This window comes from Microcebus murinus, chromosome 15, assembly GCF_040939455.1.
Source record: "Microcebus murinus isolate Inina chromosome 15, M.murinus_Inina_mat1.0, whole genome shotgun sequence".
Classification (NCBI taxonomy): domain Eukaryota; kingdom Metazoa; phylum Chordata; class Mammalia; order Primates; family Cheirogaleidae; genus Microcebus; species Microcebus murinus.
This window is the reverse complement of record NC_134118.1, coordinates 41417226-41705583: the sequence shown is the minus strand read 5'-3', so window position 1 is coordinate 41705583 and position 288358 is coordinate 41417226. Positions and strand designations below refer to the sequence as shown.

The 288358-nt window shown below is 36.8% G+C and overlaps 2 protein-coding genes across 3 annotated transcripts; one reads left to right on the top strand and one right to left on the bottom strand.

The window, feature by feature from the left end:
* Positions 1 to 22300: 22300 nt before the first annotated feature.
* POU4F2 (POU class 4 homeobox 2) lies at positions 22301 to 25912 on the top strand. 2 transcript variants are annotated; one of them, XM_012783585.2, is made up of 3 exons: positions 22551 to 22637; positions 22785 to 22822; positions 23258 to 24209. In XM_012783585.2, the coding sequence occupies exons 1-3, from the start codon at positions 22551 to 22553 to the stop codon at positions 24207 to 24209; spliced, it is 1077 nt and encodes a 358-aa protein (XP_012639039.1). The 2 variants fall into 2 exon arrangements, with proteins under 2 accessions (XP_012639038.1, XP_012639039.1); XM_012783584.2 differs by having other exon boundaries at positions 22301 to 22826; positions 23268 to 25912.
* A 40381-nt stretch (positions 25913 to 66293) lies between these two features.
* TTC29 (tetratricopeptide repeat domain 29) lies at positions 66294 to 265076 on the bottom strand. Its single transcript, XM_012783760.2, has 13 exons — positions 264925 to 265076; positions 264229 to 264275; positions 259027 to 259124; positions 257180 to 257263; positions 231731 to 231954; positions 226324 to 226509; positions 194102 to 194314; positions 189197 to 189282; positions 157661 to 157752; positions 149512 to 149635; positions 140504 to 140732; positions 70761 to 70827; positions 66294 to 70459 (listed from the first exon to the last, which is right to left on the bottom strand). Exons 3-13 carry the CDS (start codon positions 259116 to 259118, stop codon positions 70435 to 70437), a joined length of 1422 nt encoding a protein of 473 aa, XP_012639214.2. The 5' UTR covers positions 259119 to 259124; positions 264229 to 264275; positions 264925 to 265076; the 3' UTR covers positions 66294 to 70434.
* Between the last annotated feature and the right edge of the window lie 23282 nt (positions 265077 to 288358).

Here is a 288358-nt window from a genome sequence, read left to right as displayed (position 1 = left end):
TACAATACAATGTAGTGAAATTTCAAACAAATTTTGAGAATACTACCTATTTATAAATTGAGGACTATCCATAATCACTACCTCATTAAAAATTTTTTTATATTGTTAAACAATATTTATTGACCAAAAATCTGTTTAATGTGGGACAGTAAAGAGTTCTCAAATCTTTCAGCCTTTTAAACAAAGGGTAGTTTTCAATGACTATTAATTTAGAAGTAATCTTGAAATGCAAAATAAATACTATATATAATTATGTAACAGTGAAGAATATTGCCAGAGAAATTGAATATTTGTTTCTCTGACCTAAGACAGCAAAACAAAAACAAAACAATCTCTATTTTCACAATTACTCCAACTCTGTCACATATTTTATAGTTTCCAGTATAGGAGAATAAGGTATAAAATAACCTTACTTTGAAATATAACACAAGCAAACACAGCAAAGTGATTTTAAATTGCTGGTTCTCAAGGGGATGATTTTCTTCCTATGCTGACTCAGCCCCTTAACTCCCCTGTCCAAGTAGTGGCCTGGTTTCTTCCTTCCTCATGCATTAGGTGGGGCACACAGCCTGCAACCTTGGATTTCTCTCTGGGTGTGTTAGTTCATTTTTTATTATTATAAAGGAAATACTTGAGGCTGGGTAATTTATAAAGAAAAGAGGTTTATTTGGTTCACAGTCCTGCAGGGAATACAAGCATGGCACCAGCATCTGCTTCTGGTGAGAGCTTCAGGGAGCTTCCAATCAAGGCAGAAGGCAAAGGGGGAGCAAGCCATGTTACAAGAGAAGGAGCAAGAGAGAGGAGGTGGTGCCAAGCTCCCTTAAACAACCAGCTCTCTTGTGAGCTAATAAAGTGAGAACTCACTCATTATCAACCCATTCATGAGGGATCTTCCCCCACAACCCAAACACCTCCCACCAGGCCCCGCCTCCAATACTGGGGATCAAATTTCAACATGAGATTTAGAGGGCCAAACATCCAAACCATATCACTGGGCGAAGCCAAAAATCTGTTTTACAGGACTTTTGTGAGGATTAAAGGAGCAATACATTTTAAGTGCTACTGCAGTGCTTGGCCCATAGACACCCTCAAGATACGTTAGATATTGTTTATTGTAACACACACTGGAACTAGCTACATTGTATGAGATAGTACTTTGATTCCACCCTATGCTGGGAAGCAATTGTACCTAATTGTCTTACTGCATCCACTCCATCAATCTAAGCCACCATCACTGCTTGCCTGGACCAGTGCCAATGTCTCCTGCTGGCTTCCTCATCCTTGCCCTTCCTGCCTGTCATTCTCTACACAGAAACCAAAGTTATCCTGTTCAAAATAATATAATTTTGCAAGGGGGCAATTGGAATAAAATTGCTCTAAGATGCTTCTACTCTTTGGAAGAAGGGTAAGTATATTGATTAACTTTAAACTTTTCTAAGTTGTTGAGCATCCATGGTAAAATTTCAAGGATTACCACTAGAAAGAATAGAAACAAAGTAGGTAATGAAAACAAAGAAACAGAAACAAAAATTAAAATTAATTTTTTAAAAGTCAAAATAACCAAAAGTAAGCTGATGTCCCTATATTAATACCAGGGAAAAATAGACTTTATTCTAAAAATTATTATTAAGAATAATGAATATCATTATATGATGGAAAAGGGTTGCTTCATAATAAATAAAAGGAAGATCTAACAATTTTTAAATCACATGCCTCTAATAATAGATTTGCCTCAACATATATAAAGAAAAATGTATGATGCTACAGGAGACACTAATCAGTGCATAGTTAAAATGGGAGATTTCAATATCTCTCTCTAAAGGACTGATAGGTAAAATGATAAGTAGTTAGTAAACATAAATAAGATTTGAAGAACACAATTAAAAAGCTTTATTTAATAAACACATACTGAAATCTGAATCCCAAAGTTGATCCAAACTTCTCCTACACAAGATGATAAAGGTATCATTGGCTGTTCATGAAATTAGAAATTACCAGAAGAGATAGCTACAATGCCAACATCAAATGGCTACAGCAGCTAAACACTTCAGGACTCATAAGGACTATACTAACTCTACAATCAGTGCACCAAGATGAGCTACAAATGCCAGGAGACCTTTTCCATTCTAATCCTCTGAGAATTACCTTAGGTGATTTATGGACTCTCCCAACACCCTTTGAAGGTGCTTCTGGCATTGTGTGTGAGGCAGTACCTCTGGATTGATAGGTTTTCTCTTTTTTCTAGGCATTGCCAGAAATGGTTATGGATAACCCTTAAAAACAATTTTTGTATAGCCCACTTTTTTATTGTTATGCTGACATGGTTCATGGTACTTTTGGTGAAAAGATACATTTTTAAGATAATTCTGTTGCTCACAATGTTATGCATATAGGTTTTGTAATTTTAAAGAAAACATGTAAAGAGATTATTTTGAAAAGCTGACAGTTTATTTTCCCTTTGGAGAAAAATGTAACAGATTATTTTAGAATTTGAAGACATTTGTTACTTTACAATGTATAGTCTTTTTCTTTTTTGCTCTTTCTTTTAGAGCCAAGAAGTTGCAAGTCATAGTCTTTTCTCTTCAGAAACTTTTATATGGAAGGAATACATGATCAAATGATGTTAGGTATTCTAGACTTTTTGTTTCATACATGTGAAATATATGTCTACATTATTAAGATGATTATTAAATATGAGGCATTTAAAAAGGAAGAAGACCAGAGCAATGGAAGAGAAGAAGGAATAGTTAACATGAGTGGTGAAGAGCATTTTGTTTGTAAGCATCAATTACCTAAACTGGACCAATTTTAAGTCCTAGTTAATCAAAAATTTATTCTTAATACTGTTGATGCTACTTTTAGATGTCAACTTTTAACAAAACTTATGGACATTTATAATTATGTTAAAATTTTTGTATGGTGGCCATCACTCAAACTGTCATTAATTATAAAAACAGATTCAGAAGGGATTGTATGATCTAATTAGAATTCCCCAGTTTACTGGGTTGAAGAGGGATTGTACTATATTTAGCTCAGAAGGTACTCAAACATTTCTGGTCCTCTCCACCAGGAAGCACAACCATAACTGAGTAGAATGCAATATAGAGACAGTCTTCAACACTAGAAAAAAAGAGGCATGTAGAGTTACTCTTGCCTTCATTACAATCACCAGAAGTTGGGTGTTTTCTAAAGGCATCTTTAACAGTAAAAATCAAAAGAAATCTTGGCCAGAAAAAACAATTAATTACTACATTCCATGATAGAATCTTCTAATTAATTAAGATTTTTGTCCCACCTGATCACAGATTCAAAAGGATTATATGCATTCATGTAATTCAAATCTCTGGTGCCAAGAAAGGTTGCTCTGAAGTTATCTCAGAGACCATAATTGCTTGTTGAATTCACAATGATTTTCAAATTGTCCTTCTGAATTCTGGGTACATATAAAATCACCTGAAATCTTTTTAAAATACCAAAATCCTAGGTGTTAATTATACAGATATTATTTATGTTTCATGTTCTTTTTTGTGTGAATGTTTTATTTCATAATAAAAGGTCTTTGTAATGAAAAAATAAGATATTGCATACACAGATTCATTTCAAATTATTTTTCTCACTTAACCTGTTTACAACTGAACCTTTGATTTACTCCCCTAAGCTGCTTTCTCTCTCGGGTGTTTTCCCTTTCAATAAATGGAATGTTCTTATAGCCCATTGCTTGGGTCAAAATCATGGAGTCATCATTTAGACCTTTCTTCTATTAGCAAATCCTAGAGCTTCTAATTTCTAAATATGTGTTGAAAGTGACGATTTCTCACTACCTGCATTGATAATAACCTACTCCAAGCTGTCTTCATCTCTTGTCTTGAATATAGCTGTGACTTTCAAATAGTTTCCTTTCTCTATTTCTAGCTCTATCTTCTATAGGCCATTCTCAACACAATGACCTTTCAGAATGAAAGATCAGTCTAAAATTCCCTGCTCTCAGTTCTCTAATGGCTTCTTGTCACATTGGGATCAAATCCACTCATTGCCATGGTATGCAAGATTCTACATATTCTATCCCTTGGCAACCTCTCTGAGTTCATGCCCAACAAGTGTCTCTTACGCCTTCTAGCCTTCCAGTATGCTCTAGTCCAGGGGTGGGGGACCTTTTCATGTTGGAAGGGAGCATTAATTTAGCTGTAATCAAATAAGGCCACATTCAAGATACTTCAGTTAGATATACTTAAAAAATGTACATTATTTTGTAAAAATCTAATGTGATGTACTTAATAATTTCAAAAATGAAAACCATTTATTAATTTTAAACTTAACTTTTAATGACTTTCTTGTGGCTGCTTTTTGTTTGGAAACATTTGTATATTTGATTGCAACATGGAGATCTGCAATTTCGGTTGACCTTTAGATGGGTATCAGTCATTTGTGACCTTAAGTGCATCTTGATTTGGGTTAGGAAGGAGAATGTAGATTTGCAGCAAAAGACAGCAATTTTTTTGGCATATTGCTGAAGACATGGCTATTGTATGGCATTTTTCCATATTTCAGTGATCTTTTTTAGCGTCAAACAATGACTTTAAAATGTCATCTACTGAGAGCTCAATCAATTCCATCTGTAGTTCTTTAGGTGCCTTGGTGATATCTACTAGGTGAGGCTGAAATGCTAATTTGAGTGTGATGTCATGATTCTCAAAGTCTGTGAACTTTTCATTGTGAACCTCTCCAATTAATGCCTATAACAGCTATGTATTCTTCAAATGATTCACATAAATCATTGTGCTCATCAGTGATCTTTGCTTACTGGAGAAAATGTTAATCTGAAATTTCCTTTTGAAAAAGAATTGAAAAAAGCACCCAAGCATAAAAATGCTTGTATTTTTTGGCCACTTACCATATATAGACTTGGTTTTACCTTGCAAACAAATGCTCAAATTGTTTTGATTTGACATGCTATCACACAGTAATACTGCATTCCTATAGAAATCTTCTTTCAATAACTCACATTGCTGATTCTGTTCTTCATAAAATTTAACTATCTGTTCTCAAAGAGATAAAATTTTGACTAACACCTGTCCTTGTGATAGCCAACACTCTTTAGAATGATATGCAAATCCACACTGACTTCCTCATTATTCGACTTTAGCAGGTTATGAAATCAATGATGCCAAATTGCATTTGCATGAATATTGTTAACAATACTTATAACTTACTGCAAAGTGTCACTTAAAATTGTAGCTTTAGCACAGAGATTTTTCAAGTTACAATGAAAAAAATGAGAACTTCTGGATCTGTTAATAGTTTTTTAATCCATGTAACAAATCCTTCATGTTTTCCCGTCATGGAAGGTACACTGTATGTACATACACTCACTAAACTTACCAAATTCAGTCTAACTTTATCTTGGAAGTTGTGGAAGGTATCTATTCACTGTGTTCTGTTTGCAAAAGTGCCCAAAGTGAATAACTCTTCATAGCAAAGAAAATCTTCTGTTATGACCTGAATGAAGTATAAAACCTGCACTGAGTCAATAGTATCAGTTGATTCATCCAAAGCAATGGAATGATATGTATTTTCCTTTTGAAGTATTGCATGAAGTTGTTCTGTTAAGTTGAAGGCTAATTCATGCTGCCAATCAGTTATGGTTTTCTTTGAAATAGGGCAGTTTGTACTTTGAAATGTTATCAGGGTCTGAGTATCCTACAGCTTCAACAATGCATTCTTTCACAATTTCTATATCAATGAATGGCTTCCCTTCCCCCTCCAACCCCTGAGTATATAAGCTACTGTATAAGTTGCTTCAGTAGCATTATTTTCTTATTGCTGCTCAAAACAATTGTCTTTGCTTTTCATCTCTTCATTTCTGCAATACAGCCTTTCGCACCTCTCCGTCTAATTTAAAATATTTGTGGTTCTTAAGAGTGTTATGCTGATGAGCACTGAATTTCTTTAATATTGATATTGCAGGATCACAAAGCAAGCAAATCATCTTATCTTTAGCAGAAACAAGATAATATTGCAATTCCCAATTGCATTAAAAAAATCTGTTTTCTTCCTTCAGCATTCTCTTGGTTTTCCTTGACATTATGGGCTATTAAGCAGACAGAATTAAAAAATACTGCTGAGCTGTGCAACTATTCACAAATTCCACTTCAAGCAGAAGCATAACACACCACTTGTCAAAAGCTGATAACAGACTGATGTACTCAACCCCCATAAACTCTCGCCAACCAGCCCCCTGGGGTAGTGGCACCAGTCAGGCGAGGAAGTTAGAACTAAATCATAAGCACATAGCAGCCATCAGTTTATCCCTGACAGCTTACTAATGTTTCAATTGTGCTGGTCAGTCTGGGAGAATTATTTTGTTGAAACTTAGTTTATTCTTTGGTATTTTAAATATATTAATTTAAAAAATAAAATAAAAATATAAAAGACAAACAAAAATGTATTAATAAAATTAAGATAATTTGTTCCACAAAATTTGGATTCAGTCAAAGGGCTGCACTTAAGGACCTAGAAGGCTACATGTGGCCTTAAGGTGGCAGGTTCCCCACCCCTGCCCCCTGCTCTAGTCAGACTAGCTCCCTGCTGTTTTGTAAGAATCACATCCTCTCTTGCATCAGCACTTTTCCATCCCCCTGGAATGTAGATTTCCTCCATCAACCTGTAGGGCTGACTTCCTCCCTTCCTGCAGGGTTCAAATATCACCTTCTTTGATAGGCCTTCCCAAATCACTTATCTAAAATAGTACACCCTGATATTCTCTATCTCTTAACCTTCTTTTATTTTTCTTCACTGTGTTTTAAAACTGATTTTGGCTATTTGTTAGTTATCTCACTGGCCCACTAAAATATAAGTTCTGGAGTTTATCTTTTTCACTGTTGATTCCATAGCAACTGAAACTCAGAAACATGGTGGGTATTCAATAAATTTTTGTCAAGTGAGTGAATGACTGAAAGATTTTGTCTTACAAAGCATGTATGTTGACTGGTGTGAAGAATATATAATACTTGAAACCTCCATTTTTCAATTTTCCTTCAGTGTAGGCCAAACTGGAAATGTTTTAAAAAATGTTTTAAAAAATAAATCTGTTCTCAACATTTCTAAACACACCTATACCTCCAAAACCTCTATATCATACACCTAAAGTTGAACTTTCTAATTATGAATTCTACCTCTGAAATAAAAGATTCCAAAGATTTCTTTGGTAAAAGACATGGATCATATTACTAATTATTATTCCTATACAGATACCCACCAAATTTTCTCCACTATGGAAAATACTCCTCAGAAGCAGGGAACTTTGGAATAAATAGAAAGAAACTAAAATTTTGAATATGAGAAGTCTTCCACACAGCTCTAGGTTTAAAGATTTCTTTTTCTTCCTGTCTGCTTCCATAGGAGACTATAAAATACCTCTCAATGTTTGAGGAAGTATACTAGGAGGGTGAAAATTCACGTAGAAGGGGTGTCACCCAGGAGAATCTTTGTCTTGCATGTCTTGCATTGTGCACATTCAAGCAATGGAAGTTAGTGATAAGACTAGAAACAGAGAAAGCAATAATTAATGAACCCAGTCATGAAACAGAAAGCCTATAAATCTAAGGAACTAACTGAGAACAGTTGTAGACAAAGTAACTGAAGTTCCCTGTAATTACTGAATAAATACTAGTACATGAAAGTGGCCAGACAAGTGTGGGTCAGACTGAAATGAAGAATAAGTGGTGGGTCAGAGATATAGAGCTAGAACAGTGGGCCAAGATGTCTCCCAGAACTGGTTCAGAAATTACCATACCCTAAGGATGGGGCCTTGGAGGTAAATGACAAATCAACACTGCTCATCATCACTTAGTTCTTGTTCAGATTACCTGAAAATAAACTGCTCATCCATAGGGCTACATTAACATTATTCCTTTGTTGTCTCCATAAAGATCTGACTAAACACAATTCTTTTAGATATTAATTGAGGTGAACTGGGAGGTTTGGTCTGACATTGAGTCTTTAACAGAAAGAAAGAGACTTCCAATGAAAAAATGGCTCTCTGATCCTTGATTTCTGTTTAGGTGACTCATTCCTTAAATTGATATAGTAAATCGTGGACCTGAGGTATTCAGACTAACTCTCCCGTGAAAGGAAACAGATGTGAGCCTTCATGCCCAGCCTATATTTAGTTTTTGATTATACAATTAGTTGTCATTTTAGGAAAGAGGAACCTGGGCCAGGCACAGTGGCTCATATCTGTAATTCCAGCACTTTGGGAGGCTGAGACAGGAGGACTGCTTGAGGCCAGGAATTTGATACTAACCTGGGCAACATAGTGAGACTCCATCTCTATAAAAAGTTTTAAAAAATTATCTAGGCTTGTTGGTGCACACCTGTAGTCTTAACCACTTGGGAGGCTGAGGCTTTTGCTTCATTGATTACTTGAGCTCAGGAATTTAAGGTTGCAGTGAGCTGTGATCATGCCAGCCACCTGCACTCCAGAGTGGGCTCAGAGCAAGACCCTGTCTCTTAGAAAAAAAAAAAGAAGGAACCAGACAAAAAATGTCTTTGAATCTTTAAAATGTTAGGTCTGCTGTCCATAGCTGCCACCTGCAATTTTTCATTTCTCACTGACAACTGGAATCTGCATTTAACCAAGGCATTCAGAATTCTGTATTAACAAAGGGTAAGGCTAGGACAACGGCCCCTTGGCTAGCTTGCACTCCTCCTCACAGTTAAATTTTATGAAATACCCTGCAGATACAGAGAATGAAAGAGAAAAAGGGAGAAACTCCATGTGGTATAAGCTAATAATTATTTATATTTCTAATCAAAGGCCCAGTGTTTTACATGCAGGGTTCACTCCTCTGGCCCACCCAAGCCCTGAAGCTATTTTTCTTTCTTTAAATTAGGAATTTGCTGATCAAATCAAATGCTGATTTCATATCCAAAATGATATGTTTTCTCTTTGTGCAAATGATTAGGTCCCGCTAAGAAACTAATTGCTGCCATTTCAAATTGCAGAAATATAAAAAGAGCTTTCTTTAAGGAAGAATTTCTGGCTAGATCCTTCATATTTTTCAGCATTTTAAAGCTATGTTTTTCTTCAGCTATGTTGTTCGGGCCATAAAAATGGCAAAGAGTAATTCAATGAGGTAATAAGGCCAACATGAGTAAAATTTCAAATAATTTCAGCTTGTTAGCCATTGTGGCTTCTACTAAGATTATAAGAAACTAGCCTGAATTAAATATATATTTCCTTTTGCAAATGTGTTATCTCCCATACAATCTTATATGCATGTGGGTGCTTATATGCATGTTGCAGTATTGAAGACAATCCTCTTCAGTTTTGAATCCTGCCTATTCATATAGTTAAAGTTCAGTTGACAATAGGTCAACCCTCCCCTTGTTTTACCAAGTGAACCTAAGTAGTTTAGCCTTTGTCTTGTGCGCCCATCACCAGTAGTAGAATAAACAGCAATTTGCATTGCAGGATTTCAGGGCCACTTCTCCATCATCATTGTCTTCTCTACTAATACTGGACATTCTACAACTAGAGATTCACTTAGAGGAAGTTTATTAAAATGCAAACTTCCTCAGGAAAGGCGTATTATCCAGGATTCTCTGGGGAAATAGAATATATATAAAATATGAACCAGCTCATACGATTAGGAAGGCTGAGAAGTCCCACAATTTGCTGTCTGCAAGCTGGAGAACCAGGAAAGCCACTGGTGTACTTCAGTCCTAGTGCCAAGGATAGAGAACCAGACGCCCCATTGTCCAAGGGCAGGAGAAGATGGGTGCCCAGCTCAAACAGAGAAGGAATTCATCCTTCCTCCACATTTTCACCCTAGCTGAACCCTCAGAAGATTGGATGATACCCACTCACTTTGGTGAGGATGATCTTTTTTACCCAGTTCATCCGTTCAAATGCCAATTTCATCCTCCCAGACACATCCAGAAGTAATGTTTTACCAGCTGTCTGGGCATCCCTTAGCCCATTCAAGTTGACACCTAAAATTAACCATCACAAAAGGTGACCCTTGATACCCGCCTGATACATCAGCAAGGCATTTATACCTTAATATGGATGAATATGTCAGAGCCTTTCCTGAGAGCTAGTTTTGAAGAGATTGGAGCAGGAGGGCCCTAAAAGAAAGAAGGTATAGAGCAATTGGTATGAGAATGAGAAAAGGCAGAGGATGCAGGCAGTTCTTTTCTTAAAGAGGCATTCAGGATGTCTTCCTACTGAAAATATCTTCATAGGGAAATCTTCAGTGAACAAAATATGCTGCTTCTGAAACCTCCCAGAAAACTCTTGTTAGAGGAGAATAATCAAAAGCTGCCAACTGTTGCAACCCACTTGTTTGGTCTCAGAAAGAACATCTCCAATGATTTCTTTTTTCTTTTTGGATTGCCAGAAAAATCCAGCCAAATGATAGAGACAGTTATTAGCAAGAGACTGAAGTTGCCAGAAGAATGAAGAACGAAAATGAGCAAAATTAAAATAAATTTGCCACCAGGGATTTTATAACATTTCACTTATAAAGGGAAGGAAACTATAAACTTGCTCTTAAACATCTATCACCAGCTAGAATCAAACTCTTTTTTCTGCATGGTAAAACTTCATTTACTTAATTGGTGCACATCTAAGGGATCCTTCCTTCCTTCCTTCCTCCCTCCCTCCCTCCCTCCCTCCCTCCCTCCCTCCCTCCCTCCCTCCCTCCCTCCCTCCCTCCCTCCCTCCCTTCCTTCCTTCCTTCCTTCCTTCCTTCCTTCCTTCCTTCCTTCCTTCCTTCCTTCCTTCCTTACTTCCTTGTTTCCTTTCTTTCTTCCTTTCTTTTTTCCTCTCTTCCTTTCTTTCAACAGGGTCTTGCTCTGTCATCCAGGCTGGAGTGCAGTGGTGCAATCATAGCTCCATATAACCTCAAACTCCAAGACTTGAAGGATCCTCCTACCTCAGCCTCCCAAGTAGCTAGGATTACAGATGTGTGCCACCATGCCCAGATAGTTTTTTCATTTTTTTTGTAGAGATAGGAATCTTACTATTTGCCCAGGCACGTATCGAATTCCTGGCCTCAAGTAATCCTCTGGTCTTGGCCTTCCAAAGTGTTGGGATAACAGGAGTTAGCCATGGCACCCAGCCTACTTAGAAGTTTTACTGTTACACAAAATGAATTGATATTTAAGGGGAAAAGAATTTCTGCATATTATTATTCTGATGGTTTAGTATTTTTTTCAGAATTATTTCTATTCAAAATAAAATTTTAAAATATAGTACTAAAGCCTATTTAAGAGCTAAAATAACTTTCATGGAGAAATAAATAAGAACATAAAACTATTGTTGAATATATTTTAATTGAAAATTAACCCTGTAAATGTCCCTATCCCAGGCTTTGTATGGTGATAATTTTACTAGGACACATTTTTAATGCCTAAATTATAAACCTAAGACAATATATTTCCATGTCCAAATGATAGTACATAAAATGCTTAATTCCAACATTTGAACCTCAAATAAAAATTCACTGCATTATGCTATCACTATTGAATAGTTTACAATTTTTCTTTCATCTGCTTTCTTTTCTGAAAAAAGTAAAATAGTAATGCTAATATTCATACCTATAGTTATTTGTAAACTATACATCTCAATTGTATCCACTTTTCTCTTATAAAATCTTTGAGAAGTATAAAATATTAAAAGCTTTTGAAGATGACTATTTTTGTACAGATCTCTGATAAACATCTCAGCAACACGCACTATTTAATAAGGGTATTAACCCTATAATTTGAGCAAGAAATGACAACATATGCCATCTAATCTACTCAATAGCCTGGGGGAACAATATGCTATTGTCATCTGCATTTATCAGAGGGGCAAAATGGAAACTGAGTCAATAACTGATAAAGCCAGCAGAAATTTCCAAGGTTGAGACACATGCTTTTGGAAAAAATACCACAGAATTTGTAAACTAAAAGGTCATTTGTTCCCTAAGAGGGAGCATCATCAGTAGAGAGCTAAGTATTGAAATAATCTGTCCAGAAGCTAAGAAATAATTGAGTGGTAAGAACAGAAACAGAAGTAAACAGTGGTAAAACAGAAGCAGTAAATGAAGCTGCCATTTCCAAATTTGATGGTGAAGGAAGAGAGACATTGGAGGAAAGAAATTTAAAGAAAGATTTTTTTAAAAAATTTAAATGTTGTAGCCAACATATTTTGAATATATATTTGTAGGATAAGAAGAGACAGACTGGAAAGGAGAGATTGAAGTTGCAAGAAAAAGAATAAATTGATAGAACACGGTTCTGAGGGAGTGAGAGTATAATAACTCCTAAGCATGTAGAAGGATTTACCTGGGAGAGTAGGTTAATACTTAGGAGAGAATCAAGAAAGAAGATGTTGGGTGAAAACCCAGAAAAAATGGTCAGGTGGCAGTAGAACATTTAGGTAGTAGAACATATTACAGTAAACTATTTTCTTAGTAAACTATAAGGTGAGATTATACTCAAAGTCATAATGGCAGAAATGGAAAATGTTTGCAATAGATTCTGTAAAAAAAGAGACAGAGAGGCAATCAAGGATGAGCAAGCAGGATACCGAGCAGTAGAGAAAATAATGTTAAGGCTGGAGTATCGGCCAGCGTTTAGCTGAAAGTAACAGAAACCATTTTAAGGAGAGAGAGACTTAATATAGGTAGATGCTTATAAATAGTTGGAAAAGCTGAAGTGGCAGACTCTAGGCTGAACTTCTGGGAATGACTCCCAGAACCACAGTGCAACCGAGCTTGCCAGGAAAGCTGTGCCCTCTACCACAATCAGGAAGGAGGGGAATAAGGAAGGCACTGGTGAAACTATGGAATATACCATTGTAGTAGCATACAACTGTTGGCTGGAAAAAAGTACCACTTCTCTTAGATTCATACCAACTAGGAATAAATGACCCACACCTCTGTCTCTTGGTCACAGTCAGTACCTGAGCTATATGAGTCTGGGAAAGGTAGTTTTTAGATTCACAGACTCTGCACGACAGGAAGGCACAGCGGAAAGAGGTTGGAGGAGATGTCAAATGCCAAGTTACCATATTATTACAGATGGATAGCATGAACAGATAGTACATCACAATTTAAAGGAAAACTAGGCTATTCTCCTTACCCTCTTCATTGAAAGAAATCAGCAGTCTGTGGACAAAAATAGAGTGAATGAGTAGTTTGATATGGAAAAGTTAAGAGAGCAGAGGTCATTGCGACTCGCAGGGTCACTATAGAGATGACTGATCACGTGGTCCAGACTATGTAAGTAGTCAATAGAGGCCAAGAGAAATCAATGAAATAAGAGGATAGAATTTTGCCAGATGAATATGCTGACAATGCCTACTTTGTTCTTGAAAGCCAAAGAAGGGGCACGTGACATCACAAAATACATAGTATTTGTGTTTTGAGGGGATTTCTTAGTGCTTTCAAATACAGCTTGCTTGCCATGATATTAGGGCAAATTGATGTTGCATATGTATATCAGGAAAAACTAGTCAAGACACAAAGCTAGAGCACTTACCACAGTGCATGTCAGTTGAACTATAGCTTGTTGATCTATATACACATATAAAGGAGAGAAAGGAAGGGAGAAACATATTTGGGTACAAATATTGTAATTCTATGTTGAATCACATACTTCTGTATATATGAGGTTTACAGGCAAATTATAGGCCATATATAAAATTTCAAGAAAGGATTAATGTTTAAAGGTAAGTTCAGTCTGTTGTCATTGTTGTAATGTCCTTCTGCTGCAGTAAGAAAAAAAATTGAGAGTGGATGCCTACAAGGAATTTAACATGTTTTATGCACTCAATTCATATTTATATAGCTAAGAAGTATTTATAATCTTCGGAGTCAACCTATTAGCATTTCTCCTTGGGTTTTTCTGTTTCCTACAAAAGGCATACTGTTTTGTTTCTAATTCATCTGGGGATGGGGAAGGAAGGAAGGAGGCTTCAGATCCTTCAGAGGCATAAGATTTGACATGGGCTGTAGGTCTCCACTTCCTGGTGGCTTCCCAGCAGATGCCTCAGCCATGACTTCATTGAATTCCAGTTGTATGTCTGCAAATCTCTCCTTTTGTAAGATTTCCCTTTATCTCTGAAAAGAGGCAGTGAAGTTTGCTTTCCGCCAGGCTGCTTTGATTTCCTCCCAGTGCCTCAAACAAACGTCAACAGAGCACTCTAGGGGCAGTCCCATGTGTCTCTCAAACAAAATAAAGGAGAATATGCAGTGAAAATCAGAATAGAGTCCCTGTACCTTCTTGCTAACACCTTTTTAAAGGTCTAGTACATGATTAAAGGTTTACTGCATGATTATACATAGAATACTGCTCTAAAGTCTTTGGGCACTGAAAAGTACACACTGAAAATAAGAAAATCTATGTAAGTAACAGAAAAATACATTCACAGATTCCTTTTTAAATAGAGGGGCATAACTCTTTTGGTGAGGAGTACAAGAAAAAGATTGAAAATGCATTCTTCAAGGATGATTTTAAAAAAACGTAATCACAAACAGGGACAGGGAACAAACTGCTGTCTTCAGAGGGTCATTGTTTTGTGAAATCCTGTGGGATGGAATTGTCCAGCCAAAATCCGTTACAAAGCAATGTATCTCTTAGGCTCCTATAAATATTTGTCAATGAGAATGGTTAATAGACAAGCCATCTGGTGCCCTGATCCTCAGAACTTGATAAGATCTATTGTCATTGCTGGAGAGATTTCTGCAGAACCAACTTGAATACCCAGTGCATGTTTTGTTGGAAAACCAAGGTCCAAGCTAACTTTGAGAGAATACAAATATGCAGGTAGGGGAAACAAGGAATCCCATCTCCTTTGACAAATGCACGGTCCTTGGTTAACTTCTTATTAGCAGTCTGCTCACATCTCATTCCCATTAAGAGTATTCCGTTTTCTTTGTCTAAAGTGTTGAGTGGTTATGAATAGTAAGGATAGACTATCTGTAATTATTTTTTAATTATTAATGGTTTTGTTAGATCCTTTCACTTTTATATTACATTTCTGTTAATGTAAGTTAAATCAAAATGTACTTCAGTTTCCGAGCTGTTCCCCGATGTATTTTTCATTCTTTCATAACATTACTTCAGATTTCTATGAGGTGTCTGAAAAAGCTTGCCTTGCTGGAGTCACTCTCACCATGCTAATATATCCAAGTGCTGTTCTGTTATACTTACCACTGGCTATAGCATTAGTCATCACCAATTTCTAAATTCCCAGTGGTACCCAGTGCCAGAGCCTTGATATGTGCAAAAGTCATTTGATCTTAAGTCATTTCATCTTTAAGCTGAATACAGGAGCATCTATTTTATTTAGTACTACCAAATGAGAAGTCTTTTAGCAATTTATAGATATGAAGATTTTCAGCTGATTAGAAACTAAAGGAGAGGAGAAATGAGTGGATTTTAAAAGAACAGATATCGGAGGAAGAAAATAGTGTCTAAGGTTTGTGGTCCAGCTAAGTACCTTGAAGAGTAGTTCAGTCAGAAAAAAATACTTAGTACTTAGATATCAGGGAGATGATGACACTCAAGGTAAAAAAATAAAAAAAGAACTTCCATGGAGAGAAGAAAAAGTCCATCTTTTAATCAATTTTTCCATCACCAGCAGAATGGCTCTTTTTGATGGTGCACTATTCCCTCAGAGAAATAGTTCTGGCTTGTATTTAGTAAGAGGCCTGGTATGCAATCCAGTATTAAGCAATGCCCTACAAAGTCAAATAACAGTCCTAGTGAGCAAAAAGACAAAGAAAGAATGGGTGTGATTTAAAAATTTTAAACTACACACACACAACACTCAGCCCCGGGGGATTTGTACGATTACTGTTGGTGACATTTGAAAAGAAATGTTACTAGATCAGCTCTGAGGAATGGCAGGAGGTGGAAGTCTAGTTCAGGACAAAATTCCCTGGTTGAGGTGGGGGCGGGGAGCGAACCTCAAGGAACAGACTTAAGGGAGCCAGATTTTAGCCAAAAGTATACAGTTAACATACACTGCACCAAACACAAAAAGCTACTAAAAATGACTGGATAAATTATGCAGAGGGATTTCTGGATTTCTTTCAAGTAATTAAGTTTCGATTTCTTGCATTTATTTTAGTTCCAGGAAGCGCAAGGCGCCATGGATTGCAAAAGTCTTCATTGATTGTTCCAATGCTTTAAGTTAGATTTCGTGACTGGACTTAACTTTGAGAAGAAGTAAATACGCGGACCAAGGAAGTTCACTGTGACGAAAGATAACAGTTTCATCGGGGCAAGTAAACTCAGGGGGGCCTGCTTGCGAACAGAACGCGGGGGTCTGCCCCCCATTCCCAAGTGGCACGTGGGGAGGGGAGGGGAGGCGCCTGCACGCGCGTCTGAGTGAGTGTGCTCGTGTCAGCACGTGGGTGTCTGCGTGTGTGAGTGTGCGTGTGTGTGAGTGCGTGTGCGCGCGCGCGCGGGTCTGTGTGCGGGGTGGGGGGGAGTAGGAGGAGTGCGCGCGCGCCCAAGTGCCTAAATGTGTGAATTCGCGCCCCTGCATTCTAGAGAATGCAGAGTTGGACACCTAGGACTTGAGTCCCTCCCTGAGGCACATTTTGGTTTCTTAGAGCCTGTGTGTTTGCTTCAAAGGTTAGTCAACGCTAGTGGGTTCAATCAGCTGTCCCTCACGTGGGCTCCTAGCCACACTCAGCCTCAGCAAACCCGCCAGGCGGTATCTAGAGGGCGTCTAGGAGCCTTAAAGTCATCCAGCCGGCCTGGGACTTCCTGCATCCCTTGTTCCTGTCTCCCTCCTCCTGACTCAGTCAGCTTTCCTTGAAACTGAGCTCTGCTCTCTTCCCTCCTCCTGGAACAGAGGGAACTGTAGCGTCCCTTTCTGCCATGCCTACCTTCATTCTCTTGTCAGCTAGCCGCCGCTTTCCTGTGTCCAGAATCACCTAGAGAGCCCCACGTGGCTCGTTCAGCGACTACAGGCCCCGTGGTCCAGCTGCAAGTCTCTTCCAGCAGCCAGAGCCGGCCCTCTGGAGCGCTCTTGCTTTTTGTTCCCCTATCCCCTTTAGCCATGCTTGGCCTTGATGGGAGGAAGGGAGGTTGTAAGCCCGAATTTTCATCTAGAAGGTCCTGGAAACAGCTGGATGCAAAGATTTCTGTAGACACTCGCTGATTGCTTGCATTGGAAGGTTGGGAGTGAGGGTTAGCTAAAAGGCACGGACAGGAAGGAGGCTGTTGCCCTGGGGCACAGGGGGTGCCTAGCATCTTTGAGCGAAAGAGGGGCTCCTTCTAATCTCTAGGCATGGGGACTTGGAGCTTATGGGGTGTCAGTGGAGAGAGAAGGTTAGAGACAAACACAAGGGTAACGGTGAACAGACTCCGAAGGGGAAAGATGTTTGAACAAAATGCACCCAACTGCTCACGCATAGCCCCCTAACTCAACGCTTAAGCCCAGAAGCGCTCGCCTTCACCCGAACTTTGCTCTGCAGCCCAGATCCCTGGGAGCTTCCAGGAGTCTCGGTTTCAGGGATAATTCCCTTCTTACTCTTCCTTTTTCTTCCCGGAACAGCAGAGGTCATGGAGGAGCTTAATCCTCCCCTACTCTTCCACCTCAAGCCACAGAGTCCAGGGCAAGCTCAGGGCGGTCATCTTCTATGCAGAATCCCATCCCGGAGCTGATTAGCTGATCTCGAAATCCCAATAATGCCAAAAATAGGATGGGGAAATCCGTCCTTTTCCTCTTTCCTCCACCAACCCCTATCTCCCCAAAATGGAAATGGTGAACGAATAGGGCCAGATCTGTCTTTAAAGAAATCTTTGTGGTAGTCTAATTCAATTGTTTGAAATACAAAGAAATCACATTGCCCTTAATAGATTAAAATTTAATAAAACACATTAGGTCCGGTAAAATATGAATGCACTACTTAAAATTTTAATAGTAAATTAGGACCCAGATACAAGGAGGAGACAGTGATTTCTCCCCCTCGGGATCGCTCCGGGGCGCGGGCCGATGTCCGGGTGGAGGGAGCCGGCTGCTTGCTGGCCCTCGCTGTCTGGAAGTCCCGGTGGAGCCCTAGCTACTCCGCCCGGTCCAAGGGAGGCTGTTCACCTCTGTCCGCATCTGCCAGTGGACAGGACAGAAACTCCTGTCAAACAAAGAGGCTTGGCGAGGAGAAAGGAGCGCCTCCTGCAGTCGCACAGTTGATCCATTTTCCATCTCACCTCTTCTGAAAAATCACGTCTCTGTTTTCCGTTTACTAGGTAGGGTCGGTAGGTGTGTGGAGGCACAAATACGGATAGGGGCTTGGGCATGGAAGGGCACTTTGACGTCCCAGGAAGCAGGTTTCAGATTTGGGACCATTTGCTTCCCTTTGGGTTTATTGCTAACTTTCCAATTGGCAATAAACCCAGAGGGGTGGATGGCCCTTGCTAACTGGCGGGCTGGAGTCTTTCTTCCACACAGAGCAGTTTCCACACTCTCTGGAGCACTTTGCAGCAATGCCTGTGGGCAAAACCGAAATGGGTTTTTATCGATATCACCGCAACGACGTTGGTATTCTGGACACTCCTGAAAGGAGAGACTGCAAGATTGCAAGTCTTGGTGATGAAGGAACGATTGCTTTTTTCCTCTAATGCAACACAATCACTGTTGTTCATTTTTCACTTTGAGTGGGAAAAGGAAAAGTCTAACTCTGTGACTTGACTTTTAAAAAAATGTATGTTTTCTAGGAGAAAAGAAATACAGGTAAATAAACACTTGAATGGCTCTACAACCACATGATAATTAGAAAACAAAGGGCTTTCTTTTTTTCTCCCTGTATGGAATTCAGATATCACTGAGAAATATCAGAGAAATAAAAAATGTATTTTAAATTAATTTAACAATATATGGATTTTAGTTATCAGGAAAAATTCTCATGGGAGTTTTCTTGCTTAAAATAGTTTTAGTTAATACATTTTATATCAAACAAAGTTTGTCCAGTCATGTCAACAGTGCGTTCTCTATTTCATGAATTTATTATACTACCTTATTTACCATATGAAGTGGTGACAAGTGTTTAGCATTTTGGAGATCAGTTGTCAGTTGCTATTAAAATCAAGATTAATTCATATTAACGATATGCATTTCTCAATACTCCCAGGTGACAACATACATTAAAACAACTATTGCAAGTAATTAAGCTCAATGAAGGGGGAGGGGACAGAGAGAGGTTCAAAACACCCCAAATATTTGATTTTGCAATTCAAGTTCAGCAGACTGTTGCCACAATAATGCTTGGGAAACTCCTCAGGGTTGCTTTTTACTTTACATCTAATTAGGCACCTAATGAAAGAGAAGAATTTTTTCCCCATGTGGTTTTTCTCCTTGATATTCTTGTGCCTTTATTTAAACACATAAACACACTATTTAGGAGTTGCAATACCCAAAAGTTTCTGTTGTGATTCACTTACTGTAATAATCTGAGGGAGCGAAGTATAGATGAGGATGTTTGTCTTCCAGTTATTTTCCTTCTCCATTCTACTTTGGCACATTGGCCCTTACACAGTATACACCCAAAATATTTTTATAGATTTTTATTAGGCTTTAAAGATGCTTAACAGTTAATACTAATTAGACCATCTAAAGCCTTTTGAAGATTAAGCAAATTGGACAACCCTTGTTAATTAGAACATAATTTGAAGTTTGAAATTATATCACTGATGAAGTAGTCTAATTAGTATGACGATATGTTAATGGACCAGTGAGACACAGCGCAGTGGAGTTTGGCATGAACCTCTCCACGGCTTGCATGAAAATCCTCCCTCTTATACCGACATTAATAAAAGATTTCTATAGACTTCAGCCTTTCCAGGATGACATACAATTTATAGTACACACAATGCATTAGTCCATAGTGCTGCTCAATTTTTTCACTATTATGAAAACTAATAAATTCGTCAAGCTGAATTAAGCATACAAATCAGATGAGGCATAGCAGATTACACAGTGAAGCGCGTTGTCTCCCGAGCCTAAATGAAATTTCAAACTAATAATTCCTTCCTGGCCCAGTCATAATTTGTTTAGAGATGTTGTTCTACTTCTTTCAAAGCGCTATTCGCACTATAATTAAATGATACTCAAGCTTTTAACTTTGATTTATTTCATTTCTCGAAGCTTGAGACAGTGAGAGCTGTGCAATGTCATTTTTTTTGTTTCCTTGAAAATTACCCTGGCTGTTGTCGAGGTAGAAATTAAACACCTAAGCACTTACTCGAACCGTCCGGCACAAGCCACATTCATTTATGTCAACATCTCCCTCTCCCTGTCCCATGCCCAGGCTTCCCCGAGCTCACACTCGGAAATACTGCTCCTTGGAATCCCCTTCGGCTACTATTTATTATTTTCCTCCACTCAGCGGAAGAGAAAGGCAAGCCCGAGAGTACCGAAAGAAAGCCGAAGGGGGTTAAGGACCATGGACAGAGCCCGTCGCGAGTAAATTGCTGCCGCCTTCCAGGTACTCTGGCTACTCCTGAGGACAGTACTCCCAAGTTGAACCCGCCATCCCTTCCAGCTGTAGACAGGGGTGAACATGCGGTCCCCTACTTGCTGTGGCCGCCGCCTCAGGGCTTCCGGGCCCTAACCACCCGAGGGTCCCCTTTTCCACGCTCCTTTCCATTCTGTTTTTGTCCCAGCGCGCGCCAGCGCCTCTCAGGCCTGCCGCCTGCTCTCGCACCTGCTCGCCTTCCCCAGGCGCCCAGTGCCTGCACCTGCTCCCGTCACCCCCGTCCGGTAGGGCCACCCGTGGGTTCCTATGTCCGAGTCGCCAGGCCTTCTCAGCCCCGCCTGCACCCCGCTCCTTCCGAGCTCTGGGGAGGTGACAGTAGCCCCCAACATCGCGGGAAGTAGAGAAAAGATGGGAGCGAGGAGGAGAGGAAGGTGTTTGTGCGTGCGTGTGTGTGTGTGTGTGTGTGTGTGTGTGTGTGTGTGTGTGTATGCAGGAGAGGTTGCCTCCTTTTGCAACTGGAACTAAAAGTGTGTGTCCACTACTAGGAAAAGTGGTCCGCGCTGGGACAAAAGTGCAGGCAAAGTGTCAGCTAAAAATAGGCTCTCTGCGCATGGAGCGGCTGTGGAAATGAAGATAAGTGGGGCTTGTGCCAGCCCCCGAGGGGGTGCGTGTGCGTGCGTGTGTGTGTGTGTGTGTGTGTGTGTGTGTGTGTGTGGTGGGGGGCTGGTATTCAGCAGCACATGCGCTCTGTAATTTCTGGCCTTCCCTATCCTTCTGTCAGTTGCCCCTTCTTCCTTTGATTGTGGCTAATGAAGAATAATAAATCCAGTGACAGGGTTTGCCAGTGGATCCTCCCAAGATTCAACTCACACTGTACTGGATACAGGGAGGAGGAGGAGGAAGACTCGGGGAAGAGAAAAGGGGGACGAGAGGAGTGTGTGTGCGTGCGTGCGTGTGTTTGTGGGGAGAGACACTGGGGAGGGGGGAGTCGCATGCGCACAGGCGACCCGAGCTGGCTCCGCGGCTGTCCAATCCGCTGAGAGCTGCGAGAAATCGAGTGAGAGAAAGCCCTGCAGCCCCGCCGACCCCATGTCTCTTCGGCACCAGGCACCCGCCGGGCCGAGGGGGCTCAGAGCTGAGCGCCGACCTCCGCGCGCGTCAGAGCGGGAGCTCAAAGCAGCGCGGAGGACCGGGTGGGCTGCAGCGTCTGTGTCCTCAGTGGTGGCCGAGAGAGCCTGGGATCGGGGTCACCTGAGCTGAAGGAGGGGAGGGCCGAGTGGGGGCGCAAGCCTGGAACTTAGTGGTAAGCAGGGGGCGGGGGAGGAGACAGCCAGGTAAGAGGCGTTCCGAGTGGTCCAAGGAAAAACCCACCCAAGGCTGGCTTGGGCCGCAACTTTATTTAGGAGTTTCTTTTCCTGGCGAGGCAGAGACCCGGCAGAAAAAACGGGAGGGGCTGGAGGCCTGCCCTGGGGTAGGCGCTGCCTGGCGACGGGAGCCCAGACCTGGACAGCTGGGTGGGGTTGAGCCGGGGCGCTACAGTGAGTAGAAGCCTCGTGGCGCTGCGAAGGGGCGGTGGCAACCGAGCTCGCGCGGGGGCAAAAAGGGGAGGCGGAGGGCGCGGTGGGGGGCGGGAGGCGAGTGCCGGGAGAGCAGAAAGGATCTGCCAGGGGGAGCAAAGAGGAGAAGGGGCAACGCAAGAAAGCCTACAGGAGCCGGCGCTTCCTGGCAGGGGCGGGCGGAGGCGCGCGGGAGAGAGGGAGGGCGGGGTGGGGGGAGCGGGGAGAGGGGAGTATAACTCGGCGGCCGCGAGGATCAGGGGCAGTTTCGGGCGCCGAGGTCTGCAGCCAGCGCCAAGCAGAGCCCGGCATCCGCTCAGACTGACAGCGGAGGCGGCCGAGGACCGCGTAGCCAGGACCAGGCGTGCAGAGCCGGGAGGCTGCGGCGGGTGAGCGCAACTTCGTACGGCCCTTCCCAGCTCCGGCTCCCGGCCGGCACTTCCCCGGAGGGTCCGGGCAGCCCAGGCTAGTGAGTGCTCTGCCGAGGAGCGCCCCGGCGGGCGGGAAGATGATGATGATGTCCCTGAACAGCAAGCAGGCATTCAGCATGCCTCACGGCGGCAGCCTGCACGTGGAGCCCAAGTACTCCGCCCTGCACAGCGCCTCGCCCGGCTCCTCGGCGCCCACGGCCCCCACGGCCAGCTCCCCCAGCAGCTCGAGCAACGCCGGCGGCGGCGGCGGCGGCGGAGGCGGCGGCGGCCGGAGCAGCAGCTCTAGTAGCAGTGGCAGCAGCGGCAGCGGTGGCGGGGGCTCCGAGGCGATGCGGAGAGCCTGTCTTCCAACCCCACCGGTGAGTATTTCTGCATAATCACCGCTTAAAGGCACATTTTGACAGCCCCCTTTATCTGCTTGATGTTTTTTTCATGTCTGCACAGCAAATCACCCCACACCTCCAACCAATTTTCCCCCCTCTCTCTCTTAAGTATTCAGCGGGTCTTGCCTTCCATATTAATTTTTATGACCTGGGATGTTGCCTGTGCGCGTGTTGTGTTGTGTTGTGTCTGCAGGCTCACTTTCCTCCTCCTCCTCCTGCACTCTCGGCTTCTCTCGGTGGCTTCCCCCTTCCTTCTTCTCACCTCCTATTTTCAGGATTATTATTATTATTATTATTTTAACGTTCTGGGGATGTTGTAGACGCGGCGGCGGCGTTGAGCCCTGGGCCGGGGCTTCCGGAGAGAGCACGCACAATTCCCCACTGAGCGTAATGTGTGCCTTCTACTTGCAATTGCAGAGCAATATATTCGGCGGGCTGGATGAGAGTTTGCTGGCCCGCGCCGAGGCTCTGGCGGCCGTGGACATCGTCTCCCAGAGCAAGAGCCACCACCACCATCCGCCCCACCACAGCCCCTTCAAGCCGGACGCCACCTACCACACCATGAACACCATCCCGTGCACGTCGGCCGCCTCCTCTTCGTCCGTGCCCATCTCGCACCCGTCCGCGCTGGCGGGCACGCACCACCACCATCACCATCACCACCACCACCACCACCAGCCGCACCAGGCGCTCGAGGGCGAGCTGCTGGAGCACCTGAGTCCCGGGCTGGCCCTGGGCGCCATGGCGGGCCCCGACGGCGCCGTGGTGTCCACGCCGGCTCACGCGCCGCACATGGCCACCATGAACCCAATGCACCAAGCTGCGCTCAGCATGGCCCACGCGCACGGGCTGCCCTCGCACATGGGCTGCATGAGCGACGTGGACGCCGACCCGCGGGACCTGGAGGCGTTCGCCGAGCGCTTCAAGCAGCGACGCATCAAGCTGGGGGTGACCCAGGCAGACGTGGGCTCCGCGCTGGCTAACCTCAAGATCCCCGGCGTGGGCTCGCTTAGCCAGAGCACCATCTGCAGATTTGAGTCCCTTACACTGTCGCACAACAACATGATAGCGCTCAAACCCATCCTGCAGGCGTGGCTCGAGGAGGCCGAGAAGTCCCACCGCGAGAAGCTCACCAAGCCCGAGCTCTTCAACGGCGCAGAGAAGAAGCGCAAGCGCACGTCCATCGCCGCGCCAGAGAAGCGCTCGCTGGAAGCGTACTTTGCCATCCAGCCCCGGCCCTCCTCGGAGAAGATCGCCGCCATAGCGGAGAAGCTGGACCTTAAGAAAAACGTGGTGCGCGTCTGGTTCTGCAACCAGAGGCAGAAACAGAAAAGAATGAAATATTCCGCCGGCATTTAGGAGACCTCTGGCCTCTCCAGGGACGGTCCTCTCCTCGTCCCCTCTTTTCCCTCCTGCTCTCTCCTGCCTCTTTCCACTTTTGGCCACCAGAAACAATTCCGGTAAATGTGAATCCAATCAAATTGAGGATTGAAGAGGGAGCGAGCAGGCGAGCAACTGAGCCCAGGCCGGTAAGAATGTGAAACAGTTCCTCCAAGGAAAGAAAAAGAAAAGATGAGATTTGTCAGTTGTAGCAAAGTTGTCCCTTTTATCCCCACCTCCGGTTCTTCAGAGGAAGTGTGGCTGTTTGCAGGAAGGCAGGCGAGACAGCCTTTTAAAAGTCCACATGAATGATCAAGTAAGATTTGTTTTTATTCTTACAGACATCACCATTATTCAAGTTTAAAAGTACACTTTGCAGCTATTTTTCAGAAATAGAAATTGATTTAGGACTCAAACTTTAAACTAGAGTTGATGCTTAATGTGATAGAGACATCTCTAAAGTATTTTGAATTTTAAAAAAGATGGCAGATTTTCTGCATTTACACTGTATATTATATATATATTTTTATTGTGGTTCTTACCCCCCTTCTCCCTTCTCTGAAGTGTTAATGCTTAAGAAAGGAGTTACGCCTGCTGTGTTCACTGATCTTGAAAGCTATTATTAGATTATTGCAGAACAACCCTCTGTAAATTATTAATTTATCTCTCTAGCAACTTAATTTTGTGCACATTCTAATTAATTAAACTTCTTTAGCCTAAAAAAGGGGGGTGGGGAAACGTATAGCTAGTGATGTTCAAAGAATTTTGTTTGATGAGTTTACTGAATTTTTACAGCTTTCCTCTTATACTGTGTTCCTTTGGGCTCATTTGTATATTCTCACTTTGAATGAAGATTGTTTTTTCTTTGTTTTTTACTGGTAGTGTTCTGATTTGTGAGTCGACACTCAGTAATGGATGTCTTAATCGTGTAGACCTGATTCACTGTCCAAAGTATTGTTTACTTTGTTACATATTTAATGGGGATTCCCTCACTGTCCCCTCGTGAGCTCTTTCACTCACCCTTACACACAGACACAGACACACACACACACACACACACACACACACCTCTCTAACAGAAGAGAAGAAGCGGTTGGAAGCATGAATGATGCATCATTTGCTAGCTGTAGGTGCATTTGCCACTTGGTGTTTGCTCTTCCAGATTTTAAGATTTCACCAAGGTATTTCAATCTTCCAGTTTTCAATTGCTTTGTTGGCTACATTTTAACATTTATATTAATAGGAATCCTTCTGTTTTTCCTTTTGGAGGTTTGTTTGTAGAAAAACTAATTTGAACTATAAGAAAGACAGTGCACTGCTTGTAAATTCACATTGTTTGGAAAAATTCTTTTGGAACAACAACAACAAAAAATTAGGTACTTGATGGCTGGTACCTTATCTATTGTAAATATTTCATTCAAAATGATGCACATATAGATATATTCTTACAAATTTTTGCTGTATTGCTGTTCCATTTGAGGTTCTCCAAAGTCTTGAGTTCTGTATATGACCTGGTTTCATGTTTTTGTTAATAGATGGTTTATTTACTATGGTAATGTATTACGTTATTTTTGGTGTTGTTTGATTGTCTTACATTGAAGAGATAATTTTAATGTTTTACTGGCAAAGTATGCTGCTTTTTTTCATTGAAACATGCTATTAAAATTAAATGGCTTTTAAAATGTGATGTTGTTTTAATCATTTATGTGGGAATTATTTTGGTGGGTGGTTTTTTAAAGGCAGAAGTACATTTTGATGGTTTATTAGGGAGTGGTTGTTGTCAAAGTATGTCTTAGACTTAGTAGGGAGTGTTTCTCTGGTAAAGTATAAAATAACAAGGTTTTCAAAACAATCTTTTAAAAGGGAGAGCTCATCTCATCTTACCTGGTGCTTTGCTTTTCTGCCCAAAAGAAATTGTGATATTTGCCTCCAAGTACATCTCTTGGAGTCCTTTCTCCAGACATGAAATGATTCTGCAAAGAGAATCTTTGTAAGCAGAGATATCAGATAGAAGCAATTTCACACATTCCTCCTCATCTCCCATGGGTAAAAGTAAGAAAGGAATTCAGCTCACTTTTCAGCAGTGCTAGGAGACTGGGTGTGGCAAGACACAGGGGCCTGGTTAGGGGGGTAGGTCACCTTGGTTGAAGCCCAGAACCTGGTCCACCATAGTTCTCAGTTTAGTCACCACTCCTGGACAGCAGTGACTGACAGAGCAGAAATCACCTGGGTTTCTGGCTTAGGAAGTAAAGTTCTGTCTCTGTATCTCTCTCTCTCTCTCTATATATATATATAGATAGATAGATAGATAGATAGATAGATAGATAGATGCCTCAACCTCTATCTCTTTATTTTCCATGACCTCTACAAAAACTCACATTGTTGCAATAGGTGGAATAGGACTGGAAGAAATCCTGTGTGGTTGGAAGGAGTAAAGTTTTGTCCCTTTTTGTGACTTGTCCTGACACCAGAGTTGGTGAAAGTCTCCCTAACACTGGGCTGGCACTGGTACAAGGAAAGTCTGCCCATTTGATATAAACATTTCTTTTTCTGGTCCTAGTTAAAGACATCTTCCCACTACTACCAGGTTTTCAAAGTTTTTTCCCCAATAAATCTCTGGCTTAACTGTTTATGTTATCAATACCTCATACTATTAATTAATATGAGGACATCATACTAATCCATAGTTCAAACAAGAGAAAGGAACCAGGTCATCTTCTGGGGATAATCCTGCTAACTTGAGCTGTGACCCTTCTGGTAGGGAACTGTCTTGAGATGTTTCTTATTTTAGAGACAAAGTTAAGAAATACTCTGAGTCAATGAAAATTCTTATAGTGACTCAAGAAGGGATTAAATGTTGCTAGAAAACTGATCATAATTTCTATATGTAACTTATTGCAAAAGTTAGATGGATAATGGATGGAGGGACTTCCTTTTCTATTACTGAAGTAAGGGATACACTTGAAGAAACAAAATCCAAGTGTTCATTTAGAAATAATGAGACACATTGCATAGGTGCCTAAGAAAACATTGAAACTTTTAGTGACTTAAAAGAAAGAATTGTGAATTCAGGTATGATAATGTTGATGATTTAATTTTATTTCTATGTTTTAGAAGCTGAAATATTCTCCTTCTATTTCCCTCCCTATTCCTAGATTCAGTTTTCCTGAAAGTCTTTTCAAATAGCCAGCCTCCAATCTCACTATGTTTAGTACTGATTTCAGCACCATGGACAGTAACTACAGGACTCAACCCTATTCCCACGCAGCCTTAACCAAACAGTTTCTAGCTAGCTAGAGAATTTTCACTTTCGGCCTCCTTACCTTTTCCAGAATGGAGAAAATGAATAAAATGGCTTGAATGTATAACAGATGAGGCTTACTGATCTGGGGTAAAAATTATCTTCAATAAATAACACTTTTCCCTTCTCATAAATGGATTTTCATTGAAGGGACTAGGGTATATATGTTAAGAGAAAGGGGAGTTAGTTGGAGGGAAGTGAGATAAGTGTGTTTTTGTCTTATTTATACAAACATGGAATCTTTAAGAGAGAAATATTGTAAAAGTAGTAGAAATTGAGAAATATGTTGAAGAAAAATAAAATAAAAGTTTAATTATTTTAATACATTTTGTAGTACATGATAGTTTGCATATATGCCTAAGATTTCTGTGAGGAGAGTGACCCAACAAAAACTGTATTTATTTCCACAGTTGAGAGTAAAAGCCTATGTTTTCTCCTAATTCACTAAGATTCTTTGTCTCTTGTGTTCCTGGACTTTTATCACATTTGAAGTTCATCTTCTCTGTGTTATTATCAGGATAAAAAAAATTTCTTACCTATATGATGGAAATGTTTCCATTCTTACAGCCAGCTTAAATGTGTGTTTTATGGGAAAAGCAGAATTTTAAAAATAAATATATTCTGAAAGTTTTTATTAATGAGAGGTGCAGAGACAACACAAAACCAAAGAGATTTGGAGAGAAGAGGACTGGTCTTAAAGAAGATATTAAAGGTAAGAATAGAATGAGCCACTTATAAATTGTTGAGAAATATCCATTTGGTTTTGACTTTTAAAATACTCAAATGGATAAATACCAAAATGTGTCTTAAAATCCTTGCCATATCAATCAAATCCATTGGCATTCAAGACTCATTGCCTATTTTTTCTCAATGTCCACAATTGCCATTTTATTGGAAGGAGATATACTATAAATTGGCTTAATAACATACCTAGTCAACCTAAATTTTATGTTTCAGGACCATGTAATTAATTTTTAAAGAAACTTCTCAAAAAGCAAATAATCCAAGCTTTTTGTTCAATATAATCTTCTAACTCCAAACTGAAATGGAACAAGTGACTAACAGAAAAGATCAGGTAAGCCCTGGCTGATATCTAAGTACTCTCTACACCAAAACATTATAATATTATCTAGAATGAATGCGGTTTCTTTTGGATATTTTACGTTAGATCAGGTGGTCAATTCTTTGTCAGATGAAGTTTCATTATCACGTAGCTTGAGGAAAATAATGAAAATGTGAAAAAGCAAATGAAATATTTAGGATTTACATACAATGTAATACTCTCCTATTTTTATAAAATTCATTTAAAAAATAAATAATGATACATAACTAAATCCTTTAACTATCAAGGACAGATCCTGTAACCTTTTTTTCGACAAGAAAATTGAAAAATTTCCAAGAGAATTGGAATTTGAGGGGTAAAAATGCTGTATTTCTAACTTCAAATAAATCAATTTATTTTGATCTATCTGGGAAGCTCTTGAAGAGATAGTGGGAAAGGCATTGAAAAATTCACTTGATTTTAAAAAGAATATTTTTCAGAAGATGAAGCTCAAATTTTTCAAGCACACCATGACAGTAAGTTTAGAAAGTTGTCTTTGCAAATGTTTGGTGAAAACAATTTCTATCTCTAGGTAAATGATCCATATGAGAACTCAAAACTTCACTTTACCTTTCAGTTAGCCTGGGAGGGAGGGGCTGAAACAGAAGGGGGAAAAAAAAAGTTGGATTGGTATCCTCATAGTACAAAAAGGAAGACAAAGGTTTCCTGATGGTTATAATGTTCCTGAAGTCCACATTTGTCAGGAGACCGATTTATGGCAATGAGAAAAAAATCACTAAATTTCCCCTGCTTTGCCCCTTTAAAGGAGCCATTCCCAGTACTGAAAGTCTATTATGAGTGAATTAATAAATTACACAGCAAATTATTAAATCCAGATAATTACAAGGAATAAGTAAGTAATCATTAGTTATCTCAGCTAATTACTGTGGGTCAGAGCCAGCCGGAATGTGAAATCCTCCGCGGGAATTGAAATTAACTTTGCACAGTGAGTCTCTCTGCTTGACATCCCCAGTCTGTAGGCACATGGCAGCTCCCCTGTGAGCCAGTCTTTCTATTTAACTTGGAGAGAATAGAAATAAAATTAAGTGGCGATGTGATAATAGGAAGCTGCTCAGAAAGCAAACTGTGGGTTTTATTCTGTACTTTCAGTGCCTGGAGATGAAAAGCTTTATTTACACCAGTTTCAAAAAAAATTTAAAGCACCCTTGTTGAGATGGGCTCCCCGAACACATACGCACACATACCTACAGTCGACTGGTGTGACAGATTAGCAGCACATGAAGAAGGCTCAAGAAGAACAAACGTTTTGAGCCCTCTCTCTCTCTTTCTCTGTCTCTCTCTGATGGGGGCGGGGAGCAGTCAGAATGGAAAAAATAAAATGAAAATATTGCTTTTTGCTTTCATCCCACGCAGTGGAAAGGTTGTGGAAAAGTGCAGCCCGGTCTAATAATCTGTTTGTTTTGTTTGGGTAACAATATGCTTTCATCTTGCCACAGGAAGAACCAGCTTAGTGCAAATGTTGTCTCTGGTTGATCTTTCACCAGATGCTTCAAGAACTGATGTCACTTTTTTCTTTTCATATAGCATCACTTTCTGAAGCCAGCCTCCCCTACCCTGTCTCCCTCCACTCCTACCAACCCTGGAGGCCTTCTCAAAGGGCAGAGAAGACAGTGAAGCCTGGTGCCTTTTGGAAAGCGGAAAATGTATCTGTGTGATAATGTGATTGTGTGCATCACAGGGCTGGGGAAGCCTGGACATATAAAAAAACTGCTGTTAATGTATTAAAATGAGGAGGGGGGAATCTAAGAGCTCCCTCTTTTTTTTTTTTTATCAATTGCAATTAGATGGACAGTCTTTCTGCTCATTCCCTGCTCTAGTCTGGGATGATAATAAAAATTTAATGAAGCCTGGGACGAGCAGAGAGCTCTGTCTAGGGACGGTGGAATAGAATATTTTAACTGTACATTTATACCAACTGTCTGGCTTCAAAGACGTGACTGCTTTTAATCTCGAATTAGAAAACCACAGACTTGAAATTAAATATTAGATACCCTCGGATCCCCTCCTTTCTGAAATATTGTCACGACTCTGTTTTCCTCCATTGCCCCGTAACACACATATCTTAGGTCTCCAATTACATTTCCGTGAATAATAGATGGCTTTGATAGGGTGCAGTATTCTGGTGCTTTTGTGTGTTTTTTTTTTTTAAATAGAGTTAATGCAATATTAATTGGCTGTAGATGTTATAAGAATGCACAGCTCCATTTTCAGGAACAAATCGATGAGATAGGGATGTGAGAGAGAGCGAAGGGGAAGGCTTTTCCCAGTCTAGGTCACTTCTTTGCGGAGAGGACCTTCTCAGAGCTTTGGGTAAGTGAAGAGGCGCCTTAAGTTCCGCGATCCTGGGTGCTCGGGCTCGGCTCGGCAGCCTGGAGAGAGGTCGACCGGTGAGGATGGCGGTAGAGAAAGGGAACAGTGAGAATGAGAAGCAGGACGTGGGGACAGCGATCACGGAGAGGTTTTCCTTTCCCTTTGGCGGCTAATGCTTTGCGCTGGCCCTCTGGGCTCAGGCGGCACGGAGGAGCCGAGATCCTGGCCCCCACCCCTCGGCTCACCGCCTAATGCTTTGCGCTCGCTGGCCTTGGGTTCCCTGCCAACCCCAACTCCCCTCTGGTTCCGGGCGCGCTGGGGAGAGGCGGGCTTGGGTGAAGGGTAGAGTCCTACGGGTTGGGGTTGGAAAGCAGCACTGCCCTCCCCCGCTGGAGGAGCGTGCCCCAGCCCCCTGCCGCCCCCAGAGCCTGGGGGAGCAGGCGCCTCGCCAGGCGCGCAGCCAGGAACCCGCAAGAAAGAGAGGCCCGGGCGCCTCGCCCCCTCGCATTTTACTAATCACGTCTATTTAAATTCTAGCGCGGTCCGCCGCGCTCTCACGGGGAAAGCTCTGGAGAACTGGACCCATCAATTATTCTGAAAAAATCCCTGACTACGTGAGGCTTCCAGCCTGCGGGAGGGAGGCGGCGGGAGGAGGTGGAGAACCTAGTCCCTGCCCTCTCCCCTCCTCTCCGCCCCTCCCAGCGCCGATCTCCCCGAGCACACTTAACTTCAGGGTTCTGGGGCCCCAGGGGGCTTGTGCGCTGCTCTGGGGCCGAGCTGTGTGGACAGGGAGGAAAGGTGGTGGGACTAGGCTGGGACCTGGCCTTGCTTTCCCTTTAACCTGCGTGGAAAGGTTTCAGTCCTGTGCAGACAGACCGCTTCCTGAGCTGCCACCTTGTGCACCGCCCCTTGCTCACTTTTTGCCGGGTCCCTAATGCTGGCCTGGTGGTTGGGGGCTGCGGAGCAAGGATCGGTCTCTACTCTGCCTTCCTTTGCTCGCAGGATGGGGCCTTGGGGGACATTCTAGTTCAGAAGCCTTTTAAGAACATCGGTTTAAAGTCCTCTAGCGCGCACTCCACCCCCATTCAGGCTCCGGGATGCCCCGAGGCCGAGCAGCAAGCAGGGCGCGCAGCTGGACACGCAGAAAGAACCCGTTCGCTCTAAAGTAGGGAGGCGGGTGAGCCTTGGCTAGTAATTACTGCTCCCCCCACCCCGCCCCTGCCAGCCTCACCCGCCCCCACCCCCGCACAGGGTCTACAGCCATTACTCCAGCTGTCACTCGGCGGAAAGCAAGCGCCCTCCCCCCACCCCCAGACTTTGCTGTAGCGAACAGCAGCCAGTGCCCCCCTCGCCCTCCCATAGGGTCTAGGTAGTGGTTCTTAAAAACTTGTTATAATTTTTAATCAATACAGTACTTCCTCTGTCCCCTAACTTTTCCATTTTCTGGACCCTGGGAGCATATTCAAAATCTTATTTGTGTGTAGTGCCACGTGTTTTGTTGTGTCCTTTGGTGACTGCGGTGTGCTCTTGTAGCTCAGAGGTCTCGCTGGATACTTTGAGGCGGCAAGAAAATGAGAACCACGTATCCTATAGTTTTGAAAGAGGCCAACTAGCTTCTGAAGTTGTTGTAAGATGCTAAAGTCATCCTGTTAAACTAATGGGATTCGATTTAAAAACAAAACAAAACAAGTTATGGATGGGTGTGGAAGTGATTAAAAGGATTAAATCAACGCCCTCTGCACAATTGGCTCAGGGCGGTGTTTGTGTTCTGTGTGACTTTTGGGTTGGAAGGCACACCCAGAGATAAAGGTTTAATGCACACAGGGCTGGACAGTCCTGCTGTCCCAGTAGCCTACCATGGCTTTGCTAAATGGCATTCTGGATCTCTTTGCATTTTGGTTAAACTGGGTGGATGGAGGCTCGCTGATTTCCAGAGACAGAGTAGGTCTTGGTTTGCGGAGTTATTGGCCTACTGTATGAGGTGACAGAGGTGAGGAAATCCCTTTGCAAAAATTCAGCAGAAGTCTGGGGCGGAAATGTAAGGGTAAGATTTCCCAGGAAGACTTCTGACCTTTTTCTGCTCCCTAATTATAAACTGGGGAGGAGCTCCTATTCCTATTCATTGTGCTGTGGGTGAGGATGGAGTGTCTCTCCATAGGTGGGGGCTGGGCCCCAGTATAGCAAAGCAGGGTCTGGATTGTAAAGGTGCTCTAAGAAATGGCCTGAACCCCAATAATTTTACAGCATGGAGGAGGGCCAGAGTACACTCCATCCTTTGTGAGCTTGGCCCTAAGCCACAGATCCAAAGATGTAGATCCTAAGATCCTATACTTCAGCCCTGGCATCTTCCTCAAAACTTCTCACCTGGGTCACACACACACACACAACACACACACACACACACACAGATGTTTGCAAAGTAACAAGCCGGCACATTCAGAGCCATGCTCCTCTTCCCCTTCTCCCTTGCCAGCATGCTTGGTGAAACTTTTCAAACTCACTCAAAAATCTCACTTTCCTGGTCTAATGAAGACACTTGCTTTACCTAGGAAGGTGCTGGAGACTCTCCTCCATGTGTATTTTTTTTCAGTGCATCTGACAGGCTTATCTTTGGTTGTCCTGCCTGTACATCCTGCCTTTACACAGATCCTACCACGGTGTCTTATGGCAGCAGCACTCTGGTTCCAAAGGTGAAAGCCATCTGTGCTCCCCAGGGAAAGCACGGGACCTGGTCTGCAGGTGGGCTCAGCAGATGAGCAGGGACGAGGGTCCTCTTCTGAATCCAGGCTCAGTGCTTCAGGCTCTGGGCTCTCTAGGGGTTCATGTTGGTTTCCAGAAAGGGCAACCTGGCTAATTAGTTTCACATTTTGGTACCAACTGACAGGTTCCAACTAATGGTGGACGAGCTGCCTACCTTTTCACCTCAGTTCCTGGAGGTGGCCACTTCTTCATCTTTCTCCTCCATCTCCAGAGTCTTAGGTCTTTTGGGGGAAGAGAATCCAGCCCCTGGCTGCCAAGCTAGGATATCTGATTCCTTCTGAGAGGAGTTTTTGAAGACCCTAGGGTCCACACCCTTAAATTAAGTCTAACTTCTGTAGAATGGTCCTAATGGGTTAGGTAAGAATCAGTTGGCGACTTGTACTTTCTCTCATCAACTTTTCACTTTGCAGCCCTGAGAGCTTTTAATTACAGTATTGTCAGAGGGGCCCATTCTTCCATTTCCTAAATCATTTCATTGATTTTTTTCCTCATGCTGCTTTCCTTTTCTGTAAGACTTTTTCCACCCCCCCTGGGATTCACTCAAAGTTTGAGAGGTGAATAAGAAAAAGAGGGAGTGGGTGATGGGTGGTTAATAGGAAGGGATCTTTACCTTTCCCCAGGAAGAGGGAAAAATGCAAAAAATAACCACCTATGCCATCTCCCTATTTCAGATATTGCAGTGTAGACACACAAAAGAGAAACAGGAGCTAAAATCAGATAGAAGGGCACCAATGCAGAGAGCCAGACCAGTCCCATCTCACCAAGTATTCTAAATTTCTTCCCAGGAGAGGAGCAGAAATACCTGGGCAACTGGTAATTAGTCTTGATAATATGCATTCATTCACTGTAAAGGAAACCACAAAACGTGTCACGAACTACATACTCTAGGTGGGGGAAAAATGGAAGAATAAGCAAACCAAGTTTTCTGAGCTGAATGTGGCAAACACAGCTTCTCATTCTGAAAAGCTCAGCTTTTCCTTTCAAAACCAGAGGAGACCAGAGTTCTATAGTTTTGTTGTTAATTTTGTTATTAATATAACTCTAAGTTTTATTTTTCAAAAAATAGTTTGTAATATCCCAATTGTGGCATCAGCGCAGAGTATAAGATACCCTGTGGAAAACAGAAATAAGCAAGATTTTGCTGTCAGACAAAGGAAAAGCTGAGGCTGCTCTTTCTGTTTGCTGCCATGGCTATAGAATCCTAAACTAGAGGGTAGAAGAAATGTCCAGATGTTTCCTACATGTCCCCCTTTTAGTGTTCTGAGTGTGTGGGATTGGGGAGGAAGGTTGGAAGGGAGAGGAGCCAGATTAATGGAAGCTAAGAACAATTGTATTTATTGCACCCCAATTTGAAACTACTTCATAACTCAGTAATGATGGGAAAAAGCATCCTTACTCTATACCATTTAACTGGTGGCCATTAGGTATCAGTTACTGCAAGATAAAATGATTTAATCAGCCTAGAAGAAATCTCTTTAATGCTCCAATCCTCCCCCTTCCCTCCTCCCTCTACTCTCATCTCTCAAATAGCTTAGATGAGGAAATGTTAGAAGCTGGTGTCACTGTTAGAAACAGCTCACTTCTTGAGACAGGATTTCTGCTTCAACTTTAGCTCTGCCCACGAGTTGCTTATAAAAATGATCTCCCCAAATCATATTTATCTTGCATGTGGAAGGCAGAGAAAACTATCCTGAGATGCAATAATGGTTGGCTTTCCTGCAGCAGCAAGGCTGAGATTTTGTTTGTAATTCATAATAAACAAGCCATTGACAAGCTAGAGTTGGCTGTTTTTTGTTTTTTTTTTTTTCTTTCAGGTTTTGCACACTCACTCATATAAACTCTTTCCCCTTGTTCTGGAAAAGACGCTATCTCTGAAACTGCAGCCAGATGCAGTTCCAAGTAATCCCAGTGTTACACACGACATTTTCCTCAGCTGATGGCAAGTAGGTGAAATAAAGCAGAAACTGGACACAAGTGACATCATCTTAGGACAATGCCTCTTCCCAGCTTCCTACTAAGTGCCAGAGCAGGAATAGAGTGGAAAGGAAATAAATTTTAGGGGAGTTCCCTGAACCCTTTTGTACACTCCGATGATTTGAGACTTAACCCTAAAAATGAGGGAATGTGAGAGGGCACAGCAGGCCAATAAATAAATCAATAAAAACCAGACATTAAAAAATTAAGCAGCCACGATGTCCTCTGCACTTTGAATAGGGTAGGTATTAGAGTTCCTCTACCCTTTCCTATTTGAACTCCTCTCAAATTCTCTTCCATCCTCCTTCTTCCCACCTCACTGCTCCCATCATCATCTTTCTCCTCCTCCTTCTCTTTTCCTTGCTTCTTTCACTCCCCGTCCCTAGCACACTCTTGCAGAATGTGAATTGTGCGCAAAGCTAGGAATGAGATCTCTAGCGAATTCACAGTGGGAGGGTTCTAAAAAGTGGATAAACAGGGCTTAGACCCCAGTGAAGTTACCTGTGTCTTGAGGGTAATGTGTGGGTGTGTGGTCAGGGAACCTGTGCAGCAGATTTGGGTCCTGGTGAAGGATAGAGTGGTGACTGTTCTGGGTGTCTTAGTGGATGGGAGCTGCAGGTCAGGGAGGAGTCTGGATGCTCTTTTATTTTCTTTCTTTCTTTTTTTGTGAACCTCATTGACCAGTGCAGGAGGTGCCAAGGACATTTTTACTCTTTTGCTTGAAGAAGAAGGATACATCGACTTTAGAAGATATCATATTTACTAGCTAAACACACTGACTTTTAGATGGAAATGCCATCAGTTGTCTCTGCCCGGTTCTGTTGCAGATCTATTAATCATATCCACAAGGATTGCCAAAATGGCAGGGCTCTCTTCGCTTTTCAGTTTATACAGAACAGAATCATTTACATAAAGTCCTTAAGGCAAATAACTGTTGGGGCTCTAATTTATATCTGATCGAAAATTAGCCGTCATTATGCGCTCCATTAGCAGCGTCTTTAATGTGCTTCTAAGCACCATTTGTCAAGCGGCTTGTTAATATCCTTCAAGTCTTTAAAGTTGAGAGCTCATTAAAGAGTACGCTCTGTTATTGATGTAATTTAGATGAGTTTGGAAGAGCAAGTACACCATGCCTTGAATGGGCAACCTCTAGAAGCCAGGGCAAGGGGGCATTTGGTGATCAAGTTCACTATCTATGATTTCCCAGAAGCCTTCACGGTTCCTTGACAGCAGGTCTCTGAGTCCTGCAATGGTGTTTTTGGAGGCTCACTCCCTGAGCTGGGTGTAAGTTATGCATTTCTCTGAAAAGACCTATATTTGTCTGCAATCTGTCCTTCTTTTCTTCTCAATTCATATTTGCTGTGACTTACTGGATCTTATGAGAAGTGGGGGTGGGGGTTGGTGGGAAATGGGTGGGCCCTAACTGAATGTCTTTTATGAGCAAACTCATCAGTTTTCTTTCTTTCTTTTTTTTTTGCAACTCCATCCCTATTTTGTACCTAGCTATTTGCTTCCTGAGGTCTGCCCCTTTATTCCACAGGATGGAGGAAGTAAATATCCATTGAGAAAACGATGGGCCTAAAGACAGAGATACTGCCCTTGAACCTGTTTTGACTGAGGTACAGTAAACCCGCTTAATTATGTGCATATTATTACATTATCTATCAACCACCCCATCAGAAGAGCATAAAGGCCAATAAATTACCTCAGTTATTTATCTAAAAATCCATATATTTTGTCATTTTCTTTCTGGAGGAGATTATGTTAGTGTAACACAATAAAGAAAACCATTAGCACAGCCAGAAAATTGCAACTGAGTGCAACAATAATTCCACTAGCAGGAATAAATAACAGTTAGAAAGCCGCATTCCTGTCCTGGATTTTCTGGTAGTTTGTATCAGCCTCCTTTTGAATCCAGGCTTGGGTGTTATCAGCGAATCCTGCTATTAGGGATTTAGTCAGATTTTGCACCCCCTGCTTCTAAATCTCACATTAAAAGAAAAACATTCAAACCACCATGATTTTTGAACCCCACTTCTATTCCTACTCTAAATTCACTTCCCCTCTTGAGACCTTCTGGGGACTCAGAGATTAATGCAAGATAATGAAAGACATTAGGCATTTTATTCTCTCTACTAAATTTCCAAGATTCTTTCAGCCTTAGAAGCTCGGGTGTGAAGATGGCTCTACTTTATCAGCTAGAAGTAAAAATGAAACCAAGGGTATAGGAACTGGGCCAGTCTGGGCTTGATCCAAACATCTCCAAGCCTTCTCTAGCCTGAACCCCCCTCCTGTTCCCCTCAAAGAATAATCTCATCTTCATTATTTGTTGAACAGCTTATTCTTACGCTCCACACCTTAAAAGAGTTCATTACATACACGCGGAGAAAGAGAAGGGAGAAAGAAAGATATAATAAGATCAATTTAAGGACATATTGAGGTCATATAACAGCACAAATATTCTCAAGTGCTCTGTATAATGTGCAGTGGGGATTTTGGGCAGTTTTATTGTGTGGTAGGATCCTCATCTCCGTTGTTTTTTACAGGATTCCTCCAGGCTAAAGTAATAAAGCGAGTAATTAGAATGCTAAAGACAGATGTAAATAACAGGAATGAGACAGCGGTGACAGATGAGCGGCTGGGTCAGGAAAAAGCCCAGTTGGTGGAAATGACACCCGCTTCCTCGCTCCCTGTCCCCTCCCCCACCCCGTGCCCCTTTTCCCTTTCGGCCTCTCCCCTGTCCTAGTCCTGGCCTTAGGCGGCCGACCGGGGACACACCCGTCAAAATTGCATTCGGGAGGCGCGGCGGCGCTGGGGTCTCGGGCCTCCGCGCAGGGGCGCCCCGGGCTCCGGGAGCCTCAGGCCGGCCGGGCGCCCCGCACGGGCCCCTCCCGCGCCTGCCGCGCGCGCCCGGCCGCGGCCTGCAGGGGACGGCGGGCGCAGGGGTCCAGCGTTGCAGCCGCTTCGCCATCCTAGCGAGCCTGCTGCCCTCTGGCTTTTCTCACCTTTTCCCCCAAACCCGAGCGCAGGCGCCACCGCGATCCCTTCGCCGCCCACCTTGGCCGAGGAAGCCCCAGCCCAAAGCCCGGGAAGCGGCCCAAGCCCGCGCGCTGCGCGCCGGGGCCCCAGAACGCCCTTTTCCTCCGGCGATTCTCACCCCGGGTTTCATTTGACTTCCCCCCAAGGCCACCCCACGGAATCCAGACGTCCCCGCAAGTTACGTGATGCAACTGGAGACCTGAGAAAAACAACTGTCCACTCCTTTTGACAAAAAGGTGTACCAGCAGCAATTTCTCTTTCTGTACCTGACCTGGCTGGCGGTCACCAGGCACACAGGGAGGCTAATAGAGTAATTCCTAAGTGCATGGGCTTCCTTTCCTTCACTACCTTTTAAGTGGGTTGAGCTGGTCCCAGTTTCCTACATGGAAGTTGAAATTGCTCAATGTGACTTTACCATTATCGTTGACATTAGAAGAATCATCAGAGCTGACTCAAGTCTTGTAAGAACTGGTCTTTTAGTCACTAAATCCCCATAAATAACTTGCAGAATCTGGTAGCCAGAGAGACCCTCTTACTGTGGCTTGAAAGAGCTTCAGTCCTAAAATTGTGGCCCATGCAGGTTTGCAGGTTCATTCAAGGAGAATTGCTAATTCTAGGGATATTGCTGCCCTTGGAGTGGATGTATGTGGTTTACACAGACGTGACCATGACCACCTTTCCATTTTAGCTTTAGAGTATAAGTGCCATCAGTATTCTTCAAATTAACACGCACACACCCCAAACAAACAAAAAGCCCTGGAGTGACCAAAGTAGCCCAGGGAACATCTCCAATCTCTGCTGGTAACGTTGGTCGTGGGGGAGGTGTGAAGCTGCTTATGGAACAGTGAAGTGACATGTACACAGTGTCACTGAGGGAATCCTCTATCACTTCTGAGATTATTAACATTAGTTGTGCCCGCCAGTGGAGGAAGAGAACCATTTATTTCTGGTGTTTTAAAGGCAGATTGCCAATGGGAAGGACAAAATAAGAGAATGTATCTTGGGACAAGAAGATAGGTGTTAATCGATTTTGGTTTTGATTTTAATACATCATCAATAAATGTATTTTCATCATATGCATCAATAAATGCAATAAATGCATTTCTTAACCTGTTCCCCACCTAGTTCAGACTGTGCATGATCTTGTTTTCAATTAATATTTTTGTTCTTAAACAATTGTCTCTTCCTTAAAGAAACAAAGTGGGGCGTATCTGTGGAGCATGAAGCTGATGGTGACAGGACTCTTCCCCTCAGGCTCCTAGGTCAAGTCTGTAGGTCAGACACCTTCTAGATAGGTGCGATTAAAGAATGAGCTCTCCCTCCTAGATGAAAAGTTTATCACCATTGGCAGGTACTGATTAGGGTTCACCATAGTATTCATGGGAAATTTGGAGCTGACTTTGCATGACGCATATTTTTTTATCTTTATAAAACTGGAAGTCTGATCAATTATAAAAGCACTGACTTTGAAACTGAACTGGGCCTAAAACTAATGCTTATGAAGATACAGATACAGATAAATCCTCTCTGTTTTTGAGCTATTACATCTGATTTGGGGGAAAAAACATGGACAAATTTAAAAACTCAATGTGTAGCCTCAGGACCCGAAATGTAGGTCTGATCTGGAACTCTGAGTCACATCTGTGATAGCAATCTTCGTGCATACTCCCCTGAGGAAGCCTGAAACATGTCATCTAAGAATCACACTGGTGGTGGTGGAGGGCAGTCGTGGGTGATGCCTGGGAGAGGGTTATGATGTAATAGTGGTGGGGTCACACGCCAGTGTGGCTTCCCTATTGCTAAGTTGCTGGGTGACCAGAAACGAGAGAGTTAGGAGGAGGGTGGGGAGGGGTATTCTTTCTAACTTAATTTCAACTCTTTCAAAGATGTGTCTGTAGGTTTCTTTGTATACTTTATGGTTGAGGTGGTTTTGCACACATGATATGTATTGGATAAATGTAGGTGACTAATTATGTGCTTAGCAAAAACAAATCTGTTTGAGGGATGTGTTTTTTAACCTGTCTCCTCTCTAGGCTCACCCCTGTCCCCTGTGACTGGCTCTCATAGCACATTGTAATGCCTTCATAACACTTTCTGTAGTTTGAACATAAATATTTATGTGCTAAGTGATTTGTTTCTTCCACCAAAGGATGGACTTCATTAATGCAGACCAGGTCTGCCATGCTCATCTGTGCTTAGCATAGTACTTGGCACATAGTGGGTACTCAATAAATGCTTGTTGACTGACTGGTTGACTGAATGACTTACAGAATGACCAATAGTTGGTCTGGAGAAGGCAGCAGGCCCTTTCTTCCTTGCTGTCAGGAAGGTGTTTTGCTCATGAACTCAGGATGAGACCAAAAGACTCAGAGCTAATACTTTGAGGAAATTAAAACTGTGTGTGTGGCATTGTCTTGTTCTTTTTCTTTTATTATTCTAGCAGTATGTTATTTTGATACATCTGTACCCGGCTATAGAAATGGGCCCCTGTAAGAAACAGCTATGTGTGTAATATCTTATCAATTTTTGAAAAAACTGTTATGGACAAAAGGGATTCTACTTGTATGAGGCTCAGTTTGTAACCTACAGCAGAAATCATTTGTAGAACTTGTGAGTTGTTCCTCCTTGATAAACTAAGAGTCTTCTTTTTATTAGATAAACGAGAGGTGTGACCCTCGTGAATTTCCATCTTTTCTTGGCTGACAGGTAGGGCAGGCCTGAGATTTGGGTTAAAATGCAATAGGTCTTTTCAACATAGATCTTTTGGAATATTTATCTTTAATTCTCAAGCCTTTTATAACTTGACTTTTTACTGTTTGCCTTTTAATGTTTTTTTGATTATGTGCTTTCTGGTCTTATTACACCTATGTCAGCATACTATAGAGGAAATAACTTGTATTGGCTTTGGAGTTGGATAGATCTGGGTTTAAATTCTGAACAAATTTGGGTTTTAATACTTCTTAGCTGTGTCATCTTGGAAAAGAAGCCTCTTGGTATCTTATTAGTCTCTACGAAATGAGATACTACTACTTTCCACATTGTTTAATTATTATCTGAGACAACACAGTGTTTAGTACATTTCAGGTACTCAATTAGTTCTGTTTCTTTATGGTATGAAATTTCAAATCCCTTTTGGAAGGAGGTAGGTAGGATCCATTGACAACAAAAGAGTTTGGTGTTTTAATCCTAAGTTTTCTATTTGTTTGAGAATTTGGGAAAATAATTTTTTTCTCTCAGTTATTTTATCTTCAAAATTTAGAAAATAATGATCATTGTTATTATTCAAAAATATTGATTATAATTTATTATAATAATCAATCAGAAAATTATTTGTTAATAATATTGATGTATAAATTATTTAATGATGTTTATGTATTATCTTAAGGATCATCTTGAAAAGGAACATGAATAATCCCTTTGAAAAGAGCTAACTCCATATGCTAAGAACATCATTTCTAGTTGGATGATCAGGTTTTTGCATTAGTAACTTAAAAATATAGGATTGTATTAGTACTTTAGTTATCAGTTCATCGTATATTTATTGAGAAAATTGAAAATAAAATAATTCACATTCTGCTCCCTCTTAAGTGGTTACAGTGTTTATAGGGAAGTGTGGAATAGATCATTGCTTCAGCTTTAGGGGCACAGTGTTAAGACATAAATAGGGGCTACAGGAGTAACGATGCTAAGATTTCAATAGCAGCCAAACTGAACTGATTAGGTAGGCACACAGACTTCTGGTAGAATCAGGTATCTGAAAGAAGCCGAAGATCTGGGATCTAGGAGATCAATAATCTGGGAAGGAGAAACCAGTTCTTGATGTTCCTTCCAGGTAGGTAGGAGTTCAGGATGCAGAGAATGAAGGTAGTTCAAAGTATGACACCAGCCACAGTGGCATAGACATGAAATAAACAGAGTATTTTTCTCTAGTTACCTTCATACTTTGAAGGACTCCATATATGAACCTGAGTTTGAAGGTGTGTTCTGGAAGTCATTGCAATTTAGGGAATTCTGCTGCTGTATTCATGGTTTGAGTGAGATTCGAGACCTTGTTTTCCATGTTATACGACACTTTATTTTTTCACCACAATTTCTGAAATTATATTAATTAGTAAGTTGAACATTTCAATCATTAATTTAACAAAGTTTTATTGATCTTTGGGTATTTTTAAAGATGCTGGGAATGTAGGACATGCCTTACCCTTGAAAAGTTCACAGGACATCTGAAGAAACTGATGAGCAAATGAGCTTGTGGGGCCAAGTCCAGAGTGCCATGGCCATGGAGTAGGCGGCACAACAGTTTATGTTTTATCAAACAGTGATAAACTCACTCTTCTCTTCAACCCTGCAACACATACACTGAATTGACATAGGCAGAATGAATAATTTTATTTTCTACAAAGCCTATTTTGGCATTATGTAACACTAAAATTATTTGTTAAAGCCATGAGATAACCATAGTGGTGGTTCAGGAAAGATCGTTTTGCCTTTGAACTTTGAATTTTTATTCCATTTCAATTATTGTACTTTTCTTTGCTCAAGAATTTTAGGTTTGTGCACCTTTATTGCAAACATTCTTAGCTAAATGGGAAAAAAATACTCCATTCATTATTCCTTCAATGCAAATAGATAATTTCTTTTGGCTTTTAGAAAGCAGAACATTAGAACTAGAGGAGAAAATTTTTCCTTTCCTTGTTTTACAAAGAAAGTATATGATTTTATCTTTAGAATTAACACATTTTTGAGGAATTTAGAAGGTTGCAAACTGGGAAAAAGTTTCTCCTTTACTCTCGCTGTGGAGCTATATGATTGTACTTTCTGTGCCACCACTTCAAAGATGTTTCACTTTTGTTATTTGTAAAATGTGTCAGTTCAATATTTTGGGAAAATGTTATATTTGGGAGAGAAATAGCTACTGCATGCTTTAACAATTGTATTAATAAATGTGAACAGTGATCATTTTGCATGATGAGGACCTCAGGGTGCTAGCAAAGTGAAGAAAATGATAGCATGTCAATAAGCTCCAGTTATCTTTTAAAAAATCTACCTATTTCTGATGTGCTTTTACTATATAATAACCTGGCCACTAATGTTTTCCTATATTTCCCAGCACCTGGGGACTTGGCTTTGGCAATCAGCTACCCTGCAGGACTTGGCTAGGAGCCAGGCCACAAGAAAAGGCGGTGTGGAAGTTGGGTGAGGAGAGTTAGTTAAGCTTTTAATTAATTCACCCTTTCCTGTGGAAGGGATGTGTAGAGGGTTATGTCTTCAGTTATACTTCAAATACTCCAACTCAGCCACGTATTGGCAGTAAATAACAGGCATTAAAATAGCAACTAAGCTGTAAGGATGATAGTACAGATGTATAGTAAGGCTTATAGAGATACTCAGCAGCAGCCCTAGGAGCCTGGAAAAATTTGTATGGAGATGGAGAGATCTGAGGCACCTCAAGGCACTGCACCGTCTACTCCAATCGGTGTAGCCACTAGCTGGGTGTGGAGGGCACAGGCGGTGTTTATCCAAGTACTAACACATTTGAAGACATTCAGGTTAAACATTTCTACCTGGATGCATCAAGACACATTCTATTATTTACACCTGTGGATTATTGCCTCTGTGGGGTCCTTAGTTTCGATTTGTTCTCCATATCAAACCCAGTTAAATTTCCTAATTCTTACAGATTACACTTTTGAGTGGTCATATACTAAAGTGCCTACAATTTCTGAAGTCCACTTTTTTAAAAAAATAAGAACGCTTTTTGTTATCACATAACAAAGGAGGACATCTGCAGTTGGCTAACCAATGTGAAAGCAACATTTTATCCACTGAAGGAAGGGAGTAGCTTATTGCCTAGTGTAACAGGAAGCAGGATCTGTAGAGCAGTATTGGTCATTTCAGTAAGCACAGGCCAGCACACGGTGCAGGCAGTGGAGGTGGAGGAGTCCAGGACTTGGCTGCTGGCTAAGCCAGCTGCTGGTGACCTCTGTATTCTGTGGAGAGGCTGGGGAGAGAGCTGCAGAGAATGAGTGTAGGTAAGAAAGATAATTTGATCTTTATTTGTTGTCTGGGGGATTTAGTAGATATTAAGTATGATATAAAAAGTGGTAAAAGTTGACTTTCCACGTTGCATTTCCCAAATACAAATGACAGAGTTTTAACTGAGCTTTAGTGATTTAGTTAAGAAAAAGTCTGTCCCTGCATTGTCAAAAAGTAAACACCTTCCTTCTCTTCTTCCTTCATTCCTTCCTCCTTTCCTCTCCCTTCCATCCATACCACTGCTCTATATCCTATTCCACACATTCAATGTCCCCTCCCAAAACTCTCTTCCTTCTCCTTAGCATAGACTTTATCTGAAACCTCTTGTATATAAGAATTGCTCAAATCAGTGGCATGTATCAACCAGCCCACTTTGAGTGCTTCTCAAGAAACCTGGAATGAACTTAATGTACTTTCAAATATGGTCCCAGATATAATCCAAACATTACCAAAAAGCACTTAGAAACATATGGGATGCTCTATAAGGAAATAAATATATGATGTTCTTTTTCATGAACAGATAAAGAACCCAATGAGCAACAACAACAAAACAAAATCTTTTCCTGGAATTTTTCTACTAAGAATAGAGAGCAATGAAGAGATAGAGAAATGTTACAAATCTATGGTATGAAATTTAAAGGTGAGGAACAAATGTCCTGTAAACTTTTAATAATCAACAGTTCATATAGCAATTTAAAATGTATTTATTTCTGGTTAAATGTGTCACTAATCTTGATTCAAGCAACCTATAACCAATTTAATATTTTTAATTTATGCATGGATATCCATTGCAATTAATACTGATGCCAATTATGATTAACACTTGATATCGGTGCAAGGTAATGGGGAAGGTGCAAGGAGTGGCGAATTTATACCATAGATTTTTAATCTAATCTGAAAGTATAGAAAAAAGCAGGAATGCAAATTAGGACTCTTTCAGAGACAAGCCACAGAAATCCTACTCAAATTAATTTAATCACATAAAAGGATGTATTGGCTCGTGTAACTGGAAAGAACATGGATGTCATTGGCGTCAGAAATAACTTAATAGAGGAACTCAACTCCCTCTTCTCTCTTTTGTTCTTATACTTCTTTCCCCGAATCCCTTCTCCCCTCCCCTTGCTCCTCTTAATCCTTCCCCCTCTTTTCCTTTTCCTTTGTACCTCCCACCCCAACCCACAGTGTCACATCTCAACTTCTCTTTGTGTTGCCCTCCTAACTGCAGAGTTTCTTCCTTAAGTCTAGAATCCTGGTAGTAGACAGCTCCAAGTGAGATCACCAGAATGCAGAAGCCTCAGAGGACAGAATATCTCAAGTTTCAGTATATAAGAACTCAAGGAAAGAAGTCTCATTGGCCTAGTTTGGGTCACGTGTCCCCATTATACCCATTGCTAAGATCTAGGAAGAGTTGGCAGCAACCTACTGCCCCCACAATCACATCACTGGGGGAAGTAAATCGAAACAGAACAGGTGCTCTTACCCGAAGAGAGAGGAAAGGGAGGCTTGACTTACAGACTTCAGATGTCCTATGCAGAATGTAAACTGTCATATTTTTGGAAAGTCATTTGACAGTATGTATGAAGACCCTATAAATCCACAACTGCAATCTATGCTAAAAAAAGAATCCAAATTCAAAAGTCATATGTGTCAAGAAGTATACTATAACATCATTTATAATAACAAAACTTGTAGTCAACCTAAGGGCCCAATAAGAGAAAAATAGCTGGGTGCTTGTAGTCCCAGCTACTCAGGAGTCTGAGGTAGGAGGATTATTTGAACCCAGGAGTTCAAGGCTAGTCTGGGCAACAGAGCAAGGTCCCCTTTGTTTAAAAAGAAACGAAAAAGAAAAAGAAACAAAAACAAAAACAAAGCAACGACAACAAAATAATAAGATTATGGTATAACTTCACGGTTATGTTGCCATGATAATGAAAACTGCTTGCTGCCTGGAGCCTGTCTGCCACCAGGATTCCTAAGGAAAAAAGCAAACTAAGGATCTAAGGAAAAAAACAAACTACAAAAATATGTATACAAATCTGGAATTGTTGAGCAATTCCTAAAAGTCTTCCACCACAGAGTATTTTTTTTCCTCTGGGAAAAAGCTTGGGGTGGGGGTTCTTGGTTAAAATGCTAGGATTGTCAAAGCATTTAAAATGTTAATTTGCATTATCAGTCCTCTAAAGGAAACTGTATGTTTTTAAACCATGGAACATTTTTTTTTCACTTAACATTTCATCAGCTGTGTGTTTATTCCTGGAAACAGAACAGCGAATAAGATAAAGTTTCTGTGCTCTCACAGAATTTGTAGAACTTATAGTTGGTCAGTCATTGGCCATTCTGGAATGTGAGTACAAATGAGCATCCACAGATCCTATTAAGTATAATCATAAATATCACATATCATCATAAATCTTCAAAAGCTATGCATTAAACTAACAAATGTTTAAAATGTGTTCCATGCTCTTACCATGCTCTTACCTTGACTGATATATCTGCAAAATGGTCTGGAAGTCCAGGCTTTCATTTAGAAGCTGAATTCCCTGGAGTTTTGTGATGGATGAAAAAGAGAGAGCTTGTTCTTGGCTCCCTGCTTGTGAATTCCCTTCTCACTTCTCTTCCTACCCCAGGAGAGGCTTTGCATGGATATTTGTGGATACCACAGCCTTTCATCCAAAGTCTACCCTCCTGTACACCCCTCCTCTCACATTGTTTGGGTTTGGGTCTAGGACCTGTGGTGGGGGTGACAGGGGTTCCTCTGATCTTCTGGTGAGGGGTGAGCCTTGAGGAAGCCAGAGCACTGAGGGTGGTGGGGCGAACCCAGGGCAGGGGCCCCACCTGTTGGGTCCCAGGGGTAGTACTGCTTACTGCGTTACCTATGGATGTCCTTGTGTTCTGAGGAATGCACTTTGGGAAACCGGCTGAGTTTGTCATTTATGAAAGCAATGACAACTTTAAGAGGATTATGAAGTAGACTTTGGTTTAATATAGTTAGTGTTGCCATTTGTGATCAGATGCAGATTAGAATGTTGAAGCAGTTACCATAAAAGATTAAAATTGTATTAAATCCAGAAGTCGGATTTGAACTAAATTGTATTGTGTCTTAAACCCGGAAGTAATTGGTCCAGGTTTCTGAGCACCAAAGACCTGCCCCATAGCACTAGCATTTGGTTCTGTTTGAGAGATCTAGAACTCAGTGTTTGAAAAATAGGCTGAAATTATCATTAGTTAATTGAAATGATAGCAAATAGCAGACAAAAGAGAGAAAATGCAAAAATCTGAGAGAAAGATTGTAAAAACTTAGTCATCAGTGGCCATAGGACAAAATAGCCCAATCCTTGCTCCGCAGGACTTTATAACAGCTCCATGAGTCTCCATAGATTTAGACAGTGAAATTATTTTTGTACTACTCCTTATTTTTTTAAAATGGAGATGTGATACAGTAGTTTTTTTTACATGTTTAAAATGAAAAAAGAAATTGCTTTGAGATAATGGCATCTATTCTAACATTCACTTATGGAAAATAGCTAATAGGGAAATGTATGTATTTGTTTTATAGTTGCTGAAAACCTCCAGATTAATGACACTCACTAGCAAAAGAATTACCATTTTACACTTAAAATCCTGTACAGTGTGACTTGTCTTTACTATCCTGAATTTAAAAAAAAAAAATAAAAAAAAAATAAAGGAGGCTGTGCTTTTTCAGAATCCTTCTACTACCACTGTGTGGAGTCCCAGGAAGTCTTTTGGAGATAAGAGCCTATGTCTTTATCAGTGGATATGCTAGAGAGAACTCAAATCACCCCCGATAAGGATTCCTTTGAACACTTTATGGGAGGAAACTTTCTGCCCACTGGCTGACAGGTCTTTTGGGGCGAGAGCAGTTTTGTGAAGGATATTGATGGCTGGATCAGTGCTTATTGGACCTGATTAAAACCCCTCTTTTCTTCTTCAGAATATGTTGCAGACATTTTCCGAAAGAGTTTTGTTATCTTATTCTGGTGAATTGTTTATTTGCCTGTAAACTTAGTGGATGAGGGGGGAGAATAATGAGTGTGCAGGTATTATGTATGTGCCACGCATTTAAATTGTTGACAGACATCAACTATGACAATACTGTGCCACAGGTTTCTTTCTTCTTTGCAGCCGAGATTCAGAGACATGAATTACACTTGATTGCACAATATCTCTTTGCAGAAATTATAAGAGAATGGCATGCCCTGACAGTGCTTATTTACACAGAACACCCTAGTATGCTGTTTCCCCTCTGGCTTTTCTTAAACAAGCAATTTATTCTCAACAGTTTTAAATTTAAAATCAATATTTCTAATAAAATAGTTTTACACTTTTCATCTTTATGTATGGACATGTATTGGAAGAGAATCCAAATGAGTTTAAGCAGTAGAGACGAGATTGTCAATAAAAGCCATTCTAGGGAAGAGTCTATGAAAACTAGATATTTCTGTCTATCTCTCAACACTAAAGTATATATGATAGAATATAGTGTAACTTTTCATTCAGTAACTAGATCTTAAGTGGTGAAATTGGTTTCAGGGAAAGAAAGTAAATTATTGTAGTCAAATTTAAAAATGCATTTGGTAGTTTGAAAATAATTTAAGCAGTTTGCTCTTTTAAAATAAGCACAGAGTACTTGTCACTCATGGTATGCTTCAGTAGTACACATGGAGAGAAAATTTACTCTGGAGTCCAGAAATTTATAAGCTTTCTTGGACTTGCTTAAAATGCTTTTTCTAAGATATTACCTAAATTACTCTCCATTAATTTGGAATAGGATAATAGGATGATAAAAACACCTGAAATTGTACAGGTAATACATATTTATTATAGAGAACTCAGAAAATACAAATAAGTAAACAATGAGGAATAAAAATCCCAAATAAGTAAATGAACAAAAATCACAAAGAGATGAGTATCACTAATCTTTTCCTCTATATTCTTCTAGGTTTTATCTGTGTAGTTATGAAAAATTATTATGCTCTACATTTTTTATTTTAATTATTTTGTATGAGTCAGTAATTTTTTGACATTTTGACACAAAACCAAAAAAATCTACTAAAGTATACATTGTAAAGATTAGTTTTCACTCATGTCCCTGCCTTCCTTATTACCATGGCCCCCTTTTTATAATGACTTTATTAGTTTCTTGTTTATTAGTTTCTTCTATTTTTTATTTATACAAATATGAGAAGAAATACAAATGGCAAACAGGCATATAAAAATGTTCACATGACTAATCATCAGAGAAATGCAAATTAAAACCACAATGAGATGTCATCTTACACCTGTCAGAATGGCTATTATCAAAAAGTCAAAAACTAACAGGTGTTGGGCAGGGATGGTGGCTTGCACCTGTGATCCTAGCACTTTGTGAGGCTAAGGTGGGAAAATCACTTGAGGTCAGGAGGTCAAGAGTAGTGTGAGCAAGCAAGAGCAAGACCCCATATCGACAAAACAATAGAAAAATAAGTTGGTTATGGTGATGTATGCCTGTAGTTCCAGCTACTCAGGAGACTGAAGCAAAAGAATTGCTTGAGCCCAGGAGTTTGAGGTTACAGTGAGCTATGATGTCCCCAATGCACTCTAGCTGAGGTTACAGAGCAAGAGCTTGTCTCAAAAAAAAAAAAACACAAAAAAACAAAAAAACAACAAACAAACAAACAAACAAGAAGGAAAAAGAAAAAAAAACAGATGTTGATGAAGATGCAGAGAAAATACACTTATACACTACTGGTGGGAATGTAAATTAGTACAACCTCTATGGAAAAAAGTATGGAAATTTCTCAAAGAACTAAAAATAGGACTACCATTCCATCCAGCAATCCCCCACTGCTGAGTATCTATACTCCCCAAATAATCATTATATCAAAAACATACTTGCACTTATATATATATATTACAGCACTATTCATAATTAGACAGATATGAAATCAACCTAGGTGTCCATCAATGGATGATTAGATGAAGAAAATGTGGCATACATATGTGATAGAATACCACACAGCCGTAAATAAGACGAAATCCTGTCTTTTGCACCAATATGGTTGGAACCAGAGGCCATTATCATAAGTAAAACAAGTCAGACAAGAAAGACAAATGCCTGCCTATTCTCACTTATGAGTGGGAGCTAAAGAGTGTGTACATGTGGACATAGAATGTGGAGTGCTGGACAGTGGAAACTTGGGAGGGTGGAGGGGTGGGAGGCGGGTGGATGATGAGAGATTACTTAATGGGTACGATGTACATTATTTGGATGTTGGATATCCTAAAAGCCCTTACTTTACCACTGTGAAATCTATGCATGTAGCAAAATTGCACTTGTACTCCATAAATTTATACAAATAAGAAAAAGAATATAAAAAAAAACACTAGTCCAGAGATTCTCAAAATATAGCCTATAAATCCCTGGGGACCTCCAAGATCCCTTCAGGCAATTGGAGAGGTCAAAATTATTTTCATAATGGCACTAATACATCATTTGCTTTTTTCACTGTTGACATTTGCACCAATGGTGCAACAGTAATGGTGGGTAAGACTATTGCCAGACTTGTACACATCAAGACAGTGGCAACAAACTGTACTTACAGCCATGGGCTTCTTCACTGCCATGCATTCACATTAAAACAAAGTAGATCTCAGTTAAGAATATCTACAATGGAACAGCAAAATACATTAACTTCATCAAATATCAACCCCAAGTCTACTTTACAAATAAGGTGAAACAAAATGGGAAGTATGCGTAACATTTCTTCTACAAATCAAAGTACAATGGTTGACTTGAGGAAAAATCATTTGTGAGACTGAGCCGTGGGCTGAACTAGCCAATTTTTTCCCACAGAATATAATTTTTACTTGAAAGTATGAGTAATATCTGGCAGATATTTTTTCCAATGTGAACAAAGTGAGACTGTCAGTTCAAGAAAACCAATTGACAGCACTTACTGAGAGAGATAAAATTTAAGTTTTCAAGTAAAAATTAGAATTTTGGAAAACTTCTATCTGCCATCATGAGTTTGATAGCTTCCAAATACTTTCTGATGAGCTTGGTAGTAATATTAATGAATGTAATCTTTTAAAAGTATTGTGTAATGAAATATGTCAGAATTTGGAAGATCTGCTTAACTCTGTGAGCCAATATTTTCAAAATGATCTATGCATAATATTACAAAAGTCATGCATGGGTTTAAGTGAAAGATAAACCAATGGTTTTAATGCAACAAAACAGGAAAAGTTCATTCATGTGGTTTTAGATTTTATATTCAACCAACATTTAAGAAATTGTTATTTGTCAAATTTTGGTGTAGTATCAAAATAGAATATTCACAATGATCTGAAAAGCCTGTTAGATTTTCCTTTCTTTTCCAACTGCATATCTATGTGAGGTTAGATTTTCTTCAAAACAATATATTGCAACAGATTGAATGCAGAAGCAGATGTTATAATACAGCTGTCTTATGTTAAATCTGATATCAAAGAGATTTGCAAAAATGTAAAATGCTTTTCACTTTTTTTTTTAATTTTGGAAAATATAGTTACTTTCCATAAAATTATGCCATTTAACATGTAATGGGTTTGTTATGTTACTTTAAAATAAATATTTAACATTTTTTGTTTTAATAGCTAATATGATAAGTATCAACATATATAACCCACATAATCCAAAGCTCTTCCAGATCATCAGCAATTTTTTTAGAGTCTGAAGGCCAAAAAGGGATCAAAAAGTTTGAGAACCACTATTCCTGCTCCTCTGTGAGAGTTGGACAACTTGAAAATAGGTAAGGTCTGAAGGTTCCAGTCAAATTATTCATTGTTTTATGTGCATGATCTATTCTCTGAATCAATGAATACATCTTCCTTACTACAAGTAGAAATTGCATTGGTGTAGTGTACACATTGAGCTAAACTATTCTGAACATTTTTTGTCTTTTTCTATTTTTATTTTTACCATTTTGATTCCAGCCACACGATTCATATAAGTCACTCATTTATATCAATGCCTTTTATGCCTCCAATAAACTAGTTTTTATTGTTTTATTCAGAATTCACCATGAAGCCCACTTTGAGTCCATTCTGAGGAAGTGCCATTACAGTGAGGGGATACATTGGGAATGGGATTTAGATATGAGTGATGGTTGCCTGAAGGGCTTCCATGAAGTGTTATAAGTGGCAGTGGGTTTTGGGTGAGAATAAATCATCATCATCAACATGAACAAGAGCATCCATACTATGATTCATTGAGGGCCTTTATCTCATCTCTGTTTTATTGTATGCATGCAAATGAAAAGTTTGAAGATAAAGAATTTGAATATGAATTTTTGTGAATATGGTGTGAGATTTTGGTTCTATACTTGTTTTTAGGGATACACCATAGTTTGGTGTTAGCCTGAATATTTGGCCGAAATCTTTTGCCTTTGGCTTAGGCCACAGTTTTCGGAAGGCTCACTAGCCAAATGCCTACTTGAACTGTCATCCCCAAGTGTTTGCAGGATGAGCGATGTGAGTATACGGGTTACTATACATCCATTAAATCAGCACAGCACTGCCAACAGCATGAACAAGACATAGTATTCCATTTATTGTTACTAGCTGAATATTCACTTTTAAATATAGACATGTATTCTGTATGCACTTTTGAATGAAAAATATGTCTATAAGCCTTAAATGTTGGCAGTCTATAGGTTTGTTGAAGTATAAATGTAAACATTATTTCAAAACTAAATTGCAGCAATAATTTGTGATGATTGTGAAAACCGCTAACTTAATATAAAAAAAATTATTAGATGATTTCAAATAATAAATGTATATGGAAATAGATTTAAAGTTAAGGCTACTGTTAAGAGAGAATATGTTAGCTAGATGTCTTTAAGAAGAATGTTAGATTCTATTACAGCCAGTAATTATTTATAAAATTTTAAGTACTACAAGAAAGAATAATAGAAATCTTATCATAACGATCAGAATTAATCTTTGGAATGGTTTATTGTATTAACACTCAAATGTCAAAGAAAATAACTTTAAAAATTTTACTTATAGTAATTTTTAGTTATTTAATTCTATTTAGGCCATGGTTCTCTCAGGAAAAATTTCTCTTTGGGAATGCTTCACATCTTGAAGGATGAATAAGAAGCAAAATTAAGTTTGCCTTGTTAAAATTTCACAAGGCAGGAAAACAACCCGAATCGTGTACAACAACATCTGTGATAAATCATCTTTGATCTAGACACAACAAAGAATACAAAGAATAAAGGAAGAGGGTGTTAAAGAAAAATGAGGAATTCCTAAAATATCATGTTTCTCTACCAGCCTCAGTTGAAAGAGTGCATCTATTTAGTTACACAGATGAGATGCAGAGTGAACACCGGAGCGGTCTAGCAGCTGACAGCACTAAGAAATGGTTCTTCCTATATCGTGTCAAATTTTTCAAAATTTTACTACTGGTTTTAGTGATAAAACTGTAGTGAAAATTACTTTTTGGGTAAAATCCCAAGATTCTTACATCTAAGAATTCCAATCTGTGATGGTGAACTTAGGCATAGGTCTTGCTTTTGGCCGAATATTGATTTTAACATTAATTTCTTTTGTATTACCCCATGATTTGTCTTTGGTGCACCTCTACTTCTTTAAAACATTACTCCTCCAATGTTTAATGAATAAAAAGTATGAATAAGAGCTTACAATACCACTAATGAGCTTACAATACTACTAAATATTCTTATTTTTTCCCCTTGGTATTTTTCTGTTTTGTTTTGTTATTTTTTTTTCTTGTTTTATGAAATGTTTATTTTTGTTTTGGATCATTTCTATTTTTTCTTATAATTTTGTAAGAGTTCTTCATAAATTCTGTCTATCCTTGTTTTCTTTTTCATCTTATGGCTTTTTTTCCCCCACTTCTTTTTTGGTGTCTTTTGATGAACAGAAGTTCTTAATTTTTAACTCCCCATATTCACTGATATCTTTTGTTTAGTACTTTTTGTTTGAAAAGTTCTTTGCTAACCTGAGGTCATAAAAATATTCTCCTATAATTCTCTGTAAGCGTTTTCAAGTTTTGTCCTTCATATGTAAGTCTTTGATCCATTTGAAATTGATTTTCATGTATGTATTAAGATAAGGGTCCAATTTTATTTCCATTTAAATAACCAATTCTTCCAGTACAATTCATTGAATAGTCTGTTTCAATGATTTTCAATGCACTCTCTGGCATAAATCAAGGTTTTACATATGTATGACTCTGTTCTAGGTCTCTCTGTTCTATTCCATGGGTCAATTTATTTATCCCTTCATCAATACTACATTTTAAAATTACAACAGGCTTATAATAAATCTTGTTTTTAGTGCAAAATGTTTCCCCACATTGTCCGCTTCCTCATCCTTCCTCAACAAAATCTTAACTATTCATAAGCTTTGCTTTTCCTTATAAATTTTAAAATTGGATTGCTAAATTATTTGGAGATTCTGCCATGATTTTTGTTTATTAAAGTAAACTTTACGTGCAGCACAACACGAATTTTAAATGTACAATTCAATGAGTTTTGAAAAATGTATAACCTTGCATAACCGATACACAATCAAAATATGGAAATATTTCTATCACCCCAGAAAATTACCTTATGACCCTTTTTAGTCAATCCCTACCTGCAGAGGCAACAACTCTTCTGGCTTCTATCTTGATAGATTAATTTGTGTGTTCTTGAATTTTAAGTAAATGAATTCACTTGATATGTACTCTTTCGTGTCTGGCTTTTTTGCTCAACATAATGTTTTGAAATTCACTCTTGTTTTGTATATTGAATATATAAAATTCATTGATGGATTCATTGATACAGTAAAATTCATTCATGTTTTGTAGTTCATTTTTTATTGTCAAGTAATATTCCACTATATGAATATACTACAAGTTGTTAGTTACTTCATTTTCTTGCTGATGGTCACATGGGATGTTTGCATTTTTTTTTCTATAATGGATAAAACTGCTATAAATATTCACATACAAGTCCTTATATGGACATGCATTTTTATTTCTCTTGATAAGTACCTAAGAGCGGAGTCGAAGGGTCATAGGGTAGGTATATGTTTAAATTTATAATAAAACTGCTGAATAGTTTTTCCAAAGTAGTGGTGCCCTTTTTTCATTCCCACAAGCAATGCAGTTACTCCATATCCTTGCCAAATGTGTGGAGGTGCCAATCTTTTAAATTTTAGCCATCTTAGTGGGTGTAAACTAACATATCATTGTGTTTTTAATTTACATTACCTTGATGACTAGTAAAGTTGAGCACCTTTCTACATGCTTATTGTTCATTCATACATATTTTTGAGATGTCTGTTCAAGTTTTGCCTATTTATTAAATTGGAACATGTACCTTGTTATTACTGAGTTGTGTGAGTTCTTTTTATATCTTGGATATAATACCATCATTATGTATTTGTATTGTGAATAATTTCTGCCTGTCTGTGGTTTGACATTTTTTTTTTTTTAGGTAGTATATTATTATTATTATCATTATTATTTTGTTTCGGCATATTATGGGAGTACAGATTTTAAGGTTTCAATAAATGCCCATTTTCCCCCTCCCCCCACAAGTCTGAGTCTCCATCATGACCATCCCCCAGATGGTGCACATCTCACTCATTATGTATGTATATACCCACCCACCCCCACCTGCCCAATGCCCTATTACTGTAGTACCTATGTGTCCACTTAGGTGCTGTTCAGTTAATACCAATTTGCTGGTGAGTATATGTGGTGCTTGTTTTTCCATCCTTGGGAAACTTCACTTAATAGTATGGGTTCCAGCTCTAACCAGGAAAATATAAGATATGCTATGTCACCATTGTTTCTTAGAGCTGAATAGTACTCCATGGTATACATATACCACATTTTATTAATCCATTCTTGGATTGATGGACACTTGGGCTGTTTCCACAGCCTTGCAATTATGAATTGTGCTGCTATAAACATTCGAGTGCAGGTGTCTTTTTTGTAGAGTGTCATTGGATCATTTGGGTAGATGCCCAGCAATGGGATTGCTGGATCAAATGGTAGATTCACTTGTATCACTTTAAGGTATCTCCATATTGCTTTCCACAGAGGTTGAACTAGTTTGCAGTCCCACCAGCAGTGTAGGAGTGTTCCTCTCTCTCCACAACCACGCCAGCATTTATTGTTTGGAGATTTTTTGATAAAGGCCATTCTCACTGGGGTTAAGTGATATCTCATTGTGGCTTTGATTTGCATTTCCCTGATGATTAGAGATGGTGTGCATTTTTTCATATGTTTGTTGGCCATTATTCTGTCTTCTTTAGAAAAGTTTCTGTTCAAGTCCTTTGCCCACTTTTTAATGGGGTTATTTGATTTTTTCTTCCTGATTTTTGTGAGTTCTAAGTATATTCTAGTTATCAGTCCCTTATCGGATGCGTAGGATGCAAAAATTTTCTCCCATTCTGTAGGTTGTCTGTTTACTTTCATGACTATTTCTTTGGCTGTGCAGAAGCTTTGTAGTTTGATCATGTCCCATTTATTTATTTTTGTTGCTGCTGTGATTGCCTTTGGGGACTTCTTCATAAACTCTTTGCCCAGGCCGATGTCTAGGAGAGTGTTTCCAACTTTTTCCTCTAGAGTTCTAATAGTTTCATACCTTAGGTTTAAGTCTGTTATCCAGCGTGAGTTGGTTTTTGTGAGAGGTGAAAGGTGTGGGTCCTGTTTTAGCCTTCTACAGGTGGCTATCCAGTTTTCCCAGCACCATTTATTGAAAAGGGGTTCTTTTCCCCAGCGTATATTTTTGTCTGCTTTGTCAAAGATTAGATGGCTATATGAGGATGGTTTTATATCAGGATTCTCACATCTGTTCCACTGGTCAATATTCCTATTTTTGTGCCAATACCATATTGATTTAATTACTACAGCTTTGTAGTATAGTTTGATATCTGGCATATTAATGCCTCCCATTTTGTTTTTGTTGCCTAGAATTGCTCTTGATATTCGGGGTCTTCTTTGGTTCCATACAAAGCATAAAATTATTTGTGGTTTGACTTTTTATTTTTGAAATAGTGCTCATTAGCTGTTAAAGGCTATTGGTTTTAAATTGCATTTTTGTTCATCTGCAGATGTCTTTAATGTACTCATTTGGGGTATATTCACCCAACATAGAGTTCTATTTTGAAAGTTTTTCTTTTAGCAGTATAAAAATACCATTTTAGTGTTTTCTGGCTTCCATTATTTCTGATCAAAAGTCTGCCATTATTTGTATTGTTATATGTTATGTCTTTTTTCTCTTTTAGATTTACTCTTTAGCTTTGGTTGTCAACTGTTTGACAGTGATGTACTCAGATGTTGTCCCCTTTGTATTTATTTTGTTTGGGGTTCACTGAGATTGTTGGATCTGTAAGTTGGTTATAGATGGAAAACAATTGCCACATTTGGTACATTTTATTTTTTCAAATACATCTATATTTTGCCTTATTGTCTCTCTTCCCTCCACCTGGGACTTTAGATACTGTGTGTGTGTGTGTGTGTGTTAGACAATTTTTACTGTTCTACAGGTTATTAAATCTCTGTTAATTTTTTAAAGTAATTTTTTGTCTCTGTTCTATTAGATAATTCCTTTTGCACTGTCTTAAAGTTCATTATAACTTTCTTCTGCATTTGTCAATATGCTATTTAAAGAATTAAACCTTATATATTTTCAGTTCTAGGACTTCCATTCAATTCTTTTTAAAAAATAGTTTCTATTTCTCTGCTGAGATTCCTCATGTGTTTATTCATTATGACCATTTTTTCCTTTAAGCCCATGAACAAATCTGTGATATCTGCTTTAAAGCCTTTATTTGCTAATAGCAACATCTGGATCATTTCAGTGTCTATTGCCTGCTTTTTTTCCTGGTTTTGAGTAGTGCTTTCCTGATTTTTTTTTGGTGTGTCTAGTAATTTACTATGGTATGTCATGATACATTTTTGGGAGACCGAATTTTTTTTCTTTTAAAGGCTTGGGAATTTTACCTTAAAGTACAATAAATGACTGCCATATCCTTTTGTTTTGACACGTCTGTTGTGAATTTTTTAAAATCTATATTGCAATTACTTGGGAAATGTACAAAATTTCTAATGTGTATTTACATACCCCTATTTGCATGACGTTGAAACATATTGTACTACTTGAAGATATTTTACTGATCATAATATTATTCTCTTGTATTATTATATTAATTTCTTTGAAAGTGTGTTCTATTTTCTTAATTACACTGAAAGCCTCAGGGACAGACCTCTATTTTATTTCTCTTTGTAATCGTGGCATTTGACACACAGCTGACACTCAATAAAAGTTATTATTTTTAATGACTCTAAAGAATGTCTTATTGTGGTCTTTTGGGCTTTGCTCCAGTATTTCTTCTACAGCTGTTCTTACTGCACTTTTAGGAGTATCATGCATGGAGCTCATTCATTCATTCACTCATACACTTCCATCCATAAATTCACTTACTCAACAAATACTTACTGAGAACCTACTATGTGCCAGGTCTGGTGGTGGTATTATGTAGCCAACAGTAAATAAGATGGATAGTGTCCATACTCTCATAGAACTTACAATTTAATGAGGGAGACAAATAACAAAGAAATAAACTAATAACCATGTTAGATAAAATTAGATGGTAGTTCATGAAACAAAAAGCAGGGGAAAGGGATAAAGAATAAAGGAGGTAGTTATCATGGTGATGATAATGCATGTGTGTCTCAAAAACAGGGTTGTGAGGAAAGACCTCTCCAAGTAGGTGATATTTGAGCAGAGACCTCAAGTTGGAGCAGTTAAATGAATGGGCATAAATATCACAAGGGGCCAACTGCTAGATGTAATTCCAGAAGCATCAGAAAGGCTGTTTTGTTTTTTTCCACTAAGCTCCTGAAATCCAGCTATCTAAATTTTGCAACTTTATCTTAAGGCTTGTCGCCTCAAAATGCAAGTCCCTACAGGGTAGTTATTACTTAAGGTTTACTTGTCAAATGTTTTTGCATGAATGAGTTTCAGAATTTTTTCTGAAGAGGTGAAGATAATAGGGCAAGAACGTAGAAGTTAGTGTAGTATTGTAGTTAAGAGTATGAATTGCTGGGGTTTCAAATTCTGACTCTGCCACTTACCAGCTATGCAACCTTGATCTGGTTACTTCCTCTCCTTGTGCCTCAATTTCCTCAACTGCAATGGTAATGAATAATAGTACCAACCTAGTGCAGTTGACATTATGATAATACGTTGTATTTTCAAAAATTTTATGGCCCTTCTCTACGGGAGGATTAGCCATCCCTATTCCACTGTCATGTTTGGCCAAGTCACTTTGTTAGCCTTTGAAATTTGGATCTAAGTGTCATATGTAACTTATGAGCAGAAACTTCTAGAGCCATCATGTTTCCATCATTCTCTCTTTACTGTCTGCCATGGGAGTGGCGATGTCTCAGGTAGGGTTTTCCTCAGCCTGGGTCCTGGGATGAAGAGGACATGAGGCAGAGCCACAGCCCAAGCCAACATCTAATGGAAATGAGAAACACAGCTTTGTTGTTGTGAGTCACTGAAATTAAGGGTCACTTCTTAGTATAGCTGCCGGGCTTATCCCAATCTTACTGATATAGATTGTTATTTCTAATGTGCTTATACCAGGACCTGGCACATAATCCATATTATATAAATAAATAAACACCTATGTTCTTGAGGGAGGTGAGCCACTGAAGACAGAATGTTGTAGAGTTGCAAGGGTGGGGCACCAGAACTTGACTTCTTGCTTACTTTCTGATTCTGCCATAATTTTGTACCATAGGTATAAAATATGGTGATGTGCCATTGTTTTGAGATCTGAACCAGATATTAGAAATAAGATGCTGGAGTTGAATGATTTGCTTATGTGTTCCGCTGTGATTGTTTCCAAAATACTTCTTACAGAGTCTTTGCTTTCCAGCTCTTGTTTATACTTAAGACTAAGCATTATATGGTCTATTGAAAAATACGGGCATGAAGCCTATTACAGCGCTCTCACAAAACAGTTCCTTCTTAATATTTTTTAATAACTGGATAACCATAAGAAAAAATTAAACTGTTAACCTTGATGGTTTGAAAAAAGGAGAGTTTCTATTTATACTGTATATTAGGAGTGTGACATGGTTTTCCTAATCACATTCTATTTGCCTGGTTAGCTACATGTACTAAATTCTGATGCTTGTATTTCTCCTTTGATTTTTTAAAATTGGAAATTGTTATCTCTAAGCTATTTTCACATTAATTGCCTCTAATGGATTAACTGAGTAAAAGAAGGATGATGAATACTCTTTTTTTGTTTGTGTCTACTAGAGGGTAGTTTTTTTTTTTTTTTTGCTTATACCTCTTTATTTCACAAATATTTTTTTTTCCAATGCATTCTCTATCTTTGGCAAGCAATCCATCCTTCTACTCCGTGACCCACACAAGAAACTTTAGTCATATTTTCTTCACATTTCCACAACTAATTATTTGCTAATCCTAGTGACACAACTTGACAAGATGTTTTACTCCCATCCTTCCCTTTGCAATACTGGTGCCTTAATTTGGAGCTCATCTTTTCTTTTTTTTTAGGTCACAGGTTTTTGAATGTAATCATGTGCTACATAATGATGTTCAGTCAACCACAGATTGCATATATGATGATGGTCCCATAAGATTTTAATGCCGTATATTTATTGTACCTTTTCTATGTTTAGATATGTTTAGGTACATAAATGCCATTGTCTTACAATTGCCTGCAGTATTCAGTACAGTAACGTGCTGTAAAGAATTATAGCCTAGGAGCAACAGGCTAAACCTTATAGCCTAGGTGTGTGGCAAGCACCTATACCGTCTAGGTTTGTGGAAGTACACGCTATGCTGTTTGCATGATGATGAAATCCTTAACAACATGTTTCTCAGAATGTATCCTCATCATTAAACAACTGTATATTAGAAGTCAATCATAGCAATAATACTTTCTTAAAAGAACAGATTAGTCTAAATTGAATAAACTATGATTAAAGAATGGTGTTAGCCTTGTACACTGTTGGTGGGAATGTAAATTAGCACAGCCATTGTGGAAGACAGTATGGAGATTTCTCAAGGGTGCAAAAATATAGTTAGACAGGTAGATAGACCGAATAATATTTAATAACACAACAAAGTGACTATAATCAACAATAAATTAGGATATACTTTAAAATAACTAAAAGAGTGGTACTGGAACCTAACACAGAGAAAAGTTAAATGCCTGAGGTGATGGATACTCAATCACCCTGATTTGATTAATTTACATTGTATGCCTGTATCAAAACATCACATGTACTCTATAAATAATACAACCATTAATGTACCCATAGTAATTAAAAATAAAAAACTTGTAGAAAATATTAAAAATAGAACTACCATATGATCCAGCAATTCTACTTCTGAGTATATATCAAAAGGATATGAAACCAGTATATGGAACAGATATCTGTACTCTTGTGTTTATTACAGCATTATTCACAATAGCCAAGAGATGCAATCAATTTAAGTATCCATCAACAGGTGAATGGATAAAGAAAATGTAGTGTGTGTATATATACAATAGAATACAATTCATCCTTAAAAAAGAAAGAAATTTGGAACAACATGGATGAATGTGGAAGACATTATGTTAAGTGAAATAAGCTAGGCACAGAAAGATAAATACTGCATGTTCTCACTTATATGTGGAATTTAAAAACGTTGAACTCACAGAAATAGTAAAATGGTGGTTACCAGAGACTGGGGATAGGGTAATGAGGAAATGTTGGCCAAAGGACTCACAATTTCAGTTAGACAGGAGAAATAATTATAAGACATCTATTGTACATCATGATGACTATAGTTAATAACGACATGTTGTGTACTTGAAAATTACTCAGAGAATAGATTTTTTAAAGAGTTTTCTCCAGAAAAAAATAAGTATGTGAAGTAATGCATAGGTTAAATAGCCTGATTTGGACATTCCATAAAGCATACATATATCAGAGCATCATGTTGTACACTATAAATATATGCAATTCTTATTTGTCAATTAAGATAAAATTTGCCTGAATAATTTCCCCCTTGAAACACTGAGTGACATTGAAAATGTCTAAGCTGTTAAAAAATACTCTGCACAGATAGTCTGGAGGTGGGACAGCAACGGGAGGAACTTTCTCGCAGACTTGTAATAATTTATTTTGTACATTATTCCTTATAAAATATTTAAAATTATCTTTAATTAAATAGTCATTTAATTAAATCCAAAGGTACTTTGTTGTTGGCGCTAATAGGGAGGAAATTTAATCAAAACCAAATAAAATATCAAGAAAAAATTAGACAAAGTAAAGCCTTTGTTTGAAAATACTTGTTTTTTGATTTGGGACTGGGAGGCTTAAACATTTTTTCTTTTACTTCTTGAAAATATTCATTATTACTACATAGATAAATTTGGAAAATATAATTTATATATGTACACCCACTACTTACCTTTATTAAATCTTTATATTATTCTGTATTTACTTCAGATATTTTTTTAAAAGAAATACAACATTAGAGATATAATTGCTGCCTCATGTGTATGCCTCCATGATCTCCTTTTCCTCCTTTCCTCTATGGAAGTGACCACTATCCTGAATTTGTTGTTAATTGTTCTCATTTTATATATATCTACAGAGAGACGGACACACACATACACTCATATATGTACATAGTATTGCTTTACATGTTTTAAAAGTTTGTTAAACTGATATAATGTACCCGTCTTTCTGAAATATTTCTTCTTGACAAAATTATATTTTTGGAGATTTGTTCATGCTGATACCTTTAGTTCCTTTAGTTCATCCATTAACTGCTATCTATGGTTTCCATTATCTGAATGCCACAATATATCCATTTTCATATTAATGTATATTTTCTAGTTTTTACTTACCGTGAGCAAGGATGCAATAAATATTCTTAGTCTGTCTCTTTATGCATATGTGAGAAAGCTTCTTTAGGGTATATGCTTAGAAATGGAATTGCTGGTTCATAGGGTGTAAAAATCTTTATTTTTGCTAGATATTATCAAATCGCTCTCTAATGTGTTTGTCCTATTTCTCCACATCCTCACCAACACTTGGGGTTATTAGAATTTTTTACTTTTTGCCAAATTGGATGGGTATAAAAATGTATCTTGTTTTTTTTACCATGCATTTTCCTGATTAGTAAGTGTAAGTTTGTTTCTATTTCAGTATTTTTATTGGTTATTTGGAGTTCTTTGCCTATGAATTGTCTATTTTTAAACTTTGCCCATTTTTCTATTGTTGTGTTTTTCTTATTGATTTGAATGATTTGTTGCATTCTAGATACAAATGCTTTTTTAGTTCTTTGTATTACAAGTTATTTCATATTAGTATTTGCACTATGAATGCCATGTGTTGGGAGTAGATGGGCATGTGTATCAAAACACGAACTTTTACCTTGCTGGAAAATCCTCTTTATTGACACTTACATAGCACTTACAATGGGTCAAATGTTTTTCTTTAGGCACTTAATGAATATTTATTTCAGCCTTGATAACAACCCATGAGATAGATGTGAAACAGGTTCACCGTGCACTGCTTACCAACTTGTTTGAGTCCACTAAGGCAGAATATCCACACGTGTTACATGAAACAGATTTATTACTTACAAATAGGCAGCAAAGGACAACAGAAACCTAGGATTCACAGTGAGCTGGTTCCCTGAGGCTCAGGAAATCCTCCTGGAGCAGATGGAGTCTCAATTGTGTGTGCCCCACTTGCACCAGAGTGGAGGGACTCCTAGGATTACAGGTGTGAGCCATCACACCCAGCCTTAGTTTCCCATTTTTACGTTTGGTTATTTGTCCTTTTTGTTGTTGAGTTGTAAGAGTTCTTTATATGTTCATTTTCTTTATTTTAAAGAAAAGGACCCTGAGGCGCAGGGAGGTTAAGTGACTTGCTTAAAGTCACGTAGCTATTAATCATAAGCAGTACGGCCAGGATGTGAACACAGGTAGTCTGGTTCCAGAGCCCATGTTATCAGCATTTATGCCATCCTGCCTCAAAACATTCTTGTGATATTTCACTTAGTAGCATGGGCTCCAGCTCTATCCAGGACAATACAAGTGGTGCTAGATCACCACTTTTTTGTGGCTGAGTAGAACTCCATGGTATACATATACCACATTTTATTAATCCACTCTTGTATTGATGGGCACTTGAGTTGTTTCCAGATCGTTGCAATTGTGAATTATGCTGCTATAAACATTCTAGTGCAGATGTCTTTTTTTCCTTTGGGTAGATGCTCAGTAATGGGATTGCTGGATCGAATGGTAGTTCTACTTGTAGCTCTTTGAGGCATCTCCATATTACTTTCCACAGAGGTTGTACTAGTTTGCAGTCATTTCTTTTTTAAAAGACTCACTATATTTTATTTTTAAAGGTGGATCTTGAAAGTTAACCAAATATATGTCCATATTTTGATATATGCCATTATCCATTAGTATCCTGTGAGAGAAAAGGAAAGGCCCCTAGGAGGGATGAACTGGGTGAGGGAAGAAAGATACAGGGATCTTTAAAAATTAGATCCAAAGATATTTACCAGTATCTTTGCACTGTTACATAAGATGTAGGAGCACAAACATAATTGTTTACTGTAACCTTAGATGCTTTCCTACACCCCCTTTTAGGGAATCTTATTAGAGATAATATGAAAACCAGAAAACGCATGTTATCTTAGCAATTATTTAAAGGAGAAGCTGAAAGTTAAAGTAATTATAGTATATTATAGAATGTTGTATTTTAGGCACTGTCATTTTGATAAAAATGGAATTAGGGACCATTGTAAATGCTTATATGTTCCCAGTGAGTGGTCCTGGCTGCATTATTTATGGAAGGATCTTTTATAGATAAGAACTAGCGCTTGATGCAATTGTGATTTGCATCTGCCATCCATAAAACCTTGATTTTGTTTTCAGATTTGTTTTCAGTTTCACAAATAAAAATGACTCAAATTGCAATTTAAGCAGAAAACTCCAAAGAAACCTTTTGATTAAATCTATCAGAAGGGATAGCACTGTGGCCATTTAGCATTTGATTGTAAATTCTAGTTTCTATTGACCTTCCTGACAGGATTATGTTTGATAGATCTAATTTCCTGAAGTGTTTTCAAAGATGTGGGCATTTTGATTAAAAATACTCTCACAAAACTTTCCAGGCATCTTTTTAAGGGATCTTAAAATTAACTTAAGAAGACACTATAGCAAAAAGTGATTATAGAAAAGGCTTCTGAGGAAAAAAATAAGTATTTGTTATTTGGATTTAGGACTTCAAAGCTAGAATTGTTCTTATAAAAAGAAAAATAAGCTACTTTTTAAATAGAGTGAAATGAGATGGACTATTTGTAATATAAATGGTTAAAGAAACACTTTACCCCAAAGTAGGAGAATTTTTTGCCTTTAATACATTTTCTTGTTAAAAAATACACACATACATATTCATGTATATGGAAAAGATTTAAACAATACAGATGTATATAAAATAAAGAGTAAAATTGCCTCCACTCCCATTCCCTAGAGACAATCATAGTTCATATTTGGGTTCAGATCATTTAAGATCTTTTTTCTACACACATATAAATATAATTACAAATTGCACAACTACATTAAACAACAATATGATTGAGCTGAATCTATTCTATAGCCACTTGATCCTTTTTGTTTTATTTTTTTTAAGTCAAGTTTATTGAGTTATAATTTGTATAGTAAACTTTGCCCTCTTTATGTATACAGTTCAATTAGCTTTGACAAATATGTGAAAATGTGCAACCACCACCACAATGAAGATATAGAACATTTCCTTAACTCCCAAAAGTTTCCTCATGTCCTTCTACAGTGAATCCCCTCCCTTCATACCCAGCTCTTGGAATCTACTGATCTGATTTCTGTTCTGTAGTTTTGCCTTTTCCAGAGTGTTGTACAAATTGAATTTTTGTGATTATCTTCTTTTCTTGGCATAATGCCTTTTGGGTTCATCCTGTTGTTACATTTATCTGCAGTTGCTTTCATGTTATTGCTGAATTGTATTTTATTCTATGAATGATTATACCACAATTTGTTTATCCATTCAACCATTCATGGAAATTTAGGTTATTTCCAGTTTTTGACTACTATAAATAAGACTACTATAAATATTCATGTATGGGTCTTTGTATGGCCATATGTTTTTTATTTCTTTTGGGTAAATACCTAGGAGTGGGGTTGCTGGGTCATACGGCATCTGTTTAAGTTTAGAAGGAACTGCTGAATTGTTTTCCAAAGCAGCCATATATTGATAATTTTGCATTTCCATCAGTGATTTTGAGAGTTCCAGCTGCTCCAAGTCCTTGTCAGCTCTTGGTATTGTCAGACTTTTAAATTTTAGACATTCTAGTAGGTGTGTAGTAATAGTTCACTATGGTTTCAATTTGTGTTTCTCTAATGAATAATACTCTTGAGGATTTTTTGCTATATGTATATATATACATATTCTTTGATATATGTATATCTTCTTTGGTGAAATGCCTGTTCAAATCTTTTGCCTCTTTCTTAAATTACATTCTTCATCTTATCTTTGAGATGTAAAAGTTCTTTACATATTGTCAATAGAAATCCTGTATCAGATAGGTATTTTGCAAATATTATCTACCAGCCTGTGACTTGTCTTTTAATTTTAGCATTGTCTTTAGAAGAGCAGATATTTTGAATTTTGATACTATATTAATTTTTCTATTTTGGTTTGTGAATTTTATCTCCTAAGTAATCTTTGACTAACTTAAGATCACAGCAATTTTTTTTTTTTACATTTTCTTCTAGCAGTTTCATAGTTTTAGCTCTTACATTTAGGTCTAGACTATAACTTGATTTTACTTCAATGATATACCATGGACATTATTCCACATCAGTACATTAAACTTTACCTCACTCTTTTTAATGACTACATATTATATGTAGTATGAATGTACCATAATTTAATTAGCCATTCCCAAGTTAATGAATATTTAAGATGGTTCCAATTTCCCAATATTACAGATGATCTGTGATGAGAATCCTTACATGTAAATATTTATGCACTTATCTGAAAAGTTTTGAAGAAAATTTTTCTAGAAATAGAAATGTTAACATTTTTAACATTTTGATAAGTACTGCCAAATTGACCTCACAAAAATCTTTGCCAGTTTTTACTCCTATTAATAACATATGAGATTGTGTCTTAGTCCATTTTATGCTGCCATAACAGAATACCACACACTGGATAATTTATAAGGAACAAAATTTTATTGGCTCACAGTTCTGGAGGCTGATAAGTACAAAATTGAGGAGCTGGCAACTGGCAGTACACTTCTTGCTGTGTCATTCTATAGCAGGGCAAAGAGTGGGCAAGAGAGAGAAAGAGAAGGAATTTGCAGCCTCAGGCCCTTTTATTGGCATTAATTGGCATTAATCCATTCTTGAGGGTGGAGACCTTGTGGATGAAGGTAGAACTCCACCTTCCAACACTGTTGCCTTGGGGATTACGTTTCCAACACAGGTACTTGGGGGATATACATTGTAGCAGAGTATCCTTCATCCTAAACACTAGTCACACTAGATATTTTCAATCTTTTAAATTTTTATTAATTTGATTAGTGGAAAATGATCTCTTATTGCTTAGTTTGGAGTTGCTGTATCGTATGTCTTATATTTAACTTTTTGAGGAACTGACACACTGTTTTCCATAGCATTTGTGCCATTTCAGATGCCCACCAGCAATGCATAGGTGTTCCAGCTTGGCCATCTTTTACTATATCACTTGTATTTTTTCTTCTCTAAATTGACTATTTGTATCTTTTGTCCTTTTTCCTACTAGGTTATCTTTCTTTTTCTTCTTCTTTTCCTCCTTTTTTTCTTTTTTCCAGAAATTATCTATATTTTATGTGCATTAGCTTTTTTTGTTGCAAATTCTTCTCTTGCTCTATTCATTTGTCTTTTAACTTTGTTTAATGAGTTTTTCAGTTTATCGATCTTTTCAACGTACTCCAATGGGTTGTAGTGGTTTATTATGCATCGGAATTTGATTTCTTATTTAGGAAGGTGTTTTCCAAACCAATATTAGAGAAACATTCCCTGCTGTTTAATTCTGGTATATTTATAGTTTAATTTGATTTGATGATGTGAGATAGGAAACACATTGGGAATATTGTACTTGTAGAGATAACCAACGTTCTCTGAACATTCATTATGCAGTCCAACTTTTTCCCATTGTTTTGAAATACCTCCTCTATTATTACCAAATTTTTATATATAATTTAGACTATTTCTGAATGATCTTTTCTGTTTCATTGAACTATTTGTTCCTGACCAGTATCACCCCTTGAAATGAATTTTGCTAGCAAACCCATGAAAGTTCTGGGAAAAAAAGACCTGGTGGTCACCACAGAAAGTGTATTCTCAGAGACTTTCCTTAACCACCTTATTTCTCCATCTCAATATTTTGTAAGCCTGAAGACAGACATCTGGGGTTGCTTTAAAGACAGAAACATAGTTCAATTCTAATTTTAGGACAAAATCTGTGGAAATCTATGGGTACTACAAAAGATCATTAAGGAATCAGAGATGCTGTGAAAATTGGTTCTATTGATTGAATAAACAACACAGGAAAACACTTTCTCTTCCATATACCTTTTCTATTGTTTTTTGGTATTTGCATTAGATCACGCTCATTGCATTGATGCATTGAGTCATCTCCTTGGGCAGAGTGCTGATGTTTCACTATTATGTGGAAAGTAGAATGACTCCATACACTGTAGTATTCTAGGGTGAATCTCCACCATGCAATCATGGAGCATTCGAAGGAACCATATTTAAAGTGTATACTGACCAAGGTTAAATGGGAATAAAAGTCTTTATTGTTGGTAATGTACTTCATTCATGGATTCCCCTAGACCTGCAGATTACCAGAAATTATACATACATGTAACCACATCTGCTGTAGCAACTGTATTTTTTTAATTTGCAAGACATTAAAAAGGCTTGTAAGACTGAAGGATTTTCTTAAACTTCTTAAACTGACATGGGTACATAAGTTTGATTATGTATGATCAGCTAAAATTATCATAAAATATACTTTTATACAGGTAAAGCAAACTGTTTTGAGCAGTACTTATCACTGTGATAGTCTTTATTGCTCATAGTCTTTCTACCTATATTGAAGTGTCCCTTAAATTTTAGTATATATTATCCTGAATTGATTCAGCGTGAGAGATTTCCTTAAGCTTGTAATTATTTCCTCATTAGAAACAAATTACATTTTGATTCTATGATATCACTGTTTCCTGTGGAGTAGTGGATAAAAGAGTAAAAATTTTAGTTTATTTTGTAGATAACTGCTGATATTTCTAGGCACTTATGGTATATTTAATTTTCACAGATTTAGATGATTTGGATTAAATTTGTAGTAGTATACTGCAATATAAAGTATGATAAAACATAATCATAGTTTTATTATAACTCTACTTATATTATTTGTAACATGCTCCTATTTATTATAAATATTGAAGTCTAAGGTGACATGATATATTTCTTCTTGCTTCAGTGTTGAGTCAAAGCTGCTTTAAGTTTCATTTTTTTTGGTTATCTGGAAATCTGAAATAGAATAAATTATAAAATTAATTTTTACATTGGGCTAGAAAGTAAAAAAACACTTGCTCTGAAAGATATTTTCCTTTCTATAATTTTCAGACATAGCTTAAAGATTAAAAACACTTAACCTTATATGATATTTGAAAGTAAATCTGTGATTTTTTTAAAAAAAATCAGTGTTTCAGTATTAGCTTTTCAAGGGCTGGATGAAACTACTCTTCTTGTGTTTAGAGAATAAGATTATAATTAGTTTCTTACACAAAGTGAGTACTTAATAGAAACTTTTTATTTGATTTAATCATACCCGCCGAGTTCTTCCACATGTTCCGAATTTTGAGATACATCTTCTACTGTTGAGCTTGTAAACTCTCCTAAAGAAAAGAGATGTATAATTTTAATAGTTTTTCATGAACACAGTTTATAATTCATTTGAACTGGAACCTGAGAATCCCTTTTCCAGGATATCTATCTATCCTTATCACCAGGGCAGATTCTATTGCCCAAAGATTGCCACAGCAGTATCTCCCACTCCACTTATTCCTCTATTTTATGACCCTGTCAATCCCCCATGAAGAAGCAAAATCTAATTTCCTTCTTCAAATTAGGCTAGCCTTAAGAATCTTTTGTAATCAACAGAATGTGGAAGAAGTGACCGTATGACTTCTGAGACTAGGTCAGAAAAGGCTATGCAGCCTCCACCTCATTCTCTTAGGATGCTTTGGAGGAAGCAAGTCACTATGTAAGTCCTAACACCTTGAGACTGTCACTCTGGAGAGGTCATGTATAGATGCTCTGGGAAGACAGTCCCAGCCAAGCCCAGCCTTCCAGCCATCCCAGGCAAGCCTCCAGCCTGTGAGCAAAGCTGTCTTTGACCCTCAAAATCAGTCCATCTGTTAGCTGAGTGCTACTTAGTGACCTCAATTACTGTCCAGCCAAGCCCTGGACACAAATTCCTAACCCACAGAATTCTTATGATATAATAAAATGGCTACTGGAAAGGCCAACTTTTGGGGATAAGATGACATGTTAAAACAATACTCAAAAGGAAAATTAATTTGGAGAGCAACATAAAGCATGTAAACAATAAAGTCAAATATGTGAAGTTTATATATAATATATAAATAGCCATGTTAATTTGTTACTTAACTTTCTTATCTGTCCTTTTACTCTTGGCTTGAATCTACTGGAAGTAATCTAATAAGATGGTCTTTATTCCTGCTTATGACAGGCCGCAGTCAGGTACCTCCTCTTATTTCCTGTATTTTATTTTTATAAGACTCTCTGCATTTCCTATTCTGTTCCCATCTTCTATCCACTGCAACTCCTGAAACATTTCCACTGTGCCCTTTGGAATATTTTGTCCATTGTTTCACAAAATAACACATATCCTCACCCTATTTTCTGAAATTCCTTTTACTTTTTTGCTCTAACAGAAACCTGGCTCTTTGAAGATACAACCAGCTCAGAAACTTATTTTTGCTTGTTTTTCTATTTTCTTACTACTGACTCTGGAGATAGGTAGGTGTCCTCCTTCCTTCCTACTGTTCTTTCAGACATTTGCCCTCCCTCTTTCCCTTCCTAAAACTCATATTATCAGATTATACAATCAAACATTTGTCACTATTGTGATCTATCTATGGCTGGAATCATTCTGTGTCGATTTTATCATTGTTTCTTCTCTCTTTACAGCTACTTTCTCAATTTAGCAATTTCAATGTACACGTATAGATTATTCTACTCTTAAGTTTTAATTCCCTGAGCTCTTTTCTTAGATCTCATCCTATCCCCTACTTTAGCCATTAATTTTTCTGGTCATACTTAGACTTTGCCATTGCCAGTAACTGCAAACCCCCTCATGCTCAGTTCCTACAATCAACTACCCAACTGCAACCTTTCTCTTTCCATATCCCTCCCCCTAGTACCTCACCCCCAGCAATCCTTCCTCTCCACTGGGACTTCCAATCCTACCATCTTTTTACTGTTTCTCCTCATTTTAATGTCTTCTCCTTTTATCACACAATTTAAATTCTGTAGTTACCCACTCCCTTGCATACAGCCACAAATTCTTTTTTTCCCACTTTGTCTCTCACTTGGCAAAACTATAACCCTAGTTAAATCCAACTGTCTGCCCAGTCCTCTCCTGCACTATGTAGCTCAATACAGCTAGAGAAAATATGCAATCAGCCTGAAAGGCCTTGCTTTAACTTCATGGCCACAAACAGTAGGCGGACCCTTAATGCTTTCAGGCCATTTTATGAAACATTCCTAGTCCATTCATTCTTTCACTTCCCTAGATGACTATTTAACTCTTCTATTTCCTCAAACCTTCAACCCTCCACTTGCATCTTCGATCTCAGCTGATGATTTATTTTCCAGTTTCATAGAAGAAATAAAAGACAGTAGGGAAAAACTTCCACAAGCTCTGCAGCAAGAGTTTCTCACCTGCCTGCTTCTGTATTCTACATACACTGTCTTCCCTCCTGCTACCATCAGTGAACTAAGGCCAACCCCTCTACTTCTTCACTAGATATCTCAACCCCTCTTGCCTACACAAGACATGGCCTCAGTAAATCCTTCTGCCTCCCATTCATCAGTGTTTACACTGTCTACTAAATCTTCCCCATCAGCAAAGAACTATTAGTTGAAGTCATGGCACTAAGTTCTCAGCAACAAATGTGGACAAAGTGATACACAGTCTTATGCTGCTTACTGCTAGTATAAGTTTTGAGAAATGCATCATGATGTGAATTTTTCATTGTGTGAACATCATAGAGTGTAGTTACACAAAACTAGAAGGTTTAGTCTACTACACAGCGGCTTATATGGTATCGCCTATTGCTCCTAAGCTACAAACCTGTACAGCATGTGATTATACTGAATACTGCAGGTAACTGTAATACAATGGTAAGTATCTATGTATCTAAACATAGAAAAGGTAATGCACTGCACTACAATGTTACTATGGCTTCAATGTCACTAGGCCATAGGGATTTTACAGCTCTATTACAGTCTCATGAGACCACCCTCATACATGCGATCCGTCATTGACAGAAATGTCCTTATGCAGCACATGATTATGTACTGCTTCTGGATCTCCTGGAACTTTCCCTCTTCTTTAATCTTGAATGTTGAACATTTACATTCTACCATGCAGACAATGGCAGCATCCTAAGGCTGCGGTTCTCAACTGGGTGTGGTTTTGCCTGCAGTGAAATGTCTGGAGACATTTTTGGTTGTTATAAGTGGTATGAGGAAGAGCTACTGAGCTCTAAAGAGTAGGCCAGGGATGCTTCTAAACATCCAACAACGCACACGATGTGACAGTCATTCCCTGCATGCTCCCCAACAAAAACTTGTCCAGCCCATAGTACGAGGTTGAGAAACCCAGCCCTAGGGGATGAAAGAGCAATAAGAAAGCCATCATCTCTTGAACGTCTGTGAAGCTATGTCATAAACGTAGACTGCTTGTTTCAGGATGAAGGGAGAAACAAGCTTTCATATTCTTTCATATTCTTGTACTACTGTACTTTTGGGACTCTTTGTAATAGGAGCTTAACCTTTATCTTAACTAATATGTTCTGTCATTCTTTTAGGTTAAGAACTATCTTGGGCTTTTCATTTTAATATTTTTCATTGCATTACAATGCATAGAAATACTCTAATATGCTAATGTCTATTTTATACTATGTAATGTCTTGAGCTGAGCCTTCATTTTGGCTTGGCAGGATGTAACAGTATCTCATAAGCTGCAGAAGTCTTTCTTGGATTTCTCGCATTTGCAATTATGCCTGACATGTCTCAAATAATTATTTGGCATTCATTCCCCAGATGTTGAGGAAATGCGACTTATATTGTGGACTATTTCCCAAGTAGGTTCTGTGAGAAGAGTAGCTATATCTGCCTCTATTCTTCTATTCAACTTGGGCCACAGCTACTAGTTTAAATAAAAGACAATTACCCACACTCTGTGCTAGGGAACCTTAGCAATGGCTACTTTACATAAGAGAACATTTAAAATCATCATTCAGGTGTTCTGACACTTCTGAACAAGGTGAGCACTACAGGATTTGTTGACTGTTGATTTCATCATTGCAAAAATATTCATTTTGATGCTAATCTAGGTCATGTAGTGTGGGTCCGACTTAAGGTGTGATTTGAGCTGTTTGATCTATTGGACTGCAAGGAAACTGGAAGACTGGGGCCAATACCATTCCAGCAAGAGAGGCCAGAACCAATAAAAAGTTGAAGTGTGATATTTGCTCATATTATCTACATTTCAGAAGAAATTAGCACTTCTCTGTTGCTAATAGTAAAGATTTTCAAATGGTAGATTCTGTCATGTAGGCAACAAAAGGATCTCGTTTAGACCACCACTTAGCTTATACTCTACTAAAGCAATGGAATAAGCCAGCAAGTGCTGAGTTACTATAAATCCACCATCTCATCCCTTTATTTGAAAACAATAGAATATAATTTTTATATAATACAGTGCTAATATAAACAAAATTTTAAAAAATGTTATCTGTGGAGGAGGAGTATGAGTTGGAATGGAGGCGACATTACCTGGTAGTTTGATGGGAAAGGTGAATGAATTTTTATAATTTTGGCATGCAAAACATTTTTAGTGGCCGTGCTCTAAAAAAGAGTAAATAATAACTCATTTATAAAGGTTGTGTCAGAGTTTATGGTCTAGACCTCTGGTAATGGATTCAACCTTTCCACAACAAATCAAAAGTATTGTTGTATGCTCACATGAATATACAGTAGTCATTACCTTAAATTTAAAACTCACTATAAGCAGTAAACGCAGAGAGCAGGATATGAAGGCTGTATTGTATCAGTGTGGTCTGCAGAGAATTTCTTCATATGGTTTTTGCCTTGTTGAAATATATGTCGCAGTTCAAAGCTAAAGGGATTACTTTTGAATAGTCATCAGAGAGGTTGATTACATTCGTATATCATATTTAGCTGGACCCTGCAGGCTATTATTCCATTAGCTATGCTAGTCCTGCCATTGTCAAAAAGTTGATCACCTAATGTTAAAAGACTGTGCTTTCTGTTGACCTTCTCAAAATGACCCAAAAGCTTTTGTTAAAAAATGAAACTCAGATTATGTTTTATGTAACTGATCAAGAATAAATACTGTGTATAAAAAATGCTCATCTCTTATGGGTGATCTTAGCGTTTTGCCATTATTAACAATGGGATATTTTGTTTTTGTATTTCAGCACGTTGTACTTAAAGTCACAGATTCAATTTTCATAGAAATACTACTTCTCTCTCACTGATAGTAAAGAGTCTCAGAAACTGATTTATGAAAAAGGAACATAAATTTCTTCCTTCTCCACTATGTATTTAAATCATATGAAATTAACATCATGGAAGAAATTCAGTGCATCAATATTAATATAAAATAGTACATGTACAATGCCCTAATTACAATATTATTTTATAAGGCCACTGTATTGAAGAGAACAAAATTTTATTTGGGAGAAATATATATATATATATATATATATATATATATATATATATATATATATAAACTGAAAATTTGTCATTCACATTTAATGGTCATAAAATCACTTCCAAAAAATAAATAAGAAAATTTAACTGTTTAATCTTTACATAATGGTTGTATAGTTTCACTCATTTAATCGTAATACTTGAAGAATTTTAATGAGTTAAGTATATATTTTTATAAACCCAGAATTCCATTACCAATATAAGGCATATTTACGGAAACTTGACTTTTAACCTATTTTATTATGAATTAGCCATGAATAAGTAATGAAATGAAAGTTTATCTTTGGAATAGATGTTGACTGGTATGGCTTTGTTATTTAAAATAAATGTATAAAAATTCTAATTTCATTAGAATCACATTATAAAAGCTGTCTTTTGGCCGGGCGTGGTGGCTCACGCCTGTAATCCTAGCTCTCTGGGAGGCCGAGGCGGGCGGATTGCTCGAGGTCATGAGTTCGAAACCAGCCTGAGCAAGAGCGAGACCCCGTCTCTACTATAAATAGAAAGAAATTAATTGGCCAACTAATATATATAAAAAAAAAATTAGCCGGGCATGGTAGCACATGCCTGTAGTCCCAGCTACTCGGGCGGCTGAGGCAGCAGGATTGCTTGAGCCCAGGAGTTTGAGGTTGCTGTGAGCTAGGCTGACGCCACGGCACTCACTCTAGCCTAGGCAACAAAGCGAGACTCTGTCTCAAAAAAAAAAAAAAGCTGCTTTTTGGGAACAAAGATGATTTTGAAGCTATCTCAGTGGAACAGCTAGTCCTTGAATCATGTTACCAGAAGTGGTGGTGGATTGCAAAGACTCATGTGTAGTCTTTGGCATGGTCTTCCTTGTAACTGCTGGTGTTTTAAATGGCTGGTCAGGGATACAGGCTGTGATCCTGGAGCACAGCCAGATACTAATTTTGGCCTCATTAGCACAATTCTCTTAATCAACTGAACTTTTCAGCAAGTGGAAGTTTCCTAATACGTCTTATACTTGCTTGTCTTTAGCTGCCCCACTTGATACTCACAATAGAGGAATGGGTATCAGTCAGGAGGAGACAGATGATACATTCAACTGGGGTTTTAAAGAGGCTTTAATGAAAGAACTGTTAAGGCAAGGGCAGGGCTAAGGATCTAACAGGGGTAAGGGCAGGGCTAAGGATCTAACAGGGGATGTTGAGGCACCCAGGGGACTAGCAATAGAGGGAAGCCATACCATTGTTACTCCTGGGCCTGAAGCTTAAGTAGAGAGGATGGTGACATTGGATGTTGAGTGGGAGATGGAGATTAGGAAAGAAGTCACCCAATAGAATCTAGAAGCAGCACTTGTAGATTGTCTTGGCTGTCAGAACTGAGCTGGAGTGAGGGGAAGAAAAATAATATCCTAACCTTTCCACTCTCCTAACCTCTGATTTGTTGGTGACTCTCTTTGGCTAAATCCATACCAGGAAGCCAGAAAGCAAGTGAGCCTGTGTGATGCAGTCTGAAGTCAGTTTTCTGGGACAAAGGGCAGAGAAGTTAGACAATTGATCTTGTGTATGTCTATAGGGAGGTGGAGGTGGGAGGGAGAATAGCATATAATAATCACAAAGTACAGACTTTTAGCAGAAATTCAGTCATGTGAAGTGTGGTTTAAGCACCAACATATTTGATGTTGACATATGATTTGGTGATTCTCTTTTCCTTCCCTTTTCCCTTTGTTATTCTCCTTCTCCCTATTCCCCCTGCCTCCTCCTTCACAATAATGGTTTGTCATTCATGGCATTTATCATCTTTAGTAAATATTTTATGACTCAAAACCTGAGATTATAGAGGTAAACTCACTCTATCAAAAATATGTGAGTTTTCCTGGTAATATTTTCTTATCTTTTATCGTGAACAAACACAAAGTTAACCTGTTCTATGTGTGTTTTGAAGTAGAAATCATGACACAGTAATTCTTGATCTGATGAGTATAATAAACTTTTAAGGTAGGAGGCATCTTTCAAGTTTGGGTGGACTTTCTTAAGTGTCAAAAATTGACATGTGTTATTTCATATTATGGGTTCTGGTACATGGTAATTCCCATCTAAGGGCTTTTATTAATATTTGAAGCCCATTAAAATTTATGTGGGGATTGGAAATATATTCTAGCTCAAAATTATAGGCTCTATTTTTTCCTTAAGCATTATTATCTTGAATAAATGGAATGGAACTAGACCTGGATGAAGCATTGAAGATACCATATGAACACAGAATTATTTTGAATTCCTTTTTTTGAATGTCTAAACTTTTATTGAGACTATCAAATTCAGGTCTATTAATTTGTTCAGACACTAAATAGTTTCTCAACAGAAATAAATACAGTGTTCATGTCTTTATATAGTTATTTTTATTCCTATTGTTGCTACATAACAAATTATGCATTTTTTCTAGCCAAGACAGAATAAAGGAAATCAGATTACCCTGTTTCTGAAGCACCCCTTCTGACCCCAAAAACCTGAAGAAAATATATGATACAATGATTTTGAAGACACTGGACATCAGACCACAAAAATCAGTGATTACTGAAAGTCAGGAAATAAACAATATGAGCCCTACAATTATCCTTAGCTTAATTTCTTGAGTAAGTTTCCAAGCCATTGCTCAGAGAAGGAGCCCTGCAGACTTCCTGAGTTGAGGAGATAGAGCTGAGAGTCTGGGGAGACCAAGGCAAATGGAGTTTGCAACTAGTGTTATTGTGGACTGAACATTTGTGTCCACCCAAATTTCATGTTGAAGTCTCATTTCCAGTGTGATGGTATTTGGAGATGAGGTTTTTGGGAGATAATTAGATCATGAAGGTGGGGCCCTCACGAATGCACCAGTATCTTATAAGAAGAGACATGAGAAATATGATCGCTTCACAATGTGCAGATACAGCAAGAAGGAGTCTATCTGCAAACTACAAAAATGGCCCTCCCCAGAACCTGACCATGATAGCACCCTGATCTCTGACTTCCCAGCCTTCAGATATGAGAAAATGTTTGTTGTTTAGCCCACCCAGTCTATGGTTATTTACACAGACAATATAGCAGCCAAAACTAACTGAAAAAAGTGTGCCAGAGAGGAGAGAACTATACAGGGTGGGAATTCTGGGGATCTGTAGAAGTCAACCTCAAATATTAGTCCAAGCACAGATCATAGCATGTGTGTGAGAAAACTACCTCAGGCCAGGTAAATAAAATCCCCAAAGGATGTAAATGAAGAGTACCTGATGTTCACAGAAAGCTGGAGAATACTGCTTTGTATTGCCAACCAGATTGGAAAGCTTCATAATTTATGGGGCACAGGGTAGAGTACTCAGAATGGTCTAGTCTCAGAGGTGAAGAAGAGTTATCAGTAGACTAAACCTGGTTCTGACTCCCACTAACAGATCATAAAAGCAAGACCTGAAAGGATCAGACTGTTTCTGGGTAACTTTACTGCATCTCAGGGCGAAGCTCAAGAATATTTATGGGAATACAAAACTATTCAACACTAAAAAAAGGTAAAATTCCACAATGTCTGATGTAAATTCCAAAACATGCAAAAAAGCATAATGAAAAAAATCAATTAGTCAAAACTAACCTAGAATTGATTCAGTTGTTAGAATTAGAAACAAAGACATTGAAACAGTAATTATAACTGTATTTTAGACATTAATAATGTTAAGTAGAGACATAGAAAGTTAAAATAAAAGGAAACATTAATGAACTTGAAGACAGAGTAATTGGAAAACTCAAAATAAAATGATGAAAGAAAAAGAGTTAAAAAGATGAACAGATTATCAATGAGCTGGAGGGCAGCTCATAAGCAGCCTAATATATATGTTATTAGAGATAAGGGAGAAGGCAGAAGTAGAATTAAAAAAAATTTTAAGAAATTATGAAGGAAAATGATACCAGATGAAAATTTGGATCTATACAAAGAAATGAAGAGCATAAGAAAGAGTAAATGAATGTGTAAATATAAAAAAGTTTTTAAATTGTTATATTTCTTTAAGTGATATTTAAATATTTAAACAAAAATAATAATAATATTTGGGGGATTTGTAGTGTATGTAAAAGTAAAATGTGCAATAATTTGCAAAGGTGAGTAGGGAAGAAATGGAAGTATGTTATTGTAAGACTTATTCTTGTGCTATGTGTTACTGTTGGTGGGAATGTTAACTAGTACAGCCACTATAAAAAATAGTATGGAAACTCCTCAAAAACTAAAAATATAACTACTGTATGATGTAGCAATCCCACTATCTCAACATTATAAAAGCCATATATGATGAACCCACAGGGAACATAATACTGAATGGGGAAAAATTGAAATCATTCCCATTTAGAACTGAAACCAGACAAGGTTGCCCACTGTCATCACTTCTGTTCAGCATAGTGCTGGAAGTCTTAGCCAGAGCAATCAGGCAAAAGAAGGAAATCAAGGATATCTAAACATGGAAAGAAGTCAAACTATCACTCTTTGCTAATGATATGATATTATGTCTAGAAAACCCCAAAGATTCTGCCAAGAGACTCCTGGAATTGATAAATAAATTCAGTAAAGTCTCAGGTTATAAAATCAAAGCACACAAATCAGGAGCATTCCTATATACAACAACAGTAAAGACTCAATATCTTTCATAATCGCAACAAAGAAGATAAAATACCTAGGAATATATTTAACCAAGAAGGGGGGAAATGTCTACAGGGAGAACTACAAAATTCTGAGGAAAAAAATTGCAGAGAATGCAAACAAATAGAAAAACATATCACACTCACTCATGGATCAGCAGAATCAACATTGTTAAAATGTCTATACTACCCAAAGTGATTTACAGATTCAATGAAATCCCCATTAAAATACCAACATCAATTTTTGCAGATCTAGAAAAAATAATTCTACACTTCATATGGAACCAGAAAAGACCCTAAATAGCCAAAGCAACCTTAAGTAAAAAGAACAAATTGGGAGGCATGACTTTACCACACTTTGGTAGGTATCCTACAAGGTTTTAGTAATCTAAATAGCATGGGAATGGCACAAGAACAGAGAGACCAATGGATCAGAACAAAGAACCCAGATACAAAACCATCCTCATATTGCCATCTGATCTTTGACAAAACAGACAAAAACTACACTGGGGAAAAGAATCCCTATTCAATAAATGGTGCTGGGAAAATTTGATAGCCAAATGTAGAAGACTGAAACAGGATCTGCACCTCTCATCACTCAACAAAATTAATTCATGATGGATAACAGACTTAAACCGAAAGCACGAAACTACAGAATTCTAGAAGAGGTTGGAAAAACTCTTATAGATATCGGCATAGGCAAAGAATTTATGAAGAAGATCCCAAAGGCAATCAGAGCAACAACAAAAATAAACAGGACCTGATTAAACTAAAAACCTTCTGCACAGCTAAGGAAACAATCAACAGAGCAAATAGACAATCTAAAGAATGGGAGAAAAAATTAGCATTCCATACATCTGATAAAGGGCTAATAACTAGAATCTACAAAGAACTCAAGCAAATCAGCAAGAAAACATCAAACAACCCCATTAAAAAGTGAGCAAAAGACACAAACAAAAACTTTTCAATAGAAGATAGACTAATGGCCAATAAACATGAAAAAATGCTCAATGTCTCTAATTATCAGGGAAATGCAAATCAAAGCCACAATGAGATATCACCTAACTCCAGTGAGAATGGCCTTCATCAAAAAGTTCCAAAACAACAGATGCTGGCATGGATGTGGCGAGCAAGGAACACTTATACACTGTTGGAGGGACTGCAAACTAGTACAATATCTATGGAAATTAGTATGGAAATACCTCAAAGACCTAAAAATAGAATTACCATGTGATCCAGTAATCCCACTACTGGATATTTACCCAAAGGAAAAAAAGAAATTTTATAAAAAAGTCACTTGCACTCAAATGTTTATAGCAGCACAATTCACAATCCCAAAGATGTAGAGGCAACCCAGGTGCCCATCAATGCATGAATGGATTAATAAAATGTGGTATATGTAGACCATGGAGTATTACTTAGCCATAAAAAATGGTGAACTAGTTCCTTTTGTAGCAACTTGGATGGAACTGGAGACCATCCTCCTAAGTGAAGTATGGCAAGAATGGAAAAGCAAACACCACATGTACTCACTATTAAATTGGAACTAAATGATCAACACTCATGTGTACATATGGTAGTAAAATTCAGCAGAAATCAAGCAGGTGGTGGGGGGAGGTAGGGATGGGTAAATTCATACCTAATGGGTACAACGCACACTATCTGTGTAATGGGCACACTTATAACTTTGACTTAAACTGTACAAAAGTAATTCATGTAATCAAAATGTTTATACCCCCATAATATTCTGAAATTAAAAAAAGAAAGAACTGTTTTAATTTCTCAGATTTCTCACTGATTATTTATCACGAATGTGATATCCTTTCAAATGTTGCTGAATAAAATTAAATTCATTTGAAATTTAAAAAAAAGAAAATTTATCCTTCTCATATGATTCCCTGATTGGAGGTCCAGGGTAAGTTAATGAATTCAAAGCAATGACCATTTCATTATCACTCTCAAAGTTTAATATTTCTGTGGCAAAATATGTGAAATATAATATATGTAATATGAAACTGAATGCTGATAAATAGATTTGGATTTTTTGTCCTCATTCCTTTATAAAAGTAACGGTTTGGAAAATACAAAAACTCCATGTTTGTGTTCTTTTCATGAACAGACTATTTTAGAACAGAGGATTATACAGGAGATGCTTTTTAAAAAAATCACTTCATTGAGGTATGATTGACATAATAATAGCCATGCATATTTAATTTATAAAACTTGAAGAGTTTGGAGATAAGTATTAATACATATCTTTGAAAATATCCACAATCTACACCATAAATACATCCATCACCTAGGAGATGATAATCCAGAGATGTGAAAATTAATGTTTTTTAAAAATGGAATTTTCCCATGTATGCTGAGATTTCCAAGAAGATGCTGTAAATATACAAAATCCAGTTCAAATATAATAAGATGAATAAATATGTATCCTGTCAGCAGCAAAGTATTAATAGTTCCTAGAAATATATCTTTCTTGAAAAATCAAAACAATTTCTTCACTAAAACCCCAAATCGAAACCTTATAGATCCCAGATGAAGTATTCTGCCTTTTTAAGTTTTGTAAGAATGAATGCGTATATTTAAAACAATGAAAGTGAGAAATAAAATTTGAAATAAATCACCATTTTCCACGTAGACACATGCAGATACATGTTTGCTACTCAAAGTATGCTCTCCAAACCTGCAGCATCAGTGCTACCTGGAGCTTGTTTCAGAATTTCAGGCCCCTCTCTGGACCCAGTAAATTCAAACCCACATTTTAACAGGAACCCAGGTTGACTCATTTGCTCATTAAAGTTTGAGAATCATTGCTTTATATGACTTTACTCCTATTTATATTTATTTAATGTAGAAGCAAAGAAGCAGCTCAGTAAAAAGAGTAGTAGTAGCTGCTTATCCTTTCTTTAGTTGCAACATTCAGGTCATAAGTGAAAACAAAATTTGTTTCTATGGATTGAGAACATATTTTATAGGAGGGAATGTGGTTAGCACTTTATTTAATTTTAATCTTTTAATTGTCAGCTTACAGTTGTATATATTTATGTGGTACAAGTGATGTTATGATTCCTGAATATAATGTGGAATTATTAAATCATACTAAGTTAGCCTATCCATCACCTCAAATACTCATCATTTGTTTTTTGTGGTGAGAACATTTGTAATTTACTCCCTTAGAGATTTTGAAATTATTATTTGCTATATTCACCATCCTGTGCAATATATCTTAAAGAAAATAAAACTTATTCCTCCTGTCCAATTTAGGCTTTATAACCACTGACTATGGTCTTCTCATTTCCTCCATTCTTTAAGCCTCTGGTAACTCTCTGCTTCTCTTACTTTGATTGTTTTAGATTTCACATAGGAATGAGAACATGTGATATATATCTTTCTGTGCCTGGTTTATTTCACTTAGCATAATGTTCTCCGATTCCATCCCTGTTGTCACATATGGCAAATTTCTTTCCTTTTTTAAGGCTGAACAATATTCCATTGTGTGTGTGTGTAAGTGTGTGTGTATCAGATTTTCTTTATTCATTTAGTGGTTGATGGACACTTAGGTTGACTCCATGACTTGGCTTTTATGAATAGTGCTGCAATGAACATGAGCGTTCAGACATCTGGCATACTGATTTCAAATATTTGGGTAAATACCCAGAAGCGGGATTATTGCATTATATGACAATTTTATCTTTAGTTTTTCGAGGAAGCTCCATACAGATTTCCATAATGACAGTACTAATTTATATTTCCACCAACAATGTACAAGGGTTCCCTTTTCTCTACACCTTCGCCAATATTTATTATTTTTTCTCTTTTTGATAATAGCCATTCTAAATAGGTGTGAGCTGATATCTCATCATTTTATTTTGCATTTCCTTGATTTGATTAGTGGTGCTGAGCATTTTTTTTCATATATCCGTTGGTAATTTGTACGTTTTCTTTTGAAAAATGTCTACTCATGTCCCATTTATTAATATAAACTGATCATTTTCTTTAGAGTTGTTTGAATTCTTTATATATTTTAGATATTAACCCTTTATCAGATTAATCCTAGGAAATATTTTCTCCCAATCCATAGGCTGTCTCTTCACTCTGTTGTTTCCTTGTTGTTGCATAAGCTTTTATTTTGATGTAACTACCATTTGTCAATTTTTGCTTCTGTTACCTGCATTTTGGGGGTCAAATCTAAAGAATCATTGCCCAGACCGTTGTCACATAGTTTTTCCCCTATGTTTTATTCTAGTAGTTTTGCTGCTTCAGGTCTTATGTTTAAGTCTTTAATCCATTTTGAATTGAATTTGTATATAGTGTGAGATAAGGGTCAAATTTCATTCTTCTGCATACGGATATCCAGCCCAACATCATTTATTAAAAAGATTGTCCTTGTTGGATATTAGATATTTCTATATCTCAGTATCAGTGATAGACTGTCATATAGTAGATTACAAAATAAATGAATAAAGTGTTAAAAAAAAAAAAGAGATTGTCTTTTTCTCATTGTGTATTCTTGACACTTTGTCGAAAATTAATTGACCATACATGCATGAGTTCATTTCTAGGCTCTCTATCCTGTTACACTCTTTGATAAGTTTATTTTTATGCCAATATCATGAGATTTTAGTTATTATCACTTTGTAGTATATTTTGAAGTCAGGTAGTGTGATACCTCCAGCTTTGTTCTTTTTGTTCATGATTGTCTTGGCTATTCAAGATTTTTTGTGGTTCCATATGAATTTTAGGATTGTTCTTTTGATTTAATGAAAATTGACATTGAATCTCTCAACCACCCTATGCTCTAGGTATTATTATTCCTGTTGTGTAGACAAGAAAACCAAAGGTTGGAGAGATTAACTTGCTCAATATCACACAGCTGATAACTGGTTCATTGGAGATTCAAACCCAGATTAATTTGGATCTTAAGCCCATGCTTATAGCATCTGTACTAATTCTTACTTCAATGAATTCAGAAGGAGGAAGATGAGTAATAAGAAAGCCTCTCAGGCAAGTGTACTGTGTTAGGCTTAGAGAGGTTGATTTATTTGACTTTGTGGCAAGAACTGCTGCAGCAAGCCTATTTAGTTCTTAATCGTTGTTTGTCTATTTAATTTCTTGTCTTTGAGAGACCATTTCTAATGCAGCAGTTAAAAATATAGCCACATACCCAGAGGATCTCCCTGAAAACCACTAATCTGACATGTAGGCCATGACAACCGAGCTTGGACTAGTGAGAACCCTAATCCAGATTTCTATCATGTAAGTTGTTGCCTTTATTTCATTTTACTTTGACTCAACCCCTAATGGATTCAGCTTCATAAAGTCAGAAAAAGGAAAAAAAAAAAAGCAATGTATTCATGTTTTCACTGGGGCTCACTGCAGACATGAAATTTCTCTAAAAATGCAAATCATTTGGTGCCACATAAGTGAAACTCAGTAGCTAAAGCTCTTAGAGGAAAATGCTTTCCCAGGGCTAATGTTTTTATGCCCAGTGATTGAATAAATCGATCCATTTATTACAACATCTTCACTTAAGTTTTTTATCCCTAGATGAATGTATCTAACAGTACTAGAGGACTTTTCTTTATCACTAAGAAAATTGATTACACTTGTTAATTTGGCTTTTAATCCTAGTATATCAAAATAAATACCATAAACAAGTGTAAAAGAAATCAATATAGATCTGTTTAATATCAGATTGATCAAAAAAGGATTTAGTAAGACTCCAAGATGTAAAATACTAATGTACAAACTAAGCCCTTACTTATGTAATATGACTTTTGACGAGCTCAGTATAAACCTGAATCAAACTATTTCTGAAAACAGAAATGGTGCGCTTTTGATGCATTAAAGAAAAATCCCCAGAAGTCCTACCTATCCAAGGTATTTAATGTGAACAGTCCTTTTAAAAGATTTCTTGTCTTTGGTCCAGCCATTCTTGTTAGTTTGTGGGGTACCATATCATAGATTTTTTTTAATGTTATGTAAAGCAAAAATTACACTTAACAGGTATAAGCTTAGTTATAAAAAATAGATAAAACAACACCCTTAAAAGCCAAGATATCACAAGGAAAGGCTATCAGTTGTGCTTTTGAGACAAGGTGAGGACAATAAAAAATAAAAAATCATATGCAAAGACTCCTGAAATGCTACTTAGACTACCTTTGGACCATTACGACATATGTTTTGCAGAACCCAAGTAGCAAACCAATTGCTCAGCAGACATTCTTTCGGCTAAGCATACTTTTGATTTCACTTGTATAATAATGAATAAGACAGAGATTCATGCTACTTCATCTTAGAATGACACACGTTTTAAACTGCTTTAGTATATACTGTGTCAGTCACAAAATGGTGATACCTATTCATTTGCCATTCATTCAAGAGATAGTCCTTGAGTGCCCACCAAGTGAAAAACATGTACTTGTGAGATAGTTACTGGGGTACAGTTTTTAGTAGTGTTCAAATTAGATGGATTCAGAAGTCTAAGGCTGAGCGGGTTAGTGGGGAGTTCGATCTGCAGTTATGGCATAGCTCTCTGGATTGGTGCATAGTCCTCAGAGAAGAAATGAGATTTTTGAGTCTTGATGACAACATTTGTGCCCTTGGATCCACTTGTGCCTGAAGCCAATACATCCCTGGACCTTTCAGTTATGTGAACCAATAAATACCCCTTTTTTTTTGCTTTAAAATGAGATTTTAATGTTTGATTTCTTATAAGAGTTTAGTAGGAGCACAGGGTTTCAAAACAAATACGGACTTTAACAGAATACACACAAATGCATTTAGATGTTTGTCCCAGGAAAAAATACCCTGCTAGGTTTTTCATGGTAGGACTCAGATTCATTGATAGCATGATTGGTGGGTAAAAATTTAAAAAGCAGAGGATCTCTGTGTCAGAGCACGTCTTCTCAATACTCATCATATGCACACTATACAGCTGTGTATATATTTCAACTGATAAATATGTAGAAGTCATTTCTGAAAACCTTTTTCTGGTTTGAATTGAGGTATAGAATCACCATTTCTTTGTAACCTTCAGATTATAGACATTTTTATTTTGAAGTGTAATATATTTTTCCCTGTGCCTGCAGTACCTTGCATGATATCTTAGAGATACTATATACTCTATGTTCTCTGAATCAACACAGTTTGCAGTTTATGATTTACTTTTACAAATGTGACATAATATGTTGCATGGCACAGAACAGATGATCAATAAATGTCTATTAAAAAATAGACAAAATGAATGAATACATCTATTCTCAAGAGTTTAGAAGAGAGCACAAAAGATATATGATAAAGACAAAGCTATGGGTTTGAAATGCCAGATAATTAAAAAAAATTAACCAGCAAGATTTATGGATAACTCTTTAATGAGTATATAAGAAATAGTTTTAAAGAACTGGTTTTCCTTTTGAATATATTATTTGCTCTTATTAAAAGTTAAGTGGGAAAAGTCTAAACTTTTAGTCACAAGTTCTAAAGTGCTTCAGAGAAGAAATATTTTTATGTACAAGTTTTGAAAATAATTCTTTCAATTTAAAGAAATAACTATTTATTTTTCCTTCCTGTCTTAATGAAGGAGGATTTTAGCTACACAAATTATCTTAATATTCATGGATTCAATGGTTTTAAGGAGCTAAGGGGTATCATGTTTCCTTTCCTCACTGCAGTTAATATAACTGGAGTAAAAGAAGCCCTATTCAATAAATAGTTCTCGGAGAACTGTACAGCCATATGCAGAAGAATGAAACAGGACCCATGTCTCTCACCACCCAAAAAAATTCATTCAACATGGATAAAAGACTTAAATGTAAGGCATGAAGAATTCTAGAAGAAAATTTTGGAAAAATTCTTCTAGATATTAGCCTAGCCAAAAAATTTATGAACAAGACTCCAAATGGCAATCACAGCAACAACAAAAATAAATAAATGGCACTTGATTAAATTTAAAAAGCTTCTGCACAGCTAAGGAAATAATTAACAGAGCAAATAGACAACCTACAGAATAAGAGAAAATATTCACAAGTTATCTATCCGATAAAGGGCTAGTAACCAGAATCTACAAATAACTCAAGCAAATCAGCAAGAAAAAAAAAAAAAACACCCCCACTTAAAAATGGGCAAAAGACATGAACAGAAGTTTTTCAAAATAATATAGACAAATAGCCAATAAACATGAAAAAATGCTCAACATCACTAATCATTAAGGAAATGCAAATTAAAACCACAATGAGATATCACCTTATCCAAGTTAGAATGGCTTGTATTAAAAAGTCCAAAAACAATAGATGCTGGTGTGGATACAGAGAGAACGGAACACTTATACACTGTTGGTGAGACTGCAAGTTAGTACAATCTATGGAAAGCAGTATTCCTCAAAGAACTGAAAGTTGACCTACCATTCAATCCAACTATCCTACTCCTGGGTGTTTACTCAAAGGAAAAGTCATTTTAGTCAATTTAGTCAAATTTATCTGCACTTGAAAGTTTATTGCAGCACAATTCATAATGGTGAACATGTGGAATCAACCCAAGCGGCTATCAATTCAAGAGTAGATTAACAAAATGTTGTACGGAGTACTACTGAGTCACAATGAAGGATGGATTAAGGCCTTTTGCAACAAATTGGATGGAACTGGAGACCATTATCCTAAGTGAAGTATCTAAAGAATGAAAAAACAACCATCACATGTACTTTCTAATAAATTGGAACTAACTGATAAGCACACACATGCATAGAGGAAAGTAAAACTCAGTGGAAATCAAGCAGGTGCAGGGGTGGGGGAGGGGAATAGGTGGAAATCTACCTAATGGGTATAATGAACACCATCTGGGTGATGGGCACACTTTTAACCCTCACTCAAGCGTAACAAAAGCAATCCATGAAACCAAAAGTATTTGTATTCCTGTAATATTTTGAAATAAAAAAATTCATGAGCTTATGTGAAATAATGGCAGTCGCAAACCTACTTTCAAACTTGTTTTCCTTGAATATATAATAGGTTAATATAATACTTAATGTACTTTAAGAAGCATATCAGCATATTTTAAAACTTATTAGATCTATTATTTAAATGGACTTCTACTTACTCATCCTACTTTATGTTAGTATGTCATCTAGCTGTAGAAATGAGTGACACTGTTTAAAAATCAACTGGCTTTCATTTTATGAGTGACAAATGCCTACTAAAAATGTCTTCTGAGTAGCATTCTCAACACCTCAAATAAAAGCTTGAGCAAATAGAACTATTACATTAATGATTTTTACATAAATATTGAAACAAGCCAGGCTGAACACAACATCTTTTTAGTGCTACCTAGATATCTACTTTTGCCTGAGAGACCATGGGGGTCTTTTACCATATTTGTGAGGTATTTTGAAATAATCAGACATTAATATTCATGAAACTCTCTAGCTTAAATTGTAGCCAGAATAGCATCAATGATTTGAAATGTTTCCTCATCTTTTTTAAAGGGAGAAATAATAAAGCAATTCTTCTTTTCCAATAAATAGAAATGCTAGATAATTAAAGAAATGTTAGACCGTTGGCGAAAGGAGAGCTATAAATCTTTTAAATCCCAGTGTTTCTCTAAGTAAAATGACTCGTAAACTAAAAAAAATTTTCCTGTTATTTCTTTGATTTCTCCATTATTGAATTCATTTATAATTAAGAATTTTGAACATGATTTTTGCTAAAAAATTTTTTGAAATATGTTTAGGAAACATAAACAGATAACTTTCACTTTTTCATATTCAAAAGAAATAAATGTAAATTTCTAATAATATTTAAAACCTATTATATTGTATAGATAACTAGATTATAAAAAACTGTCCATTTATATTATAGGATGAAGACTATGAGAAAAACTGAAAAAAGGTCAACATGTTTTGGCATTCAACAAAAATAGTAGGATCTACTGAATGCTATGGAGATGATTCTTTGCCTTTACTGAGGGCATTAAAAATAAATTTTAAGGTTAGACTTCAGTAAGAATCTCAGATACTGGGAGAAGTCACTAAGGGAAATTTTGGACAGTGAAGAACTTTAATGCAACATAGGGTTTTAGTAGTGGAGAATGACTTCAGCGTTATCTGCTGAAATTCAGACAATGGCTTTCCAACCTTTTACTTTCTACATAGTAGGCACACACAACAAGCACTTGTTTTGCTGTATTACTGGTTTTTTTTGTTTGTTTGTTTGTTTTTGAGACAGAGTCTCACTTTGTTGCCCAGGCTAGAGTGAGTGCCATGGCGTCAGCCTGGCTCACAGCAACCTCAATCTCCTGGGCTCAGCGATCCTCCTGCCTCAGCCTCCCGAGTAGCTGGGACTACAGGCATGCGCCACCATGCCCGGCTAATTTTTTTTTTTTTTGTATATATATTTTTAGTTGGTCAATTAATTTCTTTCTATTTTTGGTAGAGACGGGGTCTCGCTCAGGCTGGTTTCGAACTCCTGACCTTGAGCAATCCGCCCGCCTCGGCCTCCCAAAGTGCTAGGATTACAGGCGTGAGCCACCGCGCCCGGCCTGTATTACTGTTTGAGCATGGTGTGTTTTACTACATGAGTGTATCAGCCTTTGGAATACTATGTTTCCAAGATTAATAGTATCAAATAAAGCATTTGGAGCTTTGCAGTCCTTCTAATGTTGTTTATATTTATTACGTCAATCCATATTAAGTCTACCATCTATTTCCATAGGTTAAGAAGTTTAATGCAATATTCATTTTGATAATGTGTTACTCTCTAATCCTCATACGCATCTCATATTTTCCTGCTTTTATGTCTTTGCTTATGCTGTTTCTTCTGCTGATCTGTGCAAGGTCAGTTAGCCCTTCAAACTTTGGTCAAATACTGCCTCTTTATGCTTCCAATTGAATGTGATCTGTCTTTTGGAACTCTTGTAACTCTTTCTTCTATAGCCCATATTATGTTTTACCTTATATCATGGTTATTTGTATGACTGATTTTCTTCCAAATTATGATTGTAAAATCCTTGACCTTAAGATTCAACTTTGTATCCTCCACCCCCCCCCCATGCACCCCAACTCAAATTCTAGCATAGGGCTTTGCACAGAATAAGTTCTCAGTAAATATTTATCGAATGATTTTCAGCACTATCAGGAAAAAGGCTATTGTACTTTGGACATTTGGAGTAGAGAGTAATTGGTTCTTACATTTCATAAAAAAAAATCTACGTAGGCTAACTGTTGTGTTCAGATATTCATACTTTTCCCAACAATGCCCACTTTTGACCAAATATACAGCATCCCTCTACGCTCTTTCCCTTATTGTACAGATGGTGATAACAGGTAGTTGTGGTGGGACTGATAGCTAGCCAACACATTTGTTTTCTCCCCATTTGGGTACACTGCATCTCCCAGTCATCCTTTGCAGGTAGGTGTGGCTGGGACTAAGTTCCCTCCAAGGAAATGTGAATAGAAGTGAAGCATGCCTCTTACAGGCCCAGTCCTAGAGAAAGTCTCCCAAGAACTTTGTCCTTTGGCTGGTTGGATGCAAACAAGGATGAGCTGGAGGGGATGGTGGAGCCACAAGATGGAAAGATCTGGGCTCTGTGAATGATTATGAGGAGCAGAGATTCGACATACTGACCTGGAAGCTCTCTAATCTATTAAATAAATAAGGAATCAACCTCTGTTGTATGGAACCATTGCATGCTTGCATCTTATTATTACTGTAATCTACCCTACCCTAAATGACACAGTAGGGAAAATGATGGCGGCTGCAAACTCCATTTCACTTACTTAGGAGAAACATGTCCTTGTATATAGCAGCTCGAACCATTAGCACGGTCACGTTTTTAACGTAGCTCAAGAGTGACAAAGAGGATGTTGAAGGAACTAAAGGAACTGGTTTATTAGCACAGAAAATAGAAGATTGAGAGTAGGCTGAAAAGAATCTTTAATTTGCTTTTCCCACCACTGTCCTAGCACCTATCTCAGACAAAAACAATATTTGATGAAAGACTGAATATTTGAGTAAGTAAATGTGATAGAAATAAAGCTTTAATTTTTATTCAGAAGGCCATTCAAAGTGTCAGGCTTAAAAACTTAAATCAGATATTAACTTCTCCTATGTCTTCATGATTTCAGAGTTGATGTTTGAGTTCATCCTTCTAGCATAGAAAAGTCACTTAGTAGTGTGAGCGTGGCTGTGCCTTGATAATGGAAGAACCTGTGTTCTGGCATTTTGACAAGGAGGCCATTTTAGTGTGAACACATGACACATAAGTAACATTTTAGATGGAGGATGCGAAACTTTTAGATGATAGTACAGAAGTATTTTTATGCTGGGAATAAGTGCTGAAGAGCTACATCACTTATTTTATTTACCCCTTTCTTCAGTTCCTCCCACATTGCCCTAACTGAGATTGTCATCTCTTCCCGGGGTTATTGCAGTAGCCTCTTAAGTGGGCTCCATGCTTCCATGCTGTCTGTATCTCCAGTCCATCCTCACGCTGCCACAGAGTTACGCATGCACGTTCCCAATAAGTTCCATCCTTATTCCCAACACATTCTGGCTGCCTGTTCAAACTGCAACACTTTAGACACACCATCTCTTCCGGGAAGCTCTCCTTAGCTTGGATGAGTCTCCTTTGTTGTTCATGGCACTGCATACCTTGATTTTAGCACTTACCAGATTGTGCTATGTGGCCAGTTCCTTTAGCCCAGGGACTTCTGCAAGAGGTGGTCAGTACTCTGGGAACTTGTTGGGTTCAAATGCATTATCTTGTTTAACTTATTGGGATATTATTATCCCCATATCACAGATGAGTATGTAGAGGGCCACAGAGTCTAAGGGACACAGCTGGTAAATGGTGGGACCATTTTCAGAAAACATAATGGAAAGCAAATTCTGCAAATACATGAAAACATCTGACCCCACGGTTATCTTGTGTCACTATTCCATTTGCTGAATGAGTCCCCACTCCCCTGAGTCTTCTCTCCTCACTTCTGTCCTTCCCAACTCAGCTTTGGGTATCTGAGCATCTGGCTTGTGCCGAAAAGTTTTTTTCTATTGTACTAGTGAAAAAACATTATGTCTCATATTTGTTTAAGAAAATGCCAAGAAATCAAGGCTGTGTTGTCCTTTCAGGGACTAGGAAACCCAGTGAGGGTTGTGGGGTAGCCCTTTTGCTTAAGGGCATAACCAGACATGTGGCTCCTGGCAGGTCAAAGTCTGACTTCCAGGTTATGAGCAGGTGCACACTTTGTGACACTAGACTCTGCTGTGAGCCAATAGCAAGACTTTTTTTGTAGCACTCTTCAAGTAGCAGGAGAAGTGGATTGCCAGGGGATACTAAAGAACTCTACAGGGGGCAAGTGTGGGTTCTTCTCACTTTCTCTTTCTGTGAAGGCCAACTTCTTGCATCCTTTACAGCTGGGATGGTAGAGCTATCCATTTGTTGAGTAAATATATTTAATAATTAAAAGTAAAAGAAATACTTTGAAACATTAAAAAAATTATTTATGTGCATCGGTGTGAATTAATCTTCCTTCCCCTCTCCCTTTGTTACTGCCTTTCTCCCCCTTTCCCTCCTTTCCTTCCTCTGTCTCCTTCCCATATTGTTCTTCCTTTCCTCCTCTTCCTTCCTCCTTTTAATCAAAATAGTTGATCTTAGTACTAGAATGAAGTAAAGGTCAGATTAGGTCAGGCTACATAAAACAAACATCTTTTAATGATATCATTCTCTCTTCTTTTCAGAAGAGATTTCAATGGAAACATAAAACAAACTAAGGTAAGGGAAAGCACAGTAGAAAGCGAATTCCTCAGATAACACTTTTTCTCAGTGAAAGAATCAGCTAGCTTCTAGTCTGACATCACAAGAGAAATCAGTCCTTAGGCCCTGAGCCCTTTACCCTCTGCCAGCGTTAGTCAAAGACCTTTTGTCCTGGCAGGAAGGGCCAGGCAAAGACTCGAAATATGATGTAGAAATACATTCCTAAGAACACGGGTTTTTTTTAAAAAAGAAAACATGCAAGAGACCCTGAAAAACATTTTATAATTGACTTTGGGAGGGTGGGAGAATGCAGTACATAATCAATTTCATCAGGACAATCAGATTCCGTCTGAATAAGCCTTTTAAATGCTCTAAATTGGAAAATTTCTATCGCCTCGCTTACAGATCACAGGAAATAAGTGCCTGGCCATGCTCTATCCAAGGTACAGTCACTCTGTTTTCAAGCTCAAAACAGATATTGATTTTCATTTCAAACTCTAATGCCAAAATTAGCAGTGTCAGGTTGAATTAGAGGTGGATGATTTAGAGAGTTCAAAAGTGAACGAGCAGCACAGCCAGGCTGCTCTTTCTTGGTTGTTTCTTTTTCCCTTTCATGTTCTAAAGACAACAAAGCAAGGCATACAAGATGCCTTTGGTTTTATGGCACCCACAGAAATATTCAGTCCCACTCCAGTCATATGTCTTCAGCACTTCTGTTTCCTTTAAGTGCCAGTTCAGGCATGAATGCACCTAAGTTGAAGATTATTACCTATTGCTTTGTAATGATTTCCTTCTGCTGAGCCTTTTGTTTCTTATTTACCTTTTGAAAAACCAAAATTTGTATAGCACTTTAAATTGACAGAGCATTTCATCTATATTGTCCCATGTAGGGGACATAAGGGGTTATGGCACAGTTATTGAGTGTTTCCTGTACGTCTGGGGTTGATGACAGGAAAATATCTACAAATCAGGGTTAGTGAGAGCTTCCCTCACATGGAGCGGTTAATCAAAGGAGTGGATAGAACCCCATAATAGGATTATTTGAAGCATTCATGTACTATAAGAAGCAAATGTCACCTACGCTTGACTTATCCATAAGGAAGAGGGTCAACGCTAGAATGGTTTCGCCGGCAGGGCAGAAGGAAAGGAAAGATTATTGATAGCCTCCAAAATATTCCTATGTCTATACAGTTAATATTCTAATGCATCTGTTTTTTATTCATTTTTGTTTTGACTGAAGAAGGCTTTTATTATATTTCTCCCATGCAGAGATGTGTGCTTAGGGTGTGCATGTGTAAGGGAAGGGGGGAAGGAGGGGAGGAGAGAGGAGGGTCAGGAAATGGAGGGAGAGGAGAAAGATAGAGAATGAACAGGTAAACAGTAGCAGAGACAGAAGCTGGAGGTTCCTCAAATATAGATTTTCCAGGATAAAGAGAGATTCATTTAGTAAATGCCTACAAGTTTCCCCAGCTGTCTTCTCCTACACATTCTAGTTCCACAAAGGAGGTAGCACAGTTATTAAATTACTCCATCAGCACCAGGTAGAGTCACAGTAAATATCTCTGCTGAACAGGATGGGTGGCAGGTATTGTATATGCCTCTCCCACTAACTATCGAAGTATGTTGTCATCTGCTTACTTGTCTGTACATGAGCTCTTTGAGGGCAGAAATTGTGTTTTTTTCATTTTATATTTCTGGGTGCCAGAAAATGTCAGGCTTATAGTTTGTATTCAAGTCATGTCTGATGAATGACTGGCTAGTGGGTGATATGGCTACCCCCACAGGAATGTGTGAGTTGTATTAAAGGTAGAGTAAGGGAGTGATTCCCTCAACGTATATTATTTTGGGAGTAAAAATCTGAAATATTAAGAGGAAAAGGATTCCTCTGCAGAGGATTCCCTGTGACTCATCATCAATAGCACACGTAACCAAGGTTTAGAGAGTGACTAATTCTGAACATCAACACCCAGATGCCTGGTATGGGTATTAGACTACCACCAATTTCCATCAAGCACATGGCATGCTCCCAGTTGGGGATGTTGAACAAAGAGTCTGAGAAAGACACTGGCAGCTTGGAGAGGTCTCCAGAAGCTGGTAGACTGATGGGTAAAGCAAGAGTAGGGCAAGAGCCTAGGGGAAGAAGGACACAGGGCCTTTGGCTCAGACAATTGCAACCCTAAGCCAAGTGACACAAAGTAGAAGAGGTTTGTTGGCAAGAATCAGAGCCTGCTGGAAATAGAAGGGAAAAATGAAATGCTGGCAGGTAAGTAGAGAACCCCTGGACGTGGAGCTGAGACTGGCACGTAATTTGGGGCTTTAAGAGAGATAACCTCAGATTGATTAGCCATGGCAGCCTTCTCTGTGTGTTCTCTGTTGGGTGCAGCAAGTAAAGTTTGGCAAAGCAATAGAGAGGAAACGAAGAACGCCTTTTCCTTCCTGTTTAAGCTATTAAATGAAGTATAGCTAAAGTCTGAACATAGGTTAGACTATTGTTTAACTATTAACTATGTTAATACTCCATAGGTGAAAGGCCACTTACACTACAGCTGATAGGAACACTTTTTGTGTCTTGAGAAACCCCAGGTCTTTCGATACATAATGAAGTACTCTTTCCCTCACCCTACACTGTCTCTCATGCTGCATTAATGTTTTCAATAATTTATGCAACAGCATACTCGAGTATCAATAGTGTGGACTGTGTAAAGGCTAGTCAATGTTTTTAATAATATTGTGTAAGGTTTATTATTCAAATGTTAAGCTAAGGATGGCTATAGGTTTTTTAAAACATTTTCCCCCCTTTTGTCTTTAGTACTTGCCTCTAGCACTAATACAGAAAGAATAGGCACTGTTACCTCACAACGTATTTCTCTTTTTGTCTAAAGAATGTCACAACAGGAAAGCCTATTTGCAAAGAGATACTTTGCTTTCTATATTGCAATTGGGAAGCACAGCTAGTTTACTCTGTGTAAACTCCCAGCTAGCAATTGATGTTGAGAAAGAAGCTCAGTCTCCTAGAGTGAATGGAGTTTACAGACTAGCCTTCAGCTTGTAGATCCTCTGTACCAGCCCTAGGGGAGGATAGATTTTATAAATAAAATATTTGTGAACAGCAGTAGTCACAGCATTACTACAAACTTAAAAAAAAAAAATCAAAGGGCATGGTTACATGAAGTGAGCAACAAGTCCACATTTGCTTCTCTGAACCAGCCAGGGCTACACCATGCAGGACTCGTTAGTATGCTCAAAAAGGGGTAGAGAGTTGTATTAAGAATTAGAGATGTTAAAAATATCACAAACTCCAAATATACTTAGTATCGATTCTCCAACCAGCTCGACATTAGGTATTTATATTTGTGAAGCAATTATGCAGTTTGAAGGTGAACCCTAAATTCAAGAAATTAAAATAGTCAGGACTTTCCGGTTAGTTTAATCCTGCTGCAAATATGCAAACACAGTAAAATATTGGTTAACAAGTATTTCCCAGATGATTTTAGTTTATAAAAAAATGTGATTTCCAATTTTTACGGCATGTGGGCGGATGGGGTTGCTGTCCACTATTTCTCCAGGCGAAGGAGCATGTTTGGAAAAATGTTGTGGGGAGCAATTCCTCGCTTCTCCAGTTCTGTAGGCTGGTCTGGTTTCTGGCCTCTACCCAGCATGAATGAGATATAAATTTAGGGTTCTGGGAGAACTTGAATGATGTCCGTAAGATGGCCAAGTAGAAGCTCTTAGCACTCTTCCCCCCTCCAAAAGAAAAAAAAAATCCCCAAACAATGAATAAACAAATATATTTTAAATAAAATAATTAAAGGAGAGTACTGGAGAAAACAAAGCAGCAGAGAAATCCTGTAGGGCCACAGTCCCCAGCTCCTGGGCTAGGAACCAGGCCGCACATCACAGCCCGAGCTCTGTCTCCCCCACACCCCACCCTTCTTCCCCATGCCCGCCCTCCCCACCTTCTGTGGAAAAATTGCTTTCCATGAAACTCAGGAACTGGGCTGCACGGCAGGAGGCGAGCGGCAGGAGAGCCAGCAAGGGAAGCTTCATCTGTGTTTACAGCCACTCCCCATCTCTTCCATCACTGCCTGAGCTCTGCCTCCCCACCCGCCTCCTCCCTGCCCCTCCTCCGTGGAAAAATTGTCTTCCATGAACCCCACCCCTGGTGCCAAAAGGGTTAGGGGCAGCTGCTGTAGGACACCGAAAGCCGAGATGGCCACATAGGGAAGGGAAGGAAACACTTTGCCTCGGCCACCCCATCCCCTAGCTGGGATCCGCTTGGCCACCAGGAGGAATTTCTCCCTTGAGCAGGGAAAGGTAAGCAAAAGGACCCCAGCAGCTTCCATCACCATCCTGGACACCTGCAAATTCTACTACTGGAGACTCCTGCATTCCTCAAAGGCTCTGAGACCCGCTGAGGAGCTTTCTGGGGTTCACATACTGAACTACCCCCAGAGAAGAGACTCATGCTATGCCCTGACCCACTGTCTACCCCATGGCTCCTACTGCTACTGTCCTGCACCCTCTTGGAACTGGAGCCACTGCTAGAGTGTGTCCTACTCCAGGATGAGTAGCCATCACATCCCTCTAGCGCTGAGGCTCAGCCACCAATGCACCGTATACACCTGGTAGCACAACATCCTGGACCAAATCTACTTCTAGACACTACTTTCTAGGGCTGGGCTACCCCACAGCTGCACTCATCCCAGTCACTGGTGCACCATCCCCTTAGGGCCAAGCTGAAGTGATGCCCATCTCCTGGGGAAAAGGAGCCCCTAACTATAAGATGTTTTATGTGAGCTTCCTGGTAACCACAACCATAAAAGTTCAGCAGATATTCAAACAATAAAGAGAAAGGAATCAAAGCTTAGTACTACAAAAAATTAGCGAATCACAGTTAGACAGCAAGAGAGCGAGTAAGGAACAAAGGAGCTACAAAATAACCAGAAAACAAATAACCAAATGGCAATAATAAGTCTTTACTCATCAATAATAGCATTACATGTAAATTGATTAAATTCTCTAATCAAGAGACACAGAGTGGCTAAATGGATTAAAAAACAAGATCCAACTATTTGCTGCCTAAAAAAGACTCACTTAAGCTAAGGGCACACATATAGGCTGAAAGTGAAGGGATGGAGGAAGATATTCCATTCAGATAATAACCAAAAGAAGGAGGGGTGGTTACACTTATATTGGATAAAATAGCTTTCAAGTCAAAAACTGCTACAAGAGACAAAGATGGTCATTAATTATGATAAAGGTATCAATTTATCTAGAGGACATAACCATTGTAAATATATATGCACACAGCACTGAAGCACCTAAATACATAAAGCAAATATTAGTGGGCATGAAGGGAGAAACAGGTAGCAGTACAACAATATTATAGTAGGGGATTTCAATACCCCACTTTTGACAATGGATAGGTCAATGAGACAAAAAATTAATAAGGAAATATTGGACTTGAATTGTACTTTTTGCCAGATGAACCTAACAGACTTATACAGAACTTTCCAACAGCAGAAAATATGCATTTTTCTCTATCACACATGGAACAGTCTTCAGGGCAGGCTACATGTCAGGTCACAGAGCAAGTCTTAACCAATTTAAGAAGACTGTAATCATATCTGCACAGATGAATGCTACCCAACATTCAAAAAAGAATTATACCAATACTTCTTAAATTGTTCTGAAAAACGGAACTGGAGATAATACATCCAAACATATTTTATGAGGCCAGCATTATCTTGGTACTTAAGCCAGATAAACATATTTCAAGAAAAGAAAACTACAAGCAGATTTCTCTTATGGACACTGATGCAAAAATCCTTAATAAAATATTCGCAAACAGATCTAACAACACATCAGAAAGATTATACATCATGACCAAGTAAAATCTATCCCAGCATGCAAGGCAAGTTTAATATATGCAAAGCAGTCAATGTGATAGATCACATTAACAGAATAAAAGACACATGATCATCATCTCAATTGATGTGAAAAAAGTGTTTGACAAAATCCAATATCCTTTCTTGATAAAAACTCTCGACAGTTTAGGTATAGAAGGAAAGTTCCTCACCATAATAAAGGACATTCATGAAAACTCCATAGCTAGCAGTATAATCAATAGGGGAAAACTGAAAGCTTTTCCACTAAGATCCAGTACAAGGGAAGGATGCCCATTGCTGCCACTTCTCTTCAACATAGTATTGGAAGTACTAACAAGAGCAACCAGACAAGAAAAAGAAAAGATATCCAAATCAGAAAGAAAGAGGTAATATTATCTGTATTTACAGATCATATGATTTTTTTTTTAGACAGAGTCTTGCTCTGACATCCTGACTAGAGTGCAGTGGTGTCATCATAGCTCACTGCAACCTCAAACTCCTGGGCTCAAGCGATCCTCCTGCCTCAGCCTCCCAGGTAGATGGGACTACAGGTGTGAGCCACCATGCCTGGCTAAGTTTTCTGTTTTTTGTAGAGATGGGTCTGACTCTTGCTCAGGCTGGTCTCGAACTCCTGATCTCAAGCAATATTAATTCTGACCCATGAGCACAGGAATCTTTTCATTTATTTGTGTCTTCAATTTTTTCATCAATATTTTATAGTTTTCAGTGTAGAAATCTTTCTCTCTTGGTTAAATTTATTCCTATGTATTTAATCCTTTGCCACAACATGAATGAGTCTGAAGAACATTATGCTAAGTGAAATAAGCTAGATATAGAAAAAAATAATGTTGCATGATCTCACTTATATGTGGAATCTAAAAAAAAATCAAATACTACCGAAATACAAAACAGTGGTTACCAGGGGCTGTGGGAGGGGCAAGGAACCGGGGAGATATAGATTAGAGGATACAAAGTAGAAGATATATAGAATGAACAAATTAGAGATCTAATGTGCCACTTAAGGACTATAGCTACTAAAATTGTGTTCTATGTGGAATGTTTGCTAAATGAGATTTTAGGTGCTCTTGCCACAAAAACAAAAAGAAATGGATAATGATGTGAGATGTGGATATGTTAATTTACTTCACCATAGTAACTGTTTATAAAATAAATAAAATTTATTTTTAAAATATTATTTAAAAACTAGAGTTCTATATCACAGGTCCAAAGGTAGCTCAAAGAATGACCCACAACTAAGTCTATCCAGAAGCTAGTTTATCTCCGGAAACTACAATCCAGGAGGACTTTTGATTTTAAAATGAACATGTAACTCCAGACAACCTATTATAGTTTACTAAAATTCAACTTTCATGTTTAAACAGAATCAAACTCCTGATTTGCTTTAGGAAAGTCTTTAGTCAGATTCAAATGTCTACTTATTTTATTATGTTCATGTTTTAGAAATCCGGTTAAGAAGACATTACATCTATGAAGTTCAAAATGATATAAATGACATTAGCAAAACCAAAATAAAATTAGCTATCTGGGGTCTAACATCAGTTTGCACAAAAAGTATTCTGCAATTATATTGTTCAAAGTTTCACCGTTTAGGGAGACGTTATTGAAGGTAAAGGGATAGATCTCTAATAGGATTGAGAAAAGTTGCCTCCAAATAGGCAAGTTGATTTTCAACGCAAACTAACCATCTTCTACACCATTCAATCACAAATGCAGTCTTGGATGGTAGGCAGCTAACAGTGCTTCTCTCTTTTTACAATCTAGGAAATAACCCTCAATCACACAAATTGGAGTAGATCAATTAAAGAGCACAAGGGCATAAAGATTATGAACAAGATTCTCTTGCGTCCCAAATTACGAATGAAAAATAATTCTTCTCCTATTCTTTAGTAATTTGTAATCTTTCTAGAACAAATACATTCAAGTAAGCTTCCAATGCATACTTTGTACACTGCATGCATAATCAATGTTGAATAAGAACTGAATGTTGGTGAATAATATTTTTTCAGTTAGGGGGTCAAAAATGCCTTGTATTCCACTGGGTGAGATTTGGAAGTTGCAGTAGATTTTACTTGAGCATTATCCCTAAACAGAGTATTTTTTTTTTATAGACTTGTCTCTGTTGCTCCCTTTTACTTACTCTTTCTTTAGTGTGTGGTGTAGTATACATAATTTAAATAACCAGGGAATGTCTCTGGGCTCAAAACCACCTGCTGGCTTATATTAGCTAATTAATGGTGATTTATCTGAGTTACTAATTTGAGTGGAACTGAATGCCGTCAGGAATTTGGGAAACGTTGTAAGAATTCTGATTAAACGTATGCCTTTGTGACGGACAGTCTCCTTAAAAGGCGTTAAAAAAATGTTGTCTGTTAGCAGATTAGGGAAAAAAAAAACACAAAAAAACAACTCTGCCAGATCGATGACTTTGTGTTGTTTTCTGGCTCAAATCATGTTTTATGGCAACTTGTTTGCTTTTGGTATTCAATTTTATCTCTGCCAGGCTTCCTCCCATTTTGTCTCTTATATTAGAGTTTATTTGCCTAGTTTCATAGGAATTGACTGTTTGAAAAATAGAGCTGATTTTGAATCCATAGAGCTTAATCACTTTCACAAAAACTAATACAGTAGATTCATTTTAGCCAAACTTGTGTGTCAGTCTGGCCTGATTCCCAGGGCCTGAATGTGTGAATTTAATGGTGGTACAATGTTTGAGGTAGGAATATAATAGAAAGCTCTCAGCAGTATATCTATTGGATCAGTGTAATTTCTTTTTTTCCTGCTGGCCTCAATGTCTTTTAAGGCAATGTAGTCTGTGTCTGTAAAAGCTGGCTATCCCTTTTTACTGTGATCCTACTGCTGTTACAGTCAACAAAGAATCATCTCCTTAAAGCATATGGTAGGCAACTGTTAAATACACAATTAGGGTTCACTGAAGTGGTAATTCTATCAACTGTGTTATGTTGCATTTTGACTTCAATAAAAGGTACGGTAATTAACACAGGATCACTGCTTTGAGACTTGGATTTAGGAATAGTTTATCTAGACTAGTCACCTTTCTCTTTTCCTCCCCCTCCCCCAAAGGATAAAATGCATACATTATTTCCTGTATGTATATTTTCAGTTTATATTTATTCACATATATCTTTTAAGGAAGAAGGTACTTTTCACATATGCATATTATAGTTAAAAAATTTAGCCACTGAAAAATAGTCATTGAAGAATTCAGGGTAAAAAAGAAGATGAGAATTTGAATTCTCAATGACCTCAGACTCATGGTTTGCCTGGCTTGTCCAAAACCAAGGAGTGTAACTGGAGTATAATCTGACACCTTTTCTGATTTCTGAAATACTTCCAGAACATAAACACTTCTCTTTTTTTTAAAAAAAATGTATGCCCATAATTTACAACAGTTATCAAATTTAACAACCAAAACAAAGCTTTGTTATTTCAACTTTGAACTGCAGTTGTTTAGCTAAAGTTATTTTTGGGTTTGGGGCTTACTGCCAATTCCCTAAGGATGAAGTTCTCATAGCAGTCAATCCCTTTGTATTTTCAATAGTTCTGCTCACCTCTTTGATTACCCAGTTATGACATTAGGTACCTGGAACTCCTCTCATCTTTCCTTATTTTAATTGTACAACTTGCAGTTTCTTGGGGCTTACAACACTCTTTAGCCATCCTGAATTCAACCAATTATTTTCTCTGTTGCTTGTGTCCTGCTTCTGATGTTTTATTTTTTTCCTTCCCTGAAATACGACTGAATTAACTAAATGAGAAGCTCTTCTTAAGATCTTCATTAACTTTGTGTTGAAGAATCACCCCAAGAGTTTCTTGGGTTATGGATGAAGAATTTTACTGATGTCTATAGACTTTCAGTTCTCTCTTATTTCTGATTTTACTAAGTACTAGGGATTTTGTGGATGGCAATCCAATTTTGAGTCAAGCTCATTGCGTGGTGGTTATAGATCTCAGTCTTCCCTGCTTTCACCTGAATGTAGTGTAGGGTATGGTAGAATGTAACATCCGTCCATATTCAAATCACAGTGAGGTTAAGTATCCTGAGGTTGAAAAGGGTTTGTAACAGGTGATGAGCAATTGAATTTCGGTTACAATGCTCTTAAGGTAACCCAGTGAACAGGTATACTTAGCTAATTACTTTCATATAGACTTAGTCAAATGACACATTTTTTAAAAAGTTATAATCTTTCAGTGGTTAACTGATGGATGGCAGAGAGCATAGCAAAATGACAAAAATAAAAGTGATATCAGTTTCTTTATCTTAGTCACCATCTAAAGGGAGTTCTGAAAGTGTAAGTCACACACTGTGACCCGCTGGCTCGCTACACTTACACACTTCAGCAGAAAGCCTCTTCTTTCCAAGCTGTACCTTAGTCTTTTTTCAGAAACGGTGCATTAATATTTGAAGCCTGACTCCATGCAAGTTCTCAACTTTTTTTCTAGAGAAAAGATCACACTAAATAATAGGGTTTATTATTGCTAAGCCAGAGGAGAGGACAAAGACGACACCTACCTGGACTTGAGTCTCACATTTCAACCCTTCTGCTATGGCAACGCAACATCATGATGCTTCAAGAGCACAAAGTGGAGGATATACCTAAAAAGCATCTTAATCAAACCACTTTTTGAAAGTTTAACATACGGATTTGAAATTCCTCGTGATTTCTGATGCTCAGAACTAGTTTTGCCTTAAGTATTCAATCACCTTGTGATCTGTTCCATTTCAAGAGTGGTAAGGGAAGAAAATAGACCCCAATTCATAGCTACTGTATTGTGCAAGATTCTTATTAAAAACATCATATTCCTGTAGCCCAGAGGGCTGACAGCATCTTCCAAAGCAGAAATGCTGCTCTAAGCTAACCTCAAGGGGCTACTCTTGAGAGAGATGCAGCCTCAACCCCTCTCATTGTGAGGGTGGGGAGGAGGAAGGAAGTGGCGGATAGTATCATGTCCTATTGCAATGCCAAGCTTCTGTCACCCCAATAAATAATATTTCTCAAGACATTAAGTTCCCTGTTTAATTGGTTTATTAGTGCTTCAATAAGAATAATTATTTTTTTTCTTTTCTTTTTTTTTTTTATTTCAGCATATGATGGGGGTACAAACGTTAAGGTTACATACATTGCCGTTGTCTCCCCTCCTCCCTCGAGTCAGAAGGAATAATTATTTTAAAAAGAAAGAAAACACTTTAAAACAGAATCAGTTTAGGGGAGTACTGATACTTAGGCTCAGTTATGTAAGAGTTTTCCTTTTTTTTTTTATCATGTTCAAACATAGGTATCATTTGCTTCTATTTCATCACTTGTACTTGACATTTTATCTACAGATGATCAAAATATAATAAAAGGATCACTGCCAGACTTAGGCTCTTAACAATGTTGAGTAAAGCACTGCTTGGAGACATGGTGCCAAGGAACAGAGATGTACTGAATAAATTCCGTTCAAACAGGATGATCATGTCCTGAGGTACCACTAATGTGAGTGTTTTTTCTTATTGTTTACTAAAAGTGACAGCAACTGGAAAGGCAGTTTGGTTTTTTCCACGATGATCATCAGTTTACGGGTTTTACTCTCTCACTTTTTATGCACAGACTTGTCAACTTCAAGTTTATTCATAAGCATTATTTCTGTATTTTTGTATGTGTTACCAAAAATATCTTTATTACTGTTCTAAGTTTAACCTCAATGTACCAACTCATCATTCAATAGATTTAAAAAATACAATTAAAACTTTGGAAGAATTTTAGTGCTTATTTAAAAATTGTTGGCTTTGTATATCTTAAAGGCATGTACACATAGATATATCTTAAAATGTAATTGCTATTTTTAAATTTAAAACAATACATCCTTGATATAAAAAACATATGTGTATTAAGGCAAATTCACAGGCAAGAGGTAACAATTTTCATGAAAAGTAATTCTTGGCTGGACGCGGTGGCTCACGCCTGTAATCCTAGCACTCTGGGAGGCTGAGGCGGGTGGATTGCTTGAGGTCAGGAGTTCAAAACCAGCCTGAGCAAGAGCGAGACTCCGTCTCTACTATAAATAGAAAGAAATTAATTGGCCAACTAATATATATAGAAAAAATTAGCCAGGCATGGTGGCGCATGCCTGTAGTCCCAGCTACTCAGGAGGCTAAGGCAGGAGGATTGCTTGAGCCCAGGAGTTTGAGGTTGCTGTGAGCTAGGCTGATGCCACGGCACTCATTCTAGCCTGGGCAACAAAGCAAGACTCTGTCTCAAAAAAAACAAAAAAGTAAATCTTTATAAGGTTATCATTTAAATGCCTGATCATTTCTTTAAAAGAAACCAAAACAATCACAAGGCAACATTTAGGCAAAATGCATTCAACTTTCCACGTTTCAATTTCTATATGGGCTAAATTTGGAATTAAAACTCTAATTTTTGTCTTACCTTCAAAAAGGTGAGTATTTTATGTAATTTTTCCTGAAAGCATCTCTGCATATTAAGTACATGATCCTTCAGTGATATCAAGGTAGTAGCACTAGTTAAGCACTAATTCTTCCGCTTAATTTGGTATGTAATGTGGCCTCGAACCAAGTGAATCAATTAGATAGACAGCCTTTAAAGTAAGGCAAACCCGGGCATTTGTCCAGTTTTACCATTTTAAATGATGATGGTACCCCATGGCTAGAAAAAATAAATAAAAGAAAAAGAAGACACTTGCTCTGGGAGGGAAAATTCAAAGGGTATAAATCAAATGTCAATAACTTTGATTGAAATGGTTTTAAATCTCTAATACTCTAGAGGGACTGTTGATCAGAATAGATGGTCTCTTCCAGAAACACATGCAGGTCAGGTGGTTGAATTTTCAAGGACAACAGAACACTAAAGGCAAGTTAGGGTTTCATAAATGGCCTAAGTCTGGGGAACAGAGAGGTCTTGAGTAAAGTATTATTCACTCAGACTCACAGTGGCTTCAAGAAGGCAACCAGACTAAGCAATCTATTGTAATGTATGAATGGCAATAACCTTCATATAGATGTTGGCATTTAAAAACTGGCCAACAAATGTATGGAAAAAATGATCAACATCACTAAGCATTAGAGAAGTGCAAATTAAAACCACATCTTACTCCAATTAGAATGATTAAATGATTAAAAAATGATTTAAAAGTCAAAACTGTTAAAAAGTCAAAAAACAGTAGATGTTGACAAGGATGCAGTGACAAGGGACAGCTTATACACTGTTGGTGGGAATGTAAATTAGTACAACCTCTATGGAAATCAATCTAGAGATATCTCAAAGAACTAAAAGCAAATCTATCATTTGATTTTGCAATCCCTTTACTAGGTATCTACCCAAAGGAACAGTAACCATTATATCAAAAAGATAACTGAACTCTTATTTTTACTGCAGCACAATTCACAATTGCAAAAATATGGAATCAACCTAAGTGCCCATCGATTGAGGAGTGGACAAAGAAAATGTGGTATATATACACCATGGAATACTACTCAGCCATAAGAGAGAATGAAATAATGTCTTCTGCAGCCACTTGGACGGAACAGAAGGCCATTATCCTAAGTTAAGTAACTCAGGAACAGAAAAATAAATGCCACATGTTCTCACTGATAAGTGGGAGCTAAACTGTGGTTATACAAGGCCACACCGAATGGTATAATGGACACTGGAGACTTAAAAAGGCTTTGAAGGATGAAAAATTACCTGCTCGGTACAATGTACCCTATTCAGGTGATGGGTATACTAAAAGCCCTGACTTCACCACTATACAATATATACATGTAACAGAATTCAACTTGTACCTTCTAAATATATTGAAATTAAAATTTATGTATATTTATAAAATAAAAAAAATTTATGATAAATGACAAAAAATGTTTGTTAACTTAAAGAAATACCTAATTACTGAACCTCAAACAGAGGAGCAATATGTATGTAAGCAAATAATTCTGACACATGAGGAAATATGCCTTTGATTGAGAGATCATTATGTGTAAGCCTGGTCTTTGGGTTGGCATCTATCAGAAAACAAATTCCTCCTTTTCTTTGTGGGTTTGTGATAAAGCCATTAGTCTCATAATTGCTAAATTCCATTGCAGTGATTTTCAAAGCTGAGTTAAACGACATTACGTATAGATGTACTTCAGTGTGAGGCTTTATAAGATCTTTGGCAGAGTTTAGAAACACGAAGTTTAATAAATTGTTAAAAACAAATATTTAGGTCATCATTTAGCTATTGCTTTAGCAATATGGTATTACAGATCTCCTGTAGAATTTCCATAGATTTGCTTCATAATATGTGTCACTTTCAGCCTTTGACATAAGAAAAGAATCTTCTCTTATGATCTTAGTGCAAAGATTTCATTTTACTTATGATACTTTAAATCATTCCTCTTGTAGCTAATCATAGTTGGTATCCAGAATCAGAGAGCCCTGGCTTTAGTCCTAGTTCTACCATCTTCTGGCAGGTTCACCGGGGTCAAATTACTTAACCTTTCTAAACCTTCATTTTCTCAATTGTAAAATGGAGCTTCCCGTGTCCTTCATTTTCTTTACGCTGCTTGGACAGCTGCCCTGGATCCCTCACTGTTCTGTTCTAATTGCCAATGCATTAGATCTTTCTCTACTTCTCCCTCAGTGAACACTTATTGTTTAGTCCCATTGCTTCAGGGCCTTGCTAATGTGCTAGCTAACTAATAATTCCCTTCCCAGATAACAGAATGCCTTAATTTAGTGGAAGCAGACATTTCTTCTCAACGATAATAACTTATATTTGTGTAAGGATTTGTAGTTTACTGTTTTTACACCTGTATAATCTCAGTTACTTCACATGATATGCCTGAAGTAGGGTATTACTGTCTAGTGGATGGGGAAACTGACACTAACAAGAGGTCAAGTGGTTTTCTAGGATACATGCATAATTTGTGATTTGAGTTCTAGACCAGCTGACTTTAAGTCCAGCGTTTGTTCCACTTCACAGCTGTAATCAATAAAGTTCTCAGGTCGTATGGAGCAAGGTGGGGATTTCAAACCTGAAGAATGGCTGATATTACAAAAATAACACGGGAGAGGTCTTACCTGTCACTCATTGCTATGTGTGTTAAGGCAGTTTATTTAACATGTCTGGGACTCAGTTTCCTCCCCTTTTAAAATTCAAGGGTTGGATGTATTCCATGATTCTATGAACACATACACATTATAGTTGCAATTTCTATACCAATTTTCATTTCCTTTTCAGTTTATGTCAATAGTTGTACAGCATATTTAGTTACCAGGGAATACAATAGTATTTCAAAATGTGTTATGATATGTAATGTTTTTAAGAAGAAAGAAAAGAAAGTACAGAAAATTGAGTATTAAATTTGAAGATTCAAATAGGGGAGTGTAGCTACCAATTTCTCTTGGCCAAACAGCAATTTCTGTGGGGTTGTCCTCTGAACTCAAAAGTGCTCAGTTTCAGAAAGGATGTACAAGGAGTAGTGAAGGAGGAAGGGGACACCACTTAGACATCCCCATCAGCTAAATTAACTCCAGCCATCAATGGGATAACAGATGTGGAAATAAGATCATCAACATTCTCATGGATTAAATTTTAAAAAGTCAGATGCAAAACAGTATTAAGCCATGTGGTCAAAACTCAAGTTGCCCAAGTTAAATACAATCCCCTGTTTATTAATATAAACTGTCCAAGAAAATCTGGTCCAATTTTATATGATAGTCTAAAAGGAAAATTAAAGAAAATGATGACATTTTGAAGGCCCCCCCACCCCCCGCCCTCTATTAACAAAACTAGGCTGGCTGAGCTGTGAAACTGTGATGGAAATATTAGAGCTGTTGTGCCTGAAAAAAATGCAGTGATCATTTCATTCTTCCTGTCTTTTAATGCTCCAGGGTTTTGGAGACGAATAGGAGCAATAAGTTCACTTTGCAGAATTAATGCAGTAATTCTTTATCATAAGAGCAGAGCATTACCTCAATCTGATTTTGCTACAAAATGGTTCAAAGTCTATTTTTAATGATGGCCCTAATTTGTTAACACCTTTTAAATTATTAATCCCCTTTATATTCAAGTAGTTATTGCATGTCATAACAATGTATCTATGCAGGGAAATTTAATAGTATTTTCTAGATGTCAAGAAAAGGCTTGTTCTGCAAAATGCTATTAAAACTGATAATGAGCTAAATATTTGCCATAGCAAACACTGAAATTACTATATCAATCAGCATTGGGCTCTCTTATTCAATAAACAGAAATTAACCTATTAACTATGCCTAAATTTCAGCAACAAAACGATTGCTTTCAAGCATTTCTTCCCACTTTGAATTTTTCTTTTCTTAAAACTACATATTGCCCTATAACCTGAATTTTGAATAAAATTCTTAGTATTAGTGTTTGTGGCTGAAATCCCAAAGTACACAAGACGTAAAGTGTAAATGTTTTGCTCTAGTGATCACGAATATTTTTTACTTTCCTTTTAGATAGACACTGACATATAAGCAATAAAATACTGTATCTGATAAAAATCAAATCTAGCTTTTAAATCAGGTTTTAGAATATTTTCTGATTTCTAGAATTTTTTAAAAAAGATTTCTCTTTTACTTTACCAATTATGGGGGTTGAGTAAGTATACCTAAAAAAATATACAAGTGAAAAGTAATATAAGTTTCCACTCCTGGTTAATTATAGGGTTCAGTACTAGAATAGTGATAAGACACATATTTTTATGCATGCCCAGAAGAAAGATGTGCATACAAAAGCACTTTACACATAATTAAAAACAAAACAAAGTCAGTCCCAATTTCTGCTTGTGAGTCAAGCAATATCAAACAAATGTGCTGCCTGTCTTCACACGGTGGGTACACTCTAGATCCAGTTACCATCTTATTTATACTTTGGGCCAAGAATCAGCATTGCCCAAAAGTGAAGCAGAATTGGGTTTTATTCTGAGACTTTTTTTGTTATTCCTCATATAGGTTTTAAAAGCTCGTACATCTTTAGTTGCTTTCATAATTTCTAAATTTCTAAAAACTGACAATGCACACTCTAGCTCATTTAAAATAAGGTTAATGCCAACATTGAAATGATGAGCATTAAAGATTATACTTGTAGTTAAGCCCAATAAAAATAATGCTATGCAATTGTGTTTTTAACTTCTCAAAGCTTTTTGTGCCTATTTGTTACAACTCCCCTGAAGTAAGGAGGGTATATATCACCTTCCTTAAAATAGATACTAAGACACTTGGGCAGACTGAGAGAAGTTAGATGATAGTTCTCAACCCTAGTTGCTCCTTAAACTCACTTGGGGAACTTGAAACAAAACATTGTCTGATGATACTCAATGCCCATTTAAATCCAAATCCCTGAGTGTGAGGTCTCTGCATGAGTATTTTTAAAAAGCAGACAGAGTATTCTGAAGGGCAGCCAGGAGTGAGAATCCTGGGGATCTTGTCAAAATGTTGTTTATAATCCAGTAGAGCTGGGTGGGCCTGAGCTTCTGCATTTCTCAAAGGCTCCGGGATAACGTCCACACCTCCAGGCACTGACCACACTGTGAGTAGTGAGATTATTCTTCTTCTTTCGCATAAGTTTTCTGCTACCAACTTGATGGGAAAACATCCTCACTTTTTAAAAAAGGAAATCTTTTGTATTTAAGGAGCTGGAGGCAAATATTTCCTTGAGTTGGACTGTAATTTCTTTGAATTAAATAAAATAAAAATTGTTTAACAGAAATACACTCAACTAAATTTATCTGATCTTCAGGGAGTTCCAAATTAAGCATAATCTCCTAAGAGATAACATTCTCCAAATTCAGAAAATTTGGGATCAATCACCAAATAGAACAAAGACAGTGGTTCCAAGCATGGATTCTACAGTCAAACAAACCTGGGTTCAGATTTCAGTTCTGTCACTCACCAATGTGTCCCCTACTATCTCTAAACCTCTGTTTTCTAACATGTACAATGGAAGCAATAATAATAATTGTTCTATTTAGTCAATAAACATATCCAAAGCATACTAGATGCCAGGCACTATTCAGAGGAAAGCAGGGTAGTCAAGGTCCCTTGATGCTAAGAAGCTTACCCATAACTAACTTATAATATCTTTGTAAGAATAAAAGAGATACTGCCTGGAAATTGCTTAGCATAGGTCTAACATGTGAAGGCTCAATAAATGTTAGTCATTATTTTATATTAGCTCTAAAGCCTTAGCTGTTATTATGTCCAATTAGCACATACTGTTTTGATATGTTGATACCCCAGTAAGGACAGGAATCATTGATTAAATATACTAATCATAATTTTGGATACAGAACAGACCTTACAGGCACATTATGTGAATACGCCTAGGAGCAGAGAGCTAAGCATTCATTATTAAGAAATGAGTGGACTTTAGCTGTTAGTCTTACAGGCAGTTTTTGGTCAAAGACCATATGTTGTACACATGTTTCTAACAAAACTGATGGGTATGTCTGTGAAAGTAATCAGTAAATTCAGGTGATGGCAAGAATGCAAGAAACACATCCAATGTGTTCCTTTCCAGACAAAATCATCTCTAGACAAGCCCCAAATTGAGGAATCATCCTTTATTCCTCTCCCTTTCTAAAAAAAATACGTGACTATAATCCATCAACAAATCTTGTTGGTATTAAACAAAAACACATCACAAGTCTGTCTGCTTCTCTTTATCACCACATCTATACCATCTCCCTGATTTTCAGAGGGACACAATTTCAGTATGTTATTTATCCTTTCTTTTTATTCAATTTTCTTTTGGTAGAAATTATGTTGAAAGTCTCACTTCCACTTTGAGTTCTACATTCTTTATGCTTCGGTTCTTGTAGCTTTGCTGTGGCAGAAAAACAACTATACATGTATACAACATACCAAACAGCAGCTTCTAACATTTAGACACAAGCACATCCCATGTTTGCCTCTGTACATATATGAGTACACATTTCTACACCAGGCAAGAAATACACGGCACATTGAGTTAGTTTTTAGAAATGATGAGCAGCAAAGAGCAACTTTGTTAAAAGCAATTTTGAAATGCTGTTGTAAGACTTATAGGTGGGACAGCAACAGCTTTGAACAATGAGAAGAGAAACTTAAATATGAAGTGTATCTGGTCCCAATATAGTTAGAATCTCTTTAAAGAAAATATATAAATATAAACATAAACTACATGTCACATTCCAGAATTAGCGTATGTAAACTTTTGAAAAAGATCTTACAATAGTTATTTATTGCCAACCTCAATGAATATTTCCTGGTTACAGTTCATGATATTTCCCATATAATTTGATACCTTCCAATTAGTTTCTAAATTTTTCCAAGTAATTTCTAATTTCCCCAATGTTTAGGTACAGCATGAGAACATAAAAAAAATAGAAGCAATATATATTTTTATAGGAATTTACTATAGCTTAGAAAAAGCTTTGAAGTAAATTATGAATTTAATTCAAGCAAGATAGGTGGCATATTCTGAAACTAGATCCATTGATAAAAAAACATTTGATATCTATCAGTAATTTTAATATCTACCTAATTAATTAATGGATTATTTAAAATAAAATAAATGACATGACTCTAATTTTTTTGTCATGAGGGGCTGTCATAGCCTGGGTTTAGATCAGGTTAGAATTAGGTTAGATTAGGCTCTCAGCTGCGTCTGGACATTCACTACATTCACCCCACGGTCGTTGGCTCTCAACCACTGGTGAAACTGCCAAGGGCTCATTTTACTTCCTTTACATTGGTTCTGAATCTCCACTTAATGGAAGACTAACCTGGAAGCTAGTCAAAATCAGGCTGAATTTATAGGTTTTCATGTAGAATGGGCCCACCTGCTATTTCCACTGCTTTTAGAGCCTCTTATAACCAGACAGCTGAAGACTAGAAAGTGAATCTTAAATTCAACACTACATTCAAATAATCTTTTTGGCTGATAAGCTGTTATATTTCACCCCCACCCCATCTTAGTAATGACATTTATAGCTACTTGGGATTCTAGACCTGTAGTGATTCTCAAAAATTGGAATATCTTTACAATGTGAAAGTATTACATATATTTTTACCTTTCTTTGAAATGTCAAGGATAGTAAACACAATTCTAACTGAAAATCTTAGCTCTAAGAGAAAGCAAAGAACATTTAAGTATGTATCAATTTTCAGTATAAGAGATAAAAGGAAATAATGTTTAAAACATAAAGTTACATACTTCCTTCTAAAATCTTCCCATATGAAATAAATGTGACATTATGCTTTGTCTAGAGCTTTAAAAATATTTTAATTGAATATAAACAGTGTGGAAGTGCAATTTTAAAGTTATACAATTTTTAGAATTCATATAGTCTTCCAAATCCGCTAAAATCTGTTTCTCCCAGATTGAACTTAATGGAATACTTCTTTTCAAAGTGCTTTTTGGGCAACATATATGGATAGAGAACACAATGTCCCGGATGTCTCTGTAGTACAGAGAGTTGGACATCTTAATGGGTATAGTGTGGTCAAATGAATCATTTTCTGAATGAACTTTTCTAAACTTGACATGTGTGTATGTGTGTGTGTGTGTGTGTGTGTGTGTGTGTGTGTGTATAGATGTTATAAGAACTTCCACTTTCTGCAATATAAATGTTCTTATTGTTTAAAATGTTTAAATTGTTTTTTAAAAAAAACCACAAACATTAAAAGAAGCATGTTCCATGGTACTATCTCTTGAGGCTAGCAGTCTCCAGCTCTCTCAGGCACTATGTGTCCCACTTGGACAAATGAGATAAGACATTCAGGCATATATAGTACAACATACATGTAGGATTTTCTTCTTCTCTATGATCTCTTCCTTTGGCTAGTTTCAGCTTCTTATAACTCCAAATTTGCCTTCTCTGCAGTTCATCTCTTAAATTGCTGAAGAAATATTTCTTAAAATATATGTATAAAATATCACTGTACCAGATTTTTTCACAATTAATTCTTTCAACAGTATTGTGAACTTGGAATGATTTTCCCATATACAAAGTGAGGAAATGGAAGATTAGATAATTAATGATGGTTGGATTCATATTAAAGTCCACATCTCTTATGTCTCACTATAGATAACATCTCTTGATACCTTTTCCCAGAGGACTGGAGCTTGTGGATCTGTATGAGTATCCCAAACATCAAAATATCCTGACAATTTTGAACTTGAAGATTAAAATAGTCAGCTAAACTTCAGTTTACTAGTTAGATGTGCATGTGCAATAATGGAAAAGAAAATGACACCAGAATTGCTTTGTTATAAAAATACATCCTTCCCTTCTTGAAATAAGTGTATGTTCAGAAATACACCTGTCAATACAGTATCTGGAACAAAAATAGAATATAATAAAATCTATCACCATATGTGGATGGGATTGCTAGATTGAATAACTCAATATTTTAGGGCTTGGCATCTTTTCCAATCAATATATATATATATACCCAACAGAAATGTTTAGATTACATCTTATTGAAATGAGATAACTTTCATATTAACTTCATGAAAAGAGATTAAGAGAATCAAGCTCTGAACAGAAGATTTCTTTTTTCTTAAGACTCCTGAAACTGAGATTTTGAAACTACAATAAAAATATGGCCCAACTCCAATATCTCTAAACAAATAATAGATGAAAACACATGTAATTTTATACTTTAAGATTAAAATCTTGAAATGCACATGACAAATTGGTAGACTTTAAAGTTTGCTCAGCACAGTGTAAAGTTAATGTAAGGACTGTATTATGAAAGATTTATTCAATAAAAGCAAGCATTATATAAAACCAACTCACTATATTTTTAGTTCAGTAGAACTTCATTACAAGCAAGGCTTACTAACATGCTATTCCAATACCGCATTATCTCAAATTATTCACCTCTAGTACAGGACAACCAGAAAATGAAATTTGATCACAGTAGTCCTTGAAAATATTTTCACTTTGGTATCATGAGAAAATGAAATTCACCTAGCTGTGCACATGGAATACCTCTCAAAAGTCTTTTTATGCATGCATGGAGCATTAAATAAATTCAGTGGTAAACCAGAGAGGGATTCTGATAGCTAAGAGAAAACCTTGACTTTTAATTTTCAATGAACAAAAACCTGAAATGACAACCACAAGCTAATCTCAAGGCCAATTTCTACTAGGAAGCAAGTAAGCACACACACACAAAAATGCCATTTAGCCAATTATAATAAAACATGGTATCTTCAATGACTGTTTTAGATGTAACAACCTCACCTACAAGTGAAACTTGAGGTACGACATTCCATTACAAATTCTATCTTCATTTTTACTTCTACAGATTGATCTCTGACATCTTATTCAATATACACAAAAGACACTGAAACTTCTACTTATTTGTAGAACATTTCTTCACTTCTTTTTCTCAGGGATCTTATCTTCTAATAGTCCTTTCTCTGATACCCTTAAAGCAGTCACAGAAAGTCACAGAAAGTGACTGCTTTAAAAATAAGTTATTTAATAATTTTATAGATAGCAGATTTTATGTCTTGTCCATTCATGTAGAAAATATTATTTAAAATTAGTGGATTGTTGAAAGTTAAGTAATTATCAAGATAAGAGATAAAGTATTTTAAATAACAAGATAAAATGATTGCTAACATCATTCTTATGAAGTTACTTAAGAAAAGAAATATTTATTATGTAACTAGTTTTCTGACATTGCCCTGTGGAGAAACTTACAGAAGAACAAATTAGGGAATACTACATACTACCAACAACTAGCTCATTCTTTTTGTTTAGTATGAAATAAATGATAGTGACTGATAATGAAAATATTTTTTGTATGTCAATGTAATCTATTATTCTGTGATGTCAAATGCTGTCTATCATAGTGTTTTATTTTTTATTATTTTTTTGTTTTTGTTTTTGTTTTTGTTTTTTGAGACAGAGTCTCACTTTGTTGCCCAGGCTAGAATGAGTGCCGTGGCATCAGCCTAGCTCACAGCAACCTCAATCTCCTGGGCTCAAGCAATCCTCTTGCCTTGGCCTCCTAAGTAGCTGGGACTACAGGCATGCACCACCATGCTCGGCTAATTTTTTTTTTGTGTGTGTATATATATTTTTAGTTGGTCAATTAATTTCTTTCTATTTTTAGTAGAGATAGGATCTTGCTCAGGCTGGTTTTGAACTCCTGACCTTGAGCAATCCTCCCGCCTTGGCCTCCCAGAGTGCTAGGATTACAGGCATGAGCCACCATGCCCAGCCTATTATAGTGTTTTGTTGTTTTTAAAACTATCCTATAATACCCACAGGGAAATATCTACAAGAGTACAAAATGACAAATCCAACCAATTTATTCTTTGTAATTATTACTTTGCTATGGGTTATTTCTTAGAATAGAATACAAAAGCCTGAAGGCAAGGAACCCTGTTTTATTTAAATTGACCAAAATTTTAATCATCACAGGTAAGCAAGCAAACATCAGAAAGTAAACAGATAACCTGAAAAGGCCTTGTAAACCCAAGTGGTCCAGTCTCAGAGTTCTGTCATAGGGCAGGAAACGACTCAACAACAAAAGCAGTTCAAGTATAATTCAAATTCTTTACTTGCATTTTTCAGATTTCATAATAATCCAACATACCACATCACAATCTCCATTTTCTCTTTTATTTACTTATTTACTTATTCATTATCAATATTTAAATGGATAAATGAATATTATCTATATTTTGATGTGTAACATATATATACACACACACACACACACACACACAAACACACACATACACAGTATGGAATAGCTAATTCAAGCTAACATTTCCATTACTTCACATCCCATTTTCTTTATGATCAAATTCCTCCACACTCTCCACAACTCCCTAACACACACAGACCTCCTGTCTTCTCTCTCTTGTTTAGCATCATAGTCTCTCTCCGCAGTCAGCCTCTTTTTCATTTTGTTTTATGCATGAAGGGTGAGCCTCTGTGTAAATCAACTTAGCCTCCCCTCAGCCAGTGAAAATCCTTTTCCTTTGGGGAGAAGGAGGAGGAACTAAATTGAACAGGCGTGGGAATGAAGGAAGCCTGTTAATTCTCACATGTGAACATGTTTTGATGCATCATAGCAAAATGTTTTATTGTAAAATATAAGCCTAAAATAATCTTCTATGCCTTAACATAACCTCATGAACATCTACTCTAGAGACAGGCAGCCATATAAAATATGCATTAGTGGGAGAATTAATACCTTCAACAGTTTATCATTTTTTTGATATTTCTTATCTGAGAAAGGAGCTACATCTTAGGTGAAGGCTACACAACTGACTACAGCTTCTAAAGTGGGAAGAGGTAGCCTCTTATTTTGAACATTATAGGAATGTCTCTGATATTTGTCTTCTTTGTTTGTGTTAAACAGCACTATTTCTTTTAGAATATAGACTAACAACTTTAGCAAATATTATTTTAATTATTCTTTAAAGATAAAGAGAAAATGATGGGATCCATGGATTAATGAAAATTTAAGATAGCAGTTAACCTAGGACTCAACTTTCACATGGTACTTCCAACTGGCAACCTAAAACTCATTTCTATCTCTAACCTTTCTAAAGACTTGTGGAGTAGATTCAGCAATTAACTCAGTAACTTCAACTAGTTTTCTCAACTGAGAAAGGAGCTAAATCTCAGGTATAATATAGTATATAAATGTCAACACTATATTTGCTATATATAAAAATATATACCATGCCTACTACACTATATAATAAGGGGTTACTATGTTTACTATACTATATAATATATATGAATATAATAAATATAGTATTTATTTTTTCATCATCTTTTGAGAATGCCTATGGTAAAACCTTTTAGGTAACTGAAACTTACTCTAATAAATACCAAAACTAAAAACATTTAAAAATAGTAAAATTGTTGTAAGCAACATAGTAAAACGGAAAGAGTATCAGCATGGTCTTCAAAGACAAGCATTCAAGTTCTGACCCTGCCACTTACTCTGTGTGGTCTTCAGTAGATGCTATGGTCTGAATGTTTGTGTCACTCCCAAATTCATGTTGAAATCCTAGCCTCCGACGTGATGGTGTTAGGAGGTGGGGCCTTTGGGAGGTGATTAGGTCATGAGAGCAGAGGCCTCATAAATGGAATTACCACCCTTATAAAAAAGATCCCAGAGAGCTTGTTTGCACCTTCCACCATGTGAGGACACACAGATAAAGCTAGACAGTGGGCTTTTGATCTTGGACTTTCCAGCCTCCAGAATTGTGAGAAATGAACTTCTGTGGTTTATAAGTTACCTAGTTAATGATATTTTGTTATAACAGCCTGGATGGACTAAGACAGTAAGTACACTTTGCCTTCTGTGAATTTAAGTTTCTTTACCCGTAAAATGGAGGATGAACTAGAAACCTAAGGGTTTTTTACTTAACTAAAGTTCTACAAAAAAATTTTCCTTAAAAATTTCCTACATTCTTAAACAGACTAAAATGAAAGTAATGTAATCTTTTCTAGGTAGCTAAGGATCATCAATAGAAAAAATTAATTACGTGCTGTGGTAAGAGATTATTGAGTTTGTAATGTCCCTTGGTTCCCAAACGGCCTCAGACCACTGCATGTTTATACGAATGGTTTTGTGTATATGAGTGTGTGTGTGTTTCAGCCTTCTTTTGATTTTCAGCTATTGATTATTGATGTCATCACTGTGTCTGTCTATAACTTGCTGCCTTGTTTTTCATATATTTATTGAAGAGTAACTATAGTCTTCTACAAAATAAGTTGCAATTGCCTCAAACAACAGCAACAAAAAGTGGTTGGCTTGTTGAAATCATCAAAGTTTGACTGGTGGATGAGTGAAGCATTTTTACGTTCTCATCAACAAGAGAGCTCAACATATAATAAATCTCTTGTGCTCTAGTTTTAAGTACATCTTCGTCTGCTCCATCCTCTGAGGAGATGGAGGACAGCTGTTAAAGTCTCCTTTCTTAGCAACACCTCCTTGGAGACAGTTATTGGGTCCTTAGAGAACCTTCTTTTCCCACAGTTTAAAGGATCTCAACCTTTGCTCATGTGTCACATTTCCCAAATGGCTAAACTTTTTAATTATAATTCAATAAATCCTTTTCAATGCTTTACATGTCTCTTAAGCTGCCTAAAATCAGAATTGCAGTCTAATAATAAAAGACTTGCCATTCCTAGTAACATTTCTTTTTTTCCCCCTCTAGTAACATCTCTGTTAATGTATCTTAAAATGATGTTAACACTTTTGATATTACTTGCATTTTACTAATGGTTAATCTGAAATAAGAGTTTGAACATTTAACTAAAGGTTGCTAAATTAAGATGAAAAATGATAAAACTAAAATTAAAAACGATAAAAATGGTAAATTATATGTGTATGTTTTAGCTCAATAAAAATAAATTAGTAGTACTGAGGAAATCATATTATTTCTATTAGAATTGAGTTATTAAAGAATATATGTACAGCATATATACAAAAATTACATAAAAATATCACACACACACACTAACATACTCCCAAAAATGAAATAGTAAACTTGGTTGATCTGGGACACCAGAAGTTGTTTCCTATGAATTATCTATGAAGTTTGATATTGGTAGTTTAAATTCTTGCTGAGAAATAAAACTTATGAGTGGGGCTGTTTTTTGAAATCAAGCCATAATTTCAAAGCAAGAAGACTCTCCCTCTTCCTCTTCCTCTTCCTCCAGTGCACCATCTTTAGAGGTCTCTTTCAGCTTGCAGATGTGTGCAAGATGTGATGCAGAAGTGACTGGTGTCTGCTCTATAAAAAGTCTGGCACTGCCAGGCAATACTCTGGGTAAAAATCATACCTATGTTTGACACATGTGCTAAAATCACACAGTTGAATTAATTTGCAAAATTTAATCCATTCTACTCAAACTTATTAGAAAATAATTTGAATCTGACCTCACTTGTATTAGGCACAAGGAGGAAGTCATAGCACCCTGCTCTGCTCTTTCTGACAAGCACCATTTCCAACAAATGCTCCCCCACTGCAGGTGCTGCTCTGAAATCCCAAGGCAGTCTCATATAGCAACCTTCTGGATAATGAATTTGGACCTCAGTTTCTGAAATACTATCTCCTCAATTCTTTCATCGTTATTTTAACATTGTTTAGGGGAACATTTTGTTTTCCTTTCTAGTCTGTACTCAAAAATCTCTAAGTATTTGAGTAATATTGTGATCAATCTCAGAAATAGTGCACTAGAACTGAATCTCATTTACAAAATCTGTTATAAAATTTAGAAGCTGATATTTAGACTGAGGAAAAAATCTAACCTTTATAAAAATCACAGAACTGAAACAAATCAAAACAATATTTTAGATATATATATTGTTTTTGTGCAAACATTATTTAGGTTAGAATCTGTTTCTGAGAGCCACCGAACTCACCCAGCGAGGATGGAAAATTGTTCAAAATAATATGAAGGTGATGGTCCACGAATGGCATCTTACTGCATTAAGATAAATTTCCAATAGTTTATTTGGGTTGTTGAGATAAATTCTCATAAATTTAAAAGTGGCATTAATGAAAAAATTATACTCAAACACCATGCTCAAAAGGCAATGCAAGATAATTTTACACACTCCTATTATATAATACTTTCCATATGTTATCTTAAAAATTGTGTGTATAGAGGGTAAAAATGGTGGTAGTGATGATGAATTTACTAAGCCAAATATTTGAGTTGTTCCCTCCAAAATGGGGAAATTAATTTACACAATTGTTTGCTCTTAAATCTCAAATAAATCTAGCATGCTTAGGTTTTCACCTGTGGTTTGTCAGTTTCTGACAGCTGTCAGTTTACAGATATGATCACTTTATCTAAGCATCACCAGCACTGCATTAGTATCTTCAGAAAATCTGTGAAAGCTGCAGTTTCACTGTCCCAAATCAATTCCTGCATCCTTAAACTTGCAGTGTATTCATTTGTGGGCACTGAGGCAGCCAGTGGGAGGGTATTGATTCGAGTATAATGTCGTGTGTAGCAGGAGAGAAAGATGAAAAGTGTTTTCTGCTTAATGGGTTGGTATTAAGTAGGTGGGAATGGCTTCTAATTAGCCAACAATTGCTGTGTTTCCCAGTTTCCCTCCTTTCCCTCCTCCTGTCGGTCACCAGCTGCCAATCTGCCCCCATTTTTTTTTTTATTTGGAGTTCATTGCTCACTGCAGTGAAAGCCTTTGTTTAAGAAAGAGGGCTCCCAGGGTCTCAGCTGCCTGGGTACAGCTTGCTGCCTACGATGAGTAGCAACTGTCAGTTTATTTTATCTCAACCTTTTCATCATTCTGCTGAAACTGATCGACTGAAACCACCTGAGAGACCTGAGGATTCAGTACCTACAAGTCATTAGCTAGGACTGCACAGCCTCTCACCACATAGCAAGTCAACTGAACACTTCCTGAAATGCAGTCCACTTTAACCCCATGTTTCCCCGTGAACACATAAGAATTCTGTCCCATTTTTTTTGTTGTTGTTTTTGAAGCTGAATTGATGGGAGATGATTCCTTTGATGTGCAGTCATATGTCAGAGTATTCTGCTTTAGCTAAGGGATGAGGAGAATGCCCCTGCCACAGTCTTTGCTATAGTCATATCGCTAACTTGGGGGACACTATTCCATCCACAGTAAAAGTAAAGGTGACACTGGAAAACATTTTACAAAATGACTTTATAACATCAGGTCTTAAGCCCTGCTCTTCACCAACATCAAAGGTGCCAGACTGAGCCTGAGTTTGCATGTGTGTTAGTCATAATATAGGTACTGTCTAGGGTTTCCTGTGTTTCGTTATACAACCAAGTAAAGACAAACTTCCCACATCCTTTAATGATACATTGAAACCCTTTTGAGAGAGACTATCTAACTTGTTGTATCCAGAATCCATCTAAACAGAAGGGCGTGATGAGAAAATTCCGCCTGTGTCGCGATACAGCATAATGTTTAGTGAAAATCAATGACATGCAAAGCTATGGAAAAACGACGCTGTCATGCACCGCTTGGATTTGTGGAGTTGTGACTGTATGGAATTTAACCACATTTCAACATGGGTAGGTAGGTTTTTTGGGGTGCAGCGAAATTTTAGGAACATTTGGAAGAGAAAAAGAAAGGTAACTCAGCAGAGAAAAGTAGATTATTTTTTATAAATTATACGAAGTGACAAGTGTTGATACAGGGTTGGGATTAGGGAGGAAAAGAGTTCAAGGAGCTTTTGAATTGATTCTAAAATATATATTTAAAGGAGGTGAAAGGAGCAGATGCACTGAATAAAAGCACTGATTTTAAGTGTCTTCCACATTTTATGTGAATTTATAATAATAGTAAGCAGTACTATTATTGCTAAGAAATATTATCCCTTTTTTTAAAAAAATCCCATATGATTGACATGTAAAAATTTGTACGTATTTAATATACACAACTCAATGAATTTGGGATAAGAAATGTTGTCTTAAGACCCACTGAGTTTACATATATTAGTGAAATATAATGTATTCATGAGGAAAAGCTAACCTTGCATTATCACCTTAAAATACTAAGAAATTTAAGAACAATTCCCACACATAAGAATGTGTGGTTAGCTTGTTAAAAGCAGATTCTTAAGCCCCTTCATTAGAAATTATGATTTAATAAATCCAAAGTAAGGCCCTAGAATACAAATTTATAACAATTCGACCCCACGCCCCTGCCCCCCATAATTTTGATGCAAGCGGTCCTTGAGTTGCGCCTTGAGAAACTGCCTAAGGCTTATTGTGAAGTTTGATTTTCCACAGGGTATCTTAAAATACCTATCTATGCTAGAAAATGCAACAAAATATCTTGTCACCAATGAACATTTCTAACTTCAATGCCACTTTTTTCCTGTTAAAAATCTCCTACTTATAATTTCTTTAAAATCATTAAAAAGTAAAAGAGACTAGACTAAAATACAGCAGAAAAATTCCAGAGTGCTTCACAGGCAGTAAGTACTGTTTTGTCAGACTCTTTGTATTCAATTACTTACGCTACATCACAAGGTAAAATATATTTCTTACTGTGGATTTTAGTCAAAAAGGCCACTGCTTTACAAGCTACTCTCCACACAGCAGTCAAAGCAATCTTTTTGAAAAGTCAATCAGAGTTCTCCTCTCAGATCTCAATGATAATTTTCCAGCACAAGTGGAATAAAATCCAAAGCCATCACTGTGGCTTACAAGGGCTAAATTTCCTGGCTGCCCCTCAGATCTCAATTTTTATCTCTGTCCCGCTTGCTCAATTTGTTGCAGACATATTGGTCTTTTCCCTGTTACTCGAACAAGCCTAGCTTTACCTGGATGTTTTATCCCCACTCTCCTAGATGTTCACATGCCTTGCTTCCTCTTTCCAATCAGGTTTCTCTTGAGAGGCTTCTCAAAACTGTCTGTTTAAAATAGCCCTCCCCAAACCCAATCATTTTCTATCCTCTTACCTGCTTTATTTTTAATTCACAGCACTTAGCACTATTTCTAGAGGTTGCCCACCAGCATCTAAATCTCTGTTTCTATGCTTGAGAAGTTCCCTACTTACAAAATTAGGCGGAAGAATGAGACTTGTCCTCACTATATGTGTTGAAAAGCCAGGCACTCACTTCCCAGCTTCCCTTGCAACTGGGATGTATGAGCCAGGCTCCACCAATCAGCGGCACACATGTTAAACTTTGCATCGGAAGTGGGTGACTGTAAGCAGGGAAGTAAAGAATCCAAACTGGCAAGAGATGGCACTGGGCAGGGTTTCGTATTGTGAAGCTTCCTCAATAATTCTCATGATAAGAAATTCACTCGCCAACATGTATGCAGTGGTAATTTTTTGCTGGACATTTTTTGCTGTTATAAAAACATGGCTTTAATATATGCAACCCTGAAACATTTGCTACCCACATTTTTATTCCTGGAAGAGGACAGTTAGGTTTGTTTTTGTATGCCTGTTATCAAATTTGTGTAAATATTTATGTGGACCTAAGTCCACACAAGTATGATTATCATTACATCATACATATAATTATTCAATTATGATTTCAATTGGATTTGTTAATAAATGTAGATTGTTTCACTGATAGATATTTCAAATTTGCTTTAATTTTAGTACAAGCATACATTGTTTAATTGTGCTTTGCTTTATTGCACTTCCCAGATACTGTGTTTTTTATAAATTGAAGGTTTGTGGCAACCCTTAGTTTAGGCACCATTTTCCAACAGAAAAATATCAGCACCATTTTTCCAACAGCATATGCTCACTTTGTGTCTCTGGGTCACATTTTGGTAATTCCTGCAGTATTTCAAACTTTTTCATTACTATTATATCTGTTATGGTGCTCTATGATCAGTGATCTTTGATATTACTATTTTAACTGTTTCAGGATGCCATGAACTGTGCCTAGAAAAGATAGTATGCTTAACTGATAAACATTGTGTGTGTTTTGACTGCTCCACTGACTGGCTGTTACCTTGTCTCTCCCTCTTTTTGGGCCTCTCTATTCCATGAGACACAGCAATATTGAAATTAGGCCAATTAACCCATAGATACCCTCTAAATGTTCAACTAAAAGGAAGAGTTGCATGTCTCTTTCTTTAAATCAAATGCTGGAAATGAATAAGCTTAATGAGAAGGCACGTTGAAAGCTGAGACAGGCCAAAAGCTAGGCCCTTGCACCAAACAGTTAGCCAAGTCGTGAATGCAAAGAAAAAGTTCTTGAAGGAATGAAAGGTGTTACTCCAGAGGACACACAAATGATAAGAGAGCAAAACACTACTGCATCAATCCATAGGAAAAAAAGACATTCTATAATAAAGATGTCTGCACTCGAATGTTTATGGCAGCAAAATTCACAATTGCGAAGATGTGGAAACAACCCAAGTGCCCATTAATACATGAGTGGATTAATAAAATGTGGTATATGTATACCATGGGATACTACTCAACTACAAAAACAATGGTGATCTAGCACCTCTTATATTATCCTGGATAAAGATTGAACTCATCCTTTGAAGTAAGGTATGACAGGATAGAAAAACATGCACCACATGTACTCGCCATCAAATTGGTACTAACTGATCAACATTAAGGTACTCAGGTGGTAGTAATACTCATTGGATGCCGGTCAGGTAGTGGGGTGGGGATGCAGGCGTAGGGGTGGGTAGGGGAGTAAACCCACAGCTAATGGAGATGGGGCACACCGTATGGGGAAAGGACATGCTTGTAGCCCTGGCTTGGGCGAGGCAAACGTATTTCACATAACCAAAATGTTTGCACCCCTATAATATCCTGAATTAAAAAAAATAAATAAATAAAAGAAAAAATAGGGCATTTCCTAAGCTAACGGATACAGATAATAAATGTTAATAATAGCAGAAAAAAAGTAAAAAGCAAGCAAAACAGCCTTCTTGCTGGTATGGGGAAAGTTTTAGTGGTCTGGATAGAAGATCAAACCAACCACAATATTCCCCTAAGCCAAAGCCAAATTGAGAGCAAGGCCATAACTCTCCTCAATTCTATGAAGGCTGAGAGATGTGAGGAAGCTGGAGAAGAGCAGTTTGAAGCTAGCAGAGATTGCTTTATGAGGTTTGAGGAAAGAAGTTATCTCTATAACATAGAAGTGCAAGGTGGAGCAGCAAGTGTTAATGTATAAACTACAGCAAGTTATCCAGAAGATTTACCTGAGATAATTGATGGAGGTGGCTACACCAAACAATAAATTTTAAATGTAGATGAAACGGTCTCCTATTAGAAGAAGATGCCATCTGGGACTTTTATAGCTAGAGAGGAGAAGTCAACACCTGGCTTTAAAGATTCAAAGGACAGGCTAACTCTCTTTTATTACAGGCAGATGCAACTGATGACTTTAAGTTGAAGCCAATGCTCATTTACCAATCTGAAAATCTTAGAGCCCTTAAGAATTATGCTAAATCTCTTCTTCCTGTGCTTTATAAATGGAACAACGAAGCCTGGCTGGCAGCACGGCTATTTGCAGCATGGTTTGCTGAGTATTTAAAGCCCACTGTTGAGAACTACTACTTAGAAAAAGAGATTCTTCTCAAATTGTTGCTGCTCATTGACAATGCATGTAGTCACCTAAGAGCTCAGAGGGAGATGTACAAGGAGAATAATGTTGTTTTTATGTCTGCTAACATAACATCCATTCCTCAATCCATGGATCAAAGAGTAATTTTGACTTTCAAGTCTTATTATTTAAGAAATACATTTTATAAGACTATTGCTGCCATAGATAGCAATTTCTCTGATGGATCTAGGCAAAGTAAATTGAGAACATTCTGGAAAAGATTCATTATTCTAGGTGCCATTAAGAATTTTCATGATTCATGGGAGGAGGTCAAACTATCAACATTAACAGGCATTTGGAAGTAGTTGATTCTAGTCCTCCTGGAAGACTCTGAGGGGTTCAAGACTTCAGTGGAGCAAGTAACTACAGAAGTGGTAGAAATAGCAAGAGAACCTGAATGAGAAGGGGAGCCTGAAGATGTAACTGAATTGGTGCAATCTGAGGACAGAACTTGAACAGATGAGGAACTGCTTCTTGTGGATGAGCAAAGAAGTGGTTTCTTGATATGGAATCTATTCCTGGTGAAGATGCTTTGAACATTGTTGAAGTGACAAAGGATTTAGATTATTACACATACTTAGTTGATAAGCAGTGGCAGGGTTCGAAAGGACTGACTCCAATTTTGAAAGAAGTTCTAATGTGGGTAAAATGTTATCAAACAGCATCATACGCTACAGAGAAATCTTTCATGAAAGGAAGAGTCTGATGCAAACAAATCTCATCGTTGTCTTATTTTAGATGTGACAAACTTTATTTCATCTTATTTCAAGAAAGTGCCACAGCCACCTCATCCTTCACAACCCTGATCTATCAGCAGTCATTAATGTCAAGGCAAGACCCTCCACCAGTGAAAAGATTATGACTTTTTGAAGGCTCAGATGACTGTTAGCAGTTTTTAAGCAATAATATATTTTTAAATGATGATATGTACATTGTTTTTTTAGACATGATACTATTGCACACAAAAGACTACAGCATAGTGTAAAATAACTATTATATGCAATAGAGAACCAAGATTTCATGTGACTTGCTTTATTGCAATATTAGCTTTATCACAGTGGTTTGGAATGGAACCTACAATATCTCCAAACTGTGCCTGTATATTGCTTGATATTTCCCTCTTTTCCTTCAAATCAATGTGAAAAGAGAGTCAAGAAGAGATCCTGAAGGAGAGCAATAGCTTAGTTTTGATCTACTTATCTTTTAAAAATTATATTTGTACTGAGAACACTACCCAGAAAGCTGATTTTTAAAGGAAAATTTCTATGTTCGATATAAGTGACAGTATTATGCATAATTATCTATGCAATTACACTTGCACATGCTTGAAAATTTTTAGCCAGGAATGCTTAATAACATTTGCATGGTTAAATGAGACAGCAGAAACAACTGGAAGGGCCTCAGGGCATGGTCATCTATTTAAGCATCCACTTGGATTTTCAACATAATTAGTCATATAATTGTGTGCCTAAACTTAGTAGATTCATGTAAGTAATTATAAATTATTAAAAAGCCATGCTTGTAAGGTTTTGTTCCCTATTTCCTGCCAATCAAATTACTAAAAAATATATTGTATTCACATTTAATCATATAAATCTTAAATATGATTATAATAGAAAGTGCTAGATGATGAAGGTGAGTGAACAGGTGAATTCATTCAGATGAGAGGAAGTTAATGTAGCTATTTGAACATCTATATTTTTAGGGAGTATTCCTCTGATCAAATCATAATACAAGGCTTGCCATCTGTGCCTACTATGATTTCTTTTTTAAAAAAATACTGTTTCTTTTGCTTACACTGTATTCAACACAGCTAGTATTTTATATTGTGATAGAAGAAAACTAGTAACTAAAGGATGGATATAATAGCATTCTCTTGCATAGTTTATTTCCCCTTTTTATAATCTTATTAGCTGTTGGTGGTAAAAACTTGGGCCAAATAAGTCTGTCCAGTACAGTATAAATATTAACCTCAAAATTTTATGATGGTTATTTTGACCCAGTTCTCCCAGTTTTTCTTACCAAGTCTTTTCCTGGCTATTGATTTGGTAGCTTCATTTCATTTCATTTTTCTCCATTGTTATTTTAGTATCTGAATTAAAACTATGTGGAGACTTGAAAATTATGTTTCACTATCCAGGACCTTATCACCTAATAAGCAAGGCTGGCAGGCTTTTGAAAGTGTTGAACTAAGCTTCTTATGATAAGAATGAAAAATACATATTTTTGGCTGCTGACACCATGAAATGCAGTCTTAATTCAGAAAAATCAGACTAAATCATTAAAAACTAAAATTAACCAGTTTTTTTCTCAGTTTAGGTGCCTGATGTTAGAGGTTAATAGATGCAATCCCTCAAAGGCGTAGCACTTAAATGAACTAATTTTAATTTTCCCTATTGGTTTGACAAAGTCTAACTTTGTTTACCTTAAGGACATAAGGGAAAAGTATCTATTTTCTCTGATTTTTTGATTGAAGGTTAGAATAAAGTAAAAGGAAGAAAAAACCTGAGTACACTGGATGGTGAATATTGAGTCATGCTTTTAATATTTATTTCATTGTTATAGTAGTTTAGAGGATTCAGAAAGTAAATGTGTTCAGGTACATTCATAAGTGATTCAAAGACTTATTTCAGGAAGGTCAAGACAATGGTCAGGATAGACTGGCATTAAAATTAAGAAATATGCTAGCATTTCTTTTCATGAGAGTCTCGCCCCTATTTCCTATACTGAGCACATTGTACTCATGCCCAGGAAGTAAACATCACCATAATATATATCCAGTGATTGTTATTCAAGTCACTCATCATAATAAGGCATTAGAAATAATTTCTATAGGAATACTTGTCATAAAATATTTTAATTAATTATGCTAAAGAATCTAGATCATAGAATATTCACTCTTGTCTGGGAGCTAAAAATTTAAGGAGGACATATTAAAAGAATTTAAAGAAGAGTCAATTCTGGTGCAATGAATATAATTCTGAATCAGGGAAAGTTTAGAAAGAATTAGAAGCCAGCAAAACTTGTTCCTTCAATAAGTTCATGTCTTAAATACTATAATAACATCATATCACTTCTTTTTTCATAAGACATCTTATGTATTTCTACAACTGCCCTAACAGAGCCTTACAAAAAAAGGATTAAATACATATAGAAGAGGATCATTTTGCCCCCAAATTCTAGCAATAGTAGAAGGCATTTAGCTGAATTGGCACAGTATTTGGAATCCATAACCACAAGTCAAAGGACATAGCTAGAGGTGGAGGTAAGATCTTTCACTGGGAATTAGACAAATATAAGTGAGTGACAACTTGGTTCTCCCAGAACTTCAAACGCTAGCCTTCTACTAATACAGCTCCAGCATTCACTCTGGAGTTTTGCTATGGTTTAACCAACCAACAAACTTTTCATAAGCTTCTTAAACTAGCAATTAAAGATAAAATTGCAATACTAAATAAAATCAGATTAGAGAAACCCAGCTACATTTTTCTTGGAAGTGGTGAGTTCAGTGTACATTGGAAAGTTAACACTGGTAACACCACTAGCTACCAAGAACTGTGAGCAGAATCTAAAAGAAGGATAGTTTTTGTTTGAGCAATCAATAATTCTCTTTTATTGAACCAAGGCAGCAGATAGAGATGGAGACTCTCAGAGGGAGAAAAAAAGAAAAAGGAAAAAAAAAAAAAGAAATCTTTCAACCCGAGGGATCTAGAGCTACATTATTATTTCCCAATGAAGTAAGCATTAGTTTCTGAAGAAGTACTTTATTCTTAAGGAAGCAACTTGTCACTTGCGGAGAGTATGTGAAGATGAGTGAACTGTATTTGAATGAGGCAAGTTGAAATTCAGGCTCAAATTCTGCTGTCTTCTTTATTTTAAAATTTGGTTACAATTAAGTATTGATTATCTTTTTCAGCATGTTTCACTTTGGGAATTATTTATATTTTCTTATCAGTTGCAGAAGTCACTGAATTCTCTAAGCTCTTTCTTGATATTTGTGTTAGAAATACACTTATAAAATCGATCGTGATTTAAATAAGACTAGCAAAAAAGATGCACATCCTTTCTAAGCTTTTTTGACACTAGCTTGGAGTCTATAGAGAGCAGATTTTAGTGTTTCATTCCCCATTTGTCTTAACAAACTTGTTTTCTGTAATTAGAAATGGGAGTAAAAAACAAAGGATTTTTAAGAGTCTCTGATTCTGAAAAAAATCACAGGCAAACCCACTGCCTATATAAACATACATTTTCCAGTTGTCATACAGAGAAATGGCTGTCCCATTTCTCCCACTGGAGCTCCTACTACTGTTGTCTTGGGAGCCATCATGGAGAATCCGGAAGCTTCTGGAGTCAGGGCAGGCTAAAGTTAGCTATGGTAACAAACAACTCTGAGGATCTCAGCAGTTTACCACAAGAAAGGATTATTCTGTGTGCACACAAAGTCTGCTGCAGATTTGAATGACCTTCCAGGGAAAATGTTCTCCATGTGGAGATTTAGTGATCCAGGCTGCTTTGATATTGTATCTCTATTATTTTTAATAAGGCTTCCTCCATGATAACTGCAGCAGGGACAGATTGAGCTGCAGGGTCTCGGGCGGGCTCTCCTATGCCCACACCCAGACATGACTTTTGCCTACAGCCCACTGGCCAGGGCTAGCTACAGTGCCCTGCCCAGTTGCAAGGGGCTGAGAAGTGCAAGCTTCCACGTGACCAGAAGAGAAAATAACCAGATATTTGTAAGTACTTGTAATTTCTACCTCCTTGAGCAATGATTATTGAACCCTCTGAAATTGCAGTTGACCCTTGAATAGCACAGGGGGTTGGAGCACCAACCCCCCAATGCAGTTGAAAATCCATACATAACTTTTGATTTCCCAAAAACTTAACTACTAATAGCCTACTGTTGACTGGAAGCTTTACCTATAACAACAGTTGGTTAACACATTATTTTGTATATTGTATACATTCTTACCATACAGTAAGCTAGAGAAAAGAAAATGTTACTAAGAAAATCATAAGAATTTCCCTCATAATTCAAACTTGTGTTGTTTGAGGTTCAATTGTATGCGCAAGTGATAACTGCATGTTTTTCTTTTCTTTATTTTTTTTTCTTTTTCTTTTTTTTTTTTAATAGTAGTTCTTTTTTATTATTATTTTGGCATATTATGGGGGTACAGATTTTAAGGTTTCAATAAATGCCCATTTCCCCCCCTCTCCCCACAAGTCTGAGTCTCCATCATGACCATCCCCCAGATGGTGCACATCTCACTCATTATGTATGTATATACCCACCCCCTCCCCCCTCCCACCTGCCCAACTGCATGTTTTTCTGAAGAAATGAGAGCGATCAGAGAGTGATCTGTCTTTTAAACATTCTAATAAACTTTTAAAAATTCTAATAAAATTTTTCTTCCAAAAAAAAGGTATAGATTCACTAAGGAAAACTTTGAGATACAAGAATAGCTTACAGAAGTTGAATTTAAGGACAGATTCCCAGCTTTTATAAGACATGATTCATGTATTGGCCTCATTATCCATAATTACCTTGACCCACACTGCCTGGATGATTTAAATTATGTGTTATATTACAACAGCCCTAAGTTCTGACCATAGGTGATTTTCCAACATTTAAAAACATTCCTAATTGCTCTAATAGGTTAAAGCACTTTCCGGCATATTATAGTGTGAATCAGTTCAATTAGATCGATTTCTTCCTAAAATTGTTCATAACTTGATGCTCTGAAGGAAGGGTTTTCTCATTAGGAAAGGAGTTACGTTAGCAGGAGGGGTAAGTAAATCTAGAACATGAGGCATTTTAAATATTCAGAGAGAATATCAGATTTTGAGATATTGCCTGATGTTTAAAAACATATTTAATAAAATTCTACTGTAAAAAGTAGTTATCCAAGGAATAATTCCCAAGTTCAGGCTTTCCTTGAGTGCCATTTTGTGCCATGTTTTGTGCTAGCTGCTGGGACTACAAGCATCACCACAGTTGCTTTTCTGAGCTAGATAATACATTAGCATGACTTGGCATTTTATTCCTACAGTGTCTACTTATATCTGGATTTTCTTCTACCTCTGCCACCCTGAGACAGCTCCTTATCCTCTTTCTTTCTATGATTTTCTTAATAACACTTTCTTTTCTCTAGCTTTCTTTATTGTAAGAATACAGCATCTAATAAATATATTCGTAGACTGCTTAAAGTAACAAAAACACCCCAGCTAAAAGTGCCTTAAGAAATAGGGAAATTATGGGTTGAGGAGATGTTGCTCAAAGGATACAAAATTTCGGTGAGATAGGAGAAAACAGTTCAAGAGATCTATTGTATCACATGGTGACTATACTTAATGAGAAATATATGTTGCAAATTGTCATCAGAGTAGATTTTAAGTGTTCTCACCACAAAAAGTAAATATATGGGGCAATGTATATGCTAATTAGCTCAACTGAGACATTGCACAATGTATATATATATTTCAAAACATCATATTGTACATGATAATTATACATATGTAATTTGCATTTATCAATTAAAAATAATAACATAAAAAAAGAAATAGGGAAATTTATCTTACATTAAAAAAAGTAGTGGTGGTAATCAAAGATGGAGTTGGTTAATTTAACATCCAGGAAAGTCAGTAAGTGTCTAGATTCCTCCTCTCCTTTCTTTGTGCCACCCTCAGCATTTTGATGGCTTAGTTGCAAGTTGAGCACAGCAGCTCCAGGCATCACATGCACACCCATCACCATTTAAAATCAGGAAAAAGGGAATCTTTTTTAGCTTGTGCTACTTTTTATTTTTTTTCTTTTTGAGGCGAAGGAAAGAGAGATTTATTAATTTGTCAGCAAATGAGGAGGATGGAGACTCCTGTCTGAAATGCCATCATCCTATTTCTGAGCAGAAGTGCAGAGTTTTTAAAGGTTCTATTCCAATCCCATCTCAGGCTAAGGAAATCTTGTGACCTCCTTTTTAAGAATGAAGAAATCCTTCTTAGGAATTACCCAGAAGATTTTCTTCTCTTATATCATTAATTAGAATTATGTCACATATCCTGCCTAAACCTGCCACTTGGCAAGTATAATGAGATCACAGTGACTTATATAGCAAATATTCAACCACTGAGATGGAGAAAGGCCTTACCTCTCCCTAAGGATGTGGAGACTTGAAGAGCAAGAACCTATCAGGGTTCTGTTAGCAAGTAAGAAGTTGGGCAATGGCCACTGGGTTGGGCAGCTGACAGGGTGTTCCACACAGGTGTATTATATCATTGGACCCTCAAGGAAACCTTGTAAGGAAGGGCCTTCTTATAGAAGAGGTAAGAGAGGTAAAGGACCCAGGTCCATCAGCTATGAAGTGGTGGAGTTGGGATTCAAACAAAGCAATTGTCTGACTTCAATGTCCAAATTCCTCACTGCACAACATTTGGAGACTATATTGAAAGAAGATTGCCATCATTTGATACATGCTTTTTCCAAATTCACAACCTTATCTCTTTTGGGTTTTCCTTAATTCTCTACTTCAGATTGTTACTCCAAAACTCGTAAAGAAATGTTATTGTAGAGCATAACTAAGGGACTTCGAAGTAATTATGTTTGAGATTATGTAATAATTCCTCTCATAAACCTCCAACTTATCCACATATTAGGCTTCTTGAAATTATTCTGAACTATTAATATGTTTAACCTTAATTAACTCTTCTACATGATGTTTTGGGTGGTACTTTCCCTGGCCTGTAGCAGTTTCTTCACATGCATATACTGATCAGTATTTAGCTGAAGACTCTGTAGAATTCTGGATCTCTCCCTCTCCCTCTCTCCCTTTTCTTTCCAGTACTCCTTGTTGTAAACTCTAGCCACCTTGGCTTCCCTGGACTTTCAACTCAGTTTTCTTAGCTCAGGAAGTCTGCTGGCCTCTGCCTTGGTTCCCCCTCCCTGTGCTACAGCCTAGGAACTTTCTCCATTTTGTCTTTTGGATATTATTAAATGACTGCATTTCCCCAGGTCTAAAGACATTTGAAAATAAAAAGTATGGACCAAGTGATTTCTTTGGTACCACACAATTCAACCATTTTGTGATTCTATAAAACTCAAAAAAGATCAAGATTTTAACTCATTTTCAGAAGATTTTGGAAAGAGGTTGTAGGAATGGTACTAGATTTGGGAGGGCAAATATAGCCACAAAATAAATTGCATGAAGAAGGAATAATAATGAATAGAAAGGCAGGCATATTCAGGAATTGGGAACCCCAAGAACAGCAGAAGAAATGGCAGGGGTTGAGAAACTGCTAAGAGGAAGTAAGACACCAAGCTTGAAAACAGGGGGATGAATTGAAGGCCTGCAGATGAAATAGTTCACTAGGATTAGCAACCTCAATAGTGCCAGCCATGGAAAAGTAAAAAATTGCATATGATGTCAGATAGCTAGAAACTGCTTTCTTACGAATTCTAGCAGAAGAATCAAATACTTACACTTGGCATTTATACAGTTGTGTAATAGTTAATAATAATAATGATAATGATAATAATAAATTCCCTTTTGTGAAAACCCACAGAAATTGATGTTTGTGGGAGAAACAAATAAAATGCTCATGAATATCTAGATTGTACTCTTAAAGGTGGCAAAATATGGTATTTAGTTAGAAAGATGCTCTTACTGAGAAATCATGGTCAGTTCCAGAGGAATCTTATTATTATAAAAATATATTTCCGGCCGGGCGCGGTGGCTCACGCCTGTAATCCTAGCACTCTGGGAGGCCGAGGCGGGCTGATTGCTCAAGGTTGGGAGTTCGAAACCATCCTGAGCGAGACCCTGTCTCTACTAAAAATAGAAAGAAATTAATTGACCAACTAAAAATATATATACAAAAAATTAGCTGGGCATGGTGGTGCATGCCTGTAGTCCCAGCTACTCGGGAGGCTGAGGCAGGAGGATCACTTGAGCCCAGGAGTTTGAGGTTGCTGTGAGCTAGGCTGACGCCACGGCACTCACTCTAGCCAGGGCAACAAAAGTGAGACTCTGTCTCAAAAAAAAAAAAAAAAAAAAAAAAAATATATATATATATATATATATATATATATATATATATTTCCAACCTTATATAACAGGCTAAAGAGACTGAAGTGAAATCTTTTGCTGAAAGTCACGAAGCTAATTAGTGTTCAATCTGGTATTAGAACTCAGATCACTGGACTTTTGACACAAACCTACCAGTAGGGTAAGCTTTGTTTCAGTCCCATTTTTCACCAGAATCTTCTTTTTCTTTGTCTTGTGTTTGAACACATTATTAGACACAGAAATTTGCTCTGTGACGATAGGAGGGTATGAAATCTACTTGTTGACATTTTGGCTAATTCCATAACTTTTTCCTCATTATTAGACTTATTTAAAAAACAGAAGTAGCTGATCATAGTAGAATATGAGGACCCTCTCATGAATGTGACTTTTTCACATTCTTTAAGAGGGTCAGGTTTATGAATGAAAAATATAAGCAAGGAACAGGGTAGGAAAATATGGCTTGACCTTAAACCCAGGGTTAAGTCAACATAAACCAAGGACAAATCATGATTTTAATTGTTTTCTTTTAAGAATACTAAATGATTCATAAAACTAGAATGATATCTTTGCCACTCAAGGAAACCTTTATCTGCCAATTTGTAGAAAATAGTGTCTTTATCTATTTCTATACTCAAGATTTGCATCCTGTTTCTCTGATATAATTTACATTTGGTTACAATAAGAAAGTGCATTAATATCATGTTTCTGATAATATTATTGTCAATAAAGTGTCATTCAAATGGCTATAATTACATTTCTAGGTTAACATTACTATTAAGTTGAATAAGAAAAGCTTTTTCTTCTGTGGTGTTGTTCCACATCTGGGTCTATGGTCTCCAAAGGCAAGACGAATTAGCCTTTCATTCTAAAAAATAAATGTCCCCTTGGTTGTAGAGATAATAGCTCTAGTAAGAAATGTAAACCACATTCTGGAAAAACCAAGCAGAAATTCATAGGCCCTTAAGCCTTTCAGAGCCAACCAATTTCAGTTGCTTCGGGCTGAATAATTTTATTGAACTGCAATAAATTTGAATTACTTCTAAATCCCTAAATTTGGGAGGAGAATCTATTCTTATTTTAATATAAGAGAGAAGGAGGAATGTGAAATCATGCCAACAATATCTACGAGTGTTAGAACAGTATGAAGGTGGCTCTATTTGCTGTGTTCCCCCTGAAAGGTATAAAGCTGAGAGATGATTGCTGGTGAGTCACTACTGTTCTATTTCATCTGGAGACCTGAGTGCTCTCGCTGCTCTATTCCCTTAGGGGGTCGTGTTCCTATGCTTAAAAGAATATTGCCTGCTCTCTGAGCTAATGATTTGTTTGGAGGATGGAAGTCTCAGAGGTGAAGATAACTGCACAGCTTTTAAAATGTATCTTTCAGATCTTTGATCTGCCTTTTTTCTGAATACATGGGACCTCTCGATAGCAAGATTAAAGATGCCTCTTCATAGAAGAAAGGCAAAAGTTGAAAACTTAAAAGCTGCTCAGATTTCCAAATAATATTTTTGTATTTTTCATTTTGTCAGCATCATGTTTGGTGATGATCAGCCTTCATTTCATGTGATAATTGGATGGTAATCAAAATGCAGTGCTGGATCACAGGTTTTCCAAGAAGATGGGGGAAACTATGAATTTTGTTTTAAAAAAGTGGCTAGTGTAATCACTAGTTTGTGATCAGGGCATACATACATACTCATTTTGAATTCTACTTAATTCGACAAATATTTTCTTGGTACCTAGTAGATGTCAAACATTGTGTCTTCTTTCATAGGTAATACTAAGAATCAGGATCTGTTTTTAAGAAACCCATACTCTTATTTGGGCAGTTAAGGCAATTACAGAAATGGCCATGGTAGGATGGAGAATATGCCAAATGACAAGTGCTTGGAGGGAAAGGAATGACATCCCATGTGGAATCAGAGAGTAGAGACCACACTCAAGTGGGGGAAAGCGGGAAAGATTTCGGCATGTGAGAAGGATCTAGCAAGATGAGCAAGATTCCCTTGGGACTGGAGCTGGAATAAAATGACAATAAGGTATGTTGTATGAGTGGGTGAGGAGCACAGTGGGGGGAGGGAGGTCCAAAAAGTGGTCCAAAAAGTTGAGAAGCTTATACTTAACTAGGAGGTAGTGGGGAGTCAATGAAGATTTTTAAGCAGAGCAGAGATAGAATGAGAGTTATGGTTTAAGAAATATTTTCGAAGCATTTGAAAGCAGATTTTAGTGTATTTTGAACTAAAAATACGTCTATGCAAACAAATAAGTGTGTTTGGTAATATCCTACAGGTTTTATTTCCAAATAAAGTGACTATCCCTAAAAGTGTTAAACATGTCAATGGTATGAGAGTTAGCTTCTTCCGTTGTAGCTAATTCATGCATAGATTTCTAATGTGAAGAAATAAATCGGTAAGAGAGTTTTTAAATAGCATTATGAAGAATTTAATCTTCCCCCCCACCATACAAAGAGGTTTTTTAAATGTCTGATTAATACTTTGAAGTGCATTTTTTGCTCTGCATCAAAGTCCTTTGGAGCAAAAAATGACCTTATTAAAAACAGAAAAATGAAACATAAAAAGTAAAGAAAAATAAATAGCTTTATAGAGTAAGGAAAAGCAAAAGAGAATTTTAAACAGCCCAAAACAGGAGTGCCTCAAATACACATGAATCTGATCAGAAGATAGTTTCTTTACAAGTGTTTTTTCATAATTACCATTGTGATTGTTAGTGTTTATCCAAGACAAATCTGAAAATGTGAGTAGCTCAACTTATCCTCTACCAAACCTTTATCAGAATAAGTAATCTAACATGAATCATGTTTCTCTGCTTTATCTCCTGCTATTCCTGGACAGAAAATGTGATAGCCTAAAGGATACATAACTCAAAACTACAGAGATACCAAATACATCATGGCATGACAGCATCCTGCAGTAAGCAAAATATTACCTAAAAGTGGTTAGTTAATAATTGACTATAAATATTTGTTGGGGGGCACTTGAGTGCACTGACATTCAACAACCTATCTGTTTTGGACGATTTCATCTTATTTCCTCTTACCGTGCATGTATATGGAACAAGACCTCTCCTTATTTAATAACTAGAAGACAGAGAATTGTAAATGCTATTCTACTGACCTAAAAGAGTCAATAAAATTCCTTTGTGCTTAATTTACTATTATTTACTATTTATTCTATGGGGGAAATAAATGCCAAACATATTGTTTTTTCTTCTAAATGACCTAAGGGGGAAACAAAAGAGTTCCAAATTAAATATAAGATGCTTCCTCAAATTACAAAAGGTTTGCCTTATGATTCCTTGAGTTATGCCAAAATATCAAAAATATTTAAAATACTTTACTTTAAGAAGCTTGATTGACAAATAAATAATACAACAAACTCAAAGGTCTGTCATAGATAGTCCTGTATTTTTGTTTGTTTTGTATCATTTTAAAATATCCTATTCTAAAGTTCTTAACTGGGGACTAGAGCCTAGCCAAGTTGACACACAAAATTTACCCTTATATCCCTTCTAACTATCTGTTTTTAATTGACTATTTTCACTCTAATTATTCACAAGAAAAAGCAGGCAAGGAAAAGCTAGACTGAAGAAAAATTACTATCAAATATTTTAAAAATTAATATTCAAACTCAAATTGATCAAAAAGAATAGGAAAATTTACCACCATCAGTAAAGTAACTGCATAAAACAAACTGGCATTCATCAACAGTTGCGTTTGTCAGTAAGGTATGATGCTGAGCATTTTTAAAAAGCATAAGCTTGTTTCACATTTCTTACAACTGATCAGTACATATTGTTGACTATTTAAGATAACTGGAAAAAAAAAAACCCTAGCATAAGAATGGTGATTTATCAACTACCACGAACCATTACCCCTATTTTATGCTTCCCTTAAATATTGAAGGTATAATATAGCACAAAAGTATATGTAAATTTCATGTACTAAGGAATCAATAAAATTAAAAATTATCAATCAAATTAAAATCACCAACGGTTAAATAAACCTTTCCAATGAAAATGACTTAACCATTAAGAATGACACAGCAACTAGAATGTTTTCAAAAACTGATGCCTTACCCGTAACTGGCTGAGGTTCAATGTCGCTTCTGGTCTCCTTCCATGACAGCAGGTAGCCAAGGCTGGTGAGATCTGCAGATTCTATATAATTGGTCACTGTCAGCATCATCTGATGGGCTTTTGCTATTCCATAATGGACTTTTGTTTCCTCCATCAGAGGCATGTTCATTTCCCCAACTGTTTCGTCAAAAGCTTGCTGAAAGTATTCAGAAGCTATGTTGTAGTGTCCCTAAAAAGGTAAGAGAAATAAGAAAAATAAATTTTTCTTAATTTTTAATTTCACCATGTCACATATTTGCACACTTGACCCCACTTGTGCCACATTAGTCTTTCAGCAGTTATAGCAGTCCATCTTCAAGAAGAAAGGGATAGCAAGTAGGCTATTAGAAGAGGGTCCACTTTTTAAAGAGTTGTGATTACTCACCATTCATTATCTTGAAACTAATTTAGTTGGAAATTGTATCTATTCGATTAAACTGTACGAAACTTAACTTCTTGTGGATCAAAAGTGGTCAAATATTGGCAGTTTCATATGGTTCAACCTAATACATGGTACCAAAAAGAAGTTTGGAAATGAGTCAACCAATTCACATTGATTTGGATGGAATTTTATTACCTGTAGAGTTGGATTTACATAATAAAATATATTTAACTATCTTTTGTTTTCAGTCACAGCAAATAGTTATTTTCAGCCAACTCTTTTAATTAGTAGCCAGTGAAAATAAATGTAACTACCTGTGGATTCAGTTACTGTTCTTCTTTCCCCATGCAGACATGCCATTCTTTTCAAAAAATTTTACATTATTATGGGTACATATATATTTATAGGGTACATGTGATGTTTTCATACAAGCATACAATAAGTATTAATCAATCAGAGTAACTGAGGTATCCATAACCTCATCATTTCTTTGTGTTAGGAACATTCCAACATTCCAATTCTACTGTTTTGGTTATTTTCAAGCATACCCTAACTTATTGTTGATTAGAGTCACTTTATTGTGCTATCAAATATTATTCATTCTATGTATCTAACTATATTGTGTGCATGCCATTCTTCTGAACTGAGAATATTGATGTATTCAAAATTACTAAAAAAAATGATCTTGAGAGGATTAGCACAAATCAAATGATCATTTAAATATCTATCTTTTCAATAAGTCCTTTGCAACATTTCAAGTTGCAAAAATTCAAATTTTTTTTATTATCCTCATATCTCCTAAAAGCTATTGTCCACAGATAAGTAGTGTTTACCTAGCCCTTATGAAGCATTAGGACCAGTGCTAAATACTTCATATGTATCATGTCATTAACCTTCACATATTTTCCTATGAAGAAAATATTATCCTTATTTTACAGATAAAGAAATTGAGTCTCAGAAAAGAGACTATCTCATGCTACTCCCAAATCTTCTAAAGATCCTTCCCTAGAGGAGGATATTACTTCTAGGATGAGCCTGTATTTGTAAAGGCTCTGGGAAACATAATTTCCTTTATTCACTGACGTAACCGCTGGGCTCCATCACCCCTTCCCCTCCACTCACCTCCCTTCTCCCTACTCCGGAACACACAAACAAAAGCATGCACGCATGGTCTTTTGAAAAGAAACCATTATAAGACAGAATGTTTTACTATATGAGTTTTCGAGTCACTTTCTCACAACATTTTATGAAGGAAATGGACATAAAAACACCACAGGAACAGCTTTATAGCATACACCAGTACAAATAAAATGCATTCTCATCTCCATGAACCCTTATATAATCATGAAGTTCCGAGAGTAATAAAACTGAATAAAGAAGTTTCTATCGAGGTGAGGAGAGGGAGAGATAGGGCTTGTGTAACAGTTATGTTACATACATGAGCAGCATGTGTACCACCATGTTATATGCTCACAAAGACAGTTTCGGAGAACTGTTTATTCAAGTGATTCATTCCAACTAAAATTTATTAATTTAAACAGAGTCCCTCTATATTAGACCAACAATAATTTTTGTTTGTTGTGGTGAACAATTCTTTCTCTTTTATCAAAGTATAAAACATAGAATTTATATGAGAAAAAGATTAATTAGAAAAAATAAAACTGTATCAAAAATATTTTTATGCCAATTAAAGTAAACGGTGATTGAGAAACAAGACAAATACAGAAGATGATGAAAATAAAACTACTTAGAATTACAGATGGTCTTGGCGGACATCAAAGATATAAGACAAAATATATGAAAATATATGATTAGGCCAAACACTGCCAGTTTTCTAAGAAACAGAGAGTATAAATATCTAATTATTGTTCTACTTATATTTTGGAGATTTAGGCCATTTATTGTTTTAAAGTGAAAGTCTTATTTAGGAAAATTAGGCACAATAAATAAATGGACATATAATTTGGATTTCCAAAGTATTTTTTAATACATTAGTAGGCTAAAATTAACTAATTCATTCATCAATTCATTCACTAGGCAACCACTAGAAGCCAGGCCAAATGCCAGGCTGTGGAGATCCAGCAGGAATGGAGCTTACAGTCAAGTTGGTGAGCTCGCTATTAGTGGAAATAGTGATATGCCTAAAACTTTGATTAGATCTTATTTAACGAGTGCTTTTTATTCTCCCTAAAATAGAAGCATTATAACTAGGTAATAGTTTTTCCCTCAAATTGTGCCTCGTATTTAGACACACACACATCTTTAGACACACACAACTGCCATACAACTGATATCAACCTACATTTCTCTAGTTTAAAACACCACTAAGGAAATATACATTGATTCTCCTCAGACACATTTTTATACATACCGTTTTAGAATCAGATTTCACTAATGTGTATTATGTTTACAGATTTTTAATTCTTAAAGAATTGAATATCTAAATCTCTTCTCCAAAAGTTCAGTATAACCTTCCACAGTTCATTTCTGTTATCAGGTAATCCCTATTCTGTTCAAAAATTCAGAAGATTCGAGCAATTAGTCCTGGCAGTCTTAAATAAGGGTTTGAGAATATGCATCTGATGGGAAGAGGAGACTTCATTTAATGTTATAAATATTCCTGATAAGCAATTGGTGGACAATTCTAGGACAGGATCCTGATGACATCATAGACCATGAAACAAAGATTGAATTATTACATTGTAACAGAATTTTCATACATTATGCTGATTCTTAGTGTCTAAAATGTCACTCTATCCAATGAGCAAGCTCGAAATAAATGGACATTTTCTAAACACTAAAGACAAATCATTTCCTACCTATTTTTCCTACAATTTTAGTGTTGAATTACCATTCTAACTATATGATTATTATCTGATCTTATTAAGGAATGAGAAGTTTTATAAAGGGTCTAAAACATTCTCATTTGACCACTTTACATTAATTGCATATTTTCAATTAGCAGTCCATCAAAATATCATATCCAGAGGGTAAAATGTGTGGCCCATCCTTCCATAATTATATAGTAAAAGGTAAACTAACTAGGAAAAAAGATTTTTTAAGATGTGCTAATTTTAGTTATGATAATATTATAATAATTACAGAAATCAGTAACTTCAATATTTTTCCAATTATAGTTTTGCTCTTATAATATTTCTTGAAAATTATTGTCTTGAATATAATTAAAATACATTACATATGTAATGTGAATCCAGAAAATATTAGATTTGCTTTTAAAGATTCAGGGCAATTTTTAAAATGTTAAGATACTGGCCGGGCGCGGTGGCTCATGCCTGTAATCCTAGCTCTCTGGGAGGCCGAGCCGGGCGGATTGCTTGAGTTCAGGAGTTCGAAACCAGCCTGAGCAAGAGCGAGACCCCGCCTCTACTATAAATAGAAAGAAATTAATTGGCCAACTAAAAATATATACAAAAAATTAGCTGGGTATGGTGGCGCATGCCTGTAGTCCCAGCTACTCGGGAGGCTGAGGCAGGAGGATCGCTTGAGCCCAGGAGTTTGAGGTTGCTGTGAGCTAGGCTGATGCCACGGCACTCACTCTAGCCTGAGCAACAAAGCGAGACTCTGTCTCAAAAAAAAAAAAAAAAAAAAGTTAAGACACTGTACAAGAATGAAATGAAATGTTCAGAAATTTAAAAGTGAGAGAATACTACTCTCAAGTGGTACGAAGCTGTATTTATTAGTTCAGTGAAGTGACATATTTTTGCTCACCAACTCTGTGCCAGGTTCTCTTCTAGGTACTGGAATAAAATTATAGACAGGGCAGATACAGCCCCTGCTTCCAACAAGCTTACATGCTAGCCAAATTAAACAATGACAAAAAGAAAATGTCATAAACAAGGAAACTCTGAGATAAATGCTGCACAGGCAATTAAAATATAGCAATGTTAAAGAGTGACCTGGTAGCTACCTTTGGTTGGGTTGCCAAGGGAAGGACACTCTGAAGATGTAGCATTTAACAGAGATCAGAGTGACAGGGAGCCAGTGAGGTGCAGAGCGTTCTAGTCAAGGCAAATGTCCTAAGGCAGGAACTAGCTTGGCATGTCTGAGGAACTCCAGGAAAGTGAGTTTGGCTGTGGTGGAGAAGATAAAAGGGAGAGTAGGAACCAAGGAGGTCAGAGACGGGGGTGGAGGCCATCTCCTATTTCAGGACAGGCTGAGGAGATTTGTGTTTATGTTCTCAGGAGAATGGGAAGTAGTGAAAGTGTTTTAAGCAGAGAAGTAACATGATTCGATTTACATTTTAAAAGGAAGTCTTTGGCCTCTGAGTGGAGACTGGCTTGTGTATGGGGGCGGGGACAAAAGTGCATGCAAGGAAACGGGTGTGGGGCTTACCCTGGTAGCCCAGGAGAGGAAATACAGTGTCCTTAAACTGATGTGGTGGTAGTAGCAGAGGTAGAGAGACGCAGGTGGGTTTGACACACATTTTGGTGGCATAAAGGTCGGGCTTTGCTTCTAGATTGAATATGGAGTATGGAGGAGAGAAATATCAAAGGATATCGAGATGTTTGGCTTGAGCAACTGGGTTGTTGGGTTGATGGCTAATGCTACCATGTATTAAGATGGGGAAGACTGCAGAAGAGCAGGTCAAAGAAGAATGGAATTATGTTAAATTGGAAATGTCTATTAGAAATCCAGGTGGAGATGCTGAGTAAGCAGTTGCCTTTATAAATCTGACGTCCCAGGAGAGAGCAGGATTGGAGATACAAATTTAGGAGTATATGGATGATATTTAAAATTATAGGTCTGCATGGGGTCAGATATAGGGAGCTCATAGATTGAGAAGAGAAAATTGCCTGGAATGTTCCTGAATAATACTGTATCAACACTTACATGCACATATGGTAGTAACAATCATGGGGTGTCAGGCAGATGGGAGAGGGGAGGAGGGCATGAGTATATTCACACCTAACGGGTGCAGTGTGCACTGTCTGGGGGATGGACATGCTTGTAGCTCTGACTTAGGTGAGGCAAAGGCAATATATGTAACCTAAACATTTGTACCCCCATGAGATTCTGAAATTAAAAAAAATATTGTATCATGGTTGAGCTTTAAGTTGGTAGAGGAATGGAATGTATGGGAAAAATTAGGAGTTAAGTTCAGTTTTTAGTAGGTTATAGTTGAAGCAATCTAAGTGAAGATGTCAAGTAGGCAGTGAAATATGAGTTTGGAGTTGAGGGTAGATCTGAGCTTGAGATATTAAGAAGCTAAGAGTTATGTATGCAATATATGCTGGAGATCTACTGGTTAACTATACATATTTTAAAATTTCTAATCATCATATAGCTAGTCTTCAAGGTATCTTGTTATTGACAATTGAAAGATGAGGAAACTGAGAATCAAAGAATTATCTTGCCCCAAGACACAGTTAATTAGTGGCAGATGTCAATGAACAAAACTCCAGGTGGTCCCTCTCTTTGTCCTGCTATAGCTTCCTTCTTGGAAAAGATTAACACACAGGCTGTGGTGCAAATACCTTATGAAATCGTTTAGCCATATTAACTGGAATAAAGGCATTTAGTACAATTAGGAGACACCCATAAGCACCTGGAAAGTAGTGACATGAAATAATTCACTGCAAGTGTTTCCCTAGGAAATGGCTTTGTAGAACCAGAAAGAAATTTAGGTTGTCATCAAGGCTATCACTTTGTCTCCAAAAAATGAGAAGGAAAAACATAACTACCATTTAGTTCTAATAAGTCCACTTTATTATGTCTAATACCTTTCAAATAATACTCTTAGTAACGATTTAGCAACTCAGAGTCAGATTGACAAATCATCAGTAGCTTTCTTGATTTGCGGAAGTGTCAAAAAATAGTCACAGTAATGGACAAAATATTTAATGCAACTTTAACGATTTGAGGAACAAATCAAGTTTTGTTTTAAAGTCTGTGGTGTCATAAATCCTGTTATGGCATTATCTACTTAATACTATTCTATTTGTCAGTGAGCATTTATTAAAGGAATCACTAAGGTGTATGAATCACCTTGTATATTTGGAGGTATATGTATCTGAATATGGTATAGATACCTAGAATCCTCCAAATTTTATATTAGAATAGGGATAAACTGATAAAAATTAACTTTTGGCAATTGACACAGCCTTTGAATATTATTTCTTTTTTTTTCTTTACTTTTTCTTTTCTCTCTCTCTCCCTCTCTCTCTCTCTCTCTTTTTGAGACAGAGTCTCACTCTGTTGCCCAGGCTAGAGTGCCATAATGTCAGCCTAACTCACAGCAACATCAACCTCAGACTCCTGGGCTCAAGCGGTGATCCTCCTGCCTCAGCCTCCTGAGTAGCTGGGACTACAAATGTGTGCTACCACACGCGGCTAATGTTTCTGTTTCCAGCAGAGACAGGATTTCGCTCATGATCACGCTGGTCTTGAACTCCGGACCTCAAGCAATCCTACTGCCTCAGCCTCCCAGAGTGCTAGGATTACAGGGGTGAGCCACTGCGCCCAGCCTGAATATTATTTCTTGTCTCCAGCCTTTAGATATTAAGCTCTTCTCCAAGAGTCAAACATCAGAGAATAAAATACACATTGATGAGATACAAACTCTAGGAAAAAAAGTTAAAAATATTACTCCTCAGAAAAGTTTATTTTCCTTATGCTTTCTATAATTAGGAAAATTCGTAACACTCAATGTTCTTGTTACCCTAAAGTGCTGAGTTTTGGGTGTCGTTTGGTGACAGGGTAAAACAATTTGCTCTTTGCAGAACAATTCTTTTAAAAAGTGAGACTCTAATCTTTTTTTTTTTTTTTTTTTTTTGGTTAGGAAAGTCAATTCTGCTACTATAGAAGAAGCCCCCCCCCCCCATTTAACTGTAAACCTCACAGGACTATAATAAGTTTTGCCTTTTTTTCCACCTCTGTATACTGAAAAGTAAACAAAAACAAATACTTAAGATCAATTAGAGAAGAGTGAGTGAATAATGACAAAGAAATGGCCTGGGGACCCGGAGGCAGCAGAGGAAGCACACAAAACACAGGAAAACCTGAGCGACACTGAGGACACAAACGAAGAGGGAAAGCAAAGTGAGAGGCCAGAGGGAGAGAGAGAGGCAGGGCAGCACCTGAGCAGCCTGAGTGTGAGAGAGCAGGACCAGGAAGAGGGCAGGAGGGGCGAAGGGAGTGAGGTCGGTAAGGACCAGGAAAGAGGAGGGAGAAAAGGAGACTTTTAGGATTTTAGGTCACAGGAGAGAGAGAAAGCAAATGAACTAGGGAGAGCAAGAGAGGAAGAATACGAGAAAAGTAATGAGATATTTTGTTTGAAAGCACTTTTCCCATAGCAGGAACTGAAGAAATAGTAATTTCATTCATTCTAATTAATTCCAAACTCTATTTCCTTAAAAATCCTAAGTCATTCTGAATTAAAGTTAATTTTATAGAAAATAATAGAATGCTGTAGTGGTTAAGGGTATAGATTTGAATGCCCCTGCCACCTAGAATCTTGGAGACTTGGGGTTAAGTTAAACTCTCTGAGGATCTGGAAAAGGAAAATTGTTTGCTACCACTAAGGGTGTAGAGAATAACAAAAGCTAATGCTCATAAAGATAGCACTTCCTTCTCTCACTATAAAGCATGATTCTAAGTGCTTTACATATATTAATTCAATACTCACAGCAACCTTCCGAGGCATCCAGAAGTTCAAGTAACTCGTTTTAGGTCATATATCTTTCACTTATAAGTGAAAGAGGTGGGTTTTGAACCCAAGCAGTCTTGTTTCAGAGTTAGTGCTTTTAATCACTACATACACATCCTCTCAGGGCCAAAGATAAAAGTACATAAAGACAGTCTGAGAACATGACTATCCTTAAAAAATGATGGATTTTATTTATGATCAAAACAGCAATTATGGCGATGATAACTAGAGAAACAAGCCTCTCCCATACCATTTCTAAAGGAAAACCTGTAATAAAAAGATCAAATAGTAGAAAATATGACAGAAGTCCATTAAGACTAGTAAAAGCCCATTTTGCTAATAATGGCTTCTCTCGAATGGGATAATTTTATTTTGGACTTTTCTTCCCCCTTTTTGTTTTCTTTTATATAATCAAACTATTGCTAACATTCTATTCCAAATTTTCCTTCAAAATTTTTCTGGGGATTGTCACTTCTCCCAAGGCACCTGCGTGGGGGGAGTGTCACAGCTGCATTAATAAAATAAGAATTTGGAGCGAGAGAGATGAATGTCTGTGTAGGCAGACGGGAGCCAACAGTCACAATGAACTTCCTTTGAATTTAAATATTTTCATTGCTCCTCAGATCCAAAGTCACTGAGAAGCCTCATTGTCATTGGCTTCTAAGTGAATATATGAATCAGGGTTAGCGCTTGCGACGACTGCACCCCAGATGGCACTAAGGTGCTGGAAGAAGAGGAAGAGAAAGAGGCTTTTCTCCTCCCAACCCTTGACTTGTGTGTTAAGTATGTCCCTTAGTCCCAGGCCACTCTGCAAAACATATTGTGAGAAGGCAAGGATCACATGAGGCTAGACTTTTAAACCTACAAATTTCTCCCTACACACTGCAAATTTCTCCATAAACAAGACTCATATACACTCACTTTTTCATTGTAGATGTCTCCAAGCATTGTACTTGCTCTCACAATATCTAGGCTTTGGAAATTGTTTCTTGCAAGTTTCACAACTTTTTCCAAGTAGTTAATTGCTTCTGTCATCTCTCCTTGGCTGGAATAAAATAGGAAATCATTGGAGTATCATCTCACTTAATGTCACAGTGAAGAAAAGGTATTTTCTGCCTTTGCTGTAGAAAATGCAAGATGGTTATCAGGATAATGAGATTTAGGGTGCAAATGCCAAATTAATAAATATATGGCTTGTTTTTGTTGAAGTATACAGTGAGTTAAAGCTGAAACTTTTAAACTTTCACACATTGCTGATGGAAATGTAAAATGATGCAACTGCTCTGGAAAACAATTTTGGCAGCTCCTCAAAAACTTAACATAGAGCTCCCATATGACCTAGAAATTTCACTCCAAAATATATACCCAGGAGAAACAAAAACATATGTCAACACAATAACTCATACCCAAATGTTTATAGCAGCATTATTCATAATAGACAGGGAATGGAAACCTAAAGTCTTATCAGTTGATGGATGGGCAAACCAAATATGGATATTCACACAATGGGATATTATTCAGTCTTAAAGGATTGAAGTAGTGACACATGTTACACATGGGTGAAACTTGAAAACATGCAAAGTGAAAGAAGCCAAACACAAAAGATCACATACTGTATAATTCCATTTACATGATACGTCTAGAATAGGCAAATTCATGAGACAGAAAGTGGGTTAGTGGTTGCTAGAGGCTGAGGAGTGGGGGGAATGAAGAGTGACTGATAATCGGTGCAGGGTTTCTTTTCAGGGTCATTGAAATCAGATAGTGCTGATGGTTGCACAACTCTGTGAATGTACTAAAAACCACTGAACCACAGACTTTCAGAGATTGAATTGTATGATATGTCAATTATGTCTCAGTAAAGCTGTAATTTATTTTTAATTTTTTTTATTTCAGAATATTATGGGGGTACAAATGTTTAGGTTACGTATATTGCCTTTGCCCCACCTGAGTCAGACCTTCAAGCATGCTCATCCTCCAGATGGTGCACACTGCACCCATTAAGTGTCTTTATACCCCTCCCCCCCACCTGCCCAACACCCGATGAATGTTATTACTATATGTGCACTTAAGTGTTTATTTTTTAAAAAATAATTTAAAAGTTTATAAAAGGTGACTTCTAGTTTATTCTTGCAAGCATCCCTCAGCAGTGAAAGTTTAGGTGTCACTAAAGTCACATATACATGTTACATACTCTTGCAAAATGCTCAGAAAGACATAAAATTTCCAGCAAAGTGCTTACCATATACTAGGTATTTATATCTTTTTGAGTGGAGGACCCACTAAAATTTGAGAAGGGAAACACATACGCTGTATACACGAAAATTACATATCCAGGTAAATTGTGTGAACCTTAGTCATATGAATGCTTGGAGTCCATGATTCTAAACTCCTGGATGTTTCAGTAACATCAAGAAACTTTGAGAGCCTAGCAAATGCCCTAAAATATGCTGATTTGTTGCTGGCCATACCGTGTTTCCCCGAAAATAAGACAGGGTCTTATATTTATTTTTCCTCAAGAAGACACCCTAGGGTTTATTTTCAGGGGATGTGTTATTATTTTTAAGTATGGTACAACAATCTACATTTATTCAAATATAGTTAAGTCATCTTCTTTTGGAACATCATCATAACTCTCCAAACCCCGAATTCCATCCCGAATTTCTTACGACTCTATTTACTTTAGACCCACTGGCCCTAATCTCTCGTGTCTAACAATAGAGCTCTCATGGGCAGATGAGAAGGGCTGCTCATCTTCTTTACCTCTCCGCAACAAAATGCATGGGTAGCCACGCCCATCACTAGGTCTTATTTTCAGGGTAGGCTTATATTGCAGAAATGCTTAGAAATCCCACTAGGGCTTATTTATGGGTAGGTCTTATTTTCGGGGAAACATGGTAATTGCTGGGGAATATAGTTCCTGTCCTTGAAGAGTTTCACTGTCAACTTAGAGAGATAAATGCGTAAATTCCTACATGGGATTAACTGTGATAGCTGTTATGAATTATATATATAGTGCTTTGAAACTTGTAGCACATTCATTTGACTCTCTTCATAAGAGCAAGTCTAGAGTTTGTGGGGTAAATTTGGTCCTACAAGGCAGCCAAAAGGAATTTTGAGCCAAATTTGGTGAATGAAATGGTGATCTCAAAGACTTCATATACATTTGAAAAATTATAGTATGCACTGTGGGTGACATCTTTGAGCTGTATAAAATGTGTAGTGTGCCTATAGATTCACAAGCCTCTTGCTCTAGTCCGTGTTCCTTCCTCCTCTCAAACAAGGACGCACAAATACTGGTGCTATTCTAAAGAACCCATCACAAGATCAAAAAGCATTTTCAAGGGAGTTTATTTTAAAGCAGGTATTGGCAGGATTAGGGATATTGCCTCACATAACCTCCCAAGATCTGGATAACATTCATTTTCATAGGTAAATTGTGGTATGTTTACAAAAAATAAGCTGGATAACGTGAAAGTCACAATGAGTTGTGGTATATATTAGAAAGGTCTAGGCTTGAGTCCCAGCTCAGCCTCTTAGATGAATAACTTTGATCATATTAAAGTTATAAAACTGAAGGAAACTTCAGTTTCCTTTCTTAAAATGACCACGAATTGCTGCAGGATGAAACATTGTGTCAATGTTTAGCCCGGCACATAGTAGGGATTCAATAGATGGCACTAGTGTTATTGTTACCGCTCAGTGAAATAAACAGTTATCACATTCACTGCTCTCTACTAGATCTTATTTACCATAAGCTGAAAAGAAAATTCAATTTAGCTAAGCATGTTTTTTGAAAACCTTTCATCATACAATGAATTAAATACTATGATTTCAATGTATGCTTTGCAAAACAGCCGCACACATAAAATCCTGATGTCTATTTTTTAGGGGCCAGGATCAAAAAACATTTTTTGTTTACTTATCAGATACCACCAAATACATTCTTTTTTCCTTCCTTATTGCTAAAAGAATACTCTACCTATCAAAAATAGAATGGACTTTTACATTCCTGAAGCTGTGAATACTGCTTTTATGATTCTGTCCTCATTTTTTCATACCAAAATTAAGACTACTACTCCACAGTTAAGCATAGGTCAATTCTCAGAAAAATTATGCATTGTTTAGGAATTTTTCAAATACAAGCATAGAATAAAATATAATGAGAGGGTTACTAATTATTTTAATTCAAATATTTATTTTGTGAGACAACTAAAAGGTATTGAGAGAGTTCAAGAGCATAACATATTAATAAAAATATAATATTTAGAATTTTGAGCAAACTTGTAGATTTTTAGGGCTAACAATGTTTTATCAGATTGCTGTGAATTTTCTGAGCTCTTCCCTGGAAAAAAAATGATAAAAAAGGAAAAAAGTAGATATTTCTTTGCCTATCACTTTAATACTTTAGGGAAAATTATTGATATTGTTATTATTTAGCTAAAACAGACTCACTGAGGCTTATTTATGCTCATGTTCCTAAAAGCTGATATATTTTCAATGGAAGCACATTTCTGATTAGGTTTGACTTGCTAAGTATTGTTAAATCAAAGTACACACAAATAAATAAAATAATAAGTTTAGAGAACAAACAAATACAAAATAGTATAAATAAAGCTATTGCTGGGTAAGTTGTTTTCTCCCAAAAGAGCAAAAGATCTCCAAAACATCCCAAATTATCTGGAACTTGCTCTAGAAAATAATGCTAGAGAAAAAAAATCTTTCTATTATAAATTACATGTTTCACTCAAAGAGCATACAGTTCTATAGCCAGCAAAGTTGTTAATGTAGCATCTGAAATATTAATATTATATGTTGGTTAAAGGGTTTTCAAATTTAAAAATTAAGAATATATTTAGGAGCTATTCTTTCTTTGGAAGAGGAAAAAATCAAATATTTTCTTGCAGAAAGCTACAGATTATTTGTATAAGTTAAAGGACAAGGTTAAAATGTTAGACAAATATTAATTCCAGTTTTCTATATGCAGTGCACAGGTGCAACTTGAACAGCATATTATATGGTATAATCATTAAATTCATTCAACCAGACCTTAGAGAGTTAAAAACATATATTCTGAGGAACAGGACTCCTCGGTCCAAAGAATGAGAATGAAACAGTGCAGAATATTTGTGTATCAAGGTGATTCCAGTTTCCAACTGGGAAAACAGGACTGTTAACACCCACGTCCCCTGACAACTGTCCAATTATGTATATCACACTTGGCCTACTGTTTGCAGTAGAAGTAATCAATAAAGGATGTGGTTGAGTGAACATAGATTTTGGTTGAACCAATGCATGAAAACTTAATCATTTACTCAGAGAGAAGAAATCAAATAGAGCAGAGATGAAACAGCCACTAAGGGGTTTGTTGATTGTGCCACCAAGTTTGTGGGCCACAGATGAAAGTAATAAGGCAAATGGGATCAGTGATAGGAGAAAATGTAAAAAGCTATTCTTAATTTCATGAATTAATAGAAATGTTTTGATGTATTTTGGGGTCATTTTTAGGAAATTTCGCATCAAAGCCTGGATGTTCCATTTTAAAGAATATATGAAAATTACTAGGGCGTGTCATTTCTCTCAAGCAAGAAGAAATTAATTTTCAGCTATAACCGAAAGGTAATTTTCACCCTTGAAACTTTTTACTGATTGATTTAAAGATCTCCACTGTGGAAAGTTTTCTAGGAAATAATTTAACTCACGTTTGCAAGAAAATTTACAATTGGTATGGAATAAACCCAGAGATGGGCTACTTGTGACCAGTGTATCTTGAACACGGTTTTGTGAGCTTTTTCCTCTTGATTATTTTAAATAGCCTGAGTAGGTTGGAAAATTATGGGATTTAGTAAATAGGCTTCTTCAGTAAAAGAGGCAAAAAAAGATATATACCACAAAGAAAACTGAGGAGTTTTCCTCTCCATATTTACTCAAACTGTCGATATAATAATGATATTTACTTGATAATTTCTCAATTCACTTTCTTTTTGTGTTATGGAGCACAATTCTGGCTTTTATAGTAGTGTCATTGGCAACTGTTATCATTTTAGAATATCAACTCTTTTCTTCACTAGTATTTGAAGTAGATGGAAAATAACATGATAAATGCTTATTTTCTGTTATGTTGCTTAAACTCTTGTGTAATTAATATTATTCAGACCAATAGTAAAAATAACAAAACTTGTTCACTATTAAAACCTTCTTCTATAACTCTAACACTAGGTCTGGGTCTAGCATCACCAAATGGGCAACTCTGTATTACCAAATTCTCAGTCTTCGGGGAACATGGTGTTTTTCAATTGAGGGCTCAATATAAATTCTTATAACCATTTTAGAAGCTTCCAGCCTTGGAGCTTATTCACCTTTCATGCATGCTCAGCTGATGGCTGTAGACACACACTTATCCCAGACATAGCTATCCTCTTCCATTTCCTTTTAAGAGATAAAATATGTTTACAGAGATAGGGCTAACCATTAGTGAAACTTGTGCAATTGCACAGGTTAGGAAAAAGAGATTTAGAGATGATGCTAAGCTTCATATGCAACTTGATTTATTTCTCAGCTGCCACCACCATAATTTCCTCTGTCTGGGCCATGCTCCATTTTCTGCATGTGGCTGCTAACCTGAAAAGGACAGTTTAGGGCTATGAAAGGGATGATACATATATATGTGTGTTTGTGTGTATGTGAGTGTGCACATGCATGTTATTGAAGAACATCAAGCTCTTCAAGCAGAATTCTCTAAAAATGATCACAAAATTTATATCAAAGCATTTATACTATTTGTGGACTGGATTTAATAGGGCTTCTCAGATATCCAGAGTGCTTTTGTCCACCTCTACAGAATTTTAGATTTTGAAACATCTGCCTGCTAATAGGTTGTACTCAGATTATTTTGTACAGATGTTGGAAGAATATGCTGAGGCTTACACTCCCCTGAGCGCTCCTCTGATACCAGTGCTGCAAAATGGCAGATTTGGATTGGAAAGCTTGTTGTGGCCTTGGGACATTTTACCTCCATGACCTCAGAAAAAGTATCTCCTGTGCTCTTTCGTGCATTGTATAACATTATAAAAATAAGAATCCATGTCTGCTATACAAATCATTGATAACTTTATTGTACTTTAATAGGTGGAAATTCTTATAAGTGTAATTAATTTCATTTGGTATAAAAGTGCAATGGGAATAAATCTTGCTCCATTATATGTTTGCCCTAAGGCAAGTTGCTAGGCTACAGAGAATGTTGGAACAGAATTGTCCCCATTCCTACCTAAAACAAACTCAACTTCATGATATATCAAATATAGATGTATCCCTTCCCACTCCTTAACCCCAAATACTTAAGTAGCCAAATTAAAATGTTAGACTGCCTGTTATTGCCAAAATTTATCACATAACTATTTAACCCTCCACTTAGCTTTGATTGTATAGACAAGGAATACAAATCCTAGGGTGGGAGCTAAAATATTCTAGATGAGAGACAAGGTGAACAGGTGAGAATTACTTGAAGACAACTTCATGTCTCCAGAAATTTCAGAAATAATTATAAAAACATCAGTGATCAAAGGGACATTCCAATACTTGTCCTGAACATAGTAAATGCTCAGTAAAAGTTTATAATTTTTTTTTTTTTTGCTTGGGGTGTTATTTCTTTAGTTATGTTGAGACACAATAATAACTGTGCAGGATTAGGCCAGGTTTGCTACTACAATGCAAGGTAAAGAATCCAACCATTTTCTACTCATTTGGGGCAGCAATAATAGCAGAGTCAAGTAATTTACTAATCAAAATTACCTAAAAAAAAGAGAGTAGGTTGGTTTGTTCCAAATAGACATTAAATTGAATTCTTACCAATCTATTCTTTGTATTCAATCATCTGCTTTTTCCACATTGTTATTTGGAAAGTAAATGTTTTAAGGGATAGCTGGGTTGGTCTTCCATGGACTAGTTATCAATCTTTATTTGGAGAGACCACAACACTCACAGGTTGCTTGCCTTACCCCTGGCTGGCTCTATCTTTCTTGAGTAAATGTCCATACTCTCCTTATAAATATGTCTGAGTTCCTAAACCATTTATCCAGTGATGACTGGATTTTATTTGGTATTTTGTAGGGTACCTTTCATTTCATTGGTATTGATATTATAAACAATGATTATTATATTAGCAATGGTGCTTATATAAAGATGATTTCAATTTCAGTTTACTATGTATTTAATGTCTCAAATGCCTTTCAAATAAGAATTTTACCTTGTAATACACCACCTTGTATGTGTGTACAACTGAAACACAAATGAGAAGAAATTAAAACTTAATGCAATCTATATCTATTACTACTACACCACTACTACTACTACTATTAGTAAAAAGCTATATCTTGGATATAAGACAACATACCAAAACACAAGGCCTTAACTTTGATAACTTTTGTTATTTTTCTATCTTGGATTAGGTAATAATGCTTAAGTATATAAGGTAATGATTAAATGGAGCATATAATGATCACAATACAATGAGTGAAGAGAAAATCATATCTCTTCCATAGAAAAATATGCATCAGAAGTTGTTCACATGTTTAAAATTTTCTGTTTCAAAGGAAATATTGGGAATATTGGTTTTGCACTCAATTGTTTACCCAGATATGCTCAAAGGAGAGATGTCTTAATGGAAAAAGCATGATTGATGCATAAATGGAAACTTTCCTCCAAGAAGAGATCTGGAAAGGTTAGGGTGAGCCACAGTTACTGAAGCGTACTACATATTTCTGTGCTCTTTGCTTTCTTAACCTCTGAGAAGTGACCTGATTTTTTTCTCTTTTATTCAAGGTCATCACTAAACTTATAGAAAACTGAGAAGAAAATAATACAAAGGAGGAGTAGACAAAGAAGAGTTTAGATGCATATTTTAAAATACCACATTGGTCTAAAATAACTTACGATGAAAGGGTCACTTAAGAAGGGCACTGCTTAAAATTTAAGCAGGCAAGTAATGGAAAGCGACAGACCTCAAACAATTTAAGTCTTTCACAGTTGAGTGAATTCACAGTGACAGCAAGACGAGGATGTGCTAACTTACCTCTGCAGGACCTTGGCTATTGCTTCATAGGCTCTCCCCAGATTGAGATCATCATCCTGGTCTGTAGAGATTTTACTGTAAGTGTTAAGGGCCTATCAGGAAGAGAAATACATATTGAACACTCAGTGCGGCCAGATTCACTGATGTTTCATTTCATAACAGAGAAGATTAAAATTAATAGTTATTTTAATGTCTCTATAAAAAATTTTGGTGTATTAAAAATTCATGTTGGCTTGGTTTATTTTTATCCATAGAATAACTTGTTTCATGGCAATCTCTTTAAGCCATGAGAGTGAAGTCTTACTTTTGTAAAAATAATTCTTTTCTTGCACAACCCCAAATCTTCCAATTTATCTAACTTAGGTGTGAATAAATAATTGAATGGCTTACATTATTTTAAAATATGGGACTATTATCTAAGGTAATATAAGATAGATTGTAATATTCTACTATGGTAGCTTAAACATCACTTTTCTTTCTATAAATAGCTGTTTGGAAAGCATGAATTTAGGTGCTAGGCAATTTCTAAATCTATCATTTTATTAGATGCATATCTCACAGTTTGTACATGTATACAGTATATACTAAAATATTTCTTACAAATGTACTTCATTACCAACAATCTCTTCAATAATCAAAAGATTATAGCTGCCACAGCCAAACATATGATCTTAATTTAATTTAATACTGACATCATCAGAATGGTATCATTTTCCCTTTTCCTTCCCCCCCTTTCAATGGCCAGAAGGAGAAAAATACACAAACCGAAATCCCTATTCTTTCTTTTTCCTTCATTGTTACTTGACCCAACCTTTTACACACATGAGGACACAGGAAATCTCCAAAGACCTCTATCGAAATCCTTTTTGCACACTTTCTAAGAAAGAATTAGTGAAAGTCATTTGGTGATATTTGGGAGGGAGATTCTGTATGAGAAGGACATAGTACGCCTTGTGTGCTACTGCCTGAATTAGACGGCCTATAAGGCCTAAGTATTAGAGGCAGGGTTGATATTTTGGTTTTACTTTCTAAAGTTAATATTTGGGAAATAATTTCAATGAGGCTATTGTGATACCTCATAAAATTTGGGTTTTATGTGGTTTGTAAGAAACTGCTTGACACAATGCTGATGTTAAAACTTACATATATATATATATATGTATATATATATGTATATATATATATATATATATATATATATTGATCCAGGGTTTTAATTCCTGCTAAATATACTAAGTTCAAAATTTTGTTTCTTGTTTTCTTGTACTTTAAAAAATTAATTTATTTTAAATTGACAAATAACATATGCACCACTTCACCAACATAACCGTTTTTTTTTGTTGTGAAAACATTAAAAATTTATTGTTTTAGCAGTTTTGAAATATATAATACATTATTTTAACCTTGAGTTTTATTTTTGAGTCTCCTAATAAGCCTTGTATAAATCTGAGAATATTCTTTGCACTCTGTCTTGCATAACGAACAACACTTAGATTTAATCTGATATGACTTGACATAGACCTTTCCGAGTTAAAGACTTTTTGGAATCCAAATATCAAGATATTTAGAAAGAGAATTTCTAGTGTGTTATTTTAGTCCATATATTTTCATATGACGTTCTAGAATATTAAAGTAAAGAAGAAATAGTATTCTATTTTTGTGCCCAAATAGTTCACTTGTTTATTCAGCAAATACTGTTACTGTGTCCCAGGTGCTATGTTAGACCACAGGAAATCTTATGTAGATGAGAATACACTTGCAACCCTGAAGGCATTTATAGTCCAGTGGTACAGACTTTGGACTGATGCAACTATGAGAATTGGCAATGGTTAAAGACAGGGCTTACACTGTGCTTATACTGCACCATTCTTCCATGTCCCTGGACACCATGGGCCCTGAAGCACATGGTCACATCCAGAGGTACCCAATTTTATCTGAGAGATGTGACTCTTTAGCCCATGGATAGCAGGGTAGGTGCCCAAGAAATTATAGGTAGATCCTTTATTGTTGATGGCTCCTATCCCACATCAGTGAGCCATACTTCTAGGGAGCAGCAGGGTCAAAACTCAGCTCAGTCTGGGCTCTCAGCTTTGGCTCCAGACTTGATCCTATGGTAGGTTGCTCATGGAGACAGATGTGGTCTACTGAATGAACACTAATCTGAGAATAAGAACTTTTGGATTCAAGTCCTAGCTTTTCCTCCCACCCAACAGATTTGAGCCATGAAAGCTCCTTGAGTTTAATTTCCTTATAAGTAAAAAAGAAAACCTACTTCTGAGAGTTATTATGAAGCTATTCTGATATAGTATAAAGTGCTATGTAAATCTTAGGACAAGAATTCTTTGGGAATCTGTTAACCAGCTACCAGTGAAGAGATCCTGGCAGGGAGTTTACCCCTCAAAGAAAGACAACCCATCTTATTTGTGGCTTGAGAGAGTTTGGGCATGTCCTTAAACAACTGACATAAAAACAGGAAATATAAAAGCAATAGGTGATTATTGCCAAACAGAGAAACAGTCAATCCCACAAAAATCCATATTTTGTGGGATTTTGTGGGAGGACCTTGCAGAAGAGCTTCTCTGAGTCAAAGACAAAGGCTCTGCTCCTCAGGAATGTAAGCTGTAGCTGGAGAGAAGGGTATGTAAGGTGAAATCATAAGGAGACTGACTACAATGCAAAACCCAGCAGATGGTGAATTGTGCATTTCAAAGCGAAGGAAGTAGGAAGGTCTTCATTAAAATTAAAAAACAAAAATTAGTGGAAAAATAGCATAAGATTATGCATTCTGTAAATGACAAAGATGTTTTATACTATTTTATGATAAGCAACCTAACATGCTTTTTAAAGTAGGTAAAGCATAATCTATAAATTATTAATAATAAATATTGATCAACTTGAATCATTAGGACAAATAGTGAAATTTTTTAAATTTTTTTTTCAAGGAATACTTCAAATAAGAAAATACAGTGTGGCTACCTGAGGCATCCACTGAATTTTATTGACTACCCCTGAGGTATGCAATATGTTAGAAACAAATCCAAGGTCTGGGTGGTTAAAATCTATCACTGCAAATCAAAGATAGGCAAGAATAAAAAAAAACCCCAGGTGCAAAATATTTTGATGAATTGAAAACATATATCTTTAAAGTTTACAATGAACGTAATTAACCTTTGTCCAAAGTCAGGGGAAAACACTGATGTGGTATGCTACTATGTAAATTTCAATGGACACCAAACTGTGCATGGCAATATGGTTACTAAAGCTGGAAAAGTCAGGTCATATACCTAATAAATATTGAGTGCTACATAGCCACTTGATCCAATAGCTCCAATAATTTCAAAAAACATTTTCAAATAAAAATCCAAGTTCCCAAAATGAAATGATTGTCATTGGTTACCTAAAAACAAAACTAGCAGAATATTTAGCATAAAAAATGAGTTTGTACTAAAAATAATGTTGGAGATATGCTACAAATTTTTAAAACAATTGTTTGCTGTAAAATCAGCAATTGCCTAGGGGAACACTGGATTTAAGTCAAAGATTGTCAACTTTCAAAAATATTAATAGACTATCTCTCTGAAAGGAAGTAACAAAGTATGCTGGGTCCTATCAGAAGATTAAGAATTAAAAATTTATAGGAATGAATTTGGGCCTGAGCTTTGGCAACTTTAAGAAGACACAGGAAGATGTTTGTAGATCTAACAGTATGGGACACTTAATTGTTTCCTTTCCTTTTTCCATGCTTTAGACTTCCAGGTGAGGGTACCTTAAACAGAAGAAAATGAACTACAGAGGGCCTTTGAAGAACACAGGTTTTAACTGCACAGATCCACTTATATCATGTTTCCCCCAAAATAAGACCTACCCATAAAATAAGCCCTAGCAGGATTTCTAAGCATTTGAGCAATATAAGCACCATCCCGAAAATAAGACCTAGTGATGGTCGTGGCTACGCAGCATATCTGCACAACACATGCATTTCATGGTGGAGTGGTAAAGAAGACGAGCAGCCCTTCTCATCTGCCCCATGAGAGCTCTATTGTTCGACATGAGAGATTGGGGCCAATGGTTCTAAAGAAAATAGAGTCGCAAGAAATTCAGAATGGAATTCAGGGTTTGCAGAGTTATGATGCTGTTCCAGAAGAAGACGACTTAACTATATTTGAATAAATGTAGATTGTTGTACCATACTTAAAAAAAAATTAACACATCCCCTGAAAATAAACCTTAGGGTGTCTTCTTGAGGAAAAATAAATGTAAGACCCTGTCTTATTTCCGGGGAAACACAGTAGGTGGATTGAAAATACAGTGTTTGCGGCACTGGAAACCCGTGTATAGGGAGAGCGGACTTTTTGTATTAATATAAACCAGTTCCACTGGGCCTACTGCTTGGGGGACTTGAGTATGTGTAGATAATCCCTGGGTGGTCCTGGAAACAATCCCCACTTGTAAAGAGGGACCACTGTAGGTGGTGTTGATCTCCTTCCTACCTTCCTCTATTTTCCTATTTCTTACCCCACTGCAACTCCTCTCTTATATGCCCTTTATTTTAGATCACATTAAAACAGAAAAAATTCTGTCAGCTATGGCCATTATGGCCCCAGTTCTACAACTGAAACTTAATTTAAACCACTGTGATGACTACCACTTCAGACCCAAGTTTTCCAAATGAGATGGAACTGTCTCCCCCTCTCCCTTTGCCCAGCTGGCCCTTATAAGAAAACACTGTATCGGTTCATTTGTTTAAAAGATTTCTAAAGATAATTGTAGAGTTACATGTAGTTGTAGGAAATAATACAGAAAGATCCCATATATCCTTCATCCATTTTTCCCAATGACGACTTCTTGCATAATTATAGTACAATATTACAACCGGGTATTGACGTTGATAAAATCTACTGGCCTTATAAGTATCATATGCTAATCAAATCAGTTCTAGTATTTGATAGTACATTAGGGAAATTCTAGTTAATAATAATTTATTGTATATTTCAAAAGAACTAAAAGAGAAGAATTATAAAGTTCCCAACACAAAGAAAAAAATGTTTGGGGTGATGGATATCCCAGGTGCTCTGATTTGATCATTACACATTGTATTACAGGTATAAAAATACCACATGTACTCCCTAAATATATACAACTATTGCGTATCAAAAAAAATTACCACCACCACCACCAAGACACAGAAAAATTCCATCATTACAAGGATCCCTCATGACACCTTCTCCCAGTTCATCTTTTTGTTTGCTGCTTGGAACAGTAAGAATCGAATGGTACAGGAAAATGTTTTTTCCCCTCTTTTCCTTGGGTGAAAGGTCTTTCTTGAAAAAAATTCTGAAATAACCTGGCACCTGTCCTCTACCCTTTCAGTACACCTCCCTCAACTTGGGTGTTTGTAATTCCCAAGGTCAATTTCCTCAGCTAAGCGATAGAAGAAAAATAGTTGATTAAACTAATTCCTACTTAGATGTGAATGAGTCAAGGATCACTGACTCTACCCAGAGGAAGCTGCAGTTTCAAAACCAAAATGTTTGTTAGCCCTGACCCATTTCTTCTGGGTGGTCTTTTATACAGTTTAACAAAGGGCAATGAAATAATCCAGACAGGGTGTGATGGAACAATTTGGGGGCAAAGTTATTTTTTAAAACAGGGTTCTTTTGAAATCCTACCTTTGATATGGTTTCTTAAGCAGGTACTGGTTTTTATCTTTTTTTGTCTTTTTCTTGGTCTATTTCTCCATCTTCAGGTTTCCTAGAAGCTCCACATGCTTTTCCACAATGTCCCTTAGCATGGATGAGATGGCAGAAGGGGTGTGGGAATGCACAGCAGCAGATGTGATGCTTTAAAGCTCATTCATAGAATGTTTTGTCTAGTAATGTAGACTAAGTAATCACAGTTTTAATTGATAAAATTAAGGGGCAAACTTTCATCCCTCTTTTCTACATGCACATAAAAGTAATCCTTTGCAGGGCTTTTTTTTTTTTTTTAACTTAAAGTTTTTGTCTTTCTACTTTCTACTTTCAAGGCAGCCCAATGTGTTTGGTTAAATATGCCACGATCAAAATGGTGCAGTTGGTTGCTTCATTTCCCATTATTCCAAGTTTTTAAAATTTTCTGCTGAGTTGTTCCCATGCCTAGAGAAAGGACAGGAAATATTTTTCTTTCTCCCTCTGGCATAGCACTGAGTACGCACAGCTCAAACGAATACTACTAGATCACACAGGGCAGTGACATGAAGTTTAGAGGGCCTCTGTGCTCTGGCTGGAGACCCTAACTACTATTGTTTCTGTGGGAAAATCACCCATAGAAACCACCAGATAAAACACATTAGAATCTAGCCTATTTGAGATGGAAATTTTGTAATTTTGCAAACATTTCAATGAACGCTAAGCCTTTTTTTCCTTCACATTATTTTCTCTATATATGCTCCTTTCTCCAATTGCTAGCCCTCCCCCCTGCCCTTTCTTCTTGAGTTAATTCAGTATTTGAATTGAGAAGGACTCGTACTCAGAGGGCACAGACCAGGCTTTGGAGGTGCCCTGTGGTGTAATTAATCAAATTTCTCTCTGGGTGTTCAAATTTTCTCCAAATATCATATGCTTTTGAGTCTGGCAGGTCTAATACCGAGCTGAGTGGCATGAGTCAATTGACTTCATCTTTTTGAACTTGTTTCCTTGCAAATAAATGGAAATGAATAAAGCTCAACTTAAGGAGTGGTATAAGGTTCCAAAAAGATGAAATATTTAAAAATACTTACTATGGATTTTAATGAAGCAACGGCTTAGTTTTCCCTAGTACTTATCTAACCTAGTGTTTCTCAAATGGGGCTTATTTTGCCCCTGACAGATGATATTCGGCAATGTCTGGATACATTTTAGGTTGTCATAGTTTGTCACGGGGTTGCTACTAGCATCTAGCGGGTCAAGGCCAGAGATGCTGCTAAACACGCTGTACTGCACACCATAGCCCCCTATAATAAAGAATCATCCAGCCCCAAATGTGAATATTGCCACTGTTGAGGAGCCCTGATCTAGTCTTCGCTTGAACAATTTTCATGATTGGAAACTATTCCTTTGGGAAGCTAGCCACTCAATCACTGGAGAGTTACCTGAGAAAACTATTGGTTCAGTTGAGGCAAAACCTGTACCTCCCACCTGCTAGCCAAGGCTGTGCTTTGTGAGACAGCAAGATAAATCCATCCCTCCTCTTCATGTGAAAGTCTTTCCAATATTGAAAGGTAGCTGTTTTCCCTCCCCCAAACCCCCAAATTTATAGAGAGTCATGCAAGATGTTATGAAATAAATGAGAATGAAATCCCTACAGTTTAGCCATATTTTGATGCTTTATTCCTAGTTTTGTCTGCAAGTCTAAAAGTACTAGAAGAGTTTAAACAAACCCACCTAGTCCAAAACTTGTCTGTAAAACCATAAAGGACATTCAACAGATTTGTCTGTAAACAAGAAGTTATGAGTCCATTGCCCAGGGTGCATTTTTTACCTCTTTCTTCCTTGCCCACAATAAAAAGGCAGCATAACTGACATTTTGTTATACATCCCTTACACAAACCCCAAATTGTGCCACTTTATAACAAAAGTTTAGCACTGCTCTCAATGCAGTGCATTACCTTTGAGGAAAAAAGGGCAATGATACAGATTTATACATGTGCAATAAGAAATACAGAAATAAAAAAATCAAGTTTGCCATCTTGAGCTTGAAATCATTGTCAAATCTTATTGGAAATACATTTATTCTGATTTCTGGCAATCTAACCCCCTTTAGCCATTTCACAGTTGGTGAGCAGAGAGGATGTTTCTGCCTCATTTACAGTGTCTGAACAAGATTCAGACAATCAACTGCAACATTAGTCAAAGAAATCAGTGGCTAATGATTTCTGACAAGCACTGCAGTAACAGGCTGAGGACCAGACTGGGCAGCAACAGCATTCAGGGGTATTTTACTGGAGCCAGCAATAGGCACTAGTGGAAGATGATAAACATGAAGGCAAACAGAGCTAGTTTCATGTCACATAAAGGCTTTTACACATTTATGAAAAAGCATAGTATCTGACATGCAATAAATACAGTGATTCTTTTTGACACACATGTTATCTTGAATGGACACTAAGGACAATCAGGAGTGCAGCTTTGTAAAATATGATACACAAAAGTAGTTAAATCTTTTGCATTCTGCAGAAACCATATTCTTCAGATGAGAATAGTCTGGCTTTACTATTGTTAATACTGAGCATTTGGAGTACTCTTTCTCCCCGAAATCCATTACTCATCATATAGAGTATCTTCCACACCTTGACTGCTTACATTGCCCAACACCTAAAGTGGAGGCTGTCTGGTGTAGGCAGGAAGACTGAGTGTTACAAGGCATGAGTTCTAGAATCTCTTCTGCCATGAGCTTATTGTGTGACTTTGGGCAAGTTACTTGGTTACCTTGTGCATCAACTTACAAATCTGCAGGGTGATGGGGTTGGATCAAATAGTCTATAATTCTCCCTTCCAAAAGTATGATTTGGATTTTAGGGCTCTACATTGAAATATTTAATAATTTAACATATGCCCTAACTGTTTTCAATAATTTATCTTTGGCTTCAAAATCCCCAACCAATTTATTTTACATTTCTTTAAACTTTTTTTTTTTTTAAGAAACAAAGAGATGAATCATTTCATTCAATTTACATTTTATGTTCATATTTTTCCTCATTTGATAAGTCTTGCATACTATTAAAGAAGTATTTTTTTAAATGTCCCTACATTGGGATAAATCAAAGTAAGGAAAGCCGAATTTACAATGCACTTTTGTTAATATTAAATGGCAATTAAATGCAATGATCAGTGCTCTACCAAAATTGCAAATTTTTGTTTTACAGTCAGAAATGTTTAAGAATTTGATGAAAATTCAAGGTTACCCTTAAATTTCATAGTCTGAATTAGAATTGTTAATTAATCTTTCACATGCTAGGAGTTTACATTGTATTTTCAAAAGCTATACGGATAGAAATGTATCAGAAAATTTCCAAGAATCTTCTCTCACCTAAAACTCTCTCTCTACACATCTAATACATAGACGACTCTTAAACCTCAAAATAATGAGACAGCATTTCACATACGCATAGAAATAAAAATTTTCCTCAATAGTAAATAAGTACCATGTTACTCAAAACTGCCATTTCCTAAATTGGTCATTATAGCTTTGTTCTATGTTAATGAGAGACATATTTATGAAGAGTATTTATTCTAATTCTTAATTGTTACCATACTGTAAATCAGAAAGCACGGATATATTTATCCTGTACAGTTCAATCACAGGGTGTGTTATATTTACAGCTCCTTAAAAAGAAAGATTTCCTAGCTCTTATCTTTTTGCTAAAGAAATTCATTGAAGATTTTGTTTTACATTTTGCTAGGAAGTACCTGAACAAAGGGTAGTCATTGTATAGGCAGTCCAGCAATCTGTGAGGTGATTAGTTAGTTCAATCATGTCCTCTTAGGAAATTCAGACCAGTTGAGCGGTTAGTTATGGCAGAGGCGAGAGTGTGCTCCAACAGAAAGGGACTACAAGAGACTAACTGAGTCATGTCAATAGATTGACTCAGCCCACGGTTGCTGCTGAGGGGCTAACAAGAAAACTCAGCCCCTTATCCTCCAAGAGTTTTCTAGTTCCCAAGAATCTTTTGGTCTTTGTGAGGCCCAATTGTCCGCTATTCCTGGGAGTTCATAGGATTACGTTCTCTCTCATGGCCATAGGAATCTTGACAATCAACTCCTCTACTTGAGGTAATCCAAGTGAATCTCTTTCTTGAACCTGAAGAGTAAAACTGAGAGAGAAAATATCTCTCTAGAGCTAAAGTCATAAGTAAATAAGCCTTTTCCCCTCCATGTTTGTCAGTAAAAAACAATATAGGTTGATGCTATACACGGCAAGAGAAATAGGCCAGCAGGCACAGTTTTTATATAATGATCAGTGATTTCTTTGTCAGAAAAGATGTGAGGGAAAAAAGATTTTTGTGTATTTTTTTTTCAACTAACAAATTCTCAAACTCCACTTGATGATGTTTCTGTGAGGATGAAAACTGAGTGAGACAAATAATTCTATTTTACCTATGGTAACATTATCAATAATATCAGTTCTCTTTTCTGTTATTTATGGAAATTAAAGCAGAATCAAATGGAGTGCCAATCACATTGAATTTGGCCAAACATGTATCATCACTCACTTGGCTAATGCAGAAATGTCAATATATGTAACTTGCTGCAAGGTGCAGGACTTTGAGAACCTCACTCCAGCAGTTCCTTGTCAGGAATGAGCTCAGCTCTCTCTGCCTCTAGGCCCTTGGTACCTGCAGGTCCCTCTGCCTGCACTGGTTGTTTTTTTTTTTTGTATTTTTTTCATTTCACTCCCAATTCTTCTACTCTTCTAGTACTTGTATACACACATACCTCACTTGTTTGAATGCCTCTATCTGTCTAGAAGTCCAATGCGATATTCATTGTACCACAGAGCTAGGTCACACCACTTCTTCATGCTATTCTAGCACTTACTATATCGTCATGCTTATGTACTTGCTGTCTCCAGTCAGATGGCAAGTGTCCTGAGGATAGGACCATATCTGTTTTGGTCTCCATTTTACTCCTAGCTCCTAGTCTCATGTTAACTTTGAATATTGTTGAATGAATAGGGCAGAGGCCTTGGAAGGTCCTCCTAGTGAAGTGCCCACAGCAGAAACTTCAATGTGGACATAATGAGCTGTTGTATGTATTGACTTGTGCACTCCATCTCACCCAGTAAAATAAAAAATATGACACTTTATAACTATGACAAATGGAAACTATGTGAAAATTTTCCGTTGACAGTCAGTCCTGCAGAGTTTAAGTATAAGTGAACTTAAATATGCAATAACTAAAGTATGAACCAGATTTGTAAAGGAGGACTTAAAATACACAAGAACCCCCTATCTGAGGGTATGTTTGTTTTGTCTAGTCATGTTCTCAAACAAATAAATGTGTTTCCCATTATGAGCCCAAGTGGCCATTATGCTAAGTGAGGACAGGTAGATCAGAGGCTGAACTACATTAGAATAGTCATGGTGCCTTGTGGAAGGATTCTCCTGTCTGTGGAGGGAATACATAACATGTTTTCTCTTCTTTGTAGTCTAGAATAATGAGAAACAAATACAGTTTCCATCTTTGCAGGTAACAGCATGAGGCAGAGAGGTAATCTGTGAGAAGTGACCAGTGTGGTGACAGACAACGTCCCTCAACTTCCCCCAGAGGCCACTTAACCTTCTACCGTTTGGCCACCTGGAACAAGATGGGTTCTGTCTCCTCAGGAGAGGATCAGGGAGCATTCTACATTCGTGAGTGACTATCTAGAAGGTTTTCATCACCACTAATGCTATGAAAATTTCTCTACTTCTGCACGAATTGATCAGCATTCAGAGATTTGTTTCTCCCCTGCTGGCAAAGCTATCATCTATTTGCAATCCCTCTTACTAGATTTCTTTCTCATTGAAGGTGGGATTCAATAAAATTTCATTTTGGTTTTCCTTTCTCAAAAATCCGTGAAAGCCTCGAAAAACATTTTGAGCTTATTTTCTGCGTACAATTGGATATCCCTTCCACCTCAGGCCATTATTCTGGTAGACTCAGTAAACCCTAATTTAGATCCACGATGTAATGCTTTCAGATCAGGCTGTGTGGAACACGGTTCTTTAAAATAAAACATGGTAGGAAAGTCTTCCTCAGAACACTTTCACACAGAAGGAGCTTCGTCTGTTACCCTTTCATGGTGATAGAGGAGACAAGAAAACAATTTATGAGTCATTTCCATTCTGACAGAAGCGACAATGACTACAAATGTAATGCCTGCCAAGAGCTTTTATCAAGTGGGTTATAACAACTAGTAATAAGTGTAAATAATAAATGGCTGGGATCTTAGGGGAAACAGTGGCAACACGGAATGATTTTTGGTACTTCTGATGGGGCTCCGCCACTCTTGGAATTCCCTGGCTTCCCAGTAGAGTTCTGGCCTGACAATAAACAACAGTTTAGTACTTTATCTAATCCCAGCCAGGAGGTGAGTTCAACAGCAAGCTTTTGCAGATGTTCACATCCAATAATCTATCCATAATTGATGAAACAGGGAGGTCAGATGTAATGGCTGCTACTATTCCAGCAACAAATAAATGGTTATTGACAAAACAAGCCAGTGTGGCGCAGGGCGCTGAGCAGTGACAGGCAGGAGACGGCGCTGAGGCGCAGGCAGGGAGGGCTCCACGGCTCTTCATCGTGAGGATTTTTCAGCCAGCCACATGGCAGAAGGGCCACACTGACACATAAGCAGATGGAAGTGACTTGTAAAGGGAAAGGGAGGTTGCTAACATCCAAAGAAAGATGAAGACAGTCCGCCCAGATGGAGAAGAAAACGCCGAGCGAGTCCTGGACAAGGCTGGGGAACTGGGTGAGTACAAATGCCATCCACAGTTCAGAAATGCCTTTGAATGCTTATGCTGTGATCTGGATGTCTGAGCTGCTTTTCTCGCGTGGCGGCGTGTCTTCACTCACATACCTGGCTGCCTCGCCGTGCAGCCTGGGCGACTCCAACACCAAAGCGAATGCATTGGATGTGTTGGTGCCCGATCCCTCCCTCCCGCAGAGGCGCATGCACTGATACTGAGTTTAACAGTGTGGACTGTGAACACCTTGTTTCCCCCTGATGTATTAAAAAAAAAAATCTGTCAAAATCACTTGTGCAATTTTCAGAATATTTTCAGGTAAAGCAAAGACACAAAATTGTGAACCTGGGAAATTTCTCAAGACTGCACATAAGCTTGAAATACGTTCTGCTTAGAATTAAATTTACTGTAAAGGAATGTGAGTGGAAGGCAAAGTTTTCTTTAATAATAAAAAACAAACAAAAATAAACGCTGCACTTTATTTACCTCAACCTATGCAAAGAGTATAATAAGGCATTACTTGAGTATACTTTTATTGGCTGAATAAAATTCAAGATATTTAAACATAAATAAGCAGCTGAAATCCTACCCTTCCATTCCAATGCTAAAAAATAATGTTTTCACACAGTTTACTGTGTAATATTATAAGATGAAGAATGGTAGAATGAAATGGTAGTTATTATTGCTATAGGTAGTCATAAAGAGGCTTGGGACAACGAAGGTTTAAATATTAATATTGCTAAAATCACTTAAATCAATTTAACACTCTTTAGTGGTTTATTTAGATGTGTGATTTATTTTATTCTTTGCAACCAATGCCTTTGATCAGCTCTGAAATAACATACGAGCAGAAAATAAAATGGCAAAACAAATTGCTGCTAGCATTCTTGTAGTAAGCTTTAGGTTTAATAGCGTAAACTAGAAAATTACCATTATATTTGGCACTTTCAAATTACTTATCAATACTTAGGCATTGCGAATTATAGAGCTCAGAAGGACCAGTAGAGCACGTACCACCGTAGAGTGACAGCTTGCCAGCTGCCCTGCTCCTTAGCACTGCCATCCTCCGGGGACTCTTATTTGGTAATTTAGACCTGCCCCAGTTCCCGGGAACTATTGCTATTCCTGGTTTTCCATGGCAGAAGCTTGGCATCATAACAGTTTGCCATGGATCATGTCCTGATTTCAACCTTTGCTAAAGTGACTGGGCTTTTGGCCTGTCCCTTGAGACCAAGACTCCAACATGCATCCCAGCCCATGGAGCTACATTGTAGGCTTGTTGTTCTTGCTTGACTCCCTGTCCTGTTGCCCGGCAGGTCCCTTCCTTGCTTCCCTCAATATGCCTGAGTCAAAAGTCCCACCCCGGGGCCCCAGTCCCTGTGGCTTGGTGCTTGCCACTTGCCAATGGCAGTCACCACCATGTATTGAGACAAAAACGACATGCATCGAGGGTTTAATATTCATGGTGCATTTAACCTTCACAGAGCCCTGAGATAAATATCAATATTCCCATTGGACAAATGAGAGAAAAAGTGCAGAGAGGTTGAGCACCTTGCTCTAGGATACACAGCGAAGTGGTAAAGGAGAAAGCACTTGAGCCGTGTCTACTGGACTTCGAAGTCTGTATTCTTAAGTATGTGAAGTGCCTGCGGCTGGATCACCCATAGTATGATCGTGCTGACCTTGACCGTCACTTACAGCTCACTGCCTCCGGCCCCAGCTGCAAGAAGCCATCCTCACGCACATACGGGGATATCCACTGCAGCCTAGCGTCTGACGTTCTGGATCTCAGCTCCATACTTGCTGGTCCCAGCTTTGCCTACTAGCAGCTATATTTTCATCACACAGCTTAATGATAATAGGTAATAATAGCCAGTACTAACTGAGTATTTTGATGTCATTCCTTTGCCTGCAATGAATTCATTTTCACTAAGAGAAAGAAAATGCCTTGCTTGAAAATAGCCTCCAAGGCCATCCATGGTCTTACTCCTTCTCTCTCCTCTTCTCCCCTTTTGCTTCCCTCCGGCCTCACTGGCCCCAAACCCCCCAGGTACATTGCCACCATAGGTCTTTTGTACTGGCCATTACCTCAGTCTGGAATGTACTTCCCCCAGGTACCTGTATGGATCATCCTCTAAGCTGCTTCCAGTCCTTCCTCAAAGGTCAACCTCTCAACGATGCCTTCTCTGATCACCTATTCACAATTCCCTCCACCCCACCACTTGCCTTGGCACTCCTGAATCATTCCTTTGTTGTATTTTTTTTTCTGTCATGCTTGTCACTGTCTAACATACTCTATAATTCACCTGTTTATTATGTTTAATCATCATTGTCCATTTTTCCCCAGTGGAATGGAAGTTCAAGGAGGACATAGATCTTTGTCTGTTTTGCTATTGCTGTATTCCAGGTGCCCAAAACAGGGCTTGGCAATAGGTGCCCCAAAACTATTTGCTGGATGTCATAGGTTGTTGTTAAGACTACACATAATAACTGACTTAATCTTCTCAACATCCCATGAGTAGGCACTGTTATTAGCATTGTCTCTTTTTAAAATTGAAGAGACTGAGGCACATAGAGATAAAGCCATTAGGCCAAGGCCATACAACCAGTAAGTGGTGAAGACAGGAGTGGAACCCAGGCAATCTGATTTCAGAGACAGCACTCTCATCTGGCCTCTCTCTCTTCTTTGTCAACATGCTCCCTGACAATACCAGCATGTTGGCTGGGCTCCAAGTTCTGGATCTTTTGGTACAACCTGTCCTGTTGTCAACTGACCAAGATTATAACAATGTCAACCATGTCAACATGGTTGCTCAACAATGCAACCATTTCATTAAGAGACTTGTCCAAGGCCAAAGAGCTTGGTGGCAAAAACACAACCAGAACCCAGGATGTGAGACTCCAACTGGTGGTCTTTCCGATACTTTCAAAACCGATTTTGAAGATTGCAATGATTGCCTGTATAGTACTTTTCCATTCCCACATAATCTATTATGATAAACAATTAAAAAGTAATTTTGGCTTTGAAAACTTGTGATGAATATTAATGTTTATTTACATAATATTTTAAAAGGAAAATATTTATTTTTTAATATCTATGCTATTATAAACATATAAAACGTAGGTAATAAACACTCACTCTGCTGTAAGCTAATATAAGTTCATAGGGAAAATGAATATGTTTAATTAAATTTAGGAAAAATGTATAGTTAAATCATTTGCAGTATAATAATAAGGACCAATAAACCATTATCTCTTTACTATTCCATTGGAATTTTCATCAACACGCTATATTAATAAATATCATTTTCATTGTACAAAGCAGGGGGTGCTTAGAGACTCGTCTGTGATCTGTTAAGTCAGTGGTGGCAGCAGGAATAGCATAATCCTTGCATTAACCAAGCAAATCAGACTTTTACTATTCTGTAACATTCACTAGCATTTAGTGAGGAAGTACCATATGCCAGACCCGGTTCGTAGTGCTTTCTACATATTAACTCATTCAGTCCTCACATCCACATTATAAATTAGGGTACTAGTGTAATCTTCATGCTGCAGGTAAGGACACCAAGGCATAAGAGAAGTTAAATAACTCACCCAAGGTCACAGGATTAGAAACGACAGGACCAAGATTTGGAGTCATGCACTGTGATGCCAGGGGCCAAGCTCTTAACCAACCTCTTATCATACTGTGATAATGTCTGAGATGGCAACAGGGAAAATTGAGATCTACAGAAAGGACCCTGTCCTCCTCTCCTATTTCATTTTACCCAAAATTATCAACATTCTCCCCTACCAGATTTTTCAACTGAAAACCTGACAGTGAGCACTTTTCACATGCTCTTCCCCTTTCATTTACTAAGAGTTAGTTGCTTGTAGACAGCAAATGTGCATCAGGAACGAGAAGAGACTGAGGATTGTAGGAATAATATTTAACATATTGAATGTGCTTCTTTTGGAAAAGATTAGTTGTCTCTTTTTACAAGTGTATTAACTCTAGAGTCGTACATGTTTCACTGTCAGAAAAATATCCACAGAAAACATGGCAAATTCAGCTAAGCAGTTGAGTCATAACAAAGGAAGAATCCGTGGCATCCCATTATCTCTGATAAGAGGGGGCAAGAGGGAGATGGAAATGAGAAATGGGAAGTGGGAGTTCCTGACATGGTTTTCTCTGGAGAAGATAAAAGCAGTGTGTCACTCCCAGCCTGATGGCACTTGCATCTTCTACTTCTTATATCCTCTTGCACTCTTGCCCAAGCTCTGTGCCCATTACCAACTGGCCCAGCAGCAGAGAGGTGATTTATTTTTTAAACTTCAGGTGTTATTCAATAATAATTTCTACTGGACAAGAATAACAAAATGTTATTTATGCCAATAGGTAGTTCATTGAGCAGAACAGATGAGAATGTTGTTTAAAATGTATGTGGGAGATATTGTGATGAGACTCAACAAATGAGTTTAGAATCATCTTACTGACAACTCCGCCATTGCAACAGTGTTAGCAGTTAGTGGCATGGACTTCAGTCTGGCTCTGCATTTGCTACCTTCGTGACCCTGGCCAGGTTGTTTAAGCTAAGTCTCTGCCTTCCTCTTTTCAAATAGTCTCTCTCCCAGTGTCTACGCTCAGAACAGACTCCTTCAACATTCCCTTTCCGGAGTGGCTGGGATGCACTTTTCACCCTCTCAGGCCTTTACTTTTGCTGCTTCCTCTCCCCTGAGGGGACAGCTACCATTCTTCTTACAAGGTTCAATTCAAATGCCATCCCCTCAACCTCCAAATAGAACAAAGCTTCCCTCTTGCTTCTGTAGCTCTTAGTCCTTATCACAAGGACAACATAAAGTACATGCCAGACGTGTCTATTTCTCCATGCACTCTTGCAGGACAGGAAGAATCTACCTGAGCAAAAAGAAATTGCCCGGACCTCTTACTCAAGAATGTGCATCAAACTGAAGTTTACAACAAATAACAGCCCATCATCAACATACTATAGTTACTATTAATACTATTCTTGTTCATGTAAACTTGGGACAAAATGACTCGGATATCAAAAGGTATAGGGCTATATTTTCCTCCCTATTTTGTTGTTTTTGCTTTATAATTTATATGAATATCTTTTCACTTTACGAATTCATCTTTAAATTCTTTTAATACTTGTTAGGCATTTAATAATGTTCTTTAATGTTTTGGGTTAAGATGGGCTGTTGAAATGACTAATAGCTATGATCAATCCTATGCTGAAGATTTTTACTACAAACAGTCTATATAAAACCTATTGAAAACATTAATTAAAACCTTTAAATTTTAATGGAATGAAAAGAAATAATAGTTTACTTTCTAAATAGTTTTCTTATTATAAAATCAATATGCTGTTAACTGTAGAAAATGTTGGGAGAATACAGATCCCATTTTTTTGCTCCCCCCAAAATAGAAAATTAAAGTCATTCATTGTTTCAACATCCTCAGATAAACCACCAAAAATAATTTAGTGCTTCTAGTATTTTCATATATTATTTATGCAATATATGTGTGTATATGTATAAGTAGGGTCATAATGTATACTGTTTTATAAACTGATTTTTTTGCTTTACATATTAATACTTTTTATTGTTATAAAATATTTATTTATGTATAATTTTTATTGGCTGCATTGTATTTCAGCACAGGATACTCAACAAATTGATTTAATCATTTGGAATTGCTTTACATTTACTTTTTTCTGGACTTTTCACCATTATAAACAGGGCTTATAGCATTTTATACAAAGGTTGTAGCTAAATCTCTGACTATATTAATAATCATAATGTGAATAAAATTATAGCTAAATATTTGTATACATTAATAATTATTATTTAGAATTTCATAAAGTCCAGAATGAGTAATTCTTGAGTCAAAGGATGTGCAAAATTGTAAATCTCCCTAAAACAAAACACAGCTACAATTTATTGAATGCTTATTAAGTGCTAAGCACATTATTTCTTTATTGTATTTAATTGTCATAGCAACTTTATCATCCCCATTTTACAGGTACAGATAAGGAAGCCTAGAAGTGAAGTGCTTTGCACTATGTCAGTGCCCCTCTTTCAGCTCTGCAGCCACGTGTTGCTTGTGCCAACATCTGGGACGTTCTGTCTTATGGCCAGGCTCATGGTAAACTGGAATTACAGAGAATTTTAGTGTCCCGGGAAGGAAATGTCAACCAACAAATGATGGGAATTGGTGGATAAATACACCAGCTCCTGTATCTCTTCACTGGGAAAGCTGAATTGTTCCTCCATGGTTTTCTAGAGTGTGCTAGCAAGACTGTGCACCATTTATTTGCTCATGTGGTGACTGGCTTGGCAATGCAGCTTTTGTTGGCTTCCTTCTTTTGCCTGACTCCCCTGCTGGTAGAATTCCTCCCAAACAAACTGCCTGTACTCAAATCCCCATCTCCAAGTCTAAACTAAGACATCAAGGTTATTAGTTCTGCAGTGCAAAAGTGTTCACGTATCACGGCCCATGCTTTTATAGAAACTCAAAAAATTCTTTGTTAAGTTTTTATAAAATGTCTAAAAATGTGTATTTGAGCAAGATCCATGATACACATTGAGGCTGCAATTAAAAGTATTTTGTGATCACGTTATTTTATGTTACTTATTTTGAAACTCTAGCACATAGAATTGAATTAGTCACACTCCTTAGAGCAGGGCATACTTTCATCGTTGATCTGTGTGTGTCCTTTCAATTTTTTTTTTTTTTTTTTTTTTGACAGAGTCTCACTCTATTGCCTTGGCTAGAGTCCCATGGCGTCAGCCTAGCTCACAGCAACCTCAAACTCCTGGGCTCAAGCAATCCTTCTGCCTCAGCCTCCCGAGTAGCTGGGACTACAGGCATGTGCCACCATGCCTGGCTAATTTTTTTCTGTATATTTTTAGTTGACCAATTAATTTGTTTCTATTTTTAGTAGAGACGGGGTCTCGCTCTTGCTCAGGCTGGTTTCAAACTCCTGACCTTGAGCGATCTACCTGCCTCGACCTCCCAAAGTGCTAGGATTATAGGCGTGAGCCACCACTCCTGGCCCTCTCAATTGTTTTTAATAAATTTTTCTCCTTTATCCTCCCTCCCCACTCATACTGCCCTTCCTCTCCATAGGCCCTCTCTAATGAGTCCCTGAAGAGTAAATAATCAGGGTAATCACACACTGAATTTCACTCACACCATCACTCTATATCACACCATCACTCTATATCAGCCTACGTTCCTAACTGCTGTTCCCATCAGTCATCTCACATCCTCGCCAACCTTTGATACTATTTGACTTTCTAGTTTTTTGCCTCTGAGTCATGGTTTTATGCAAACGAATATTAAACTTCTCCTTTGAGACGTTTACAAAAGAAACCTGTGGTCACATCTATACAATCAATACTTGATTATTCAGGAACCAATTGTCATTTTGTGGATTGGTTGGTTTCTTCATTATCTTCCTTCTCTTTCTCTATGCCCAGCCATCATCATCATCATCATCATCATCATTATCATTTAAAAAAATGAGGGTCAATAGTGGACATTTATGGAAAAAATGGCTACTTAATCTTAAACAAGTCCGTTTCATTAGTTATTAATTAAACTTATGCATTTATTAAGGGAGAAAGTTGAAATGACTGGGTAAAATATTTTTTGGCAAGTATATGGATTGAATATTAGAAGCATAGTATTAGCGCTATTTTTAAACCCTAGTATATGTTATTTTTATTGAGCACAAATTATTCAGAATAATCTCTAAAGTCAACATTGCTGTTAATTGAAGATCAAGTAATTGCATACTCTACAGACACATTTGAGAATATTTTGGTTAAGTTTTAAAGATGTTCAATTACGTTTTTCGTTCTGAAGTTACTCCTTTCATCTCTTAGAGGAAAAATACAGAAATAATTTGGCTAAATTTGCAATAATGAAGTATGATCCCTACACTTATTCCTATTTAACACATCTAATCCTATAATCATCTCTGGGTCCTTCCAGGTGTGATGCCTCTTCTTCTTTCGCGGTCTCTAGATCAACGTGTGCTAACAGCTGTGCCATTGCCTCTAGGTCTGTCACACAATTAGTCTTGTGCTGAACTATGCAGGTTGCTTTATTGCTCCAGAGAACATTTTCATATGCTAGGCCTTGAACTTTAAGGAGTACACATACATTATGTTCCATATGTCACTATTCGCTATAGTTGATTAGAGTGCTCAATTTTCAGATTCTTGAAGCCCATCCTCTTTCGGATGAATATAAAGATTGTTATCCTTCACTTCCTCGCACAACAAACACCAGAAATTTTTGCACTGTTTCTTAAAATGTGAGTAACCGCGAACAAACATTTCAGCAGCTTTGTAAAGAGCTACTGTAGCAGCACTTTCTTTTTTAATAAATAAATAAAATAATTATGAAGTTTTGATTCAAGTGGTATTCTAGATCTCAAGGGAATCAAAAATAGCTTTCACATTTTAAAAAAAATCAATAAATTTTATTACTAGAAAGTTAGTATTTATATTAATTTAAGCCACAAACTTTCCTTCCTCGTATAAAACATCGCTTGATTTCCATGAAAGTCTGTGAATTATAAATTTTTACTTTGCAGATTCCTAGTTTAAAAAATACATATTTTTTATTTTTTCTTAAGCTCACTGATTTTCTATAATGCTTTTTTCACTTAAAGAAGTGCTGTCACTTATGACTAATACTATAATGTATTCATCATTTAAAAAGAAGAAAAAATCCATATCCTATTTTCCTAAGCTGTAATACTATAAACAAAAATAACCATTAAGGAAATGCTTAAAAATTAAATTAAAAAATATTTAAAGAGTGCTTTAAACTCCTATTGATGAGGAAATAAAAAAAATTCATTCAATTTACTAAGATTCTATTCTGAAATCCTTGCTACAGAAAATTATGTTAAATTATTATCATGAAGTTACCTGTTACAATTTTTTAGAAAGGTCATAACTTTAAATACAAAGATAACAGTAGCAAAATTATTAGTAAAACATTTTACCCTTTTCCTAATTCTCATAATTCTCAAATTATGAAAACACGTTTTTTTATGACCTCCTTCAAAGGCTGTTTTCCAAGTAAGGCTAACTGTTCAAAAAGGTATTAAGTATACATGATTATATTATGATTTAAATTATTGCATAATAATTTTAAGTAATATGATTTCTATGCAGTTTGGAAGTAAATCCGTTTTGAAATGGATCTATTTTTGAAACAATATTACTAGGAAATATTACTATTTTCTTTATATATGTATATTTTTAAATGCTTTCTTTTGCTTGTCAGATACTGGGCATTTTGAACATTTCTCCACTTGGCAAAATGTATGAAGTGAAAACGAAATAAGCACTGTTTGCATAATGGTGGAAGAGTGTGCTAGTGTGTGCGTGTGTTCGGGTGGGTGGGGGAGGGGGTGTGATGCTGAACGGGAACAGGTCTGAGTGGCAACAATTGGGGGAAATGGGATCTGTAGCAGCTGCTCCTTGTAGATTCCCCTACAAGGAGACTGCCTGAGGTGGGCCATGGGACAAAAGGATAAAACAGCTGAAAACTCTGATGTACAGCAGGAAAATGACTGCTGAGACCCCTGAGCTTGCACCTGAACCGTCTCAAGCTGAATGGAGAGCCCTCTTTAGCATGCTTCAGGAGCTGGTGATGAACTACACACGCCCAGCAGGCAAACTGGCTGCAAGCAGGACTGGCTGCATGCTATGTGTGATGATAACCAGCCATCCTCGGGGAGGAGGTGGCCGTGATTTCCTCGCTGGCAGCATCTGAGCTTCCTTCAGATACTGAAACCATGAAACCAAAAACAGAAGGATAAATTTTAGGTAATGGTTTCTAATTGGCAAGTAAAGGCAACTTCTATTTAATGGGTAGTGAATAGCCCTGATGTTTAAATAAAGAAATAATTCAAATTCCTTTTTAAAAATGAAATGTCCTTTTTTCACTCAAAGTAATAAATTAATAATAAAAAGTTATCTATAAAATGTTGCTCTATCTTATTTCTATCATAAAAATATGTGCCAATCCAAAGATAAGTTTAAGCACTATGTAATTTATAGGTGATAAATTTAGTAAATTACAATTAGGAAGAAAACAAGAATAAAGCAGACTGAATATACACTCAATAAATATTGTCTACTATGGCATTATTTCTATCATTATCCAGTGCTACATAGCATGTAGTCATAATAGTATCTTACATTTGAAAATTTATAATTTAAAATATAAATATACATTTTTTTTTCACTTGATCTTCACAAAGATACAATGAAGTTGCCATTGGGATCCTTATTTTACCAACAAAACTGAGTCTTGGGGACTAACCTAGGCCACACAGCTAGTCTGTGGCAGGCAGGACTAAAATCCAAGTCTTGCAGCTCTAAGTTTCATGTGCTCTCTCTCTACCATAGTCACCTCCGATACAAAGGTTGTATATCAAAACCTACTGTCATTTGAAATATTTGACCACTTAACAATTGCTATGTATCATTTGATCTATACTACATAAAATGCTCTTTATTATGTATTATATGTACAAATAAACCTTTAACTATGTAAACCTTACCTACACATTTAACATTTTCTCCTATGCTAACTATTGGTTTGAGGATACCGTAGGCCTAGAGCAAAAATGAGAAATTGTGATTTTGTAGATGTATGATCATTTAGTAGTTAAAAAAATTACTTTATATATACTAATAGTAATATAATTATAGTTTTCCGTGTGCTAGTCCCTATGCCACAAACTCTACATACATTTTCTTGCTTAATTCTCATAGAGCAGTGCTGAATTAGGGAGTAGGATTATCCCCACTTTACACATAAAGAAACTAATGCTCAAAAAGGTTAAGTTGCTTGCCCAATGTCACCTGGTAGGTGGTAGCAGAGCTGGGATTCCATCCTTGATTAGTTTGATGTTAAAGCCCATCATCTTCACCCTGTCATTGCCCTCTCACTCCTAAAAGTTCATAAATATACTCTCTAAAAAGCATGTTGAGAGTGCCTTATCTTAAAAATAGCAGTATTTTACCACCTTTACTTTATGCAAACATCTCATGATCAAGATTTGGTAGCAGATGTAAGCACCTATATCCATATTTCAGGAAACTCTAACCAAATATTATGATGCCATATTAAATTGGCCCAAACTGTCATCCTCATTCATTTAGATGCAGCCAAAAGATGACAGGAAAGGGTGAAAATACAGATGGAAAGGAGTCATGGCTCTGTAGACAAACCGATTCAGACTACATATATTACTAAGTGTGGCATCCAGCAGAAAGAATTATCCTATCATACGCTGCACACATACAGAACTTTCTAGAGTTGGAGTATTGAAAATAATTCACAAAGGATCTAAATGAAGATTGAGCCTCAGCCTTTCTCTAGATTCCTCCTTTGACTTGGCTTTTTAACTTTCATTTCCTTTCCTTCTCTTTTATTATTTTTTATTTATAGTTTTTTCTTTCAACATGCAGCTTTCAAGAATCTATCACATATAGTATAAGAGAGCAAAAAAGAATTAATGCAAGTGTATTTGCTTCCCTTTCCTTTCCCAGACTACTAATTCTGGCATAACCTAGTTGGCATTCCTTTCTTTCTCTCCCAAACCAACCCTACCCCTACTGGGTTCTATTACATAGATCAGAGTTATAATTCTGGGGGGAAATGGGGTTGTAAAAAGCAAAGATGAACCTGCTGAAAGAGCCAAGATTTGTTGACCTAAGAGAGAAAAGGAGGCAGAAGGAGAGAGAGAAGGGATAGGAGTAATGATCACATGTGAGTGGAATGTAGGAGCGAACTTTTGGGTTTAGGGAGTGACATGAAGGTACAGGCTTCAGAATATCCCATGATAGATAATTGAAAAATTAGACAAATGGAAGGCAAGAGGATTTTAAGAAATAATGGTGGTATGAATTAAGATCATCTCTTTTATTATTCTTTAAGGATGTTAAGTAGAAATTAAAATTACTTTTACTTTAGATTGCTGGATATTTTTTCCTTTAATATGCCATCATACCACACTTGAGCCACAGAGAACAATGAGATTTATTTGGGGTTGCATGATGGTTTCAGCGGTAGATAAAAATGTGTCTTCACTTATTAAAATGACCAAAAGGAATCTTCTTTTATGTATGTTACTGTGAAATCTGCCAAGGCATCTGTATATCAGTTAGGTTATCATTTAATTTAAGAGCCCACTGCCATAAACAGTGGGATAAGTTTCAAAAAAGAGGTAAGCTATGTAGAGAAAGAAACTAAGTGGTGGGAACAATTGTAAGAATTCTCTCCCCACAAACTTTCTGTCCGCTAAACATTATGAATCAAATAAGTCATTCTTTGTTAGAAGTGGCTCCTAATATAGTATGGCTTTATCTTTGCTTACACCTATTGAGTTGAAAGAATAAATAAAATTTCATCACAATTAGTGAAACTCTAAGAATGTATTATTTTAACAACCATGATATATGTCCTCCATTATTAATAGATATATATCAAATAAATCATAAATTGTTAAAATATTAATTTAACTATTTTTTCTAGTAAAGTAGTTCTCCCTTATCTGTGGAGAATATGTTCTAAGACTCCCAGTGGAGCCTGGAACTGTGGATAGTCCTGAATCCTATAATCACTATGTTTTTTACTATGCAGTCATGACCAGGTAGTGTATATAGCACGCGTACACTGGACAAAGGGATGATTTATATTCCAAGTGGGACGGAGCAGGACAGCATGAGATTTCATCATGCTACTCAAAACAGTGCGCAATTTAAAAATTATGAATTGTTTATTTCTGGAACTTTCCATGTAATATTTTCAGACTGTGTTTGACTGCAGGTAACAAATCATGGAAAGTGAAACCTCAGATGAGAGGAGACTACTGTATATTTTATATTTATTTGCATTTTTCTATGTGATGCTACTGGTGAGGCTTAAGATATAGGTCAATCACATATACAAGCTAATGCTAATGTTAGAAGCAGTCTATGTTATTATAAAGATGCTAACATGCATATAAACACAGAGATGGCTACTGTTTTCTATATGGAATAATTAAATAATAGTACATGTGGTGAATCCTGACTGTAAAAGTAAATGAAATATCAATCTGATGAATTTTGTTTTCATAGTATAATTTTTGATAGGCTACATTGTTGCTAAATAATAGAAAGCAAATAATTCACTGGATGTACTAAAGATTAAATAAAGTTTGTGTTTCTAGAATTATTAGGTAGAATGAACCATTTAGGGTAGAAGGAAATTCATGCATAAAAACCATGTGCTAAGGGAGGCCCTTCCTTTCTCTTAAAATAACTTTATGGTTGGAATATGGCTTAGATGTAATTTTTTAGTAAAATATTTTTCTCTCTCAAATCTTAGTACTTCATAAGATACCTTCTAAAGTTGGGAATTTGCTCTACTTGGAACATTTATAGATCTAACTTGATGATGGCCAAAGGGAATTATTATTTCTTTTCTCAGCACCTGACATATGCAGGTAGCATTCTCCTCTTTAAATGTCAGGGTCTCCGTGACCTCTTGTACAGGTTTATTAGTGTAACTATTATTTCTCTTCACCAAATACCCTTTCCTTACTAGTAGGTATTTCAGCCCTAAATAAATCTACTATTTGTTTTTAGTTTAGCTCTATTGTGCCTTTCAGGAAAGAATCCTTTATTAGCAAGGAAAAGATCACCAAATTTTATTCATATTTGCTTGCCAGCATTCTTCTATTACATGTATTAACAGTTTATCAATAAATAAAAGCCTTTAAATGAACATATATTAGCAAAATTTCAAAATTTCTTCTATTTCAGATCAATAGAGCTATTAATTAGGAATATTTACTTGTGAAAGATTTATCTAAGCCAAGTTTCTCTGAAAACAATAATGTAAAAACCCTTAAATAGCCGAATAACATTATTGGAAGGGAGAAATTTGTGAGTGGTAGCAGTTGAATTCAGAGGCAAGATAATGAAAATTTGAAAATATTCCAATGCATAAATTTAAAACACAAGTGAGAGGATAAAACAAGTGCATAGAATTAATGACAAGAATTAAAGATAGACTGGATATGAAAAGAGAAGGGAAATGCTAAATCTAACCAGACACCATCTCACACTGACCCTAACATGACAAAGCTGATTTCATTTTTACCCCTCTCCACACTGTAACAGAAAAACTGCCAATGCTTGAAAACAGATGAAGATAGTGTTGGTAACACTGTACAGGGTGGAAAAGTAGGATAAAAGAGGATCTCAAAAGAAAGATTCTTTGTTAATGCCTTGAATACTTACTTTGTGATTAGATAATTGGTCAGATCTCTAATCAATCAGGAAATCAATCTTACTTATTAAATTAATTTATTTGTATTTTATAGTTGCATTTTAAAAATACATTCACTAAATAAGGCACTCTCTGTCCTGTTATAGATTTCTAATAGACATATGGTAAACTAGAAGCAATGCTGTCAGAGAAGAGACTGCAGATAGAAAGACATGCTGTAATTTGCAAACAGATAATAGATCACTTAGGTAACATGGCAACCTTCACCAGGTCCAGAAACAAAAAAGTTAAAGGGGATTCAAATGACAATCTGAAGAATGTCCTTTTATTTCTTAAAGGAACCAGGAAATGTGGCTAAAATAGGATACAAGGGAGAAGAAAAAACACTGCCTTCACATCTGAAAACACAGCAAAGCTCTGTTCAAATGTCACGCTTGGCTTCTGCACGTCTTCAGTTCTGGCTGAGCTGTGTCCAAGATGGCAACAATATCCTGCCACGAATACTCTGCCAAAATGTAGCTTCTGAAGAAAGCCCCTGTTTTTTTTCCCAAGAGGCTACTCTTGATGGTAGCATTGAGCCCGAGGGCTGGAATATGACCTTCCCTGGTTTCCCAAAGCCCCCATTCTGGCTGAAGAACTCAATGACAAGAATTAAAGAACGCTAACTCTGACCCAGGTATATGCCTGGAGCATGGGGGTGGAGTTCCTTTCTAAAATATCTGTATAGAGCTCTCTTATTTCAGCCCAAATTCTGGGATAGGAGGCAGAAGGAGTTTGCACACTTCTGTCTTTTAGAAACACCTGGTTCCCTGGCTTACACGGAATCATCTGTTCTGTTTTCCTCCTGCCCTCCTGGATACTCCTGCTTAATCTCCTTTGTACCACCCTCCCTCATCCAGCTTGGCTCTCGGCCTTCTTCTTCCATCACTATTAACTCTCTCTGGGAAATCTCATCTACTCCACAGCTTCAATTTGCGGAAAACGTACAAATTTATACGCTATATTAGTCAGGTTCTCCAAAGAAATGGAACTAATAGGATATATGCAAAGTCTCTTCTAATCGCCCTATGTACAGTTTCCTAGGGCTGATGTAACAAATTGTCACAAACTAAACGTCTTAAAATAGCAGATATGTATTATTAACTCATAGGCACTCATGGTTTCTTTTATATATGTATGTATATACATATAAATACATGAGGAAATTTATTATAAGATATTGACTCACATGATTACGGAGGCTGAGAAATCTCACTCTCTGCAGTCTATAAACTGGAGACTCAGGAAAGCCAGCGATATAGTTTGAAGGCCTGAGAACTGCAGAGACTTCAGTCTGGGTCTAAAGACCTGCGAACCATTGGTACCGAAAGCAGGAGATCCGTGTCCCTGCTCAGTCTGGCAGAGTGCATTTGCCTTTCCTTTGCCTTTTTATTCTACTCAATCCCTCAGTGGACTGGATGATGCCCAATCTCACTGGGAAAGGCCATCGGCTTTACTCCGTTCACCAAGTCAAATGCTCATCTCCTCCAGAAACACCCTCACAGACAGCCAGAAATAACATTGAACCAGTTATCTGGGCATCTCAGTACCCAATCAAGTTGGCACATAAAACTAACCATCGCACATAGTATCTCCATTCTAGACTTTCTCTTGAGCTGTAAACTCACATATTTAACTGTGTACTTGAACTTTTGGATACCCTTAAAACTCCTCGAATTCAACATATCCCAAACTGAACTCTCCATTTCCCTCCAAGCCTTTAACATCTCCTACCTCAGTAAGTGACACCAGCATTTGTCCAGTTCCACAGCCAGGAATATACGGCCCATCCTGACACTTCTGTCTCCCCCATATTCTATATTTAGTCTATCCCAAGTCCTCTATAACTCTTGCATCTGCCCAGTTCCATCTATCTTCACTATTATTACTACAGTCCAGAGACTTATATTAGTGCAAAAATAATAAAAGCTAATAATTATTGAAGGTTTATTATATACCAGGCAGACACTCTTAAAAACTTTACATAAATTAGCTCTTCTAATAACCCTATGCATTAGTTCCCTGGGGCTGACATAAAATTTACCACAAACTAAATGACTTAAAATAACAGAAATGTAGTCTTTCATAGCTTTGAAGGCTAGAGGTCTGAAATCAAGGTGTTGGCAGGGTTGTGATCCCTCTGAAGGCTCTAGGAGAGGATCTTTCCTTGCCTCTTCTATTTTCTGACTTGTGGCATGCCTTGACTTGTGGCTGTGCCACTACAATCTCTGCCCATGTCTTCACATGGTCTTTTCCTCTGTGTGTGTGGTATCTTGCCTTCTATTTCAAATCTCCCTGAGCCTTTTATCTCAGAAAGGTGCTTGTCTTTGGATTTAAAGTCTGCCCAGATAATCAAGGATGATCACCTTATTTTCAAGATTCTTAACTTAATTACATCTGCATCCACAGGTTCCAGGGATTAGGAAGTGGACCTTTTTTTATGGGGGGGGGGGCAGTCACCATTTAACCCACTATACTCTACAAAGTAGGTATAGTTATTATTCCCACTGGGCAGAGGAGGCAATTGAGGCTCAGAGAGTGTAAGGGACTTGCCCAAGGTCACATAGCTAATAAGTTGTGGATGAGAGATTCACATTTATTCCCAGGAAAACAATTTCAATGTTTTTCTGAAAGGAGTAAGAGTTCAAAAAATCCATCACTTGGATGCCAAATATTTCTTCTTCAATCCATTCATTACTAGACTCTTCTATACCATCAGCATTTCCACCTCTAAGAATCTATTCTGTGGATAAATTTGTCATATTTCACAAAGCTATTCACGGCTTTATGCTCTGCATTAAAAAATTAATGTAAACAACCTTAATGCCCACCAATAGGAGATGGTTCAATCCATTATGGCACAGCCATAAGTGGGATATCATGCACCCCTTTTAAAATGAGGCATGTCTATAGTTGGTGATCATGTGTTATATACATGAAATTTACAAAAAGAGTAGATTTTAACTGTTCTCATACACACAGAAAGGGCAAATATATGAGGTGATGGATAGGTCAATTAGCTTGACTGGACAAATCATTACCCAATGTATATGTATGTCAAAACATCATACGGTACATCTTAAATATATACAATATTTATCTGTCTATCATATCTCAATAAACCTGGAAAAATTTAAAAAATGAGGCATGTCTATATGTGTTAGCATGAGAAAAGTTAACTCAAGGTGCAGAACAGTGTATATATTAATAAAATGCTACCATTTTCTAAATAACATAAAAGACACATATGTATATGTACTTATATACTATGAATATATAGAATATATTGGAAAGATAAATCAGAAATTAATTACTATATTGGTCTTTGAGAAAAGGTCTATGAGACTGAGTACAGGGATGGATGGGAGATTTATTTTCCATTGTAAACTCTATAGTTTTGTTTGAATTTATTTTGCCATGCATTTGCACTGAGAGAGAGAATCTCTAAGCTATCTTTCACCTCATTTGCAACTTGACCTCCTACTGAATCTCATCTTTCACCTAAAAATTGTTTCCCAAACACACTGAGTATGTCCATGTGGAGTATGTGCATGAGTCTAATGTTCTATCATTCTTGACTCTCATGTTTTCTACCTGTAGAAATCCTGCCTCTCAAAAGCTTTTGTGTGCTACCTACTGATCTTCAGTGTTGGAATCAACTACTCTTCCCTTGGCACACGGAAATTCCCCATTCATCCAGTTTTGAATGATAGTTATGTTTACAAGTTGGTCACTGTCATTAAATTAGTTCCCAAAGGGTAGCATGCATCTTGAACTCTATGTTCCCCAATGTATCTGGAACAAAGTTTGGCTGAATGCATATCATTAACTGAAAAATACGAAGCAGAAAGTCATCAAGGAAAACCTAAGTTTTCTGTGATGACCAACTGGAAGGGTGCTACAGAAAAATATCTAGCCCAAATACAGGAAACCTACTCAGTATTAATATCTAAAGAAGCAAATAAGAGCCTTAAAGCTAAAAATTAAGCAAATACTATATATCAAATAAGGTTATTAAAAGAGATGTATGTGAAATGAAATAGGAAGCTACATTTCAAATATATTAGTGGTAAGAGAAGAGAAAAGAAAAATGACTTCAGTTATAATACAGAAAAGATAGCTCTTAACATTTTTTGTTTGTTTTTTTTTATGATTACTATTATTTTTCGGTCAAACAAAGCCTAGTCACAAAATAGGAAAACACTGATTTGATCATGAAGTAGTCTACTTCTCAGACAGGGACTAACAATGACCTCTACCTTCGTTGTCTCCTCCACCCCCGACTTCATATATACTAATACCTTATAAAAGTCAATACAACTCACTCTATTGCTTAGTAACCACATTCTTCTTGATGCAAAATTTCCAAAATAAGATTATAAAATTACTGTAATTTCTACTATTTACATTTTGCTGTCATTTAAACCTATTTCCTCTTGTCTTTGGTGATATGGGTGTATAGAGGGTCATATTACTCCATATATTTAACTTTCATATATCCTAATGGTAATTGACTCTATACTACTATACTTTCTATAAACAATAAAGTCATTTGTTTTTGTGCTTCTAACATTTTGTTATTCTGCTGTAGTCCCTGCAAATAGGCACATTGATGTCAGTCCCAACCCATTCCTGTTGGCTTTATAACATGTAAAAAATAAAATAAATAAAAATTATAAAGGGAAATGATTAAAAGTTTACTTCAACTCACTGTTAGTGCTGTGTTATATTCTCCAGCAGCCAAGTATGCTAAGCCCAAGTAGTAAGAAGCTTCTCCTTGCATGTGTTGGTCACTTCCTAAAATGAAGATGTAGAAATATTACCATGGCATTAAATAAATCAATTTATTACAACAAACAGAATCCTTGCTTTTCAAGATAATGGAAAACTATTATTTCAAAAAAGTGTACAGATTTATCAATGATCTCCAAAACCTAGTTGTGCACTGAAAAAAAGGTTTAGATAAATATAGCTTTCTTGGACCACAGATGTCAGCACAAAGTACAATAGCAATATAATTTTGAGGGTTTCCCTCTGTATAATCAGTCCAATATTATAATTTTGGCATTCATATAAAATTTTTATACTTGTCCACCATGTAAAGACCTATAGCTGTCCAGCATAACTGTTACTATCCATGTGAAACAACTGATAAAGGGTAACAACCATAAATGGTGCACAAACGTTCATACTCAACAATGTGCATTGACATCAGCTAAGTTTCTAACAGTGTGGATAATTGGAAAATTAAGAAATTATTATTTATGAAAGAAACTATAGATGACACAGACAAATGGAAAAACATCCCATGCCCATAGATAGAAAGAATCAATATGGTTAAAATGACCACACTGCCAAAGCAATCTACAGGTTCAATGCAATCCCTATCAAAATGCCAATGCCATTTTTCATATAAATAGAAAAAACAATCCTAAAATTTATATGGAGCCAAAAATGATCCCAAATGGCCAAAGCGATACTAAGCAAAAAGAACAAAGTTGGAGGCATCACATTACCTGACAACAAATTATATTACAAGGCTATAGGAACCAAAAATCATGGTACTGATATAAAAATAAACACATAAATCAGTGGAACAGAATAGAGTACTGAGAAATAAAGTCACATACTTACAACCAACTGATCTTTGACAAAGCAGACAAAAACAGACAATGGGGAAAGCACACTCTATTCAATAAGTGGTGCTAGGAAAATTGGATAGTCATATGCAAAAGAATGAAACTGGACTCCTATCTCTCACCATTTCAAAAATTAACTCAAGATGTATTAAAGACTTAAATGTAAGACTGAAACTATAAAAACTCTAGAATAAAAGCTAGGAAAAACTTTCAGATTGGCCTACTCAAAAAATTTATTTCTAAGACCCCAAAAGCAAATGGAATAAAAACAAAAATAAACAAATGGAACTTAATTAAACTACAAAGCTTCTGCACAGCAAAATAAATAATCAACAGAGTAAATAGACAACCTATGGATTGGGAGAAAATACTCACAAACTATGCATCTGATAAAGGACTAATATCCAGAATCTACAAGGAACTCAAACAACTCAACAAGAAAAAAAAAAAAAAACATTAAAAAATAGGCAAACAACATCAACAAAAATTTTTCAAAAGAAGACATATAAATGTCCAAGAAACATGTGAAAAAAATGCTCAACATCACTAGTCATCAGAGAAATGCAAATTAAAACCACAATGAGATACCATCTTATGTCAGTTGGAATGGCCATTATTCCGACTGGGATAAGATGGTATCTCATTGTGGTTTTAAGTCAAAAACAATAATGATGGTGCAGATGCAGTGAGAAGAGAATGCTTATACACTGTTTGTGGGAATATAAATTAGTACAACCTCTGAGGAAAATATAATGGAGAACTAAAAATATATTTACCGTTTGACCCAGCAGTCCCACTACTGAGTACCTACCCACATGAAAAGAAATCATTATATCAAAAAGATACCTGCACTTGTATGTTTATTGCAGCACTATTCACAATAGCAAAGATATGGAATCATTCTTAAGTGTCCATCAACCAATGTTTGGATAAAGAAAATGTGATATAGATATATATATATATATACATGTGCACTACACACACACACACACACACACACACACACACACACACACACACACCATGGAAAACTACTTATTAAAAAAAATGAAATAATGTCTTTTGCAGCAACTTGGATGGAATGAGAGACCATTAACCTAAATGAAGCGACTTAGGAATAGGAAATCAAATACCACCTCTTTTCACTTACAAGTGGGAGCTAAACAATGGATACATATGACCATACAGAGTGGAAAAATAGACATTGGAGACTTCAAAAGGTGGGAGGGATGGAGGGCAAGGAGGGATGGTGAAGTTGTCTATTGGGTGCAATATACAATGTCCAGGTGATGGGTACACTAAAAGCCCAGACTTCACCACTACAAATATATACATGTAACAAAACTGTACTTTTATGCCCTAAATCTATAAAAATAAAATTAATAAAATCAAAATAACATATTCTCAAAAAAAAGAAGTTATTATTTTGATTATGTTCAATTTAAAAGCTTTTGATTACAGCTTGGGTGAGAATGACTGACAGAGCTTGGTTTCTTGCTAAAAAAAACCCCGTGCATATTTTGAAATCCAATTTTCTTTGCTAATGCTTTCCATCATCTTTTTGCAAGGAAGGTCTTTCTAATTCCTATTATATTTTATAATTCTTTCTTCCAGGAATTACCCAATTCTTTTCAAAAGCAAAATACATAAAGATGTAACATGTGGCTCAACAAGACATATATCATATCATTTAATAAATATACACTAAATATATACACTAAATGTAACATATAAATTTAAAATATTTACAAGAACAATTAAAGTTTCTTATGTTTTTAAGAAAGATTACTATCTTTTTTCTACTTTTGGAATATATTGACTTCCAGTGTCACCTAAGTCTTGAGTAATGCAAATGCTGACAGATCCACCTTTGTTTTTAGTCTTTGGGGAGTAAGTATCCTTAGATTTCTGAAGCCTGCATTCCAACCATGAAGAATTTCAGCAGGAGCAATTTTCCATGCTGCATTCACTCTCACTACTCACTAAATTACCACCCTAAAGCAGTGGTTCTTTGAAGATTTCAAAAAACCAGGACGGCAAATGCCAGTGACAGCATGTTTTTCTTCTCTAGCTCTTTCAGTGATTGCAGAGAATTATACCCTCAAGATCTCGCTTTAGCAGAGTTGATGATGCCAGTGATCCAGTCTGGGGAGTTTACTCTTATAATTCAGCTGGACCCCAACTTTTCTCTGCTATAGGTTTATGGGTGCTAGGGATAATGGTGGGAACAGGGAAGGGAAAAATGGAACAGAAGGAAGAGGCTATGACAGGAAGTTACTTCTTGGATAATTAAAAGTTGACTGCCTGTAGTTTGTACTTGCTGTACAATTGTGTTAAAGCACTAGCAATTGCCTGGACTGATATAGTACTATCACATGTACCTAATTTTACGTGAAGGAGAACTCAACAAAGAAGAGGAAAGAAAGAAAAATCTACCCCTGCTGATGGTAGAAAGAGAGATTTTTGAGGCAGCCAAATATTAGTTTTAAAATAGTATTTAAACTTGAGAACTTTTCCTGATTACTAATAGAGACAAAGTTCAGATAAAGTGAGAGTAGTAAAATAACAGAGAAAAATGTCAGTAAGAATAGGATTAACAAAACCTATGACAAAGTTACATTTGAAACCTTGACACTGTTAAAATTGAGTGACAATATACCAAAACTTATATTTTAGAAAATAAAGACAGAAGGAGACAGGAAATAAACAATAAACATAATAAGTTTCTATGATGATAAGTTTTCTGGGAGGGGAAATTTCTTTGTGAAAAATCTTACAACTGAGCAAATATGAATCTAACGTAAAATGCCTTTGGCTAATTGATACATCCCTTTACATTGAAATTCCATGCAACTTTTCATGTGACTAAAATTTCTGCTAAAATTGATCTAAGAGCTAGCTATTTATATCAGTGTTTACCTTTCTGGGGGAAGGTACTAGACCACCTTATTCAAAGGAAGTTCATTTAATGAGATATATCTTTTAATGGGGATGATTTTCTATGAGTATTTCAACTAATATTTTATAAGAAGTAACAGTGAGAATAAGCTGTTTACTTTTACTCTTTAGTAAATTAAAATCCTACCCAGAAAAATCAGTCTGCTTACCTCAAATAAGCCATCTATTATTTAATAAACCAATCAATTTAATATATCCGTGAGCTAATAAACTTTAGTTCAAGAGCATAACTTCTATCTTTTTCTCCTTCATGAAAAGGCTACTCTATTAATAAATTACTATATGGTAATAAAATACCCTTGCATTTTACAAGTTGAAAGCTTATGCGAGTATGCTCCAAATTTTTTCTTTATATTTTGCACATACACAAATGACATAGAATATTAAAGATCAGATCAGCCCTCATAGAAGCGTTTTTATTGCTTTGAATGTGCACAGGAATCACCTGGGGATCTTACCAGCAGGTTCTGATCCAGTGGGTCTGGGGTGGGGCCTGAGACCCTGCTTTTATAATAAGCTTCCTGTGAATGCTGTTGTGGTTGGTCCAAAGGCCACATTTTGAGGGTCTAAAATATATTACAGTTTTATTTTCCTGTTACTCATAACTAAATATTTATCATACTTTCTCTATTACCTGACAGTAGGGAATTTACAAACAATGAAAGGCCTCTCAGATTGCAAGAAATATACACCCTTACATATACACACACACAAGCACACACACAGTCTTAACTTCTGCAGATGGGCTTACCTTCTCACAGTGGGTTCCTCATTTTACAACACTCCCCCCAAGTGGATTGTAATTTTGGAGATAAAGCTTTCAAGATACTAATGGATTTCTTGTTGTCAGCACTAAGGCATCTGTGTTTTACAGTGAAATTTGAAAGTATATTGATGGCATTTGTCTTTGCATTTCATAGCAAATAATCACCCTAACACGACGATTTTTACTTCACTCTTGGGAGAACCAGTGTCTACCCATTAAAGAAAGCAATGTGAGAGTGTACTTTTCCACCCACCTTCTTTGGCTATTTCACAAGCTTTTATTAGAATTTTGATGGCCTGTTTGTAGTCTTTATTTTCCAGCATTTTGTCCGAGAGTAATCTGTAAGTCCTCAGGAGACACTCGCAGGCCAACAAGTTGAGAAAGCGGCCTGTCTCATCCTTCCATATCCGCCCTTGTGTCAATTGATGGAATGCTTCATAATGCTCGGCAGCTTCCAGAAGCTGACCTGGAGAATAAAAGCCATTCATAAATATAAACCAGAGGCCAGAACATATTTTCAAATTTTTTGCACACATCTTAGCTTTACTATTAAAGGGGAAAACGCCATGGAATATAGTGAAGGATTTCTAAGGTTGAAGAGGAATTAAACTAGGAAAGGAGCTATCTCTAATTGGACGTCGGCTTCGGCATTCATTTTGGATAGATACTTGCCAGAGGGATGTATTAATACTTCAGCTAGTAGAATTGACTGGGATTGTGTATGTTTAGAGAGAGTGGAAAAGACCAGTAATTACTAATAGCTATCATATTGGTTAACACTTATGTAAGGCTCTGTAGGTGAGGCACTGTGCTGTGTGCTTTCTAGGCATTTCTCATTTAATCCTGAAAACAATCCTATGGAAGGGAACTATTAGGATTCCATCTCACAGAACAGAGAGCTGAAGCTCGGGGAGATTAAGAATTTTGCTCAAAACTGGTATTAACTGAGTAGCACCTAAGTGGACACATAGGTGCTACAGTAATAGGGTAATGGGCAGGTGGGAGGGGGAGGGGGCGGGTATATACATACATAATGAGTGAGATGTGCACCATCTGGGGGATGGTCAAGATGGAGACTCAGACTTTTGGGGGGAGGGGGGAAATGGGCATTCATTGAAACCTTAAAATCTGTACCCCCATAATATGCCGAAATTAAAAAAAAAAAAAGAATTTTGCTCAAGATAGTGTGGCTAGTGGGTGGGAGATCCAGGAAATCTAACTCCAGAGCCGATGGTTTCAACCATCATCCTGCAATGCTTTCCCAACAGATGGGAATTTCTCCACTCTTAAGAGTTCAGATATCTTGAGAAAGGATGCATTTGCTAAAAATTTCAAATTCAAATATTATGCATCTTTAAACTGCTTCTCAATATTTGACTGAACTTTCTGAGGAGACATTTGCATGAACAGTGTAGTTTTGAATATTAGAATGTAACTGCCTTTCTGGATTTTATCCTATAGCAAAGTCCGAAATATAGCTTCTCAAAGCTAAAAAAAACTCTAAATTAGCCTTAAGTCATTTCATTCCTTAAAATATGAGGAAACATATTTCTGAAATAATGGTTTGCAGCTCCATAATGGGGAGAGTATTTTACTTATTCATTCCTTCATAGAAATGCTACCAATATCCTGTAGTGTAAATATTCTTTCATGGTATTGAACTTACGCAATTGGAATTAATGGGAAAAACACTTATATTCAGGCCATCCAACCATGCTGGTGAAGAGTCAGTGCAGACTCCAAGGAGATAGCCTGTTCCTATCCCTGCTTCCCTACTCTTTGTTTAGCCTCAGGCTAATTATCGCCCTCTCTGTGCCTTAGTTTATTCTTCTACAAAATAGGATTATGGTATAACTATTCAAGGTATTAATGTGCAAAATAAATTAATGCCATGTTGAATGTGTTACAGAGGAAGTGCTCAATAAACATAGTTACTGTTATCAGTTGGTATAATAATAATATCTTTAAAAATTCCAACATGAAATTCAAACATAACACTAATTTATTATAGACTTTAAGAATAACTTCCTCTTCCCACAACAAACAAGTATTAATTGCATCCTTATAACAATATGATCATGACAGATTAAATTAACCTATGCAGGTCATATTAGGCTCAATCTATTTCCTTCAATAGGTTTCATTGAATAGTGACAGTTGGAGCTCCTGCCATGACCATTGCATATAATTTCTTCCTATTTGTTATACAAAATTTGTTATCAAAATTAGTAATGAAGGATTACTACCTAGGCACACACAAAGAATAGTATTCTCAAAGAAAGACAATCAACTGTGATGGATAATCAGAAAATGATCTGTAGAAAAATTATCAGTAAAGACATAGCCGGTCTAAGTCGTTGCCATACCACACTGGAGAACATGTTAGCAAAGATAGATACAGAGAGGGCAATGTGGACTACAGAGTTGCTTATAATCTTATATTATGAAAATTTCACATGATAGGACACTACAAATTACAGAAGAAGATTTCATTGCATGGAAAGGTGTTTATGATAAGTGAAAATACCGGAAAACCTCAGAAACCATTTAGAAAGTATTATCAGTGTTATCTCTGGGAGATAACAGGATTAAGGATGATAGATGGTTTCTTTTCTCATTCTCTTTTACTTTTCCTTGAATTTTTTTCTTTTTGCTTATTGGCATTTTCTAAAGTTTCTGTCATCAAAATGTTTATTTTGTAATAAAAAATATACAAAAGAAATTATTTTAAAAATAATGTCCAATCCTTTTTTCACTTTGATATAAATACTCAAGGTTGAAGTTCACTGCTCTAATCTATCTTTACTTATAACTACAATTCTTTCTTACTTCCCACAAAAGAAGGCATAGTTTTTCATCTCTCCCCTGTAGCACCTATCACCAGAAACACCTTGCTCTAAATACCCATGACCCTCATTTTTTAAAACTAGAATGGAGCATTGACATATATGTGTGTTATGTTTCCTCTGTTAACTATATTTCTCTGCTTGCGAAATATAGCTCTGTATCCCTGGAAAGATGTATACAAGAGTTCTTTTTTTTCCCATGCAGTATCCATCTATTCATAAAGTATAGATAGATACTTCTTTTTGGCCATGTGAATAGGGAATGGTGGATATAGGAAACTGAATAAACCAAATGGTTCCAGAGAAGATAAGAACTATAAGGGAGATGAAGCTTTGGATAACTCAATAAATTAGAATTAGATGCAAATGAGGCATGATGATGTAAATCTGCAGTCCCCAAACCAGGCCGGGCCTGGTATTTGTCTTCAGCCTTTTAGGAACTGGCTGCACATCACCGCCTGAGCTCCCCTTCCCTGCGACCATGGAAAAATTGTCTTCCATGAAACTTAGGAACTGGCCACACAGCAGGAGGTGACCAGCAGGGGAGTGCAAAGCTTCATCTGTATTTATAGCCACTATAGCCGGCGCCTCTCACTAGCATCACCGTCTGAGCTTCCCCTGACGCCTCCCACGTCCATGAAAAAATTGTCTTCCGTGAAACTGTTCCCTGGTGCCAAAAATCACTGCCCTAGAAGACAATTGTGTTGCTCGGAAAAGACACTTTTCTCATGGAGGGTCAACCTGGCATTTCTGAAGCGGCACCTTTTCATGCTGAAAAGAACAACAGGGACAATTCATAGGCACCATTAAGTTCATGGAATGCTGGGACCTTTCTGCTGGGGGGTACAAAAGCATCCTTGCATAGATCTGACAAGTCTCACAGACACGTGTTTTATAATTTGCGAAGAAGTTATTCAAGATTCAGTTACTTTCTATTCCTACTACTTCTTTTTTTAAAGACAGTCTTGCTCTGTCACCCTGGGTAGACTACAGGGTGGACATCATCTTAGCTCACAGCAATCTCAAACTCCTGGGCTCAACTGATCTTCCTGCCTCAGCCTCCTAAGTAGCTGGGACTACAGAGATGCCCCACCACGAACCAGCTAATATTTTCTATTTTTGGTAAAGATGGGGTGTTGCTCTTGCTCAGGCTGGTCTTGAACTCCCAACCTCAAGCGATCCCCCCGCCTCAGCATCCCAGAGTGCTAGGATTATAGGTGTGAGCCACCACACCTGACTTATTCCTGTTACTGCTTAGTTCTATTTATCTAGATAAGAATAGAAAATTTAGCCAAAAAATAAATTATTGATGATTAATTTATGACTATTTAGAAAACAGTAGCATTCATTTGGAGTCAACACTAGGAGCTACATTCACCAAGAACAAGTCATATTTGAATAATCTCATTTTCATCTATGTCTGTGCTATTCTGCTGAACCAGAAAATCAAGGGAACAACATAGAACTGCAGTCCCCAGCAGCGAGCAAAGCTTCACCTGTATTTACAGCTGCTCACCATTGCTTGCATCAGTGCCCGAGCTCTGCCTCCTGTCAGATCAGCGGTGGCATTAGATTCTGCATTTTGGTGAGTTGTATAATTATTTCATTATATGTTACAATGTAACAGTAATAGAAATAAAGTGCACAATAAATGTAATGCACTTGAGTCATCCAGAAACCATCCCTCCCACCTCGTCCCCTGAGTCCGTGGGAAAATTATCTTCCATGAAACCAGTCCCTGGTACCAAAAAGGTTGGGGACTGCTGATGTGAATCGTAAATGAGAAGTGATATCCATGTCCAACATTTGATCTTAAGGGAGCAGAAAGGGAGATAAAGGGAGGTGAGTGGATGGTTGAAGTAGGGGAAGGAGAGGAAATGGCGACGGAATTGAAGGTGAGGAGGAGTGGAGAAGACGTGGGGCTGTGCCCTTGTATCCCACAGAAGCCAGACTCCCTTCCCTCTGAGTTACTGAGTCCTGGGTTGCACTTAGGTATCCTAGACAGGCTAAGCAGGAATGAAGTCAGGCTGGTTCTTGGGACACTGGTTTCAGTTGGTTACTATGGAAGGCAACCTTGGGAAGATTAAAAATAAATAGTCTTTTCAGCTGAATTTGATTTTTCCTAGAGCTGTGGGGACTCGTATCTGTGTACTGCGTAGCTCATGATTAATGGCCAAGGCTCAGCTCTCAGAAAGGTCCACTTGAGGTCTCACATGAGGAAGGAGTCTAAGATACTTGAGTAAAAGAGAACAGGGAACCACCATTTCCTGAAAGCTGCTAGGTGGTAGTCAAAAGGTAAGGTTTTTACCCCTTTTACATTATTTAACCTTCCAAGAACTGGTGAAGTAGATATGATTATTATTTTGCACTAAAGAGGAAACTGAGGCTGACAAAGATTAAATGATGCATATATTTAAGACATACTTTTGATAAGAGATGATTAGGATTTATACCCAAGATCACCAAAGGCCCTTACAACTGGTTCTACCACATCAGATACTAATCAACAAACCAAGAGTCAGAAAACTTAGTTCAGTTCTCTGGATATAAATCTCTTTTGTTAAAAACAATGCTTGGGTTACATTATTTCTAGTCTCTTCCAGTTCTATAATTCTGTGACTTTAGCCAGGACTTCACAGGTAACCTCTAATGGAAGCACAGATATTAACCCCTGATGTACTTCTGACTGGTCTTGCAAAAGGAATTGGTGTATAACAAGCTACATCCATCTAAATTTCCTGCTTTCCCCTGAACCATGTGGTGACATTGTGGGGGCCCCTGGAATTCCTTGGGTGCCCCAGACTTTGTTACCTGTGGTCTCATCTTGCTGTTCATGGTTTCACCTCCCCTTCTTTACCACTTTGCCACAGATGAGGTCATGGGGTCCTGATTAGTACTATTTAAATGAAGGTACCTACATAGCAGGAGAGTTTCCAGTCCTTCTTATATGTAGGGATTCATTTCTAAAAGTATATGGTGGCAGTAAATAAGGCAGTAGGAAAATCAGCCATTGAAGATTTGATCCAGATGACCATAAGCACACAAATGACTTGGCTATAATTTCTAAAGGCTGGTCAGAATTTGAAAGCACAAATTATGGTATAGTATAATATTTTACTTTAAAATATTAAAAGATATGACTGTGCTATGAAGAGAGCACAGTAATTTAAATATGCAAGTATTTCCCTTTAAGCATGATTAACAATGATATGATTTCCATCCAATTTCTATTTCCAACTATGAATAATAGGATTTTAAAAATTATCTTACTTTCTGAGTAAAGGCTCTAATATTAATTAAGACTAGACATTTATTAAAACATAATGTGTAATGCTTTTATCTAAAAATTATAAATTCAACATACCTGAGAGAAATATTATAAAAGGCCATCAATAGAGTGATTATTTTGAGATACCAAATGTAAATATCAACGTAGATAACGAATCAGATTTTCTAATTTGCCTCCTGGATCCTTTTGTAACTTCTCCAAGGTGTTCATATATAATGTACCCTTTGGTACCAAATAACTTTCAACATATCACAGACAGGTGATATTTCCAGATCCCATTATCAATCTTTAAGAAGGACAAGTGTTTAGTCCAAGTGTCCAAAGACTGTCTTCCTCTGCAATTATCAAGTGTTAACATGACTTCTCATTGAGGAAGAGAGAAGAGAAAAGAGGAATGATTTCACCAAGGTATCACAAAAATAAAATTTAAAAGAAAACAGAACAGAAAAGAGAAGGCCTAGGGAATATTCGTGGATGTTAAAGTCGTTGTCCTAAAGGAAAGTGAGTTTTATCACGTTACACCAGAAATCACCAGCAAATCTTTGTCATCACAATGAGTAACTAAGGTCACAGTAGTAACGACAAGAAGAAAGACACACTAATTACTGCTGAATTAAATGCCTGGCATGCATGGTTTTATACTAAGCAAAAATCAAGACAGTCCACTAAAATTTCATCAAAAAACATGTCTTAGAATAGTGTGAATGACTGTGTAAAATAAGAGTATCCAGGTATGGGTAGAAGTAGTCTTACTCTCAGTTTTGTTTTGTTTTATTTTCTCAATGATTATATTGCATCTATATAAACAATAAGGAGTTTGTCATACATTTATGATTTTTCACCTAAAAGAAAGAGTACTCTTAAAATAAAACTACTACAAGGGAGTTTTTACTTTATCTAAAGCCCACACAAACAAGAAATATATCCACTTATTTAAAAATATAAACAAAACCCAAACAATGTTGCAAACAGCAAAATGCTTGGTAGGATGTTAGGACAAACAGTATGTAGAGAAAATAAGATTTTATACAGTTGTGTATTATCCAAATTGTTGCTTACCCCTCTTCCCTGCACAACATCTCTGAAAGTTTATAGATATTTGTTGTATCACAGCAGATGTCTAGAACAAATATTAAGCAAAGGAGAATGTATATGATCTCTCCCATTTTAGTTTTTTTTTAAAGTAGGAAGATTGACTAGATATTAACACAAATGGGTTTAAATGTGAAGCTGCCATAAAAGCAGGAACATAAATGTAATTCTCCCAGCCGCTATTTTGATGCACATTTTTGATTCCATGAATATTTTATGAAATGGCCCAAACTAAAGCCATATAACATTCCTGCATTACTGATGCTTGCGCCCGTAAGCTACGAACATTAGAGGCATGATTGAGTGCATTAAAATGAACTCATTCAGCAGTGCATTGATTACTTGAAGGGGGAGGGAAACAAAAAAAGAAAAAAAAAAAGAAAAAAGAAGTTGCTCCACTTAAGAAAACAGCACACAAATCTGAAGTTTGCGATATAATAAGAGCAAAAGCAAGTTTGAATAAAATAATATTTTATAAATAAAGTGTGACTCTGTCTAGACCTGACTTTAATTGGGTAAGGTGTTAATTATGTCCAAAGATGGCTGCTGGTATTGTTCAGGTAATTTAAAATGTCACAATCTCTAAGATAGCCTGTTTTAGCTCCATGCATCAGCAATTCTGAAAGTAGCTAATTATTTCCTTTTCTATCAACTTGTACATTTGCCAGTAAAAACAATGCTGCAGAAACAATTCCATGAAAATAATTTGACAGGTCCATAAGGCCCATTTTTTCGGCAGCACTGGTATAAGTCTTAAGCATATTTAGTTCTAAATTGTGCACATTTGTTGAGGACTTTAGGGAAATATTCCACTTTAGTTTAAAACAACAACCTAAAGGAACAATAAAGCTTTATGTATATTATATTACATTTTAATCTGGAGCTACTGGACATCTTTGGCATAAATTACTATTCTGTACAACGTAGAGATAAAATCTGCTAGAAGCGATATTGAACAGTAGCAAAAAGAGAAAAAATGTTATTGCCCTTGTGTAAAAACAAAAGACATTGCTTTCCATTTCAGCTCAACAATTTATATTATCTTTAGGTTTTTACATTCAATTATGATAATTATAACGGCACTATTCATGCTGAAATAGTTAAGGGTCTGCCACACTTCCAACGGAAACTATCACTTTCAAGGGTTTATCTCCTGTCAGAAGAGATTTGTTGTGCACTATAACCCACTGCACACCACTGCAAAATGGAATGCTGGAAAACAAAGATTTTGTTCTGTAACTCAATAGCATCCCTAATAAACTGAGAAGAAAATGTGCCATAACTTTTGGGTAGCTACTTTGGGATATTAAGAGGAAATTTAAGATGCTGTTTTTAAAACAGAATTTTCTTTTTATCATTTTGAATGCAGATTTCAAGTGGACACTATAGGAATTCTACCACACACCATTTAAAGAGTACTGGTCACTAAACCAGACAATGAAAAGAATCCCATGAAAACAGGCAGACAAGTTTGGGGGACATTCCCCAAGGGCTTTATTACAGCTGTTGGCAATTTTTAAAAATCCAGAAAAACTTGCCTAGACCCAAAATATTCTGGAGGAATTGTTATTAATTGTTGATGTTTTTAATTTTAGATAGTTCAATTGTGGCCAGTGCACAAATTTGACTGCTCTTGGTCAATAAACCTCAGACATTTGTTTCAATCTTAGTTTCCTAATTTCTAAGGATTGAACATCAGTAGCTTCACTCTCAAAAGTGAATAATTGGAGGTATCAAAAGTACTCAAAAAATTAAATATTTTAAAAATGTAAAACATTTGTGTAATGTGTAAACAATAGGAAACTAGCCCTTATAAATCTTGTAGGGTTTGTAGAGTTTACTATTTATTTTCCTCACATGATATATTATTTTACTTTAATGTTTTTACCTTATCTTAGAATACTAAGTTAACAGTGTTGACAGGCATAAAAGTCTGAGGAGAAATAAAGTCAATATTGACATTAGATCAACTAATGAGTTATATTTGCTCAGGATTTTATCAGTAATGTAATTCTTACTTGAATTATACATTGCTCATGATTTTAAATAAGCCATAATCAACCTGATTTGTATATGTTTATATAAGCAAAGAGAAAAGTGTGGAAGCATATGTACCAAAGTGTCAGTATTGAGTATGAAAGATGGCAGAGGGGAGTGAGGAGAGTATTTGATGGACAACAAACACATGTTATTTTGGATATTACAAAAAAAAAAAACCCACAAAACCTAACAAACTGAAAATAATCTATTTAGGTGAGCATGGAGGGAGAGAGATAACATTTGTTGAACACTTAATATTTGCCAGGCACTATACTAGCCGCTGCATGTGTGTGTGTGTGTGTGTGTGTGTGTGTGTCTGTGTTACCTTATTTCACCGTCAGGTGTTAGTATCTATATTTTTGAGATGAGGAAACTGAGCCTCCCAGATTGTCTTGCCTAAATTCACACACTAAGTAGGTGGCAGAGCTGATGGCCAAGGCCCATGGTGGCTTTACTTCCCCAAGGTGACTCCCCTTTTCAGAAAAGGTGTCAAGTGTTTAACTTCAAGACAGAGACCAAGGTTTGACCTTCAACACCATGATTTAATGGAACTATTCACACATTGCTTCTGAGCTCCCTTTCTCTAAGGGTTCTGAAGAAGAATAACAATGCTAAGCTAGAAGTGTGGTTGCAAGGGGTGAGTGCTTGGTGCTTCATAGACATCCAGTAAGTTTTCATGCAATGTTATCTATTTTTTTCTTCCAAGTTTGTCATTTGGAAGGAATCTGGATGGCCTATTACATGGAGTGCCTCTAAACCTAAATGTTACAAAACAGTGTCACTTATTTAGGTTAAATGCCAGTTGAGGCACTAATTGGGAACAGCGTATTTCATCTACCTCCAACGCAATACTCCTTTCACTTCTGGTCAGTTGTACCTCCGAAGAGATATTTCTGGGGCAGTGCCTTGTCTCAGACAGTCAGAGGAAATACTGCCTCCAGAACAGTTTATTCAGTATAGCAAGAACTGGAGGCTTAGTGCAGCTATTCAAGATCTGCTTGCAAAGCTTTGAAAAAGAAAAACCTGCTGCCGAGCAGGCACCTTTGAATGAGGCTTCCTCTCAGTGCTACTCGTTAAGCAGTAAATAATTAAAACGCCCTGAAAAAGACAGGTAAAATACAAGCAGCAATGTCAGTAACACAGACATGAAAGAGAAGGGGAAGAAAATGAATTTAAAAAAAAAGAAGCAATGAAATAATTCATTTGAAGCTCTAATAAAGTTTCATTTGCAGTCTTGTTTAAAGATATATCAGACTTTGGGGATGTAACCTAATTACATTTTTATTCTAAGTTCCATTCAAAGATCCTGGACTTTGATTCTTTAACACAGATCAAACATGGTATAATTTTCTTGTGGCTATCAATACTTAAAAAGGATCTCTTCATTAAATACTATAAGGTCTTATGAACATGTACACATAGTAGATGGAGAATAAACTGACATGCCCCCAAAAGCGACAATTAATTTATATAGAAATAGCAATGCTAATCCATTTCTTTAAAAAAGTTTTAAACTATTAAATTCACTGTTACTCAAGTATAAGGTGACTCAGTTTCTAATATTGGTCTAGTCAGAGGTACCTTTGAAAGTGTATACTAGGACTCACTTTCTAAATCCATTTTTAGAATTTCCTCCTAAAAATGAAGTGTGGTAAGTAGTTGCGGGAAAGAGTTAGCCTTGCAATCACACAGAGATGAAAGGGGAGGTGCTTTCAACAGGCCTGTAGTTTGAGTCTTAGTGACAGGTATATTGGAGTCATCAGTGTTTATCCTGAGATAAACATTGGTTTTATTCCATGTTGTTACTAGGAAACCTAAATAGAATAATGTGTTTGCTCATCCAGAGAATCTTTTTGGAAAAAGACTCCTCCAAAAGGACTTTTAAGATGTAAATCTCGATGCAGTTTACAAATAGGGTGACACGAACACATATGATTTATTTTTTAACTATGAAGACGAAAGAGTGCTCCCAATGAATTTGCTTAGTTGACTTAAACGCTAGGAAAGTTCACTAGGATTTAAACACCCCAACAAGGAACCTACAGAGAGCTTGGTTAGGACTCGGCAGCGGCCATGGGGATTTTTTGCTGAAGTTATTTGCTTTTTGTTTTTGCCTCCCCAAATACCCACAGGACCCAGGAATGAATTTATTTTTCAAGGTTAAACATTCAATAAGATGTCCTTTGTCCATTTAAGTGTCATTTTTATTCTTGCATCAGACTGTATGTAAAGGAGTCTTTTTTGTTAAAAACTTTCAAATGTAATAGTGATTTAAATAGAAATAATAGTCATTTAAAACCAAAAATAACCATACTATGCTTGTCAAATCTATTAATAGCAAGTAACAAAGATGGTATTGTGTCACTTTTGTTGGTGCATGAGTAAAATACTAGGTTTACAAAGACAAAGGAACATTTTAATATTCACTCTACATAGATTGACCAGCTCATCCTAGTTTACCCAGACTTTCCTGGTTCTAAAGCCAAAAGTTGTGAGTCTTGGGAACTTAATCATTCCCAGGCAAACTGAGATGATATCATCCATCAACTGACCCAAATTACAAAAGAATTTTGAAAGTGTAATTCAGTAAAGCAAAAAAAAAAAAAAGATATTTAGTGAAAGTATAATGCAATATTACTTATATTAAGTGCAAAAATATATCAGCATTAATGAAACACTACAGGAAAAAATCTTAAATATTTCTAACAATTATGCATCAATCACTCAAAAGGCACTTATTTTGGTCCAGTTTCCTTCTACTCCTTTTTTATATTCATGCATAAGATCTACACAGTTATAAAGAATCAAATATATAATTTTCTACTTATCTAGATTATTTTATTAGAACTGTTTCCCATACTTTTTAAAACTCATTTTTAAAGACTGTACAATATTTTTTGGGGGATGTATTCTTTAATTATATATCTGTCTAGTGCTTGGATATTTAGATGATTTCTCCATTTTAAGTAATGTTTTGATTAAACACTGTCTTTAAAAAAATCTTGGATTTCTAGATTTAGAATTAGTAGAGAAAGGGGTATTGCAAATTTTATGGTTGCTACATAAGCTGTATTACTTTCCAAGACCATTTAAGTGATTCACATTATCATGAACAATGTCCATAGTGTTATTTTAAGAAATCATGATTACTTTTTTTTTTGCTATTCTAAGTATTAAACGTTTCTTAACAATTATTCAGTTTGATCTGTAAAGAAGTTGGTTATTTTCCTATGCATTCATTATTTATCATATTTCCTATTTGGTGTATCCTTTTTCCATTAAATTAGAGTTGCCAACATCTTTCTTACCATTGATGCATATTTTACAAAGGATATAGTTATTAATTCTTTGTTATATATACTGCATATGAAGTTAATTTTTCTCTTTTTTTCCTGCTGCCTGCTCTATATCTGAATATTGATGTTGTCTCGTTTGCTCTAATATCCGGAAGTCATCCTTCCTTTCCATTTATTCAGCAAACATTCCAGTCTATTCTCCTCACCAGTCTCAGTGCTCCATAATTTTCCCTCTGCTTCTTCTTTCCCTGGTTGTAGGTTATCTCGCCCACAACTAATGAACAGCTTAATTCACACATGGATTTTACCACATGTCAAAAGCCTGTTATAAAGCTACCCCAACCTGCTTGTTTCCACTAACTCAGTCTGCTTACTCTTTTTTTCTTCAACTTGCTTCTCCACATCAGGAAGGCCTCCATACTGTATTAATCTTCAGGGATGTAGTAGCATGCTTCATACCAGTAGCATGCTGTTTTGGTTCCTATATAGCCTTGTGGTATAATTTGAAGTCAGGTAAAGTGATGCCTCGAGATTTGTTCTTTTTCCTTAAGATTGCATTGACTATTTAGGCCTTTTTGTGGTTCCATATGAAGTTTAGGATTATTTTTTCTAGATCTGTGAAAAATGATGTTGGTATTTTCAAGAGAATTGCATTGAATCTGTATATCACTTTGGGCAGTGTGGACATTTTAACAATGTTGTTTCTTCTAATCCATGAGCATGAGATGTTTTCCTATTTGTTTGTATCATCTATGATTTCTTTCATCAGTGTTTTGTAATTATCCTTGTAGAGCTCTTTCACCTCCCTGGTCAAGTATATTTCTACATATTTTATTTTCTTTGTAGCTATTGTAAATGGTATCAAGTTCTTGATTTGACTCAGCTTGACTGTTATTTGTAAATAGAAATGCTATCGATTTTGTAACCTGAGACTTTGCTGAGTTTATCAATTCTAGGACTCTTCTGGTGGAGTCCTTAGGGTTTTCCAGATACAAGATCATAATATCAGCAACAGGGATAGTTTGACCTCCTCTCTTCCAATTTGGATATCCTTTATTCTTCTTTGGCCTGATTCCTCTGACTAGGACTCGCAGTAATATGATGAATAGAAGTGGTAACAGTGGGCATCCTTGTCTTGTCCCATTTCTTAGAAGGAATGCTTTCACACCTTCTATTCAGTGTGATGATGTTGGTTGTGGGTTGGCATATATTGCTTTTATTATTTGGAGATAAGTTCCTTCTATGCCCAGTTTGTTGAGGATTTTTATCATGAAGAGGTGCCACATTTGACTGAATGCTTTTTCTGTATCTATTGATATGGTCATATGTTCTTTGTTTTTACTTCAATTTATGTGGTGATTCACACTTATTTATTTGCATATATTGAACCTTGCATCCCTGGGATGAAACCCACCTAATCATGCTGAATTATCTTTTTGATGTGCTATTGAATTTTGTTTTTCTAGGACTTTGTTGAGGATTTTTACATGTATGTTCATAAGGTATATTGGTCTGTAGTTTTCTTTTTTTGTTGTGGTCTTTCCTGGCTTTGGTATCAAGGTGGTACTGGCTTCATAGAATGAGTTATGGAGGATTCCCTCCTTTTCAGTGTTATGGAACAGTTTCAGTAGAATAGGTTCCCATTCTTCTTTGTAGGTCTGGTAGAGTTTCACTGTGAATCCACCTAGTCTGGGGTTTTTTGTTGTTGTTGGGAGATTTTTTATTGTTTCAATCTTACTACTCATTATTGGTGTGTTCATGATTTCTATTTCTTCCTTATTCAGGCTTGGGAGCTTGTGTGTTTCCAAAAATTTATCCATTTCCTCCATGTTTTCTAGTTTGTGTACATAGAGGTTTTCATAGTAGTCATGGATGATATTTTGTATTTCTGTGGTATCAGTTGTAATATCTCCTTCTTCATTCCTGGGTGAACTTATGTGAGTCCATTCTAATTTCTGGTTAGTGATCTATCAATTTTGTTTAACTTTTCAAAGAAACAACTTTTTGTTTCATTGATCCTTTGCATTTTGTTGTTGTTGTTGTTTCCATTTTGTTTAGTTTTGCTCTGAGCTTTGTTATTTCTTTCCTTCTGCTAGCTTTGGGTTTGGTTTGTTCTTCTTTTTCTAGCTCCTTGAGGACTGATATGAGGTTGTTAATCTGTAATCTTTGTGTTTTTCTGATGTAAGCATTTAAGGCTATGAATTTTTCCCTTAGCACTGCTTTTATTGTATCTCATAGATTTTGGAAACTTGTGTACTCTTTGTCATTCAGTTTAAAAAATCTTTTGATTTTCAACTTTGTTTCATTGTTCTAAGGATCATTCAGCAGCTGGTTGTTTAATTTCTATAACTTTGTATAGATTTGAGATGCCCTCTTGGAACTGATTTCTAGTTTTATTCCACTGTGGTCTGAGAAGGTACATTATATGTTTTCAATTTTTCTGAATTTGCTGACAGTTTTCTCTGTCAGTGTCTCCCCTCAGCAGTGGCAATGGTGGCTGAGTGAGGCCATTTAGATGGTGGCCATGGGTGTCGGAGCTGTGGGCATTTGCTCTGTCCAGATCTGGGGGTGGGGGCTGGCTTGCAGCAAAGTGAAGAATTTTCTCCTTCACTTTGACTTTGGTCAGACTGATGACTATGTGACTTGGTGATGTCCTGTTTACAATAAATTTTCCAGGTTCAGTGACCATCTTGAATTTAGATATCTAAATATCTGGTGATAGCAGGGAAGTTTTCCTCAATTATTCCCTTAAATAAGTTTTCCATGCTTTTTGTTTGTCTTCCTTCTCCTTCAAAGATATCTATGATTCTCATATTAGCTCATTTTACGTAGTCCCACCATATTTCCCTGAGTGATTGTTCACTATTCTTCAGTCTTTTTTCCACATTTTTGACTGACTGAGTTAATTCAAAAGCCTTGTCTTAAAGTTTCATGATTTTTTCTTCAATGTGGTCTAGTCTGTTTTTAAAGATTTCTGCTGTATTTTGAAATTCTCTAAATGATTCTTTAAGTTCTATCTTTTTGTTGTTATCTATCTCTTCAGAGAATTTTTCATTCATGTCCTGAATTTTGTTTGTTTGTTTCTTTGTGTTGGTTTTTAACCTTCTCATCAATCCCGTTCATCTTATTTGCCATCCATATTCTGAATTCCATATCTGACATTTCAACAATTTCCTTTAGGTTGAAGCCCATTGTGGAGACGCATTGTGATCCTTTGGAAATGTCAAAACAGCCTGTTTTTTTCATGTTTCCAGAGTTCTTATGCTGATTCCTTCTCATCTAAAACTTCTTCTTTCAGCTCAAGGCAGATAAGTTTGTGGTGTACCTGTTTTTCTCGCTGAGAATTCTCCTACTTAATGAAAAGAAGGAGAGGTCCCTGGATGGTGCACTTGTGTCCTACTCTGAAGAATTGACCTGGCAGGAAAGGAGTGGATTCACTGAGAGCCTGTAACACAGCTGTCCTCCTGCATCGTCCTATTACCCTGTGGTTGTCACAGTCCAAGCTGATGCTGAGGGACATTCATGCAAAGTGGTGGGTTGGTTCCAAGGCTGCTGTTGGAAGCTTGAGCAGGGGGCTGGGTGAGTCCCTTTCCATAAATGTGGATGGCATGGGAGTTTTCTCTGTCAGTGTCTCCCCACAGCAGTGGCAGTGGTGGCTGGGTGAGGCCATTTAGATGGTGGCCATGGGTGTTGGAGCTGTGGGCATTTGCTCTGTCCAGATCTGGGCGTTGGGGCTGGCTTGCAGCAAGCAGGTCTGCACTGGTATGCAGAGGAACATGCTGCAGTGGCCGGGCAATGCACAGCTCACTGCAGGTGAGTCATAGTGGTTGGGGCTCTCTCTCTGCCTAGATCTGACTGCTGCAGCTGCCGTGGTGCTATTCAGATGGTGGCAGTGGTGCTAACCATGGGCAGTGGAGGATGCCTGGGGCCATGGGTGCCTACTCTGCTGATCCCCCAGTGGTGGGAGGGCACATGGCACCTAATCACTATGCATGTGAGAGCATTTGCTCTCCCTAATCCCTCCCTGACCCAGAAGTGGGAAACAGGAAGTGGCTGCAGTGGAGCCAATCCCTGTGTAGACCAGTCACTCCTGGGACGGGAGATCAGAATGATATTGCTTTGGTCGACCTGGGATCGGAAGCTAGTGCATCCGCACTTTGCCTGTTGTGTAATACAGTGCTGCTGCAGTCTCCAAGCAGCTCTCTGATCAGTTTGGAGGCCTGCCATGGTGGGGAGCCCCCTCACACCTTGAGTTGCAATGTTCACAGGGGGAGTGTGGAGCCCCAGGTTCTCTCCTCTGACCCTTCCCCACATGTGGGTGCTTTCCCCAGGTATCTTCCAGTCTTGCCAAGTGGATCACCTGGCCTCCTTCTCCTTCACTTGGAAGTTTTCAGTCACTTCTCTGATGATTAACAATGCTCTCTCTAAAGTGCTCCATCTGTAACAGAACATCTACTTGTAACTTTTGATCCTTTCCTTGAGAGCGGTGTATGGGGGCTGTTTCTACCTCACCATCTTCAAAATCATACTTTTGATAAAAATAAATCAAGGAAAAATAAACCCAGAAAGTCAATTTTGTGAGGTCTTTGCTGATCAAATCTTTGAATAGGGAGGTAATATAGGATAGTGGAATAGACGCCAAATATCTAAGATCTGAAGACACAGGTTCCCATCACATCTCTGACATTCTTTAGTTGTCATTTAATATTATTCAGCCTTTAAAAGGAGGAAATCCTTTAACATGTGACATAGAAGGAAAACTACTGCAGGATTCCACCTACATGAAGTATCTAAACTAGTCAAACTCATAGAAACAAATAATAGAATGGTGGTTGCCAGGGGCAGGAGGGAGGTAGAAATGGGGAGTTGCTAATCAAGTGGTTTAAAATTTCAGTTATGCAAGATGAATCAGTTCTAGAGATCCTCTGTACAACATTGTGACCAGAGATCATAATACTGTATTGTGAACTTAAAAATCTGTTAGAAGGGTAGATCTCATGTTAAGTACTCTGACCACAATAAAATAAAAATAAATTTAAAAAAGAAAAAATAACCTCAGAATCCTAGTGTCTGTATCTTTGAAATAGGGATGATGTGCATGTATGAGAAAAACTACTATTTATCTATCAATATACCTTTCTAAGTGTTATTGCCATTATGTACATTATAGATATATCTGATTTGTTCTAAGGATGTCTAAACATTGCTGGTAAATTAGTTTGAAGAACCATGCACGGCAATAGTTTGTGTTTATTTGCATTGAGTATCATAGTACAGAAAGAGACCTGACATGGAAATTAGGAGCTCTGGATGCAAGTCTAACACCTGATACTGACAAACCTCATGACCATGGTAAAATTGTTTAACTACTCTATTTCAACATACTCATCTATCAAATAAGGGTCTGTGCTAGATTACTGTGAAGATCCGACATGGCTCTAAAATTTACTCATCTAAAAGAATTGAACAAAATAAATAAATAAACAAATAAAAGAATTGAACAACAAAAACCCAACCCAGTTTTAAACAATTGAGGATGATTTCACAATTTGCTACATGCATCTCCACTTATTACACCACAGAAGTGAGTTTTTCCTGATCCTTAGTGCCACCCTTATAATATCTTTTCTTGGACATTTTTAGGGATTGTGAATATTTATGAAAAAGTAATCACCAGACAACAATTCTTCCTTCTTCTATTTCCCACCCAGGCTACCATTCTTCAGAATGTTATTTTATTATATGAAGTATCCCAGCATCAAAGTAGAACAATAAGGACAAGTATAAAAGACTTCAAGCTCCTCCAAAGAGAATATGCTCTAAGTAGGTACTTCACACACAATGTGATCTTACCACTTGGAAAGCAATGGGGAAAATATTAATAGAGCAAAGCTTCCCCTCTCTGTAATTGCTTAATGTTCTAAGGAAAAAGATAAAATAGTTATGAGCACAGGTGGAGTAGCTGGTTTTGATTCTTAATAGAAGACACAAGCCCAAAGAAGAATAGTTTAAGAAGAAGTTATCCTAAATTGCTTTGTGGCAGATTTGCATCCTCTGTGTAGACTTACAAAGAGAACTTGGAGGTCATATACAGTGGATCAGAAGATGAGAGGACTGAGATAAAATGCCAAGAATTAAAAGAAAGAATGAGATGAAGAGAGATGGAAAGGGGAGGAGAAGAGTAGAAGAGATTGGTGGGAGGAGTTGAGTAGGCTCATCAACAAGGACCTTCTCACTCCTGTTGCCCTGGGCTTCCTACAAGGGCGTCCCTGAGAACTGTCCCAGTTTTAAATGAGTCATCACTAGAATTGCTGCTTGTAGACCTGATACTGAGTTATAGCAGTGTTGTGACTCTTCCCAGCCCTACCCTAAGTGACAGGCACACCCTGGAAGTGCAAAGAGAAAGCAGCATTTGCTAAAGTCCTTTGTGTCAAGCAGAACATCAGACACTTCACTTATCATATTTACCCTCAAAACAATTTTCTGAGGAACTAGAATTTTTTACTTAAAATAATAAGGAGAGTCACAAAGAGGTTAATATTAGGCTCCTTCTCTGCTTTTTTCCTGACATTTTTCTCTCCCTAATTAGTAAATAAGTTGACACATAGAGTTTTTAATGACTGATTTTTCAATAGCCATTTAAGGAGCCACAGAAATCGAGCTGAAGGCAAACTGAGAGCAGATACCACCTGCTCCATATCTGCTCCAACTCCCTCATTTGAGAGATAAAGAAAGCAAAATCCACAAGGATTAAATGACTCACCTAGATTCTCAGAGTTAATTAGAAATAGTGGTGCCAAAAGAGAATCTAAGTTTACCCAGTCTAAATCTTTTTTCCACTGCTAGACTTCATCTGTAGAAGATTTGCCTTCCCTACCTGCCTAAAGACCATTCAATATATGCATTTAGTTAACACCTGCCCCCTACACACACACTTCTCTACTTCATTAATAGTGTTGTGATTGGATCTATATATAATATTGTTCTTAAATCTTCATGATTATCTCTTACCATCTGTAAAAACCTTCTGCTCTTTTCAATACTTTGCAATTCAATGGGATTTTAAAAATAGCTACTGCTAAAAAATAATATTTAAAAATATCTTTAAAATTATAATTAAAAGCTAATACATACACAAAGTAACCAGTGCTAACAGTGTGAAAGGGCAAAACAGTCTCTCCATAATTTCACATCATCAATGCCCTTCTCCAGAGGCCGTCCCAGTTAAGACTTTGTGTATTTGATGGGTTTTAAATCCTCTCAACAGCACTTCATCTCTATTAATTTTTAATAAAATGAAAGAGAAAATAAAATACAACACTAAAAGCTGATATATCCTTTGCAATTCTTTTAGTTATTAAAGCTGTTTTTCTAATAAACTGGCAAATGTTACTCCATGACATAAGAAATTACAACGAAATTTCTATCAATTTTGATGTAAGTTTGATTATGTTAAATTATCATATTTTTATTCTTTTTCTGAGAACTGAATACTTTGATAATCAACCTCACTTCAAATGCCAAAGAATAAAAATAAAGTCACACTTATAGTGGAATATAGAATAAGGTAAAAAGCCGAAATTCTAGGAAAAGATTGTTTATATGAGATACTAGTTTCTGAAAATCATCTTGTATTATTTTAGATAGAAATCAATTGATCATCACCCACATAATTGTTTTATATAAGTAGAGTTTAAAATAAACAAGAGATTCTTCATATATGTTGAGTCATTGCATTCCACCATTGGTATATTTCTTTTTCTTTCTTTCTTTTTTTTTTTTTTCCCTGAAATAGCATCTTTTGTTACCTAAGAAGACATTCACACCGTATTGAATATTGTATTAGTTTCCTGGGACTGTCAAAACAAAGCACCACAAACTGAGTGGCTTCAACAATTGAAATTTATGGTCTCACAGTTCTGGAGGCTGGAAGTTTGAAATCAAGGTGTCAGCAGGGTTTACTCCTTCTGAGGACTATGAGGTAGAATCTGTTCCACTCCTGTCTCCTAGCCTCTGCTAGCTTCATGCATTCCTTGGGTATTAGATGGCAGTCTCCCTGTGCCTTCACATCATCTTCTGATGGTCTGGCAGATGATGAATTCACAAATATGGAGCATACGCAGAGAGACACAGAGGGGAAAGCGTGAGGGAAGAAAACCAGACTGATGATGGCCATGATGACAAAGCGTCTCAGAAGTTCATCAGTCAAACTTCTGGATGGATGGGTAGAGCAGCGCCAGAAACTGTGCCCCAAACCAGTAGTTATTTATGGCTGTGTTGGGGCCCATTATGAGTGTCCTGATCAGTTCTGAAATGGGTTGCAAATCTATTACAAGAACAAGGAGCCAAAGTTTTTGGATGATTTACTTTTCAAAATATATAATGTTTTGATTTGTCATTACCCATTTTAAAAAGAGTTAATTGCTCTGGTCTATTTGAATTCCAGTGTGCTTTCTAGTTGGGAGAAAAAGACTGTAGAACTACAGATAGCACATAACCCTCAGCCTGTTTTACTGTGACCATGTCCTATGATTAGTGGTGGTGTTTTCTGCTGCTGCTTTGGGGGCATGATGAGAGTTTGTTTAAATCTCAGTCTTCTCATAGAAGTATCATCTAAATCATTGCTAATAATCATACTTGTTGCTGTGGGAAAGGCTGAAAACCACCATCGTCAGTACAACCTCTAAGGCTCTGATGCGGGGACTGCTGGGAGGTAAAATACAAGGAAACAGAAGCCCATGGATATTGGTTGGTGAGTAGGATTACAGGGACGTTCAATGTTGAGGCTATTCCTTGGTCTGGGAAGATACTGGCATGGTTTGAGGCCACCAAATATTTCTTCAGGCAGAGGAATGGTTGTGGCACAGCCAGGTTACAAGGATCTGCATGCTCATAGTGGGGACATGTAGGTAACAAGCCCATCTAAAGCTGTTCTTCAACAATGGGAGCCTGTTTGGGGAATGTCCACAGAGATTTAGAAGATGTTTCTAGTTGTAAGAATTATGGCCTGGATACAGGTCAGGTAGAATCAGGTGAGAGAGATACTTTCAGGGTGGTTTTCCTTTGGATAGCAGATCAGACACTTCTGATTTCTAGGTGGATTCTGTAGGGAATTTGTTAAATATCTCCATTTGACTAAGTTTCTGAGATGTCTGTATGTGATATTCAATGTTGACAACCACAACTACTGTACCCACTCCTGGGATGACTTTGTTCTAATGGGTGGTTCTTCTTCTATATTGGGTTACTGAGTTAGCCTGGGGGGAGCTAACAAGAGACTTGAGCAAATGAAATTCATAGTTCAGGACTGAGTCAGAAACTCTAGTTTTGAGTAGTGGAGTCCAATTCCAAGACACATGACCAGGTATCTCTGGTCTAGACAAAAACTCTCAGAGACTGGGTTAGTCAAGGGGTCCACTATTTCCTCCTGGGTTTAGTCCTCAGTGGCAATAATCATGATATCTTAAACGGTTTAAGACTCTATGTAGAAGATAAAACACTATTGTGAACTTTTGATGGAAGCATTCTACATCAGCTAGCCTTAAAAATTTGTAAGTTTTTATTTTTTAGATCATAAATATGTAATGTGTTGCATGTCTACTACAATGAGAAAATGGAAACATGTAAAGGAAAAAATAAAATGCATCCTCTTTTTTTATATTAAAGAAATCGAAATGAAGTTTTTGGAAGACCAAGTTATACAGTAAATTGAGGGATTTCTATGTCTCCAAAAATGTTAAAATGGAATTTTTAAGGGAAGCACAAAAATGTTAGATATCACATTCCAAAAGGAAGCTTTAGACCATTGCGTAAAATTTTCAAAGAAATAAAAACCATTAACAAAACTCTTAAAATCTCTCATTCACAGTATGGGCATATAAGTGTTGGAAGTTATATTAGTCAAAGTCAGATTTACTACTGGGCTAGTAAATAGAGACTGAAATCCCAGGAGCTTAGACAAAGTAATTTTCTTGCTCACATGAAGTCCACTGAGGATCAGGTGACTCCTAGAGAGCAAGCTCCTCTCTAAATGGTCATACAGAAATCCAAGTTGCTTCCATCTTAAGGTTTCACCATCTCAACATAAGTACTCCATGGTCGTTGCCATGACAAACATAGAGACAGGAAGAGAAATCATATCTGCTCCTCCATCTTTCAGCCTGGAAGTGACTTCTTCCAGCCTATTGGCCAGAATTAGCATTTTTATAATGACAGACACAGAGCACTTAATAAATAGTAGCTATTATCATTATAGCTACTGGAAAACAACACTTTGAATGATTGGATAAGAGTTCATCATGTGTGATTAAACACAATCAATTAACTATTACCCCACTGTAGAACATTTCTACTGTGTCCTTTTTGTCACTATTACAGATAATACATATGTAAAAATGCTTATACATATGTGTCTATGTAAATCTTTGTCTTCATATCTGATTATTTATTAGAAGTAGAGTAGCAGGGTAAAGGATGTGGACATGTTTTAAACTATCCTTACATATTCCTAAATTGTATGCTAAGAATGTCAGGCAAATTTATCCCATCACCAGCAACGTGAGCAGCATGCTTAACTTACCAAATCTTCACACACAGTAAATACTACATTAAACAAATAAAAAGAGAACTTCGATTCCTCCACATTTGAATTTGGTACATTCTGTGCTTATCTTACCAGTACACTCTCACTCAGATTATTGTAATTATCAGAGAACTGTCTTGCTTCTTCCTTTAAAATGTAAGCCCCTGAATCAAGGCACCGAAAATATCTTTGTCAGCCATGTATTCCCAGCACTTATCCCAGTGCCTTGCACATAGTAGACAGATAATAAACATTTGCTAAAAATTACAGGTGAAAAGTGTTATGTCTTTAGTGCTTTAAATTATGCTTTTTTTTATTATCAATGTTGGCACTTTTTTCATATTTATTACCCGGTTGTATTTCTCTGAATTGTCTTCTTAGTGCCTTTACCCATTTTTATACTGGTGTGTCAGTAGTTTTTCTCACCAATTCATAAATGTTCTTTATATGATAATATCAATGCATTATCATGTTTGTTTCAACTATTTCCCAGTTTTTATTTAATTATTTGAAACCTTTGATAAACAATTGTTTTTAAGTTACATGTCAAATCTCTCAATTTTTGTTTCTGATAGAGGGAATTCGATTCCCCTAGCCTCACGTTTCCATGAGGGCACTTCCTCTGTCCTTCCCTTTGTACTTTTCATTAAGGGAGGAGGAAGAACACATTTGATTGGTGAAATTCTGAACTTTCATCTTCTCCATACTCAGTTCTTGGAAAGTATGACCTATGAGCTCCCAGCTGAAGCTCACAGAAGCAGGCTTTGAACCTGTAGGAGAGCCTGAACCTGACTAGTCTGCCAGTAACCAGGTGGCTAAGATTAATTCTGGGGGAAAATAGAGAATCTGATTAGAACAGATTTAAGCTCTGTTCTCTAATCTGTCTTAACAATTATGATGTGTCTAATTCCCGTGTTTCTTTGGTATTGGTTTTACACTTGGAGAAGAGAGAAAATATAATTATCTCTTAATAAAACCCATCATTTCCCTTTGTGCTTCTTTCAATTGTCTTTATGTTTCAAAGATCTTTTTCATTGAAGACTGAATAAATATTTGCCCATATTTTCTACTTGTTTTTTATAGCTCCTTTATAAATGTCTCTGATGAAATTTAATTTTAAAATAAGATAGAAAAGGATCAACATTACTGCAAAATGGTAAATATAGAAAATCATAAAGAGAAAAATTAAAATTATACTTATGTATAATATATACTTATGTTTTATGTGTATCTTCTACTTCCAAAATTATTAACATGCATTTTTTGTAAACTTAACTTTATGTTTAATTAGTTAAAGTGTTTACTGTCAGTTCTTTTATATCAGGATTTCCTTATTCTCGCACTTTTAGTTTTGACTTATTTCTTGTTGGTCTCCAGAATACAATATACTTGAAAACTATATTCATATTGTACTTTCTGAACCTTGCATATCTAATAATGTTTTCCTGTTGTTTTATACTTAGCTCTGTAGCATACTTTCAATTTTCAACTTTACAGCATTTCACTCTCTTTCCTCCCCCCTCAAACTCCATAGACTCTTACTTCTTTTTATATTGTGGCATTTATTGTTGCAAAGGAGAAAATTGAGTCCTGTCTAATTTTTGCCCTAATGGAGGTAATCTGTGTTTTTTCTTTGGATGCAGGTAGGAATCTGTCTTTATCTGAGTATTTAAAAATTCCCAAGGAATTATAGCTATGCAACTCTCTTTATTAATTATGACTGGAGCATGAAGAGCTATTTTAATGCATATATTCAGATTTTTGAGGGGTTTGCGGGATCAAGAAAACTTTCTTAAAAGGTCTTTGATTATTGCCTTTGTTTCAATTATTGTACATTCTTCCTCATTCAGTAACTTCCTTATTAATCTTCTCTGATTGTTTTCATTTCTGTCTTTCCCCTGCAATTGGGATAGTTATTAAAGTTTGTCCCAAATATCACTAATTCAATTTTCCACTGTGCCAATTCTGCTCTTTACTTTTTCTACTCTGTGTTTTAATTCTTCCAACATATTTTATTGAAAGCCTTCCTTATTTTATCTGGTGGTCATTCTCAAATCATCTAGTTTTACCCTCGTGCATTTCTGTCTTCTACTTGTGTCTTTCTGAAGACACTGAGCATTTTTCTGAAGTTATCACTTCAACAGGTTTGTTCTTTCTCTTAGGTTAATCCTCTTTGAATTAATGTTTGTTTTCCTTTCATTTCCTACATTTCTCAATTAGGAGGGATCTACTTAGTCCGGCATTTAAAGGCAACCAGGGTAGACAGTCTACCTTTGGTTCTACTCACTGGCCATGTGGTGCTGGTGGAACTCCCTGCTTCTACCTAGAGTTGGAGGGCAGCTCGTAGGAACAGCACCTCAATCAATTCCACTCAATTCCAATTCTCTTCTACCATGTTTCCCCGAAAATAAGACAGGGTCTTATATTTATTTTTCCTCAAGAAGACACCCTAGGGCTTATTTTCAGGGGGTGTGTTATTTTCCCCTCAAAGCCTCAGCTTGTAGCATGCACAGGATGGCCAGGACCTGACAGAGGGAGCCGACCTTGGTGGAGCTGCCCACACCTTTCCGGTCACCTTTGGGATAGTAGCTGTCATGATGGGGCAGATGAGAAGGGTTGCTCCTTACTGTTCTGTGAGGAAATGCATGGGTTGTGCAGATACGCTGTGTAGCCACGCCCATCACTAGGTCTTATTTCCGGTGTAGGGCTTATATTTGCGCAAATGCTTAGAAATCCTGCTAGGGCTTATTTTATGGGGAAACATGATACTTTGACCAGTTCTTGAAAATGTCTAGTCTTGGTCATGGAACTTCTTTTCAAGATTATGCTCATGGTCTTATCTTTGTCCCACTTCTTAAAGGACAGAATTTTTGTGGCCATAATCTGAACAAAATCTCTTTATGTTGACAGCACTCTTTATTCAGAATTTAAAGACCTAAGAGGTAAGGGCTGAAATGTCTAGAACTGATGCCCTGTTGGCTAGCTTCTTAGAAAAGAAGGTGGACTCTAGCAAAGTTCTGTGGAAACCAATTAGGCTTAGTGCTTAAAGCAACCAATCCTGACCTGTTGCAAAATCTTGGGCCCTGATCTCTCTCTCTCTCTCTCTCTCTCTCTCTCTCTCTCTCTCTCTCTCTCTCTCTCTCTCTCTCTCTCTCTCTCTCTCTCTCTCACACCAAGAAAGGCTGGTGCTCTCCAAACTGTGAAAGTTTATGTGGTAAATCTTACTATTTTTAGACCATATCTTATGACTGCAACCATAAGATCTCAGCCCTTGATCTCTTCCTCCCTCTTCTCTGCCAATCATGCAGAGGAGGAGCTGATGCTGCATCAAATCATGAATGCTGAGCTGGTAGGATGGTGCTTGTACCAAGGCACTGTCACATCATATTGCCATTGAGTCTGGCCCCTGACCACACAGCATACACTAGCAGGATAATGGGAGACCAGGCACACCTACTGCTGCTCCTGTCTCTGTGAGTTCTTGCAAAGCAATCTGCTCCAGTGGGCCTGCTGTGAGTGCTGCTTGCCAAGTTACCTTGCTAGCATGGCAGTTCTTCCAGACACACATCATGGCCTTCAAAAGCAAGTCAGGGAAGTAGAGATAAAGCAATGACTCACAAAGGAGTGGAAAGAGTCTATTTGTAGTGCTGTGGCCAGCCTTTGGGAGTTAGTGACTACTAGCAAGAACGAGCCTTGGAAACTTCTCAGTAGTGGGAGACCTCGGGGGTTATCACTGTCAGTGACAGAGTTTCTTGTTTTTTGTGATATGGAAGTGAGTTGCCTTGGATGGGAAGGGTACTTTATCTAGAGGAAAGCTGAACCACTGCCTCTTACGAAATTCATGATACAAAACCCCCAAATCACAGAAGGGGACATCTTCCTCATGATCATTAAAGAATGGGTGGAGGAGATATTAGGGAAAGGTGCTGACCATAGGCAAGATAGGGATAAGTGGGCTTCCAAACTCTAACTTCTCTCTATGAGATCAAAATAGCAAAGGGAACAGGCTTCTGTAGAGCTGACCTCCTCTACACATCTGTTGCTGGGTCTGCCCTCCATTCCCAGATGCTTCAAAGGAGAGCTGGTAGTCATGCCAGTGTGTCTTCACAATACTACGTTGTTCCTGGTGCCATCTGGCCTCCTGGCAATCTACACTGAGATACACTGTCTACAGTAGTATCTGTTCACAAAACTGTCAGCAATAAATTTCAGGACCTGAACTGAGCAAGTGAACCATGACAACTCTTTCCTTCTTCACAAGTTCTCTAAGAATTAGGATCAATGCTGTAAATCCTGGTTAAATTTTACTCAATCCCTGTGTTAAAGTCACAGATAAGGGTGTTGTGAACTGGAAAATGTATACTTCCTTCCCCCCACCCCCTGCCATTTTTATTTGTAGAGATGAGGTCTCACTACATTGCTTAGGCTGGTCTCCAACTCCTGGCCTCAAGCAATCCTCCTGCTTCAGCCTCTCAAGTGCTGGGATTACAAGTGTGAGCCACCATGCCTTGCCCCTAAACCTTTCTTACAATGGTCTTTCCTTGCTGGTTTTCAGTGAATATTCTCAGTACCTTGGGGTTGTCACCACCAATTATCCTCCTGGTCTCTTACAGCAAAGTCAGTAACTAGCCTCAGAGCTAATGGGTTGGAATGGAAAGGGCTGCTGCCAGAGTGGGAGATGATACTTAGAAGCCACCCATTGGAAGGGGCAGGGGAGGAACAGGACAAAAAGGTGGACTGAAATGAAGGGTTAATGTGTCCATGACTGATCCCTACCAGTATAGCCCACCAGAAAAGAGACTGGCCTCCTGCAAGGCTCTGTAGAAACCAGCTAATTAACTAATGCTTAAGTCCATTAATTTGGTCAAAAGCAAGGCTACTTCCTAAACCACTGATGGGAAGGGGAGAGAGGAAAGTGCTAGAGCTTCCTCAACTATTGAATGCTGATGTGATAGACACCACTGCTAGTTTGCGTGCTTCCTGCCCCCACCAATAAAGCTGCAGCTGCAAGGTGTGGACCCGAGTCCCTTGATCATGCCAGGGCAGAGGCCGGTGCTGACCCAGCAGGACAGGGTTGAAATGAAGGCCCTAACTCATCATCTTGCTATTGTGCCCCAGCCTCAGATCACACCAAGGGAAGAGCTGGTGCATCCCTAATTCACGTCTTTTAAAAAGTCTCCTTTCTCCCCAGAGTCTGCCTTCTGACCCTGCTAGACCTCTGTGTGCTGCTCTGGAATGACTTGGCTCATCTCCTATTGATGCAGGGTCTGTGAGCTTTCTCCAAAGCTCCACAGATGAGGAGTGAATGCTACTTGCCCTTCTGTCCTGTTTGCATGATAAGATCCTTACAAATAAGGTCACAATTCTAAAAGAGGATAGAGCCACTGATTTGCTCCAAGTGTTTGCCAGTCCATGACTACTTGACTGCTCCATGCCTGCTACCCCAGCTATAGGTCTGAAGAATGAGACTGCCAGCCCTTGAGCCAAAGAGAACCAGGCTATGTTGTATATTAGGGTCTCGTTTTTACCAGCAGTGAGAACTTGATCTTGTCTGCTTGCTTGACTCTGACCAGGGAGTTGTGGGAGAGGCTCTGGTTACGTTTCAGCCAGTGGGCTGAACATTTTACCCCTAACTACAACCAAGTGCCCAGTCTCTGGGAGTATGACTTCTGCTCATGTTCCTAATTTGCTCTTTAGTTCCTAAAGGATGGTGGAGCCCTGCCCTGGACTACAGCCTGCTTGTTTGGGCCCTGACAACCTGCCTGTTGCCATCTGCCACCTCATGTCCTATTTTAACCTGAACGGAGGCACCCCTGGAATCAAGATGCTGCCACCTTGCTGTTGCTGTGGGGCCTCCATTGCTTGTCTGGACCAATCAGATCAGATGCGTGGAAGCTACACCACTGTCATCACTTCAGGAACCCTACAACCAAGTGAGTCGTACTCCACTCTATCATATTCATGATACTGCTCCACTTTTCTCTTGAAAATTCTATCTCAGATTACAAAAGCTTCACAGATAATTTTGCCATGACTAGGTACATCAAACACTCACGGTCAATATCTAGAATTTTCATCAACACGGACTCAGTTGTTTCATCCTTCAGATAATAAAAGGATGGTTTTAGGGCCTATGAACTGTACAAGAGCAGGGAAAAATATTTTAGATCTGACAAAAAGTGGTTTCAAAACAAGATAGTACACACTGATTTAAAAATATTTCAACAGAAGTCATCTTCAACATTTTTCACGGCTGGGTGCAGTGGAGCACAACTGTAGTCCCAGCTATTTGGGAGGCTGAAGCAGGAGGATCACTTGAGGATAGGAGTTTGAGACCAGGCTAGAAGACAACATAGTGAGACCCTGTCTCTAAAATATATATTTTTTAATTTTCATAGCTAAAATCTTCTATTTATTATGAAATATGGGTGTATTTTATCCTGCTATAAGGTGCAGCATCTAAATGTGAGCAAGCCAAGTACCTGAGAATGTTATCTCATGGCAGCCCTGGCATGATCACATTTCCAGAACTCATCCTTGCCCTCAGTGGCTGTGTGGATGCCTAAAATGATAGGGGCGACCTTGGTACCATGGGTACTAGCCGCAGGGCTAGCAGGCACTCTGATATTTGTTGAATGAGTGGATGAATAGATGAATGAATAAATAATTAAGCAATGCACAAATCCTCTAATGAAAATGCATTTAGAGATTTTTAAAAATCAGAAGGGGAAGGAATTGAGGAGTTGTTGTTTAATGGGTACAGAGTTCTACTTGAGCAAGGTGTAGAAGTTCTGGAGATTGGTTGTTCAACAATGTGAATACACTTAACACTACTAAACAGTATACTTAGAAATGGTTAAGATGGTTAAGTTTTACGTTATGTTTTTATGTTTTTAACTGCAACAAAAAATTTTAAAAATCAAACCAAATTTTAAAAAAATCAGAGATAAGACAAACAGGAAAATTTAGCATACACCTATGACAGCTACCTGAATCTGACTGCAGTTACTCTTCAGTTTTCCTCAGTGTAGCCCTGACTTCTTTAGTACTATTTTCATATATTATTTATTATTTGTTCTGTGACTCCTTTTTGGAGGCCAGTAATTGACAGTCCAATTATTTGATTTGGTTTTGCAAATAGGCTAATAAGTTGTTTTAACAAACAACTTCTCCAATTATAGTAAGTCATATATCTCTTCAGTGCATAATTTTATAATCCCCACACTCAGAAATAACATTGTTAACATGTTGGTATATGGTATATATATAATATAATTACATTTTACATTATGTTTTATGTCTTATTTTTCTACTTAATGAGTCATGAATATTTTCCCAAGTCAATACATGTTTGGGGTTTCCTATATAAATTAGAATAAAATCCAAAGTCCTCACCTTGGCCTACAAGCCCCAGTGTGATCTCTCCCAAGCATCCCTGTCTAACTTCTTCCATTTCCCACTTCCCACTTATTCACTGAGCTCCAGGCACATGGGCCTTCTTGCTGGTCCTTGGGCATTGCCTCAGGGCCTTTGCACTTACTGCATTCTCCTTCTGGAACTCCTTTCTTCAGATTTTCACCAAGCTCACTCCCTCATTTCATTCACGTCTGGCCTTCTTCTAACAGGTGAGCAACTTATGCAAAGTAGTACCCACTGTCAATCCCCTTGCTCTGCTTTATTATTTGTCACAGCACTTACCACTGTTTCCTACTCTATTATGTAGTTATTCATTGTCAAGGCCTATTTTCCCCAGAAGAATATAAGTTCCACAAGGGCAGGGGCTTTGTCTTGTTCACCATTTTATTCCCTGACATTAGGTTCTAAATTGGTGTTTGTTGAGTGAATGAATGAATTTTGCTCTAATCTGTATTTCATGACTGCATATAACTCTTTTGCACAGATGTTTCTTAATATATTTAAATATATTTAATATGTTTAGCTAATCTTCTGTTCTGGGATATTATAAATTGTGCTGCAATGAAATACTTAAATATGTTCTCTTAAATACTTTAATTATTTCTTCCAAGTTAAATTAAGTGTAGCAGCTTCCTAGCCACACCCTCTTCCTCTTTTCCCTCCACCCACAGTATACACCACAGACTTAAAGTCCAAACTCAGAATGCTGGTGTGTCCCTATTTTACCTCACTACTGTGATCTCCCGTGGCTGTTCAGAAAAGTACTTGGCCCAGGTTGTCCTTCCTATCAGTTCTTGTCATCATGTTTTGACATGTTACCTCTCACAGAATGTACTCCCATTTCTTTGCCTAAAATCCACCCATCTTCCAAGTCCCTCACTCATCCCTCTTGATTCCATCATGCTGTCCTCCAATCTAGTCTGCACAACCTCTCACCGCTCTTGAGTTTTTCTGGCACTGCCTGTGTGTGTCATCGTTCCTGACCCTGTTCTGTTCCTACCATGCTTCAGTTACAATCACACTAACTGCAACTTCTTAAAGCATAAAAACTTGTTTTTTCGCTTTTATTTTTCAAAGTCCTGTGCAGTCCTTCTAGCCACAAAATAATAAATGTTTTTAAATATAACTGTTTACCCAAGTCAAAACGTTTATGGAAAACGAGATAGTTTTTTAAGGGGAAAAAATCATTATTCATGATAAGATATTTTTATTGTCCCTATATTTTCTTTGCATATTCTCTACACACTATCCTGCCATCAAGAATTTTAATGCTTAAATTCCTATTTGCAATCCTTGCTCAACCACCATACAAAAGCTTATTTCTGACAATTTTGTTGTTGTTTTAGACTTTGGCTTGTCTTAAGATAACATTATTAAGTATACTTAAAAGAGCATTTCCTTCAGAGATTGTTACAAAATCACCATGCAGTGGTATCTGAGTTATACAGATTTTTTTTTGTTTGTTTTCATATAACGTATATAGGGCACTAGGAAAAATCACAAAGTGTACCTTTCCTTTTGTCCAAACATTTTCATACATGAGAAATCAACTTAATATGAACAAAGAGGGCTGTCATGAAAGAAAAAAAAAAATTCAAAACAGTGCAGCCTGGGGCCTGAGGGAGGTGTGTGCCGAGGTGGGGGAGGATGCTTTCTTTCCCTAGGATGCTGCTGGGAACTCCAGGCTGAGCGGCTGGGCAGGAGCTTGAGCAAGGAATTCTGCAAGAATTATTCTGCAGGAAATACTGAAGCTGGGTCCCGCAAGTCGCATGCCTTGGCTTTTTGATCTCAATAATTTACATTATTATGCTGAGATCTCAGGTCTTTTTCTCCATCCCCACGTGCTTTCTGGTCGCCTGATCTCGGAATCCTCCCAGGCACACCCAGGGCAGCCCCGCAAAAACGCCCACTCACCATCTTCCTCGTGGAGGAGGCCCATGTTCCCATGCGCCTCTGCTTCTTTCTTCCCACCGTCAATTTTGATCAGTTGAGCGATGCCAAAACATCGTTCGTAGAAGTGGTTCCTTACCCACTTGTCTTCAGAATTATTGAAGTAACAGGCCAGAGCATACAAGTTTTGATATACATCTTCAAAGTATCCTTCAAAGAGAGAAAAACATAAACAGCAATATACAGATGTCTCGTGGCAATCCCTTTGGATGGCAAACCAATATCATGGCATTTTTTTCCTGTTTTTCCTTTAAAGTGTGATTAACTATTTTAAAAATCAAATCTAAATGCAAAGCTTATCTATTTTAAGTATTAGAATAATGACATTAATTAAAGAATGTGCAGATGAATAAAGCAACAAAAGTCTTTCAGAAAACTTAGGACAGGTGAGAAATTGACATACTGTTTGGGTTGAAATAGGAGACTTTTTATAAGAAATGGAACGGGATAATGCCTACCCAGCAATGTGCTCGGTTATTTTGGAAGAAAGGAGTATGTTGTGTCATCGAACACTTTTCCCATTAGAGGTTTAAAAAAGTATTTAGAGATTCCAGAGAAAGCAATGTTTCTTAAATGTGGCAAATGAGAATGTAAATGAAGAAAGGAGAAAGGATATGGAAATATCAAGGTATTTTCACACCAAAGGGAAAAAAGTCATGGGGCTGATATAACAAATGATTATCAGTATAACCGTATAAGCTCCATACTCTTTCTAACAATGTTTCTAGCAATGTGAAAAAAGAATAGATGTCTATGTTTCTGTTTTCTATGAGTATTTTTTTCTGCTGAAAATGCATAAATAGTAGTCATTCCTTTTACTCAGATAATTGTTAATTACTTAAAGTTTTGTAGGTCTTTTATTTCCTAAAGACACTTAACCTATATGTTATAAATACACAAGAAAGTGTGTTAATAAATTGTGAATCAATCTTTTAAACCCCACTGCAATAGTAAACTTGAAGAAAGATGTTCCTGTGCTAATAAACTGTGCCTCAGCCCTGTAAGCTTCACTCTTCTAATGGTGAATACGAGGAAATTCATAATCTTTATGTCTTTTTGCATTTATCCTGAAAGAACAGTTGTAAATACGTGATGGCCTCTGGGTTACAGTTCCAGGAGTTTTTAAATTTTTTAATAATGATCATTATCAGCTGGGTGCAGTGGCCTGTCATCCTAGCACCCTGGGGGAGGCTGAGATGGGAGGATCGCTTGAACTCAGGAGTTCAAGACCAGCTTGAGCAAGAGCAAGACACCATCTCTACAAAATACAGAAAAATGAGCCGGCATCAAGGCGCATGCCTGTACGCCCAGTTACTCAGGAGATTGAGGCAGGAGGATCTGTTGAGCCCAGGAGTTTGCGGTTGCAGTGAGCTATGATGACGCTAGCACACTCTACCTGGGGCGACAGAGTAAGACTCTGTCACCAAAAAAAAAAAAAAAAAAAAAAAGAATCATTATCTATTAGAATTCACTATTACTAATTGTTCACTACTGCCAGAAGAATCCACTCATACATTCATGAAAGGATTATCATTATGAAAAATATTTCCACTAGTACACCTATAAGATTAAAATAAAAAAGGCTCACAACAGGTCGATTACAAAAAAGGTAGCTTTTAAGAACTACAAATCAATCACTCCACTGTTTCAAAAGAAATTTCTAAAACCTATGCTCTTCTTTTATATGTGTTTCTTCATAATTCCATAAGAAATTAAGATTTATTTCAAAATAAATTTTATACTTGCAAAATGAGGTAACAAAACAAAAAAGGTCACCCTGTCCTTGAAGGAGCTGGGGATCCTGGAGAGCCATTCTGCTTTTTAAGGGCACTCACATGAAGCTTAGATGAAAAGTAGAGAGTAGCCTGAGTTATTTATTTAGAACATATATTCTCACCCCAGAAACCACTTCCGTGCTTTATCTTTCCATTCTCAACCTTCTACCTAATATGAACAGAGCACTAAAGTCTGTTTTGTAATACTTCATATTCTTGATCATATTTACTGATTAGAGAGTTATTGCTTTTAGAAGCCAGTAAGTAAAACATTTCATATCCTCCATTTTAATAAAAGGTATATAGAGAATTTTTTTAAAAAAAATATATAGTCCTGAAATAATTTTTCTAGTTTTCTGTAATTAAACCTTAATATAAAAACATTCCTAATATTTCATAAAGGTTTTTTTTTTTTAGGAATGAGTTATATAAGCTATCAAGGTTCTATATTTAAAGACTACTTGTCAGATAAGCCATTTTTCTACAAAAAAATGAAATCTTTTTCAGAATATTAAGTGTAAAGCAATATATTCCAATTTTGAATCTTTGGACAATATGGCCTGTACCCTGTACATTTTGAGCATTCTTTTCTCCTTCCTTGTAGACTGCTTCCTTGAATTGTCAGTGGGAATATTTGGAAGATGAAAATCAATTTTACTATGGGTTTGTTATTTAGTCCAGCATTCATTATGCTCCTTAAGAAGAAAATTCCATGGCGAAATAAATTTGGGAAATATTTTTGCTAATCTTTCTCTTTCAGTGAACTAAATAATATACATCAACATGTTGAAGGCTCTGATAAGTCCTGCAATAAATCAACCTGCTTAATTTCCATGTTAGTTCACCTGGTTTAGTTTCCCAAACCTATTTCACCAGAATTTTTGTTTTGTTTTGTTTTGCTTTGCATAAAATCTATAAATATCTGTGGAACTTTGCTTGAGAAGAACATATTTTTTATATCTTAAACAAATGTTACTAGAAAAAAAAAAGTTGCTGCTCAACCTTTGACAACAATTTAAAAGTCAAGTGTAAATAATGTTTGAATTATCTATTGATTCGGTTACCCATTACCATTATTGCCATCTCTTCTCTAGCCCCATGGGATTAAGGCTGTAATCATAATGTTACAGATGGCACAGTAATGATTTACAATGATGGGTAATATAAAAAATGTATCAGGGACAAAGAAACACTTTAATAAATGAAAAATAATCCAAAAAGAAATAACAGGCTTACTTTAAACACACCTTTGTTATAAAACAGAAAATGATGTTTTGTAAAGTAATTTAAATAACTCTAGGTTACTGGTCTGTACATCTCAAGAGACACAACTGACCCGAGTTGACTGTTGTTAGTGCCATAGCTTTGATTAAATGAACTTCATTGTGACCCTGGAGTGATGGGCTTTCCAATGAGAAGCAATGAGAATGCTCAGAGATATGCTATTCCAGGATAATTGTCTCCGAGCCCATGACCATATGGGATGGAACCTTGAGACACTATTAACAGATTTCTGTATTCTAGACATATATATACATATTTTAAGATTTAGCATTAATTCAAGTTACTAAGAGCAAAATGTGCATATCCCATTTTCTGGGACATTCATAATTCAAATCACAATCCTTCCCCATTGAAGTTTATATGCTAAATATGAAAAAGATTATATAAATTTTTGAAAAAAGACCTTACAAATGTTTACATGTCCTTCAGCTGAAGTATTAATATTCCCAATAATATTTTTTGCAATAATTTTAATTGCCTATATTTCAACCAGGCAAAAGCCACTAGCATTTTGTAGGAGATAACCCTACAGAAGAGTTATTCTGAGCTAGAGAAAAGTTTGTCCCATTTAACAAATTTGATTTTATTTATCATGAATATATGATAAATTGCTCAGTGAAGAAAATAACTTCTTTTATTACTCTTACCATGTGTGTAAGACATTGACTAGTATAAAATTGGACTTTGTTAACTTTTGGAATCGGAGAAACATCTTTACTTATACATATGGTAACTTCTATTTAATAGATTATAAATTAAAATGTTTACTACTTTAAATAGACTGTGTAGGTTCTATATAATTAAAAAATTCTTTATAACAAGTTGCTCACATTTATGACACTTTATGGTGAATGCTATATTTGGCACATATTTATATTATCTCAAATGAAAGCTTCAATTTAAAACAGTGCATATGATAAAATTCCACTTAAAAAATATCTATTGAGCAAAAATTTACCTTGATTAATTTTACTTTGAGTGTAAATATCACTTTAGAATTTGGGGCTGATACAACAACGTAGGCTTTTACGGTGCCATTTTTTAATTTATAATAGTTAATTTCTTGAAACATTATTTGTAAATCATATTTTAAAGACTATCTTTTAAAGTTAATCCTACACTTAAGTACTTTCCATAATATAAATAACTACCTCCTGTCCCACCTTTTACCCTGTGCCATACACATACACATCCCAGGTTCATTTGTTTTGTTGTTCATATTTTGTCTCATATTTTTAAGTCAGGTCACAACCTAATGGGAACTATGCATTGACCCACTATAGAGACCCCTCTCATGTTGTTTCCATGTCCTTATCAATTTTCTCCATAGTGGCATGAGGTAACAAAAACTTGTTAACACTCTATTTTCTCCTAGAAAAGCCTGAAATGAAATATAGACATTCTCATAGTGGGGTCTGAACTTTTCTTTTTGAGTCCTGTAGTATTTTCACCCAAAAAGTTGGAGAAAAGTATAATTTAGAACACCAAACTTTAGGCATCTCTCCTTTCTTTGATTTTAGATGACAAATTCCTAATATGTAACTAAAAGTTCCTTCTGACAAGAATATCAATATAATTATTGTAGAGAGTAAAACATTTTCTTCAATACATGAAACCTATATTAACTTTCTGGAAAATTTTAGAATATAAGAAAAGAAATTATTTGAAATGATGTTATTGAAAATATACAATGAACAATTTTATTCACAGTTGTAAATTGCAGGCTTTTCATGTCTTTTTACTATTCACTAAGACAAAATCTCCGATTCAAATCGATAGGACGTACTTCTTGATCAAACCTCCAAAGTCAACTACATGAATGCAAGGAAATCAGTGTAATTTTCAAAATACAGTGCTCTTTAAAAGTAGCTCCTCGGTGAAAGTCAATTTTCAGATTACATATAAAGAAAAATTATAAAAATGTTTAAACTTAATGTGACAAAAGATTTTAATCCATTGGAAAGTTCTGGAGATGCTTAGCACCTAATTACATGGTGTTAAGTGCTGCCTTTTTTTAATTATTATTATTTCAGCATATTATGGGGCTACAATTTTTAAGGTTACGTATGATAGTTAAATGCTATCTTTCCTGGCTTAGAACGACGTCACCAGGACACCCCAGTGTCTGGGCAGCCTTGCATTTCAGTGTCCCCTATCATTCATTCCGTAAACATGCTTACTTAGTTGACCAGGTTGAACTGCGCCAAGTTGTCTTAATGTTCCAAATTCATCCATGAAAACATGTGGAATCTTCCCTCAGGCGCTTGCTGTTCCAGAGCCTGCTATGCGCTGCTCAGGGTCCCGCCACTCACCTTTCCTCTCAGCGTCCTCGGCCCGGGTCAGGTAGTGGTAGAAGTGGTCCAGTTTGTCAGGCTGCTCCTCCAGGGGCTTCTGCAACCACTGCAGGGACCTGATTCTCGCAACCTCCCTCAGGGCATCCCACTGCTCCATCAGAGTGAAGAGCTCGGTGAAGGACTTGTGATAACCGTCCCGCAGCATGTCCACGCAGATGTTCTTCTTGTACGAGTTCCTGTAACTGGGAATGAGAACCAGAGCACTCAAAGCTTTATTTTAATCCTTTCAATCTGCACAGTGTATTCATTCTCTAATAATTAAAGATTGAATCGTGTTGCCTTTTGTTCCTCCGTGAAAGCACTGAAAACTATCAAAAGATCCTTGCCTCGAACGCTTATAATTGAACAACTTCAGTTTAATGAAAGATGCCAGGAGCTATCTAAATACAATAATTTTAATGAAATTACATTATAAACATATTAGTTCCAGATCTGAGCTCCCTTTGTTAAGGACAAATAAGCTAGTTAACGGACAATATCCAAAAATACTGATGCACCGGCCTCCCAAAATCCCCAACAAACCAAGCAAAAATCAAACTTGCCACTTAATATCTAAACGATGTATTCTCTTTATTAGGTAGTTTCACTGTGTGTCATGGAAATTCATCATTCATTCATTCACGCAGAAAATGTTTGCCATTATCTATAACTAGATATGTTTAAAAAATTATTTTCAGTTAGAATTAATGGTTTGTTAGATTAATAATTCTCTTCTAACTTCAATAATATATCAAATGCAAGGAGATCAAGTGACAGATGAATATTCACTCAACAAATAGCTATTGTGTTTTCTACTAAGTGTCAGGCACTCAGACCAAATAGGTTCAACGCTTTTGTGAAGTTTGCATTCCAATAGGAGAACACCACCAATCAATAAGTAAACAAATGATAAATAATTAGAAATGATGAAAAATTCTATACAGAAAATAAACAGGATTATGGGATAACAGCCATGTGGTGGCTATTATTCTGCTAAAAGAACAATTAGATGCCAAAAGATATAACTTTATATTAATTATGTTATTATTTTTTAAAGGAGACAATTACATATTTAGAACAACCCACATGATGTGATACTACTGGAAATAAAAATTCAGTATGGGGTGGAAACGGCCCAGAATTAGTCAGAACACCTGCAGTTCAGCACAGTTTTACTAATCTCCCTAGACCTCATTTCTTCGCATCTGTAAAATGTATGTATTAATGCAAGCCCTACCTATATCATGAAATTCTTCCAGGAACCAAATGGAAGTACGTATGTTGTGAAAATACCCCGGGAAATGTGAAATCCGGCACTACTGGTTTTCACCTCCTAGCTATGCATCAGATTTACCTGTAGAGTTGAAAAAACAAACAAAAAGCACAACAAAACTAAACTAAAATGCCCAGGCTCCATCTGCCAAGAGTTTCTTATCCAGTCGATCAGCTTAGCTATGGAACAAAACAAAGGGTAGTGAGCAGGAGAGTGGTGAGTGATCAAATTAAAAAAGAAAAAAAAAAAGGGAAGAGACCTCTTGGTAAAGCAGTGGTGAGAAGTCTGGACTCTAAGCTAGGAGGGAGGTAGAGCCACTGCAGAGTTAGAGTGAGGGAAATGATGAAATGAGACTGCATTTCAGAAAAGTCACCTGGAAGGAGTGTTCCAGATGAATTGCAACCTTCCCCCATCGGGCAGCCAGACAGTCACAGAACTAGCCCCTAACAAGAATAAAGAAACTACATTCCTAGGTCAAAAGCTCAAAAGCCACCATTCAATATGAGAAGAAGAAATATTTGAAATGGGGAAAAGGAATAGCAGTGTTTACTTGGCCCTGCCCTGCAACTGAGACAGGGGAGGAGAGTGTGGAGAACAAGGCACCACCATGCTGAGTAGGGCCCTGTCCTCTGTCTCCTCCTCACTCCAGTCAAATGCCAGAGGGGGTCGGGGAGTAGAACAAGAATCAATACCCTGTGAACTCCAGTGGGATCCAAAAGTAGGAAGCATTTGTGTCCTGCTTCCCATCTGGGACTCTGGAAGGCAGGAGGATTACCAGCATCTCCCTTCCCAACTCTCCCTATGCGGAGCATGGAAAGGTACAAAAATCACTAGTCAGAAAGGACCAGAACCAGACTGGTAATTTCCCACAGCCCTTGAATGCCATAATATTCCAGTGGGCTCCATGTGCAACCCAAAAGTTACCGGAAAGAGAGAGAGATGATATATGCCTGTCACAATGTCACCTGGCCATAGCAAGGGGACATGTGCTAAAGGCTGTTCATGGGCTGGCTGCCTGCTGGGGCCTGAAGGAAGACACGGCTCTAACTCTGAAATGAGCAGCACTGGGAGCTCCTGGAGGCTTCAGGTCAGCACATTTCCAGAGCTGATAGAATAAAGATGGATCAAGTGCATCAGAGATTCAGTAAGAGAAAACTTGCCTCACAGTGCCTTGAAAGACAGGGAGGTTTCTATTTTTTGCCTAAAGGTAGGAAGCTGAGGGCCTTGCTTCAGTGGCCTGGCAAGTTCAAGGGCTTATCTTGACCTTTCTCCCTGGCTTGTCCCCTGCTGATAGCTACAGGGCTGCTACAGCTCCAGATATCATGTCCACCTTCAAGGAAAGAAGAAAGGGCAAAGTAGGATGGCATTGGTTGTGTCTTGCTCTATTTGGGGTAAAAACAAAAACATCCCTGCAACCACTAGTGGATTTCTACTTTCCCACTTGCCAGAACTGTGTCACATACTCTATCCTCCTTACTACAAGGAGTCTGAAAAAACAAACAGCCTTCTTCCTCTTGGGCACATTGCTGCTCCAAACAAAACTAAAGTATGTTGGCAAAGATGAAGGGAATAATGGATACTGGACGGACAAATGCAGTGACAATTATGAGGTACTAGATCAAGAGCTGAAAGTAAATGCTGTTACATGCACCCCTCTGCCCAGAGTTGTAAGATAAAATACAGGATTCCCAGTTAAATTTGAATGCCAAATAAACAACTAAGGATTGTTAGTATTAGTATGTCCCAAATATAGTATGTCCTATATTTTAATTTGATAAATCTAGTAACAGCCCTCCCGCCACTAGCACGATGCTGTCTCTATATAGGAAAATAGGGTGAGGAGAAGAGGCTTTAAAATCTTGAATAACCTGAGAAATTGCCGAATTGGACTGACTTTACCTGAGAGTGACAAGATTAGATTTTTACACTAGGGAGGATCAAGGCTCAGGGCCAGGAATTAAAATTAAGTTATAAAAAAATAAAGACTTTCAATTTAGCATTCTTGAGTCTGTGACTCTGAAATTCACACCTGATCCAAGAGGAGGGATGGGAGGAGGGCAAACCCAAGGCAGGGAGAACAGATGGGAGACTCTGGTGATCGTGGAGAGGGTGTACCTGGGCTGGGACCTGGGGTAGCAGGGCTGGGGTGGGAATGCATAACAGTGGGTGGATTTAAAACATATTTGGGAGATAAAAAAACAAAACAAAACAATTACCTGGTGACTCAATGGATGTCAGGGGTGAAGAAAATGGAGGAGGTAGGATGACAACCAGGTTTTTGGACTAGGTAGTTGGTAATTTGCTAGAGAGGGCAACACCAGAAAAGGAACAGGTTTGGGGAAAGATAATGAGCTCACTTTCAGATAACTTGAGTTTGAGGAGCCTGAGGGGACATCGAGTGGTACCCCAGAAGGCAGCTGGGAGGGTGGCATTGGAGGCCTGAGAGGACAAGGGGCTGGAAATCCATCATTGCTTCGAAAGTTGCTTGCCACCTTTGTGTGTTTACGCATTGGCTGTCTGCATGTCTTCCTACGAGTGAAGAGAGCATTCTGGGGCAAAGTCAAGAAAATTATAAATAGATAAAAATGAAAACAGTGACTTTAAACAATAAAAGCAATCATTGGATAGGGCAGGTAGGCGGCCATCTCAGTTCTAATGCCAACTGGGACAGAAATCCAGAAAAATCACTCCCTGGTCATTATTTGTCCGCCAGCATCTAGCTCTACTTCCACAGGGGGTAGCACCCCAAAACACTCTTGGAAATAACCAGTCTCACATTGTGTGTAATCTTTGTGGAATGGGAATTCAAGGACTCTGTAGCTGATGGGTAGGTTATCGGCCCGAATTAGGCCAACTGGTCTCTCTCCAAGGAGTTTGAAACCTTGAGGCAAGCAACACAAGGGGGTAGTAGGTTGCTGAAGTTCAATCAACCTGGCAGCAGTATCTTGACCAGGTTCTCAAGGTGTTCTTGCTACCTAGATCCCTTCCAGGGGCCCGGGTCTTGTTTTTTTCTTCTGAGCCGAGTTCTCCTCTAAATTCCACTAGCTACCTAACATCCTTTCAATACAATCGTTTCCACTTAATTTAATCAGAATCAGTTTCTGCTGCCTGTGACCAAAGAACACTAAGTGATTCAGAAAGGGCTGGACTAAAATTATTTCCAAGATATCTTTCCTCCCCATAAAACCCATGATATATAACTAATATCAATATTTTAAATTTCTAGTAAATTTTTTAAAAAGACCATTCTTTACAGAAGAGATGACAAATAGAAATGTATTTAAATATGCATGTATAACGATGCTGATATCATCTCTATTTTATTCACACACTTGTGTGTGCACATACATGCATGCGAGTATGCCATTGTTTAAAGCCTCATTACTAATATTTGAGAGCAAGAAAGAACAATTACAGTGATTTACTAAATTCCTATTTAAACCTTCATAGGTAATGTGAATTATTTCTTTTTTACCAGAAAATCTTCATTTGTTAAAAAGAACTGGCTATCTAAAAATAAAAATATACATCAATCTTTACCATTATATTTAAATTTCTCAGATTGTATGTCTCATAACAGAGGACCATAAGCAAAGTTCACTTGTTTTACGAAAAGAAACATTTTTAAAACACAAAATAGAGATATAGGCAAAACTGAAATTCATTATTTCATTTGGCCATAAGATTTTTACTTTTTGGTTTCATTTGCACATTAAAACACTTGTGAATATTAGTCTAAATTTTAAAATATTGTTTTTAAGCATCAGAAGAAGAAAAATCTTGACCTGAAACCACTACACTGGGTGAAAATTGAGAATTCTGATAAAATTTATGGAGAGAGAGAATATAATGGAATCTGAGGATAGTTTGCCTGACCAAAAAAAAAAAAAAATTTGCCACTCACAGAGGCAAAAGTTGTGACATTTATAGACATGCTGAACATCCATAAATCTGTATCCTAAGGGAGATCTTTGCTTCTGCAGATACCTGAGGCTGCAATGAGATAAGGGATGCATATTGAGAAGAATGAATTTAAGAATGGAATTAAGTAGTCATACATTTCATATGGGTTTTATTGCCATTTAAAGGTATAATTTAATGGAGATTTTGTTAAATTGAAATTTATGTTAAAATCTCCCTAAAAATTTTAAATTTATGTCAATATCCCTAAACATCTTTTAAAAATCTAGTTTTTTTTTTAAAAAGACTAGAAACCAACAGCAAAATTGAACAACAATTTGACATAACTCCATAGCAGTTGAATGTGTGGAGTTGCTGGGAAAGAGGAGTTTACTGCTAAACGGCCATGGAGATATTATATCGTTTTAAAATTCTGCCTTAAACTATTTTGAATAGCTACTATTTATAGAGCACCCACAATATGTCAGGCACTGTGTAGACATCACTTCTAACTGGCACAATAACTCTATAAAGTACTACTTCCATTTTTACAAATAAAAAGAAAACTCTCTTCAGTGAGGTTGTGAATTGCCCAAAGCCATACAAGTTAATAAGTGGCAGGGTTGGAATCCATACCCAGCTCTCTCTGGCTGCAAATGTTGAATTTTCCTTCCGCTTCTCCACACTGCCTCCTATTATATCGTATACTGTTGCTTTTTCTTTTCCTTCTCCTCCTCCACACAATGTTCTGTTTATTGGAGTTGATTGTTTAGGAATTTGTCATAATTTGACAATTATGATGTAACTCTCCAATTTGCAAGCCGTTCCCTTCATCCACGCTAATCGGTGTTTATGTGGGATTGAGGAAAGAGATCAGTGTCATTCCGTAGCTGCCCCAGAGAATCCCTCTCCTTAAAAGGAGAGGGCAGACAGCCAGTAGCATCCATGAAAAGCAAATTAAATAGACGTGATGCCCACTCAAGGGCGTAAAGTCTAGCAGGAAAAACACTGACAAAGGCAAACATTTAACAGGATAAAAAACACACACTTCTACAAATATGAAAAAGATGAATAGATGGAATGAATAGGTATGATAAATTATTTTACTCTCTCTAATAACTAATATAAACACCCTTAGGCATCTCTTTATATTAGTTATTAGGTGAACTTTAAAAATCAAAGCATTATTACCTATTCAAATACATGATTAATATATTTAACACATTTTTTCATAGGATGAACTGAAATTATGGTATCACGAGGAACCTTCACATTCACTATAGTATTTCAAAAGGAGGTCAACAAAAATAATTTAAAACAAGATCATAAAATTATTTAATCTGACAAAGATAAACTCAAAATACATGTTATATCTAATCCAAAGTAAGGATAACACTATTATTCCATTAAGTTAATATTTATAAGTCACGAGTGGGTTATCTATGTGTCAGTTATAACAGTCTTACATTCATATTGTAGGAACAAATGTTATTGGAATCACCTACGGGATAATTACATTGACTTAAATTAATAGTTAAATAGCTTCAGTTAATATAATTTCCTTGGAATAAAGTGAAGCACTATCCTTACCCACACTTTCCAGTGTAGGTAAATATTATGTATACTGTAATTAGAAGGGAAAAAAGTCATTCTTGAATACACATACTAACTGAAAAAAACCGTGTAAGTTATTTGAATGTTTTACAGTTTTTTGTAAAAAGGATAATTTTTCCCCAAAGCTAAAATAATTACATAGCATTTCTCTATCCATTTAAATATATAAAGAGAGAGAAGTTAGAGAGAAAAAAGTTGTGTTTCGAATGACTTTGCTTTAAAACTGTATAGCATTACAATGAAAACCGAAAGCATTTTTCTTAATTTTACACATTTAGGTTTTTAACAATTATTAATGTTAGTCATAGTAATGATTAATATGATTAAGAATTGCACTACCATCACTCATTCATATATATATACATATGTTTTGTAATAAGCATTGGAGAGTTAAGATTCTTAGAATTCTTGATTTATTTTCTATATACTTCAAAATATATCAAGGAAAAAAGTTTCAATATAAAAAGGCCTTTTTAAATTTAAAGGATTTCCAATGAGTTGACTGGTCTCTGGGGGCATCTACTGGAAATTTAGCAAACTGCAGTTACATCATGTAAATCTGATAACTTTCATTATCCAAATAATACAGATATTATTTTAATTGATATGCAAATAAGTTGACACTCAAAGAAGATAAATGTAAAGTTATGCACGGTATTCTATCTCATCCATCTGGTAACAGCAAAATATGTAGCTGTCTATGAGATCAGTTAACAAATATTCAACTGTTAAAAATGGAAATAGGGCAGGTGGCATATCAGAAATTAACATTTTTCAAACCACCACATTTTCCTATTTGGGAAAATTAGAAAGATAATTTAGAGGTAAATATACACATATTTAATGAGGAATTTTTATTAATCTAAATAAAATGCATATAAAAAGCACTTTTAAATTGTGATGTTTTCTCTAAAACAAATTCATTTTGCATTGCAGTAATCCACCAATCATAAATAACCTGATAATTACTGCTTTTGTTTTATATGACTTAATTTAACTATTACATGTTAACTCAAAAAGTAGAATTTATTATGCTTAGATCAAAAGAATCTACCTTATTATAATTAATCATTACAATTAGAATTTGTCATTAAAATAAACATTGTTGTTAATTTCTCCTAAATATTTCAGAACTTCCTTAAAGAATAATGAGTATATAATGAACATAATACAATAATTGCAGTATTTGTATAGTTTAACATATATTGTAATAAATAATTATCTTTACAATATGATTGTAGTTATGACTAATCATTTAATAAGAATTTTAATATCACAGCCATTATAACAATCTTGATTTTCTTTGCAAAATGGGTCATATTTGCTTTAAGAGAAAATAAAATAATTTTGAAGGTATAAGTATTGTGCTATACTTATATTGCACCATAATGTGTTTTGCATATTACTATTTTATATAAAACTCTGAAATATGTTACATTTTAACTTCATTCCAAAGTAACACACTAATGCATGTATTAATTTATATTTTTCTGAAAACCTCATTAAAATTACTATTCAAATAAATGTGATATCATCTTTAATTGTATAAACTCAACACAAAAATGTTGCCAATAAATCGGAATATAAATATTCATATAGTAAGATTTTTTTTGTTTCAGTTTAGATTCAGATTCAGTTTAGATAGTGGGACTAAACTGATAATTTAAAAATAAAATCTGCTCCCTAGGATATTATGGAATAGAATTTTTATGGGATTATCTAAACAGTTATAAGTTTACTAATTAGAATCTTTAGAGGAAACTGTTACATATGTAAGTTTTCCTTTATATTTTTGGAAAATACAAATTTTTATTATCTAACAATAATAAAAGTTAGAAAGCATAGTTAGACTTTTAACATTTTAAAAGCATACATATACCTAAATTGAAAAATACCATTTGGAAAAAAACTATTTAATCCAAGCTCAACCTTTAATTCTTTTTTAAAAATCTAATAATAAAAATTAAGAGAGAAAGTTTACCCCTTGGTATTTTATATATAGGACTATTACTAATATAACTCTTTCAACAAATAATAAAATATTTAAAAATTTGATCAGCAAAGAATTCTCTTAACATAATAAGAATTTGCTTCAACATGGGTGTTTTTGTCTTAGAACATATTAAATATTTGTGTAGAATAGCACAAAAATTATTTCACAGATTCAGTTTTGTTAAAACTGATGTTTAGTATTAAAGTTGGTCACTTTTTGTCAGATCAACAAATGTTCATAAATCAAGTAGTATTTCATTGGCGATTATTGCCAGATATCACAGTAAAGCATGGTTATTTAGCAGATAGTACAGGCCTGCAACACTTACAATAACTTTATGTAATTTCCTGAATAGTATCAAGGTATTTTTCATGTGCATACCCTTTTAAAAACAATTTACTCAAGTGATTCCAATTTAATCAAATACGTGAAGTACAAGAATTGTCATCAATCAGTAATGAATAAACAATTCATCAGTCAATATAAAGTTTAACCAAAATATTTACCCACATAGCTGTCACATAGCATTTTAGTATCATTCATTTTCTTTATTGAAAAATCTAAAACTTAAATACATTTTTAAAAGTTTTTCTTTAGAATTTTGGTGAATAAGGACTGGAAGAAAAAACCTCTTCATATGAAGTTAATTACAAATAAAATGTTTATAAACAGTCTTCTGATTTACAAACTCCTTTGAGATGTTCATTTTTACCAAAAAAAAAAAAAAAAAAAAAAAAAAGGTTCTAAGCCAAAGGTTAGACATGGAAAGATATGAGAGTCACTGTTAAAGAAGAATTTTTCAGGGAAAGTGTTTCCAAGCCGGAATTTCAACACTTGAGTCCAAAACCTTTGGCTAAATGAAGCAATCATATGGATTCTAGTACTTTTCTTTCAAATTACACTGTACCTTTCAACTATCAGAAAATTAAACAGAAATTGAAAAATCAAGCTTGAAAATAATCTTAGTTTTTAAAAATTGGATCCTAATAATCAAAAAGAAATTTGAACAAGTAATATAATTCTGTTAGATTCTGTGTCTTAATATAATGACAACAAACATGACAAAAAGAAGAGGAAAACAAAAAATGAACTTCATATCATGACTACAAATAATGAATTATAAACACGTAAACATGAGCATGCTAGCTCATTAACTGAATATTTTTGTCTAAATTAGTATTCATAATTGACACTGAACTCCATTGTATATGATATTCACTCTGCTTTTTTGAAACATAATTCTGTGATACCTTCCAAATTTTTTGAAATTCTATTATTTAAGAATTTTTTTTTCTAAATAATATGATTTACATTTTTACTTTCAGTTCTCTATAGGTCATCATAAATTTTTAAAACTGCCATTTTTCCATATAAATTGAGTGAATATCAAATTTTTAAAAAATGGAAACCTGGAAAATATAAAGACCAGACTTAGTAAAAACAAGTTGCATTATAAAGAAAACTTCAGCTCACTGTGTTCTTTTTTTTAGTAAAGTATGTCATACATTTTATCTTTGTAAGAGTTTGACGAGTTTTGCAAGTAAAATTCTGTTTCCTCTACACTTGCTAATAGTCATGAGAATCTGTAGTTTGCACCTTCCCATTAAAAATGTATTGTATTTTTTTGAAATTATTCACCCCGCCTTTTATCCAGATCATGTCTTTGAAAGGAGGAAGTAGATAATAAATGGAATAATTCATGATTTCCCATTAAATATGAAACTTTCTTTTGCAGAGTTTAGAAAATGAAGTTCTACATAATGTACAAAAGTTGATTAGAACTTTTTTAACCTTTTCAAGAAAAAACCTATCATATTAAACAACTGCATGAGGAGCTTTCTTTGGGAAAAGTAAAACAAGCAATTCTTTACACCTATAGCTTTGTCATATATATTCTTATGTTGTTCCCCTCAAACATTATATACTCTTATAATACTTAAAATGTATTAAAATTATTGCAAGAAAAATAGTATTCATTGGGATATGAACATGACAAGTATTTAGGGGGAATGTAACATGTTTAAAACACAAAGGGAAAAATCACATAAATTAAAAATGAAAACAAAACATTATTCATGCTCTTTTGAGCAATGTAATGGAAGAGAGTATAAAGGTAAATAACAAAAACTGCATGTATATTTCTCTTATTATGACATTTCTTTGAGTGAGGTAATGATATTATGTCATGAGAAAAAAATACACACTTATAAAGCTTCTCTTTTACAAAACATTTGTTGGTACTCATTTAACTACACTCTTTTGCCCCCTCTTTTAATAAGATTAAAAAAATGAAACCAAATGATTCTTAGGCTCATTTCAGCTTATCTCTCTATAAAAATATTGTATTAATATATTTCTTGGGTGAGAAATCAGTAGTAATTTACCTTAAGAGAAATATCAAGTTTTGACTATTTAAGAGCAGTAGTTGATCTCATGTCTTCTTTGGGTTTTTAAGTTTCTATTATAGTAATAGTTCATCATTGTACTAAACATATTTAAAAAAGGAATATATTTTCCTCTATCAAACTTGATTGCTTAAAAGATAACTACCAAGCTGTAAGCAATATAAGGAAATCTTTCATATTGTGTGCTCTTTCATTGCTGTTACAAAGAATGTGTGTACTGCACATACGAACAGTGAAGCCAAGATTTCCCACAGACTATATGTACACAATGGTCAAACTTCCAGAATGTACAAATTAAATCAACAAAAACAAAAAAAGTAAATTTATCATTTTATTTTGATGCTTTGGTGAGATAACATCTCTATATAAATCTGTATATAAATATCTTGTTTTTCTGAATATTTACTGCAGCTCTCTCAAATATTTGGAAAATTACTAGTTATAACTAAGAACATGGGGTTAGAAAATCAAATATGTGCATCAAGAAGAACATCATAAAAACAAAAGGAAGTATTTGTGAGAAGATGAAGTAAAAGAGCCTTGAATTCAAACTTAAAAAAAATAAATATAAATATATAGTAGGCAGAGAACATGTCATTTTTTGTATTCCCATATAATAGCACAAATGCCAACAAAAGGAAAGCTTGTATAACATTATTAAAGTATTAATAATGTTAGAATACATGATAGAATTCAGCCAGAAGAAATTAAAGGGGCAAAAAATGTCAGAGATTCATAGATTAACTTACTGAAAAATATAGCAGATAAGAAAATATGCACCTAACATAGTTTTAAAATATATAAAATTAATAAAACAATAAGGAGAAATTGATTTTAATAATTTTTTTCAGAATATTACAGATAAAGTAGAGGGAAAAATATTTGAGTAACAATTGCCTAGCTTGATTAAAATAACAGACTCAAGCTAATTATTAGGTTCTGATAGATTTTTCTATATAGAATTGTCTACCAAACAAATAGAAAATATATACTTAATTTTCAAGCATATAAGGAATATTTATAAAACTTGACTATGTACTGGCCACACCAGAAATTTCATAAATTGATATCACACATGACACCTTCACTAAGCATCAGTAAAGATTCACTCCCCAGTTCTGTATCCCCCTATAAAATTTTTAAAAAAAGCAAACACCAAAAACTTATTCACCTGGAAATTTACAAATACATTTCTATTTTATTCATTGCCTAAAGGTGAAACCACTATGGAAATTTTTATACATTTAGAATTAAAAGACAAAAAATGCCTAGTTATCAAATCCTGGGGGAAGAAGTCATCATGGTATTCAGAAGGAAACTTAAAAGTTTAAGTGCATTTGTTGAAAAACGAAAGCAACTGTTACAAGTGAAGAAGCTAGCTTTCAACTCAGGATGCTAGAGAAAAAAAATCCTAACAAAATTAACATAATGAAATAAGCCCAAATAAAGAATAGGGAAAAAATCTTCAGGGTAAATTCATAAAATAATAAGACAGAGAGCAAAAAAATTGAACTGTAAAACAAAAGAACTGCTTATGTGAAAAGATAATTAAAGAAATCTTTGCAAGCATAATCAAGAAAAACAAAAATAGATGTCACCAAAAATGGTACCAGGAATGAAAAATCTTCTAATTATAGTTATAGTAACAGCTGACTTTTATAATTATGTGCTTAATGATGTGTCAGGTGCTATTCTCAATACTTTACATACAATTATCCATTTAAATCTTACAACATTTTTTATGAAATAGGTACTGTTATTTTTATCTCCATTTTACAGAGGAGGAAACTGTGGTTTAAGAATTTAATTAATGAAGTGAAGATCACACGCCTGTGAGTGATGGAGCTGCACTATCAATCCAGGCAGTCTAATTCTAGAGAGTTATTATCCATCATTATATCCAAGATTATATATAGAGAATATTTCAATAGCTATGAAAGAGATTTAAACCTAATTAGAAAATATCATGTTAAACTTTATTACAGTAAATATAAAATTCTAAATGAGCACTTACTAAAAAAAATACCAGTTATCAAAATTGGCTAGCGAAGATTAGAAGACCAATTATAATAGAAGACCTACCCCCTTTTCTCCCACTCCCACCAAAGGAGAAAAATGATTTGGTTTTCTAAGGAGTTTTACCAAACTTTCACTAATATGAAATTTCCATCTCATCCAAAATATTCTAGAGCATTGAAAAAGATGAAAAATTCTTTAATTTTATAAAATCACAAAGTGTAGAATAAGAAAATAAAAATTACAGCTCAATAGTACTAGGATTTAGATGCAAAATTCACACACACACACACACACACACACACACACACACACACGGAAAAAAAAGAACTTAATAGCAACTTAAAATCATGATTGAGTAGGGTTATCCCCGAATTGCAAGAATAGTTCAAAGTTAGAAAATCCAGTAATTTTGTAATAATCCTAGTAGATGCTAGAAAATTATTCAATAAAGTTCAAAACTTATTCCAGATTAAGAAAAGTAGAAACTAAAAAAATTCTTTATCTTGGTAATGTGAATATATTAAAAACCTATGGCAAGAAACTTTCTGATTGGGATACATTAAAATTGTTTCTGCTAACATCAGAAAACTGAAGAGATGCTGCTGTCAATGCTATTATTTAACACCATTGAAACCTGAGCCTTCTTGTTAATGTGAGATTCAATATTTTAATGATACCAATTCTCCTAAAATAACATAAATTCAGCATAATTCCAATAAAAACTTAATGATATTTTCCCAACTCTTGACGAGTCTAAAACTCATACAAAAGTATGAGTACATATATTTTTTGTATGTACAGTTAATATACAAGAAAAACTTGATCTTTTGGAACAAAGAGGTAGACTGTCTGCCAGATACAAAAATGTGTTTTAACTATATTAATAAGAAGAGTTGTGATGTGCATACAAGAAAAGGCAAATAAATCAATAGAACAGAATATATATGTGAATGTATGTATATAAGTATATATACATGAGAATTTGGAATTTAATAAAAATGGTATTTCATTTCAGGGGAAAGTTTTTAGGAAAAGTGATCTGCAAATATTGTTGGTTTTATTTTTCACATTAATATTTTTATATAGTACACATAACATAAATGTGTAGTGTATGTTATATTACCTTTCTACATTTAATAGTATACTTAGTACACTTAAATGTCAGTTTCCTGATTATCTCCTTAACCCTAACATATATGATTAGTTTACATGAATATTATCATGAAGATCTTTCAGGTGCTTAATCATATTATTTACTACAGCAATTTTGTAGACATTTTATTTTTCATTTCTGGGTTTCTTCAATCCCACAGCCCTCTTTTTCTTGAATTCTGTGTTCCACATCCCACCCTCTAGAGTAACCATTTTTTTGTTGTTGTCATTAGGGGAGGGTCCAGAAAGACTGCTCTAAGAGACGGAAATGTTTCTAGGTCCTTGCATTATCTGAAAAGATTTTTATTTTGCTCTCACTTTGAATTGATAGTTTCCTAAGTTAAAAATAATTGTCCTGCAGATTTTGAAGACATTCTTCTTTTTTTCTTCAAGAACCAAGTGTTATTCTGGACAACTGTGGTGGTAGTCTGATCTTTATTTCTTGATGACAACCTCTTCCTCCTCCCCTAAAAGTTTCTAGTATCTTTTCTTTATACATAGTGTTCTTAAATTTCATAAGTATGTGTCTAGGTGGGTTTTTTAATTTTTTTTTTTTTTTTGCTTTTCCTTTTTATGTTTTGGTCGTTCTGATTACTTTGACAGCCCATATCAGCCTAAATATCTGTTTTTTCCAATCTAAGCTCTATGTGTGTATACATAAACATATACACATAAAATTAACTTTCATTTCCTTCATTTTCTCATTGCAGGATTTTTCTTAGATAAATATTCACACAGACACACACCCAGACTAATGCTCTGTACATCCTATCTTTTTCTAATATTGTCTGCGTCTTTGCCCTTTTTATTCCATTTACTGAGAGAGATCCTTTTCTTTCTAATTGATCTCTTCTTTTGACTATTTTTATAATTTCAGCAATCTTTAATTTTGAAGAATTATTTTTCCTTAAATTCTTTCATGGCATCAGGCACATCTTTTAGGGATGTAAGGTTTTCTAAAGTGTCTCTAAGGAAACAAATGAGAAATAATCTTTTAAAGTTCTCTTTTTCTCCATAGAATCAGCTTTTCGGTTCATTGAATTTCTTATTGTTTTGTTTGTTTGTTTTCTGCTCTCATTTTACTTTTGCTTTCTCTCTGCTAACTTTGAGTTTAATTTGCTTTCTTTTTCTAATTTTTGAAAATGAAAGCCTAGGGCATTGATGTTAGACTTTTCTATTTTTTTCTAATATAAGCATTTTAATGCTATGAATTTCCTTTTAAGCACTGTTTTAGCTGTATCCCACAAATTTTGATATTCCATATTTTTCTCAGTTTAATATTTTCTAATTTTCCTTCTGATTTCTTCATTGATGCGTGGCTTATTTAGAAATATGTTGTCTAGCTTCCCAATTTGGGGGGATTTTCCAGAAATCTTTCTATTATTATTTCTAATTTAATTCCATGGTTGTAAGAGAATATAGCTTTGGAGATTTAAATCCTTTGAGTATATTAAAATTTGTTTTATGGCTCAGAATACAATCTACTTTGATAAATACTCCATGTGCATGTGAAAATAGTGTGTTCCGCTGTTGTTTGGTGGAATATTCTGTAAATGTCAACTATTTAAGGTGATTGACAAAGTGTTGTTAAAGTCTTCTATATCATTACTGATTTTTCTATCAATTACTGAGAGTGTGATATTGGAATCTCCAGCTATAATTATGTATTTGTCTGTTTCACATCTTTCTATCAGTTTTGTCTTACATATTTTGAAGTTGTCATTAGAAGCACAGACATGTAGGATTATATCCTCTTGATAAGCCAAATTATTTTATCATTAGGAAATGTCACTTTTTATCCATGGTAATATTCCAATTGTCTTTTTTTTTTTTTTTTGAGACAGAGTCTCACTTTGTTGCCCAGGCTAGAGTGAGTGCCTTGGCGTCAGCCTGGCTCACAGCAACCTCAAACTCCTGGGCTCAGCAATCCTACTGCCTCAGCCTCCCGAGTAGCTGGGACTACAGGCATGCGCCACCATGCCCGGCTAATTTTTTATATATATATTTTTTAGTTGGTCAATTAATTTCTTTCTATTTTTGGTAGAGACGGGGTCTCGCTCAGGCTGGTTTCGAACTCCTGACCTTGAGCAATCCGCCCGCCTCGGCCTCCCAAAGTGCTAGGATTACAGGTGTGAGCCACCGCGCCCGGCCTTCCAATTGTTTTTTGAAAGCATATTTCTGAAAATCTTGAGTTCTCTATTTTTCTCCCCTCTTTTCTCCTCACAGTAAGAATTTATTATCCTTTGTACTTTTGTATGGTCATTTCAAGCATAGAAAGGAAATAGGTTTGGCCATACATCTTTACCTTGACCTTGAAGTGGAAAAACCTTAAGCCAAACCAACTTTCAAGACAATTCCCTTCCCTTAAGGTTTCCTAAAGTGTCTCTAAGGAAACAAATGAGAAATAATCTTTTGAAGTTCTCTTTTAAGTTCTCAACAATATTTCTTTGGCTACTTTAGTTGTAGGATAAGATATTGTTTCACACAAGCTTAAGTAGAAAGATTTCATGGAAATCTGAATCCAGATTTTAGGACAACTGAATCCTTCTAGAGTTAAATTTGGAGGGAGGTTGTGGATCCAGGGTTGTTCTGGCAATTCAGGAGGAGTCTGAAAATTGATCTCTAATGTATGTCATCCATTTTCTTCTAGCGTATTCGCTCCAGCCTCTGTATGAACTATTTTTTCTACCTCATTGTTTCTGCTTCTTTATAACAAAAGATTGCCTTGGTCAAATTACTTAACCTCTTTATGCCTTGGTCTCTGGGAGTAATAACATGGGCTATTGTTCATAGGGTTGTTGTGAGGATCAAATAAAACAGAGACCAGAACACAGCAATCATGTATTTTACCTGTTACTATCATTCTTGAAACAAAACTTAGCCAAGAGATGTAATATTTATAACAAGCTGTCTACATAATTATTTTATTAGTCATTAGGTGTGCAAAGGTATATTATATTGCTCCATTTTCTTGTATAAGGTCATGTGATGACTTTCTTTTGAAATTTAGTATCAGGAAAATAGCTGGTCTCTCTTGAACTAATGTATATTGTTTCATTAGGTAATGAGAATTCCATGGTTCATCAGAATTCTTTTTTGCCCAGCCTGCCCAGAAAATGAGGGTCAAAATGATGTTCCCTCACAGCAACTTTCTTTCTAGTAATTCTAGTGGGGAGCATATTTTACACACTTATCCTTTATTTGCCTTTCATTTTCTATTTATAATCTGATAGCTGTGCAGTATAAAGTATTAACGTTATGCTTTTTTAATCCATTCTAGAAGGAAAGTGAGCAAGAAAAAAAGTGTTATTTTATATCAGGTGAATAAAGCACAATCCCTGCTTTCAAAGACTTATATAAGGTCATGTGTTATATAAGACTTATATAAGCTCTTTGTTTTATGTGATCCTCACAACAACCCTATGAACAACATTATATATATGTATATATGTATATATACACGTACATATATGTAATATATGTAAATATATGAAACAAATGTTTAAAGGCACAAATGTTTCAATCTCTTTATAAATATTAACTCAATTAATTCTCATAACTATTTTAGAAAACTAACCCTGTTATTATTATTCCTATTTTTTCAGATGAGGACACTGAGGTACAGGAAGGTTGAGTAACTTACCCAGAGTCAATCAGTTACTTTGTTAGTGCGTGTAAAGCTAGGATTTGAGTCTATGGAGTCTGGTTTTAAAAGCCATGCTCTATTCCATTATACATGGCCGTCTCTCCATTATTCAGGCTTCCTCTATGCAATGCATTCTTTTCTATTCTATTTTACTATACACTCGCTTTCCATTTTTAAGTTGCTGGCTATGATCCCCAAACTTCTAGGTCTCAATCACTACCCACTAGTGAGTCACAATCTATATTTTGTTAAACATAATAAAGAGGGGGAAATAAAACACTCATACACGATTGTCAATGGCTATTAAGAGAGAGTTCAAACAGTAGCTCTGAACTCTACAATATGAGTGAAGATGGATCAAAGGAGGCCCTCACAGAACAAGAAACAATTAAGCAGAGGCTGGAAGGGAAATAAAATCTTACCAACTACACAGGCATGAAGGAAAGGGGAGGGCATTCCAGGCAGAGCACATGTACAAGTCTATGGAGGAGTAAAAGATCATGGGTGCTCATTCATTACCCACACCTGTGAGGTAAGCACTGTATGTGTATCAAGGATGCACATATGAGCAAAGTATCCATGGTCCCAGCGCTCTACTAGACTAACTTATAGTCTAGTAGAGGAACGATTAAGGTAGCAATGACAGTGAAGTGCTATAAATGCCATGATGGGAGTAATACTGGATATTACAGGATAGTAGCAAGTTTACTTCCGATAGTTGAGCCGTTTAAGATTGAGTAAGAATTAGCTATGAAATAGTAAGAGGAAAAATCATTCTAGGCTAAGAGAATAGCAATACCCTAAGGATGAGAGATGAGAGAGAACACAGTTTTATGGAGACCTGAGTAACTTCAGGGGCAGAATGGTATAATGGTTCAAGGATGGGTTCTAGAGCCAGACTGCCCCTAAAGTCCAATATAACTCTTCCACTTATTACCTGTATGACCTTTGGAAAGTTAGTAAATAACTCTGTGCATCGATTCTTGGCTATAAAGGGGACTAACAAAGGGTTTTCGAGGATTAAATGAATTAATACATTTCATGAGGCATTGAAACAGTAAATGCTCAACAAATACTAGCCATTATTATTTTTGCAAAGAACAAATTCCAAGTGCAACAGGAAGGAATTAAACTGGAGAAGATAGGTATAGCCTAGGGTGTATTTGGCCTTAATTAAAAGTATTTATTGAGTGCCTAATCTGTGCTGGGTACTGTTACAGGTGCTGGATGCTAGGCAGTGAACAAGACATCCCCCTAATTGCTCTGGTCAGTTCAAAAGACATCGTCTTTGATTTTTCATCCTTTACTCATTCCTTGCATTCATTCCATTGGTAAGTTCTGATCTCCCAATCACCTAAATATATTCTAAATTAGACCACTTCTCATCATTTCCATTATATCTAGCCTGCTCAAACCACCACCATCTCTCACTTTGGCTGATGCCCAGGCAAATATCCATAGAGTAAAGAGAGCAGCCTTGAGTGATCCTTTTAAAATGAAGTCATATCATATCATTTCCCTGCTTAAAATGAGCCAAAGCTTTCCTAATACACTTACATTAAAATTTAGGCTTTTTGGAAATTATTCTGACCAAATAATTTCTGATCCCTTAGAAAGAATGTGAGAGAATTTTTTAAAAAATCAAAAAGCACAAAAGGCATTTGGAAAGACTCTTTCTTATTGATCACCTCAAAGTTTTAGAAGATATGATATTAACTTATTTATTAATAAGTAAATTAATACATAATTAATTTCAATTAATTTAATAATTGAGGCAATCAACATTGGTGAATTTCAAAACAATAAAAAATCTTTAAATATAAAAACCTAGAATACATAAAATTTTATAAATGAAAACATATGATTAAAACTTTTCTAAAATGTATTACTCATTTCTCTGTCATATGAAGCACAGCAGCATGAACAAAACAACGCGTTGTTACTAAATCTCAATTATTTAATTCTGACATACTGTAAATATTCTGAGACACTATGTAAACACCCTAAACCCTTGGCTACAGGACCCAGTCATTTCTTGCCCTTCCAAAGTATGTCCCCAGACAGTCTGGCCTTTTAGTAGTGGCCAATTCTTTTCTCTTCCCTGTGTCAGCTGGCATTTCAGTATTTTAGGCTCCTCCTCACAAATTTAAGCTACCTAAAGTAGGAAAAATGAGAGGTTTTCAGGAAAAAAAAATATAGCCAAGCTAGTTAAATCATAAAATCTAATAGTATATACATTTTTAAGTCAACAGAGTTGGCCTAAGGGTGGCTCCATACCTTTCCTAACAGTAAAATGTGTAGGCTATTTTTCTATAGCTTTTTCTCATTTGTATCAAGGGTTGTACACATATGTTGATGTTGGTTAACCTATACCTGAACTATATCCCTGATATTCTTCTTAAAAAGAGATTGTCAGGTTTTTCCTGGGGTGTGTCGATTGTGGGGAAGAAGAGGGTGTATTCTTTTATATCTGGATTTTCTGGCTACACAGTATCTGTGAGGTGCAATAAAGTGAAACACAATGAAACAAAGTGTGCTTGTATTTAACTTTGCTTAACATCTCTATACTTTAGTTTGAAGAAAGTGTTTAAAATATATTGAAAGATTTTTATATGGTGATATGTAGAAAATTGAGATTAATAATGTACAGAGTCTGAAGATGTATATACACACATATATACACACATACAAACATGCACACATGAAATATATGTATGCATAATGTATATGTATAATATATTACATATATATGTATAATGTATATGTATAATACATTACATATATTTGTATGTGTTTGTGTATGTGTAAATATATCTTGATAAGTTGCCTTTCCTAGATCAAATAAAGTATAGAATTTTTAAAATGGTCTCAGAGTATTATCCCAATACAAACAAAAAGTTTTAAAATTTTCCAAATAATATAATTAAAACTATCAAAGAGAACTAATTCCTACAAAGTTACATTCTCTTTTGTATTTCTTATAATTAGACATTTAAATGTTTATTTCAAAGGAGAATAATGCTATACTCTTCTGACCTAGAGTGGGCACCACCTAATTAATTATGCTTACCAGAAAAGACCCTGATCCAGTAATATCTGTAGAAACTCTAGGGAAGCAAAAAAAGTTCTTGTGAGCCCATAATTTGGTTTTGCTTTAAATACTGAGACGGTAACACCAGTTATTATAACTTCTCCAGTTTCCAACAAAGAAAACAGAACAGGGTATGGGGGATGATTTTTACCTACATGAAGTAATATCAGTGATTTTAAGGATTACTTTTTTTAACCATAATGGAGAAGTGAAAAGGATCCGAATAGTTTTGAATCGTCCCTGTTTTCTTAATACAGACAGAATACAATATTAAAGGCAAAACTCAACATAATAAAACCATTTTGCCCCATGAACTGAAGGTGATGTGACTGGTTCACTGTTCATCCCATTGACTGATAGTTCTGATTGATTTATCCTCTGTGGTGCCTGGGTGCTTGTCCTCTTCTATCATTTTTTTATCTGTCACTTTGTCCCATGATGTTGAAAGAGGAATTTCCCAAATGGCTTCCAAATAGAGGAGTGCATCTTGCACTTATGAGTTTATAAGCTATTGTAGGAATAACCACATTCTCTGGTTATATTATGCATAATTCTAAAACTGTGGGTTTATCTTTAAAGCACTCTTATAGGGAAAAGTTTAAGTAGTTTATAGAAATTTTTCAAAAGTGATTAGAATAGATTGATGGGCTATAGAAATTATGTTGCTTTGTACAGTATAGATAACTTTCTGAAGTTTTTATTATGAGTTGAAATTTTACAAAGTCCATTTATTAGCACTGTAAATTTGAAATATAGCTCTTATTTAAAACTCTTTCTTTAGAACACGATGAAAATGATACTCAGTAAAAAGCAGAAGATGTAACTATACATAAATAAAATGATAAATTCATATTATTATCTAAATCAACACATAAAGTTGATATATTTTGTTATTTATGCTACTATTAAGTACTTACAAACCAAAGAAAAATAATCAATGACAGTTAGTGATAATAGATAGTCTGAACTGACTGTTGTCTACAGGTGTTTCATTTAGAAAATCTCATTTAATTAATCTCATTAATAAGAAGTTCCTGTTATTGTGATGTTCTCCAAATATTAATAGCTGTAGCAATGAAAGATTAGAGAAATCTGCTTAAGATTACACATATGTCAAGAAAGCAGTTGGATCTAAAAATTTGGAGTTTGATGGAGAGGTCAGTGCTGGATTTATAAATACAGTAGTCATCAAGTTTTTGCTAAAGTTTAGTAAGATTAGATCTAGGTTGAGAGTATAGCTGCAGTAGAAAGCCTAGGACTCAGCCCTTGGGCTCCTCAACATAGAGAGATTGAAAAGAGAAAAGCAGCCTGCAAAGGAGACTGAGGCAGTACAATTTGCAGGAAAACCATAGAACATGGCATCTTGGAGCCCACAAGTACAGACAGAATATTCAAGATGAGAGTACTCGACTTTGTCAAATGCTGTGAAAACATCAAACAAGATGAGGATAGAAACATAACCATTAGATGTGATAAAAATGGAGGCTCATTAGTGACACTAAACAGATTTTAGCAAGTCCTGGGGTTGGAAACCTATTTAGAATCAATTGAAGCAAGAATGGGATGTGAAAATACTGAGACAGTGCTTCTGCTTACTATGAAGGGTACAGAAAAATGGGTAGAACTTGGAGGGGGATAAGAAGTTGAGGGAAATACTTCAGTAGATATTAATACTAGTGACACTGATCCAAGGGAAAAGGAGAAAGTGATGATATAAGAGGAAAACATGTTTAACTGCAGGAGAAAGTCTTGGTGCAGGTGAAAGAGCATGGGATCCAGAGTAAACATAGAGGCATCATCCTTAGACAAGAGCAGGAACTCTCCACCCATCCCAGAAGGAGGAAAGTCACAGTGTGTAAGTTTATACATAAGTAAGTTGTTAGACGAGCACTGTACAGAAAGTATCCAGGCATGTAACTGTTCTCTTGATGTTAATGGCTAGCCACTTTCCAGACAGCCCCCATGTTTGGGCATAGATGACAAGGGGTTATTTTGGGACTAGCTAATGAGCATATGCATATTATGAGATATCAAAGCAAGTTTATATCAAGTGTATTGAGTATATATAAATATATCTATCACCATCTTGAAGAAGAATAAGGCAGTAGGAGAGCAATGGATTTGAAGATATATCTTAGATCTTGCTTTTGCCCAATTGAAAATTTGATTCTTCAGTTTCTACCCATTACATCTCTATATACTGAAGATCTATGGCTTACCAGTTATATCATTTTATAATGCTACCAGACCAGACAGGGAGCCAAATTCAAAATCTGTCTTCCTGGACAAGTTTTATCGTATCATCTTAGTCTTCTCTGATTTTTTCTCGACCTTGAGGTTGCACCTCACGGTAAAACCAGCACTCAATCATTTCATGTTTGTCTCTTGCTTGTTGGTCTTATTGTCTCAAATAGACGTTAAGTTTCCAGAATGGGGCCAAGAATTTTACAATAAAATATCACTGTGTCTCTCACCATGAAAAACCTAGTATTACATATAAAGTAATACTTAATAAATGCTTGTTGACTAATTTATCTTTTTATAGTTCAATGGCTAATAAAAAGTTTTATGCAGCAATTCCCTGGCTAAAGGAATATGCATAATTCTTCATGGCACCAGCTGGGCATTGCTGGGAGATGCTGAAATCATTAATCAATTTTCTCCTTTTTATGTTATTCAATTAGTTTTTCTGGGGCAAAGTCTAGAATGTGTATCAATCAATAGCATAATAAACAGCTGTACACAAGCTATCTTCACATGAATGATTTGCATCTACTATCTTATAGAAAGGGCCTTGGTCTGAGAAAGTATTCAAGTGCAGGAAGCTTTAAGGAGAGTGCAGTAGTAAGCACTGAGAATTACCCCACATTACTGTTATCTGTGGCATAATGATGAATTTGAAATCAATTTGGTAATATCCTCAGTGGAAAACTAATATTAAGTAAACACTCATCACCATAGCCTATTTTGCATTGTCTTACATAAAATTTTTCTTTTCAGTCTGCACTGAAAGCTTAGGTGTCAGTAGACTTTTAGAATATAAATTTCTAGTTTGTTGAATTAAGTGAAGACTGTTTAGTTTCTAATTTGATTCTTAATTGTTAAGCCAATTAAAGCTATTTGGATATAGTATTTAAACCAGGATACAAATGTTGCTTATATATTTTTTTCTTTAAAGAAGTAAATGTGCTATTATATGATATTGATTAATTTTATCTTAATTTTATCTAACAGGCTACCAGGGACAGTTAAACAATTAACAATCAGAATAGCATTTAACTAAAAATACCAGATACTACACATGACAGTCTAGAGCTGTAGAAATGAGTGATTACAGTTACTATAAAATGTTGTCATTATATAAAGTAGCTATTGACAGAATAAACTACTTGGTTTTCCATGTTATATGTAACTGGACACAGATAGTATCTGATAAAATGAAATATATCAAAAGACTTAGAATTTTAGAAGATATGAAACCTACACCAAAATATCATTAGGAACACTCCTTCAGCAGAATCCCGTAGTATTAGAAAATACTAAAAAGAGAGAATCTTTTTTAAACATTTGTTGCATAAAATATTTCAGTTGAAACAATGAATTCTGTAAGATGTATTTGCATTTATAAGATTTCCATTTTTTGATACTTACATTTAAAGATCTGATGGTAACAGAGCCACTAAGTCTATAGGTAAGAAATATTAGATCTGTTTAGCTATTGTTCTAGGTTTCTATTAATTTCTCACTAACCTACATTGATTTTTAGACTGCTTTTATTCATCCCATAAATTAGATTCTAACTCGTGGCAAAATGGCAAAGTTTATAGTTAATTTCAACATAATTCTAAATTATTTAAAAAATAAATCCAGGTAATTTAGAATTATGTTGAAATTAACCAGTAAACTATGATCCATTGATTCTTTTTGTGAATTTTTTTGGGGGAAAGAAGATATATTAGTAAGGTGTTTCTTTTTTTTTAATCACCAGGATAAAAAAAGATATATGAATCTTTTTCTTAAAGCTTTTTCTTTTGCATGGAGGTAACACACCTTAAAATGGAGGTTAATATGCAATTAATGGCACAGACTAAATATTGCAAATGTGATAGTATAATATCTTGGTAAATATGGAAATTTTGAGAGCCATAACATTAGAGACTTTGATATGTTGTAAGATCAATAGACATGACTTATCACTATTTAATATGAGCTTTAATTTTTAAATGCCATGTTCCATGAAAAAGTATATTGCACAGGAAAATTGAAATTTCAATAAAGAATCAAGACAAAAGAAACAAACTTTATATTAAAGTATCTTTAAGAGGTTGTACTTACGCAGCAACCTCCTCTTTTGACAATCCTTTGAAATTCACCTCCACATAATGATCTATGTCATCTTTTTCTTTGATCAATTGAGACCTAAATGGAATGGAAAGAAATAATAAAGCACTGACTTATCAAGTTGAAAAGCTACCAAACATATAAAATGCCACCAGGAGAACAGAAATATTCAGGGTATAATACCATATATAATACATGTTCTACAATTGCTATACAGTTAGGTTGTTGATAGATAATTTCAAAATTTTAATTTTCCTCAATGGAAAAAGATAGAGAATATTAACCCAGTGTGTAAACAAATAAAACACCAACTCATTGAAACAATTCACATTCTTAAATAAATGGAGTTTTCTCTTCAAAGCTTAAGAAGTCTTTCATTTTGCTCACATTGTTTCACAGTATAACTTTTCAACTGCTGAAGTCATATTTTGTTTGGTACAGAATCTTGAATCAAGAACATGTGTTTGATAAAAATGTGTAAAATTTATTTGTCCCATACATTACTAAATTTTGCTCTGAACTTCTGGTTCAATCCTTTTTATTAAAATCACACATACAATTTAAAATATTATTAAAGATTTGATATGTAAAATGATTTTAAAGACATTATGGAGAAATATACTTGTATGCTATCAACCTCTCATAACTATGGAGACATGGTACAAAACAAATACCTATGTTTTATTCATAAGGTTTTAAAGAATGTTCATATAAACTTTGCCTTCAATGGTTATGATAAAAATGTTTTTCTTAAATAAAACAAATACAAGAAAAAGTTTTCTTTAAAATCCATCTTATCTTAAGGGTGGCAGATTAGGCTATTCTTTTGCTCATCTTGAAAACAAAATGTAATCTCAATCATTAAAAAAGACAAAGAACAAGCTTTTTCAGGCTTTGTAAATATTTCACATTTTTCAAAAGTAAAACAAAAAATAAGAACATGTGTATATAATATGCACATGAATTATGCATCTATTGAAAGATTTCTCAGCTATAGAAAAAGGAAATTCTGATTTGTTATCTTAAAAAATCTTTATGTTAGTTTAGCTGAACGTATTTATTTTGGTCCAAGGGCTTTGGTCTTTCCCAGAAATACTAAAAATGAAGTTCAGAACAAAGAAGTCTCATAATACTTTGATCGTTATGCCTTGCAGGAATTGAAAAGTATGCATAGAAAGAAAATAATCAAACCTACATATGCAAATTGTTTATGTTGATAAATGTTATGTCTTACTAAAAGTCTATAAAATTACAAATAGAAATTTCAAAGTAGGACAATCTCAGTTAATATTCATATTATGATAAAATGCAGAGTTTTCTGTCCTGCATCTTCCCAGCAACAATTCCAGTAGCTCAGCAGCCATTGATGGGCAGCCATGCTTTGATGATGCATTTTCAGGCCAGCATCATTTCATGATCTAATTCGTGCCTGCCACTCGACCCTAGAAGCAAGGCTGCACCCTCCTTTCTCCAAAACAGAAATCAGCACTTGGGACCTTGTGGATTGAAAGCAACATACCTTTCATCCTTAAAGCTTTTTCTTTCTATTCTGCGCATACATTTTTAAAATGAATCTTATCTCCAAAACTCTATAGATGCCATGATATAATTGCAATAGGAAATAAAACAATCAAATGAGCACTCGCTTGATAAATAAATGTATTTGTAGTATTTGAATGAGGGTCATCAATCCTTTGAAATAGCAAATTTGAATATTCTGAATATAACAACGTATTTTTCTCTTATCGTTAAACAATTTTATTTTCTGAGATATGCTATCGACCCTTCTTACTTTGGGAAATTCATTCTGTAAGGAAAGAAGTGAAAACCTGGGCACCTACCTTGGGATTGTTACAGGGGAGCATGGCAGCTTCTGTCTGGCTAAGGCTGCAAGCTTTGGGCGTGTCATGGGCAGTGGGGGCAGGGTGGCCATCTTGGACTAGAAAAAAATAAACAGAAATGATGGTTTAAAGAATCAGTCTTTCAAAGAACCCTTTAAGACATTATTAGAGATCCATAGTCTGTCATCTTTGCAGAGAATGCCTCTGTATGTAGAGCTACAGTTCTCTTATTCAGGAATGATATTCAGTGAGGGGAGTCTGTGGACTGCTTCTCTCATTATTTTCTTTTATTGTCTGCCTTTTGGCCAATTTATTTCTTGCCTGCATCTCCACCACAAAGTGGATAATGAGAAAACCTGATAAATGCATTGATGACTCAGAAAATCATCAGGTTTGGTAACAGTTTTGTTAAGAGACATGATTGAAATTGAAGAATGAAGATTTTTAGAATAGTTATGGATTTCCAATGTTTATGCTTTGCTTTCCTGTTACAATCAATGATTGAAAATTGCCCATACTTTGCTGTTTTCTAAAAGCCATATCACTCGCAAACAAAGGCTTTCTTTTAGAAGTGATAGATGCCAAGAATAATTCTCAAAATAGAGACAGCTCTCCTGAGAAAGCACACAGCTGTAACAGTATAATGAATCACTTCAAAACGTATTGGTTTAAAAAAGTTGTTTCAAACAACTTTATTTCTCACACTTTACATGGTTCAGGAATTAGGAGAATATATAATAGGATACCTTTCCTCTGCTCCATGATGACTGGGGCCCATGCTGGGAAGACTTGGAAACTGGGGTACCCCAATGGTGGGGCACTGGAACCATTTGTAAGTGTTTTTACTCGTATATATGGTGGTTAATGCTAACTATTTGCTGGGACTCAACTGGGGCTGTCTACCAAAACACATACATGAGGTCTCCTCATGTGCCTTGGGTTTCCTCACAGTATGGCAACCTCAGAATTCTGATGTAGCAGCTCAGGGCTCTAAAGACAAGTATAGCAAAGAAAAGCGAGGTGGAAGCTGAATCCCCACTTAGGGTCTAGCCTTGGAAGTCACATGGCATCACTTCTGCTATGATAACAAGCCTGCCCAGTTTCAAGGCAAATGAACATAGAACCACCTATTGAAGGGAGACTATCAAAGTCACATTGCAAGAAGAGAATATAGTATAGGAGACACTGCTATAGCCCTTTTTGGAAAAACGCAATGTTCCAAGTTGTGAACAATAAGAAAGGCAGGTCTATGAAATCAAGTTATCCAAACCTTACTCCAAAGAGGAAAAAATGTGGGCATGATGCCTGTGGACTCAGAATAGAAAAATTGTCACATGTTGCTAGGGCTCTTAGATGTAAAAGAACCCATGCTTCTGTTAAATAGAGAGGGCATCCAAAAGGCCAGAGGCTCCTGATCTCACTCCTACTATGTCCACCAGCTTTGACCTCTACCTTTAGCCTCACCAAACAACTGGAAGGCTAATTTTTGGTTTTAAATCACATATCACCAGCATTTATTACCTGTGTGACCTAGGGTAAATCACAATCAATCTGGGCCTTGAATATATTGAACAAAAATTTATTGAGCTACTACTTGGTGCCAGTCACTGTTCTAGGTGCTGAAGATGCAACAGTGAACAAAAAGACAAAAATATCTAACTTCACAGAATTTACCTTATAGGCATAAATATGGAGGAAGACAACATACAAATAAGCACAATACATAGACCATCAGATAATGATAATATTTCACAGTGAAAAATAAACCAGGGAACTAAAAACTACCCATATGCTCACCAATAGCAAAGGGCTAAATAAGAGCAGAAGCAGATGAGGTCAGGGAAGTTAAAGAGAATTTTGGTGGTGTCCCAGTGATGTAGGGGCTTGAAGGTTATTGTAAAAACTGGACTTTACTGTGATTGAGGTAAGAAGCCATTGGAGGATTTAGAGCACATAGGTGACACGATCTGACTTACACCTTAAAAGGATCACTCTGACTTCCCTTTTGAGGTTCGATTGTAGGGGAGGAATAGCAGACATCAGTTAGGCAGCTCCTGTGAAATTCGAGTGAGAGAGTGTAGTAATTTAGGTAGAAGTGGAGGTGGGAAGATGTAGTAGTACCTGAGATAGAGCCACCTGTAGATGGCTGAGACATGATATTCGTCTAGTGCTACAAAGCCATGGTGGGGCTGAAGATGGGAAAGCCCTAAGACTTGAGGGAAAATCTTTTGAAATTCAATAAAAATGGGCAGTCTTGTGTTTCTAAAAAAAAAAAAAAAAATTAACCCAGCCTAAATGTAATTTTTTACATAATTAAGGAGAATTCTAATGCAGATCAATGTTTTAGATATAATAAATTTAGATATAATAAATCCTAATATTTATTATCTACTTTATTAAGGTGTGATATGAGCTATGAAACATAATGCCCACTTATTTTTATATAGTTATAGCTTTAAAGTACACAGTCTAAACAGCAAATGTTAGTCTTCTCATACAAAACAAACATTAGAAACATATTATATTACACTGCATAACTTCATAATAACTTAATTATTGTTTAATTTTTTAAAACTCTATTTTTCTTACTAGATGTTATATTAATTAGTTGAGTTACTTGGATAACCAGAACTTATAAAATGGCAACATCATGCAGAGCTTGTGGTAAGAAGTTATGACCAATGCAGAGTTAAACCACAGGTACAGTTTTGAAGGACGCTAAAGGCTCCCCCTTCTTGAGCTTACTTCAAAGAAGCTATGTTCCAGAGTCTTCCAATGTTATAGTAAACCTCTGGGCCATCTCAGTTCTTAACCCTGGCCTGTCTAGCCCCAGTGGATTCCAAGAGGGAGAGAATGAAATGACGACTATGCTTCCTTCAGTTGGGGCATTCCATGCTCTGTGATTCAAGACTCTATTCTAAGAGCCCCACTTTGCTTACCAAGGCATTATGCACTGGGAATTGAGGCCAGGGCAATCTCCACATAATTGCAGGGTTCTTTTAAGGGTTCACCAAGGAGCTTCAAAATGAGAAATAGTGCTTGCAATTTCCCCCAATACTAGGAAGATCCAACTACTTGTAGACAGACCAGACCCCAGCAGCACTGATCCAGGCAACATATCCCATCAAGGTGCATTTAACCCCCTACAAAAGTTGGCCTATGAGTATGTTATATAAAATTTATCCCTTTTGATGTTTACTTGAATTAGATGATTTGTTTTAGAAAATAGAAGCATCTAATGAAATGAAATGCAAATGAATGATATACACGGAGAGGAATATGTCTTCTTTGTTATACAGATCAACCATAATCTTTTTTTTTCTTCAAATTCTCAGTCAACGTTTCCTACCATTAAAGTTTCAGCCGCCAGTTCCTTCATTTTGCTTTCCTCTGATCTGAGAACATTAGCAGCAGGAACACCTTTACTCTTAAATTTAGTTTAGTGTAAGTATTGCAAGCCCTGCTGGCAAGCCTCAAGGCATAAACTCTGAATGGGGGGTGGTCAGAGCTGTATGATAAAGTGGAAAAAAAAGTTATTAGCTGGAGTTGGAAAAAAAAATATCCCTCAACCAATCTCTGTTTAAACATAAAGTTTAAACTCAGAGTTAGGGTGGAAGCTGAGCAGGCTCTCTCCTTGCTTCTAAACCCCACATCCCACCTTGCCTATGCCTGTTGAGGAAATGTATTTTGTTTCTCACAATCAATACATGGCTGTATAGGGCATTTTATTTTATATAACAGATAATGTGTGATCTGAATTTTATGACACACATAATATTTGAAATATATCACATATTTAAAGGGATCCTGTATCAAATTATTTTCTTATCTAAGTAATCTAACTAACCATCTCTTTTGTGCCTTATAAATTCAGTCTTATGGTGAATTTTTTGAAAAAGGAAGTAGCTGTACTCTAGTGTGCAGCCAGGAAGAAAATAAGTGGAAAAAATGCTAGCATGTTTAGGGACCTAGTATTTCAGGCTTAAATTATATCTGTAAAGCAAAGAAAGCCTTTTGCTCTTTGTTCACATGAGTTGCACCATTTTCCTGGTGTTGACCAGGCAGGGTTCAAAGCTCCTAGGTGAGCTCTAATCTAGACTCAACAATGAGGAATGCAACTAGTGCTATGGCGTGAATGAAAATGAAACACATCACCATTAGTTATGGCGCTTCATCAGGGTTCTCCTAGCTCAACACCACAGAGGAAAACACTTAATATAGATAAGGCTACAGGAAGGGAAACTGCTCAGGTTCAGGTGAGTAAGGGAGAAGAATGAGGTACCTCCTTGGCTGATACCAAAAGGAGCTTAGCCCCAGGAGCCCAAGCTGAAGCGGCCTGTTAGGAGGACCCAGCGGCAGCTCCCCTAGTGGTAGCAAGTGGGCAGTGCTACACGTGGCACCACAGGTGCTGAGACAAAGATCAAAATGCTGCCTGAAGCCATTCTACTGTTGGTATTCAGAAGAGATTTGGTGCACTCTTTGATCTGCTGGTTGGCTCTTGTATCACAGTTACAGTCTCTAAGTTTGGCCCCCACATGCAAAGACAAATGAGAATGAAGAAACACAGGATGAAAGGTTTGAGAGTGCTGGGTCAGGCTGACTGTGTCCCATGGTGTGAGTTTAAGTTTCTGGCCCCCAAGTAAAATTCTTCAAAGAGTAACCCTCCTGCCCTCTATCCCCAGAGAGGCCTTTATCAGGAAACACAAAGGAGGGGAGGCCTACCACTGTGTAGACAGAAGCTACTTGGGGAATGACTATGTCTGAGGCTACCAGTGTTTCCAGGGTTCAGTCACCTTGGGGTAAAAACTGAGATGAGAGAAATAAAGCTAATAAACCACAGTAAGAAAATTTATTATAGGTCATCAAAAGAGTTCAAAAATAAATATGATTTTACTAAAAATCATTCATAAAAAATAAAAGTTTTCATATCATCACCACAAGCTCTTTTACCATGAAAGTTTAAAAGAAAATCACAGAAGAAATATCACTAATTACGCTCTTTAAAAAAGTAAAAATTAATTCACTTCTAGTGTCCAATGATTTCAGACACTTCTAGCACCGTGTGGTGGGGAATTAGATAGGTTGTTAAATAAAATAAGTAGAAAGTACATATTTTCTACTAAGTGACATATATTGGATGGTTAGATCAAAACGTAAGGCAGGGAAAGTGTCTGAAGGCAAGCCACATTGCACTTGACTTACTTTTGCAGGTTCCTGCTGACGGTCTCTCCAGGCTTACAGACTTCAGCCTGAAAATCAGGAAGCCAAGAATCACAGCAAAGGAGAGAAGAAACAAAGTTTAAAATCACTCACTAGATTAACTCCTCTCCCCGCCCCGAGTCAGGGAATAAGATTCATTTATACAACTAAGTACTCACCATCTAAGTTTTGATGAATTTTTTTAAAAAATCCCAACGTGTATTGGACCCTATTGAGAAACTAATCAACCACCAATTCAATGAAATGCCAGAACATCTGAATTGACATATTTCGATACAAATATGGCATTAGGGACAACCATTTGTTTGTTCTTTCAAATTTATGAGATGGAGCTAGTTCTCTTTACTCAAACCAAAAGCATCTGTCCTCTTTCTGTTTCCACCAACTTCTAAATAAACAGGGCCACTTGACTTATTCCTACGCCTGTTTTTCCTCTGCCCTTAAAGGATTAGGGTGAACTGGGGAGCAGAAAGAGCTCCTGTCCCTATTCCGTTTTCAGTTCGTTTCTTGAGGTCAATGCCCAGGGCCTGGGCTCAGGAAGCCTGCAAAAGACTGACGGGGGGTGGGGTGGGGGGGTAGGTCTGTCAGGGTCAGGAAGGGGACTGCCTGGAAGAACAGCCCGCCTCTCGAAGGAGCTGAGAAAGTGCAGTCACCAGCCCCGCCCCTGCCTTCACGAACCTCGGTGGACCGGCCTGGAGACAGCCCTTCCGCCGCAGCGAGTCCCCCACCCGCGACAGGTGCCGGGCGCCGGCGCCGCCCCCTCCTCCTGGGGTGCTTCAGAGGCCTAGAGCCGCCGGCGCGGAGCGAGGGGACGCGGAGAGCGTCTCCAGGGAAACAGAGGAGAGAGGCGGGGCGCTGGGGGCGGAGTTAGCTCAAACCGGGGCTCGGGATTGGGGCAGCTCCTAGACTCCGGGCTGGGGGTGGAGCTTGGGGGTGGAGCTTGCTGACTGCCGCGGCCTCCGGACTCCGCACGCAGGCTTTTCAAGCAGGGCTACTTTAAGGAGTTGGACGCTTTCAGAAATTAGTTCTCATAACTCAAAAGGGTCTGAGGAATTTGCCGCCTGAATCATTTCCCTCCTGGCACTGCATTCTCCATATTTTGCAGCATTTCTCTTTTGTCCACAGGTTGATGTTAAAACGCTTATCCACCTGGCTAAGTCGTTCGTTTTCCTCTTCCTCAGCCTCTGTCGCGGTCAGGACACACACAAATACCTTTCCCAATCCTGTCTCCAGAAACATGATTCAGTTTTGAGTTGTGATCTGCTAAACATGCAAAGTGTCTTTCAGAGACTCTCCCTCCTACATCCTTTTTTTATTTTCTTTTTTGAATTTTCACCTGAAACTCAGGGTTTTATATTTACACTAACTAAATGTCATCCTGTTAATCTCAGCCCCCATCATTCCTTCCCTTCTCTCACAGAAAAATGGAAGGAAGTGAGCTTTCCTTGCTCCTTCCCTCACACTTACATGGGGCAAGAGAGTGAGTTTTGTTGCTTAGTAAGTCTCAAATACAGACATGCTAGAAAGTTAGGCTTCTATTCATTGCTTGCTGTCCCACTGTAGAAGAGTGAGCCAGCAATACTGCTCACACGAGTCATTCTATTAACCATAAATTGATTCTATTTGGAGCACAAGCATAGCAACCATAATCACACTTTCTTTCCAACATCTAATTTGCTGCAACAAATTACTACATTATTTCCACCAAGTAAACTTACATGATGCATCCCATGATCACTGTGACTACCTGTAACTGGGCTTCACCCCCTCCCCCACATTAGTAAGACTCAGTCTGTTCTCATGAATTCGTTTCCCAGTTTTCAGTGTCACCTTAGCACAACTCTCCTATGACCTGTGTGCTTTCTGTTCCAGTCCTTGCTGCTTTTTCTGCCTTACAGGTTTGTGGATTCCATGCACCTCCCTTTTTCACATGAGGCTCTCTTAGTTGGCTTTCCATTCATAGGTGGCTCCTTTCTGCCTCTTTGAACTTATTCCTCCTGCTTGCTGTTTTTTCACCTGCAGTTCTTTGACTAATTATTTTCTTCTGCTGCTTAGCATAAGATTCCTTAGAGTTAGGAAACTCAGAGAACTTTGTTTTCAAGTGACAGAAAACTCAAGCTGGCTTAAACAAAAAAGAAAATGGATTGTTTCCTACCACCAGAGGATGCCAACTTCAGGTGCAACTTTATCTAGAGACTCAGGCCCTTCTGAAAGCTTTGAGGACTCTAGAACACTCCTTCCTTTCACCACACAGAATTAATCTCTCCTTTTCTCTAATCCTTCCTCTTGGACCTGCCTTTATTATATCAGGATCACTTTGCATGGTCCTTGGTTTATATGAGCCAATCTTTCCCAAAAGGTTATGAGCTCTTTGAAAGCACATACTTTGTCTTTTTTTTTTTTTTTTTTTTTTTCTGAATTCCCTAGAATAGTGCAGGGATTGGTATATAGTATTTGCTCAAAAATATTTTGGGGGCTTAATGAATGACAGAATAGAGAGGTTTCTCGAACTGGTTCTTCCTTATATAATTCTTCTCACTGTTTCCTGGCCCTTCCCCACCTAGAATTCGAGAGGGAAGGGAAGGTGATACAACTGTCAGTTTGAATGCTATTATTGACATAACAACATCTAGTGTGCCCTCTTTTGATCTTTCTCTGGAGAAAGGTTTTTGGGTTATGGTAACTCCCCAAAGAAGCAAAGGATTATTCTCTAGTAGAAGCCAATACATCTTTACTACTCCCTGTAATTGTTCTGAAAGTGTTTTTGATATCTCTCAATCATCAATTCCAATATGAAAATTATTTTCAACCATTCTTGTTTGACCCATGTGTTTTCCTGAACACATCCCTAAGTAACATCTAAACCAAGAAAACAAGGAAAATTTTTCAATTCTTGCAGGTTTGATGATGTCTTTATTTTGCCTATGATCATACAGTAGAGTTGGACATTCTAGGTTGAAAATCATTTCCATCAGAATTTAGAAGGTATTATTTCACTTTTTTTTAGTATCCAGTGTTCAAGATGAGAAGTCTAGTGCCAATTTTATTTTCCTTCCTTTGTATGTGGTCTAGTAAGAAGATCTGCATCTAAAGTGACAACCACAAATCTCAGTGCCCTAAAACAACAAAGTTTATTTCTTGGTTACAATATGCAACCATCACAAGTCAGCCTTAGGTTTTGCTCCGTACTGTCATCACAGCAGAATCAGAACCTCTGCTACCTGGAGCATGGCTGCTCTGTGGCAGAGAGAAGATCATGAGAGTAAGTTGCACATTAGCTCCGAAGGCTTCACCCAGAATGATATCCAGTGATTCCAACAACTGACATGACCATGCTCATCCCTGAGAAAGCAGGTATCTATGATCTCATCATGTGTCTGAAAGAAAAACCAGATATCCATGAGTGGTCACAATGACTGTCCCAGACCTGTTTTTTCCCCTCAGCACAAGCATTTTTAGATTACTCTCTTTATCCTTCCTGTTTTGACATTTCATGGGATTCTCTAAGTAGAACCCTTGAGATAAGTATTCCCATCCTTCCTCAGGTTTAGATAATTGTCTTCTATCTACTCAGGTAACTGCCCTGAGAAAAGGAGTATACCCAAGACTTTTTTATTATTAGACAGTAGACACTAACTCTGAGCTAATACTAATTTCTAGGGAAACAGAACACCTTTACCAATGGATTTCAAGTAAATAGATTGTTTCTTTAAAATTCTGAAATAGATATAGTAGACCCTGAGTCTATCCTATGATTATTCCTCTGAATATGCATATTCAGAGGAATATGTGTGTGTGTGTGTGTGTCTATGTGTGTGTGTGTGTGTGTATGTGTGTATGTATATAGGCAGAAAAATGGCAGAATTTTTAATGGCCATCTGACCTGTGGAATAAAGGTTATTATGGTATGAGAGGGTCAAGGAAGTTCTGGGTCAGGTCATTGAACGGATTAACTAGGCTCTAGTATGGCTCACTCAGAAAGATTTCCTGTGGGCAAAGGATACACAGAATCAAGGACAATAAAGCAGCTTCAGGTTGGTCCTGAACACCCAGGTGCAACTTCTTTGGTCTTCTTACAGTTGCACAGGATGCACTTCATCTTCAGAACAAAAGTTTACCAGGGGATCTTTTATACTCCACTGGTCCCATAGCCAAAACCAGGCTATGTAGCCAGATAATACAGGTGCAGATTACCTATTTGTATTTTTTTAAAGTAAATAATGTAGACAAGCTAGTAGAGAGTGCATTTCAGGGGCACTCCAGACTCTAAATAACATATTATATTATATATTTTTAGTTAGTACATTTGATTCCTATCTTGTCCCAAAGAGAAAACCACCATGGCTCTAGGCATTCCTGGAGATAAACACATAGCTACCACAGGTCAGCTGCAATCAACTCTACACTTCCCTACCAAAATAATAAATCAAAAAATAATTTCCAGGAGGAATTTCAGACTTGAAAAATGGAGGGGTGATAATTCCTTGTGTATTCCCATTTAATCTCTGAGTTAGCTAGACAAATAGATGTGCTTTGAAGAAAAAATTTGAATTGTACTGCTATTCCTGATAGTCTTTTTGCTGGAGCAAGCTGGTATGCAGCATATACTACCCCCAACACACACACACATTTTGATAAAGAGGAAAAAATAGAAGCAATTATCTTTTACCTAGCAGGGACATCAATGCACTTTTATATCACAATTCAGTAATCTGTCAACTCTGGCTCTTTGCTGCACTTTAATCCACAGACACCTTAGCTATCTTACTATTTCATGGAATATCATACTAGATCACTACATTCGCAGGTGTTCTAAAAGATCTGGAGAGCAATAATAACAGGCACTCTCCATGCCTTGGTACTTACATGCTAAAAAAAACCCATATAAATCTTATGAAAATACAAGAGTATTCCACCTAAGTGACAGGTATTTTGGGAAGAGATGGGGGTGTTGATGGATGTATACTCCAGTGTGAAGCTCAATTTGTTGAAATTTGCATATCCAGCCCAAATGCTTATTTGCCTATCTTTGGATTTTGGAAGCTGATATGAATTCACGTCTCATCACTTCCACAGCTGTATCCAGCCATGAGATAATTATTGCAGTTCTAAGTTTCTAGCCCCTGGATCTGTCTTGATATCTGCCCTTCTCAAGACTGGTTCCTCAATGTCACAAAGATTTTGTGAGCCCCTGGTATCAATCCAATAAATAAATGTTTCTAAAACTAGCCAGAATTGATTTTTATTACTTACAACCAAAGAATACTAATTTATGCAATAATTTAGAAAGTATTAGGTGAGACAAATGAGATAAAATTTAATTTAAAAACAAGTTAGTAGGTGTTAATTATAGATATTATCAGTTACACTAAACATTTTAGAATATTATACATTTTCTAAAGTAATTGTTGAAACTAAGATTTAATTAAGAAATTGCATTAAAGAGCCTATGTAACAATTACATTTATTTTTCTATTGTTATATACAGATTGATAAAATTAGTTTAAAAAATGAAGCCAAAATATTTTATTTTTACAGTGTCAAATGATGGCATGTTTTGACCTGGCTGAAAATATAAAATATTTTTGAGGTTCAAACATTTTCCAGTTGTATAATAAATCAGGTGGAGAAGTCTAGTCAATATTTATTGATCTTACATAAACAGTGTACTGCACTAGGTATTCTAAGGTAAAACAAAAAAGCTATTTGCTTATTGATGCTCACAAGTAATAATTTTTATACTGAATTTAGAAGTTGAAAGCCTTTTTATAGATTTTACCAATATGTTAATATGTAACTCTCTTGTAATTGTTATTCCAATTTTGCAGTTAAAAGAATCTAGAAAAATAGCTTTTAAGATTCAATCAAATAGAATCAGCAAATAGTCACATTGTTTTTAAATCCAAAGTATACAAAGAACCAGTTTCCACTTATAATTTATCTTATAAACATAAGTTTATGTTAAACTTATTCATTCGTTTTTTGTCAGCATTTTTGTACTTTTGGTTCTGTTTGGTGCACTTCTGTTTTATCAGGCTGCTAAATATGCTAATTTAAAAAAGTACCATTTGAACTTGACTATCCAATTTTACTTTGTTGTTAATTTTACTTATCATTTTGTGCCTCTATACAATGGATAAAACTACATAGGCAATTTTTTTTCTAAATATGGAGACAAATATCCACAGAATAATATACTTCAATAATTGTCCAAATATCCTTTTAAAATAATTTTTATTTCAAAATATTAGGCAGTACAAGTGTTCTTGTTACACGGATGAGTTGTATAATGCTGATGTCAGGGCTTTTAGCACATCTGTCGCCAAAATACTGCACATTATACCCGATAGGTAAGCTTTTGTCCCTTACCCCATCCCACCCTCCCCCTTCCTAGTTTCCAATGTCCTTTACATTACTTTATGACCATGCATACCCATTGATTAGCTTCAACTTATTAGTGAGAACATGTGGTATTTGTTTTTTCATTCCTGAGATACATCACTTAGGATAATGGTCTCCAGTCTTATCCAAGTTGCTGTAAATGACATTATTTCCTATTATTTCATTCCTTTTTATGGCGAGTAGTACTCCTTGGTGTGTGTGTGTGTGTGTGTGTGTATCATATATTTGGGTTGTGTTTTTTGAAATTTATTCAGCCAATCTCTATCTTCTAAGAGAGGCATGAGGAAAGGGGTGTATGCTTCCATAACGTGTGTGATGCACACCACCAGGGGATTGGACACATTGGGGGGAGCGAGGGGGGGCAGGGGCAATATTTGTAACCCTAACAAGATTTGTACCTCCATAATATGATGAAATGGAAAAAAAAAGATTATTCACATTCAATGTTAGTAATCATATTCAATATATTGTTCTTCTCGTCATTTTATTTGTTACCTGGTTGCTTTGTTCTCTTCCTTGTGTTTTTGTGTTATATGAGCTGTGAAATTTAAGTTTTGGGTGTTTTTACACTGGTGAGTATAGATTTTTCTGTACTCAGAAAACTTTTAAGCATTTCTTGTAGTGGAGGTTTAGTGGTGACAAATTCCCTTAGTGTTTGCTTGTCCGGGAAAGACTTTATTTCTCCTTCATTTATGAAACTTAGTTTTGCAAAATACAAAATTCTTGGTTGGCAGTTGATCTGCTTAAGGAGATTAAAAATAGGACTGAAATCCTTTCTGCCTTGTAACGTCTGTTGAGAAGTCTACTATCAGTCTAATGGTTTTCCTTTTTGATTTACCTGATATTCTTACCTCGTGGCTTGTAGCACTTCCTTCTTCATGTCGACTTTGGCCAGTCTGATGACTATTGGCCTTGGTGATTCCCTTTTTGCAATGAATCTCCCAGATGTTTGTTGATCTTCTTGTATCTGGATGTGTAAATCTCTAGCAAGACCAGGGAAGTTTTCCTCAATTATTCCCTCAACTAGGTTTTCCAGGCCTTTTGTTTTTTATTCTTCACCCTTGAGATGCCTGTGGTTCTTATATTTGGCCATTTTACACAATCCCATATGTTTCACAGAACTTTGTTTATTCCTTTTGATTTTTTATTGTTGTTTATTTTTGAATGATTCAGTTAATTCTAAAGTGCTGTCTTCAAATTCTGGAATTCTTTTTTCTGCTTGCTCTAGTCTATTCCTGAATTTCTTACCTGTGTTTTGTATTTCCATGAATGAATTTTTCATTTCCAGAAATTATTTTTTTAATATATCTATCTCTTTAGTAAATTTTTCATTCATTTCCTGAATTATATTTTTGTTTTCTTTGAATTGTTTTTCCATTTTTTTCTTGGATCCCATTGAACTTCCTTAAAATCCAAATTTGGAATTCTTTATCTGTCATTTCAGTATTTTCATTTTGGTTGGGATCTATTGCTAGAGAGCTGGATTGCTTCTTTTGGAGGGGTTCTTTCACTCCTATTTTTCATACTTCCAGAGTTCTTATCCTGATTCCTTTTCATCTGGAGCAGCTGTCACTTCCCATTTTTGGATTTTTGGCTTTTGTTTAGATGAGACTTCCCCCCCACACACTCTTAAGGGCCTCTTATGAGTGTGCCTGTAGCATATGTTGGGTAAAGACCTTTGGTTTTGCTTGTGGGTACTTTGATGGAGGTCTAGATTCTGGGTGGATACCATGGTCATAGATATCCTTGGTGTGGTGGTATTTCAATTGCTAGTTATTTGTAGGTTGTTGAAGCGGTATACTATAAGCCTGAATGGATTCCCTGCCTTTTGTCAATAAGGGGAGATGGAGTTCTTTGAAATCCTTTCTCTTTCCCTAGCCCTGTTATCTTCTTAACTGTGTGAATTATATTGAGATGCCCAGTTTAATCTCTAAGTCAGTAGGTGCACTTGGAGGTAAGAGCCAACCATGCCCTACATGATTGAATCAGTAAATGCTGTAATGGGTGTTTTGGGGGACCTATGACTGGTTCTAGTCAATCAGAAGAAGCACTCAAATGTCTCACGCAGTGGGCAGGGCCATGGAGCTCCCAGGTGACTTCTAGTGCTCCACCACAGCGTGGAGTAGTGACATTGAGTGGGATTGGATCAGATGAATCCACAAAAGTGGGCACAAGAGCTGTCTTCACAGGGGTTGAGAGTTAGCTCCTAAGTAACTGGGGAAAGCCACCAGGGAGGGGTTGAAGTGGCCCCATCAAACCAAAAAGTCTGCTCGTGGGAGAGGGGCCATGTGCAATTCACAGACTGCCAGATGGGACTGGGTTTCACTCTTCTCCTTCTTCACTTGCCCCGTGGAGCTCCTTCTTGAGGTAGAAAAGCTCTCCAACCATTTGGGAGCCAACAGTGTGACAGAGCTGGGGGGGGGGAACAAACACCCCATATATCCTTTCCATGGGGCTTCCAAGTTTCTCCAGGGTTGATGTCTGCTGAAATATTGCTCCTTCTTTTTCTGCTCTGCAATTTCTTCCTGTGGAATTTCCAGTAAGTTCTGGCACATTTTCTTCAGAATTATACCTGGTCTATGTTTTCTTTCATCTAAAACTTTTCCTTCTTTCAGAGACAATCTGGCAACCAATGTCTCTGGTCAGCCATCTTGCCTCAAAGCAATCCCAACTATCTTTAAACTTTACATATGTGTGTACATTATAGTAAACATATATACTTCTATCCAGCTACTTAAATGTATACAAATGTCATTCTAAGATATTAAGAGGCATGCTAATATTTTTCCAGTGTAATTCAGAAATGAAGTTTCTCATTTTTGAAGTACAAAAAAAGTAATTGTGTATATGCAAAGAGAATTCTAAATTCATGAATGAAATATAGAATATAATGATATTTCTCAAAGACTCTTGTAAACAAGATGAGAAACAAAACATTTGATAAAATTCTGCTATAACTTCCAGTATAGTCCCACAGGGAAACAATTTGTTAAATGAAGATACAAATAAAAACTGAATTAGAGAGAACAGGGAAACAATATGTAATAGCAGTCCTAAGCATTGAATTTGAAAGTCTAAGTCCATCCACTTATCCATTATTTCAACAAGATATGTACTCTGAGAAGGTGGAAATATAAAGACAAGCTATATTCTCAATGAACTCACAGCCTAGAAGTGAAGACAGACATTTAAAGGAGACAACTGTTTCATTGCTTTTAAGCTTTGTGACCCAACTGCACCACCAATAGAGAGAACTAGATTGATGTTCTTGTTTTCTTAATGGCCTAAGTCCTAGACCATCCACCACAGCCTGTCTCCCACCCTGTTCCCCAATTTCTTCCTAATTCTCTCTGATTCTAATTTTACATTTATGGTCTCGAACTCACTACCCAGATCTGTCTCTTGCTCCTATGGCACTGATCTCAGGCCTTCCAGGCATTCACATACCATTAGTTACCCACCTCCAGCCAGTTTGCACAGCCAGCTGGTTCACTGAGACCTGGCATGGCACAGGCCATCGTGGCTAATGATCCTCCCTGGATCTTCCCAGTTCCATGGCCACACTGCCATGTGTCAAGTGCTGCAAAGATGACATCGCAAATGGTACCACCAGGAGACACCCTCCAGTTTTCTCAGGAATGGTTGGAAGTTTGGAGATCACAGAAGACTTCACAGAGGGAGTAATGCTCGCTATATGATTTTGAGCCTTGAAGAATGAATAGAGCTGTGCCAGGGTACTGAGGGGAACAGAATGGCATGCTTGATACACATAAATTCTAGAATACAGGGGTGAAAGATGAGCCCAGCAGCATCACCAATGGACTTATAAATGCCTTATTAATGGCCACAATGCAAATAGCTTCTTGGGGAAACAGTAAACGGGTTTGTTGATGTTCATGGATTCATTGCTTTTACTCATAGTCTATTATCCAGAAATTCACGACCTTATAGATGGAAACAAATGAAGACTCAGAGCTCCAGCTGGAGTACACTACCTTCTAAGTTTGGGGTGTAGTCCTACAAGATATAGTATGTACTGTAACCCAGGAATCAACATATGGTGCTGTTTCCCCTAGCCAAAATACTTGGGTTCAAGAACCAAATGGCAGATCAGGGAGTGGCATTGCTTGATATTGCACCTAATATTTCATATTCAGAAATTTACATCTCAGCAACACAACTCTAAAATGTGCTGGATTAGAGTTCTTAGTGCCAAAAAGAGAAGTGTTTCTATTATGAGACACAACTTTGCTTCAATTTAATTGGATGCTCCAATCCCACTTGCATCTACCATGAAAATTATTCATACTTACAATGCATGGCAAGTTGCAGAAACAACAATCCCACTTGCATCTACCCAGAAAATCATACCAGAACTTGAGGGAGAATGGACATTACTGACCAATCCTGCACTTGGATATGACTACAGTAACAGATAAGAATTTTTTGGTTGACTCCTTTTGGGAATGGAGTGATCATGGGTTTGGTTTGCTAGAGAATTACATTATGTTATTATGGCAATTATGATGTATATTGATGTTGGACAGCCAGAGGGGTAGATCATAGTGAACATTTGTCATTCTTTTTGGCTGCCCAGAATCTAACTTCTACCCATGTTTGGGAAATCTTGTACACTATGAAGAGTTCACTTTAAGCAATAGAAGCTCAATATGCCATAAAGTTACTCACCCAGACTCATTAGCAATGAGGGAATGAATATTTCGCTAATTTCATCCAATTAAGCGTATCTGCTCCAGCCTCTGAACCAGAAGTGAATCATGCAAAGAAATAATGATTATGCAGAACTGGGAAGGCTGGGAGCAGTGGTAGCCCCACATCAGTTTTGAGAGGCAGCACTGCATGGGGCTTGGAGCCAGGAGTAATGGAGTCAGAAGTCCAAGGTCATACCAGAGAGGTCACAGGACCAGTTATGAGACATGATGTTGGGCATTAATCTAAGCTTCAAGTTTGGTCTCCAGCTGTGAATATTTTGTGAGGGATTCAGTGTGATTTTAACAAAATTATATCTGCTTATATTAGTCATAATTAGTTCCTGCTCTTTGCAAATAAGACCCTGATTAATATTCTACCTCTTCTGAATGGGTAATTTGAGAGACGTTTGAGGGAGAGGTGCTTTTATTGCCTGGACCTAATGCATTGCTCTTGAATGCATTCAAGACCAGCACCCATCAGCCAGCTGACTTTACCAACTGAGTAACTTGTTTCTGATCAGAACAGGACCAGGCCTGCTCTGCTTTATGAAGCTACCTGAACAGTAGCATGCACCCAGTTCTGCTGTATTGCTTCAGTTTTCCCAGCTAATCAGCGACAGAGCTGCAATTTATTCAGGCATTCTGACTCCAAAGTCCTTGCTCATATTCATTATGCTCCACTGACTTTGGTAGTGATGTCTCATAGATGGGAATGGTCCCTGTGAAGGTGAACGGTCTCCTTGAGACTTTTCCAGATCACATCATTAATATAGTCTCCATATTATCTGATCAGCTATCACCTACTGACAATAGCTGACAATCAGTTTGATTAGCAAGCTGTATATTTTTTTAAACTTTTAATGTCATCCACCTGAACTGTCCTACACTTTTCACATCATTAATGTGCTGCTCTTATCTTTGTACTTGTCCTTCATCAGTGTATCTTTCATTAACATACTTCCTCTCTCCAGAAAGAACAGCATGGTCTCAGCACCCCGTTCAGCCTGGCTCCCACCACTGGAATCACTGCTGCTCCCCTTTCTGCCTTCTGAAACTCCTGCTTCTTTTGCTCAGTTCAGCTCTTTGCCAATCCCAATAATGGAATAACATAGTGTTTTATAGTTCATCTAGCAATTGCTTTGAAACTGTGACAAGTTTTGTGGAAGAAAAAGACCCTTAGAGGTGCAGAAGCATATCATACTAGGCTGTTTTAACCGAATAAGCAGCTTAATGCAAATAGAATGGATTTATTTCATGCACTTAGTTTTGGACAAAATTCATAGACAGAAGGCATATTTTTGTATAAGTAGAATCTTGCTCAGTTGATGATTCCTTCCAGTTTTCTAATAGAAAAAAAAGATGGGTGTCTCACTTAAAATACCTAATAAGCCTCAAAAATTCTCCCAATCACTTACCCTTTTTTTAAATATCCAGATCGAGAGATGAAATAGAGACAGCAGCGCTGTTGAAGATTAAGTAAACTACCATTGTAAGCGTCCTCAATAAATGTAGCTCATCATGCAAGTTGTTAAACATATAGATTTCAGAAAGCACATCTGTGTCACGTTTCACTGCTCCAGCAACACACTGATGGGAGATTAAAATATTTTCAAGAAATTGGACACCCAAAATGTTTATTTCCATGTTTCCATTTTCCCCATCATCACTTTTTGTTCCAGAGAGAAAAAGTCGAAAATTGTAGATATTTTCCAACAGCTTATTATCCTAAAATATTTAGAATGAAATTTAGAATGAAAATATTTTTTGTTTTCCATATTAGTGCCTCCAAAACTAGCTAAGCATATGATTATTTAATCAAGTAAAAAAAAACAAAAAACATGCATATAGTCAGTTCATAGACACTACAGGCACCAAAAATGGTACAAGAGAGTTTGAGAACCAGGGGAAGCAGAGGTTTTTAAATGAAACTGAGAGCTGTGAAAATCAACTATCATAGGCAAGACCAAGCATCTATAAAAACAGCACCTTGTATGAAAGGGCTTGTAGAAGTGTGGCCCATGGGACTGAGGACTTGTGGACTAAAGACCTAGGTGTATTTTCAGAAAATTTTTCCTATAATGGATTCCACTGAAATATAAGTTGCCTAGAAGAGATAATGTCATGGCTGCTAAAAATAGCAGAAGGCAGAGGGTAAGGAAGACTTTTCCAAGTGCCCTCCAGCAGTGTCTGAAGATGCCGAGAGCTTGTTCCAAAGGCTAATTCCAGCTGTGTAGGCAGAGATGTCACTTAGTGTAATGCAATCCTACAGGTGGCCAAAGCTCAGTAGACATGTCTTTTAAGGACATCTGACTCCTTTCTAATTCTGTGCTTGCCAGTGGATCTTCTGACCTACAATTTGCTTTCTAATCGAAAAAGACAGTTATATCCTGAATTAAGTTGTCAGAATTTGTTGCCTCATCAAATACGGATTTGAACATAAATTGGGAATCTGGTCTGTAAACCAGTTTTTAGAATTTTGGTGAATGTAAATCAGTTTCTACTTTCTGATTACTTCTTGGGAAACTGGTAAATATTTGTCTTTGAATCTGAAAAGCTGTAAACCTGACACCCAGCTGGTGTTTCTACCCAATCCCGCCTCCCCACGAAACTCTACAGAGCAGCCTACTTCAATATCTCTGTGCTCCTTGGTGAGTATTACAGCCATTTCATCTGTCTATTTTCCCAACTTGAAAAGGCATAAGGGTTATTTAAATTCAGTTGAAATTTTGTGGTTCAAGTCTGCAGAATTCACAAAATGACATACCACTATATAGGGTACTGGTTTTATTATAAGTGTTTTAGAAAGTCATTGGAGAGATGTAAGCAAGAGAGTGACAGGAACTTTGTGACATGTTTAAAAGGTCCCTGGCTACTTGTGAAGAGTGTGCTACAGGGAGACAAGAGTGGACAGGGGAAACTTCCAGCAGGCAGCTGCGTCCATTAATCTAAGTAAGAGACTAAGTAGCAAAGAGATCGGCTTGGGTTAGGGTAGTAGAGATAGAGTGTGGTAAGAAAGGAGAACAGTCAGGGAAAAATTTGAATGCAAAGTCCACCAAATCCTAGAAATTTTGATTCAGTAACTGGAACTATGAGGATCACTTCACTGAAATGGAGAAATCTGTGGGAGGAAAATTTAAGTTACTCAGGTGAAACAGGGAGAGGGAAAATCTAGGGTGCTATTTTGACACGTTAAATTTCACCTGTCAATTAGATATTCAGGGTGAAAATGTGAAGGGAGCAGTTGAATAAACAGATCTGGAACTCATTGATATATATTTGGAAGTATTTGGAAATATGGGTCGTAGTTAAAAAACAGGAATAGGATGAAAATCATTGAGGGAGGAAGTGTTAATATGCTATATAATAAGAAAAAATACCATCAATATATAAACCTTCTGTCAATGAAAACAGAATTTTGCTTTGCCAACATCTAAGCCAGTAGGCTATCATCACTATGTTCAATAACATTCATAAAATAAATATTTCATGTGTACTCAGTGTTTGCTAGGAATTTTGAGAGTGGCAGCGATGGAGATAGAGTAAAACCAGGCCAGCTGAAGTTCCACTGTAGCCCTTTCTGTGGCCAGCTCCTACATGAGGCAGGCCTTTCCATGTCCCCGTCACCACTGTCCCTTGATTCCACTAGAGCCATTGATTCAACCCCAAGGAACCTACTCTATTGGTCCACCTTCACCCCTCACTGGTTTCATGTGATCTCTGCCTTCAGGTTTTCAGCCATTAGTTTAAATAGCAATTTCATTTTAGTAGTTAGAAATGATTACTTCTAAAATAAAATTACCTAATGGGATACATTTAAATGATATCCTCTGTTTTAGGCTGCTATAACAAGGTACCATAAACTGCTGGCTTACAAAGGACAGAAATTTATTTCTTATAGCACTGCAGAATGGGAATCCCAAGAATGCACCAGCAGATTTGTTACCTGGTGAGGGCCCATTTTTCTCGTTCATAGATAGCGCCTTCGTGCTGTGTTCTTACTTGGTGGGAGGGATAAGGATGTCTCTGAGGCCTCTTTTTTAAGGGCACTGATCCCATTCATGAGGGCACTGCCCTCATGGCCTAATCACCTCCCAATACCATCACCTAATACCATCCTAATACCTAATCCTAATACCATCCTAATACTTACATCACCGTGAGGGTTAGGATTTCCAAATATGAATCTGGGGGATACATATTTAGACCACAGCACCCTGTCTCACACTTTGGTTTTACTAATGCTAACACATGGCAATCAGTTTACTATCATGCCTTATGGTTAAGGAGCCAAATAAATTGAGGATAATAAATTAAGATTTTACAAAGGTAGGATTGATTTGGTTAAAGGATAAAAAGAGATAAGCCTACTCTGAGTTTTTACTGTAGGATTTCTCACTTCTCAAGAGTAACTCTTATCTTTCTTTCATGAGCGTGAAAAACCTAGAGCTTATGAGTGCCTCAGGCAAGTGAGTTTGAAGGTCTTCTTCGGATTGAATTGAGAAATAATAATCAAAATCTAGGTCAAGATTTATTTATTCTGTAGAGGATTGTTTAAGCTAATGCTTTAAATTTAAGTCAGAACACATTGTAATATATGATTCATACTGTGCCTATCACATATTCTTAATGACTACCCACATTGTAATCTCATTCTGACTATTTTACTTTGAGGAATTTCCGAACATCAAGTAGTACAGCCATTAAATTATCATTACAAAGATATCAAACTTCCTTCATTGCATCTATTTCTCAAGACACATGTATGAGGTATGTGTCTGAAAGCTTTAGAAACTTCAATATACCTTTTCTGAAAAAGAATGAAAACAAAGGGTTTATAGTAAAAAAAAAAAAGTGAAACAGAATGGAAAAAAAATGGCAAAGAGAAAGGATCTAGGTTGATATATGACAAGGAGAGTTTCCCCTCAGAGAACTGGAATAAAGTCACTGATAGTTATCATTAGCAATTACCATTAGCATGTTAAATGTTGTAATAATTATTAAAATATAAGAAGTAAAAAAAAAGTTTTATAATTAAATAGCAAAGGTTTATGAGATGGTGATCATATTTGGTGGTGAATAAAGATAATTATCCATCATGAATACTTTTTTATAGGAGAAATTAAGCAATATTTCACTGATTTACATTTCAACAAAATCATTCTAGTTTGTATTATATAGCAAGTAAACCTTTGGTATTTAAGAGTATATATGCTAACTACACTAAGGGTTTACTCTGAAAGTTTCTTTTGTCTTATCAATTCTTCATATAGTTGGTTATGAACACTGGTTATGAATGAAAAAAACATACATTATACCATCAGTGAAATTAGGAAAAAGTCTAAATGAGTCCCAAAAAGCTCTGATACAGCTTGAGTCCCAAAAAGCTCTGATATAGCTTCTCTGCTAATATACACAAAATAATGACAACAGACCAAAATTGCATTCTTTGGTTAAAGACTCCACCTATCCACAACAGTACCAATGGAAAAAATAATAATAAGGCATTGAGAGAGGTAGAAATAGCATGGTTGAGTTATGCTACAATAGAAGTCAGAGTTATATTAGAATAAATATTTGAGTTATGTTAGAGTAAGAGTTAGCATTTGCATATCCTAAAATCTGGAGATGCTAAGGGAGGTGGATTTGACAGTCCTCCCTGAACTATGAGGATCAGGAGGTTATTCACAATTAAGGCCACACGTGCTTCAGTGAGGATGGAAGAAAAGGCCAGTCCCAATTCTTACTTATAAACCAAAGAGCCTGAGCAAGAGCATAGACTGGAGGTCTGCAGGAAAAAATGGGATTAGTGAAGAAGAAAGGGATTAATGAGCATAAGGCCAGATTTCTGGCTCTGTTACATGACCAAAAAGTGCACCTATCTTCCAACCAGGTTCCTTATAAAATGATGACAAATGTTCACAAAGAGGCTGGACAGGTGTAATGAATCTTATTTGCAAATGAATTTCCATAACCGCCAGTGGCTCAATAATACCAGGGAAATTTTCTAGGCAAGTGGAGAGCATCTAGTTCAAATTACACTTGAGGAAGCTGAGATCCAAGGAGACAAAATGATCATCCAGCTAAAGGCAGAGCCAGAAGAACATAGGCTGCCAACTCTTACAAGAGAAGGTTTCTCTCCAACACATTACAAGAGGGATAATATGTAACCTCCTCACAAAATACAAGGTACATCACTGAAATTCACAAATAAGCCTCAAACTGCCTTTTTAGCCCATATGTTCAACTTTTCCCCAAGCTCAATTAGAGTAAATCAGAAACAAATACTATGGCATAATTGATTTGAGTTTTATCTTCTTTTACTTCCTTTTATTTTTTCTCACGGAGTTGCTAATGAGCAGTAAAATGGCCAAAAATCAGAAAAGGAGAGAAAGCAAAGGACATATAGAAAACCCACCAAGTGACTAATCAGTCCCAATGTAACTGGGAGTTAACATTAACGTTATTTATCTGGTGCAGATCAAAAGCTTTCATCATGTTCTAAAATTTCAAAGAACTCAAGTAAATCTGGACCTAGAAGAAAACTTTTTCTGGAATAGAATGACGTGTCAGCCTCTCTCAGAATGTACCGAAGCTTTATTGTCTGAAACTGAGGTACTGCTTTCCTTATCACAAAAGATGTAGTTGGAACTGAAAATAAATAAGGTCTTGCTGGCGAGTTGTTCTCTTGCATTTATTTGCCTTACCGTCTTCCACACTGGACAAGTACAGACAGCAGAGCGTCCTCACATGGAAGACAGGAAGAAGCAACATGTTCCTTCTCACTTCTGGGTGTGTACATACATGTACACACTCACACACATACTCATGAAGAATGATCAGTTTCTTTCTGAAATGCTGTCATTCAATACACACCAATATATGCAAATGCCAAAGGGGAAAAAAGATCACAGGAGTGTTTTTCTTAATGTGTTAACTTACCCCACAGACTTTCCCAAGCTCTTAGCCTCACTCTTGTGATGTCAGAGAGCCTCCTGTGGCCATCAGTGAGCCCATCTTTCCTAGATTGTCTCTTATTTTTTCTACCCTTACCCATCTAATCCTACGTGATCCCAGTCCCTTGATTTTTGAAGCCATTTTCTCCTATTCTTCCAAGTAACTGCCGTCTCTTGGGACCCAGCCTCCACCCTTTCTACTCTGCTTTTCTCCCCTGCTAGCAAGGACAAGGAAGAATTTTCTAATCCTGAGAGGAGTGGGTAGAGGGGCTGCAGAGAAGAAAGTGACTCTCCTCAAATGTCTGGACTTAAGGAAGAGTATCTAAAAAAAAAAAAAAAAAATCAGTCCCATCTCCCTGTAAAGGTGAATCTTCTGATAGCTCATCTGCTATATTATCTGTCTCCTTGGCTGTTTTAGGTGCAGATTCTAGGAAGGCTGGGCAGAATTTAAGAGTAGAAAATAGATTACTCCCCAAAGAATCAATTTCTGAGTGTTGCTGCTTTAGTTAAAGTTCTCTTTGTTAAAGAGCTCCAGAAGTCAATCTGTTAGGCTAGTATTAGTATTATGGAACTTGATATCAACTCCATTAGCAGAAAGAAAGCTACCACATTTAATTTATCAAGCAGAGATGGTCATGTTAAACACCTTATTCAGGCCCCTGGGGTACATCAGCACAGGGTCAAAGATCTACTGTGTGTTTCTGACCTTGCATGAAGGCTCCCAAGTGGAGGGGGAGTGTAATGGGGCTGAAATCCATATCCTTTCCACGTGTTTGCTTGTGACCAGCCAGAACTGCAATCCCTAAAGGAAAGGGTGACATAATTTGTCACCCAAAAATGCCTTTTGTTGGCTGAACCTGTCTTAGCTTGGTGGGCTGCTACCAGGCAGAGGAAGTGTCTTTCTTTAAACTGATCTGCCCAGAGCAGAGGCTCTTAGTAGGACAGCCAGAACCTTGTCTTGGCCTGTCGAATATCACTTATCCATCCATTTTATGGATGGAGAAATAATTTCAATGTCTTCAAATGAAAAATCAATGTCTTTAAATGAAAAAGTGGCATCGACAGTGATTTTAAAGCTTTCTTTAGCAGTAAAATTATCTCTTCAAATGGATTCTGATAAACTTCATGTCTATATCAGAGCCGCTCTGCTTAAATTCTGCATTGGGGTTCTGACTTTTCCCTCTTCCCCAAAACCATGGTTTATTGTGGACTGCAGTTTTGCTCCAAGTTATTTTTAATAAAGCATCAGATGGTTTAAACTAAAGCAAAATAAATTTCCATCAGAGAGTTAGTCTTCTACTTACATGCTTCTTCTTACATGCCCACGGCATTTACCACTTTTCCAATGTACAAAGTGTGCTGGTAATTCATTGTCATTCATTATTCTCCTCCTCCCTTGGTTTTTTATTTTTCAGAGAGACTAAGGCTTTATAAAAGTCATCATGCTTGCATGAAATGGTAGCACCAAGCTGAGGATCGAAAAGTCATAATCTATTTTATGACAAGTTAAAAACAAATTATACTCTTAATTCTTTATATTTTTAATAAGTGTCCCATCTTTTGCCTTGCAGTTTTATGTTTACTGAGTGACAACTGAAGTATACTTCACGTGCATGTTTGAGGTACCATGAATGCTTATCCATACGTGAAACACAAGAAGACATTCTTAAGACAGATTATTCCAAATCAGTTACCCATCATTACTTTTTCTGTCTAATCCAGTCAAATCCTTCTCTTAGTTCTCCTAGTTCAGAGAAGTGTGGGTACTTTAAAAAGAAACTTTCTCTATTAAGCATTTATTATATTTACCTTCTTGGAATATTCATCTGTTTCAAGACTTCTATTTTAAAATAAATATTCTCAATTCTTTTTTCTTTCTGAAGTTGTGATGGTTAATTTTATGTCAACTTGGCCAGGTTGTGGTATCCAGATATTTAGTCAAACACCAGTCCAGATGTTGCTATGAAGATATTTTTAAAATAAGATGAACATTCAAATAGTAGACTTTTTTTGAAGTGCTACAGACTTTTATTTTGGTTATTTATTTATTTCTCTTTTTTTATTCCATGGCTAGCAAAGTTTTTATTTTTACTTGACAAATAATAATTACATATATTTATGGGGTACAATGTGATGTTTTCATTACAGGCTTTTATTTATTTACTTTATTTTTTTAGGTTTGTGGCATTTGATATTCTTTTTTCTTCTTTTATTTTTAGTTGACATGTAATCATGGTACATATTTATGGAATACAGAGGGATAGTTTGATACAGGTATACAATGTATAATGATCAATTCAAGGTAATTAGCATATCCACCACCTCAAACATTTATCATTGCTTTTGTTTTCTGAACATTCAAAATCTTCTCTTTTAGCCTTTAGAAAATATGCAATAAATTACAGTTCACCACTTTCACCTTACAGTGCTGCAAAACATCAGAACTCATTCTTCCCATCGCTGTCACTTTGTATCCATTATCCAACCTCCCCCACCCCACCACTCCAACATTCCCAGCCTCTAATACCCACAATTCTACTCTCTACTTCCATGAGCTCAGGTTGTTTTTTAGCTCCTACATATACATGAGAACATGTGGTATTTGTCTTCCTGTGCCTGGCTTATTTCGCCTAACATAATATCCTCCAGGCTCATCCATGTTATCATGAATGACAGGATTTCATTCCTTTTTATGGCTAAAGAATATTCCACTGTGTATATATACCACATGTCCCCTATACATTCATCTGTTGATTGACATTTAGATTTATTCCATATCTTAGTTATTGTGAATAGTGCTGCAATAAACATGGGGGTGCAGATATCTCTTTGATATCTATAAATTAGTAGACTTTGAGTAAAGTAGATTACTCTTATCCAGACTATTGCAGACATATATGATATCCACTATAGGGAAAAAGACAAACAACCTGCTTTCTCCTGCTATACTCTCATACAACATTTCTCATCATCAAAATGTGTGGGGTTTTCCCCATAACGAGCAACTCGTCAGCAGATACCAATTGGTTGTCCCATAATCAATTCAATTCTGACACTGTTTGCCTGGAGTTAGAGTCAAATCCCATAAGCTAAGGCCTCAGTCCCACAAAACTGCCTCAAACTTAAGATGCCAATCACAAGTCCAGGCCTCTGGGACCTCTCACCAACCAACCCCATAAAGTGACCCCAGGACCCCTACTCAGGTTTGAGCATTTGCTAGAGCGGCTTACAGAACTTAGGGAAACAATTTACTTATGTTTACAAGTATATTATAAAGGATATTACAAAAGATACAGATGACCAGCAAGACTGAAGATATGCACAGGGCAAGGTGTATGGGGAATGTGCAGAGCTTCCACGCCCTCTCTGGGTGCACCACCCTCCTGGAACCTCCACGTGTTCAGCAACCTGAAAGAAAGCTCTCCGAAGCCCATAGTTCGGGGACTTTTATGGAGGCTTCATCATGTAAGCATGATCGATTAACTCAGTCTCCAGCCTTTCCTTTCTTCCCAGAGGATCGGGGGTTGGGTAGGGCTGAAAGTTCTAAGCTTTCTAATCATGGCTTGGTTTTCCTGGTGACCAGCTCACATCCAGGAACCCACCAAGAGTCGCCTGATTAAAACAAAAGATACTCTTGTCTCCCAGGAAATTCCAAGGGATTAGGAGCTCTGTGTCAAGAACCAGGGTCAATGACAAAATGTTAGAACAAAAGATTTCCCTAACAACCTCATTGCTCAGGAAATCACAAGGGTTTTAGGAATTTTGTGCCAGGAAGCAGGGATGAAGATTAAAATATATATTTTGTAGCATAAATCACAATATTACATATATACACATATTTACCCATTCTGTTTCTCTAGAGAACCCTAATGCAGGGGTTCTCAATTGTGGCCCTGCCACATTCTCGTGTTGTTACTGACCCTTACTTTCATGCTGAAGACCACTAAATTTCCAGAGGAATCCATGTCAACATTTCTTAGGAGCCGTATGAATATAAGCATCTCTTATTAATTGCTGTTGATTAGCCAAAAGGCAAATATTTAATTAAACCTTGAGAGATAATAAAATTGCACATGAATTATCTAAGAGCACATAGGTCTGTACATTTCATTAAGATGGTTTAACTAATGATCATGTTTCTTATATCTAGTCTTTCTGCGAGCAGGTATATTGTTTCTTTAAAAAAGGAAAGTTTCCTAGAGGGATGGTGGTGTTTTTCCTAAAGTCATGGGTTTGTTAATTTTATTTATTTTGCTACTCATCCATGTTTCATTAGAAGCACTGCGGATCACACCACTGATGAACAGTTTGTTTGATATCCTTGAATATGTATACTCAAGAGTAATTATTGACCAATGTGAATGACAATGACACCTTGTAAGAGAAAAGATTTTGCTGGTAGGTTTGCATTCGCTTTCACATATACTTCTGTTTCCTAGGGTTTTACCTTGTGCTGCTGTCTATGGATTTAAACAGGGCAAGACAGTGTCCCCGGCATTGGCTGAGTGGGTTTTGACTGTTTATTTCAAGTAAAAACATAGAATTTTATTTGGCTATTTAAAGAAGAATCTAAACATCTCCACTGTGTTCCACCCAGGACCGAACAGAAGGAGCTGCACAAACTGCAATACAGACCTCCTGAGATTGTCACTAAAGATGACGCAGGAGGCTTTCGTGGGCAGTTGCCGAGACTGAACAATCAACCAGAGAGGCCAAATCTAGTGAAAATGCAAAATAACACCTCCACTTGAACTGCTGAAATTATGCACCTAATATTTTTTTTGGCATTAACACGTCCTTTCTTTCATGATGACAACAGCTAATATCAAAGTGTGTATACATATTTTTAATGGCCTCATTTTGCAAAAAAAAAAGTTTGCAGCTTTTTATTAGTTCTGTTCATTCTTTTAAAAAATGTTTTGAAATTTTCTGTCTTATGAAATTCCAATGCCTGGGAAACACTGGCCTACATACAGCTTTCTTGCTTATCTTGCTTGATACTGCTATTTCCAAATTCTAGTCACTCTTCCTCTGATGTTGCAAAGATGTGTTTCTGTGCTATGGAGAATGCAAGATTATTATCTTTATGTTGCAGGTGGTTGATCTGTTACCAGATGGCACTACCGGATGCTTGGCACAAAGTTAATAAAAAATATGTTCTCTAATGAAATGGAGCTAGAACAGATCCAGAAACTGTGCACACATTTCTCTGGCATCCAGCTTGTTGCTCATCTAAACGAGACTAGAAGGACAACCTAGACTATGCACTGTGGATTGGTTATAAGAATTGTTTACACAGCATGGGCCAGTGCCTCGGGCTGCAGAGTGAGGAGAATTATACCATTAACTGGGCCAGAAAACACCCTACTAAGGCTCTTTGTTCCCTCAGGCAAAGAGTTAACTGTGTTGTGTTCCTCTAATTGTGCATGTTACTCCACTTGTATTAATAATGAAGAAGCCTTCTTATGTAAAATGGCACAGACATATTTAAAACCATTTTGTACATATGATTCAAAAGATTACGTACCAGAATAATGCTCAAGGGAAAAGACCACCAAAACTTGTTCTAGTTCAAAACAAGGAATTTTATAGGTCAGTTGTTTTTATTGATTACCTCGTATTTGTTATTTACATTGCATAGTTAAAATGCATAATGAAATAATTGTTTTTATTATCCTAGTTGTAACAGGCTTGCAATTCATTCATCCCTGTATTTATTTATTCATTTGTTTATTTTTGTTTCTTTTGTGGGTTAGGCATCATGTTGGGTACTGGAGACACAAAATTGAACAAGTGCAGTGCAGTAAGTAAGAAAGAATGGGAAGTTCTAGACAGGTGCCAGTGGGAGGGCTGAAGTCTTGCATTCATGGCAAGACTGATGTTTCACAAAAGGAAACCAACCATAACCATCATCCTCATTTTGCTCTTCTTCAAATCTGCTTTAGGCACACATACCTTTTAGTGCTAATGAAGATATTTCCATTCTTTTCTTTCCTGCCTCCTCAAAAATGTGATATATAAGTTTGAAATCCTGAGAAATTCTGA

Excerpts from the sequence above, each read along its gene's own strand:
- POU4F2 (XM_012783584.2), top strand. The coding sequence starts at position 22,545 with ATGATGATGATGTCCCTGAACAGCAAGCAGGCATTCAGCATGCCTCAC. Across the intron at positions 22,827-23,267 it reads CCTGTCTTCCAACCCCACCG|AGCAATATATTCGGCGGGCT; the intron begins GTGAGTATTTCT and ends TTGCAATTGCAG.
- TTC29 (XM_012783760.2), bottom strand. The coding sequence starts at position 259,118 with ATGGCCACCCTGCCCCCACTGCCCATGACACGCCCAAAGCTTGCAGCC. Across the intron at positions 231,955-257,179 it reads TCAAAAGAGGAGGTTGCTGC|TTACAGGAACTCGTACAAGA; the intron begins GTAAGTACAACC and ends TCTCATTCCCAG. Across the intron at positions 157,753-189,196 it reads AATATAACACAGCACTAACA|GCCCTTAACACTTACAGTAA; the intron begins GTGAGTTGAAGT and ends TCTTCCTGATAG.